At 46.8% G+C, this 288,358-nt stretch overlaps 4 protein-coding genes, 1 non-coding gene and 1 pseudogene across 36 annotated transcripts; 1 reads left to right on the plus strand and 5 right to left on the minus strand.

Moving 5' to 3' along the window:
* Positions 1 to 21,644: 21,644 nt before the first annotated feature.
* Obscn (obscurin, cytoskeletal calmodulin and titin-interacting RhoGEF) lies at positions 21,645 to 211,132 on the minus strand. Of its 24 annotated transcripts, none has more exons than XM_074056085.1 (114): positions 210,979 to 211,132; positions 206,637 to 207,633; positions 205,630 to 205,899; positions 204,877 to 205,137; positions 204,195 to 204,503; positions 203,501 to 203,767; positions 202,664 to 202,945; positions 201,988 to 202,263; positions 200,518 to 200,793; positions 199,188 to 199,463; positions 193,231 to 193,506; positions 191,901 to 192,176; positions 179,101 to 179,376; positions 175,021 to 175,296; positions 167,301 to 167,576; positions 164,431 to 164,706; positions 149,229 to 149,504; positions 147,589 to 147,870; positions 140,119 to 140,394; positions 136,383 to 136,658; positions 132,243 to 132,518; positions 130,736 to 131,020; positions 130,339 to 130,605; positions 129,944 to 130,213; positions 128,835 to 129,101; positions 128,109 to 128,375; positions 127,791 to 127,903; positions 127,545 to 127,698; positions 127,203 to 127,364; positions 127,014 to 127,118; positions 125,784 to 126,050; positions 125,274 to 125,543; positions 124,353 to 124,619; positions 124,002 to 124,268; positions 123,653 to 123,919; positions 122,353 to 122,625; positions 121,291 to 121,557; positions 120,860 to 121,126; positions 115,294 to 115,566; positions 114,571 to 114,837; positions 113,224 to 113,490; positions 112,866 to 113,129; positions 112,276 to 112,539; positions 107,887 to 108,150; positions 107,294 to 107,557; positions 106,676 to 106,939; positions 106,077 to 106,340; positions 105,360 to 105,623; positions 104,761 to 105,024; positions 104,066 to 104,329; positions 102,824 to 103,090; positions 101,916 to 102,182; positions 101,746 to 101,796; positions 100,704 to 100,976; positions 100,033 to 100,229; positions 99,768 to 99,843; positions 96,465 to 96,737; positions 95,223 to 95,489; positions 94,167 to 94,439; positions 93,126 to 93,401; positions 92,311 to 92,598; positions 91,884 to 92,165; positions 90,456 to 90,829; positions 88,561 to 89,437; positions 87,899 to 88,177; positions 67,255 to 67,333; positions 66,870 to 66,988; positions 66,449 to 66,646; positions 65,671 to 65,703; positions 65,318 to 65,416; positions 64,893 to 65,111; positions 64,411 to 64,471; positions 64,028 to 64,098; positions 63,018 to 63,137; positions 62,733 to 62,872; positions 61,851 to 62,051; positions 61,598 to 61,680; positions 60,927 to 61,100; positions 59,861 to 60,017; positions 59,349 to 59,465; positions 59,089 to 59,253; positions 58,780 to 58,938; positions 58,404 to 58,581; positions 57,692 to 57,805; positions 49,395 to 49,562; positions 48,912 to 49,014; positions 48,415 to 48,544; positions 47,344 to 47,455; positions 37,892 to 38,089; positions 35,075 to 35,171; positions 34,561 to 34,685; positions 33,971 to 34,083; positions 33,548 to 33,716; positions 33,267 to 33,351; positions 32,963 to 33,163; positions 32,405 to 32,465; positions 31,862 to 31,939; positions 31,352 to 31,524; positions 31,137 to 31,163; positions 30,245 to 30,397; positions 30,100 to 30,145; positions 29,678 to 29,755; positions 27,415 to 29,383; positions 26,695 to 26,775; positions 26,348 to 26,458; positions 26,079 to 26,246; positions 24,989 to 25,111; positions 24,635 to 24,805; positions 24,027 to 24,111; positions 23,563 to 23,802; positions 23,065 to 23,288; positions 22,735 to 22,810; positions 22,352 to 22,501; positions 21,645 to 21,963 (listed from the first exon to the last, which is right to left on the minus strand). In XM_074056085.1, exons 2-114 carry the CDS (start codon positions 207,610 to 207,612, stop codon positions 21,786 to 21,788), a joined length of 25,953 nt encoding a protein of 8,650 aa, XP_073912186.1. In that variant the 5' UTR covers positions 207,613 to 207,633; positions 210,979 to 211,132; the 3' UTR covers positions 21,645 to 21,785. The 24 variants fall into 24 exon arrangements, with proteins under 24 accessions (XP_073912186.1, XP_073912183.1, XP_073912184.1 ...); XM_074056082.1 differs by having other exon boundaries at positions 91,884 to 92,162; positions 101,524 to 101,796; XM_074056083.1 differs by having other exon boundaries at positions 37,901 to 38,089; positions 101,524 to 101,796.
* On the plus strand, positions 196,095 to 196,698 carry LOC141417586 (peptidyl-prolyl cis-trans isomerase FKBP3 pseudogene; annotated as a pseudogene).
* A 31,894-nt stretch (positions 211,133 to 243,026) lies between the features above and the next one.
* Positions 243,027 to 254,467, minus strand: Iba57 (iron-sulfur cluster assembly factor IBA57). Of its 5 annotated transcripts, XM_074056104.1 has the most exons (4): positions 254,127 to 254,467; positions 250,361 to 250,426; positions 245,828 to 246,168; positions 243,027 to 245,667 (listed from the first exon to the last, which is right to left on the minus strand). In XM_074056104.1, exons 1-4 carry the CDS (start codon positions 254,465 to 254,467, stop codon positions 245,276 to 245,278), a joined length of 1,140 nt encoding a protein of 379 aa, XP_073912205.1. In that variant the 3' UTR covers positions 243,027 to 245,275. The 5 variants fall into 5 exon arrangements, with proteins under 5 accessions (XP_073912205.1, XP_020037714.1, XP_020037716.2 ...); XM_020182125.2 differs by lacking the exon at positions 250,361 to 250,426; XM_020182127.2 differs by lacking the exon at positions 254,127 to 254,467 and having other exon boundaries at positions 250,357 to 250,379.
* Positions 254,468 to 257,975: 3,508 nt separating this feature from the next.
* On the minus strand, positions 257,976 to 258,082 carry LOC141417648 (U6 spliceosomal RNA). Its single transcript, XR_012442299.1, has one exon. It is a non-coding gene; the product is annotated as a U6 spliceosomal RNA (small nuclear RNA).
* A 3,890-nt stretch (positions 258,083 to 261,972) lies between these two features.
* Gjc2 (gap junction protein gamma 2) lies at positions 261,973 to 271,375 on the minus strand. 2 transcript variants are annotated; one of them, XM_074056108.1, is made up of 4 exons: positions 270,358 to 271,375; positions 265,907 to 265,986; positions 265,163 to 265,235; positions 261,973 to 264,106 (listed from the first exon to the last, which is right to left on the minus strand). In XM_074056108.1, the coding sequence occupies exon 4, from the start codon at positions 264,085 to 264,087 to the stop codon at positions 262,786 to 262,788; it is 1,302 nt and encodes a 433-aa protein (XP_073912209.1). In that variant the 5' UTR covers positions 264,088 to 264,106; positions 265,163 to 265,235; positions 265,907 to 265,986; positions 270,358 to 271,375; the 3' UTR covers positions 261,973 to 262,785. The 2 variants fall into 2 exon arrangements, with proteins under 2 accessions (XP_073912209.1, XP_073912208.1); XM_074056107.1 differs by lacking the exons at positions 265,163 to 265,235; positions 265,907 to 265,986.
* Positions 271,376 to 271,523: 148 nt separating this feature from the next.
* Guk1 (guanylate kinase 1) lies at positions 271,524 to 281,544 on the minus strand. 4 transcript variants are annotated; one of them, XM_020182752.2, is made up of 8 exons: positions 281,375 to 281,544; positions 274,633 to 274,746; positions 274,259 to 274,300; positions 273,659 to 273,755; positions 272,901 to 273,039; positions 272,743 to 272,827; positions 272,092 to 272,177; positions 271,524 to 271,887 (listed from the first exon to the last, which is right to left on the minus strand). In XM_020182752.2, exons 2-8 carry the CDS (start codon positions 274,742 to 274,744, stop codon positions 271,852 to 271,854), a joined length of 597 nt encoding a protein of 198 aa, XP_020038341.1. In that variant the 5' UTR covers positions 274,745 to 274,746; positions 281,375 to 281,544; the 3' UTR covers positions 271,524 to 271,851. The 4 variants fall into 4 exon arrangements, with proteins under 4 accessions (XP_020038341.1, XP_020038339.1, XP_073912210.1 ...); XM_020182750.2 differs by lacking the exon at positions 281,375 to 281,544 and adding an exon at positions 281,150 to 281,307; XM_074056109.1 differs by lacking the exon at positions 281,375 to 281,544 and adding an exon at positions 280,931 to 281,076.
* Between the last annotated feature and the right edge of the window lie 6,814 nt (positions 281,545 to 288,358).

Genomic DNA, 288,358 nt, shown 5'->3' on the forward strand with positions numbered 1-288,358 from the left:
TAGAATACTACACAGCAACAAGGAGGGAGGAACTCTTTATACACACATACCACCTGAATGGATCTCAAGGGAATTGTGCTGAATGAAAAAGGTCAGTCCCCAAAGATCATATATTGTTTGATTTCATTAATAAAACAAGTTTAACCAACCAACAAAATTATAGGGATGGGAAATAGTTTTGTGGCTGATAATGAGAATGTTCTGGGAATGGATACATGTCACCCTCTTTTCTGGAAGGCTGATATGGGCTCTCTTCTTTTTCTTCTCTGATGTCCATTTCATCCTGGGCTTCTGGGCCATTGGTTCTGTGTCTGCATGTTCCACATCATATGTTCCCTATGGGATGTTTGTCACACATCTGCTTTGTCATTTATCAATGTTCTCTTGTTCTAAGAATTTGCCACTGCTTCCTGTTCAGTGGTCAAAATACTCCCTGAGGAATGTCACAGCAAAATATCTCTCCTTCTGACTAATGTGAATTTGAATTCACATACTTTGAATTTTGGAGAAAGGTCCTTGTTTACCCATCTCCCATGTCCACACTGAACAGGTAGGGTGGTCTTAGATTAAATCCTGAGGGTCTGGAAGTAGAGACCCGAGATCAGGGAACCAGACAGACAGACAGGCAGCTAGCTGCCCACACCTGTACCTCCTGCTCTCTGGTGATAGTGAACTGGGGACCTGAGGTAGGTATTGAAATTAAGAAGAAATCACCCTGGGGAGCCTTGAACCCCCACTCAGTTTCATCACTATCACAGCTTGCAGAATCTATAGTTTAATAATAGTGGTGGGCCACTGAGAGGAGTTTCCCTGTGACAGGAAGGCAGGGAGGGGGAAGGGAGATTAATGAGTGCTACTGTAAAAACAAAGAAAAACCAGAGTTGGGGAATGATACCTGGAGACCAGAGAAGGATCACTTCACCCCAGAGGTTAAAGCAGCTAATGAAATAACATGTGACTATGTATGGAATAAGCTGTATCCCCCCCACACACGCATATGTAACCTGCTTTAAATGGTGTATAAGGAAAGCCCCCTTTGTTCTTGGAGCTCAGCCTTTGGACTGCTGAGTGACTCAAGTCTGCAAAGTCGAACTGGCTTGCTTAATAAACTTGCTTCCTGAAAGCTTTAGTGCCCTCTCTTTCTCTGTCTGAGCCCTCCTGCAACATTTCTGGGGCCCACCCAGGATTTGGAGGGTGGTATTTTCACCTCCTTGTCACTAGCTCATTATTGGCACCCCTACCAGGTGCCACTGCACCTGCTGATCTAAGGGGAGGGAGCCTCTCTCCCGGTGAGCCAAGGAGGTGAGTTCTGGTTGCATAAAGGAACCTGGAAAGGTGTGGGAGCCAACTTGGGAGCCTCAGTCATCAGACTGGTAAGAACCAGGGTTCAAATTCAGGCCTGCCCCAGGAGGCAGAAGGGGAATCTGATCAACTCCCAAAGACACCCTAGCCTTTTGGGGTGAAACCGTTTCTTTCAGGCTCAGGGAGTGAGGTGGAAGTAACGTACTGTGTGAAAGTGTGAGCCTGAGATGTAGCCTGGATACAAAGCAAGTGTGGAGTCCCAATCCAAGGGTCCATGGCAAACTCATATGGTCTTGGGTGAGCCCTATCAGGACTTCTGGTCCAGGGCTTATACAGACTCACTATGGCCAAGAGACACCTAAATCCCTGCAAGGGGAGCAGCCAGAGACAGACAAAGTGAGTGGTGTTAATTTTTTTCCCCTGTATTTTGGAGAGGAGAACCCCTTGCCTCCTTTCCACAGTCCTCATCCCTTCCATCTTTGTGTCTATCTTGACATCTGACAAACGGGAAGAATGGAAGGAAGTCAGAGTAAAAACACCCCCTTAGAGTGCATGCTTAAGAACTTTTAAGAGGGGATTTAATAGACTATGGGTTCAGGCTGACTCTTGACAAGCTTAGGACCTTTTGTAAAATAGACTGGCCTGCCTTTGGTGTAGGATGGTCCTTGGAGGGGTCATTTGATAAGATCATAGTCAATAGAGTTTTGAAAGTGGTTGTAGGGGAGACTGAAACACCCAGATGTTTCCTTATATTGATTGCTGGCAGGACACAGTCCTCAGTCAGAGCATGTGCTAAAGCCCTACCTAGAGGAAGCATGTAGGGTCATGGCAGCCAGAGTGACAACAGCTTCCAAGTGCAGGGAAAAATGTAAAAACCCATTTTAGTGGGGGACCCCAAGGAGTCCCCACCCCCTATGTGCCACTGTACAAATAAGAGAATTTCTAGGAGCTGCAGGTTTCTGCCGGATCTGGATCCCCAATTACTCTCCCTTGGCAAAACCCCTTTATAAAACCACAAAGGTATGAGAACAGGAACCCATGGTACGGGGAGAAGAGCAAGAAAAGGCCTTTAAAGAAATTAAGAGGGCACTCACAAATGTCCCTGCTATGGGCTTGCCAAATGTGATGAAGCCCTTCTTCTTATATATACATAAAAGACTGAGAACAGCTGTAGGAGTTTTGACCCAGCTGCTAGGTTCCTGGCACCACCCAGTGGCCTGTCTATCAAAGCAACTTGATGCAGTTTCCTGAGGCTGGCCACCCTGCCTGTGTGCCTTGGTGGCAACTACTGCCTTGGTGGCTAAAGCAGACAAACTTACTTTGGGACAAAAACTCACAGTACGAGTTCCCCACTCTGTTTTAACTGTCATGGAATATAAAGAAAATTATTAGTTAACAAACTTCCAAATGATCAAATATCAAAGCATGTTATGCGAAAACCCAAATATCCGGCTAGATGTTAAGACTCTAAACCCAGCCACACTACTACCAGTTGATTCAGGCCCACTGGAGTGTGACTGTTTAGAGATTATGGATGAGGTGTTCTCCAGCTGGCCAGACTTGACTGACCAGCCCATTAGTCATCTGGATATTCAGTATTTCATGGAGGGCAGCAGCTTTGTCCAGGATGGCCCATGTTTTTCCAGATACACAGTAGTGACTCTAGACACTGTCATTGAGGCATGACCACTGCCAGTTGAGACCAATAACTTGGAAAAAAAAGTGCTTAATATGGGCACAAAATTCTAAAATTATTAAAAGCGGTATGGACCCCTAGGGGAGTAGCGGTCATGCACTGCCAAGGACACCAGACAGGGAGACAACAGCTGTTCAGGGAAACTGAAAGACTGATAGAAAAGCCAAGTGAGCAGCCCTCACAGGAAGACAAACTTCAGCCTTGCTAACAGCTGCCTTGTTCCCATGCCCCTTATCTGAATGCAACCCATGGTATACCTCACAAGAACAGGCTTGGTTTGAGACTGAAGGAGGAAAATTTCTACTGGATGGATGGTGAAAGTTTACTGATGGCCTCATTGCTATACCTAAGTCACTGGATCCCACATTTGTCAAGCAGTTCCATGAAGGAACTCACTCAGGGCAAACATCTCTTGAGACCACTTTGGCCCAGCATTTTTATGTCCCCAAGCTCTCCAACAGAAGTAATACAGTATGTAAAAGGGACAGTCTGTGTGCCAAAAATAATCCCCTACAAGGGCCAAGATGTAAATATTTGCTGATATTTATATATGCCTACTCATGATGGATGAAAGTTTTCCCCACTCAGACTGAGAAAACCCAAAAAGTGACTGGGTGCCTGTTAAAGAAAATCATCTCTCGATTCAGGATACCTGTGTCTTTTGGATCAAACAATGTGCTGGCTTTGTGGCTGAGGTGGTATAGTTGATGGCTAAGGGATTAAAAATAACTTAAAAGCTACACACAGTCTACTGCCCCCAGAGTTCAGGGAAAATAAAATGTATAAACTCTAAAACTACAATTGGGAAAACCATGCCAGGAGATCTGCCTATAATGGGAACAGTTACTGCCCATAGCCTTGCTCAGGATTAGGTCTAGCCCCACCAAATGGACGGGTTTCTACCCTTTTGAAATTCTTTTTGGATGCCCAACCTCTTTAGTCAAGAGCTCATAAGTGGACCTTAAGAAAATAGTTGACCTCACCCTGAGACAGCAGACCCAGGGCCTGGGTTGACTCTCTCAAAAATCAATGACTGGGTAAGAGAGAGACTACCCCATTAGCCTGACAGCTCCCACACACCCTTATAAACTAGGGGATGCTGTTTGGGTAAAGGAATGAAATGTTCAACTGCTAAAGCCCCACTGGAGGGCCCTTTTGTTGTTGTTTTATCCACCCCCACCACAGTTAAAGTAGCAGAGATCATTCCCTGGATCTCTGCCAAGTAAAGCCAGCTTCCCTCCAATGGGAGTACATCCCTGACCCAGCCTCACTATAGAAGATCACCCTCCAGAACACCTGCGCCCTTCCCCAACAAGACCCTGCTTCCCAGGAGACAACAGGAGACCGTGGATAAGGAGATGTCAGCCCTGCTCTAGCCACTCTGGAAGCTGACTAGTCTACAAACTGCAAAAGCTTGAGGAGTCACCCATCTTACCTTTGAGGATGAGTCTGTTCCATGTATTCTCCTTGCTAATCCTGGTCAGCTCTCTACTTGGGGACCTCCCGCAGCCATGAACTGTGACTCGTGTATGTGGACTACCTGAGCGGGGAGTGACCAAAACTCTGGTTTTTCATACTTGTTATTCCTGTGCAGGCACCATTGTTGTGTCATGCACCTGCAACCATACCACCTACTCAGTGTGATTTCATGATGGTCAGTGTATCTGTTTTAACCCCATCTATCACCCTCTGGAACAATGGCTAGAGGTCCAAAGCTTCATCGGCACTGGTAAGATCAGTAACCACACCTAGGTTTAATGGCCACAACACACTTGTGTACAAAATGAGTTACCCATCTCAATTAAAACCAAAAACCTGTTCCTCTCACTAGCTGAGTCCATAACACAAACTCTAAATGTAACTTCATGTTGTTTGTGGGGAAACAAATATAAAAGACCATTGGCCTTGGGAGGCAAAATTGCTAAACCCACAAGAGCCTTTTAATAAAACTACTCTCCCTAGCCATAGGGAGAGCGTTTGGCTCCTAAAAACCTCTATTATCGGCAATTACTGTATCTCCTGTTCAAAAGGCCAATTCTCCACCCCAGTAGGGAACTTTATCTGCTTTACACAAAAGTTTTACAGTGATGCTACTCAGGAGACTCAGGGGTGAAGGGCTCCCAATCACATGGAGCCCCAACCTCACCCACTAGCTAACTTCTAAGCTTACAACAGCCTGGAATAATCTAACCGCAGGCATAGAGTGGTTGGCGCCTAAAGGACTATATTGGATATGTGGGGAACGAGCTTACACAATCCTTCCCAATGATTAGTTTGGATCCTGTGTGCTGGGCACCATCCGGCCTTCTTTTTTCTTGCTCCCCCTCAAACAAGCCCTACTATTTACTAGCCTAGTTCAATCTGAGTAACTGCTGTTTACAGATTGATGATTTTTAAAAAAGGATAATTAAAGAGATTACTGTCGAAATAAAAAAGTTTGCCCATGTCCCTGTAAAGACCTGAGGGGATGGAGTCCCAATGACCTGTTCAGGGGCTGATTCTCAACCCTTGTTTTAGGAACCCTGCCTAATCTCCCTGGTACTGCAGTCTTTCAGGATCATTATAAAAGCCACTATAAAAAGAAAGACAACCACTCACGTAATGGCACTATAAAAATATAAATCTCTAGATCAAGATGATGCTCTTTGACCCAAAAGTGGGTCTGAGCATCAAAGGGGGGGATGTGGCAAGAAGGCAGGGAGGGGGAAGGGAGATTAATGAGTGCTACAGTAAAACAAAGAAAAACTGGAGTTGGGGAATGTTAGCTGGAGACCAGAAGAGGGTCACCTCACCCCCGAGGTAAAAGCAGCCAATGAAATAACATGTGATTATGTACAGGACAAGCTGTACCCTCCCTTTCTGTAACCTGCTCTAAATGGTATATTAGGAAAGCCCCCTTTGTTCTCAGGGCTCAGCCTTTGGACTCGAGTCCGCTGAGTTGCTGCCGGCTTGCTTAATAAACTTGCTTCCTGAAAGCTTTGGTCCCTCTCTCTTTCTGAGCCCTCCTGCAAAATCCCTGCTATCCTGTGTTACCAAACTCATTCTCTCCTTCAAGAAGACAACTCAAAGTAAAATAGAACAAATCCCAAGTGCTTTGTTTCGAGCAGCAAACCTGATGACAAGCATCCAAGGTCAAACACCAACAATCTCTTGGGCCAGCAAGAAGGCTTGGAAATCAGAGTTGATCTCTGAATCAGGCTAGGAAATTTTGTTGAATTTCCTGACACTGACAAGCTGAATTCCCCTGTGGCTGGGATAGTGCAGCTCACCTGTGGAAGGGTTTGGCATGAAGCTGTTCCTGGTCTGTTTCCAGGAGTGATTTGAGGTAATTGTTCCCTTTGGTGGAGTTCTTCTCCACCTCGCCAAGGCTTGTCCTACTTCTGCAGCTGACATGACACCTGGGCCAGGAGGGAAGACAAGCTGACAATGCTTTGCCTTAGAAAGTAGGCTTGTGTGTCTTTGTGTCACATACCCAACCTTCCAAGGTCTGGTTGGTGAGTGTTGATTTTTTGCTGTGGGACTTTGTCATGGATGGGCAGTGGCAGAGGCAGGCTTTCCTTCTATCATTTCTACTCTTACTATTTAATGAATTTCATCTAAAACTCACATGTATTTTCACATGAAAGGCTTATTTCACAATGACTTAAGGAAACATAGCTTTAGATACTTTAAAGGACTTTTTTCATTACTATTTTATTGAATTGGAGTTATTTCTGATTTTTCTTACTTGAATTTAAAAATTGAATTTAATGTCCTAAGTATTCTAAGTAAATAGCTATGATAGCTCAATTGATTTTTTGCAATATATAATAATATTTTTGTATTCATTTATATAAATGTCCTTTAGTGGTTAGAAAAACCATAGTTTGCAATTCTTTGGAGCAAAAGTGCTCCTTTATTATCCAAAAGTATTGTGAACACTGTTTAACTGGTCTTTCCTCAAAATCTCAAAATTTACTTAAAGAACTCTGGATTATGTATTTCTAATTTTTACTCTTGAAAATAAGCTTTAAGATTGGCATGGTACTGCCTGTCTATAGTCCCAGATGCATGGGAAACTGAGGCAAGAGAATTACTTGAGCCTATAAGTTGGAAACCAGCAAGCCCTGCCTCAAACAACAGCTCAATAAAAAGAACCTAAGTGGATTAAGGTAACATAATTCTATAAGTTTTGTTAAGGCAATTTTTTTTAGTTTAACGGGTAATGTCTTTTCAAATAAAATCAGTTAATAAGTTGTTCAGACTTTCATTATTACTGTGTCATGGATGAATTTAAATATACTTGTAATATTCCAACTGGCTTCATTTTTATGGTGCTTTTGAATAATTGTGGCTAATGTGCCATTCAAAATGAGTTTTTGTTAATATTTTCCTAATGGCTTTGCATTGCAGATTCTTTACATTTATTTGTATATTCTGGCTTTTTTCCAGAATAAGTGACATTTCTTACATGGATTTTATACTTTTTATACTTTGATGTATATTTTCTTTAAAAAAGATTTCTGTACATGTTTTGGTAAATTACAGTCTTAATTTACCAAACAACTTGTAGATTAACAAATACTAACTTTTTCATTTAATTAGAGATATATGCAAATATTCCATCATAACCATAAATTATATCTAATTTACAAGTTTGCCAACTTTTTCCTAACATGTAAAGAGTCACTATTTTCACATGCATCCAACTAAAGGTGCTCCCCGCTCCATTTAAAAGATGTCAAAATTAAACTTGTTTGTTCTAATGTGAACTCACAGGAAGTCACAAGGAAAACTTCACTCTATTGGTTAGATCATTACAAAAGTCATCAGGGGATTTGTGTTCAGCAGGAAACACACATCCCATTGTGGGTGGGAGACAGTGAGGCCCAGGACAGGAAGGGCAGATGCCACCATGCAGCTCCATTCTTGACCCCCAAAACACTGTCATCTCAAGGTGCTTGGGTAATCAGCACCTTCTAATGGCCTCAAAAAGGAGAAAAGCCACATTTTCCTTAAAAACTTTTTGCACTTTGCCCCTCCTGCCTCCAGTGCTGTTAAGAAGGAAAAAGCAGGAGAGGCCATTTGGAGACTCAGGACAGTTGTAGGTTATGCCTCAACTCGTTGCCTCTAAACTGAATTCTTACCACAACTAGTAAGCAAACTAGAACACATATTCTTTCTTGTTGTCTCAATGCAAGGAAACACAATAGGAAAAGGATTTGAAAGTTCTTTCGATAGAACTCATGTTCTTGGTTAGTGGTTGGAGAGAAACTGCCAGATTGGACATTAAGGGTTTCTCAGTGATCATTGTACATGGGATGTCATCAAGACCCATTTTGTCTGATTCCCGTCAGGAGACCTAAAACCTGAATATCTTGAGATTATCAATCACCTGGTAAGCAAGCACGTTTGCTTCCAACTGTACCTTTTACTCAATCTTTGCATTTGTTCCAAAGACCTCTCAGAATTTTCGCATTTAATGTAGTGGGTTGTGTAGTGCTCACAAGGGCTCATTTCCAGGAACTGAAATCCAGGGGTCTCCCCCTGCACACTTCAGATACCAAAATCTGCCAATGCTCAAGCCCTTTATATAAAAGACATAGTACTTATATATAACCCATATACATCCTTTCATACACCTTTAATCATCTCTAGATTCCTTATAATAAATACAATGGAAATGCTTTGTAAATCATTGCTATATGGTATTGTTTTAGGAATAATAAGAAGAAAAAAGTGTACATATTCAGTACAGATGCAATTTTTTCAAATATTTTTGATCTGCAGTTGATCGCATCCACAGATGTGGAACCCATGGGTATGAAGGGTCAACTTGTACTTTGTATGTGTGGCCACATATTTTATATGACTACTCAGAGAATTGAAGGCATCAATGGTGTCATCCAATATGAAAATTGCAATTCACAGAATGTTATTTATGAGTGTATAATATTTGATTTTACCAATAAATATTGCAAAGTTTTACAGAAATTATTCACTATGTAAAACAAGTCATTACCATATTTATTTTGTGCATGAAGTAGATGTTATCAAGCTTCTTTTCCTCCATCAATCATAACACAAATATTCAAACTTTCATGACTTGTTAGGTTCTAGTAGAAGGTTCTTCATTTACTTTTCTTGTTTTTCTTTTTTAAATTTTTTCCTTTTCCTTATCCTGTCTTCTCTTCTGATATGTTGTGTAAGCCAACGGAATGTATTATTCATTCTTTCTGGTCGGATTAATGGTATCATTTTGATATGATTCTAAGACTATATATGTGCTTGGGACTTAGAAATATTAGGAGGGGGCAAAGGTGAAAAGAAAGTGCTTTTTGACAGCTTATAGGGTGATGTTAACTGCATTGTCTCTATTCTAAGTATATTGGGGTATGTTCATTCTTATAGGTCTCTTATGTGTCCAATAATCCCCCACTTCTGATTTAAACTCTTACCTCCATGTGAAGTCCATGTTGTTGCTGTTTTTGTGGCTAATTAGAAGCAATCTGATCATTGTCAACTCTTCTCTTCCTTTTTTTTAGAAATTTTTGATTGGTTTAAGGTCAATTATTTCCCTAGGCATTTCATGCCACATTTGTAAACCTCACACCTCTGTATTTCCTGAGAAATAAGGATTTTTATCAAGTGAATTAAACCAGCCTGCCTGTCCACACAGAGTCAGTGTGGGAAAGGTCACTTATGACAGTGCAGTTTATACAAAGAGTTCCATAAATCTAATGAAGTACTGCAGATATTTGGGGTTTTAATTTTTTTAATTTTGTCACTTTTAAATCAAAACATAACTGTATATGTTTATAGGGTACAGTGTGATAATTTGATGTCTGTATACAAATGATATGTAATGAACAAATCAGAATAGTAGTAGCATTTCCCTCTCCTTAAACATTTATTAGTTGTGCTGGGAAATTTTGAAGTCATTTCTTCAAGTTCTTTATAAACTATAGAATAAGTTGTTGTAGACTATAGTCTGCAACATACACAACTGTGTTGTAGACGTTAGAGCTTATCCCTCCTCTCTAACTGTATTTGGCTTCCCTCTATCCTCTCTCTTCCAGTCCCCCTAGTGACCACAGTTCTACTTTTTTTCTGAGATTGTTTTTAACATGAGAGAGAACAAGCCATATCTACCTTCCTGTGATTAGCTTATTTCACTTAAAATAATATTCCCCAGTTCCATGCATGTTGGAACAAATGATAGGATTTCATTTTTTATCCATTCATCCATTAATGGTCACTCTGGTTGATTCTCTTTGTTAGCTATTGTAAATAATTGTAAATAGTGCTTGCTATGCACTTAAGAGTGCGGTACCTCTTTGATGAACTGATTTCATTTCTTTTGAATACGTATTCAGGCGTGGGATAACTGGATCATATCATAGTTCTATTTTTAGTTTATTGAGGAATTTTCATGCTATTTTCCAAAATGACCATACCAATTTATATTACCACCAATACTTAGGATCGTTTCCATTTCTCCATATCCTGGCAACTATTTGTTATGTTTTGTCCTTTTGACTGTAGTCATTCTAACTATGGTTTTGACTTGTGCATTTCCCTGATAGTGATGTTGAGCATTTTTTCACATACTTGTTGGTCATTTATATATTTTCTTCTGAGAAATATGTATTTAGATAATTTGCTCATTTTAAATAAGATAATTTGGTTTATTATTGTTTAAGTTTTTTGGTTCCTTGTATATTCTGGATATTAATCCCTTGTGAGATAAATAGTTTTAGATGTATTTTTCTCATTCTTCACGTTGTCTCTTCACGCTGTTAAATATTTCCTTTGCTGTATAGAAGCTTTAGTTCACTATAAACCCATTTGTGTACTTTTTGCTTTTGTTGCCTGAGCTTTTGGAGTCTTATCCAAAAAGTCTTTGCCTGGACTAATGTCTTGAACTGTTTTCTTCCAGTAGTTTCTGAGTTTTAGGTCTTTGATCCATTTGGAATTGATTTTTTTTATATGGTGAGAGATTGGGTCTAGCTTTATTCTTGTACATATGGTTACCCACTTTTCCCAGCACCATTTATTGAAGACACTGTCCTCTTTCCAATGTATGTTTTCAGTACCTTTATCAAGGATCAGGTGGCTGCAGATGCATGGGTTTGTTTCTGGGTTGTCTACTCACTTAGATTTGTCTGGGAATTGGTTATTCTGCCAATACCATGCTCTTTTGATTAGTATAGCTTGGTGTATATTTTGAAGTCAGACAGTGTAATGCTTCTAGCTTTGTTCTTTTTGCTGAATTGCTTTGAATATTTAGTATATTTTGTGTTTATATATGAATTTTGAGGGTTTCTTTATTTTTGTGAAGAATTCCATTGATATTTTGATGGAGATTTCATTAAATATAAATTTTATAAATTTATGGGCATTTAAACAATATTAACTCTTCCAATCACATGACCTTGTGTGTCTCCTATTCAATGTCTTTCACTAGTGCTTTGTCGTCTTCATCATAAAGATCATTCACTTCCTTCGCTTAATTTATTACTCTATTTGTTTATGGCATTGTGAATGTGATTGCTTTCTTGACTTCTTAGGAAGTTCATAATTTATTTATAAAAATGCTACTGATTTTTTCTTGGTGATTTTGTATCTTACAAATTACTGAATTCATTTATCAGTTCCAATAGTTTTTTTGTGGTCTTCAGATTTTTCTACATAAGCATATTATATATTTTCCTATATAAACATCATGCCATCTGCATCAGGGCTAATTTGATATCATCTCATCCTATTTGGATACCCTGTTTCTTTCTCTTGTCTAATTGCTTTTGTTAAGAATTCCAGTACTCTGTGAAATAAGAGCAGTGAAATTGGACTACCTTGTCTTTTCCCTGGACTTACAGGAAAAACTTTCAGTTCTTTTTTTTTTTTTTTACTGTGATTTTGTCTATGGTTTTATCACATTATTACCTTTTTTGTGTTGGGGTACATTTCTTTTATACTTAATTTTTTAAGTTTTTTTTTTTATCATGACAAGGTGTTGAATGTTTTGCTTTCCCTGAAACTGAGGTACTCATATGATTTTCGTTCTTCCTTCTGTGGATGTATTACATTTGTTGATTTAGCTCTGAGATGAATCTCACTTGATCATGGTCAGTGAACTTTTTCTTGTGCTTTGGATTCAGCTTCCTAGTATTTTGCTGAGAATCTTTGCATCTATGTTCATGAGGGACATTGGTCTGTGGTTTCCTTTTTAGTTGTTACCTTGTCTGGTTTTGGTATCAGGATAATGTAGCCTCAAAGTATGAGTTTAGAAGAGCTCCTCTCTTTTGATTTTTTAAAATAGTTTGAGAAGAATTGGCATTAGTTCTTTTAGAGTCTGGTAAAATTCAGCAATGAGGTCCTCTACTCCTAAGCTTTTCTTTATGGGAGACTCTTTCCAAATCAACCTGTTACTTGTACAAGTTTTCTATATCTTCCTCATTCAATTTTGATAGGTTATATAAGTCCAGAAATTTATCCATTTCTAGGTTTTCCAATTTTTTAGGCATATAGTTGTTCATAGTAGTTTCTAGTGCCCTTAGTATTTCTATGGTATCAATTATAATGTTTCCTTTTTCATCTCTGATTTTATTTGTATGGATTTTCTTTATTTTTTCTTGTTTAGTCTAACTTAGGCTTTCATTTATTTGTTTGTTTGTTTTTCATTTGATGGTACTTGGGTTTGAACTCAAGGCCTCACACTTGCTAGGCAGGTACTCTATCACTTGAGCTACCCTGTCAGCCCTGCTACAGGTTTTTTATTTTTAATTATCTTTTTTAAAAAAAACAATTTATCTGGGCATGGTGGCACACAGCTGCAATCCCAGCACTTGGGAGGTTGAGGAAGGACGATCACAAGTTTGAGACCAGCCTGGGCTACATAGTGAGACCTTGTCTGAAAAAGAAAAAAAATAAATCTCACTGTCTGTTTGATCTTTCATATTTTTTAATTTTCCAATCCACTTATTTGTGCTCTAATATTTCTTTCTACTAATTTGGGATTTGGTTTGTTCTTGTTTTTCTAGTCCCTTGAGTTGCATACAAGTTATTTATTTGAATTTTTTTGTAGTACTGGGGTTTGAATTCAGGGCCTCATGCCTGCTAGACAGGTACCCTACTACTTGAGCCATTCCTGCAGTTATTTGAAATTTTGATGTAAGCACTTGCTGGTATAAATTATCCTCTTAGTAGTCATTTTGCTGTTTTCCATAGGTTTTGGCATGTTGTGCTTCCATTTGTTAATTTCCCCTTTGACTCCTTCATTGACCTACTGATTGTTCGAGAGAATGTTATTTAATTTCTGTGTATTTATACCTTTTCTACAGTTCCTCTTGTTGATTTCTAGTTTTATTCCATTGTTGCCGGGAAAGGTAATGATATGCTTTTTGATTTTGCTGAATTTGTTGAGGCCTGTCTGTGTCCTAAAATACAGGCTAGCCTGCAGATATCTCACATGCTGATGAGAAGACTATGCAGCTGTTGGATGAAATGTCCTAGAAATGTCTGTTAGGTCCATCTGGTATATGGGATTATTTAACTAAATTATTAGAGATATCTTGAAGGCAACTTAAAGAAAAACACCCTTACAATCAGACAGCGAAGAATCCTCCAGGACATGGCAGGATACTGCTCTGCCTCATGTATCTTTGGAAGAGTCTTGCCATGAACCAAGTCACACTGTGATTATGATACTCCATGATGTCAACAAGAGAAAGGTAGGGTGTTACGGCCATTCAGAACGAGACTCTGGCAGCTCTCAGTAGTCATGACAAACCTTAAGTGGGGTTCTCCATGGTGGGGATAAAAGCTGGTATTAATTAGAGCCACCATATGGGCATCCCAACAAAACAAGCTTCAATATTGCCAAGTTCCATGAGTGCTGTAGTCTGGATGCTTGTAACCTCCAAAACTCATGCTGAAGTTTAATTGGTTACTGTAACTATAGTAAGAAATGGGACCTTTGAGAGATTCAGGAATAATGCCATTGTAAGAGGATGAACTTGGCCCTCTTTTACATTTTTGCCCCTCTACCTTCTGCCATGTAATAGATAAATGCAGCAAAGACCCTTGCCAAATGCTGGTGCCTTGATCTTGGATATCTCAGCCAGGAGAACTGCATGAAAATACATTTCTCTTCATTCTAAATTACTCAGTCTTAGATATCTTGTTATGGTAACACAAAATAGACTATAACAATAAGAAAAAGATACAAATGTTACAATAATGTAGGGAGTTATTTCTTCCTTCTGCCAGACAACATCCAATCCCTACCCCACCCCACCACACACATACAGAACTCCAGAATAGAGCTACATTCTCATTCTGAGGGACTGCTTGGGAATAAATAAACCAGGAAGAAGGAGGCTGGGGGAGATTGAATTAAATATTAGCATTATTCTGTTAGGAATGTTTACTTGGGAGAGCCAGGTTTTCTTGGCCTACTACTTTTTTTTAAGAAAATGCTATTAAAGCAGAATTCTTATGTTAGGTAAGAGAAAATTACAGTTCCTTACAAACATTTTGGTGAACTATCATGATGGAGACTGATAGTAGTGCTGACTATGACAATGAGGGACATAACATCGGTGGTCTGAGAACTCTTTTCTCTTCTCTCCTCCCTTCTTTTCTCTCTCTTTTCCAGGTATGCACCATGTTTCACCTTCCCCATGAAGATGAACACACCTTCCAATTATGATACCATTAAAAAACGCCTTGTTTCTCAAATCAGCATTGAACTGTCAACTAATACCTTCCTCTTTCTTTCCTGGGTCCTCATACTCCCTCCAAATCACAGAACTCAGCCCACAGACCTGGCCACTTGTCACTTGGCCCTTGTCCACATAGTGATACTTCCTCACCATGGCACTCTTAATGTTGACAGATGGGATACAGATATTCCAAAATGACTTCACATGTAAGACCTTGGTCTACCTGAACCAGGTGATGAAGGGCCTCTCCATCTGTACCACCTGCTCCAAGCCATCACCATCAGCCCCAGGACCTCCTAAATGGCAAAGCTCAAATTCACAAATTACATCTTCCTTACTTGTTTTCTTTATGGTTCTTAAATATCCCTTTCTGTAGCAACCTGGCTGTTCACATAGTGTCTTCCTCCAGCACATCTTGGCTGAGTCACATGTTTATTAGTGATATTGTTCATTTTCTCCCCTGAACTACATCATCAGGAACCTCTTTTCTACTGTCATTGTCCCAGGATGTCTTCTTTGTATGACTTATGCTGCTCTCCAGTGCATATATGGTGACTTTCCTATCTAGGCATCAGAGGCAATTGCAGTACCTCCACAACACTAGCCTCTCCCCAAGAGACTCTCCAGAGCAAAAGGCCACCCAGACCATCCTGCTTCTGGTGAGTCTCTTTGTGCTTATGTATTGGGTGGACCTCATCATCTCATCCTCTTCAACCCTTTTATGGGCCAAAAACTCAGTCATCCTGGATATCCAGAGGCTTGTGGTGAACAGCTATGCCACTGTCAGTCTTTTGGTGTTAATCTGAGCTGATACAAGGATAAGGAAGGTTTTGCAAAGTGCGTTGAGAAAAAGTCATCAATTTCCAACAAATTAGTATTTGTCTCAAGTGGAGTCTCCAGGTATCATAGAAATTATTCTCACAGCACCACAGATTCATCTGCCTTAACCCAGTGCAATCTTTCATCACTTAACAATGACAATATTCTGAGGAATGCCTCACTAGGTGATTTCATTATTGCCTGATGGGAACATCATAGCACACACTTACACAAACTAAGATGCTACAATGTCACTAGGCAATAGAATTTTATGGGATCAATTACGTGCATGTGTGCCCACTTAGTCAGTGAATTCTGACTGGCAGGGACAGGGAATGAAGAAGACTTCAGTGTTTTTTTCTGGCTGACCCCTCTGGCTCCAGGAAATAGACACTAGGCCAGAGGGGCAGGGAGTGACCCAACAAATGGGAGTTAGTGTTTGTAGTTTATGCCTCAGACCTCTGCTCTGCCATTCTCCTTCCCACAGGGACCCTGATGATGGTCACTAGCAATTAGGGCTGCTCTCTTGGCACAGTGGAGGTGATATAATGAAGCCCTTTGGGAACAACAGGCTTAAGTGGTATCTGGGGTGAAAATATCTATTGAAAGAGAAGGGTCAAGATATATAAACAATATTCATAATGCATGAACTGAAGAGACTAAGGTAAAAACTGACTTAAATAATCAATGGTACTATTTTCCAGAATCTTATGGCACCAGAAGTTACATGAATGGGATTCAGTTTGAGGGATATTTAGAAAATAATGAAGAAAAATTCAGACATCTGGGAGTGACTATAAATCACTTGAGGTTCTGGCTGCAGATCTAGTGAGTGTTCAGACAATACACAGATGAGCCAACCAGGCTTCATGCAGAAAGAGATCAGTATTGAAGAGCCACTAAGCTGCCTGTGAGGAGAAGCTTTGCAAATCTGCCCGGGTGGAAATACTGCTGTAGTGTTTATTCTCGTGGACATCTAGTCATTTGTAAACAATGTGGTGAAGCGGTTGACAAATGTCTCTTGTACTGCAGTCATCACTTACAAACAAAATTTTATGTCCTCCTTTCCTCCACAGTAGGCATATTGTGTTCTTGTTACCCTGACTCAAGGTGTGATGTGATGAACTTTGTAAGTAGTCAGCATTGAGTTCTATTAGCATTTGCTACCAAGTAGAAACACATGTCAATTGCAGTCATAGTTAGCAGTCAATACTTTGAATTTCTGGACTTTCCTGAATGATGCATATAGTTATGCATCATTTATTCAATATTTACTGTTATTCAATTGAAACTCTAGACTAAGAAGCACCCACTTATAACTGATCATAATGTGTATTTGTAGTACACAGGTTTGGTTTCTAAATGTACATATATTAAAATTTCTCAGTATGGCTGAAAGTGTGTCAATTTCACTTGCAAGCTATGACATATTAAGACAATACATCTTAAACATCCTTAATCTGAAATCCAAAATCTGAAATGTTCCAAAATCTAAAACTGAGTGCCAACATAGGCACACTAAAAATATTGTATAAAATTACTGTTGGGCTCTCTACATAAGGTGCATATGAAACATAAATGAACTTCATGTTTACATGTGGCTCCCATCCCGAAGATATTTCACTGTGTACATACAAACATTTCAAAAGCTGACAAGATGTGAAATCTGAAATGCTTTTTGTTCCAAGCATTTTGGGTAAGGAATACTCAATCTATGTGAGAAATTTGCTTATCACATTACCTAAAGCATATTGAGTGTGGTGAATGGTACAAATTATTGGTTTTATGTCAATGGCTATTGGCCATCATCACTTGGGTCCATTGGTGAGAGGCTGTGCTGCACTTGTTCTTACTAGACAGTGTCTTGGATCCATGCATGCAGACCTAGGCCGGCTTCTGGGACTCAGACCTCCTCTATTTCATGCAGTAACTCTGCGGGACGATCCATCAAGTCCCACTGCAACTCATTCTCATGGCTATACTGCCTACTCTACTTTAGCCATGTTATTTCCTTCCGTATAATCACTGATTTTCTGACTCAGAATATAATTTCTGGATATAATAACAATACTGAACTTTTAAGATAGTAAATTTTGCTGGTAATAGTGACACATTACCATTATAACCTCAGCATTCAGGAGGCAGAGACAGGAGGGTCATGAATGAGTTCCAGGTCAGCCTGAGCTACATAGTGACACCACCTCGAAAAAAAAAAAAAAGGACAAGCTACAAAGTAGATGAAATTATTTGTAAGCTATATACCTGGCAAATGACTAGTCACCAGGATTTTATAGAATGCTCCACACTCAACAGTAAATAAACGATCCACCCAATTAGAAAATGGGCAAGAGATATGAATAGGTGTCTTACCTCAGAGGGTGTACAGATGGCAAATGAAACTGCAACATAATGCTGCCATTACACTCTTGGACATGTATCCCAGAGTACTGAAGACTCATGGTCCCACAGAAACCTTGATATGAATGTTTATGTCAGCTTCATACCTGACAGCCAAAAACTGGGAACAACATGAGTGTCCTTCAGTGAGTTAAAGGTTAAACCAACTGCTGCATGTGTACCATGGAATACTCAGCAGCTAAAAGGACCCAACCCTGGACGCAGGATGGCTTTGTGAAGTTCCAGAGATGTATGCTGGGTGAAGAGAAGCCAATCTCCAAAGTTAACATATGGGATTATACCAGTTGTAGAACATTCCTAAAATTAAAAAATATATATTGATCCCAGCTACTCAGGAGGCAGCAATTAGGAGAATCCAGGCAAAAAGTTAGACACCCCATCTCAAAAGGGTATGCTGGCATGGGTCTATAATCTCAGGTTACAAGGGAGGTATAGGTAGGAGGATCAAAATCTGAGGCCAACCCCAGGCAAAAACCTGATGTCCTATCTCAAAATTAACTAAATCAAAAAGGACTGGGACTGTAGTTCAAGTGGCAGAGCACTTGTCTAGTGAGTGCAAGGCCTTGAGTTCAACCCCTAGTACTACTCCAGTGAGTGCAAGGCCTTGAGTTCAACCCCTAGTACTATCAAAAAGAAAAAATTACATGAATGCAGAACTGATTGCTGTGTGTCAGAGTTAAGGAGCGTTCAGGGTGGGAAGTAGGTGAGGTTATAAAAGGGCAACCCAAGGGATCCTGTGGTGAAAGAAATGTTCTCTTACTTGACTGTATCAATGTTTATGCCCTATTCTTTAGATTGTTCCGTGGTTTTGTGAAAAGTGAGTGATGGGCCCCGGAGCATAATACCCAGAACAGGATACCTTGGTGTACTGAGTATTTTACACTGAAGGAAACTGAGGAGGTCACTCTTTGTCCTTTCACATCTTTCTCTCTGAAGAAAGCTATAAAAGAATTCTCTGACCTGAATTCTTCCCCCTGAAATAAAATCATAAAACCTTCATTCCAGAGGGCTCCTGTCCTGTATCCCAACAGAAGAAGAAATTGGCAGGAAAATGGGCTATAAGAAGCTCTTGCTGCTTTTGGCTTGGTTGGGGCTAACACTTCAGAAAGTTTATAGCTAAAAGGACAGGGGGCCTGGCAGTCCATAGAGATGGGATTTAAGTCACAGTTTCTACCTAACAGTCTTTTTTGTTGATTTCACCTGCATCTGTTAACTCCTTAACTTCCTATATCTCTTTCTCTCTACCCTCTGGCCTTTATAACTAAACTGAGGACATCTCAGAATTTGTTTTTTACTAATCCCATCCACTGTGATGTGACACAGCCAGGAGACCCTCACCAGAGCCTGGATCCATGTGGGAATCCAAATTGGACTTTCAGCCTCCTAAACTGTGAGCTAAATAAACCTCTTTTCGTTATGCATTAAGGAGCCTCAGATATTTTGATATAGCAAAAGAAAATAAAGAGAGTGTCTGTGCATTGACGCTAGTGAAATGGCAAAACAGGAGGTAAGTAGGACAATGAGTGGATGGGAGGGTATATTGGGGGAGACCAGTCAGTCAGTTTTGGAGATGCTCAGTCTTTAGCTCAAAGTATCCTGGGTTCATCAAAACTCAAGGGAGGTGTCCAGTATTCAAGCATGTCAGTCTGGAGATGGAGAAAGAAAAGTAGGCTGGATTCATCCAGATGTGACAATCCTTGGGTCCCTGAGATTGGCTGAGAACCAAGTGAATATCTATACCCTCCAGTCTAAGCCCCCAGGAACAAGGCCATGGTAGAAGAGTCAGGCTTATGCTTCACTGCAGCAAAAGAGAATGCAGTCTTCCCCTGGGAGTCATGGGGAAGCCTGGTAAGCAGCTGTCAGAAGAACCAGTCATGGGTCTTGGGCTTATTTGGGTCATTTGAAAGAAAAGTAAGGAAACAAGAATTCATTCTGGATTGGATGCTGTCAGAAAGCAAGGAGAATTCTATGACCGGGTGTCTCAATACTTCTTATTCACAGGGAGGGCAGTGAGAGCCAGCCACATCTGGTAACTAGTCAGTAGCAACCTGTTTTAGTCAAGAGGGGAGTGTTTCCGTCTGTGCTGAGACAATAGTAGGAGGTGGTGCAACTCTGCTCAGAGGACCATCACCTGAGGTTGGGTTCTGTGAGAGGGAGTATGTATTCATTTATTACTTTTTTGGTGGCATTGGGGTTTGATCTCAGGGCTTCACTCTTGCTAGGCAGGTGCTCTTATATAGAGGGTTTATATCCAAGAAAAGGACCTCCCTGCCTGTCTCGGATGTCCTTGCCTAAACCTCTGTGTAGGCTGGATGTTAAATGTTCCCCAGAGCCCCAAGTGTTGAAGCTTATTCCATAGGGTGGAGCCATTGGGAAGGAGTGGTCTGTCTGAGATGCTGGGTCTTGCTGGAGATCCTTTGTCTCCTTCCTTTTGCTTCCTGGCTTATGACATAGGTGGTTTTGCTCTGCTTGTACTCTCTTCATGATGTACCACCTCACCACAGGCCCAAAAGCAAACGGGGCCACTTGATCATGGACTGGAACCCCCAAAACTGTGAATTAAAATAAACCCTTTCTCTATATAAGTTAATTGTCTTGGGTTTTTTGTTATGGTAAGGGGAAGCTGACTAACACAGCATGTGTTTCAAATTTCCTTTCTTGTGTGGAAGGAAATGGAGGAGGCAAGGTGACTTGGTGAGAAAGGACATGAGGTAGCACTTGTCAAAGGCAGTATTGGACAATGGCTGTACCCACAGCCCAGGAATCCCTTATGTTTGGGGAGAAGTAGGGGAGCCAGGGCATATAATGTTGAAGGTTGGTCCTCTTTTTACTATGGCCATGAGCCAGAAATGCCAAAGGCCTTGATAAAGACTGCCTGGGTTCAGAGTCCGCGGTTGCTCCCTGAAGCTCATTTCATAGGAACTGTTATTGAAGCACTGTGTATAATCAAGATGTTTCAGGAACAAGCTTCATGCCCATGGCAGGAAAAAAGCAAACTAAAGTCTGTCGGTACCTGTGATGTTAGCGCCTACACACTAACATCACAATAAATGCATCAGTGTGTAGAAAAATCAAGCTTCCCCTCAGCAGCCTGAAAGAGCCAAAGGTCCTAGGAATCTACTTCTATAGGGAGTGTGGGCAGACACAGGGAAGGCCCCAATGGGAGAATCAACTTAAGTTGGGTCTTTTCTGTCAAAGGATTTAATCAGTAATCACTGCTGTTACAAATGTTACTCTCACTAGCTCTTCCCTTATGCTCACGTCATAGATTCTGCTTAATATGATAAAAGTTTCTATTAAGAACAAAGGGTTGTTATCCTCAAGGGCAAGAATTCCACTAGATGCCCTGGTTCCGGAGCTGATAACCAAAACCAGCTGTTTCTTTAAAACGTCTTTGTTCCCAAAGTCCCCTCCTAACCTGGCCGCTTTCTAATTAGCCAACCTCATAGACTGTGAGCCCAAAACCTGCTCAATCCAGGGGCAGGGGAGGGGCAGCATGGCTTCAGATAAAACCCCCTGCAGTCCTCCTGCCAGGTGTGCTTGCTTCCCAGACTTTCTGGTATTCACCCTTCTCCAGAAGTAAATTTTGCCTTTCCTATTGACTTCTGAGTAGTGTCGTCTCACTTGTGACACCCCAATATCTTAAAGAATTTCTAACACCAGTAAGGTGACAGGTGCCTCAACAAAACAGAAGACACTCTGGCCAGTTTTGCATGCTTTTTTTTGTTGTTGTTGTTTTTGTTTTTGACAGGTCTGTGCATTTGTAGCAGGTCCTGGCGGAGGCATCCGAGGCTGTGGGCCAGCGGACGACCCCACACTCACACCAGCTTCCTTAGGAACGACCCTCAGCGCACCTGCGCCAGATTGTGCCTCTTGTACAGCAGGGCCTGCCGCTTCTCGCGCTCACGCATGAAGGCGCGCAGCCGAGCCGTGGGGAAGGTCACTGGCGCGGGTTTGGAGCCGGCGGGGCCCTCCTCCGTCAGCCAAGGGCACTGCAGACAGCTGGTGGCGCAAGGCCGACCCCTAGGGCAGAAGAAAGGTCAGGAACCAGGTGGAGGGTGGAGCAAGGAGGGTGGAGTGGATAGGGCAGAGAGCGGGGCTACAGGCAAAGCCAGTGGAGTGGGCAGGAGAGCGGAGTGGATGTGCCGCAGTGGAAGGGTCAGCGGGACGCGTGTGGGGTGCGTGGGTCGAGCAGAGTGGGACAGGCGGTGAAGACGGAACGAGAGAAGGATATAGGTGAGGCGAAGAGTGTGATGAGGCGAATGTGGGAGGCAGGCGCGTTAGGTGAACGTGTTGGGTTAGGTGAACGTGGTTGGAGTGGCTGGGAGCCAGAGTGAGCAGGGAGCAAGGGCATTTAAGGAGCAACGGCTGGCAGGGAGCAAGGGCGGACAGGTTGGGTCAGGCGCCTTACCAGGGTCGTGCGCACAACGCACTGCTCAGGAAGGCCACAGCACCCCCAGATAGCCCCGCATAGCAGCGGCTCAGCTGGATGAGACCCTTGCGCAAGCCTTTCTGCAGGTCGCGAGTTCCCTCGCTGCTCACGGGGTACTCAGCACTCAGCCTGCGTGGGTGGGGAGTGGGTGACCATAGGGGCTTTCAGTTACAATAGATGGATGGATGAGGGGATACAGGGACTCAGAGGTTACCATATTTGATGGTGGTGCGTGGGAACTGAGGTCACCCTTCGTCATATGAATCGGTGAGGGTACATGGGAATCTGAGGTCACCCTCAGAGGGATGGGGGCCTATTCCACCCACCTGGCACAGCCTCCCTAGATACCTTGAAGGACTCACATTATGAAGGCTGTAACACCGATGGCCCAGATGTCTGTCTGTGGAACAGCCCCCTGGCCTTCCAGAAGCTCTGGAGCTGCAGAGGAGCATAGGTGGATAAGCACAGATGGAAGGGCACAGATGAGAGACACAGATGTGTGGGTACACATAAGAGGTACAGGTGGATGGGCACAATTGGGTGGGTTGGGTGAGTGGGTTCAGGTGGGGGATACCAGTGGAGGAGGCCCAAGTGAGAGGCTAGTGAATATCAATGCAGCTGGGAGGGGAGGGCAGGAATGGCAGGAAGGGGCCCTCCTCCCTGCCACCACAGATGAGGTGCCCCACACGCACCCATGGTTTCCAAGTAGTCCTTGAAGTTCACAGGGGGCAGCACTTTCTCCTGGCTGAGTGTCTGGGCATTGCCCAGGTCCACAACCTTGAGCAGGTTATACTCTGTGACTATCATGTTCTCAGATCTTAGGTCCAGGTGCAGGATATGCTGGGCATGCAGGTACTGGGTGGCACTCAGCATCTGCCACAGGTAGTCCTTCACTTCAGATTCTGAGTAGGAGGCCCTGAGGGCACATGTGGCTCAGTACAGGCCCCTAAATGGGTAAGTCCTACCCTACCATTGCTGGGCGCACATGGGGAAGAGTGAATGGGGGGGTCATGGGGATGGGTGAGGACTAAGACCACTGCCCAGTTGGTTCAGGAAGGGAGTACCCAGATTCTTCTGAGCCCCAGCTTTGAGGGGTTAGGCAGGTGGAGGTGGCAACAGTGTCCACAGTCCCTCTTCCATAGCATCTGTCTGTTCATCTGTGGGTCATGGCCAGCCTGTGCCACACTCACCTCTCGGCCAGGCAGGGAAGCAGCTCAGGCCCAGAACATAACTCCAGAATGAGCACCAGGTGCCGGGGGCTGAGGTAGGCAGCATGTAGCTGGGCCAGGTGTGGGTGCCGCAGTCTCTTGAGGACCTCATATTCCCGTAGCACAGCTGTCTTGTCCCCAGGCTGGTAGGGGACAATCTTAGCAGCCAGTGCCCGTCCACTGGCTTTCTCCTGGCACTGCCGCACCACACTGAAGCGGCCTCTGGGTACGGGAGACACAGGAAACTTGTGAGAGGTCCCCACACACTCAAACTAACAGGACCAAGCTGAGCAAGGAGGTGAGGACAGGAGGCAACAAGATGCACTAGGAACATGCTTTGGCTCACTGCAGGGGGACGGAGGGGTTGGAAAACAGGGGCATGAAGCGTTAGCAGGGGAGGTTGAGGCACCATTCCCATCCGCCCACCATTCCATATGCCCCTGCACCTCCTGATATGCATCTGGAAGGCGAAGGTCTTTGTGCTGGGGAGGGGCTGGACTGGCTGCCCCCAGCCACTCTCCTCCTCAGAGGCTGTGAGAGGAGGGACAGGTGATGGGGTCAGGGAAGGGCATACAGACAGCCCCAGCTCTCCTCACCTTTCCCATCACCCCTTCCCAGGCCCCACACAAGTGACCCACACACTCTAATCTCTCATTCATTAAGCCGTTTTTCAGGGATACATGGATAGGGTTGCACAGCATGTGGAACCCCATATCATAAGTGACTGTGTGCATGACAATGGTGGGGAACAGTACAGCATCAGGGATAACAATCAAACCATTTTGCACCTTCCTCAGCCCACAGCGGACATTACTAATCAACTACAGACTTCTACCACCAAATCCAGACACAGCACCTAAGGAAGTCCCACCAACTCTCAAGGTGATATGGGGAGGGTTTGTCTGCTTTCCAGCAGGTATGAGGGTTGTGGGGGGGGGTCCCTGGAAAGTGCAGACACAGCTTTCTGTCTTCTGAAGACAATGGTCAGCCCCAGGGACCATGGGCAAAAGGGTGCCTGTGCACTGGCTACCCTGTGCACCCAAGAGTGGCTCACCCAGGTGGCTGGGCCCTCCGAGGAGGACCTGCTCTGAGGGGCTGCTGTAGGGGCCCATTCCCGCCTTGCTGACACACGCTGTCCGGAAGGCATATACACCACCCCGGGACAGCTTGCTGGTGAGGTAGCAGCAGTCAGAGATGTCAGAAGCCAGGGTGGTCCAGCTGTCACCTGGCCATAGAGAAGTGAGTGAGAAGCAGTTGGGGAAGGGAGGAGAACTCTTCCCTAAGGCCGCCCATGGCCACAAAACAGGCCAGGTCTCTCCGAGGCCCCTCCTTGCTGACCTGGGTGGAGGCCCAAGACTCAGGGAGACCCCCTGTGGCGGGGAGCATGGGCAAAGATACCACCCTGTACCTTCTTTGCAGCACTGTACAATGTAGGTCACAGGGCCAAAGGACTCCATGGGCTTCCAGACCAGCAGCACTCTGTCCACGTACACCTTCCCAATGTCCGGGCGTGGGGAGGATGAGGGGCACTCTGTAAGGGGCCGCCCCATGGTCACTGTGCGCATTTGGCTCCCCAAGACTGAGCTCTGTACAGGCTCTGCCTCACCCTCAAAAGATGCCAGGCTCCCAGGCCCACCCTCTCTTCTCCCATTCATTTGGAGGGGGTGGTTCCAGCTAGAATGGGTAGAAGAGACCTGGCGTCTCTCCTAATGGGGGAGTCAAGAGATACCTGCCTTGCCATCTCTACCAGGACCCCCTCCTGAGCTGGTCACCTCACCAGGGCATGTTCAGGACTCTGTGGAGTGGCCCAAGCCCTGGTCAGAGGGTCCTTGCCCCAGGGGCTCAGCTCTGCCTAGTGCCAAAGCACAGAGCATGTGGGGTCAGCCAATGCAGGCTGGCCTCTCTGGAAACCACGCTAGAGGTTCCAGAGCTATGCCAATAGCCCCCATCTTGGCTGCCCTAAAAGTCCCCAGGCACTGTGTAGGCAGGGGAGCAATGTAGGAAGATGGAGTAGTGTGAGCAGGCTGAGAAGCCGAATTCTATGGCAAACAGGCATGTACACAGGCTTTCTCTCCGGCAAGAGTGTACAAACAGGCTCTGTAATGTCAGCAACCATATCTGGCTCTTTCTCTTTTCCTGGTCATACTGCTTCTTCCAGACTAGTTCAGGGGCTCCTGACAGCTCAGCCCCACCCAGTAGCTCCATCTTTTTGTAAACCTTCTGCAGCCTCCTGTGGCTCCTTCCAGACCTTGGCTGTCCGGGAGGTACCTATAGCAGCCAGATACCATGCCCAGCCTCATCAGGAGCAGGGCTGCTCAGGGAGAATGTAGACACCTTGTGGTCATTGTATGAGCCTTGAGACGTCAGAGATGGCCCCTTCACCCTTTGCCCAGGCTCCCACAATGGAAGGAGCCAGCATTGTTCACCTCACGAAAGGAGATAAGGTTTTCTGGCCAGCCTCACTGGCCTGGTGGAGACCTCCAACAAGATCCACCCACCTGCCTTCCGGAGGATGCCTGTAGTGGCTGCAGTCCCCAGCGGGTTGCTCACACTGCAGGTATACACGCCCAGATCCTCTGTGGTCACCACCAGGATGGTCAGCAGCTGAAAGTTCTTCAGAGTAGAGGAAATGAGGAGGTGGCCACTGCTCTCCAGGAGGGCCCCATCTGTGGCAGAACAGAACAGAGCAGGCCTCAGTTTCTCTCCTGGACAGCAACAACCTCCTGCTGACCCCCGTTCTCACCCCCACTCCAGGACAGCTCCTTACCTTTGCTCCAGGTGGCTTGAGCAGCTGGCTGGGCCAACACCTGGCAGGCCAGGGTTACTGACTGGCCTAGGACCACGGTCTCATCGCAGAGCTCCCTTAGAAAGGACGGTGCTGAAAACGGGCATGAAATGAGCCTTGAGGAGACCTTCAGGCCAGAAAGCTCAGGTTGGACCCCATCCAGTCCTTGCCCGATCTTCAACAAGAAGCCCTCCAAGACTGCTCAGCCCACCATGATGGAGCCCTCCAGCTGGGCTCCAGCCCCCTGTGGTGTGTGGGAGCTGGCCCTACTGGTCCAGGCACTGTGGCAGTTGGAGTCAGGTCTCTGCAAGCAGTGAGAGCCTGCTAACCTTGGTCCCTGCCCTTGAGGCCTGACAGCCGGAAGGAAGCTAGGCCTGCCTTCTTCCTGGGAGGCTCCTCCTTCTCAGGACCTGCAGGAGAGAAGGGGCCTGTCAGGAGGCCTGGTCTTCAGCAGCAACAGCTTCCTTACCCTACACTCTAGATTTCCATGACACAGGAGAAAGGCCAGGACCCCATGGAGTTTGTGAAAAAATGGAGCTAAACATGCTGAGGCCACCGTTCCCATCCTCCCTCAGCAACTGGGCTGTCAGGGGCATTAAGAGGCCTTACAGCATGGGACACAGGCCTTGCCTGAGGGACAACTGGTGACTTGGATTCAGAACCTGGGGCCAAGAGGGTCTGAGATTGTGGAGGGTCTGGTGATGGGAGGGCGTAGGGTCAGGGAAGGCTGAGGTTAGGGAGGCTTCTAGGTGAGACAGAGGGCCTGAGGTCCTGGTGAACTTTGCCTCACTCTACAGGGGTCCATTCCTGAAGCTGTCTCCAGACATCTGCAGTTGTTATGTCTCAGATGTCCAATAAGGAGGGCTGTGTAAGGGCTGCAGGGGTGACCCCCAGGACTCTGGTTGAGGCCCACAGGGTAAGCCAGGAGGTGTGGGCATCTAGCACCAGGGAGGAGACCCTGAGCTGTCTATCCCTGGGCATGGGAGGGCAAGGTGACTCCATGGGTGCAGGAGAGACACACAGATGCACTGAATCATGGGGGCTGTCACCTTCTAGCCTGCCCTTCAGGATCCGGGAGATGTGAGCCATGGAAGCCTTCACTCTCTGGCGCAGTCCAAGCTCTACAGGCTCCTCCTCTGCTGGCAGGTTCCTCCGGGGGAACTGAAAGAGGCTGCGGGTAGGGGACCACGTGCGCTTCCTGCCTGCGGTGGCCTCTCCCAGCAGTGCTTCCAGGTCCTCTGACTCCTCTGTGATCTCCAGACCCAGCTCACGGGGCCAGGGCCAGGAAGCCTCTGAGAACTCTGCCAGCCCCTCCCCAGCCTCTGCCTCAGGGGATAGTGGTTCCTGCTGCTCCAAAGGCTTAGGGACCCTCCTGAAGATCATGAATTCAAATGGTAGGTATTTAATGTCGTACAGATCAGAGAGGTTGAGGTAGGCAGGATCCACCTCAGAAATGTCCAGGGATATGGTGTCAGCTGCCTCCGCATCACCCGACAGGTCCCGGATCTGCACCAAGGAGACCTGCCCAGCTTCATCCCAGGAGATCTGCTTTGGGGAGGCCCTCAGAGGAGCCCTGCTGGCATCGGGTACCTGCCCTAAATTGGCCTGGGGTTGAGGGCTGTCAGCTCCAGCCTCATCCTGCTCCTCTGAGGACTGGGAGGATGCCCAGGCCATCCTGGCCCACAGGGGACCCTGTCCCAGCAGGCCTCCAGCATCCCCACCAAAGGCAAAGGTGCCATATCCTGCCACCCCCGCATAGCCCCCACGGGATTCCAGGGAGAACTTTCGAGTGGTTGCCTGCTCCTGACGTCGTGGTAGGGGGGGTGTAGAGGCAGGTAAACCCCCAGCCTCCTGGGACAAGTCCTTGGTAGCTGGGGAGGGGCTGGACTCTGTGCCTGCCTGGGAAACTGGCCCTAGGGAACTGGAAAGGCTTGGGCAGGACCTCGTAGGTGGAGAGATGTCAGGCTCCTTCTTAGAGCTTGACAAGGGGCTTGCTTGGGCTGGAGAGGGGGTTGCCTGGGGCTCTTCTGAGAGGAAGGGGCTGCAGGGTGTCAAAAGGGCCTCCTTGATTGGCCCTGGACAGAAAGAGCCAAGTGGTTGTGAGGAGGGGCCACAGTCTTCCTGGGGGGCAGAACCCAGTTCAGAATGACAGAAAGGGTCTAGCTTCCCTCGATGGCTGTCCTTGGATGATCCCTCTTGCTGAGCAGGTCCCAAGCCACCACTAGCAGATGGGAGTGAGGGCTTTTCACCCTTGGGATGCCCCATGTCCCTAGCAGAAACCTCACAAGTCAACCCTGAGGGTACTGGGGTTAGACACTGTCCTTCGCAGTGGGTCTCCGAGGAGGGGCTGGTTGTGCTTGGTGGGTCATAGTCCAGGGAGTGGCTGCAGCCAGGGGTCTCTTGGGCAGTGGAACTGGGTAGCTGCGGGGCAGTCTCAAAGGAGTGTGTCTTGGTCATCAATGTGGCTTGCTCCTCTCTGGCAGCCTCCTCCTCCAACACTCGATGTTCCATCAGTGGCTCACGCAAGCCAGGCAGAGACCTTGCGATGTACCCGCCCTTTAGCAGGTGCCACCGTCTAGCTGGATGCCGTCTGCCCCCTGAGGCTGGGCCCCCACGCTCAGAGCCCTCACTAGCTTGCTGGTAGAACAGGCTGCTGATGACACTGTGCCTGGGCACAAAGCCAGGGGCTACTGGTGGCCCAGTGCCCTGTAAGGACACTGGCGAGGCCCCAGCCTCAGTGGGTGTGCAGGCCTCAGCCTCCTCTGGCAGGCTGGCTGAGGGTCGCAGGAAGCCCCGGGGGTGTAGCAGCGGAGAGTGGGACACTGGGGAGGGTGGAAGCGACTTAGCCCGGGGAAATGGGGCGAGCTCATTGTCTGAGGAGGAGCTGGAGCTGGAGGAGCCACTGGCATCCTTGAGCAGATGCCGGGCCACTCCCAGTGATGGGCTGTCAGGTGGGCCCTGGAGCAGCTCAGGGATGGAGCGCATCACCAGGATGGACTTGTAGCTCATCAGGGACCGCTGGGGGTAGAGGAACAGAGGAATGTCAGGTGAGCATGGTTTGTCAAGGCACAGGACCAGGTGCCTGCTCCCAGTGGGCTCAGAGGGAGCCCCAGGACAACTGGAGTTGTCTGCACCCACCACACAATGACTGTTCCCTCCTCTCTGCACACTCAAAGGGCCCCAGATCCTGGATGAGGCAGACCAGCCTCGTTCCCCAGCACTCTGGCCTGGGTGGTGTACACAGCTAGTCTTCTCAGGGCTTCAGTTTCCCTTCCCTGGCCTCCAGCCCCTCCTGGGGTAGGTGCAGCTCACCTGCCAGCGGCTTCGGGCCAGAAGAAACTTGAGCTGCTTGGTATTGATGAAGTGGGCCTCCTCAGCAGGCAAGGACTTCTGGAGTGGGAGGGGAGTGGATACATTAATGGGAGACCCTGGTGCCCTGATGTGGGCCCCTCCTAGGATGGAGGCCCAGCTGGAAAAGGGTGGACTGGCCCCTGCCCTGGGACCTCAGGAGTCTCATCTTCTTAGACTCTGGATCTAGAATTCCAAGCCCTCACCTAGATGCCTAGGTCAAAGTCTCCAGATCAGAGGGGACAGTTACCCATTGTTCCTGACTTTCTGGCAATTTCTGTGAGGGTCACAGGACCCTCTTGCCAATGCAAAGGCATGAACATCTCTAAATTGGCTGGTTTCACTTCCTTACAGTATGGGGCTGAGCCCAGGCCAAGCCTACTCACCAGAAACCAAGGGTGGGCAAGGCACTGGGAGGTGCTGGGTCGGGCCCTGGAGGGAGAGGAGAGTCCAGGTAGACCAGGTGGTCAGCTGCTCCTGGGGTCATACCTGACTAGATCCAAGGAAGGGGAAGGGCAGGTCAGCACTCACTCTGGAACCCTTTGCAGTGTGGCCTTGATGAAGTCCTTGGCATCTTCACTCAGGTGAGCAGTCACTGGGCTGCTCCAAGACACTCGTCCCTCCAGAATGTTCAGGAGGGTGGCTCGGTCACTCTCACCAGCAAATGGGGATGAGCAGGTTAGGCTGAAAGCAGAGAAGGGATCTGGCCCTCAAATAAAACCCTGATGGGATGAGCTTTGTACCACTCCCATCCTACCCTGAGAATCAGCAAGTATCTCAGGCTTGTTCAGAAAGATCCAGGACCAGGCTCAGCTTGGAACAAGGATCCAGGCAAAACCTGGAATGATATCTGGGCTCAGCCTAGGGGGAGGATCCAGGCTCAAACTAGGACAGGGATTAAGGAATAGTTAATCTTCAGGGGTACCCAGACTTATCCTGAGGTGGGGATCCAGGTTTAAGGTGAGATAGGGATCCACAGTCAGCTTGGGGTGGCACCTAGCCTTAACCTGAGATGGAGATTCAGGTCCAGAATGGGACAAGGATTCAAGGTTAGTTCAGGCTAAGCACCAGCCTTGTCTTAGGGCTGGAATCAGGGTTCAACCTGTAGAGGAGATCCAGGCTCAGTTTATACTACCAGCATCCCTAGGGCAGCAGTAGTCATTGAGTGTCCTTTGGAAAACCCCAGCCCCCACCCCGAACCCTGCAGGGAAGCCACTCAGCACTGCCTCATGACAAGGTGTTTTTGAGAAACACTGGGTGGGAAACTCTTATCAGGGTTGGCTGACTGCCTGGTCCCAAGATAGCTGACCCATGGGTCTCAGGTCTAATCTGGAGAGTGGCCAGCAGAGCATCAGGCCTCCGTGGGTCTGCAGGGACAGGGTCAGCTTTGAGGAAGCTGCTGACAGAGGCAGGGTCTGCTCACCTGAGGTAGGAAATTACTCCCATGGCCCTGCAGGAATAAAACCACACACTGTGAGTCACCTCAAGCCCTGCCCATAGGCAAGAGGTGAGCACACAGGGAGGCATAAGGGAGTTCAGGGCTGGAGGGCCACTCAGCTGCCAGACGACTCCCCAGGAATGGAGGAGAAGATGGTCCCAGGATAACCACAGCCCTGCAGACTGGCCCACCCAACTCACCAGATATCAGAACCCTGGGTCACAGGATGCTGCTCGATGATCTCTGGGGACACAAACTCAGGAGAGCCATATTTGCTGTACTGTGGCTCTGAAGAGATGATTTTTTGGGCAAAGCCAAAATCACAGATCTTAATGTCTTCCCGAGCAGGGTGCACCATCAGGATGTTGGGGGGCTGTCAGGCAGAGTTGGGGAGTAAGTAAGGGCCACACCTCAAAAGGAGGTGACTCCTTGGGCTTTCTGGCCTAGAGGGGAACTAAGTGGTCTGCGACACCAGCATGGAGTAGTAGGAAACCCCCAAGTCAGACTGGGTATCATGTGGGGACAGTCTCCACCATCAGAGCCAGGTAGGCACCTGATGGGGTTACTTGGAAGTAGTAAGCTCCCTGTCCTTAGTAGAAAGCAAGTCTTAACAGGTGTCTGGACATAGGAGTCCTGTGCCTTTCCAACCTACGGACTCCAGGCTCACACCTGCCCCCACTCTGGTTTTGGAGGTGCCAAGGGGCAAGTACCTTTATGTCCAGATGGAGGATGCCATGGCTGTGTAAATAGTGCAATCCCTCCACCAGCTGCTGGATGTAGACTTTGACCTATGGCAAAGGCTGGTATTCAGGTAAGGTGGCCCAGCCTCAACTTCCACTCCACTTCATGCCCAGCTTGCTCCCAAAGACAAACCTTCCTCCCTCAATTCAGCACCTGGGACCAGCCCCACAGTATAGGTGGCATGCAAAGCTTTCCTGAATCCTGTGTGTCCCTGGGCCCAGGGATTCCCAAAAGGCAAAGAGAGTTTAAATGGATGAGAAGCAACAGCCTGAGCAAAGCAGGGAGGGACAGGCAGTGCTAGCCCACATGGGCAGGTGCAACTGGGGGGGGACTAAATAGGGATGCAAAAGGGCTGAGATCCTGAATGAGGGGCTGGACACGCCTGCATGCCCTGGGGAACCATAGGAGGTCTTTGATCCAGAGAGAGCTGTGCCTGCAGACTGAGGTCTGAGTGAGGGCTGGTCTGAGGCAGGCAGCTCAAACAAATGGTGGGTAGGCAGGGGCATGGTCACCTCAGCTTCAGTCACAACACCCTTCTTGAATAGGCGGTCTAGCAGCTCCTCAGATGAGCACCTGGGCTTGGTCAAGGAAAAGCTTCTGGGATTTGTAACACATCCAGCTGTTGGGTGCCCATGCTCACAGAGAGAAAGGCAAGGCCTGGGGCTCATGGAATCCAGGGTGGGGATTGCTGGAGCTCAGGGTATAGAAGGGGAGGGCAGGGCAGAGATCCTTAGAACCCCAGATGGCACCCACCCCTAAGGAGAGGAACTCCAGGCAGACCCTGGGGACTGAGCCCTTGGCAGCAGCATGGTGGGACTGGGAGCATCGTTCTTTCTACATAGAGCCCACTCTGGGCACCCCCTGCCTAGGAAGAGGACATGAACTCAGAAGAGATAAGGGACAGCCAGCTAATGGGTGAGGGAGCTTCCAGCTTCCTTAAGGGGACTGATGGACCCAGAGAGCTGTCACCATGACCAGCCAGGCCCATGGACCCCATGTACACAGCTCTTCCAACCCTAGTCTGGGGCCTGCTGCTTCTCTTTGAACCCAGGGAATCAAGAGCAGGATACAGTTCCAGGACGAGAATAAGGGTCTTCCGGGTCTCAAACTGGTCCAACAGTCCAGTGACCAGTGGGTGGTTGAGTGTGGCCAGGATGTCTCGTTCCTGGTATACCTGGACCCGAGTTTTGCTCTGCAGGGGGATGAACTTGGCAGCACAGAACATCTTGTTTCCTTTGTGCTGTACCCTTTTCACAAAGCCAAATACACCCCTAGGGAGAAGGGAAGGAGAGAAGGAAGCCTACAATGAACACTCTGTGCTGAGGGGTCCTGGGGACTCCCAGGGGATCCTGGGGAAAGGGACTGGAGAGATACCTCCCAATCTCTTCTTTGACCTCATAGAAGGAATGCAGCTTCCTCCGACAACTTTGTTTTTCTGAGTCTGGCTTCTTGTCCCCTGCTGTCAAAGCATAGGAAGTAGACAATATGAACAGAGGTGACCTCCCTGGTCCCACTGTGCCCTGATGTTTCATTGCTAGTCCTGGGCTTATGGGAGCCTCTGGGAACCCATGAGTCCAGGTGCCACAGTGGAGACAGAGGATGCCACGTGGAGACCTGTAGCCTGCCCAGGGCCTGGGAAGGGTCAACCAACTCACCCCCATGGACCATCAGCTCCGCCTTACAGAGCACCTGTCCACCATCATTATGGGCAAGACAGGTGTAGACACCTGCATCGTCCTGAGCCACATCCATCAACACCAGGGAATATGTGGTTCCATCCTGCTGGTGGCTGAACCGGGTGCTGTCCATTAGCTGGACATCATCCTGGAGACACAGGATAGGCCAGCTGCCATCAGCCCATCCTGGGAGACTCTGGCACCTGTGGTCCACCCCATCCTTTACTGAGTGGTGCTTCCAACACCTGCTGCATGTCCAGCCCAGAGCCAATGTGGGGAAATGCAGGATCGTGTGGCACTACAGGGTTTGCATGATCCCACCCCCAACCCCCATCACACACACACACACACTCCAGCTCCTGAAGGCTACCCCCACCCTGCCTCGCCTGGGCCTGTTCCTACCTTGTACCAAGTCACTATGGGCTGTGGGTTGCCTTCGATGACAGCCTCAAACTGTGCTGTGCCACCTGCCTGTACCTGCACATCCTCGATGGTGACCTGCATGGATGGGGGCCCTGGAAGAGATGGGAAGGAAACCTGTGGCTACAATGCCCTGGCTGCCTGCTGTGCACGGGTGGTCGGTGACCCTGGGCTGAACCTCAGGGCAATGGGGCCCACCTCCCTCCCACATAATTGTCTCCCCCCACCACCCCCGAATGTCCAGGCCTCTGGCAGTTGGGAAGTGTTTCTTTCCATCTACCTACTGTCTCTCCAGCTATCACCTCAGCTGGCCAAGCAGCCATGAGGATATACAAGCCAAAGTAGGAAGAATGTGCTAATTTGGACTGTCACCCTTGAGGACAGGGACCCCCAAATCTGTCTTTGGCCTGCCTTTCTCCCAAGGAGGGTTCTGCCCTCCAAGGGGACATGGAGAGAAGGGGTGAGGGGAACATGGGGTGAAGCATGCTGGGTGACTTTAGCAGACCCCTCATGCAAATGTTTGCCATATTGGGCACAGGTGCACACACAACCCAGCTGGCACACTCCCATACTTGCAGCGCTAGCATCAGTGGCCTGGTACAAGTAAGTCCTTTGTGTGGTCTCCGTGACCACTTCTCTGTGCACATCCCAGAGTAGCAGCTCCATGTCTGCACCTGGCCAGGCTGTTCCTTCCACCCTAGAATCACAGTACAGTGAGCCATTACTCAGCTGAAGTGGCTGGAGGCCTGGCCCTCGCTTTCTGGGCAACTGAGCCTCATAAAAAGATGGGGACCCTACCTGCCTCTGCTTGAGGGGGTTGCAGCAAAAACTGTGGGACAAGCTGTGCAGACAGAGAGCCTCAGGCCTTTGACAGAGCCCCCTCCACACACCTCTTACCAGAGGGTGGCCCCTCTTCCCTGCCCTGCCCACGAGTTTGGGCTAGGGGTTGGCAAGAAGTGGACTGGAAGGCTATGAGACCACCATGGCCACATGGCCAGAGCAGGTTAGCTCTGCCCTGCCCACCCGCAGAATGTCCTGTGGAGGACAGTCCTCTACCACATAATTCAGCTGGCCGGGGGAGGTTACCGAATGGGCACAGTCCATCCCTGGGTCCCAGCAGTAGTCACTGTCTCCTGCTCCAGGCCTTCGTGGGGTAGGGGCTGTGGGACCTTTGGGGGCTCAGCTGGTGGGAGACAAGAAGCCTAATGAGATGGAGCCAGGCTGGGGCTTAAGCAACACTCCTTGTGTTCATGTGCTGCCTACCAATGTGGGCCTCCATATTACCAGACTAGGGTGGGTAGAGGTACTACTAGCAGCAGCTCCAGGTCCCCCCAACTGTGATTCTAGAGTGAATTCATGAGTGAGAACTAGGCAGCATCCACATCCCCAAACCCCAGGCTCAGTCCACAGTCCACTAATGTATGTATGTATGTTGGCCACATTGCAGAGGCCAGTTGCCAGGACTGTCCTGTTCCCTGCTAGGGCCACCAGCCCTGAGGTCTCTGCCCACCAGCTAGGCTGATACTTGGATATGCAGCCTGTGCCTTCCAGGACACACCCTGACGAGCATGGGGAAACTTTGAACATGCTGACGATCCCAGTACCATTTGGGCTGAGTGGTTCCAGCAGTTTTCCAAGGGCAGGAGTGATGTGTGGGCAGGACTCGGATGAGCATTATCCAGCACAGCTGCCAAGAAGCATGGTGTGGGACCCCACAGAGGACAGTAAGGTCCTTAATCCCAATCCACCCAGCAGTCAAGGAGAAACTTAGGATAACCTAAGCCGACAGATGGTGTGTCTGGGAAACTGAGGCCCCAGGTAGGAGAGAGCCCCCCAGTGCCCTGCTGCCTGCTGCAGGTGAACTGCAGGAACGGTAGCAAGGTGTCTACACGTTGCCTGCAGGCTGGCATGTGGCATTCAAGAGGCAGGTGCATCCCCATTCCCCACCTGGTGGTCAGGGCTGGGGAAGGAAGATGGGACAAAGCACTGCACCCTCTAAGGACAAGGCTAGAAGTCGTTCTGTGGTCAAGCAGGGCATAGGTAAGACACAGGCAGGGTTAAGGTGGGCATTGGGTGGCTGTGGCAGATTCTGAAGTAAAAAATGCACTAACTCCAGGCAGGATGAGCAGAAGGAATGGAGCCAAGGTTGGGGTGGGGGTCATATGCTCACTCTGAAAGGCACTGGGCAAGATAAGTAAATATGTTTGTGATGGTGACCACAATCTGCCAGGCACAGGCTGAATGGCACATAGAGGTTTGTCTGCTTGGCCACTGTGCCTGGGCATGAGGAATTCATCTGCTGTGATCCAGCAGGGCACATCCCACACACAATGACAAGGGTAAAAACAAGGGCCAGGCTGGTCCTCATAGCCTCTGCTTGTGTCCTTCCACCCCACCCACAGACACTGGCACTGCCAGATGAGACAAGAACAAACTGTCATATTTTGGGGACTGAGATGGGGACACTGGGCAATCATGGGCATTTAGAGTCTAGAGGACACTCCTGAGCCCATATGTTCCCAGAGCACCCGAGCCAGCTGGAGATGAACCTGTGTTTTTCCAGGGCTACCAAGCATCTGAGCATGGAGAGCAGAGCCAAGGGACGCTTTGCCTAGCAGGGGGAAGCTGGATCCCCCACCCTTGCCCTCAAGCACCCTATCCCTGAGGAAAGGCTTGGGCAGCCACATGGACAGTGTTGGGTTCACATGCCCAACTGTACATGGGCCAGACTGAAGTGTTAGTCCAAGCTTGGGACTATCAGTGGCAGATACACTCCAAGATCACTGGGGAGGACACTGAAGCCCCAGATCTGCCCTCTCCTAATGGCCCTTCCCTGTGTGAAGCCTCATCTTAAAAGCAATGGAACCACGGAAGTCCCTGCAAGATGGGGTGGCAGACCAGAGAAGACAGGCACAGTATTGTGGGCCTGGATGGGTCTTTAGGTAAAGGTGATCAAGGTAGAGGTGAGACAGGGCCTGAGCAAGAACAGCAACAGACCCAAGAGAGTCACATAGGCAGGATGCAGAGAAAACAGTAGACAGTAGACTCTGGATGGTAGATGGGGCTAGGGGAAGACAGAGGGACATGGGTTGGCCATGTCCCACCCTGAGCTCAGCCTCACTCCAGTCCTGTCCTCAAGAGGGCTCAGCACAGTTTCCCCTTTCTGTCCTCCCTGGCCCTGACCACCAGGCAGGGAGTGGGGATGCGCCTGCCTCTCAGATGCTTCATTCCAGCATACAGGCAGAGTGTGGGCACCTAGCTATAGTCCCTTTGATTCACCTGAAGCAGGCAGCAGGGATCACAGGGACTCTCTCATTCCTGGGGCCTCAGTTTCCCCAGATGTACCATCTGTCCTTGGGGGAAAATTCCCTAAAGTGTTCCATAATAGGAGGACATGGCTTACCCAAGGGAAGGGTATTGGTGACCCACAGAGCAGCCCCTCCCTCATCTCTCTCTCCCTTCTCCACTCCCTCTGCATCCTCCTCCCTATCCTCCTTGTCTTTTTCCTCTTCCCCCTAGTCTTCCACTCCCTCCTTTTACCTCCTCTCCTTTCTCCTCCTTTTTCCCCTCCTCTTCTCTACCATCCCTGAGAAGCAGAAGATATCCCAGCTGGCACAGTACCAACAAGGGAGGCCCCTGGCTTCTGAGACAAACTTGTGTCCAAGTTCCAGAACTCGCCCTGTCCCAAGTTTCAAAGATGGGAAAACTAAGGCCAAGTGAGGGGCAGGCCTTGCCCAGAGTCCCCAGCATATGGCATCAGTCATCAAGGTTCAAAATCAGGGTCCTCAGGGCTCTGTCAGTTCACACACTAGGGATGGACATTCAAGTCAGAGTCAGACAGCGAAGGTTGGGATCAGCACAGGATAAGGAGGTCTTTTCAGTCAGTTCCCCACCGGGCCTCACCAGGTGCACCTGAGACTGCAGTGCCTGGTGACAGGGGACTAGCCTCTTGAAATGCAGGTGGCCCCCTTGGGCTGGTGCCAGCAAAGTCCCCTGCAGAGGAGCCCAGAGCCTCAGTGCCCAGTAGTCTCTGAAGGACAGATGTGACTTCCTGGTCTGCTACATCCAGGGCAGGGTGGATAGAGTCCTCCAGGGTTGTGTCTGTGAAGAGGTGGGTTAGTACAAAGAGGGTAAGGCCCAGGGGTCTGGCATGGCTGGTACCTAGACAGAAGCCAACTCAGTCCTCAGAGACTGCCCAGGTAGGCCAACCCCTGCTTGCTTTTTCTACCTGCTTCACTCAGGAGGTGAAGCTCAGGAGACTCCTTGCTCAGGAGACTGCCTGGAGGTAGAGGCCTTGAACCCAGAAAAAGAAGCCCTGAGACCCACGCTGGGGGCAGCTGCTTCCTCCACCCAGAACTGCAGGTGCTCAGGACCTCCCCTAGAGACTTTAGACACTCTCTCTAAAGTGCCCTTTCACAGAGGATACTGCCCTCGGTGTGCCACCTAATCCCTACAGATCCTCCATCCCAGGGCTGGCACACCTCAAGGCTGACTCTGGACTCTAGGGTGCTGGGCTTCACAGCCCCAAACCTGGGGAGCAGCCTGATGCCGTGTCAAGGGCCAGGGAACTTCTAGGGGTGGGTGTCCAGTTCCAGTTGGCCATGGCCTTTTCCAAGGGATAGGTCTACTTCTTAGGGCATCCCCAGTCTCCATCCTGACCCACTTGATGAGTAGCTTTCTCTCCTCCACATGGAGCCTAGCCCAGGCCCAGCACCCTTCACATGGTTCCCTTCCTCAGTTTCTCACTTAGTCTCCCGCCACGCATGGCTCCTGCTCTTGTTCCAGGCAGACCTTTCTAGACCTGCTTGCTAAACCCTGAGCAGCCTCACACATATGCCCTAGGAAGGCAACTAGTCCATTGCCAGCAGGTCCCCTGCCAAAGCCTTCCCCCCGACCCCGACCCTTCTCAGGCACCTCGGTGGCACCCCTGGCGCAGGCTAGACAGGCAACATCCCGCCTCCCCCAACTCCAAGACGTAAGTTGCACCCCTGGGGCCTCAGGGCTGGAAGTCAGTTGAGCCCTGTCCCTGAGAGATGGGTTCTAGAATTGTCCTGGGTAATTGTCAAGGACAATGGAGTCAACCCCTACATGCTGACAGCAGGCTGCAAGAGCATCACTATATTACCCTAGCCCCCGTCTGTCCTACAACAGTCTCAGCTGTCCAGGAAGGCCTACTTGGCCCTTGGCAGAGCCAAAGTGACTATTATGGGCTGTTCTGGTCACACCATGTTCCTGGAAGCAGCCCCACAGCCCCTGTGTGTGGACAAGCTAGATCTGTGTGCTGCCAAAGTCCACCTGGGGGCCTGGAGGCAAACTGGGACCTGAAGGCACTTTATCTCAGCCCATAGGCCAGCAGCCAGGCCCAGGGGTTTGTATGGCTCCAATGTGACCTTGGAGTCAAGGAAAGAGGGTTGGCCTAGCAGTTGGCTGGTATGGGCCCACAAGTGGTAGGATCCTGAGCTATTGGGTGCAAAAGCAAGAAGAGCAGAGAGGAGTGGGAGGGAGCTGGTTTATTATTTTTATCAGGGCCAACAGATGGGGCATCTTCCCCCACACAGAGCTTGTGTCCACCATGCAGAGAAATCCCTGGAAGATCTGCAGAGCTAGTGAGGGAACAACACAAGCCTTGGAAAGCCCCCCAACTGAGGGGTCTCAGGCCATAGCCCTCTGCCTAGAGATGGGCCTGACTGCTGGGACCCACGTGGGTACAGGACAAATGTCCAGCTCCACATCTTGTGTCTAGAGCTCCAAGACTTCTTCAGGCCAGAAGGAAAGAGCCCAGAGTTGGAGTCTTTGAGCTGCTCCCAGTCAGTGCTCTTCTTGAAGTGATTTCATCACATTCCAACATTGTAGACACTTCCCAGTCTTCCTGGATGAAGACCAAATCCAGTGAGGTAGGAAGGGCCCAGGAAGGAAGGCAGGGCAGTTCCAAGCCCCAAGTTGCAGAAGAGCAAGGGCTGTAGGTCCGAGCACACATATCCAAGGTAAGTTGGCGGGGGGTGGGGGGCGGGGGAGGGTGGGGTCCAGGGCTAGATGTGGATGCCCACAGGGTGCAAGGCCCTAAGGGGCTCCCCTCTCCCTCCTGTCCCTGTGTAGCCTCAGCCCTGAGAGGGGCCAGAGGCCTCGTCCCCATCTGGGCAGATGCGCAGAGTGACTGTCTCTCCCACAGTCCCAAAGCTGACTGTCTGGGTAGAAACCTCTGTTTTGAAGCTACTCTGGCCACTGTCCGCAGAACGCTGGACCTGGGTGCAAAAGGAGGCTGCCCAAGGAGTGCTGCTCGCAGGTCTGGCTCGGGCCTCCCGCACAAAGAAGGAGATGCCTTCAGAGCTTTGGACCTGTGGCCCCATCCTGAAGAAGCCAGGTGGGCCTCCAGGACCTGGTGGGCGCCCCACATTAAGCAGGAAAGGTTGCCCTACGGTAGGCTCACTAATCTCTCTCTGGAGCACTGAGACCTCACAGGGTGGGTCATTGGGAATGCAGGACTCAGGGCTACTACAGCCGAAGTTCTCCCCTTCCTGGGGCACATAATCTTCCAGGTCAGCCAGGGTCAGCACACGGCCATTATGTGTGAGGATTTTGGGGTCACGGCCCCGAAGGCCATCAGTGTCCTGAGGCTCCTCCATCACAAAGGTGTCTTCTTCTCCATCACCTCCCTCTGCCACCTCCATGGCACTCTCCTCCTCCAGGGAGGCCCTGGTCTCCTCTAGGTCAGGGCTTGCAATGCCTCCAGCGTGCACACAGAAGACCAGGGGCTCACCAACACACTGGGCTCTGGCCTCCTGGTCCACACACTTGTTGTTAGAGTTGTTGGTGTTGGGGTCCTTGTCAGGAGTCCCACTGGGTAGGGTGAAAAGCAGTCCCCCTAAGCTGCCAGGTACCTCTCTGACAGGAGATGCACCCTGTGACCCTGTCTTCTTCACCCGGACTTCAATGGTCTCCTCAACCTCCAGCCACTTGGGCTGGGGCTCAGCACCCTGGGGAAGGGCTGAAGAGGGAGCCTCAGCCTCTGTCACATACAGTGTGGGCACGGTAGGCTTCCGGCCTGGCTCCACCTCGATCCTGTGGGGCTGGCTGGTCCCTGGTGTGTATAGCAGCTCAGTGGCCAATGGACCTGGCCTTGGTGGGCTGGCAGAACAGCAGGAAGGCGAGCGGGAAGGTGACTTGCCAGGGGACCGTTGTCGGCTACGGGGACTCTTCACCACGGTGGTGATGGTCTCCTCTCTGGTAGGGGGAGAGGGTCCAAGAAGAGGTGGGCACAGAGACCTGCAGCCTTACCCAGCACCATGCCATCAGCGTATGCCAGAAACCAAGTTAATGCATGTACGAGTGAGTAAGGGATGAGACTGCACAAACTCCTATACATGCACTTGAGCCTATCCTGCACAACTCAGTTTTAAAAAGCAAAAGAAACAAAGCACAAAGTTCTGTGTGGTTAACCTTAGGCTCTAGCATGTGATGTCGAAACAAGAGTCAAGGTGCTCGGAAGACTCATGCCACATCACACACCTCCAAAAAACAGGAAAGGTCCAGAATGAGTTTTCCCCCTATGCCAGTCTCCCCTCCTTGTCCATCCCACAAGCAGGCTTGTGCTTTGTACCATGGGGGAGGGTGCCTTGCCAGCTCTCACAGAGTGCCACCTACATGCCTCAAAAATCCTCAGCTACAATCAGCTGGACAGCTGATACAGCCAGCTGCATGCACACGGCCAAGCTCCTGCCTGACCTGCAACCTGTGCTCCTGGTCTCTGGGTCTGGGAATAAGAGGCCAGTGAGGCTCCAGTCAGGCCGAGGGGAAACCTAAGCTGGACACGTAGCTCCAGACCTGGCTCAGCCATCACAGGACATGTAATTTAGGCTCCTTCCCCAATCCTGCTTCCATCTGCCAAAATGGGGTGTGGGTGGCGGGGAGGAGGCAGATGCAAGGGCAGGAGCATGGGATGCACACTAGGCACTGGCCAGGGACTCTGCAAGTTCTTGTCTGACCCTGCAACAGCTCTTCATAGGTGTTGACAGAGAGGGTAAAAAGGCTCAGAACCTCCACAGAGCCAAGTGTCAGAAGCATACTTGTCAGTAAAGTCCTCTAGCACCAACAGCCCTGACTTTGATGGTTGCTGAGATCAAAGGGAGTGACAGACAGGAACAGGAACAAGCTAAGCTCCTGCTGTCCTGGCCTTGGGGTCTGTACTTCTCTCAGGCATAGTCAAAAGGGCTTAGTGTCATGTGGTGATAGCTTGGTGCCGTCACCAGACATGGGCTGTGACTAAGGTGTCCCTCTCCCTTGTTTGGCTATTCTTTTGTCTAACTCAGGACTCCATCTAGAAGCAGTTGCTCCCCAGAATGCACCCAGAGACATGTGACCAACCCTTGTGGGGCACAGCACACGTTCTACAACCTCTAGCCCTCACGTAATAAGGAGGAAATGTTCTAGTCTACCTAACAGGCAAGCTCAAGGTCACAAGCCATCTTCTTGCCTCCTCTAGGCTCTGGACATGGGCCTGTAGCTGAGTTGGAGCCCACCCCAATGTCAGGTGATCTGGGCCAGGTGCCACCTGCTGTCTCATGCTTCCCACTCTGCTGACAGGGCAGGAGCCGAGTGGAGCCAGGAAGGTGCATCACTCCCCAGTGTCTTTGGAAACAGGTGGAAGGGGTCTCTCCCCAAGCCCTGTTGCCTTCTGGCATCCCTGTCCCCCAGTGGCCTTCCAAATGTGGTCTGTCCATGGGAAGGGCTGAGCCTAACCAGTTGTCTCCTGCCTTCCTTAGACTGAGGGGCACATAAGTACATGCCTCTGGAATACCCAGTCCACCCTACCCTGAAGCTCCCAAGATGGGGCTTCCCAGCTTCCTCTACTCCCCATTTTCTCTTCCATTGAGAAGAGAATAACAATAATACTCCCCTCATGGATAAGATGGAGAAATATCTGTGCAATGCTCCAATGTGGCAGCCTTTCTCCAGGGATGGGGTACTCACCACTCTCAGCCATGCCCACTTAAAGAATGGCCTCAGAAATCTCCTTTGGGGGCGGAGGGAGGTCAAGCAAGGGCTAACTTAGGACCTCATCAAATGTCTGATGACAGGATTCTCCAGCAACAAGGCCAACTCTGAGCCCCCTTTAGTAGGTTGTAGGACTAAGGGGCACTAAGTGGTTTCCCATCCTGGGGCTTCCTAACTTTGTGAACTAAGGAAAACAACAGTCTTTTCTGCCTCTTGGTGTTTGCAAGCTCTCTCACACCTGCACACACCTCCTAATGGAAATCCTCCCACATTACCCAATTCAAAGTAATCCTACATTCTGTGGGTTCACCAAGCTCGGATCCCCTTATACTGTTTTAAAAACATATGCATTCTTTTCCAACCTTAAAGGCACAGAAAAGTGAAGAAAGGACAAGTGGGTGTAGCACGAAGGAAATGGCTCTTGGCTGACTAACAACTGTGAGCCACCCTGAGCTGGCCTCCTCACTTCCCTGAACCTCAGTTTCCTCACCTTCCAAATGTGAGGGATGGGCTTGGAGACTTCGAACCACTCTAGGGCTGTGATGCCTACAAATATTGCAGTATTTAATTTAGATCCAAATGAATATAAATTAATATTTAAAATTAAGCTCTTGGGTTGCACTAGACACATTTCAAATGCTCAAAAGACACATATGGCTAGTGGCTGCTGTCCTGGGCATTGTAGATATATGATATTACTGACTACACTGTGAAGTTCTGTTGGACAACACTGCCCTGGATCCTCAGGCAGTGAGGGACACAGTTCTGCCTCTGGCCCACTAAGGAAGCAGCTCTCAGGCCCAGCTCCACCTAACTTGTGGAAATTAGGGCCCAGACCCTGGGTGAGCAGAATAAAGTGGCCCTGCTAAGAAGTGGGGCCACAGAAAAAGTGCGGAGACCCTCAAAGATAGCTGTGCAGTGTGGAGACAGCTGAGGTCCTGGGGAGAGTGGCTATGAAAGGTGTCTGTAAGTATGCGCAAAGTGCTGGCAATTCACAGGGTGAGCAAAGGCTATGTGTGCAAGCAACCAGGCAAGCAGATGACCAGGACATGCAGGCAAGGTCCAGGCAGGCCCAAGTTAGTGGTGTACAGGCGGCACTGCAGTCAGAAGGAATGTTAGAAACACGCCTGCACTTACATGATGACGGTTTTCTTGGGGACTTTAGTCTCTTGCTCAGTGACTACAAAGAAAACAGTCGGAACAGCAAGGGTTACAGACCAGCCAGCGTCTGAGCCACCTGAGTGGCATGGCAGTATAGTAACTTGCTCAGCTTAGGAGCATGGCCAAGCCTTGCCTGGCCATGTGTCCCTGGGCAGACCTTCTCAGCCTGGAGCTCTAGCTCATCCTTGAAACAGGTGACAATGCCTACCCTGGATGGCTAGAGTCTGAAGGGGTGTGACAACAATGCATCCCGCATGAGGCCAGGACCCACTGCCTCTCTAGAGAGGGCTGTGGGGGAAGAGCTTGCCTCTGTTGACTGCATAGGACTGCCTGGGAATTTGTTAAGCATCTGATCTTCCTCCTCAGACACAGACACCGAGCCCTAGAGAGGGAATGGGCTGTGGCTACACAGTAAACTAGCAGCCACACTGGGACCCGACAGCTGATGCCCTTCACCAAAATCCCTAAAGATGTCCTAAAGGTGTCTCTCCAGGAGAGCTGGACGCTGGAGCCCCGAAAGTAGAACATCTGAGCTCCGTGGCCTGAGGCATGCTCTTGGTAAGAGCAGCCCTCACAGGGCATCTGAGCAGAGCTCTGAGTTCCATGTGAGAAGGGTGACCTCAGTCTGCCCACTGGAGCACTCTCAGTCCATGAACACAATGGCTTCTCTTTCTCTCTCTCTCTCTCTCTCTCTCTTTTTTTGTCTCAGTTGTCTCCTTCTCAGAGCCAGCAGAATTGGGTTATGGCTCCCACCTTGCAAACAGGGGACCTAAGTTCCAGAAATAGGATGGGACTCATCTGGGATCAGGCACTACCTGCTCCAAGCTATCTTGAGGTGTCTTCCTCTCAGTTTCTGCAGAGTGGGGCTTGGCCCAAAGATGTCCCCACCTAGCCTTGGCCAGCTGGACAGCAGGCAGCCTACAGGTTACCAGCAACCTCACATCTCAATAGTTCCCCATCCACCTGTGGGGAAAACTGGGCAAGAGGCCCAGAAATATCCAAGGGCCATGGCATAGAATACACAGCCCCAGAGTACCTGGTCCATGGGATCTCCTTTGCTACACTGCCACATAGAGAAAGGTTTCCCTTGGTAACTTATAGCATTGTAAACCTGTTTCAGATGAGCTGCAATATGAATTAAAGTACTAGCTGTGTCTGTGCATTTGGAAGATACATTTACTGTGTGTTTGTGTGCACACACATGCTTATGATGTGTTGCATGAATTCACACACAAGTGTGCTTGTGTATGCCTACTCATGCTTGCACACATATGCATGGATGTGCACACAGGTGTGTGCACTCATCTGTGCATGTGCTCACATGTATATGTGCATGAATGCATACCTGTGCATATGCATTTGTGTATGTATTTGCACAGGCTGCCCCCTACAGGAAGGGGAGCTCAAGGGAGGAGAGACTGGGATCCAGACATAAAGCTCTGGGTATGTAGACTAAGTTGGGCCCTGATATGGCCAGCATATTCACCACCTGCAGGAGCAGGATGATGAGAAAACTCCAGGGGTTCTTTCTTCATCCTCCCCAACTGGCTCCCATCTTGCTGGTCTTGAGTGTGGTGGACAGGACACCTCTGAGCTGCTAACCTCCTAGCACCTTTATTCACAGCCCTCAACTGCCACATGACCAGCTTTGGGACTGAGTGAGTACAGGAGGGGTGCAGGCATGCGAAGCAGGGCTCCCAGCCTGGTGCAGTATACAAGCAAGAGGGCAGTGCCTTCCCACAGAGGCCTGCCAGGACCCGCTCTAGCTGCAGAACCACAGGGTTAAAGATGAAGCAGCAGGACAGGAGTTAAGAAGCACAGCGGCATCAGGCTCCAACTCCAGAGTCTTCAAAGACCAGCCTTCTCGCCTCACCAAAGTGTCAACGATGCACCTGACACCAGTGGGCCCCGAAGGCCTGCTCTCCCACACTGCCACCCCTCCGCTGTATCCAGAAAGAGACTCGTTGTAACAAGTGAATGACTGTAGAGGATGCTCTTGTCCCCAGAAAGAAGAGGTGGCAGAAGCAAGTATGCATGGTGATGTGGTCACCAGGTGGTAGGCCCAGTAGACATCACAGGGCCCCCAGGGACATAGGTTGGACACAAGAGACCCACAATAGAAAAAGGTTGGCCAGTGTCTGTGGCCCTGTTAGGGATAAGAAACAAGGACTTCTGGCCTCCGAGGAAGGGGTCTCTGTGATAGCTGAGGATAGCATCAAAAGTTCCAAGGCTGAGCCACAGGGCTTGAGGTAGCTGAATATTTAGGAGGGTTGTCCAGATGAACAGAAACTTCCTGATGTTGAGCCCCAAGAAGGATCAGTTCCAGTGGCCAAGGTACCACAGAAGCCAGCTGTTGGGCCTCAGAAAATGTGAATTCTAACCCATCCAACTTGTGGGAGATGCGACCCCACCTGGAATGGGTCCAGCCTCTGCTCACAGGCCCCCAGGGAAGAAAGGCTTGCCCCTACCCGGTGGCCTCTTCCAGGCACTGCTTCAACCAGGAAGCCCAGGACAGAAGCCAGTTGCTACCCCTCCCCATCCTGGCTGCTTGAGCACTAGCTGAACTAGTTGAACTAGATGACCCTACTGAAGGGATGTGCCATAACTCCCTTCACCTTCTGTTCCTAGTGAGGCTTATTATGCAACCTGGTCCCTTACCAGAACCCCAGGAGTTCCCTACTCCAGGCAGTATTCTAACCTCTCAAAGGCCAGACCCACCCGGTGGGGGAAGGGTCAGGCCTGACACCTGCCACTGCTCTACTCCGAGCAGCCAGGTCTTCTGCGCTCAGTGTGGGCCCCTCTTGAATTACTGTTGCCACTTGCACAGGGCCTCCCTCACCACTGCCATTCAGGTTGTCCCAGGCCAAGGTATGACCTTCATGTATGTGTGCTATACTGCAGAGATAAGGGATAACGCTCCAGGATCCCCCATCCACTCTGCAGCCTTCACTCCAGGCTCATGGCCCACCCCTGCCAGCTCACACAGGTATGACAATCACCCCACAGCCACCTCTGTTGGCTCCTCCACAGCCAAGGCCCTCCCTGCCCTCAGATGCCAATCCTGCCCCCTCCTCCAGGAAGCACACTCTGGTGGGAAGGAGAGATGGTTTTGGCTGTGGCTCTGCCCAGGCCCATGGAGGGTCCAGCCCAGGGTTCAAGACTTCAGGATTCACTGAGATAACATAGCAGTGCCGTGAACCTACCTTCCACAGCAGCCATGAGCTGCTGTCTGTGGTGCTGGTCCTGGGCCCGCAGTGCAGGACTCTGCATATACAGTTCTCCACCACCACGTGTCGAACCCAACCGGTTCACCAACTACAAAATGGATAGCAGAGGCCCATTGAGAACCAAAGCTGCCAAGAGATCTGGAACATCTCACTTGGCAGTCTATAGCAAGGGGTCCCCACTCTGGTTGTGTCCCCCATGAAGGAAAAGGCTAGCCCAGCCCTGGCATCCCCACATGGCCTCCTGCAGTGATAGAAGCACATCCAGAGTGTGATTGCTGGCAATGGGGTCTGTGAGCACTTGACTGAGTAGTAGGAATCTTAAACTGGAGTCAGTTTTAACTGATTTCAACTTAACTTTAAAGCATCATTTGTAGCCACTCACATCTGTATCAAAGTAGAGGACCAGAGCTAACTTGGATTCCCTGGCTTTCTGAGAGCTTCCTTGGGGGCAGGCTCCCTGAGTTCATGGGGAAGCCATTCAGAGGAAGCTGGCCTCCAGACAAGTGCCCAGGAAAAGAGGGACAAAGGCCAGAGCCAGGGGCTCCTAGGGCATCCACAGTGGGCAGATATCTACTTAGGGTCACTGTGGGAAGACCCTTGGAGGACCAGAGGAGTCTAACTGGCCCCCAGCCCTGAATCTGAACACAAAGCATAGGAGCAGAGGGCAGTTTTGCCATATGCAGGGCTAAAAATCCCACATGTGCAACACCAGGCAATGTTAGGCAATGACACTACATCTTTACATAAGTGGGGTCAGCACCAGGCCCCGCAAAAAGCCAAAGACCAAGTGGCATCCTGAAATGGTGGGGGCAATGGCAAGGGAAAAGTTAATAGGGTCCAGCCTGTTTTGGAAAGAAAGGCCACAGGATAGAGATTGGGCAAGGCCAGAGTGTGGGGTACAGAGTAATTGAGGATGATTGGCAACAGTGATCTGGTGTCCTCTGACCTCTGCCTAGAGGGCCCAGACCTTGATGGCAGGGCCTAGACTCATCAGACTCCAGAGGATGGCTGGTGATGAGGAGTGTGCCCCTTGCCCGCACACTTTACCTCGCACTCATAGTGCCCCAGATCTTCCTTGCTGCCTGCCCGGATGACCAGCACCAACACACCACTGCGGGGCTCACTCAGCATCCGGTACTTGCTGCCAGAGGTCAGCAGGGTCCCATCCTTGTACCACCTAGAACCACGCAGAGGGACCATGAGACAGGTATTAAGCTACCTTCTGCCCTGGTAGTGCCATCTTCATGGTACTTTGTGCTCAGGGCCACTGCCATGCTCAGCTACCTGTGCTGGAAACTCCAACTATCCTACCCCCAGATTCTATGTCCTTAAGAAAGCCTATCCTCTAGAAGTCAGAGTAGAGCCTGGTCATGCCTTCCTTGCCACAGGGGAGCCTCATGTCCAGCATGCATCTGGGGCCCACAATGCCTGCTTTCCAGTGATGAATGGCTATGTCCAGCCTACACCTGACCTGGAGAACATGCTGCCCAACCCTACATCACATATAGGAGCCATGGCCCCATCCCCACAGGCCCAGGCCCCACCTGATCTGTGGGTACGGGGCGCCTTCAATGGTGCAGGTGATCTGTGCATCTTCTCCCTCCACAAAGGGTGTGGCCCGGACCTTGTTCACAAACCGTGGGGGGACTGCAGAGTGGAGGAGAGACAGAGAGACAAAGACACACAGACAAAAGAACCCAGAAACAGAAATGCAAAGAAACACACAGAGAGGCAGAGACAAAGACAGACACAGAATAGAGACACAGAGACAGGAGACAGAGATGCTGGAATGGAGCTAAAGGACTGCCAGAGCAGGGGGTTGCTGCATCCCCACCCTCAACAGTGCCTTCCTTGAGCCTGCAGGCAAGCCAAGGGTCAGAGTCAGCTGCCCATACCATTCTTCTATCTGCTCTGCCCTCTGGCCCAGCCTGTGCCCACCAGCCCCCCCACAGTCTCTCCCCTTCACAGGGGCTGCCATGGTAGGCCAGGCCAGGGTGATCCCAAGCTCAAGAAGGCCTGCTGCTCACCTTGCACCAGGATCTTCCCCAGAGTGCTGGCGTTTCCAGCAGCACTGGCTGCGAAACACATGTACTGGCCAGAGTCTATGCCAGTCAGGTTGTCCAAAATGAGGGCACATGAGCCATCAGGGTCTTCAATGAGGATGTGGTGAGGGTCCACCTCCACTGGCTTCCCATCTGGAAAGGAGGAATAAGGGTGTCACAGAGATAGAACCCCAAAGGCTGACTCCTTCGGGGACAAGAGACTGGCCTCTTCTTGCCTTTTCTGGGGCCCTTTGTCTATATCTCTTGATATCTGTATCTCCATCCCTTCCTCTGTCTCCAACCCTCCTTCAGTCTCTTTCTCTATCCCCATATCTCCACAGGGACCCAGACTTCTGTCTGTTGCTCTATTGCTGTCTCTGTCTCAATCTCTCACTGTTTGTTTCTGTCCCTATGTCTCTCTCTTCACCTGTCTTTCTCTCTACCTGCCTCTGTCTCTTAATCTCTGTGTCTCTACAAAGGGCATAGCCTAGACATCTGTCTCATTTCTCTCCAATTATGTCTCTGTCTCTTTCTTTGTCCAGCTTAGACATTGGTTAGAATTAGAGCCTGAGTAAAGGGACCCTAGCAAGGACATCCTATATGCACAGATAATACCTTAGTCACCCCCACCTTTCCAGTGACTCAGCAACTACCTACTTTGGGGTTCTCTCATATGCTGACTGTGCACCCACTCATTGGCCTTGGATTCCTTCCCTCACTCAATGTGCCTAGAATCTGCATGAATCACTGTATATCACTCCCTTCCCTCCTCCACATCTGGCCCTATCCTGCTTCCGACCAGTCATGAAGCTAGACATGGTACTCAGACTTTTCCCAAAGCAAGTAAAACTCACTCCCAGCAAGCAGCCAAAATTCTAGTGCCAACCAACCTTGAGGTCCCCCACTCCCAAGTCACACTCTTGTGCTTTCTCTTTTTAGGCTGAAGTCCTGGCTTCCTTGTCCATGAAGCAGCCAGTGCCTTACCCTCCCACCCAAGGAGACCTTCTGAGGCACAGAGCTTCCCTGGCTCATCACGGAGATAGGTACTCTTAAATCACCTTTTCCCCCGCAGTGTATAAATACCAGACACCACCCACCTTTTAAATTGTCATTGAGTGTAAAACAATTTTAAGACTGAAAAGAAATTCTAAAACACAGTAAATGAAGGCAATGCATGGCCTTGTAATAAAAACATTCGAAGAAGACTGAAAATTTTGTTATGTCACCCATCCAAACATCACTGACCATGACATGCTTCCTTCTTGGAAGAGGGATGAGGAGGGACAGAGATTTAGCTTTCCCCCATAGTGTTCAAATGTATAAAACGGCATAGACTTATACATTCCAATAGTTCTTGCTGTGATATCCCTGAACCCAGAGGGACTGAAGGCCCTTTGCACCCATGCAATATGCAGAGACCTTAAGAAAGAACTCAAACTTTCATGGCTCTGCTGGATCAGACTGCCCAAGTCACCATCTTTCCCAATCATCTACATCTAGAATGTGTTTGTTATTCTCAGCTGTGCTGGAGGAGGGAAAGAGGGATGTACCCAGTTGGGACATGTTCCATGTAGAAAGGTGGCAGCAACAAAGGAACTATAGCCCAGCCCATTCGTTGTCCCTTCCTGGACTGGCTGACAGAGTCAGCACAGAACTCAGGAGAAGAAAGGAAGTCCCAGGCCTCAGAGGCAGAAGAGGTAATAAGAGAGATCGAGCACTATGCTCCTTTGTGTAGCTGCCCACCACCTCTCCCCTTTTAATGGCATTCTAATAAATCTTTGCTTTCTCCTAAAAAAAAAGAGAGAGGTTGACACAATTCAGTGGTGTTGTGTGGCCAGTAAAAACAGCCAAATTGAGCTGTCTGCAGGCAGTGCATCATTACAGCTCAGCCAGTTGCTGCCAATGTACCTCTAGCTGGTATGGACATACTAGCTAAACAGCATCCACTGGTCAAGACTAACAGCTCCTAATGGGCCCTTCCTGAGCATTCTTCTTTATATATTAGCTGGTAATGGCCAAGATCACTTTTCATTCACAAGGCAACGTCTCCAGCAAGCGTCTGAGGTGTTCTTGTAGGAATCTCTAAGTCAGGACTTAGCATTCTTTTTTTTTTTTTCATTTTTCTTTTATTATTCATATGTGCATACAAGGCTTGGTTCATTTCTCACCCCTACCCCCACCCCCTCCCTTACTACCCACTCCGCCCCCTCCCTCTCCCCCCCCTCAATACCCAGCAGAAACTATTTTGCCCTTATTTCTAATTTTGTTGTAGAGAGAGTATAAGCAATAATAGGAAGGAACAAGGGTTTTTGCTGGTTGAGATAAGGATAGCTATACAGGGCATTGACTCACATTGATTTCCTGTGCGTGGGTGTTACCTTCTAGGTTAATTCTTTTTTTTTTTTTTTTTTTTGATCTAACCTTTTCTCAGGACTTAGCATTCTGACCCTCAATGTCCTCTGACATTGTTTCTGTGGAACTGATGTTCCACTGGTTGGCAAATGAGAAGCATCCCTCTCAAATGACCTGATATGAATGCTAGTTACACTTCTCCACTGGTAGCAGTGGCTGAGAAGCCTAAGATTCAGGGACCTGCTCCCCAAGTTGAATGCCTCAGAACTACATGGGAAAAGTCACATTAAACAATCTTTGTCTCTCAGGTGCTCTCTGATGTACAGAAGGCCCAACACCTTACAGGATTATTTGGATATTGGGGATGATATGTCCCCACCTGGATCTTCTGTATGGTGCTACCCATTGGCTAGTTTTAAGTAGGGCCTGAGCCAACAGTCAGACCTGGGGGCTACCCAGCAAGCTGCAGTATGCATGCTGCCTCTAGGCTCCATAATAACCACTCCTTTGAGCTTGACTATGGTTTGGACATGGTTTGAGTGCACCCCCTAAAGGTTCATGTGCTGGTAGCTTGGTCTCCAGTGTTGTGATATTGAGGTGGTGGAATCTTTAAGAGGTGGGTCTTATTGGAAGTGAGTTAGGTCATTAGAAGCACTGCCCTTGGAAGGGATTAATGCTAGTCTCCCAGGAGTAAGTCAGCTCACAAAATCAAGTTGTAATAGGAAGCCTGGCCCCTGCATCCCTCTTGCTTCTATCTTGCCACAATTGTTCTCTCCCTCTGGCATACACTCCCACCATGATGCCCTCCACCAAACTGCTTTGAAGCCAAGCCAACCTCACCAAGTGGACTCCTTGCCTTTGGGACTTTCAGCCACCAAACCCTGTAGCCAAAAGAAACCTCTTTACTTTAGAAAGAACCCAGGCTCAAAGCATTTTGTGAGAGCAACAGAAAATGGAAGCTCTAATGTTAGCAGGCTTTCACATGGTTTTTAGTAAACTCCAAGTTTCTGAGACTACTCATTCTTCCAGCTGGAGTGTTTGGCAATGGGAGGCATCCCAAAGAGTTTGAGACCTGTCTTCTCCCTGACACAGCCACCAAACACACTACTTTTGAAAATAAGCTCTTTGCATGCAGCAGGGCTTTGGGGGAAGTCAGACACACAATCCAGTGAGGCCTTATGATTCTCCATTCTGAGATTGGCCAATTCAGACTCCATGACAAGCAAGGTGAGAAAGGACCTGGCCAGCCTCATTCATCAAATGGGAACAGAGATGGCTTCTCATCTTTACACAAACAAGTGGCCATTCCCCCTGTATCAGGGAGAAGAACCAGAAGAGAAAGAGACAGGCTGTGTTCTGATAATGAGGCAGGGGGAAGGGAAAGCATAGCAGAGAGATAAAACATTAAAAAATTGAAGCATAAAAAGGGTCACATAGCACTGAGGAAATGAAATAGCCAATGAAGTCACATGCAACCATATGTGGGTTGAGCTTTGCTTTTTTGCTTCTGTAACCTGCTTGCAAGGGTATATAAGGTGAGACCCCTTTGTTCTCAGGCTCAGCCTTTGGACATGAGTCTACTGGGTCTGTGCTATCATAATAAAATGTTACTTCCTGCTAAACTAACTCAGTGTCCCATATCCTAGCTTGAGATTCCCGCAACACCCTGGTGAGGACTGTTCTGCTCTCTGTTACATTTCTGACACAGAGCTGCTCGTTCCATGAAGGTGTAGCTCCATGGAGCTCCATCAAGGGGCCTGTGCCTGGGTCACTCATCATCTATCTAAGCTGAAACCCAGCAGTGCACACTAACAACTTCAGCTGCCCAGCCTTGGTACCAACCAAGAGAGGTGGGGTCCTCAGCTCAGTAGTCACAGCTCAAGGCCACTCTCATAGCTCTGCCCCATGCCATCTCCTCAGTGAATGCTATTACATTCTTGCTGACCCTTTATTGCTGCAAATGGCCCAGACATTTGGTTTGCCACTTAAACAACTATATAATGACCCTCTCTTTGGGACCATGATCTATGGAAGCAAACTGAAGGGTTGATGTGAACATCATGCCTGGATGCCAGGACTCCTGTGCAGAGCCACCAGAGCACCCTGTCACTGTGCCCAACCACCTGCTGGGCACAGACACAAGGCACTGGACTTGGGACTGCTGAGAGATGCTGTCAAGGTGGAGAGGGAAGCACATCAAATGGAGAACCCCCAAACCACATCATGGCAAAGGGTCCCAAGAAAGCAGCCATCCCTCTTGGCCCACTGTGAAGCTGCTTCTGGTCTACCCACACAATATTGACCTGGCTATACCACGTGGTCTCGTGGCCAACATGAGTCACATGTGTGCCATAAGGACCTCGTGACATTTGATGACCTGTCCCAATCATTCCAAAATCGTTCACTGCACTACCTAATGATCTGATTGCCTCTCACTTCCTCTGCATCCATGCAACTTAGGAAAGCCAGACCCTAAATTCAGCTTCCCCCAAAAGGAACCATTTCCTCCCCTCCAGGCTGCTTACTGGGTTAATGATCACAATGAATAGACAGGGTAAGCCCCAATTTGGCTAGAAAGTAAGGATTAACCCCCCTGATGATGGCCTGGACAAAGGGGAGGGGCATCAGGGGTCCTGACAGACCTCTGGCTAATTTCAATGAAAAGGCATTTGTTCCCTGAAACTTGACCTCCCAGAGGAAAGATCTGAACATAAGGAAGGGGTGGTTGGGTAAAAGGACAGGAAAGATCTGAACATGAGGAGAGGGTGGTTGGGTAACGGGGCAGTTTCTGTGCAGGTCGGTCAAGGGAGAGCAACAACTCAGGTGGCTAGGAGGGGAACCCTTAGGCTCAGGGGAAGTGGTCATCAATGACCCACCCTGGAGACTTGCTCCAAAAGGAAGATACCCCCCACCCCCAATTAGCACTCCCAAACCACCGCCAGGACCAGCCATGCATCCATCTGCTCTAACCAGCCAAAGGCTCTGACCAGGAAGGTTATGTCCCAGCAAAATACCTCTGGGTGTATTCTCTAGTCCCATTCTTAGTTATTCATAGTCAGACAAATGCTCCCAGCTGGTTGTGAACAAGCAGGACCAGAAGACTCTCTTCCAAAACCAGGACTGGACTCAGCTATGAGGACTGAACTGGGAGCTTGGAGGCTTATCAGGCAGCCCAGGTGAGACTTATCAGGCAGCCCAGGTAAGGCTTACCTTAATAGCCCAGGTGAGAGTTACCTAACCAGGTGACATTTATGCACTAACACAAGGGAAGATTATCTTCCCTTAAGTAACCCTATGGAAGGCCCATGGGGGCCACGTGGGAGGCACTGTCAACTGGCGTTTTCCCTTATCTGTCCTCCTGAGCCCCCCAAACTGAAATGGTAATCATGTTCTCAGGTTTTCCTGTGTGGAGCCAGGGATGGAGCTGCCTCTGACTACTCCCCCCAGGGACTTGCACCTTGGGGTGGTTACGAAGAACCTTCCCGCATTGAAGGGAACCCTACTTGTCAATCATGTAGCTCTAAGACAAATGCAGAGCTCTCTCAAAATGAGGCTGCATCCATGACTTGGGTTTTTTACATGATATGATCAGCTTTACTCAGAGGAGCTATTCAATTAGAAGACAAGACACAAGATTTCCCCTGCCTTTAGCTAATGTGGTCACTGACCACATTATATATGCATGTATGGGTGTACTGGCATGTGGTGGTATATATGTATGTGTTAGTATGTGTCTATGCTTGTTTGTGCAGTGTATATCTACATTTGCATATATATACATATCTATATGGATGTGTTGCTCATGTATGTATATGTGTGCTGTTCAGGTTATATGTATATATCTATCATGTGCAGTGTACACATGTACACATATGTGTGATGTGCACCTACATGTGTATATGTATGCATGTGTGTGTGTGTGGTGTGTGTAAACTGGAAAGCCAACCTGAAAGTGGTTAAGTGAGAATAACAACAGATTTTCTTGGTTTTGGCACTGGCCAGCAGCTCTAGGTGCTCTTGGTCACTGTCACCCTGGCCTTCCTTCCTCATTGGCTGCTTGGGGCCTGCTCATCTCTCTAGCTTCTCATTTTTCTTCATCTATCTAGACTCTGGAAATTGAAGGGTCTCATGCTAAGAAGCTTGAACCTCATCTCTCTTCATGACTCACTCCATATCTGGACTGACCAGCAGTTTCAGGTACCTTCTATATGCCAATGACCCTCAGCCATTTCGCATCTCAGGCCAGACCTTTCCCCTAACTCTGGATATACTTTTCTAGCCATTCCTTCAATAACTTCACCTAGAATCCCTGTGAGTACCTCAATTCCTCACAGTCCTTCTAAGACCAGATGTTTCTCTCTTCCTCTGCCAAGTTGCCTGTACCACATCCTGCCTCTCTATAGTCTTCCCCACCTCTGTAAATGGAATCCCCTGAGTTGTACAGAATCCAATTATGTGGTCATCCTGGACCTGATCTCTCTCTTACAATGCCCATCAAACCCACCAACAAATCTGGCTGGTTCTGCCTTCAACATGCATCCAAGATCCAGGAATGGCCAGCACCAGGGCCCCAAGATCCAGCCATGACCAGCACTTACACCCCAGGGTCCAGCCAGAACTCAGGCTGAACTCCAGTATGATGCAGGTTTCCCAGGACAGCTCTCTGTGTCTTCTCTCAGCCTTCCCCTGAAAGTTCCTGACATTATGGTCAAGGAGACAGATGATAAAAGCCAGAACCTGTCCTTTCACTGCTCAAGCACTACATGGCTTTAGTGTAGTGAAGATTCAATGTTGCCCAAAAGAAATCAGACCTTGGCCCACAGTTAATGAACTTGGAGACCTTGAATGTCCTGACTGGTAAGAATATCTGATTTTCCAGGGTCCTTTGATCACATCAGATCACCTATGATAATAACAAGTTGTGACAGGGGCTCTAGGCCATGCAGAATCAACTCAACTTCAGAAAGTTGAGTTGATACTGCATAACTACACAACCAAGCCCACTTAAAAACTGTGAAACCAAGGCTTGGATGAGTTTCCTGGTTGGTATCACTCCATGTGTGTTGTCACACGTTATTACTGAGGTGCTGGCCACATGACTCCACTGGGAGGAGACCTCTGGAAGCTCACACTTGGTGATGCCTGGACCCTGCCCACTGCCTTCTCTTTTCCTTCAGTAACTTTAGTCTGGGTTCTTCTAACACAATAAACCATAAATGTAAATATAACAGCTTTTCTGAGTTCTATGAATTCTTGTAATGAATTATTGAAACTAAAGGTGGTCTTGGTAACCCCTAAAAGCTGTAGTTGATATCAGAAAGTGATGGCACTCTTGGGGACCCCTGAACTTGGCATCAGAAGTGAAGGTACTCTTGGGACACCTGAGCCTACAATTGGTGTCAGAAGTGAGCATGGTCCTGGAGACCCTGCCTTTACAGCTCCCACCACACACAGTGAAATAGGACATGTGCACCATGAACCTCAAATTCTAGCAGCATTTCCACCTTCATCCCCAGCTCAACCTGTTCACCTGCCCATGTGTGTTGCTCCAACACAAGAGCTGCTCAGTTCTCCACCTTTGTCCCCACATCTTCTCATGGCTGCCTCATTGTTCCTCTGGAGTTCTTCAGACCTACCACTTCAGAGGCCTATCTTGACTCTGTCACTCTCAGCCCCTGGCCCTGTTTACTCCCTTGGGTAAACCTGACTTTACATCATAGGTTTATCTGTTCATTACCTGTCCCCTTACTCTATATTGTCAGCCTCTTGACCAGGCCTTACATGTCTCCTGCCCCTCATGTCCCAGACACTGCTGACCAGATCTCATGCTGGGTCCTCAACCTATGCATAGCCTATTTCTCTCTAGTGGCTCTTTTCCACTGCAGAGGCAGCAACCCTTGACTGAGAATCCCATGGACCTGGGATTGTACCTTTGTACCAGCTGACAACAGGCTTAGGTGTACCAATCACACGGCAGGCCAGCTTGACTGTCTCGCCCAGCTCAGCAGTGCAATCAGCCAGTTCCTCTTCAAAATCTGGAGGACCTGAGAATATACACGTATGGGGGGTTTTAAGTGCTCTGTGAATGAGATAGCAGGTCCCTTTGAATACAACTGGCAGGTCTCCTCACCCAATGCCAGTTTCCCATATTCCAGGGTGTGGCTGCTACCATCCAGGATCCCAACCCAGAATCAAGGATGAGTGAGGCAAGCTGGGTTATACTGGGGAAGAGTGGGGATTATGGAGAAGATTCTGTTCTAGTTGAGGAGAGAGACCTCAGAGGGAAGAACCCTCACACCTAGCAGGATCTGGATGGTTGTCCTAAGTGTAGGACACTACTATGCTGTGTCTTCCCACCCTGTTCCCCAAATGTCCCCTATCTGGGTCAGAGCCAACCCAACACCCTGCTCAGGGCTCCCTGTGAGGCTCCAGCCATTGTATCCCACCCAAAACTGACCAGAGAGAGAACAGTCATCTGCACAAGAAACCCGCCCATTCTCTCAACTCTACTGGACACAGGGCCAACAGTTGTCCCACCTGAACACCCCAAGACTCAGGTGCAGCCCAGCTGGATGGCTGGAGGGAAAGGTTCAGGTTCCCCATCCTGCCTCAGCCACCAGGGCCCCCAGAGGGGACACTCACGCCACACAGGCAGGGCCAGGCGCTGCTGGATACCACAGATCTCCTTCACCCAGGAGTTTTTGATGATGACTGTCCGTGCCTGCAGCAAGTACTTGCGTACTGAGTCTTCCCGCTCGTGCCACACCTCAAAGGCACGGTCATCCCCCTCTACCTGGTCATTCAGGTCAATGCTGCTCAGCTGTGGATGGAAGGGAGCATCAGTGGGAGAGGAAAAGGGCTGACCACCTTGAGATGACAGACCCAAAAAGGCCTTTAGCAGGCCTCCTAGGATTGGCTGGCAACATCCACTCCAGAGCCTGAGGAATAAACAGACCTTCACCCACCCATCCTTTCCACCTGCCCTGCAGAGCCCTTGGCAGCCCTGGCACCCACAGACCTTCATCATATTCCGGAACATATAGCTGAAGGTATCAGTGCGAGAGTCTCGCCGGGGTTTGCAGATCACCAGGTGGTTGCGGAAGAGGAAGACATGGCGGTTGTGGCCCTTCCAGGGCATCCGGGCTCCTGGTGCCCCCTCCCATACAATGAAGTGACCCTGGGGGTATGAATGGGCTATGGTTGGCAGGGTTCTCCCCTTGGTGCAGGTCTCACATCTACTCATGTACCCTGCACCCTACCAAATCATGCACATGTATCTCCACCCCTAAACAGCCAGACACAAGCCCCCACCACTACACAGCCTGACCTGGCGGATGGGCTCTCCCAGGGCCTCCAGGGTGCCTGGGTAGTTCTCCATGAGGGACACATGCAGTTTGTTCTCAGCACGCTGAGGCAGGGCCGATACCACTGCATAGGCCTGTTCCAGCAATGCACAGTTCTGCCTATTCCGGGCTTTGTTTCGGATCAACTCCTAAGGTGAGGTACAAGGTCAGAGTTCCAGACTGCTCCAAGCTCAGATCTACCCCAAGGTCCAGACTGGATAGATGAGACTGGGGTCATGCATACCTTCAGCAGGGCCTGGTATTTCTGTATCCGCTCCACTGGTTGCTCTAGGTAGTGTTGAAGTGGTGGTGGAGGTGGCTGTGAAGGGTCCGTGGCTGACAGTGTCTCCTCTGCATATTTCTGTGAGAATCACAAGGGCGGGTTTCAGGCAGGAATGCATGGCCCCCAATGGCTGGAGTCATCCTGAGCTGGAGGACAGGCCCCAAGGGTGTCATACATAATGGCTCTGCATCATAGTAACAAAGGGCTTGGGCAACTTAGGTGTTCAGCTGAGGAGCACAGAGTTACAGGGGCTCTGGCTACCTTTCTCACTAAATAAGGGCCCAAGGGGGTGGGCTGTGGACAGGCTGTAGAAAGGGTCAGGAAATATGAACTCAGGCTGCTAGTGTGGGCTAGCAGCCTATGCATCAGAAGACTTGAGCCAATGGGCCTTCAGACAGGAGCCAAGAACAGGCTTCAAGGCCTGGGAGTAGGCAGTGTGGGACCAACAGACCACTGAGCCAGGCAGAGGTCACCTTATAGAACTCCTGGACGGGTGTGCTAACCACCACCGACTCAGCTTGCACACGGCCCACGAGGAACTCCAGGTACTTCTCAAAGGCCTCTTGGCTCTTGATGAAGCACATGGCCACATCATCATCTGTGTCACAGTGCTGTAGTTCCTGCAAGAAGCTGCCACGGAGGGGTGCAGGGTCAGGACCCCACTGCTGTACTAACCCTGGGACTTCTCTTGGGCAGACAGGCACCTGCCCAGGTGCTAGGCCCTGTGAGGATCAGTGTGCTGAGATGTGTGAGGGCATGTATGTGGATATGCAATGAGTGCATATGTGCACACATTTCAACATAAGGGTGTAGATATATATTGTGAGTGTATGAATATGTGGGTATACATGTGTGTGTGGAGTGTGTGGATATACATACAGGTAGGTGTTTACTGTAAGCAAACTAGGTACAGATGTCAACATGCACATATGTACAAACATAACATGTATATATGTATATGAAGGTAGGTGTGTATAAGGAACATACATTTGGGAGTACATTGTGCAGGTGTGTACACAGGCATGCACATGAACACTTGCATGTCTTGTGTGAGTGGGCAAGACAGTGCAGGTTACAGGGGCCTGCATGCATGTGCACATGCACGTAGATACGTACAGTATGTGCATGCACACGTACACAGGGTATGCATATAGATATTCATGTGTGTACATGAGTATGCACATGTGCATGTTAAGCACATGGGTGTGCACTGTGTGGATGTTGCACATGTACACATATTTGCATATATACATGTGTATGCCTGCATATAAGGGATTACATGCATATGGGCTATGCACATGCTAATCAGTGGTAGACATACTTCAGGCCTTCCCATGCATAAACCAGGTGCATATGTCTATGTTCCCAGAGTGAGGAAGGCCCCATCCCCATCAGTGCAGAGATACCATACACTGATGAATAAATCAAGTTGGCACAGATTCTTTCCCTATGTTCCTCCTGCCCACCCTCTGTAAGGCCAGCCTGCAGGTGGTGCCTGCATGTTCATGATCATGTGTGCATGTATGCAGCCCCACAAACCTGCTGTGGAAGTGGCTGATGTCCTGCACATTTCGGAAGATGACTGTCTTCTGGCTGGCCACAGCTGCAGGCACACGGGGACAGTGGTCTAGGTGCTGCATGTGGTGGCTCTGCAGAAACTGCAGCTCACCCACAAAGGTCTGCTCTGAGCGCAGCAGCTCCTGGATGACAGAACTGGCAGGAGGGGAGCCATGAGGCAGGGGTCCAGTGACTTCAGCAGCTGGCCCCTTCTCCTGCCACCTGTATGGGTTCTGGGGAACGGAGTTTCTGAGACAAATTTGGCTCCCTTGTGGCCCACATTCCCTCAACTGCTAAATCATCACATCTCTTGCTATCTGCAGCCTGCTGATGACTTCCAAAAAGGCGGTTCGATGGCAGAGAGATGGTGCCTGCTCCTCCACAAGTGTGCCCCCTCTACCAGGAAGTCATCCATAATGTTCCTGATAGCACAAGGCCTGGGAGGGAGCAGCTTCAGGAACTAGGGTCAGAATTAGGGTCTGCTATGTTCTACTCTGCCTCATCCATCCTTGATTGTGGCTCATATAGAATCAGAATTCACAGGCCCCCACAAAGGAAGTAGGTCAGAATCTCACTAGATCCAGAAGGACAAGTGGCAGGTTTCTATAAGTGATGGGCTGGCCACCCAGTGGGAAGTCCCATCAGATATTCACCTCAGCCTCGTCTTGTACTCGTCTTCAGACATGGCCTCCCCAGGGGACTCAGGGGCCTCAGTGGGCCCCCACTCAGGTGACAACTAGTGAGAAACAAGAATCCATCATAGGTGGTCTAAGCTCTGTTCCCACCCCTGTGGAAATCAGGCTTCCATCCCTCAATGGGGACGACAATCCCAGAGTCCTCTGAGCCAGTGCCAATGTCTCTAGGACCCCTGAGGCTCACCTCCTCACAGCCTAGCCACCAGAGTACCTTGAGCCTCTTGTCCAGGTAGGCAGGCGATACCCAGCCCTGCCGGGAGGGGCTGGATTTGGTGGGCTTGGTGCGTACAAGCCAGCGCAGTGGGTGGGCTGAGTCAAGGACCTCCACATACTGGCCTTCTCGCAGGGTGATGGCATCTTGCTCAGTACCCAGTGGCAGGTAGTCAGCTGTGACCACATAGATGTCAAAAATCTGATAGGGAGGGGGAATAGAGAATTGCCAGCCTGCCCTGCCAAGGTTCCTAGAAGTCCCCAGAGATCTGAGAGGGGAAGGGACCTCCCAAATCCCTCAACAGTTTCCCAAGATCCCAGAGAGAAGGGGAGGCCAAGATGGGAGACCCAGAGAGGTGCCAGCCAGGTTTACTAACTCGACTGCAGAACAAGAGTCCAGGCAGTCATTTTATACATGCACTGACTCCCACCCTCATGCAGAATGGCAAGAATGTAGATGACCTCCCTTGCCCCACCTTCTTACCCCAAAAGATCACTGTATCCCCAGGGACCTCAATAGGGCTACCTGTACTTACTTGTTCACATCTCCTCACTACCCACTACCCTGAGACCTAACAGGATGCATGGTACACTGGAGGGAGGGAAGGAGGCAAGAAGGGAGGAAGGACTAATTCAGTCAGAAAGCAAGTCTCTGTGGATATGGAGAGGACTGGATTCTCATCAGTTCCTGTCTCTAGTGTGCTTTCCATGGGAGGTCTCCCCTCCCTCAGTCAAGTATGGACCTTGCTTCCCTCAAGCCTGAGGCACCATCTCCTGAGAGCCCCACAGAGGACTCTACTCCTGCCCCTCTCATCCCCACACCTCTTTAGGATGGTTAGAGCCCCCTTCCCACCCTGTTCCCCTAGGGTCCTGGCCCACCCACCTCACCACGGGAGTCTCCATCCTCTGACTCTGAGGAAGACTCTTGAACGCTGGAGGAAGGCCGTGACCGGCCATGCCGGGGGGAAGCAGATGGTGTTTTGGACTCCTCATCACTATCACCTCCAGGCACCTGAAGCTTGGCTGGTGGGTGCAAGGGACATGATGCCCCCATAAGGGCTATCCCCAACTTGCTCCTACCCAGCCAGTTTCCAGGGCTCAAGGGCCAGGAAAGACCCAGGCCCAGACCCCAGCCATTCCCTTAGACACACATGCACTGGCCTCTCACCCTGGGTGATCTTGGCTGACACCATCTCGGTGATCTGGGAGGTGAGTTTCTGTAGGAACTCCTCTGTGCCAACCTCAGCAAGGGACAGGTGGCCACGGGCCTCCTCAGCTTCCAGGAGTTCTGGGGGAGCAAAGCAACACTCAGGTGACCGTGTATCCTTCAGATGTTTGCTGAGCAATCCTTACACTGCCTTTCCTCAGCTCTGGGGGCCTCAAGGTGAGCACAGAAGACCAGGCCTCCCCCATGTGATGTTGTCCAACATGGAGACCAGAGGACTCAGCAGCCAGTGAGGCAAGGGAACAACAAGGATTGCCAGGACAAAAAGTCACACTGGCTTATTGGGGTCTGAGCCAAAGTATGACAAATGGGAATTAGAACAAGAGAAACAGGGTCTTCACAGAGGGGACAGTGGGTGGTCAGAGCATGGGAGACACAGTTGAGGGACAGTGGGGTGGCCAATGGACAATTGGGCACCTAAAGGATGGTGGGCAGTCAAGGGACAGTGGGTGACTTAGGAATAGTAGGCACATCAAGGGATGGCAAGTGATCCAAGGGGCAGAAAATAGACAAGGGACAGCAAGTGACCAGGGACGGTGGACACAGACAAAGTACAGCAGGTGACCAGCATGGCTATAGGACAGAGGGCAGGGGAGCTGAGGACCAAGTTGGGTATGGGTTAGAACTGACTAAAGGTCAGACCCAGCTATTAGGCTGTGGGAGGAATCTGGAGCACAGGGACCAAGATGAGTTTGTGCCGCTTCTGTTCTCAATGCCCAGCACCCCAGCCTCCACAGCTTACTGGAGACAAAATCTATGCTCAGGCCTGAACTGCCCCTCAGGGCCCCACAGACTCCCAGATCCAGAGATCAGACATGGATCCAACTTTAATCAACATTTAGAATTGGTCCATAAAAGGACAAGGAGCCCCTGGCCAACACTGCCACTGGGCAGCCTTCCCCACACCCTGCTCTGGCATGGGTGGTTACTCAGAGTACCCACTCTGCCCATACCTTTCCTTTGTCCACCAAGCTCAGCAAAACCCACAGACTCTGACATCTGAGCCGAGATGGCTTGGCTTGTCCTGAAGGAGGAAGAGGTTTCTGAGAGCCTGGGCAGGAGCTCTTGATAGAAAGGGGATCTGGGGGCAATGTGACAGGATACCCACAATCACAGGCTCTACACCAAAAAGGTTCTAGGGGAAACCTTCATGTTACAATGGGGAAACTGAGTTACGCAGCGGGAAGTGGAGACCCAAGTCACACAGCCTGTGAGGGGCATAGCTGGGTTGCAGTGTAGGACAGGGTACTCCCCCAGCAGCAGGGTTGTCCTGTCTTCCACTCCCAGGCCCCATCTATGGCCCTAGCTTGGATAGCCTCCATGGGCTCCCACTCACCCCTGTAGGAAAGTGGAAATGAGAGCTTCCTTCACTTTCTCCTGCTCTTCCTCCTTGGGTACTGTTAGGAAAGCAGGTAAGTTATCAGGATGAGGTCCTGGACCCCTCTGCTCACCTGATTATGAGTACAGACCCCATGCTAGAGCCACCCCCATCCTGCTCTCAGCTCAATGATGACAGAAAACAACAGTCTACCCTCAAAATGAGGGTTGTGGGGAGAGACCTCAGCCAGCTGTACAGAGGGGGTGAGGGCTGCACCCAGATGCACCAGTAGGCCCTGATCTATTCTTGGGGTCTCCCCAGCTCTGTGGAAGGATGAGAGGAAGTGGGAGAGGGGTCCACACAGGGTCCCAGCCCAGATGCTAGTGAAGGGCAACATGCCCTGAAAAGTCCCTGATGCTTCCCAGTGTCCACCTCCTATGTCCCAAGGCTAATATACTCACCACCACTACAACCACTCCCTGCCCGCCCACCCCACTCACAGCCTGAGACATGCAGGCTAGCGGAGCAGAGTGCCTGGCCAGCAGCATTGGTGGCGATGCATGTGTAGGTTCCTTGGTGCTGTTGGCCCACATCCAGCAGGACCAGGCTGTGCTGCTGGGCAGAGCTGGCCATGGTGTAGCCTGGTGTGTTGGGGCTAATCCATAGCACGCCCTTCTCAGCCTCTTCCTTGAGCCAGTGCACAGTGGGGGATGGACATCCTGTGGGTAGAAGGAGCCAGTGGGCATACCCCACTCAGGGACCCCTCCCAGGGTCCCCTCCCAAGGACAGGGCCAACCCCATCAGGAGGAGGGCCTATCCCTGCCAGGAATGGGACCCTTCCACACATGAATGGAGTCTTCAGGAGTGGGATGCTGCCCTGACTCTCCCTGGGGTGATATCTGTCTCTCCCAGAGAATCACCTTACCTTCTACCTTCACTGAAAACGTGATGCTAGAGCCCCTCTTCACTTTCTTGGAGGTGAACCGCTCCAGGATCCGGGGTGGCACCAGCTGCTCATGCATATCTGGAAGGAAATGGTTAGCCCGTGGGGGCTGTCTGGCACAGCCCCCACACCTCCTATGTCCCACCTCCCTCATCACATCTGGAAGACCTTTAAGAGGCCTCTGCAGCCTGTTCCTGCTGGCCCCATGTTATTCCTCTGCTAGACAGCCTCCTGCCCACACCTCCACTGCTGCCACCACCAGGCCCAGGGCCATCCACTCTAGCCTTGGCATCCACAGTCCACCATCCTCTCTTGCCCATCTGGGACCATCTCACCTGACACTGGCTTCTCTTCTGATTCACTGGGTCCTGAAAGAAGCAGAAGGAATCAGACATTCAGCACACACAACTTCCCCTTCTCTTTGTTCCATATATGATGATGTATGGAAGTCCTAACCTGATGATCCTAACTGCTGGATTGGGGAGACCAAAGCAACCCCACCTAAAGGCAAAGATCCCAAACCCTTGCCTGAATCACCAGTGAAGGAGGCATGGAATTCATACACTCGGGGGTGAGAGAGGCAACTGACCACATGGACTAGACATGATGTGACACCCCAACCCACATCCTCATCCCCATGGGGACTCTGGGGCCTTGCTCTAGCACCAACCCATGGACATTTGTGCACAAAACACTGAGGAACCACATTAAGTAATACAGTAGACGGTCACAGGCAGTTCTGGGTTCCTTGTTGCAGGGCAGGTTTGGCCAAACTTGGAATTGGTTTTCAGTGCTCAGGACTTTTTGGAAAATATGGAAATGTAAACTCCCCTCCCAAAGTTACTACTGGCTTCTTGTTCTGTGTGGTTCCATAGTGGCCATAATACTTGGTTCCCTGGATCGACTTTTCCAACAAGCTTGCCCATCACTCAGGACAGAAGGACCCCAAGCCCCCACCCCTGTAGGGTGGACTTGTGGCCACCTATGAGAGTACACTAGAGCCATGACCTGGTGGGCTCTAGTCTAGGTCTGAAAGGGCAGAGAATGCCAGTCAGCCCTGGTCAGGACACTATCTGAGGTTTGTGGCTCTGCTTGGTCCCTCTGAGCACTTACCTCGGACTAGCAGCTGGGCAGATGAGTAGGCAGCACCCACAGCATTGCTGATGTAGGCTGCATACTGGCCAGCATCCTCCCGGTTAACTGAGACAATCTCCAAGGTGTGCAGGGTCTTCTTGTCGGTCATGCGAATGTGGGCAGATGCCGTCAGGGGCTGGCCATCTTTGAACCAGTATAGTCTAGGGGCTGGGTAGCCTGGGGCCACAAAGGGGAATGGTCAGCCCAGAGCCACCTCTCAGTGGGAGACAGATGAAGGCCCAGAGAAAAGAGACCCCAGGGTGCTGGCCTCCTAACCCAGGCACCAGGTACATGATACCACCTTTCCTCTGCTGGTTGGAGTCCCTTCCCAACTGTGGCTGACGGGAGGCAGCACCCACTGTGATAGTGGCCCCACCTCCCAGGAAGATGGGGCTCTTACCTTTCACTTTCAGCTGGAACTTGACCAGGCGTGTGCCAGGGGACACCTGGAGGTCTTTCAGCTCCTCCACCACCTGGGGCAGCTGCCCCTCATCTGACTCAGTTCCCTCTTGCTCCCGGCTGGCAGAAAGGACAAATAAGGGGCATCCATAAAGTAGACCAGTAAGGGGGTCCAGGGCAGGAGGGGCCTGCAGGGGTAAATGTCAGGCAACAATGGATTTTGGGGTTCTCACTCTGCTGAACTGACAGAAACTTTCAGGACCTGGTAGACAGCTCCAGGATTTGGATCATCAGTCCAAGGCTCACCCCAGAAACCCAGCATAGTTGCTTCCCCAGAAGCCCTGGATCATAGTCACTGGGCTCTGCCATGTCTGTGGGGCCCCTACCTGGACAGGTATCCCTGGGCACTGAAGTATGATGAGGTCTCTGTGGCATCAGCTGCAGTTTCATAGTCTGTGCTTGTCACTGGGGAAGGAAGAGTAGTGCTAGAACAAGGCTGGCTGCCCATATTCCCAGGCACAGGCCCCGCACCCAGATCACCTCAGCAGCCTTGCTGGGATTCACCTACGCTCAGAAGTTGGGAGGTGGAAAAGCAGCTGCCCTGTGCCCTCTCATTTCCTGGACTGTTTCTGGCCCCAAATTTCCAGGCTTGAAACTAATTTATAAGTCTTTTTGACTCAAAAAATTATAAATATCACATGATTTGGATCTTCATAAATGGCAGTGACAATGGCAGAACCTTCTGGTTCCATCCTACAAGAGCATTGGCCTATAAAGAGGTTGGCCTCAAAACTGAGATTAAGTAAGAGGGACTGGAATAACCCACTGTTTTAGATTAAGTGCTTGTATCCCTCATAAAATTTGTATGTCATCCCTGCATGTGTAAGGCCTTGGGTTCAATCCTTGGTACTGAAAAAAATGTAATTCACAAAATTCTTATGTCAAATATTAAACCCTAGGTGATGGTATTACATTTGAGCTTTTGGGAGGTGATTAGATTATGAGGTGAGGCCTCATGAATAGGATTTGTGTCCTGATAAGAGACCATCCACTGCCTTCTTTGTACCATGTTCCCACATGATGCTATATGTTTTCTTCTAGACTAATCTACTATTAATCCCAACCATTGTATTTTCCTCTGCAGTACCACTTTAGCCTTTTTAAAAATACATTTTGTGTTCACTTACCTTTTTGATTTATGGAATAGTTCTAATATCTAATATTTTAATGACCCCCCTCTGCCAGTTCTAACAACTGCATTGTTTTTGATTGATTGATTAAATCTCCACATTCCAGGTTGTTTTCTTGGCTTTTCACATGTCTGTCAATCTTTGAGTAAATGCCTGACATGGTGATTTCTATCCTATGGGGAGCTGAATATTTTCCTTTTCTACAGATACAGAGTACCAATAAAACATACAACAAGAAAAAGGCTATCATCAAGCCCTAACCATGCTGATCTCTGAACACAGATCAACAGTCACCAGAACTGTAAGAAATTTCTATTGTTTATAAGAAACCCAACCCATGATTTTTTGTTTTGAGACACATTCCTATCACAAACAACCAAAAAAAACCAAAACAACAAAAGCAGATAAAACATAAGAAACAATGGTTTTCAAGCTGCTGGAAATTAAACAAATGGAAGACAGTGATCTCTTAGTGAAAGAGAATCATGGGGGAGGCCTATGATTTCTCCAGCTTCCAGTTTCCAGGCCCAGGCAGGAGAAACTGAGGCAAGGCCAGGCAGATTCCTTGAGTTGAGAGTGCTGGGAGACCTAGGTAGCCAGAGTTCATAGCTGCACAGAGACAGGAACACCCTCCAGCATTCAGCATGTACTGATTAGCATGTGTATGAGGAAAGACCCATTTGAAAGGACTGAAGGAAACCATGTCAGGACTAATGCCTACTTCCACCAGTCTACTAGAAAAATTAACAACTTACAGGGATCTTGGTGTTCAGGAGAGTTCTTGCCTGAGGAGCTGAGGAGTGCAAAATAATTAGCCCTAGACAATGCCCTTCTCCAGACTCACCTAACAAATCATAAAGGTGCCAAATTATTTCCTAATAACTGTGTCCCAGTGTGGCAGGAAGGCAGGGAGGGGGAAGAGAGATTAATGAGTGCTACAGTGAAACAAAGGAAAACTGGAGTTGGGAAATGTTACCTGGAGACCAGAAGAGGTTCACCTCACCCCAGAGGTTAAAACAGCCAACGAAATAACATGTGATTACGTATAGGACAAGCTTTACCCCCCTCAATTTCTGTAACCTGCTCTAAATGATATATAAGGAAAACTCCCTTTGTTCTCGGGGCTCAGCCTTTGGACACGAACTGCTGAGTCACTGCTAGCTTGCTTAATAAACTTACTTCCTGAAAGCTTTGGTACCCTCTCAGTCTCTATCTGAGCCCTCCTGCAACATTTCTGGGGCTCATCCGGGATTTGGAGGGTGGTATTTTCACTTCCTTGTCACTGGCTCAACATCCCTGGCCCTCCGGGAGGGCCTCCCCTGTCAGGTGCCATCGGACCATGGTGATCCAGGGAAGGGAGCCTCTCTCCTAGTGAGCTGAGGAGGTGAGTTCTGGTTGCACAAAGGAACCTGGAAAGGCTCAGGAATCAACCTGGGAGCCTGATTCATCAGACTGGTAAGAACCTGGATTCAAATTCAGGTCTGCTTTATGAGGCAGAAGGGGAATCTGGTCAACTCTCAAAAGGTACCCTAGTAACTGCCTTTTTTGGGGTGAAATTGTGCCTTTCAGGTTCAGGAAGTGGGGTGGAGGTACTGTGCTGTGTGAGCATGTGAAAGTGTGAGACTGAGATGTAGACTAATTACAAAACGAGTGTGAAGTCCTGATCCACAGGTCCCTGGCAAACTCATATGGTCTAGGGTGAGCCCTAACAGGGCCTACAGACTCACTATGGCCAAGAGACACCTAAATCCCCACAAGGGGAGCAGCCAGAGATGGACAAAGTGAATGGTTATTTGTTTTTCCATGTGTGCCAGAGAGGAAGACCCCTTACGCCCTCTCCACAGCCCTCATCCCTTCCATATTTGTCTCTGTCTAGACATCTGGCAAATGGGATGAATGGGAGGAGGTCAGAGTAAGAACACACCCCACCCCCCAAGAACTTTAAGAGGGGATTTAATGGAGTTTATGGGTTCAGGATGACTCCTGACAAGCTTAGGACCTTCTGTGAAATAGACTGGCCTGTTTTGGGTGTCAGATGGCCCTTGGAGGGGTCATTTGATAAGGACATAGTCAATAGAGTTTTTAAAGTGATTGTAGGGGAGCCTGAAACACCCAGATAGTTCCTTATATTGACTACTGGCAGGATGCAGTCCTCAGTCAGCCCACATGGCTAAAGCCGTACCTAGAGGAAGCATGTAGGGTCATGGTAGCCAGGGTGGCAGCAGCTTCCAAGTACAGGGAAAAATGTAAAAAAAGAAAAATCCATATTAGTGGGGGACCACAAGGAGTCCCTGCCTCCCTTATGTGCTACCGTACAGATTAGAGAATTTCTAGGAGCTGCAGGTTTTTGCCAGATCTGGATCCCCAATTACTCTCTCTCGACAAAACCCCTTTAAGCCACAAAGGGGCAAAAACGGGAACCCATGGTGTAGAAAGAGGAGCAAAAAAAGAGGCCTTTAAAAAAAAATAAGAGGGCACTCACAAATGACCCTGCTCTCGGCCTGCCAGATGTGATAAAGCCCTTCTTCCTATGTGTACATGAGAAACTGGGAACCGTATGAGTCTTAACCCAGCTGCTGGTTCCTGGCACCGCCCAGTTTTCTGTTTATCAAAGCAACTTGATGCAGTTTTGCCAGGCTGGCCACCCTGCCTGTGCACCCTGGCAGCTACTGCCATCTTGGTGGCTGAAGCAGACAAACTTACTTTGGGACCAGAACTCACAGTCCAAGTTCTCTGCTCTGTTTTAACTCTCATGGAATATAAAGAAATTATTGGTTAACAAACTCCCAAAGGGTCAAATATCAAAGCATGTTACGTAAAAACCCGCATGTCCAGCTAGAGGTTGTTAAGACTCTAAACCCAACCACCCTATTATAGGTTGATTTAGGCCCACCGGAGCATAACTGTCTAGAGATTACGGATAAGGTGTTCTCCAGCCAGCCAGGCTTGACCAACCAGCCCATTAGTCATCCAGATGTTGAGTATTTCACAGATGGCAAGAGCTTTGTCTGAAAAGACACATGTTTTGCCAGATATGCAGTAATGACTCCAGACACTGTCATTAAAAACATGCCATTCAGGACCTCTCACTCAGGAGAAAAAGTGTTAAATATGGACAAAAAAATTCTAAAATTACTAAAAGCTGTATGGGCCCCTAAGTGAGTAGCAGTCATACACTGCTGAGGGAACCAAAACAGGGAGACAGCAGCTGTTTGGGAAATCAAAAGGCTGATAGGTGAGCCAAGCAAGCAGCCCTCTCAGGAGGACAAACCTCAGTCTCACTAGCAGCTACCTTGTTCCTGTGTCCCTTATCTAAATGGGACCCACGGTATACTTCACAAGAACAGGCTTGGTTTGAGACTGAGGAGGAAATTTTCTACCAGATGGAGGGTGGAAGTTTACTGATGGCAGCATTGCCATACCTGAGTCACTGGCTCGCACATTTGTCAAGTAGTTCCATAAAGGAACTCACTCAGGGCAAACAGCTCTCAAGACCACTGTGGCCCAACATTTTTATGTCCCCAAGCTCTCCAGCATAAGTAAAACAATATATAAAAAGTACAATCTGTGTGCCAGAAAATTTGTAGATATTTGTCTACACCTTCTCAGGATGGATAAAAGCCTCCCGTACTTGGATTGAGAAAGCCGAAAAAGTGATCAGGTGCCTGTTTAGAAAAAAATCATCCCTCAATTTAAAATACCTGCATCTATTGGGTCAGACAATGGGCCAGCCTTTGTGACTGAGGTTAATGGCCAAGAGATTAAAAATAACTTAAAAGTTACATATGGCCTACTGCCCCCAGAGTTCAGGGAAAGTAAGACATATAAACGGAACTCTAAAATTACAACTAAAAAAACTATGCAAGGAGACCCACCTACAATGGGATCAGTTACTGCTCATAGCCTTGCTCAAGATTAGGTCTAGCCCAACCCAATGGATGGGTCTCTCCCCTTTTGAAATGCTTTTTGGATGTCCACCCCCATTAGCCAAAGGCCTGTGAGAGGACCTTAAAAAAACAGATGACCTCATCCTGAGACAGTAGATCCAGGGCCTTGGGTTGACTCTCTCAAAAATCAACTGGGCAAGAGAGAGACTTCCCATTAGCCTGACAGCTCCCACACACCCTTATAAACTAGGGGATGCTATTTGGGTAAAGGAATGGAATGTTCAACTGCTAAAGCCCCACTGGAGGGGCCTTTTGTTGTTGTTTTGTCCACCCCCACCACCATTAAGGAAGAAGAGATCTCGTTTTCTGGACCCATCACAGCTGAGCAAAGCCAGCTTCCCTCAAATGTAAGTGCATCCCTGACCCAGCCTCACCATACAAGAACACCTTCAAAACACTAGCACCAGGAAGGATCCAAGATGGTGACTAGGGTGCAGAAGCAGACAGCATGAGCTACGTAAGTCAAAAATATTCCTGAGATGCTGAAGCAGATACTTGGCAGAAACAAAGCATCAAGAATAACCAAAACTTCGACACCCTGAACCCCTAGCCTATGGAAAGCTTCTCCATGCCATATTACACAGAGAAAACAGGAGGGCTCCCGCCGGCTTTAAACCTCTTAGGAGACATTCAGCAGACCACAGGTGAGCACCAAGCTCATGTGGTATTCCCCAGCCACCTCTGGGATAAACCATCATAGGCCCCTCGGCAGACTGACCCCCATGCCCTGCAAAAAACAAAACAAACAAACAAAAAAAAACACTGAAAATAAACAAGGAACTGAAAACTAACACACAGCAGAGGGGGCGGGGTGCTGTAAGTGCACTGGAGAAGGGGAGAGAGGCAAGGAGCTGATCTCCAGGCAAACTTTCAGTAAACAAAGGCTGGAAAGGGAGAAGGGCCAACAGCAGGCCAGTGATAAGCCGCTGCCTGAAATAGGGCAGGTAGCAGTCCACAAAGCTCATCTCCTGAGCCAGTAGGCAACATCCAAAGTCAAATGACACTGCAAAATTGAAAAATAATCAGCAAACCATCACAACACGCTGACAGCAGGGAGCCAGCTGACGGACCACTGACCTTGCCCCAGAGAAAGGGAGCAAGGCAAAGAAACAAGGCCCCAGTAAACCAACACAGTGAAAACTCAACTCCAAAGCAGGACAGCTGGTGGGCTACAGAGCTAATCTCTGGAACCTGAGGACAACATACAAACTTAACCGCTACATCTCACTGAGGGAGAGACTGACTAAGCAGCTGTTGCTGGAAGACAGAAGAAAAACTGGTGAGATTCCCCAACCACCTGGTGAGACTAAGACAGAGCATTAGTCTTAATGCTTAAATACCAACACCAGGGCTGGATGCTGAAGGAGTAACACCAGAACTACTAAGACTGAAATTCTATTGTTCCTGAACCTGGAGTTCTTTTGTGTGTGTTTGTTTGTTTGTTTGTTTTGTTTCTTATTTGTTTGTTTGTGTTTGTTTGTTCATCTCTCCCCATTGATTTCTTTGGGGTTTTGTTATTGTTATTTTGTTTTGTTAGTTTTACAATTGTGAGTTAGTCAATACTAAATTATACCCAGACCAGGGACAGAAATAGCATATATACACTAACTTAAAAATCCAATACACCCACAAAACAAAATTAAACCAAGGGAAAGAAAACAGGCATCTGAAATCCCAATAGCCTAACAAGGACATACTTACACAATATCAAGTGGAGCGACAGGAAGACAAAAAAGGGATGGAAACCATTTTCCCCCAAAAAATAATTTAATACGGGATTCAGAGGGAAATGAAGAAAACGGATACCCAGTTACAGACTCCAACAAAACAAAGATAAATGACGCCAAGGACCCTAACAATACTGACAAAATCATCCTTAAAGAAGAAATCTTGCAAGTAGTCACTGAGAATTCATGGAAATGTTACTAGACATGTTCAACCAAAACATACAAGAAGCACTCAAGAAATTCCAAGACACCAAAAATAAAGAATAGGAGAAGACACAGAAACAAATAAATGAACTCATAGGAGCCCTAAATAAACATCAAAGTGAAACAGAGAACACTATAAATAGATAAATGAATTAAACATGAAAATAGACAATATTAAAGAGGAAGTGACCCATCATATGGAAAACCTCAGAAAAAAGAATGAACAAATACAAAACACAATGGAAGGCAACTCCAGCAGACTAGAGCAAGTGGAAGACAGAATCTCAGAACTGGAAGATAAAATGGAAATTAAAGGAAAAACTGAAGAACTATTAGTCAAACAACTCAATACCTGTGAAAGGAATATGCAAGAACTCACTGACTCCATCAAAAGACCAAACCTGAGACTCATGAGCATTCAAGAAGGAAAAGAGGTGCAAGCAAAGGAATACATAATCTATTCAACAAAATAATTACAGAAAATTCCCCAAATCTAGAGAAATCTATGCCCATGCAGATGCAAGAGGCCTCCAGAACACCAAACAGACCAGACCAACATAGAACTACCCCATTGCATATTATCATTAAAACAACAAGTACAGAGACTCAAGAAAGAATATTGAAGGCTGTAAGACAGAAAAAACAAATAACATACAAAAGTAAACCCATCAAAATCACAGCAGACTTCTCAACAGAAACATTGAAAGCAAGAAGAGCTTGGGGTGAGATCTTCCAGGCACTGAATGAAAATAACTTCAACCCCAGGATACTCTACCCAGCAAAACTATCATTTAAAATAGATGGAGCAATAAAAGTCTTCCATGATAAGCAGAAACTAAAACAATATGTGACCACAAAGCCACCACTACAAAAGATTCTTCAAGGGATTCTGCACACAGAAAGTGAAACCCAACATAACCATGAAAGGGCAGGCAGCACCAAACTACAGGAAAAGAAAAAATGAGAAAGTAGAAAGTAACCTTGATTTAGGTACACACAATCAAACCTTCAAACAACTAAGACAACCAAATGACAGGAATCACCACATACCTATCAGTACTAACACTTAATTCCCCCATCAAAAGGCACCGTTTGACGAAATGGATTAAAAAGGAAGATCCAACAATTTGTTGCTTACAGGAGACCCATCTCACTGACAGAAATAAGCATAGGCTTAGGGTGAAAGGCTGGAAGAAGATTTACCAAGCCAATGGCCCCCGAAAACAGGCAGGAGTTGCAATACTTATCTCTGACAAAGTAGACTTCAAACCTACATTGATCAAATGAGATAAAGAAGGACATCCATACTAATAAAAGGGGAAATAGACCAAAAGGAAGTAACAATTATCAACCTATATGCACCCAGTGTCAACGCACCCAATTTCATCAAACATACCCTGAAGAACTTAAAAGCATATATTAACTCCAACACAGTGGTCGTGGGAGACTTTAACACCCCATTATCATCAATAGATAGGTCATCCAAACAAAAAATCAATAAAGAAATCCTAGATCTAAAATATACCATACATCAAATGGACCTAGTATATGTCTACAGAACATTTCATCCAACTTCTACACAATATGCATTCTTCTCAGCAGCCCACAGAACCTTCTCCAAAATAGATCATATCCTAGGGCACAAAGCAAGCCTCAACAAATATAAGAAAATAGAAATTATACCATGCATTCTATCTGATCACAATGCAGTAAAAGTAGAACTCAACAACAAAATAAAGACAAAAAACATGCAAACAGCTGGAAACTGAATAACTCATTGCTTAATGAACAATGGGTCATTGATGAAATAAAAGAAGAAATTAAAAAGTTCCTGGAAGTCAATAAGAATGAAAACACAACCTACCGGAACCTATGGGACACAGCAAAGGCAGTCCTGAGAGGAAAGTGTATAGCCATGAGTGCATACATTACAGACTGAAAGATCTCAAATCAATGACCTAATGATGCATCTCAAACTCCTAGAAAAACAAGAACATGCAAATCCCAAAACAAATAAAAGGAGAGAAATAATAAAAATAAGAGCTAAAATCAATGAAATAGAAACCAACAAAACCATACAAAGAATTAATGAAACAAAAAGATGGTTCTTTGAAAAAATAAACAACATCAGCAGACCCCTGGCAAACCTGACTAAAATAAGGAGAGAAAAAACCCAAATTAGTAGAATCAGGAATGCATAAGGGGAGATAACAACAAATACCATGGAAGTCCAGGAAATCATCAGAGACTACTTTGAGAACCTATATGCAAATACATTCGAAAATCTTAAAGAAATGGACAGATTTCTAGATACATATGATCATCCAAAACTGAACCAAGAGGATATTAATCACCTGAATAGATCTGTAACACAAAATGAAATTGAAGCAGCAATCAAGAGTCTCCCTAAAAAGAAAAGTCCAGGACCTGATGGATTCCCTGCTGAATTCTATCAGACTTTTAAAGAAGAACTGATACCAACCCTCCTTAAACTGTTCCACTAAATAGAAATGGAAGGAAAACTGCCTAACACATTTTATGAAGCCAGTATTACACCTCATCCCAAAACCAGGCAAAGACACCTCCAAAAAGGAGAACTATAGGCCAATCTCCTTAATGAACATCGATGCAAAAATCCTCAATAAAATAATGACAAACCGAATTCAACAACAAATCAAAAAGATCATTCATCATAACCAAGTAGGCTTCATCCCAGGAATGCAGGGGTGGGGTGGTTCAACATATGAAAAATCAATAAACATAATAAACCACATTAACAGAAGCAAAGACAAAAACTACTTGATCATCTCAATAGATGCAAAAAAAGCCTTTGATAAGATCCAACACCATTTCATGATAAAAGCTCTAAGAAAAATAGGAATAGAAGGAAAGTACCTCAACATTATAAAAGCTATATATGACAAACCTACAACCAGCATTATACTTAACGGTGAGAAACTGAAACCATTCCCTCTAAAATCAGGAACTAGATAAGGATGCCCACTATCTCCACTCCTATTCAACATAGTACTGGAATTCCTAGCCAGAGCAATAAAGGCAAGAAGAAGGAATAAAAGGAATACAAATAGGTAAAGAAACTGTCAAAATATCCTTGTTTGCAGATTATATGATCCTATACCTTAAAGACCAAAACATCTCTACTCAAAAGCTCCTAGACACCATCAATAGCTATAGCAAGGTAGCAGGATATAAAATCAACATAGAAAAATCATTAGCATTTCTATACACTAATAATGAACAAACTGAGAAAGAATATATGAAAACAATTCCATTTACAATAGCCTCAAAAAAAATCAAATTCCTAGTTGTAAACCTAACAAAGGATGTGAACGACCCCTACAAGGAAAACTATAAACTTCTGAAGAAAGAGATTGAGGAAGACTATAGAAAGTGGAGAGATCTCCCATGCTCATGGATTGGTAGAATAACATAGTAAAAATGTCGATACTCCCAAAAGTAATCTACATGTTTAATGCAATTCCCATCAAAATTCCAATGACATTCATTAAAGAGATTGAAAAATCTACCGTTACATTTATATGGAAACACAAGAGGCCACGAATAGCCATGGCATTACTGAATAAAAAGAACAACGCTGGAGGTATCACAATACCCAACTTCAAACTATATTACAAAGCAATAACAATAAAAACAGCATGGTACTAGCACAAAAACAGACATGAAGACCAGTGGAACAGAATAGAGGACCCAGATATGAAGCCACACAACTATAACCAACTTGTCTTTTACAAAGGAGCTAAAAATATATGATGGAGAAAAGACAGCCTCTTCAACAAAAACTGCTGGGAAAACTGGTTAGCAGTCTGCAAAAAACTGAAACTAGATCCATGTTTATCACCCTATACCAATATTAACTCAAAATAGATCAGATCTTAATATCAGACCCCAAACTCTAAAATTGGTACAGGAAAGAGTAGGAAATACTCTGGAATTAATAGGTATAGGCAAGAACTTTCTCAATGGAACCCCAGCAGCACAGCAACTAAGAGCATAGATAAATGGGACTTCATAAAACTAAAAAGCTTCTGCTCAACAAAAGAAATGGTCTCTAGACTGAAGAGAACACAGAGTGGGAGAAAATATTTGCCAGCTACACATCAGACAGAGGACTGATAACCAGAATATATAGGGAACTCAAAAAACTAAATTCTCCCAAAATTAATGAACCAATAAAGAAATGGACAAGTGAACTAAACAGAACTTTCTCAAAAGAAGAAATTCAAATGGCCAAAAAACATATGAAAAAATGCTCACCATCTCTAGCAATAAAGGAAATGCAAATTAAAACCACACTAAGATTCCACCTCACCCCTGTTAGAATAGCCATCATTAGCAACACACCAACAACAGGTGTTGGCGAGGATGCGGGGAAAAAGGAACCCTCTTACACTGTTGGTGGGAATGTAGACTAGTACAACCACTCTGGAAGAAAATTTGGAGGCTACTCAAAAAGCTAAACATTGATCTACCATTTGATCCAGCAATACCACTCTTGGGGATATACCCAAAAGACTGTGACACAGGTTACTCCAGAGGCACCTGCACACCCATGTTTATTGCGGCACTATTCACAATAGCCAAGTTATGGAAACAGCCAAGATGCCCCACCACTGATGAATGGATTAAGAAAATGTGGTATCTATACACAATGGAATTTTATGCAGCCATGAAGAAGAATGAAATGTTATCATTTGCAAGTAAATGGAAGGAATTGGAGAACATCATTCTGAATGAGGTTAACCTGGCCCAAAAGACCAAAAATCATATGTTCTCCCTCATATGTGGACATTAGATCAAGGGCAAACACAACAATGTGATTGGACTTTGATCACATGATAAAGCGAGAGCACACAAGGAAGGTATGAGGATAGGTAAGACACCCAAAAAACTAGATAGCATTTTTCCCCCAACTCAGAGCAACTAAAGCAGATACTTCAAAGCAACTGAGGCCAATAGGAGAAGGGGACCAGGAACTAGAGAAAAGGTTAGTTCGAGAAGAATTAACTTAGAAGGTAACATCCATGTATAGGAAACCAATGCATGTCAACTTCCTGTATAGCTATCCTTATCTCAAGTAGCAAAAATCCTTGGTCCTTCCTATTATTGCTTATACTCTCTCTTCAACAAGATTAGAGATAAGGGAAGAATAGTTTCTGCCTGGTAGCGAGGGGTAAGGGGGGGTAAGGGAGGGAGCAGAAGGGTAGGGGAGGGAATGGGGGGAAAGGGGGAGAAATGACCCAAACATTGTATGCACATATGAATGAGATAAAAATTAAAAAGAAAAGACCAAACCTGAGAATCATGGGCATTGAAGAAGGAGAAGAGGTGCAAGCAAAAGGGATTCATAATATATTCAACAAAATAATAACAGAAAATTTCCCAAATCAGGAGAAAACTATGCCCATTCAGGTGCTGGAAACCTCCAGGACACCAAACAGACTTGACCAAAATAGAACTACCCCATGACGTATTATCATTAAACCAACAAGCACAGAGAACAGAGAAAGAATATTGAAGTCTGTAAGAGAGAAAAAACAAATAACATACAAAGATAAACACATCAAAATCTCACAGATTTCTCAACAGAAACCTAAAAGCAAGAAGGGCATAGAGTGGGGTATTCTAGGCACTGAATGAAAATAACTTCAACCCTAGAATATTCTACTCAGCACAACTGTCATTCAAAATAGATGGTACAATAAAAGTCTTCCACAAAAAGCAGAAACTAAAAAATATATGAGCACCAAGTCAAAAAAAGATTCTCCAAGGAATTCTGCACACAGAAAATAAAATCAAACAAAACCATGAGAGGACAGGCAGCACCAAACCACAGGAGAAGAAAAGACAAGGAATCAGAGAGTAACACTGATTCAGCTGCATACAATCAAACCCTTAAACAACAAAACAACTAAAATAACAGGAATCACCACATACCTATCAATACTAACACTGAATGTTAACAGACTTAACTCCCCCATCAAAAGACACCATTTGGCAAACTGGATTAAAAGGGAAGATCCAACAAGTTGTTGTTTACAGGAGACCCACCTCATTGACAGAAACAAGCACTGGTTTAAGGTGAAAGGCTGGAATAAGATTTACCAAGCCAATGACTCCCAAAAACAGGCAGGAGTAGCAATACTCAGCTCAGACAAAGTAGCCTTCAAACTTACATTGATCAATCGAGATAAAGGACACTGCATACTAATAAAGAAGAAATACACCAAAAAGAAATAACAATTATCAACCTATATGCACCCAACATCATTGCACCCAATTTCATCAAACATATTCTGAAGGACCTAAAGGCATATATAGACTCCAACACAGTGGTAGTGGGAGACCTTAGTAACCCCCATCACCAATAGATAGGTCATCTAAACAAAAAATCAATAAAGAAATTCTAGAACTAAATCACACCATAGATCAAATGGACCTAGCTGATGTCTACAGAATATTTCATCCAAATTCCACACAATATACACTCTTCTCAGCAGCCCATGGAACCTTCTCCAAAAATGATCATATCTTAGGGCACAAAGCAAGCCTCAGCAAATATAAGAAACCAGAAATAATCCCATGCATTCTATCTGATCATAGTGCATTAAAACTAGAACTCTACAACAAAAACAACAATAGAAAACATGCAAACAGTTGGAAGCTGAACAACACATTGCTCAATGATCAATGGGTCATTGATGAAATAATAGAGGAAATTAAAAGGTTCCTGGAAGTTAATGAAAAAGAAAACAATACCTACCAGAACCAAAGGGACACAGCAATGGCAGTCCTAAGAAGAAAGTTAATAGCCATGAGTGCATATATTAAAAGGACAGAAAGATCTCAAAACAATGACCTAATGCTACATCTCAAACTCCTAGAAAAAGAAGAACAAGCAAATCCCAAAACAAGCAGAAGGAGAGAAATAGTAAAAATAAGGGCCAAAATTAATGAAATAGAAACAAACAAAAAACCATACAAAGAATCAACGAAACAAAAAGCTGGTTCTTTGAAAAAATAAGTAAGATTGACAGACCCCTGGAAAACCTGACTAAAATGAGGAGAGAAAAAACCCAAATCAGTAAAATCAGAAATGCAAAAGGGGAGATAACAACAAACACTACAGAATCATCAGAGACTACTTTGAGAACCTATATTCCAATAAATTTTAAAATCTTGAAGAAATGCATGAAATTCTAGATACTTATGGCCACCATAAGTGATATTAATCACCTGAATAGATCTATAACACAAAATGAAATTGAAGCAGCAATAAAGAGTCTCCCAAAAAGGAAAAGTCCAGGAACTGATGGATTCTCTGCTAAATTCTATCAGACCATTAAAGAAGAACAAATACCAACTCTCCTTAAACTTATCTATGAAATAGAAAGGGAAGGAAAACTGCCTAACTCATTTTATGAAGCCAGTATTACACTCATCCCAAAACCAGACAAAGACACCTCCAAAAAGGAGAACTATAGGCCAATCTCCTTAATGAACATCAGTGCAAAAATCCTCAATAAAATAATGGCAAACTGAATCCAACATGTCAGAAATATCATTCACCCCAACCAAGTAGGCTTCATCTCAGGGATGCAGGAGTGGTCCAACATATGCAAATCTATAAAGAGATTGAGGAAGACCACAGAGGGTGGAAAGATCTCCCGTGCTCATGGATTGGTAGAATCAACATAGTAAAAATGGGGAAAAGACAGCCTTTTCAACAAATGTTGCTTGGAAAAGTGGTTATCCGCCTGCAAAAAACTGAAACTAAATCCATGTTTATCACCCTGTACATGTGTCAACTCTAAATGGATCAAGGACCTTAATATCAGACCTGAAACTCTAAGTTAGTATAGGAAAGAGCGGGAATATTCTGGAGGCAATAGGTATAGTAAAAGACTTCCTCAATAGAACTCCAGCAGCTCAGCAACCAAGAGAAAGGATTGACAAACGGGACTACATAAAATTGAAAAGCTTCTGCACAACGGAAGAAATGGTCTCTAAACTGGAGAGACCTCCCATAAAGTAGGAGAAAACACTTGCCAGTTACACATCAGACAAAGGACTGATGACTAGAATATATAGGGAACTCAAAAAACTAAACAGTCCCATAATCAATGAAGCAATAAGGAAATGGGCAACTGAAATAAACAGAACTTTTACAAAAGAAGAAATTCAAATGGACAAAAAGCACATGAAAAAATGCTCACCATCTCTGGCCATAAAGGAAATGCAAATCAAAACCACACTAAGATTCCACCTCACCCCTGTTAAAATAGCTAGCATCAAAAACACCACCAACGACAGGTGTTGGCGAGGATGTGGGGAAAAAGGAACCCTCGTACACTGCTGGTGGGAATGCAAGCTAGTGCAACCACTCTGGAAAACAGTATGGAGGCTTCTTAAAAACCTAAACATAGATCTGCTGTACGATCCAGCAATCCCACTCCTGGGGATATACCCAAAGGAATGCAACTCAGGTTACTCCTGAGGTACCTGCACACCCATGTTTATTGCAGCACTCTTCACAATAGCCAAGTTATGGAAACAGCCAAGATGCCCCACTATTGACGAATGGGTTAAGGAAATGTGGTCATTACACACAGTGGAATTTTATTAAGCCATGAGGAAGAATGAAATCTTATCATTTGCAAGTAAATGGATATAACCGGAGAACATCATTCTGAGCGAAGTTAGCCAGGCTCAAAGACTAAAAATCATATGTTCTCCCCCATATGTGGACTTTAGATCTAGGGCAAATGCAGCAATGTTGTTGGACTTAGGTCACATGCTAAGGGGAGATTACATGTGGGAGGAATGGGGATAAGTAGGGAACTCAAAACTTGAAAGTGTTTGATGTCCCCACGGCAGAGGAGTTAATAAAGTAACCTTAAAATGATGGCAGTCAATACAGGAAGGTAACCGGGAAGTAGTGCAGAGGTCAGGTAGAGATGAATCAATTCGGGTTGAAATACACTGGTGCATGGAAGCAATGCTAGGAATCTCTCTGTATAGGTATCCATATCTCAACTAGCAAAAACGCTATGTCTTTCTTATTACTGCTTATGTCTTCGCTTCAACAAAATTAGAGAAAAGGGCAGAACAGGTTCTGCCTGGAAGCAAAGGGGGAAAGGGGGAAGGAAGGGGGCAGGGGGCAGGAGGGAGAAATGGTGCAAACAATGTATGTACATATGAATAAATGAATTAAAATAAATAAAAAATAAAATAAAAGATTGAAAGTTAAAAAAAAAAAATTAGCATCTTCCCCCAGCAGGACACTGCTTCCCAGGAGACCCCAGACGACAAGATATAAGCCCTGCTCTAGTCTTTCCGGAAGCTGATTAGTCTACGTTTGGCAGAAGCCTGAGGAGTCATTCATCTCACCTTTGAGGACGAGTCTGTTCCATGTATTCCTCTTAGTAATCCTGGTCAGCTCTCTACCTGGGGACCCGCAGGCCTTAAACTGTGACTCATGTATACAGACTACCCGAGTGGGGAGCGCTGTTACCAAAACTCTGGTTTTCCATATTATTATTTCTGTGCAGGCACAATTGCTGGGTCATGCACCCACAACCATACCACCTACTCAGTGTGCTTTCATCATGGCCAGTATATTTGTTTTAACCCCATCTATCACTCTCAGGAGCAATGACTAGAGGTCCAACCCCAACAAACCTGTGTTCACAATAGCTAAAAACACCAGGCCTTAGGGCAACTGCGGGGGACTAGCCTGGGAAAGGACCTACAGGTTAAATGACAAGTATATATGCCCAGAATATGACTGGGACATCTGGTTGTGCATACTATGAACAACTCTACTACCCTTATTGGGGTTGTGAAAGGTGGGCAACTTGGCTAAAAGGGGAGGAGGTCCATACCTCACATGGAATTGCTGCTCTTTTACAAAAAAGGGAAGCAGCCCCAGACTGCACTCTTGATGCCTGTAACCCTATAAATTTCACTATTTTCAACCTCAGTGAAACAGGCTGGGAAGTTGAGAAAAAGTTTGACGTTTTAATCTGTAAAAAGAAAACAGACTCCAGTACTTTGCTGCATTTTCAACTCATCATGATCACTCATCAGACTTCCTCATACCAGCTCTTTCACTCCTTTTACGAGGAGATACAAAGTGAGTTTTCCATCTCAGTTACAACCAAAAACCTGTTCCTCTCACTAGCTGAGTCTATAGCTCAAACTGTAAATGTAATTTTGTATTATGTTTGTGGAGAAACATATGAGAAACCATCATGGGAGGCAAAAGAGCTACACCCACAAGAGCCCTTTAATGAAACCACTCTCTCAGCCACAGGGAGAGCATTTGGCTCCTGAAAACCTCTGTTATTGCGAATTACTGTATCTCCCATCCAAAAGGCCAATTCTCCACCCTGGCAGGGGACTTGATTTGCTTGGGACAAAAGTTTTACAATGACACTACTCAGGAGGCTCAATGATGAGGGGGGTCTGAATCACATGGAGTCCCAACCTCACCCGCTGGCTACAATAGCCAGGAATAATCTCAATCTGAATAGATGCTGTTTAATGACAAGATGAAAAAGTTTGCCCATGTCCCCATGCAGACCTGAAAGGGATGGAGCCCCAGTGATCTATTCAGGGACTGGTTCTCAACCCTAGGTGGGTTCAAGACCTTAATAGGGACAATGTTCCTTATCTTAAGAGCATGCCTGACATTGCCCTGCCTAATCCCCTGGTACTGCAGTCTTTATCAAGATGATGCTCTTGGACCCAGAAGTGAGTCTGAGCATAAAAGAGGGGAATATGGCAGGAAGGAAGGGAGCAGGAAGAGAGATTAATGAGTGCTACAGTAAAACAAAGGAAAGCTGGAGTTGGGGAATGTTACCTGGAGACCAAAGGTTAAAACAGCCAATGAAATAACATGTGATTATGCATAGGACAAGTTATACTCCCTCATTTCTGTAAATGATATATAAGGAAAGCCCGCTTTGTTCTGGGCTCAGCCTTTGGACACGAATCCACTGAATCACTGCCGGCTTGGTTAATAAACTTGCTTCCTGAAAATTTTGTGCCCTCTCAGTCTCTGTCTGAGCCCTCCTGCAACACCAGAACACAATTCAAGAAGTTCTGTAGAAACACAAACTATCCAGTTTCCAACTTAGTAAAATCCACGTCAGGCATCCAATCAAAGATCACCAGACACAAAAAGAGGCAGGAAAATATGACCCATAAGGTAGAGAATAATCAATCAATCAAAACCAACCCAGAACTGACCCATTTTTAATACTGGCAGAGGAGGACACTGAAACAGTTATTAGAACTGCATTCCATGTGTTCAAAAAGTTACAAAGACTCAAGTAGAACTTCTAGATAAGAAAAATGCAAGGAATGGGGTTATTAGCAAAGTACATATTACAAAATAGTGTATGTAAAAACATACTAATAGAAACTAGCCAAGATAAAATATAGAAAAAAGAACTGTACAAAGTAAAGAAGACTGAGGATGTAGCTCAGTGGTAAAGCACTTGCCTAGCATGTACAGGCCTTGGGTTTGAACCCCAACACCACAAAGAGAGAAAGGGACAGAGACTTTAATTCATGACATATAGTCATGTGGCCTAATAAATGTATAAGTGAAGTTCCCAAATTATGGCGGGCAGAGAAAATACCGAAAGAAATAATGGTCACAAAAAATCCAAATTTAGCTGGGCACTGCTGGCTCACACCTGAAATTCCAGCTACTCAGGAGGCAGAGATTAGGAGGATCATGGTTCAAGGCTATCCAGGGCAAATAGTCTGTGAGATCCTATCTTGAAAATACCCCAATACCTCCCCCAGTCAAAAAAAAAGGGGGCTGGTGGAGTAGCTCAAGTAGTAGAGAGCCTGCCTAGCAAGCGTGAGGTCCTGAGTTCAAACCCTAGTACCACCAAAAGATAAAAAAATCCAAGCTTAAGAAAAACTTATAAATCCAAACTTCTGAGAAGCTCAACAAACTCTAAATACAAGGAACATGAAGAAAAGCATGCCAGTGAACATTGTAATCAAATTATTCAAAGTCAGTAATAAAAAGAAAACCTTAAAAAGTATCTAGAGACCTTTTTTGCAGAAATTGGCAAGCTTACCCTAAAAGTCATGAAATTGTAAGGAATTCAGAATAGTCAAAACAATCTAGAACAAGAAAAAAGCTGCAGGATTCACTCTCAATTTCAAAACCCACCACAAAGCTACAGTAATCAAATTATGCACTGTCATAATGATAGACACTTAGGTCAATGGAATAAAATTAGAGTCCATAAATAAAACTATACATTTAGAGGAAATCGACTTTTTAGGAGATTTCTAAGATAAGAAAGGAAAATTAGCCTTTTTTCAGCAAATGGTGCTAGAACAAGATACCTACACGAAAACAGTGAAATTGGTCCTGGTATGGTGGTATATACCTATAATCTCAGCATTTGGGAAGATAAAACAGGAGAATCAAGAGTTTTGAGGCCAGGCTGGACTACATAGTGAGACCCTTTGGGCCCTTACCTCATACCATATATGAAAATTAATTCCAAGTATATCAAACACATCCAAAGTAGATAAACTGGACTTACTCAAAATTAAAAAAAAGCTTCTGTGCCTTCAAACACACTATCAAGAAAGTAAAAAGACAACCCAGAAAATAAGAAAATATTTGAAAATTGTATATTTGATAAGTCTAGTATCAAGAATATGTTAAAAAAAACTTTACAACTCAAAAATGATAAGTAATCCAATTTAAAATGGTCAAAGGGTTTAAAGAGACATTTGTGTAGGAAAAAATGGGGTTTCCACTCTGTTTTCATATGATGAAAATCAATATAGAAGACTTCTGTCACCCCATAAGGTATGGGGATTTCTCCCCACCAGCAAGCAGTCATTTCTGCCACAGTGGACAACAGCTAGGTATCCTCTAATTCAATTCAGTCTGACACTCTGCCTAGAGGCAGCATCAGACCTCACAAGCAGAGGGCTCAGTTCCCAAGCCAGCCCACTTCACAGACCAGTCACAAGGTAGGGCTGTCTGCCTGTACTTCTGACAGAACAGGTATAAATCAGGGATCCCACCACCTCCTTGTCAAGTTTGGTAATCTTCTAGAGTAGGTTACAGAACTCAGAGAAGAGCTTCACTTATGATGATTGATTTATTACAAAGGACAGACCGCAGGAAGAGCAAAAGGAGAGATGCATAGGGCAAAGTATGAGACAGAGGCACAATGTTTCCTGGGCACCATTCTCCTTGCACCTCCATGTATCCTACCACCCAAAAGCTCTCTGAGCCCACAGTTTATTGTTTTTAATGGCAGCTCCCTCATGTATCCATCTCTGGAGGATGGGAGATAGGAGCTGAAAGTTTCAGGCCTCTCATCAAGATCTGGTCTCTCTGGTCACCACCAGTCCCCACCCTGAAGCTATCTCCCAGAATTACCTCATGATAATAAAAGATGTTCCTAGCCCTCGGAAATCCCAAGGGATTTAGGACCTCTGTATTAAGAATCAGGGACAAAGATTAAATACATATTTCTTATGATGCCACAGTACTAGTTACTAGGTACAGTGATCCCTGAGCTTCTCCCAAGGGGCTTTCTAGTTGAGCCATCTAAGGTCTCCCAAGAGGAACTCTGAGGGAATAGTTGGGGGAGTCCAGGATCACCCTTCCTCATCATTCATGGCCTCCACATCCAAACTTTCCCAGGCTTCTTTCCAGCTGGGACACCTCTAACAGACATGAGTTCCTCTACCCCTCCACCCTAACAGGCTCCTGAGGGGAACTCTGGTCTTAGTTATAACTCCCAGAAAAGTCTCCTTTCCCCTAGGCATAAGACATTGAAGCTTCCAATCCTGCCTAGCCCAAGACCAGTGCCTTCCAGACCACCCTCCAGCCCAGCTCAAGAAACCCCACACCAGAGTAGCACTCACACTCTACGCGGAGCTCAGCCTTGGTGGAGGAGACACCCATGCTGTTCTCAGCCAGGCAGCGGTAGACACCCATGTCCGCTGGCACCACGGCCGTGATGATGAGCTGGTGGCCACCCTGCTGGTCTTCATTGATCATGTAGTGGTCATCCTCTTCCAGCAGTTTCCCATCCTTGAACCAACGCACACTGGGCACTGGCTGGCCTGTCACTACACAGTCAAAGCTCACGGGGTAGCCATCCTGCACTTCTTGGTTCTGGAGCTCTGTCAGGAATACTGGGGCTGGAAAAGGCAGGCCAGGCATGCAATGAGTTAATCCTGGGTGTGCTGGTCACACACAGCTTCCTATACCTCAAGTTGCCAACAGATGGGAAGTTTGACACACATCTGCATGGCAGCTATTCACCCAGGAGTGCTCAGGCCCTGACATACTCTGAAGTTTGCCTACTAAGCTTCTCCCTTTTCCTCATTCTCTAAGAATTCCTTTTGGTTCCCAAGCTACCATGAAACAAGAGGGATGGAAAACTGAAAAGGGTAGAAAAAGAAGAGGTAAGGCTGTGTGGGCTAGGAGTCCACAAAGAACAGATGAGGTCTGCCAGCCTTACTCCTTCTACTCCTCCACCCTACCTCTGGACCCTAGTTCCGGACCCCAACCAAAGACTCACCAGCATCAGAAGTCAGCAGGCTGGGTACAGGCTCCAGAGGCATCACAGGGGTGGGGGCAGGGGCCACCTTGCTGATGCGCATCTCCACCCCCCGGGGCCCCTGCTCCACAAGGCCAATTTCCACTCCAATGCCCAAGGTGGCAAACATCTCCTGGAAGCAAGTGACTGCCCGATGGGCTTCAGTGAGCACCTCGAAACGGATGCAGATGAAATGCTCATCTTCTCGGTATGTCTGCCAGTCCGCAGGCTCCTCTGGCTCTGCAGTGCCCTCATCTGCACTGAGGAAGAGTTCCTCATCCGAAACCTCAGATGGGCCCTTGGTGTGAAAGAGCCGGTGCAGACGCCGGGCAGCCCGGCGGAAGGTATCGTCCAGCTCACCCCCTGAGGAGCTCTCAGCCTCGCTCTCTGTCCCGCTGACAACCACACAGGCACTGTGGCTCACTTGGCCAAACTTGTTACTCACTTGACAGGTGTAGCGGCCAGTATCAGCATGACCCAGACCAGTGACTAGCAGAGAGCAGGTGCCATCCCCAAGCTGGTCGATGTGGTGGTGCCGTCCATCAGTTAGCTCCACACCATCCTTCAGCCAGCAGGCCCGAATGTCTGCCTTGCTGGCCACTACACACTCCAGCCGCAGAGCATCCCCCACCTGTACTTCAGTATCTCCAAATGTGTGGGAGAACACAGGCCCTTCCTGCTGCTTTATCTCCTTCCGGACCTTGTAGCCCTTAAAGGCAGCCTGGATCTTCACTGCTGCCTTGTCCATGGAGGAATCTCCCAAGTCCACAGCATTCAAGTCACCTGGAGGTGGGTACGCTGTGGCTGGTTGCTCCTGCTGCTTCTGTAGCTTCACAGAGACAGATGCTGGGGCCCCAACCTGTGGGCATGGAATGTGACATCATGGTATGGAAGGGAAACTGAGGCCAGGAACAGAGTCAGGGCCCCAATGCCAGGTCTTACTCCTGGACTCCATTCAACGGAGCCCAGGTGACTGCTAGCTCCTATTGCTACCCAAAAGCAAGTCAACTTCCCTTTATACAGTCAACCAGGTGGGGGTTAACAGCATTGTAAGAAACACAAGAGGGGCCATTTTCAGATCTTCAGGAAAAAGTTTTAGCTAGGTAAGTGGATGGATGGATGGATAAAAAATGCACAGATAGATGAATGGTTGGATGAGTGAATGGGTGGTGGATGGATGGATGAATGAGTGGATGGACAGATGGGCAGGTGGGTAGATGGACAGACAGATGGGTAGATGGGTGGGTAAACAGGTTGACAGATAAATGGATGAACAGGTGAACAAATATAGGAGTGATGGATGAATAAATGGTGGATAAATGAAGGAGTGGATGTGTGGGTGGTAGGTGGATGAATGGTGGATGGGGGATGGATAGATGGGGTATCAAAGGATGGTTCTATGAGTTGGAAGACTGGTAAACAAACTGGAAGATAAATGGGTAAACTGGTAAACAGTTACAAGAGTGGTAGGTAGTAGAGTGATGGATAGGTGGATGGGTGATAGCTGAGTGAATAGATTGATAGATAAAGTATTAAACAGGTGAGCAGGTGCAGGAATGATAAATGGTGGATGGATGAGTGGACAGATGGGCAGATGGATGGATGGATAGATAAGTGGATATACTGATGAAAGGATGGAGGGCAGATAATGGATAGATGAACAGATGAATGGATGCAAGGAAGGATGAATGCAAGAATAGATGGATGGATGCATGGTGGGTAGATCAATAGATAGTAGGAAGGAAAGATGATGCATAGATGGGTGGGTAGACAGATGAATGGGTGGATGGATAGATGGTTGGAAGATAGGTCCATGAGTGGGTGGAGAAGGTCTAAGACACCCATGTCTTAACTTTTAAGCCAAGCAGGAGGCTCACCTTGCTGGCGAGAGGTGATGCCCCAGGCCTCCCAGCTTTCTTGAGGTAGGTAACTAGGGCAGGGGTCCCTGCCCAGGACTCATCATCAGAGCTGGTGTGTGAGAGATCAGCCTCTCCAGTACGTGCCAGCTCATCAGCTGTGGAGTAGCCCTCAGAGAGATCAGGAGCCACCTCCTCTGCCTCCTGTCGCAGGTGCTGCACGCGGCCATCCTCCTCAGGCATCTCACTGATAGAGTCCAGGGTGGGCTCACGGCTCATGCGGCGCTTCCGAGCTAGGGCTTCCCAGAGCAGGTGCAGGTCACCCTCTTGGGCTGCCTCTGGGGGCAGGCTGGGCTGCGTAACAGCCTCATCCTCAGAGCCTGGGGTCAGCACCACTGAGGAAGGCAGGACACTGGTCAGTGGACTAGGATAGAGCTGTTGACTCCATTCACACTGTCACTGCTAACTGGTATGTGGCCTCAGTGGGGCCTTGCTGGACCTCTGCTCCCCACCTGGCACCAAGTACCTTTACCAGGTCTTAGGTTCTGAGCCTCAGCCTCCAGCTCCCAACACCAGTTTCCACTCAGTCTACCTCCTGCACAGGGCTCTGCAAAGTCAAACTGGCCCTTTCTGGACCTGCTGCTTGACTAGGAGCCCAGACTCACAGGAGCATTAGTCCACTATAGCAAGGCGGATATATGTGCACTTGAGTGCATGCACTTGAATGCAATAGGGCCAGGCTCAGAGATCCGGGGAAAGAAGGGGGAACAAACAGTACAGGGTGGTGCTTGGAGAGCGGGGGGTTACTCAGAAAGTGGGGAAGAACACAGAAGGGGCTCAGAGGAGGGAGGTACTCAGAGTACTAGTGGTGTTCAGAGTGCAGGGTGAGGTCAGAGTACAGGAGGGAGCTCAGAGCATGAAGAATGAAACTCAGAGCATAGAATGGGCTCAACACAGAGGAGTTGAGTTGCCAGGGGCCTCAGCACAAGGTTTGGACAGCTCAGAGGACACAGAAGGTCTGAGAGCACAGGGAACCTACAGGACTGTCAGTGTGGGGGAGGCCTCAGGGCACAGGGCAACAGAAGAGGGCTCAGAGTATGGAAGGGTCAAAGTGCAAGGGTGCTAAGAGTGCAGGAGTGCAATAAGAGTACAGACAGGACTTAGCATACAGGAGTGCCTCAAAGTACAGAGAAGACTAAGAGAGCAGGGGGATAATGAGCAGAGGAGGTTCAAAGTACAAGGGAGAGAGACCTCAGAACTTTTGGGGGACTCAGCATATAAAGGGCCCAAAGATTTAGGAAAGCCAGCACTAGGAAAACAACCCCTCCACGTTATGTGGGGTCATGGAGAAGACCCTCAACATTTCCTCCAGACTGCTGGTGAGGAGAATGGCCAGGCCAGCCCCCTCCCCATACCCCCGGACTTCCCACCTCAGAGCCCAGGACACACCCTGAAAGGTGGCAGCCTGGGTGGAGTCTGGGCCCTGGGCAGGGCCACAGCGGTACTCTCCCTGGTCTTCTGTTCTGAAGCCCTTGATCACGAGCATCTGCTGCCGACCCTGAGAGACCACCTCGAAGTGCCCACTGGGCTGGATGCGCTCTGTCCCCTTGTGCCAGACTACCTCACCAGCCTCAGCCGCCATCTCCAACTCCAGACAGACATTCTCTCCAACTACCACCTGCCGTCTCTCAGGGGCTGGAGGTAGGGGAAGTGCAGGCTCCTTTGGCTCTGCTAGAGAACAGTATCCACAAACAATGGATAGGTCACATTAGCCAGAACGGGCACCACGGTCCAGGCCCCACCCTACAGGCCTTTCTCCCTCCAGCTTTAGCAGGCTGGGCCCTCTCCTGAACCTGGACCAAGGGCAGTAACTCACCGAGCCTGACCATTTGGGGCAGGTGCACAGGATCCCCAGCACCTGCTGGGCCCACAGCTGCTACTCGGAAGCGGTAGGTCTCCCCTGGGGTCAGGCCATCCACCACACACTCTGGCCCAGGCACCAGTTCATGGCACAAATGCCACTGGCCTGTGGACCCCTCCTTCATTTCTACCCGATAGCCACATAGACCACCACCACCATCGTTTGTGGGAGCCACCCAGGACAGGGTCACAGAGCAGCCACTGCGACCCACCACCTCAGCATCCTCTGGTGGGTCAGGGAGGCCTGCAAGGAAGGGAGCAGATCAGAACATCCACTGGGACCTGCAGTACCTCTAGTAGCTACTGGGTCTTGTACTGGACACGGCATAGGCACTGGGACAGGCCACCTCCCTTGAGACCTGTGTGCCACTCCACCCAGTAGCCCAAGCTTGTCTCAGAGAGTGAATGATGCTGCAGAAATCCTCAGGGGGGTGTGTTTGTGCATCACAGCGAAATGATGTGCCCAGAGCCCACCTGTGGTGCACACTGAGAGTTCCCAGCAGCATATGAACTGAAGACCCTCATTCCTCCTGCCTCCCCCACTCCACCAGAGCTGCACTCATATCTGCTCTGGTCAGCTGGCCTCTCAGACCTGCAGGAGTGTGGGGGCGGAGAAGCAGGAGAGGACACATGGAATGACCACCCTTCATCAATTAGGGTCTGTTAGATTCACATTGGACCCAGCCCTGGATGGTCTTTCCACCCAAAGAGCTGCAAGGGAGCTTGTCCCAGACCCAACCTGCTGGGGAGGGACCCCTGCCAACCACTCACTCAGCACAGAGAGCCTTGCTGAAGCCACAGCATCATGGGCAGCAAAGGTGACCTCTCCAGCATGGTGGGACTGGGCACTGTGTAGCAGCAGGGCATGCTGGCAGCCATCCACGGTGACTGACCAGGCGGAATCATCTGGCTGAACCGCGGCTCCATTGATGTACCAGGTCGCCTCACCCACAGGCACTGCCTCACTGAGCATGCATGTGAATTGGGCCTGCTCTCCAGTACACACTGCCAAGTCTTGAGGGGCTTCCAGAACCTCTAAGCGCCAGCCTGTAGAAGCAGAGCAGAAAAGTAAATGAGAGGGGGAGGGGATTCCAGTGTAGGAACTCAAGACCCCTGGCCCCTACCAGGCCTCCCCTCAACCCAGTCTCAAGTTAGAGAAATCTCAGATCACCTGTCATCCAATTCCCTCAGCCAGCAAAGCCTCACACTAGAGCTGTTTAGGAGAGATTCACAACCTTCACTTGCAGCCCCACTCCTCTGGAGAGCAGCTGACCCACAGTGGGAGAAGCCTCACAAACCAAGGACCCCTATCCCTCCTGCTCTGCACAGCTTCCAGTGGGAGGGGTCTTGGAGACCCTCTCGTGCTTCCCTATGCCCTTTTCCACTCCATAGCCCAGTGCCCCTACAGACCAAGGGGTCCAACTACCTATAGAAGGAGTTGCAAAGTCTGAAGCCCCAACCCCCAACTCTCCTGGGCTGAAAGACCCTCTAGTGGGAGGAGTCTCAAAGACACCTCCCCACTCCCTGGCACCCCACTCCAGCCCCAGCACTCCTGCCCCACCTATAGGGTGGCAGCCCCCAGTTAATGTCCCTACCGTCACAGGCTCTAGTCCTTCTCTCCCAGTGAGTTGCCAACTCGGTCTCCAGTTTGGAACTGGGACAAGAAGTGTCAGAGACCCTCTAGTGGTAGAAGTCTCAGAGGCCATCCTCTCCTCATGCTGTCCTCTCCTCAACGGCCCCTGCCTAAGGCTCAGTCTCCTGTGGGAGGGCCTCACCCTGTCCCTCCATCCTGCACCCACAAAGCAAGATCACCTCTGACAGTGAGGAAAGCAGACGTGACCACATCCCCAGCCAAGAAGGTCACACGGCAGCTGTCCTGTGGCCGCAGGTTTTTGAGCAGCAACAGGTGCCGCAGGCCATTCTCAAAGTAGACCACTTCAGCATTTTCGGAGGTGTTCACGGGCTCATCATCCAGCAGCCAGGTGTGGGCAGCCACCTCAGGCCGGGACAGCTGGCACTCAAACAGAGCCTCGCCACCCTCAGGGACATCCACATTCTCCAGGGCCCGAACCACAGTGTTCTTGGCTGCAGAGAGAGGGGGGTTCAGGGTGTCTAGGCCTCCAAGGATTCCCCACCACTACCTCTTGGAAGAGCCCCCCAAAACTACAAAGGGCCAAACAGAATGTCACCTTAGTGGCTGTGGTGGAGGGTAGTACTCATGGTTCACATAAAGGTAGCATGGTCACCCAGCCCCCTCCCACTCCATGCCCTTTTGGGGCAATTCACCCAAAAGCAGCATCCCCCACCTCACAGATGAGAAACCTTGCAGGTGTTCACAAAACTAGAAACTTATGATCTGTCCGGGTGGGCTCAACTCCAGCTGGAGGCTCAGTGGTGTGCACATTCCCACCATGGCATCTGCAGCATCTGGGTTTGGACCCAGCACCGCTTCTTCACATCCTCCAAACAGGACTACTAGACCTGTCATAGTTCCTCAGACACACTACACACACACACACACACACACACACACACAGGACTACTAGACCTGTCATGGTTCCTCAGACACACTACACACACACACACATACACACACACACACACACCGATGCCCTTCTCTTCTCCCCTCCTTGCTAATTTTAACATCCAGTGTTTCTCACAGAAGCCACAAGCTCATGAAAAGTATGCCCTAACTTAGCTACAGCTCAGTGCCTAGCAGGGCAGTCTTGCCACCTGTGGGTTACTCCCCTTGTATAGGTCATCTGTATCACAAGGATGGTTGCTGCCTGCCTGTCATTCTGCTGATTGCATAGCCAAAGCCACACCACAGGTGTGCTGGGCCTGGGGCTGCCTGCCAGGTAGCCTCACCTTGTACTTGGAGTAATGCCACCACACGGGTGCCTGCAGCCTCACAAGAATAGATACCGCTGTCACGGGGCAGGGCTGGCCTGAAGGTCAGCCTGGCCACGGTCCAGTCCTGCTCTATGATGACACGGTGCCCATCTGTGCACACCTCCCGCTCGTCCATCTTCCATGTGGCCTGCACAGGCCGTGAGTATTGGCAGAGGAGCTCAGCTGAGCCACCCTCCTCCACCACCAGGTCCTGCATGGCACTGACCACCTCCACCGTGGGATCTGTCGGCCAACACGCCGGACACGCATCAGCCCCTGGGACAGCACCACCATGGCCCACCCATATTCTGCTGTGTTAGTGGCTTCAGCAGCTATAAGCATAGAGCTTTGGTGGGCAATGGCTTAGCAATGGCTGCCTGGCATTTGGCCAGGAAGGGGAACCCATCACAGTAGCCCAGAACCCTCCACACTAGACAAGCTTCACCCCTGCCCATGGCAGACAGTACTATCAGGCTGAGTTCTATCCAGGCTGGGCCCCTCTGGTCTAAGGAAAACACACACATCCCCCCTAAACACTCCTCCTGGGGCCCCCAGGCCCTGTATCAGATTCTAGAGCCACAGCCCAGCTTGCCCCTCTCCAAGTGCCTTGCTGTCCCCCTTTGGGGCCCCTTTTCATCTCCATCTGTTGAAATCCTACTCAACAAATGGCTGCTCACCCCAAGACCTGGATGAATAATCCATTTTTTCTATGAGCTCTCACAGGAGGCCAGTTGGCAAAGGCACCATGTGAAGCTACTGGGAAGCAGATAAGTGGGGTCTCTAGCAGACCTATCTAGTTAGCTCTTCTTCAGAAGAGCACAAGATCCCAACTGAGCCCACAGTGAGGGATGCCAGTATTCCCCAGACAAGGCCAGGGCCTGGGGCAAGGATTTCTCTTTCAGGAGCCCAGGAAGGCCCCCTTAAGAGACTGGACTTTGTGGGTAGAGATGTGCAGCCAGCAAGATGGTGGCCAAGTGAGCAGCATGCACAAGCCCCATCCAGCGGGTGGGCATAGGACTAGCTTCCAGATGAATGGTTCCCTGAGCCTAGAATTCCCACTCAGGAAGTAACAGGCAAGGGCAGGCACAGAACAATGCCCAGTATGTGGCCCTGGGGGCCAGTCCCTGGCACCCCCTTGCTTCCCAGGAACCTGCAAGAAGCATGCAGGCACAGCAGAGGCAGAAGCACCAGAGTAGAGATGTCCCCATTAGCCAATACCTTTGACCAACAACTTGGCTGTGGAGACCAGAGACCCCTTGCGGAAGGTGATGGTGCCTGAGTCAGCCACCCCCAGGCCTGAGAGTGTAAGAGAGTGAAGGGTCCCCTCACACACAGCGATGGTGCTCTGGGGGCTGTCTTGCAGCAGGGTGCCATCCAGCCACCAGCGAGCCTCTGGCCCACCCGCACGAGACACCTCACAGGAGAACGAGGCCACCTCCCCAGCGAAGACATCCGCACTCTGCAAGTCATGTACCAGGCATAGTGCCGCCTCTGTGTGGGAGGGCGAGAAGGAGGGCTGGGCTGGGGTGTCCTGCAGTCGGTCAGGTGGGGGTCACTGGTGCAGGAGTGTAGTAAAATAACAAATTTGGTTTTGTCCCCAGTTCCTGGCACAGAGCTCCTGAAATCCTCAGAATTTCCTGAATATTGGAGTGTTGTTATTCATAAGCTCCTTTGCTCACACCTGAGGTTATGTTAATGAGGTGACTTAGGTGGGGCCCCTAGGGAAGCTTCAGGAAGGGGCAGGTCACCAGGAAGACCAAGTGGTTAGAAGGTGGTAACATCCAGGCCTACCCATCAGCCTCCAGAAAGCAGGAAGGCTAGAGATTTACCTCTATATAATGAACTCTTAAGTAAGATTTGATGAGCTTCATGGTTAGTGATCATGGAGGTGCTGGGAGGGTGGTACACCCAGGGTGGGCCCAGGAGGGAACTCTATGCTCGCTTCCCCATTTCTCGCCCTCTGCTAGTCTTTCATTGGGCTGTTTCTGAGTGGTATCTTACGCAATAAACTAGTAATAGCAACTGTTTCCCTAACTTCTATGAGCTGTCCTAGCAACCGATCAAACCTGAGGTAGGTAATGGGAGCCCCCACTTATAGCCACTTAGAACTATAGGTAGCAACCTGACATCTGCAATTGGCATATGGGGAGGAGTCAGTCTGAACCTCCTGTCTGTGCCAACTCTGGGTAGTGTCAGAGTTGAATTACATATATTGCTTGGTGTGTGGGAAAACCCCACACATTGAATTGTTCTAGTCAAGTGTTCTGTACTGTAAGCGTATAGGAGGAAAAAACAGTACGGGTGCTAATCTCTAGAATTGGTGTCCCAAATAGGATTTGCTAGATTCACTGGCTTGGGAGCCACCTGAGGTCTACTGCATGAAACACCACTCAGACCAGGAGGATGACCTGTACCTGAGATCTAGAAACTCACCCTGATGTGCTTGCTGGCCCTAAACACAGAAGGAGACACTGAGGCCACCCTCAGTGACCTGTGAAAAGTGGCTCAGCCCTAAAAATAACCCCCACTCACCACCAGGCATCCCTACACATCCTTCAGAACAGAATGGACAAGCCCTGTTCACCACCAGGCATCCCCACATATCCCTTCCGAGAAGAATGGACAAGCCCCAGGTCCCATTGGTGGGGCTCTTTCTGGCATTGGGTGCCTTCTCTGCCCCAGCGTGGGTAGGAAGGAGATGTCCCAGAGCCTGCTGCTCCAAGAGGGTCAGGGATCAGCCTCAGTAAGTGAGCCCTCCATCAGTGGGGGTATAGAGGCAGATACTTCTTGCACTCTAAAAGGATACTTTGTCCAGATGTCCTCCAAGGTCCCTTCAACTTTAGGACTGACTATAGGACCTTAATTGTGGGTCCAACTACTCCCTGTCTCATCACATAGTGGGGTCCAAGTTCAGGAGGCTTTCCACATGCACATGAATGCTGTCTGCCCCGTGCTGTCCACACAGTCCTCCTGCATCTTGTCCACCTTTTGGATGGGCACCCAGAGTAGCCACAGCAGATGGAGGAGCTAATGACACTCTTAGGCCATCATGACTGCATGGATGAACCCTCCCCTTCCATGCCCCACAATCCAGAGAGTGAGACAAGACCAAAGACTTCAACCACCTGCTGCCTGGGGCCACCCCCCACCCTGTGCTTCTCTCTATGAACTTTCTGTATTCCACCCTGGGGTCCTCCTCATGAAGACAGAGAAACTGTCCATATTTGCCAGAGTCCATATGCCTTGAACCCAATGGGGCAGGTAGGGACCTTTTGTAGAGATAACGAAAATGCTGACAGGGCAGCATTTATGCCCACCCCAGCAAGTCCTCCTTCAGGAGCCTCTCCATGCTCTTCCCCACTGACATTGCAGCACCAGTCTCCAATATGCCCCTTAACCACCTTCTCCAGAAGCACATCTGACCACCTCCACTTCCTGCTCTGTCAACACTTCATTCTCTTTTCAAGCACCAGTTCCCAAGCCTGGCCTCCACACACCTATCTGGATGCCCATCCACACACCTGTGCTCAGGGCCTTCCCCAAGGCTACAGCAATGTTTCCATACATGAACCAACTCAACCAGACTGGAGACATCTAGCCTAGAGCAGGACTAAGCACAGCCTGCAGTTCTATGCCATCCCACAATGAACATAGACCATTTCTGCCCTTCCCCACTCAAGACACCCATAAATCTCCCTCTTTATCACTTAGCTTAAGGGCATTGACACTTGGTAGTCTTTCCCAGCCCACTGGCCACAGAACTGACCATGTCTGACCACCCCTGAAGTTTTAGGGGGAAGGTGGATGGACAATGGGTAGATAAATGGATAATGGATGGTCATAATGAATGGATGGATGGGTGTATGGTGGATGGATGGTAGGTAGGTAGTGAATAGATGGTTGATGGGTAGGTAGATGGATGATGGGTGGACTGATGAGAACAGTTTAAGAACTAGGAGTAGGACAGCAAAGGAAGGACACTAAAAGCCAAGTACTAAGGACTCATTGGTTCTGAGGGCAAGATACAGTCCTAGTTGAAGTTTTCTAAAATTCTGTTTGCACTATGCCCAAATCCATACAAGTGGATGCTGTATGCTGTTTCATCCACACCTTGAGCCTGTTGAGTATGCAGGTATGTATTAACGTGGATGTGAATGCTGCATGGTCTGACTATATCATAGGGGTAGGCCTTATAAGATAGAAGTCAGGAAGACACTGTCTAACCTCAGGGCCCAACCCCTTAGCAGCCAGGCTCTCCATCTCCCTCCTGCAGACAATACCAATTCTGACCTGAGATGCACCACACCTTAGGATTTCTTATGGAGATCTTCACCAGCCCAACCCAGTGTCTTCTCCAATTCATGGTCCTAAATGACCAGAAGTTAGAAAATTACAGCCCCAAGACAAAATTACTGCTTGAAGTCTAAGATTTCTGCCCCCTTTGCTGATGGGTAAGATGCTGCAGTGTTGGGAAATAGGCATCCACAGGTAGAGGGCTGAGTGTGGGAGGGGACTGCTTACCCGTGACCTTCAGCTGGGCTTCTGAGCTACATGAACCCACTTGGAAAGTGATAGTTCCAGCATCCTCAAGGGTCACCTGAGGAGACAGGGAGAAAGATGCTTGGCCCTGGTAACTCCATCCTAACCAGGAATGGAAGATTCTTCTTGCTAGCCCCCAATGACAGGGGCTTATCACCTGCCCAACCCAATCCTCTGGTGGAGAGGATCTTTCCCAAAGTACTTGGAACCTTTCATGTCCAGGTGGAGACAGGTCCCAGACACTCACCTTGTGCAGAGTGAGCAAGTGGAGTGTGCCCTGTTCCACACTGATGTCATTCATCTCGTTGGCCTGCAAGGGCACACCTCCTAAAGCCCAACGAGCCTCCTGGCCTGAGGCCCTGGACAGTTGGCATTGGAAGTGGGCATCCTGGCCCTCACTGAGCTGAACATCCTGCAGGGGCTCCAGAACGGTCACCTCAGGGACTGGACATAGAGAAGGCATGGGCATCAGTCTCTGGGATGCCCCTTCATTCAGTAGAGCTTCCATGCCCTGGGTGTTCTCCCCTGGCACACCCATCCCAATTCCCGAAGACAAACACATGGGGGTATATTATGAGCTCCCTCCTCCAGTTCTAGACAGAGATCATAGCTTGGACTCTGACCAGTGGAGAACTTGGAGATAACAAAGGCTGTACAATCTCAGTCTTCACCACCTTGTGAGGGTCAGAAGGCAGACACCTGAGCTCCAATACTGTGCAAGCCTCTGGGAAGTCCACCACCACTTGCCTGCCAACCTGACTCAGCCACTCAGCCCAGGACCATTCCATCCTTGATATCGTAGGAAATTGCCAGCACATGGGGCCAACTCCCTTCCACCCTCCCAGACCCCATCTCTATCCTCTGACAGGTTGGGGCCTGTCAGGTGTGGCAATAGGGAGTCCTACCACAACTGGCTACCTCGAACGGTGAGCTGAGCAGAGGAAGAGTGGCTCCCCACATGGAAGGAGATGGTGCCAGCATCCTCAGGGGTCACACCTTTCAGGTGGAGGATGTGAGTGCAGCCATTCAAAACAGCCACCTCTGTTACTTCATTGCTCTGCAGTGGCAGGCCCTGGAGGCGCCACTGCACATCCGTGGCCCCCGGCTGTGACACCTCACAGCTGAACTCCACATCCTCATCAACCTGCACCTCAGCATCCACCAGTCCTCGCACAATGGTCACCTCGGGCTCTGGGGAGCAGGGTGAGAAAGGCCCCTTTACTAGCCTGTACCAAGCACTCATGCCCTCTCCTTTAGGAAGCCCACCTGGCCACTCTAACATTCTTCTGCTACCCCATATGGCATGTCACCTCTTGGGCTCACAAACATAGAAACTGGACCCGGGGCTCATTGCTCCCCATAGACCAAGGGGACAGCTCTGTTTGCAGGACAGTGGATGCTCTGTTTGCCACAACATTGCTGCCAGCCCTGTTCCAACTAGGTCACCATGGATGCAAGACCTTCTGGAGGAACAGGCAGGAGTTTGGAGAGGGCTTCCCAGGTCAGGCCGGGCCACCCCCCCACCGGCAGCTGGGATACAGGAGGCAGAGTGGCCTTTCTCTTGAAGGATTAGCATAGAAGTGGTATAGGAATGAGTAGGAAGAGATCTGTAACTGAGGGGGACTTGGCCGCCCTGTGAGCTTCAACTGGTACAACCAGGTGTGCCCCAGGGGAGCTCTAAGGGAGTGGATGTGGAAGGGAGGGCTCACCCTCCTCTCTGGAAATCCTGCTGACTCACCTTTGACTCTGAGGGAGGCCAAAGTTTTCTGGCCACCCACAACACAGGCATACTCTCCAGCGTCCTTGGCTTCCAGCCCATGGATTAGCAGTTCACACATAGCCCCTTGACATCGTATCTCATACTTGGGGCCAACATGCAGCTCCACGCCCTCCTTGAGCCACTGCACTGGAGCCCCTGGATCAGCCTCACTCAACAGGCAAAACAGCCGGGCCACACTACCTGCCTCCTGCTCTGTGCTCTTCAGTCCAGTTTTGAACTTGGGTTTGGGGGCTGAAAGGCCAGAAAGGGATGCTTAGAGCCACAGCATCCCTTCCCTGCTGGGAAGAGGCCCCTGCCCCTTGCCATAGGGTAGGAGGGGGCTGGGCAGCTTAGGGCCACAAGTAGCTCACCTCGAACTGTAAGCCTGGCCGTGCTCTGCATGTGACCCACATCACAGGTATAGTCACCTGCATCCTCCTGCTCAACTTCATGCACCAGCAGCTCCACACCTGCCTCCTCCTGCACCATCTGGTACTTGGTGCAGGGGAAGAGTTGCAGAGAGCCTTTGCGCCATTCCACGCTTCCAGCCACCTGGCTCAGCTTGCAGCGCAGGTGTGCTGTGGTTCCTTCATCTACCTCCTGGGCCTGTAGCTCCTGGAGAAACCTCACGGGTGCAGCTGCAGAGTTGGAAAGACAACATAAGAGGAGGTCCCTAAGCAGCTAATGCAGAGATGCATTACAGGGAATGTAATGTTCCCTGAGCAGGCAGTGAACCACACCCAGACAGACAGACCCACAGCCAAAACCAGAGAGCACAGCCATGGAGAGTTGATGAACTGCAAGGGACAGTGGGGTTACCCCTGCTACTAGGGAGAGTAGAGAGCCCAAAGGGAGATCTTGGGTGCTACGGCAGAGAAAAGTGCACAGGAGTAGCAAGGAGGTACAGGGGAAAAACCTCCAGGGTGCAGCTACCAACATGGAAAGAAACTACATGAGGCAACTACAGGGGGTAGGCAGCACTCTTAATGGGGGGAAATTAAGTAACATTAGAGTGCCAGGGGAAACCTACCACGGAGGGGAGAGTGTGTGAGGGTAGGTCACTGAGAAGGTATAGAATGAAGGAACACAAGGACTGCCCAGGGAGGAACTGCAGGGGCCCAGCTACTGGTCGGGGAGTCTCAGCGCAGTTCCAATCCAACCCACTGAGCAGAGTTTCTTTAGCTGGGACCCTGAGGATAGGGCTGAAGCCATGAGGGTCAGCATGGATACTGTGCCCCCCCCACCCCTTACATTGAGGCTGGTCAACCTCGGAGCCAACCTGTGACTGTGAACACAGCACTCGTGACCTGGGAGCCACAGGTGCAGCTGTATTCACCCATATCCTCACGGCGCACATCCCGCAGCACCAGCTCTGCAATGCAGCCCTGCTGTCGTGGCTCCCGGCGCACATCAGGCTGCAGCTCTAGACCACCCTTGCTCCAGACCACAGCAGCATTGGGTACAGACAGCTTGCATTGCAGGCTGGCCATGGAACCCTCTTCTGCTTGCAGGCTCTGCAGTGGCTCCTGGAACACCACCTGTGGGGCTGCAGGAAGGTAAGGGGTGCATGGTCAGCTCAAGACCTGAATCTGGGTTACCCCAAGGCACAGCTGGCCAAAGTGAGAGTGAGCCTTCCCTTCGGTCCCTTGGCTACCTCCATAGGACCAGTTGCCTCATGATTGGCCAGAGGTTGAGTGGGGAATAGATCTGGATGGATTTAAAGGATATGAAAGATATTGGAGGTGGTGGGATGGGGATCAAGATATGACCCTGGCTTTTCTTATGTTGGCCTCCCACTAAGAAACTCCAGCCACACAGCAGGGCTGTGTCCCTGAGACCCTGGGATAGGGGGGTGGAGCACTCCTCTCAGATCACCTGGAAGAGAATCAAAGCCAGACATATGGCTAGGGCAGGGCCATGTCATTCTCTGACCCTTGAACATGGCCTTGTACCTTAGGCCCCAGAACAGGGCCTCCTCATCTTTCAGATCCCAGGCCAGGGCTCTGTCCCTCAGACCTTAGGAAAGAGCCAGGTCCCCCAAACATGAAGACAGAACTGTGTCCCTCAGACCTAGGCAGGACTCTGTTCCCCATGCCCTTGAGACAGTGAGGTATGGCAGGCACTGATTATTCCACATGGCCACACTGGGAATCAGGGACAGAGTGCAAGGCCTAGTCTGGGGGACCACCTCCCCTCCCTAGGCATTAAGAGATTCCTCCCTTCCCCCAAGAGAGAATACTGGGCTGAGCATAGTGTGCACAGACTCAAATTAAGGATGACAAAAAAATGGGCGGGAGAGAGCAAAGGTGGAAATTCTGTCCCTACCATGACAACTGGCTGAATGGGGTCACGGGGCAGGGGGAATTGGTAGAGACAATGTGAAGATGATCAGACAGAATAGAGAAATAAAGCATAAGGCAAAGGGAAGAGAGCAGCCCTGGAGAACAGAAACAGCAACAGCCAGGACTGGACACGAGGCAAGGGCAAAACCCAAATAAGTCACATGACCACAGGTCTTTACCCCTGACAGTCAGCTTGGCTGAGGTCCTCTCTTGTCCACAAATGCACACGTATTCCTCAGCATCTGCCATAGTCAGGCCACGGATCTGCAGCTCACACACAGCCCCAACCTGCCTCAGGCTGTATCTGTCCCCATCTCTGAGGATTTCTTTTCCCTTTCTCCACTCCACAGGGGCCATCTTACTTAGCTCACACCGCAATGTGGCCGTAGCCCCTTCCGTGGACTCTTGGCTTTGCACATCTTCTATGAATCTGGCAGGAAGGACTGAGAAGGAGCAAGCAGAGAACACAGGACTGTTTGGATAGTTCTGCTTAACACATGAAATCCACAAAGCCACATACACTGCCAAAGGACCACATGAATAGGTAACGGATAATAGTCACTAAGAACATGGGAACACTGTGCACGGGACACAGAAAACACACACACAAACACTGCTAAAAGACCACGTGAACAGGTGAATGAAGGTGCAGATGGTGAGGGAGGAAAATGTCCCAAGGAATACAGAAGGCCAAGGGGTGGATGTTAATATGAGAACACTTCCTGGACAAGAAGAAAGGAAGGTGGGAGTTTCCCAGAGGACCCTGGTTACAGGACAGATGGCCACAGGTCACCACATATGGAGCACAGAGCAGTGCTGAGAGACAACATGTAGACACCAAGCCACAGGTTCTGTGGCCACACACGATCTTTACCCTTAATGGTCAGTGTAGCTGAAGTCCTCTCCTGCCCACACACACAGGAGTACTCCCCATCATCTTCCACAGCCAGGCCACAGATCTGCAGCTCACACACAGTCCCATCCTGCCTGAGCTTGTGTCTGTCCCCATCTCTGAGGGTCTTTGTTCCCTTCCTCCACTCCACAGGGGCCACCTTGCTCAGTTCACACCGCAGTGTGGCTGTGGCCCCTTCTGTGGCCTCTTTGCTTCTCATGTCTTCTATGAACCTGGCAGGCATAGCTGGGAAAGACCAAGTAATCACTGAGAACACGTGAACGCTGTGCACAGGACACAGAACACACACACACACACACACACACACACCTGAAGGACCACATGAACAGGTATATGAAGGTATAGATGTTGAGGGAGAAAAATGACTCAAGTAACACTGAAGGCCAAGGGGTGGACGTGAACATAAGAACATCTCCTGGACAAGAAAAGGAGGTGGGAAATGCCCAGGACAGATGACCACAAGGTCACTACAACTATGCCACACGTGGAGGAAGTAGTAGCTGTGTAGACACCAAGCCACAGGTTCATGTGACCACACACAATCCACACACAATCTTTACCCTTAATGGCCAGTGTAGCTGAAGTCCTCTCCTGCCCACACACGCAGGAGTACTGTCCTGCATCTTCCACGGCCAGGCCACGGATCTGCAGCTCACATACAGTCCCATCCTGTCTGAGGCTGTATCTGTCCCCATCTCTGAGGATTTCTTTTCCCTTTCTCCACTCCACAGGGGCCATCTTACTTAGCTCACACCGCAATGTGGCCGTAGCCCCTTCAGTGGACTCTTGGCTTTTCAATTCTTCTATGAATCTGGCAGGAAGGACTGAGAAGGAGCAAGCAGAGAACACAGGACTGTTTGGATAGTTTTGCTTAACACATGAAATCCACAAAGCCACATACACTGCCAAAGGACCACATGAATAGGTAACTGATGATAGTTACTAAGAACATGGGAACACTGTGCACGGGACACAGAAAACACACACACACACACACACACACACACACACACACACTGCTAAAAGACCACGTGAACAGGTGAATGAAGGTGCAGATGGTGAGGGAGGAAAATGTCCCAAGGAATACAGAAGGCCAAGGGGTGGATGTTAATATGAGAACACTTCCTGGACAAGAAGAAAAGAAGGTGGGAGTTTCCCAGAGGACCCTGGTTACAGGACAGATGGCCACGGGTCACCACATATGGAGCACAGAGCAGTGCTGAGAGACAACATGTAGACACCAAGCCACAGGTTCTGTGGCCACACACGATCTTTACCCTTAATGGTCAGTGTAGCTGAAGTCCTCTCCTGCCCACACACACAGGAGTACTCCCCATCATCTTCCACAGCCAGGCCACAGATCTGCAGCTCACACACAGTCCCATCCTGCCTGAGCTTGTGTCTGTCCCCATCTCTGAGGGTCTTTGTTCCCTTCCTCCACTCCACAGGGGCCACCTTGCTCAGTTCACACCGCAGTGTGGCTGTGGCCCCTTCTGTGGCCTCTTTGCTTCTCATGTCTTCTATGAACCTGGCAGGCATAGCTGGGAAAGACCAAGTAATCACTGAGAACACGTGAACGCTGTGCACAGGACACAGAACACACACACACACACACACACACACACCTGAAGGACCACATGAACAGGTATATGAAGGTATAGATGTTGAGGGAGAAAAATGACTCAAGTAACACTGAAGGCCAAGGGGTGGACGTGAACATAAGAACATCTCCTGGACAAGAAAAGGAGGTGGGAAATGCCCAGGACAGATGACCACAAGGTCACTACAACTATGCCACACGTGGAGGAAGTAGTAGCTGTGTAGACACCAAGCCACAGGTTCATGTGACCACACACAATCCACACACAATCTTTACCCTTAATGGTCAGTGTAGCTGAAGTCCTCTCCTGCCCACACACGCAGGAGTACTGTCCTGCATCTTCCACGGCCAGGCCACGGATCTGCAGCTCACATACAGTCCCATCCTGTCTGAGGCTGTATCTGTCCCCATCTCTGAGGATTTCTTTTCCCTTTCTCCACTCCACAGGGGCCATCTTACTTAGCTCACACCACATTGTGGCCGTAGCCCCTTCCGTGGACTCTTGGCTTTTCAATTCTTCTATGAACTTGGCAGACAGGGCTGGAAAGGGCCAAACAGCCACTGAGAACATGGGGCTCTTAAACGGACTCTGCACAGGCACGGAACACACAAGGAGACACACACTGCCAAAGGACTATGATGTGAACAGGTGAATGAAGGCACAGACAGTGGGGGAAACAAGCACCCAGGGAAGTATAGAAAGGGCAGCTAATGGAAATAAACATGAAAACATCTCCTGAATGAGAAGGGGAGGTAGGAGATGCCCAGAGGATCCTGGTTACAGGACAGATGACCACAAGATCACCATAGCTGTGCCACATGTGGAGGCAGAAAACAGTAGACATGTAGATACATGTGTAAGTCACAGATTTATAGGTCACACATGGTCTTTACCCCTGATGGTCAGCATGGTCCAGGTCTTCTCCTGTCCACACATGCAAGAGTACTCCCCAGCATCTGCCATAGTCAGACCAAGGATCTGCAGCTCACACACAGCCCCATCCTGCCTCAGGCTGTATCTGCCTCCATCTCTCAGAACCTCTTTTCCCTTTCTCCACTCCACAGGGGCCACCTTGCTCAGTTCACACCACAGTGTGGCTGTCGCCCCTTCTGTGGCCTCTTCGCTTCTCATGTCTTCTATGAACCTGGCAGGCATAGCTGGGAAAGACCAAATAGTCACTGAGAACACGTGAACGCTGTGCACAGGACACAGAAAACACACACACACACTACTGAAGGACTGCAACCTGAACAAATGAATGAAGGTGCAGATGATAAGGGAGGCAAATGTGCCCTGAGGAACAGAGAAGGCCAAGGGATGGACATGAATATGTCCTCCTTCTGGACAAAGAGAAAGGGCAATGCCCAGAGGGTCTTGTCCTAGAACAGATGGTCTCAGGGTCACCACAACTGTGTCACATGAGGCGGAAAGTAGCAGACATGTAGACACCAAGCCACAGGTTCATGTGACCACACACAATCTTTACCCTTAATGGTCAGTGTAGCTGAAGTCCTCTCCTGCCCACACACACAGGAGTACTCTCCTGCATCTTCCATGGCCAGGCCACAGATCTGTAGCTCACATACAGCCCCATCCTGTCTGAGGCTGTATCTGTCCCCATCTCTGAGGATCTTTGTTCCCTTCTTCCACTCCACAGGGGCCTCTTTGCTCAACTGACAGTGAAGCAAGACTGTGGCACCTTCTGTGGCTTCTTCATTCCTCAGACTTTCTGTGAACTTGGTGGGAAGGGCTGCAGAGGTCACAAAGATAAGCACACTCACACTCTGAGCAAATGAAGGGGACAGGATATGAATGGCACAAACAAGACACAAAACCCAAGAGCGTGGCCATGTGCTAGGTATGCTGACAACTGGCTGTGGTTTTTGTGTCTCTTGGTGCATATTTTTAATATTATGGCCATAGCCCCTTCTGTAATTTCCTTAGTCTTATATGAATCTGACATGCAGGGCCAGAAACTCATGGAGAAACTCAGATTCTCTGCAGAACTCTGACAGGCAGGATGTGACACAAATAAGGACAAGACACAGAATCCACCTTAGAAGCTGGCTACAAATGTGGCCTTTCCTGGTTCATTTAACAGTACAGAAAGAGGGTGACACAAAGGGAAAAAACACAGAGTGAGCACAGATGTGCAACATGGCAATACTTAAGCACCAGAATATGGATCTAGTTGGCCATACATGGTCTTTACCCATGACGGTCAGTGTGGCTGAGGTTCTCTCCTGTCCCCACACTCAGTTGTGCCCCCCAGTGTCTTCCGCAGCCAGGCTATGGATCTGCAGCCTGCACACAACCCTATCCTGCCTCAGCCTGTGTCTTTCCCCATCTCTGAGTGTCTCAGACCCCTTCCTTCACTCCACAGGAGCTGCCTTGCTCAGTTCACACCAGGGTAGCTGTGGCACCTTCTGTGGCATCTTGGCTTCTTGAGTCTTCTATGAATCTGTCAAGCAGGGCTGGAAAGGTCCCAACAGTCATTGAGAACATGGTACTGTCTGACGGTCTCTGCACAGAAATGTAACCCACAAAGAGCCATACAAACTCTGAAGGACCACAACGTGAACAAGTGAACTAACATACAGATGGTGAGGGAGGCAAGTAGCTGGAGAGGAACAGAGAGGGTGATGGGATGCACATGAGCCTGAGTAGGTGAGAGATGCTCTGAGGATACCAGTTAGACAACAGATGGCTATAGGAGCTATGCTGCATGTGGAGGCAGAAGGTGGTGATGGGGGACAATGTGAAGATACCAAGCCACAGGTCCATGAGGACACAATCTTTACCCCTGATGGTCAGCATGGCTGAGTTCCTCTCTGTCCATACACACAGGAGTACTCCCCAGCATTTTCCATGGCCAGGCCATGGATCTGCAGCTCACACACAACCCTGTTCTGCCTGAGGCTGTACCTGTCCCCATCTCTGAGGATTTTTGTTCCCTTCCTCCACTACACAGGGGCCTCTTTGCTGAGTTCACATTGCAGCATGACTGTGGCCCCTTTATTCTTCAGACTTTCTGTAAACGTAGTAGGCAGGGCTGGGAGATCAGAAAGACATTAACACAATCACACTTTCTGAGCATATGGAAGAGACAAGACATGAATAGTACATGGAAGACACAAAGTCCAACTGCACACAGGCCATGTGCTGAGTGTGCTGAGCACAGGCTGGGGATGGTGGTTTCCCTTGGTCTAGCCTGTGTACAACATGGCCATGATCCATTCCAAAAACACAAAGAACATCAGGATCTTTGGAGAATTCTGGGGACAGGACATAACACTTAATGAAATACACTCTGGAAGTAATAAATAAATAAATGTGTGACATACAGGTAGGAAATAGTGCACTGGGAACAGAGAAAGACTGACCAAACCTATTCAGTTGAAGGCCAGCAAAGACATGGAAGAGGATCTCAGAATGAGGACAAATCCACAGAAATAGCCAAAAGCCCATGAGATCGATGGTAGAAGTACTGAACAGAGGGACATCCTCTGTCCTAGCATCTTTTGTGCCTGTCTTGGTTTACACTGTAACTCCAGACTCAAAGGCCGAAAATAGCCTGGCCTGACATGTTAGTAAATCCCTTCCATACTTCCCTTTGCCACAGGAGTCCCATAATCTTGATGAATGACTAGGTTGAAGAAACACCACATAGGCTGCCTAAAACTCTCCCAGAAAGCCATACCAGACCCCACTTCCTAGCACAGACCAGGAACAAGGAATACCCTGACAGGGTGGGAAGCAGCCACAACTCTTGTCTTGGGGCTGTCATCCCAGCGCAGGTGGTCACAGTGCTCCATTTCCTTGTCTTCATGGTGCAGTCAAGCTCCCTGATGCATAAGAAGAGTGGATGAAAGGATCCATACGAACAAATGAAGGAACGATCCACCCATCCACGAACATGTAGGAGACAGCCAGAGAAGCTGAAGAGGACAGTCTGGCTTCTGTGCACTGAGGTTGGGGACCTCCTCTGGCCACCAACCTGATATTGGGGCTTCAGGAACGTCCAGCTCCATCTACCTGGAGCTCTTTAAGCAATCAGTGGTTCAGGGCATCCTTGGGATTTGTGGTCCAGAAGTAACTTCCAAAAATGCAGCACTCTCCAGAAAGGTCCAGGCAAGGGCATCCACTATGCCTCATCCTTGTTCAGTCATGCATACTCTGGAAACAGCTCCCTCAGGTGGCCAGCAGTTTGCCCCCTGGGATCCTCTACACCTTAGCCACTGACAGCACCTCCCAGAGTCAAAGGAGATAGCAGGTTCCCGTGACTGCTCTTTCCAATGCTCTAAAGGCACAGGATGGGCCCTAGAGCCACATGCCTCTATTGTTTCCTATTGAGTCTGAGGGCATGAAGACACCGTGCTTCCATCCTATGACCCTGTGCTTTGTCCATGTAGCTCGACATGGCATGGCAATGTCTCTACAACTGCCTCCAACACTTGAGCACATGCCAAGAGCTGCATGCCACAAGTCTGCGCAAACAGATGGCCATGTGCAACCCCAAAACCTTTTTCTTTGCTGCCCAGAGGAGCCCATCCCTGATGTGAAAGTGGAGCCCACCAGACGAGGGCCCCTTGCACCTATGGGAGTCTCATTCCCTCCCTACTCTCTAATATATCCCAGGTCTTCCATTGATGTCTGTCTTTATTTACCTGTTTGCCCTTCAGGAAGCCACCCAACCCATCCCAGGACCATGAGCACCTGAACCCCTGACAGGGAGATTACCCATCATGGGGCCTCCAGCCACAGCAGGACAGAAGTTCTAGCTACCTGGACACAACTGTGACCAGGAAACCACGGGTTCAAGAGCAGAGTAGAGTGGGCTGGCTCTGGCCCAAGTCTGCTACTATTTCCAAGTGCCCCCAGGAGCCACTGCAGCCAAGCCACATGGCTCCATATATCCTGTCCAATCTGTATATATCCCTGTCCTGTCTCTGAAGTCTCAGGCCTCTTCCTTCACTCCAGGGGAGGGAACTTACTCAATTCACACTGCATTATGGCCATGGCCCCTTCTACATCCCACCCATCTGTGAACTGGGTGGTCACAGACATGAAGACCATTGAACTCTGCTGTTTGTGGGCAGGAAGTGAGGTACAGAGACTGTGTGGGCTGCCAGAGGGACCACCACAGAGAGCCTTTGTGAACTGGCCAGGAGAGCAGCCCATGTAAGAGGACTCACCATCTCCCCTTCACTCACATTGGACAGATCCTCACCATTGGTGACAGCCATGGTATGGGACCTTACCTCCCAATCAGACCCATAGAATGGGCTCTCACCTCTACCTGACACCAACAGGATGGCTCCTCAACCCCACAGAACTGGCCCCCACCCACAGGATGAGCCCTCACCTGCACCTTACCCCCATAGGTGAGCCTTCACCTCTCCTTCAGTCCCACAGGATAGGACCTCACCTCCACTTCATACCCACAGAATGGACCCTCAACGCCACCTCACTCCTATTGCACAGAAACTCACCTTTGTGGTTAGAAACACATGTCAAGACTGCTCCCCCATCTTGCATCCCCACTTTGTGGGCCATCTCCTGCTTACCCCCCTTTTCTGATGTGCCATCTCCCCAAACATATAATTGCATCTTTGTAATTGCTTGGCTTTCCCCATGTCTTCTGTCTCAAACCATGACCCCCAGGGTTGGGAAGGACCCCCCTCCATTCTCTGCTGTTTTCTGGCTTCCAAGATGGGCCCCACATGGCAGGTATGAGAAATTACCTGCTAATGGAATAAAGGAGAGATGAAAAAAAAAACAGGAAAAACTATAACAGATGGGGGTAGACAGAGAAGCCATGACAAAATGCTCAGACACAGAATCGCTGGTACACAAGGGTACACATTGTCTTTACCCTTGATGGTCAGTGTGGCTGAGGTCCTCTCCTGCCCGCACATGCATGAGTATTCCCCAGCATCTTCCACGGCCAGGCCACAGATCTGCAGTTCACACATGGCCCCGTCCTGCCTCAGCCTATATTTGTCCCCATCTCTGAGGGTCTTTGCTCCCTTCCTCCACTCCACAGGGGCCTCCTTGCTCAGCTCACAGTGCAATGTAGCCATGTCACCTTCTGTGGCCTCCTTGCTTCTCAGTCTTCCTATGAAGTGGGCAGGCAGAGCTGGGGAAGGTCAGACAGACACCAGGATCATCAGATTTGCTGCAATCTGTTGGGGCACAGCACACAACAAGACAAGGGAAAAGATACAGAAAACTCAGTATGACAACAGGAGAGAACTGGCAATGGCCCAAGGGTGGACAGCTGACTGCAGACACTGGTGTCTCCTGTTCACACAACAACTCAGGAAGCAAGAAGGGGCCCTGTGGTATGATGGGAAGAGGGTGGCACAGACATGAGGAGAGAACATTGAAGGAGTTAGACAAACAACATGAAGTCAATGCTTAGGCATCAGAACATGGATCTACTTGGCCACACATGGTCTTTACCCCTGACGGTCAGTGTGGCTGAGGTCCTCTCCTGACCACACACGCAGGAGTACTCTCCAGTATCTTCCCCAGTCAGGCCATGGATTTGCAGCTCATACATGGCCCCGTCCTGCTTCAGGATGTATCTGCCCCCATCTCTGAGGGTCTCTGCTCCCTTCCTCCACTCCACAGGGGCCTCTTTGCTCAGCTCACACCACAATGTGGCTATGGTCCCTTCCATGGCCTCCTTGTTTCTCAGTTTTCCTGTGAACTGGGCAGGCAGAGCTACAACAGGGTCAGATAGAGACAAAGGCATAATTTTCATTCTCCTGCACTAGATAAAGGGGCCCAAATAGGCAGGGCAGACAAGGACACTTACCCTTCACAGTGAGCATGGCTGTGGTCACCTGGTCCCCAAAAAAGCATGAGTACTGCCCACTGTCCTCATGCTGCAGGTCTCGGACAACCAACTCCAGCAAGGCGCCATCCTGGCGCAGGCTGTACTTGCTGCCAGACCTCAGGACATCATCTCCATGACGCCATTCCACAGGCGCAGCCACAGATGACAGCATACAGCGCAGTGTGGCAGCCCCACCCTCTGGCACCTCCATGTCCTTCAGGGCCTCACGAAACCGCACTGGCTGAGCTGCAGATAGGCATGGGCTCAGCTTGACCTCCCCAAGCAAGATCCCACTTAGGGTCCTGTTGGGAAGCAGCTGCAGGGTGTAGGCAGTTCATATGTTAGGGATGAATGGCAGGGACCCCAAGACCTCTGGGAAAAGATGGGTCTGAAGGTCTGTGAGTGGAAAGGAAAGCCAAGGAGCAGGTGAACAGAGAAGGGTGCAGTGTTACAGACTGAACTGTGTCCCCCAAGATTCAGGTGTTGAAACCCTAACCCATGATCTCAGAAGGTGACTGCATTTGGTAATGAACACTTCATTTGTTTGTTTATTTTTTTGGTGGTACTGGGATTTGAACTCAGGGCCTAGTGCTTGCTAGTTCTACTACTTGTGCTACAGCTCCAGCCCGTTTTGCTTTAGTTGTTTTTCAAATAGGACCTCATATTTTTTGTCCAGGGTAGCCTGGACCATGTGCCTCTTGTGTCCCCTTCCCATGTAGCTGGGATGACAAGCGTGTATCACCATGCTTGGTGTAATGTGTATTTTGAAGAGATAATTAAGCTGAATAAGATCCTTAGAGTAAACCTTAGTTCCATAGCACTGGTGTACTTATAAGAAATCAGGACAAATGTGAGGACACAGAGGAAGACGGCATCTACAAGTCAAGGAGAGAGGCCTCCAAAGTTGTCAATCAAGATAAATACCATTGATCTTGGACTTCTGTACTCCTCAAATGTCGGACAATAAACTCTTGTTGTTTGAATCTGTGGCACTTGGTTAGAGCAATGCAAGCAATCTAATAGAGATGTGAGCCAAAGATGGGAAAGGAGCTCCAGAGACATCAGAAAACAAGTCAGGAATGGAGTAAGAAAGACACTGTCAGCAACAAATGGGTCAGGAGGCCAAGAGAGGCCAGGGAGACTCTTGGGGACAGCAGAGCCCCAGAGACAGCAGAGAGCCAAACAGGACATATGAGTGCCTCACACAGAGGGTAGAAACAGATGGAGAAGTCACTAGAAGCATCTTGAGGTCCTCCCTCCCTCATGTTCCTGTGTGCATGCGCTCACCTCAACCCATGCCTGCACCCCAGGCACCCTGAGGCTCACCATGGACCCTCACGATGGAGCTGCTCCAGGCCCCACTGGCCTCACACTTGTATCGCCCACCATCCTGCAGGGTGGCACCATTGATGACCAGCTGGGCCCAGCAGCCCTCATAGCTCAGCTTGCACCGTGCAGATGACCGCAGTGTCTTCCCATCCTTGGTCCAGTGCACAGGGCTATCCAGACTGGTGGTCTCACAGATGAGGGTCAGGTCCTCACCTTCTGTGACTGTGACATCCGTGAGTGGCTGGGAGAAGATACTTGGCTTCTCTGTGAGACAGAGAGAGAAGTCAAAGGTGCTTGGGAACTATGGTGCTGCTGTGGTAGAGAGTGGCACTGAAAGCCAGGCAATGTCCTTGTCAGTGTCCACCTGCTGCCCTTTGGCTGCCACTACAGAAAAGAATGCTGAAGGGACAGGACAGGATTTGCATGACTGCCACCCTGGAGAAATGTAGCCTAAACGAGCCATGCTGATCACAAATTCTCAATATCATCTAAGAGGAATTCATCTTGGAACAGCTCAATTCAGCCTCCCAAGATGCCTTCCTGAGATGGGAGCCCACATGCAATTTGCAGGGAATCTTGCCTTCCCTATGAGCCTTAGGATCATGCTTGGCACAGGACCAAGCTGCTGTCTGAGCTGCTGTGTGCCCTTCTTTATGGCTCACCAAGACTATGTGGTATCCTCTATCATGGATAGCCCTTGCTTTGGGGCACAAAACCCACCAGTGACCCTCAGGGCTGCTGAAGTTCGCTGGTCACCCGCCTCGAAGTAGATGGTACCAGAGTCCTTGAGTGACAGCTGCCGCAAGGTGAGCACGTGGTAACCCCCAGGCTGGGCCTCAATCTCATTGAGCTCATTGGCATGCAGTGGGGTCTTGTCCAGGAACCAGTGCACAGGCTCATAGTCAGCAGGAGAGACACGGCAGCAGAAGGTGGCAGAGGAGCCCTCCTGCACATCTGTGTCCTCTAGGTCCTCAGTGATGAGTACTCTCTGGCCTGCAAAAGCACAGGCAGGAAAGTCAGGGGCTCCCACTGTCTAGGGCCAGACTGCACCAGCTGCCAAGGGAAATTTGCCTCTCCCTAAAACCTGAGGTGGTAGGCTCACAGTCATAAGCAATTGACTTCACTTAGCAAGCCCTTGTTTTTTATTTTTTTTCATTTTTCTTTTATTATTCATATGTGCATACAAGGCTTGGTTCATTTCTCCCCTCTGCCCCCACCCCCTCCCTTACCACCCACTCCGCCCCCTCCCTCTCCCCCCCCCAATACCCAGCAGAAACTATTTTGCCCTTATCTCTAATTTTGTTGTAGAGAGAGTATAAGCAATAATAGGAAGGAACAAGGGTTTTTGCTGGTTGAGATAAGGATAGCTATACAGGGCATTGACTCACATTGATTTCCTGTGCGTGGGTGTTACCTTCTAGGTTAATTCTTTTTGATCTAACCTTTTCTCTAGTACCTGTTCCCCTTTTCCTATTGGCCTCAGTTGCTTTAAGGTATCTGCTTTAGTTTCTCTGCGTTAAGGGCAATAAATGCTAGCTAGTTTTTTAGGTGTCTTACCTATCCTCACCCCTCCCTTGTGTGCTCTCGCTTTTATCATGTGCTCATAGTCCAATCCCCTTGTTGTGTTTGCCCTTGATCTAACGTCCACATATGAGGGAGAACATACGATTTTTGGTTTTTTGAGCCAGGCTAACCTCACTCAGAATGATGTTCTCCAATTCCATCCATTTACCAGCGAATGATAACATTTCGTTCTTCTTCATGGCTTAGCAAGCCCTTGTTGACAAAAGTCAGAAACAGAAAGTGGATCACAGCCACACAGTCCAAAAATATTTGTTTAGGTCAACCTCTGAGCCCCAAACCCACCATCTTCCCCCTCTTCAGTCCTACAAAGCTGGCCTGGTAGAGCCATGGCCTGCAGGAAGCCCAGGCCCCTTCTACTGAGCTGTGCTTACCAACAGACAGGGGACTGTCTGCTCCCAAACCTGCTTTTTACAACAGTTATATTTGCATTATGATCATGCAATGCAGTTGAACCTTCTATTAACAGATGAAATATTAATGGGAAAAAGACCATGGTTACCTGATGTGCCACAGAGTATTAGAACCAATTCCTCCAGTCTAACTGTGCTTCAGTAGTGGCCTTTGGTAACCACTATTTTACCCTCTAATTTTATGAAATTGAGTTTTTCAGCTTCCTCAAATGAGTGAGAACTTGCAGTACTTGTGCCTGGCTTATATCATTTACATTTCAAAATTATCTGAAGAGCCTGAAGACTCCCAACACAGAGACCATGGTGAGTGCTTAAGGAGATGGAAATGCTGGTGTCCAATCTGACCATAACACACTGCAGACACGCGTCAAACTACCACACCATACCTCACAGGTAGGCACAGACATAACACATTGATATAAATTTAATTTTTAATTAATTAAGTAAGCACACAGAATGATGGTTACCCTAAAATTTAAATCAAAAGCTGGGGGGATAGTAAGTGTGAACCCCAGAAACGAACTTTTTTTTTGCCATTGATAGACAATTCATGAAATCAAAATGGATCCTGCAAATGAATACTTCTGCCTTCACTAACACACTGAAGACAGGACTCTACTCTAAAGACACCCAACGCTGCCAAAGAGATGAGGAACTCTGATTGATGGACAATCTCACAAATAAATGGTTCCCAGACAGGTGGGATCTATACATTCTATTTTTTTTTTCCATGCTGGGATTGATCTCAGGGCCTCAAGCTTCCTAGGCAGGCATTCTACCACTTGAGCCACTCCACCAGCCCTTTTTTGTGTTGGGTATTTTTGAGATAGGGTCTTGATTTTGTTGCCTGGGCTGGCCTTGAACTATGGTCCTCCTGATCTCTGCCTCCCAAGTATCTAGGATTACAGGCAAGAGCCACCAGTGCTAAGCTTATATTCTACATTTTTAACAGAACCTTTCATTAGTTTATGACTCTCACCTTAACTGATTTTTTTAATTGACTATGAGGACCAACTCAATCAGACTGGCTTTTACTGTGCTAACAGAATGCTTTTGGTGGATTTACTGGAAAGGAGAGAAAGAATCACAGTGAGGCTGCCTTGCCTACCATCGCTCCTCAGTCTCCATGAGGGACTGCGTCCAGGACTCCACCGACACAGTATCAGAGGATGCTCAGGTCCCTTATATAAGGGGTAGTATCTTTTTACATACTTTACACATATCAAGTTCTCTTTAAATCATGTTTAGATGATTTTTAAGAGATAATACAATGTAAGCACTAAGTGTATAGGTATTGCAATCTATTGTTTAGTGAACAGTGACAAGAAAAAAGTAGATACGTGTTCAGTACAGGTGCAGGTTTTTTTTCAAAATGTTTTCCATCAGCAATTCATTGGATCTATGATATAGAACCCACAGATACAGAGGGTCAATTGCACTACTTCTAATTATCATCGTTGATTGGTACTGGCACAAAAACAGATATGAAGACCAGTGGAACAGAATAGAGGACCCAGATATGAAGCCACACAACTATAAACAACTTGTCCTTGACAAAGGAGCTAAAAATATATGATGGAGAAAAGACAGCCTCTTCAACAAAAACTGCTGGGAAAACTGGTTAGCAGTCTGCAAAAAACTGAAACTAGATCCATGTTTATCACCCTACACCAAGATTAACTCAAAATGGATCAAGGATCTTAATATCAGACCACAAACTCTAAAGCTGGTATGGGAAAGACTAGGAAATACTCTGGAATTAGTAGGTATAGGTAAGAACTTTCTCAATGGAACCCCAGCAGCACAACAACTAAGAGATAGCATAGATAAATGGGACTTCATAAAACTAAAAAGCTTCTGCTCAACAAAAGAAATGGTCTCTAGACTGAAGAGAACACCCACAGAGTGGGAGAAAATATTTGCCAGCTACACATCAGACAAAGGACTGATAACCAGAATATATAGGGAACTCAAAAAACTAAATTCTCCCAAAATTAATGAACCAATAAAGAAATGGGCAAGTGAACTAAACAGAACTTTCTCAAAAGAAGAAATTCAAATAGCCAAAAAACACATGAAAAAATGCTCACCATCCCTAGCAATAAAGGAAATGCAAATTAAAACCACACTAAGATTCCACCTCACCCCTGTTAGAATAGCCATCATTAGCAACACCACTAACAACAGGTGTTAGCGAGGGGTGGGGGGAAAGGAACCCTCTTACACTGCTCGTGGGAATGTAAACTAGTACAACCACTCTGGAAAAAAATTTGGAGGCTACTTAAAAAGGTAAACATTGATCTACCATATGATCCAGCAATACCACTCTTGGGGATATACCCAAAAGATTGTGACACAGGTTACTCCAGAGGCACCTGCACACCCATGTTTATTGCAGCACTATTCACAATAGCCAAGTTATGGAAACAGCCAAGATGTCCCACTACATACGAATGGATTAAGAAAATGTTGTATTTATACACAATGGAATTTTATGCAGCCATGAAGAAGAACGAAATGTTACCATTCACTGGTAAATGGATGGAATTGGAGACCATCATTCTAAGTGAGGTTAGCCTGGCCCAAAAGACCAAAAATTGCATGTTCTCCCTCATATGTGGACATTAGATCAAGGGCAAACACAACAAGGGGATTGGACTTTGAGCACTTGATAAAGCAAGAGCACACAAGGGAGGTATGAGGATAGGTAAGACACCTAAAAAGCTAGATAGCATTTGTTGCCCTCAATGCAGAGAAATTAAAGCAAATACTTTAAAGCAACTGAGGCCAATAGGAGAAGGGGACCAGGAACTAGAGAAAAGGTTAGATCAAGAAGAATTAACCTAGAAGGTAACAGACATGCAAAGGAAATCAATGTGAGTCAACACCCTGTATAGCTATCCATATCTCAACTAGCAAAAATCCTTGTTCCTTCCTATTATTGCTTATACTGTCTCTTCAACAAAATTAGAGATAAGGGCAAAATAGTTTCTTCTGGTTATTGAGGTGGTGAGGGGGAGTAAGGGGGGAGGAATGACCCAAACATTGTTTGCACATATGAATAAAAAGTAATAATACTAAAAATAAAAATAAATAAATAAATGAAAAAAAATTATCATCACTGAGACCTCTCAAATACTGAATAATGTTATTTCCTGAAGACAGACCAAGGAGGGACTTCTAGTAAACTCAGTCCTGGATACTAACCCAGAACTCCAGAGCCTAGCAAAAGCTGTGGTCAGGAGGATTGGAGTCACCACTGCTCTGATGCCAATGGCACATACACACCACTCCAGGATGGCCACTAACCCCTTTAAAGATCCAGTTTCCTTCCCTACAAAGCAAGAATGACAGCTGTCACCTTGCACACTGAATGAAAATGACCATTCACACAGAGACAAATAGTGACAGCAAAAGCCTCCATAACTATTGAAACACTCCTGAGCTGATAATGAAACTTCTTGTCCGACTGTTATGAAGGGGTAGGATCCTGCCTATCTGAGATAGGCACTTTCTCAAGGACTTTCTGAAGGCTCCACAGAAATTCCTTCTTATTCTACATACACCCCCATGCTTTGCATAGATTTTCATAACAAAGCTTATCTTTTACAGTCTCTATGACTACAGCAATTCGGACAAAATGCTCCAACATTACACCTGCCCAGAAAGGGCACCACCATCAAACGAGCAGGTGCCAAATCCTTCCCCATGTCTCCAACACCCATACTCTGTACCAAAGTAGCTTGGGTAAATGTCTCTATTTTTGCCTTTACAATTTTCTCTTTGACTCCACCTCCTTGGATGCATCCTTAATTTACTGTGGTACACGTGTTCCCATTATGATACTCCACTGTTCCTAACATCATTATTCTTTGGAGAAAAAACAATGGTCATACTGACTATCAGCCTGGTAACACCTGAGGCTCCTCGGCTGCCAGCAAACCTAAGTCAGGCTGCTCCTCTGGGGTGAGAGTCATACATCATGTGCCTTTGGACTCAGCACATGCCTGGACATCAGAGAAACAAGCAAATAAATGCGTAAGTCAAGAAAAGCCATGGGCTCATTCACAGACGGTTGCACTGGAAAAGCCTCAGAGACCACCCAGGGGATTAACTTTACCCTGAGAGACGAAGAAATGGAGGTGGGCTTGTCCAGGGCCAAGTAGAGGCCTGATCTCTGACCCACTCCAGGTCTTCAGTGTCTACTTCAAATAGCTTGCATCTGAACCCAGTAAGGGGTTAAAATGCCAGCATGTCATGAGCAATGCAATGGGTGCCCCAGCCAGCCTCACCGTGCACCAGGAGCCGGGCCTGGCACTGGGCCTGGCCAATGTCACAGCTGTAGGTGTCACTGTCTGCCCTCTCCAGGGTGCTGATGGTGAGCCTCAAGGTCAAGCCCTCCTGGCTGGGTGTGTGCTTCCTCGAAGCTGGCAGCTCCATGAGGCCCTTGCGCCAGGTCACAGTGGTTGCTTGGTGTTCAGTTTTGCACATGAACACAGCTGTGCCCTTCTCCTCTGCCTGTAGGTCAGCCAGCTCCTCTGTGAACCAGTTTGCCTTTTCTGGGAGAGTGACAGAACAGGTTGGGGGTACAGCTTGCACACATCCACAATAGCCATATTCTCCCAGCCTGGCCACAACAACAGAGGCAGAGGTGATCCCAGGCCACGCTGCAGGAGAGAGGGACCACTGGAAGGCAACATGTGGGGTCTTCCAGGGCACTTACCTTCCACATGGAGGCTGGCAGTGCTCTTGGAAGCTTCTGTCTCACATGTGTATTTGCCAGAATCCTTGAGCAAGGCCCCTCGGACAACCAGCATGGCCCGTGTGCCTTCACTGAGCAGGTCATATTTCTGACTCTTTCGGATGGCCTTTCCATCTTTCAGCCAGCGCACAGGGGTGCCTGCCTTCGACAACTCACAGCTAAGCACCACGTCCTCCCCCAGCATGGCCTGCTGGTCTTCCAGGGGCTTTGTGATGTCCACTGGCCGCTCTGAAGAGAACAAAAATGGCCACCCATGAAGCACAACCATGGCCACAGCACCAGCCACTCCCTTGACCACATCTAAAACTATGGCCATAGCCATACAAACACTGCAGCCATGCCAGCAGCCATGACCACACCTGAAGCCACAGCTTCAGATTTTGCCTCAGGCTCAGCCATGGTCAGCATGAGGGCAGGGACAGACATTTAGGAATATTCAATCTCTGGAAACCAAGACCACAGAACCTAAAACCCTCAAATCCTGGGACCCCAGGGGCCTTGGGACCCTGAAGTGCTGGAAGCCCTATCACAGGGTGAGACCTGGAAAACAGAAGGTTATGGGGCTATAGCATCTTATATTCTTGGCATCGTTTAGGGCTCACAGTTCAGAGTGTGGCAACAAGCTGGCTCCTGTTCATGGAGCTCCACTAATGTGCATCAGGTGTGTAAGTGAGAAGCACAAGATCCAAAATAACAGTGGTAATTTCCCAGTCAACATATGGCCACAGCTCAAGTGTCAAACTGGCTGGATGAACAATATGCACTGGGACCTACCAACCATATGGGGCAGTCAGACCACAGACTGGTGACCAGAAACTTAGGCTTGCTCCAGGGGTTCACAGATGCTCAGCCAAGAGAGTGAGTCCCTTAGATAACCAACACAGTCTCCTGCCCCCAGCACCCTGACAGGTACCTCTAGGTCACCACATTCTTTAAAGTGGAGCTCACCAGGGGCTAAGGAGGCCAGGAATACAGTTCCTTATATCATCCAGGTTCAGTAGCCCCCCCGACCATGGTGCCCACCTCTGACAATGAGGGAGGCCTTTGAGGTAAGGTTCTGTATGGAGAAGACAACCTCCCCGGCGTCGCTGAGTGCAGCATCTTGGACCATCAGGATGTATTTGCGGCCTTGGCACGTGGCCTGGAAATGGCCAGAACTGCCCACTGTCTTCCCACCAACTGTCCATACAGCTGAGTCACCCACGCTCTCATGGGACAGGACACACTCGAAGTTGCAACTCTCACCCTCCAGCACCTCCACCGTCTTCAACCTCTTAGTAATGCCCAAGTGCAGATCTGCAAACCAGACAATGGAGGCAGGCCCAAGACATGGAGGCAGGCCCAAGAGCACAGCACTGCCCCATGCCAGACCCTGAGAAGAGCTAGACTATGCTGCAGGACTCAGGTTCTCATCCATCCTCAACCCCATTCCCAACACTATAACATGCTATCACCAATTGGCAGATTCCCTCTGGCCTCAAGCTGGCCATGCTCTGGTATTTGGATGACCAATGGCTGTGAGCTACAATCAGTGTGGCCAAGAGAACAAGGACCACCTATACTTCTCACCATCCAGGAGGGAGAAACATGAATGGCAGGAGAAGAGAGCCCGTCCAAAGAGCATGAGTCCAGCCCTACGACAAACTCACTTTGCCTCTACTCATTTCCTATTGGATCACAAACCATCAAGACAGTCATGGACTTGTCACTGGATCACAATCAGGCAGGCTGCTTGTCCTCAAAACCAGAATGCTTTGGGGACTGAGGTTCAACCAGAAGTTGAACCAGGACACTGAATGCCACCCCTGCGGTTCAGAACCTGCCCCAGCTGAGAGAGATGGGCTCAAAGAGACCCACAAGCTCAAGGTGGCAGGGTTGGACCTGGGTGATAACTATGAACTTAGGGGCTTTCTGAGGTTCTATAAAGAATGGGAACATGGCCAGTCTGCAGCACCCCTCACCTGCATTACCAGTTGTACCCTTGGTCTGGGGGTCCTTTCCAGGCAGCCTCCTGCCCATACCCCTTAGCACCCTGACACCAGCACAGCACAGCCAGTGTCTGCTCAGACATGTCCCCTGGTACAGCAAGAATGTCTCTGGGGGCCATAAGCGGATACAGAGCAGCCTCCTACCCTTGGCTCCATGGCCTATTGTCCCCTGGCCCAACTGCCTGAACCTGAGCCCTAGAGGACATCAAGAACATCCTGCAAGAAGTTCTGCTGGCACCTTGGAGCAACCCCCTCGATCTTGGAGAGTGATGCAGGCCACCCAGGACACCAGCACCACCCACCCTTGAGCTCTGGCCAAGCCCTTGATGACGTACCATGCACACTGACCCGGGCACGGGTCTCCTCAGTGCCCACATGGCAAGTGTATAGGCCAGTGTCCTCACGGCTCAGGTCATGTATCACAAGCCCCCGTGTGCCCGCTGTGTTCAGGAAGTTATACTTGTCACTGGGATCCAGCTGCACACCGTCTTTGTGCCAAACCACATGGGCTTTGGGGTCTGAGACTTCGCATTGCAGGGCCAGTATGCCACGTTCCTCCACAGACACATCGTCCAGCGCTTTCAGGAACACCACCGGCTTTGCTGGGGGTAGGGTATGGGCCAGTGAGGGGAGCCTGTAAGCATCCAGGAGGGGGGCCCCACAGACCTCACAAGCATGGCTCACCTCTGACCACCAGGCGGGCAGAGGCTGACACCTTGGGGGAGGTGGCGCACACCATCCCCGCATCAGCCTGCCGGACACTCTTCAGTACCAGCATATGACAACGCCCTTCATGGCTGATCTCATGGAAGCTGTCATTGTACAGGAGCGTCCCATTCAGTGACCACTCGATTTCCTCATCTTCATGGGACAGCTCACAAGAGAAGCAGACCCGGCCCTCCTCCATGGCTTCAGCATCCTGCAGTGGCCGTGTCACAGTCACTTCCCGAGCTAAAAGGAACACATTGGGGCCTCAGCACTGCACTGCCAGCCACACTCTGCCCCAAGACCCGCTTGGTGGTCTACTGTCCCTACCTTCCACAGTAACCTCGGCACTGCTCTGGGCATTGCCCGCCTGGCACCGGTAGATGGCAGCATCAGCTGGAGTGAGCCGGAGGATGCGCAGTTCTGCCATCTGGCCCTCCAGCATCATCTTGAACTTGTCCGATGGAGCCAGTGGTGTGTCCCCCTTATACCACTGCACAGCCTTGGGGGCTGGCTTAAAGTCACAGGACAGGACCACCGATTGCTGCTCACGTGCTGCCTTGGGCTCCAGAGGCCTGGTCAGCACCACTGGGATGTCTACGGAGTGAAGAAAAGGCAGGAATTTGGGGCCACAAGAAACCAGATCAACCTGCCCAGCCCTGACCCAGGCTCTAAGCCATGTCCACCCATAGCCCTGAGTCTGCAAAGCCCTAAACACCTCTGACCAGCCCCTCCCCTCCTGCCAGGCTCTGCTCCACATAACCCATAACCTCACCTTGCCCCCACATGCCTACATCCCACACTACACACACTGGCCCATGCGTGCCCTGGCCCCACACACTTCTGCCCCACCCTTGATAAGCATCTATGAGCACCTATATTCTGTTCAGCCAGCCTCTGATCACCAGCTCCACCATGCTACGAAATCTGCTGAGCCCACCAATTCCCCTCAAGCCACTAAGCTATATCCACCCACAGACCTAAGCCCAGGCCTTTGACCAGACCTTATCTGCTCCTGCTGCCCAAGCTCCACCCACTCCTCTCCATACCAGCACTCTAGCATGGGCCACCTATGCCCAGCCCCTGTACCCACATCCTGTTGCACCCTGGCCCTGCACACCTCCACCCTGCAAACCCCTAATTCATGGTCATCTGTGGCCCTAACCATGTCCATTCATGGCACTGCCCTATGCCCACTCATAACCCTGAGCTGCATCTTCTCTCAGCTCTGCCCTGTGCCCACACACTCACCTGAAACAACCAGGCGGGCAGAGGAGCGGGACTTGCCAATGGTGAAGTGTACGGGCCCAGTCATAGTGGAGCAGGTCTTCCTCAGAGTCAGCCGATGCACGGTGCCCTCTTGCTCCAGTCCCACATTTGCCCCTGCCTGCAGCACAGTCTTACCCAGGAGCCACTTGGGTGGGCGCACAGAGGGGATGGAAATCTCACACTCAAACCAGGCAGGGGCAGGCTCCATCACTGTAACATCCTGCAGGCCCCGCACAATGGTAATGGATTGCTCTGTGGGTGGGGAGCTGGTCATCAGTGAGATCTTTCAGGACCTGTCACCCCCTCCTGCAAGCTCTGTTTTCCTTCTTAGAAACAAACCCTCTCACCATATTGTCCTCCCCCAGCTGCTCGGATGTCCCTAATCAGGCTCCTTTCAGAGGTGACTACCTCTAGGATCGATAGGCCAAGCCACAGAAACCACAGACCCTCCCCCAATAAACTGAGAGAGCTGTCCATATGGCCCCTGCTCACCTTCCACAAAGAACTGGGCACTCGTCTTAACGTCACCAGCGTCACATGTATAGGTGTCCTCATCCTCAGGCTGCACATCATTGATGACCAACTTTCGGTAAAGGCCATCGCTGACCATGTCATACTTGGGCCCAGGTTGCAACTCCATGCCACCCTTGAACCACCACACCTGGGCACTGGCCCGGGACACCTGGCACTCAAGTACACCACGGTGCTTCTCCATAGCAATTTTGTCCCTCAGTGGGCGCAAAAGGGTCACAGGCAGCTCTGTGGGCACAGCCAGGTAAGATCAGGATAGTTGGACTGGACACATTGCCTGCACAGACTCCAACAAGTACAGATGCACAGTCTGTTCCTGGCCTCAGTCAGCCAATGGACTGGCTCCTGCTCTACCCCAAAGCCTGTACCACTAGTATCACCTGTACCACCAGGTGGCCAAGTCAAGTGTCCCCCTCAGGGTTCATCTGGAATCTGCTGGATATAACTAGCCAGTAGCAAGGTGGGGTGTTCAACCTCCACCATCCAAAACATACCCCAACAGCATGCATGAGCCCCACTTTCCCCACCACCATGTGCCCATGCCCTGTACTGCATGCCCTGCTCAGCACTCTTCTCAGTGCCTATTTCCTGCTCCACATGTCTCAGACCTCTCCCCACTCTCCTGCTCAGGATGCCCCAGCACACCCTAAACCTGACCCCTGCCCCCGTGCACCCAGGTCTGACTCCACAACCTCCCTTCCCCCCGCAAGCCCTCACCCAACCTTGAGGCCATGTCTACCCTCTCTCCAGTCCCCATACCTAGGTCTTATGCTCCCCGCACCAGGTATGACCCTGCCCATTACTCTCCCAAAGGGTCCGTGTCCTGCCCCAATACCCCAACCCTACTCTCACTTGCCTGCCTGAAGACCTTCCCTCACTCATGAACCTTGGCTGTCAAGGCCATCAAGATGACTGATGCCAGAGTCCCATACCCCTTTTCTCCAGTGTGGGCTGCAGACCCAGAAGGGAGTTCACTGTGAATTTTTCAAGCAGTACAACCCCAAGTCCTCATATCCCCTATGACTGCTCCCTTCCCTGCCCCTATCTTCCTGCTGAGGAGGCAATACTCTCTACACTCCTCCTGAGACACTGCTGTCCCTGCCCAAGGAGGAGTCAGGGGTGCCAGGACCAGCTGCCTATAAGGCCTTGTGCTCACAACCAATCCCTGTCCTTTCCTCAGCCCCCCCTCACCTTTCACTCGTAGATGGGCTTGCGATTCTGCATTTTCAGCTACAAATCTGATCTCCCCTGCATCTTCTGCCAGTACCCTCCGGTAGATGAGAGTGTATGTCCTTCCTGGGGACAAAGGCCTTTCAGCACAGGGTAGAAGTAGAGTGGGGGTGGAGCCCGTACCCAGCTATAGCCTGCCTGCCCTCGCACCTTCCTGGCGGATGCGCACATTGTCACTGGGCCGCAGCTTACTGGCCTCTCGGAACCACTGGCCAGGTACCTCATCATGGGAGACCTCACAGGAGAAGGTGGCACCCTCCTTCTCCATCACCTCCACATCTTGCAGGGGCTTCACGATCTGGACATTACGGCCTGAAGAGGCAAGCAAGGCCCTGCCATGCCTAGAAGCACAACAGTGCTCCCAGCGTGCCTCCCCAAGCTTGCTGAGGGATGGCGAAGGGGCCATACACCCAGAGGGGGGACACAGGTGCAGGATGAGGTCCTCACACCTGCTGGCTCTGCCCAGTAAGCCTGGCTCTGTCCAGGCCTCACCTTGCACCTTCAGGGACGCGGAAGTCTGAGCATCATGGGCGTCACACACATAGATACCCTGGTCCCCGATCTCACACCGGTAAATAATGAGACTCCTGCAGGTGCCCTGGGCTACTATCCCCAATGCCTTGCCTGCCCGCAGCTCCACACCATCCTGCAAAGCAAAGAGGTCAGATTCTGGGGTGGCCCAGTCAATGGGTCCCACTCCTGCCTGCCCACAGAGATTCAAAGAGGGAAGAAAGGCACCTTCAGCCAGCGCACATCAACATTGGGACGTGACAGCTCACATTCCAGGGTCACCTTCTCTTTCTGGGTGGTCACTACATCTTGCAGTGGACGACTGAAATGCACAGGCAGCTCTGGGAGACAGGAGGGGGAAGGTGAGGGAAGACATGGTGCTAGGAGTTGCCTTCCAGGCCAGGGCAGTGAGGGGAAGGCTAATTGGAGTCATTCAAGAGGATTTCACATCCTGGCCCCCTTTGTCTCCTTGTGCCTCCTTGGACCAACTTGGGGAAGGGAGCAAGAATGTTCTGGAATTGGTCCTGTTGGCCTTCACCTACTTACCAGTGACCACAAGCTGGGCTGACGTGTGTACACCCTCACTCCTAAAGGCCACCAGCCCACTGTCCTGAAGTCGTAGCTCTGAGAGCTTGAGGATGTGAATGGGGCCATGTGCCGCCAGGTGACATGTGGGACCGGGCTGGAGCCGCAGACCATCACGTGTCCAGCTGCCTTCCACATCAGCATGTGACAACTCCACCTCCATGGTGGCAGTGCTCTGTTCCTTCACCTCCACTGCCTGTAAGCCCCGAACCAGCCGGACTTGACGCACTGTGGGGACACACAAGGGGGCTTCAGTGAGCTGCTGCATGGAGACCCTCCCGCTCCCACCATCCAGCATTCAAACTCAATATGGGCACAAGTGGCTTCCCCAGGGGCCACGGGGCACGGGGAGGTCTTGGCAGTTCTCCCAACTCCTGACCCCCGCCCTGTTCACTCCCAAGGTCTGCCAGTTCAGATCTACTCCTTACTCAGCCTTTTCCTCAAAGTCTAACTCCAAAAGTTGGTTCATCCATTCCTTTCCAACCCAAGACCTCCCCCACAGAGCTTCCCTGGTGGCCACCCTACCCTATTCTCCCCACCCCAGAAAGTCTGTCCCTCCCTTCAGGCTGTGCCTCTTCAAGGGGTTTTATGCCTCCTTACTCCTCTGGGCCAGCCCCTAGGCCTAGCACCCCACTCCTCCTACCTTAACCCACCCTCCATCCCACCCTCTGCTGTCCCCAGGCTCACTCTCCACATTGAGCTTGGCCTGTGTCTTGTCATCCGGTGTCTCACAACCAAAAAACCCACGGTCAACGAAGCCCACATTGTGCAGCACCAGGCGGTGCCAAACACCCTCAGCATGGATCTCCACATTCTTGCCAGGCACCAGGGCTACAGCATTGCGTGTCCACTTCACCTCAGGCCACGGACGCGTCAGCTCCACCTCCAGTGTCACAGAGCTCCGCTCCTCTACCGTCTGTGGCTGTAGCTTCTTTTTAAAGAGCACTGGTGCCTCTGGTACACAGGAGAGCAGAGGTCATCTGGGACCACCCACCTCAGGTCTAAGCCTGGGTCCAGATGGTCCAGTTACCCCACCATGATCCAGTGATCCCATTCCAAGCTGAGCAAGGCCCCAGCTACACACCTACACAGGTCCACTTTATGAGGGAAACTGAGGCTTCTTATGCAGGCTCCTCTCACATCCTGCTCCCCGGCTCTGAACAACTGGGCCATGCCCTAGTACATGGAATTCCTAACCATGGCCAGACACCAGCAGCATCAGATCTCCAGCAACTGGGTGGGAAAGTCTACACCCCACAAAAACAGCTGCACCATCATTTCCCTTTAACAAGGCTCAAAAACACTGGCTCATATCAAGAAATGGAAAGAAAGAAAAAAAAATAGGCCTCCCAACCTCAGGGTGTCCCCTACTCTTATCAGAAGGTGCGTGTGTCCACATCACTCCCTTACTCAAGTGTTATGGCTCTCACTTTCTTTCAACTGAAGGTCTGACTCTCTAAGTTCAGCCATACCACTTGCTTCTGGGTACACTGGCTGCCAGCCTCACTCCCTCCTACTTAGCCATCAAATTTAGTCATCTATTCCAGGAAGTCCTCTGGAGTGCCTCAACTTCAGCCCAGAGTTTCACCTGCAGAATTTCATCTTCTGTCCTACAGAAAAGCCATCCAGAACCTCAAGCCCAACTGAGTCACCTTCTCTCTGACAAACTGCATGTCCCCCAGGATCAGCCAGGACACAAGTGGACAACACAATGCTGCCTCACCGGGGGAGGCTCCCACTGCAAAGAGTCACTGGATTATTTTGCAGATTCTGCTCACTCTCACGCCCAGGCTCACCTCGGACCCGAAGGGCAGCAGAAGAGGAGACACCTTCAGCCTCCACTGTGATCTGGCCAGCATCCTCCAGTACCAGACCTGAGATGGTCAGGCTGTGGCTGGCGCCGCTCTGGGATATAAGAAACTTCTCGCTGGGCTGAAGTTGGGTACCATCCCGGTACCATGTAACCACCACATCGCTGGGGGATACCACGCACTGGAATGTTGCCTCACGGCCCTCCTCTGCAACTGTGGCTCTCAGTCCTGATGTGAACTTGACTACTCTGGGCACTGAAGAGAGAACCTCTGTTTGAGAGGTCACAGGAGGCTTCTCTACAGAGACCTCACCCCACCTTCCAGTCACTCTTAAGACACCTCTCCTCAGGAAGCCACTCTGCCTCCCCAGCTGCACATACCATTGACAGTGAGCCTTGCGCTGGTGTGGTCATCCCGGGTCTCGCACACGTATTCTCCCGTGTCCTCTTCACGCAGGCCCGACACAGTAAGCCAGCGCATGGGCCCTTCAGCTACCATCTGGAAGCGCTTGCCTGCCCTCAGCTGTGTGCTCCCACAGCGCCACACCACCTCCGCCTGCTCTGGGCTCAGCTCACAGACCAGCCTCACGGTACCACCCAACTCCCCGGTGACAGGCTCCAGGGGCCTGGAGAACTTGGCAGCCACCTCTGAGGGCACAAAGGGAATGTCAACCTCACCAGTGGGCCTCACCGTGACTCAACTATAGAACATCACCTGTTAGTCTTTGTGGCAGACACAGGGAACCCAGGAGGAGACCCCTTGGCTACCACTAATTACCTTCCACCTGCACTGGGAAGTCTTGTGTCTCTGTGCCCACACGGCAGCTGTAGATCGCACTGTCTAGCACCTGGGCTCCACGCACAGTCAGGGTGTGGGTGTCCCCCAGGCTGGTGGTCTCATGCCGCTTGCTGCGACGAATCTCCACACCATCTTTGAGCCAGGCCACCGTGGCCACAGAGGGTGTGGTGAGCATGGCGGTCAGGACGATGTCCTCATGTTCCCTGACCACCAGAGGCTCCCTGCGGCTGGGTCTTTCTGGGACTTGGGGCCCAGCCTCCGGCTCTGGGATGAAGGTGCATTAGCATGAGGGTGGGAACCTGGGCACCTGACTCTCCATCAGGAACACATGCCACATAAGGGACACCATTTAGGTTCTCAGGGGCCATGAAAGATGGCTACCTGGGATCACAGGCCTGGGGACCACCAGCTCTGTCCCAATCAAGAGCTGAGAGCCCAAGGGTCCCGCCTTCCAAGAAAGGATCAGCCCAAATACAGATGCAGCACTAAGAGTGCGCAGCAGCAGTCCAGAGCAGGACTGCCCAGCCTGGAGTGAGGCACAGGCCACAGAGGCAGCCCAAGGAGACAGCGTAGATGTGAGAAGCCTACTATTAAAGGCTGAGAGGTGGACACTGGGAGGCAAAGTATGAGGCTGATAGGGGAGAGGGCAATGGGAGGAGGCCAGGATGGTCAGTGCCAGCCTCACCCAGTGGAGCACTTAGAACAAACACATTGGCTGCAAAGTGGGAGATGGGGGGGGCTGGGGGACTGGTGATCAGGGACCACAGCTAAGGATTAGAACAGCCAGGAAAGTATAGTGACAATCAGTTCACGATCAACACCCCAGCAAGACACTGGAAAATGTCATAAATAATACAGAATACTGTCAGCACTGCAGGAATGCTGGGAGACTCCTGTTACAGAGGGCAGAAGAGGGGCTAGGAAGAAGACTGGAGAAGGAGAAACAGGGCAGACAGGCCAGCCTGGCACAGGAGCAAACCTGGATGGCTCCTGAGCAGGGGTCATCGCACAGAACCAACCTACAATTGCACAAACAGAACTCCAAGGACAAGACAGGGGAGGAGAAAAAGCATCCAATGGCAGAGGTCCATCAGGCTAAGGCTCCTGAGACTAGGGCTGGCCCAAAGGACTTTAAAACAGCAGAGGAGGCTGTTCACAAATCCTAGCAAGGCTCTTTCCACAGCCCCCAGACCTTAACAGCATCCTACACCTGAAGAAGACACAGCACCCAAATTCATGATGGAGAAGGTGGTTGTGCTGGGCAATCACAAGAACATGGTTCAGGGAGAAGCCTGGAATATCTTGGAAAGAGTCACTAACTGCGCTCCAAGGACCTTGGACAACATTGGACAGAGTCCAGCAGTGCAGGACCTCCAGAAAGGAGCCAAGCACCCGCCCAAACACAGACCCAGCAAAGACTTAAAGGGAAACCCTCATCCCCTGAATATCAGGTCCGCAACCTGCCCTAAACATCCCTAACACTGACCTGTGACATCAAGGTGGAAGGAGATCTTCTGGCCTCCAGTCTCGCAGCTGTACTCCCCTGCATCTGCCTTTTCCGCCTGATGCACTAACAGCCTCCGTGTGCAGCCTGAGGCCTCCACATGTACCTTCGAGCTCGAGCTCAGTTTCTGGCCGTCCTTGAACCATATGACCTCTGTCTGGGCCTGGGCCACTTCACAGCTCAGTGTGGCAATAGACCCCACTTCAGCCTTCACCTCACTCTTTTCAGGCTGCTCCTTGACAAACACCACCTTGGATTCTGGGGATGGACAGGGAGGGACATATGATCAATACTATCTAAATCAGGACAGTCATATGAGGGAAAAAAGGCCGGAAGTGGTGGCCATTAGGTGACAGAAATATCTCAAGGCTCTGCACTAGCTGAGCGCCCCAATAAGCCCCAGAACCTCTCTCCAAAAATCACCACAGGGCTGAGAATCCCAGAGGCTCCACAAGTTCACCTGCTTTTAGAATCAACAGCTCCTGCATCATGGGACAGCCTAGACCACCTGCGGCTCTACTGCCTCCTCCTGATCATGGAGGCCTTACAATCTTCACATTAGCATGTGTTCTCTGTGGTGAGCAGACAGAAAGACAGTTGCACTGTCTTTCTCTCATTCACTTCTATGGGCTCGTTGCATTGTGAAATGTTATGGATCTGACCATCATGTTTTTGATGTAAATATATTTCCCATCTTTCACAATGTCACATATTTTTCTTATGAAGATTCCTCCGAAACAATGATTTCAGTTTCAATGTGGTCACCTATGTTAATCTCGCTCAGTTTTGTCAGTGCATTTGGTGTCCACATAGGAAATCGGTCCTTATCCTGAAATAATTTTTAAAATTTTTATGGTTTTATTTTTTTACCCTCATTCTTTAACCCATCTGGAATTGAGTTGTGTGGTATAAGTTACTGGTCTCATTTCATAGTATTTTTTCATACAGTTAAATGTTCAGTGCACCATTTGTGAAACTACTATCATTTCTTCACATCTTACTCAGATGTGAAAAAAAAATGCACAAGGTGGGATATGGAACTGGGGATGCATTTGTGCACAGTCTATTCCTGAGCTTACTATGTATTTACGTATTCCCTTGATCCGCTAAATATTTCTACACTGAGCCCCTGTTGCTTAATGCATTATTGAATTAAGTTTGGCCTACAGTTCTCCGTAAAGTGGGCTGTAACCTACTTTGAAGTAGACACGGGCAGTAAGGTACACAATTTCAAGTAGCCAACTGTACAAAGCATGCACAAAGAAGACAGACGTCAGCCATAATCAATCAGACTGCCAGTACCCCACTTCCCTTTTCTGTATGTTACTTCTTTTCTCTGGCTATAAATATAACTGGCCCATGTGGTAGGGCTGAGTTCGCAAACATTTTTGGTCTGGCCTCCTGTCTGATTCCAGAATTGTTATTAACACAAATTAAGGTCTTCAAAACCAGATTTCTTATATTTTTCCTTATAACAAATGACTGTAGCTCTATGACAGTCCTGATGCCTGGTACAGGAAATGCTCCCATTTGCTTTCTTCTAAGTGTATTGGCTATACTTGGCACAAGAAATTCACTTCTCATTTTCAGTCCCCTCACCGCACTCTAAATGTGGATTGACTGGACAGCTTTGGTTCTTCTGTATATTTCCATCCATTTATGTAAACTTTTGCTGTCTATCCTACATTTGGTAATATACACACACAAAGCCCCTAAACATCTTGTGTTAGGCTTAAAGTTATAAGCATGACATTTTTGAGGCTATTTTAAATCTTTCAAACTTTCAATTTCAAAATAGTCTTTGCTAGCAGATAGTAAAGGGTTCCTTTATACTGATTTTTATATGGTGGTTTTCTTTCTCAACTCTTAAAAAGCTTATTAATTTATCTTTCACATAAAACATGTCTTCTGGGAATCTGTTGTTTTTCTCTAACTCGTATCTTTTTTTGTATTTAGGTCCTAACTGTGCTATACAATGTGGGCTGGAAGTAGTGGTGGCAGCTTCCTTGTGTTGTTCCTGACCTCAAAGTCAACCTTCAAAGGTTCACTTGTGATTTTTTGTGCAATACTATTTATGAAATCAAGAAAAAACTTTTTAATTATACTTTATGGCATTACTGATGATACACTACTTTTGAATTTACAATGCTAAGTTTTATCAAATACTTTATCTGCACTTACTGCATCATTTTGTCAATCAGATAAGGTCAAGCTTTATACCGATTTTCTAATGCTTTTAATGGTAAACCAGAGCTACATTCCTGGACTATGAATTTCATCACAGTGTATGATCCTCTTGAGCTGAATTCAGTGTGCTAATGTCTGCTCCATATTGGCTTTGATATACATAACAGATTGGCCTAGAAGATAAATTCTTGTTTTCTTGTCAGATTTTAGTATCAGTGATATGCTAATATATATAAACAGAATTAGAGAGTGCATCTCTTTTTTCTATTCTCTAAGAGAATCTCCATGAACACAGAATAATTAATTTTCAAATTGTTTGCAAGAATTTACCACTGGAGTCACTTGGCTGAGAATAAGAAGATTTTTACTATTGGTTCAACTTTTTGGTTATAAGACTATATGAGTTGTCTATTTCTTTTTGGGTCAGTATTATAAAAACTGAATAATTAAGACATTTCAATTTTATTCACATAAAATAAGGTCATAATTTATTAAAATAATAATTTATCAAAAAGCAGATGCTGTGGATCTTGGTATCTATATAATCCAAACAATTAAATACAGGATGAATATTCCTTATCTGAAATGCTTGGGACCAGAAGTATTTCAGATTACAGATTATTTTGGATTTGGATTTAGGAATATGTACATATAAATACTGAGTTCTCCTGGGGATAAGACCCGAGTTTAAATAAAAATACAATTGTGTTTCATTAACACCTTAAACACAGAGCCTGAAGGTAATCTTATATAGTAGTTTAAACAATTGAATATATTCAGGAAAGCTTCATGATACCGAATTTTATTTTCAAATTGTGGTGTCATGTCTCTAAAAGTTTCTGATTTTGCAGAATTTTAGGTTTTTCAGATGAGGGACATGCAACAGTACTGACACAACACCAACTGTTGTGTGGTGACATGCAGGCATCAATACTAGATCACAGTCAATATCAACTGGAAGCTCAACTTTCCTAAGACATGGAAAATAAAGTTGGCTCTCACACTGCTCTACGAATCAGACAAGAAGGCACAGACAGAAGTCATTAGGGAAACAAGGTAAAATAAATACTGCTTGACTAGACAGTAAGTCAATGTTACTAAAATGTGCAAAGCTCTTTAATCCTTTTGATTTCTAAATCTTTAACAGAAATTACAAGAGGAATTCTCAAAAACAATATTTGAGCTGGGGCTAAGGTGTGGCATATTGGTGGAGTACTTGTTTAACATGCATGAAGTTCTGAGTTCTACCCCCAGTACTGGAAAACGAAACAAAACTCTGGAAGAACATTTTCATGGAAAACAAGATTCAGTCTGAAAACAGTATGCAGGCACACACACGTGTGAGCCCAGGCACAACACATGTCTGCCACTCCACTGCTCATTCTGTCATGTGCACAAACATAACAACCAAATGTGGATCTAAATTACACCATAAAATGGGGCAGTGTCTATGTCCATGGGGAAAGGGGAAGAATATTCCACAGCACCTAACTAAATGACCACTGAGGACACCACATTCAGTGTTGATATCATTCTAAATATGGAGTGGCCAAAACTCAATCTGAAATCTCTGAATAGGATGGACCTCATGTGAGCATAGGGGAGCTGCAGGAGAGGGACTGGGAAGAGATGTGTACCTCAGGCCTACATATCAGTCAGGACCAGAAGCAAGGGCACAAAGGACACTGGTGAGTTCCAAGGAGATGCACAGAATGTGAGACTGAACTTTACAGAATGAAGAGATTGCCTGAGGAACTTAAGAAGGGCTCTGACCATGGTGAACACACCCATCCACCAAGCCCACTTGGCCCAGCCATGGGGATAAAGATGGGCAGTGGGAGGCAGAGGACATGCAGAGATTGAAACTAAGGAAAAAAGCACCAGGGTCTGTCCTAGTCATCAGCCAGGACCAAACAAAGGGAAAATGGTACTGACCTGTGACATCCAGGTGGAAGAACACCTTGTGGCCCCTGGTCTCGCAGCTGTACTCCCCAGCATCTGCCTTGTCTGCCTGCTGCACCACCAGCAGCCGTGTGCAACCTGAGGTCTCCAGGCGCACCTTTGAGCTTGAGATCAGCTTCTTCCCATCCTTATACCATGTCACCTCTGTCTTTTCCTGGGCCACCTCACACCTCAGTGTGGCTTTGGCCCCCACCTCAGCCTTAACCTCATTCCTTGCAGACTGTTCCTTAGCAAATGCCAATGTGGGCTCTGGAAAAAGATAGGTGGGATATATGGTCAAAGACAGTAAGTCAGAAAGTTCACCCACAAGATGGAAGCCTGAATGTGTTGGCCATTAGGGAACAGAACCTTCTCCAGACTCTGCATTATGTTCCCACAACAAGCCCAAGTGCCTCGCAGCAACAACCACTACAGTTTGCACATGCATCCAGCCACTGCTCCAAGGGGGCTGTTCTATGGACACGAGGACAGAGTCTCACCACTGGGGTGTCCTGGCAATGGACAGTCTCCCACAAGACCATGCAGAAGACGTCCTACCACAGGACTGAGACTCTCCTGGTCTTTTCTGATCTTAACATCATCAGCTACTGTGTCTAGGGGGAGCCTAGACCACATGTAGCTTTACTGCCTCATCTCAATGCCTCACAGTATGAAGCACCTTTTCTGTTTAAGGCCTCTAGTGCTTAGTCTTCCATGGTGTGACTTTTACTCAGTAATCCAGTGTTATCTGACCTCTGCATGCTCATTTTTAGACACTCATTATATATTTATGTAGTAAATCTCTGTTTCGTGTGTAAATATCTCCCAATCTTTGTCATTGTCTTTTCTCCCTTTCATGCTGTCTTCTGATGACATAAAGGTCTCAGTTTTGGTAAAGGAAAATGTCCATTTGTCCTTTCTGTGTTGAGTATATTTGTCTCCTGTTTAAGAACTATTATTCTGAGATCATGAAATAATCCAAGCATATGCAAAAAAACTGGATTTGCTTTCACCTTGGAATCTCTGATAGAGCTGAACTTCGATGTATGAGGGAGATGTCCATTTTAACTAACAGATATCCTTTTTCCATGTCTCACATCAGCATCTTTGTAAAAAGGGAGGAGAGGTCTCATTATGCCCAGATAGTGTTTAGGCTCCCAGTTCCATTCCTTTTACCTATTTATCTATGCCTGCATTGAACCTGCTCTCCTCAACCCTGTAGCTTCATGACAAGTTTCAGTATCAGGAACATCAAAAGTTCTCTTTCTTCAAGAGTACTTTCCTTCACTCAGCACTTGGAATCAACTCGTCAATTTTCACATGCCCTTTAGGGGCAAGCTTTTCTTTGATGGCTATCAGGAATGGACATCTTTGGGTCTCTATGCTTAACTCACCATTGATTTGTGTCTTCTCTATTGTCTCCCTATAACAAGTTCCCCTCAGAATCCCAAACATTTTCATGTTCATACATGGAATCGGAAGCATGAAACTAGTAGCTGTAGCAATTCTTTGAAGATATCATTTCCCAACATTGTTGCTAGTGTATCTATAGAAGTGGAGGTCATTGTCTATGACATGTACTTGTACTTTGCCCAAACTGTGTTGCTTTGTTTCACATTCCTCCTTGTTGGCTGCATGATGCTGCAATGAGTTGTCACAGGAGGCCTTTTGAAATTTCTCAATTAAAGGGAAAGCTTCAACATACGTGTTCAAGTGTGACACTTGCTATTATTCTCTGTAGCATCCTTTGTCAAATGCTTGTTTGTTTGTTTTGGTGAGACTTGTTTGTTTGAACTCAGGGCTTCATGCCCTGAGTGTATGACTTGAGCCACACCTCCAGTCCATTTTGCTCTGGTTCTTTTGAAGATGGGGGTCTCACAAACTATTTGTCCAGCCTAGCCTTGAACCTTGATCCTTCCAATCTCAGCCTCCGAAGAAGCTAGGATTACAGACGTGAACCCCTGGTGCCTGGCTTAAGTTTCCTTTTGTTACTAATTCAAGATTTTTGTTGTTGTTGTTGTCAGGACCTCACACATATTAGGCAAGGGCTCTGCCACTGTGGCAACAAGCCCAGCAAAAGAACTCTTTAACATGAGTGGAGGCTACTTTTCATTAATTAAATCATCAATATGATTTAAAAACTTATCAAGTACTTTTATTCTGCATTCATTCAGGTAATACTCTTTATTTTAGCTCTATTAAAAATATCTCTTCACCTCATATATTATGATTTTCCTACTTTCTAACACTAAACCAATCTTGCATTCCTGGTTTGCAGCCTTCATCCTGGTGCACTATGTTCTTGACATATTGCTCTATTCATTCTACAGACTTTGACTTTGGTATCCAAAAGGGAGTGGTTTGATTTTAACACTGTCCACGTCAGACTTTGATATCAATACTATACCATATTTGTGTAAGGAGTTAGAGAGTATCTGTCCCCTTTCTGTTTTCTAGAAGAAAAGCCACACTTTCCAAAATATTTTTGTACAATTTACCTATAGACCACTTAACTTAACTCTTCCTGTATGAGATTTTTGAGAGTAGAACTTCACTTCTTTAAAAGGTTATAGATTGAGTTCCCTATTTTTTCTTGTGTTAAGTTTTGATGTAGTTTTCCAAGAATTAGCCAATTTTGGAAAATTTTTCAAATTTACTAGCATAAAACAATGTGATACTCTATTTAAATAATTTCTGTATGGTGGAGCTTTTGTTTGGTTCACATCAACAAACCATTACCTACACATGCAATATCAAACTATCATGTGGAGCCCCAGGCATTATGTGGAACTAAAGCCCACCCTATTTGAGGTTAAACTCGCCTTACAAAAGAGACTAGTGTTAGTTCACAGACCTCTCCATGGCCTTGGCTGGGAACACAGACACACAGGTATCATTGGGAAATACTACAGAATGAATCTGCTCTGCCAATCGGGGTGCCACTGCAGTAGCACATCTTTAACACAATTTGTAGATGTGGCATGAGTTTCATGTTCCTTTCCATTTCTAAATTTATAAATCAAACTCTCAGAGGTTTACTGATGCAAAATGTTCTAATCAAAGACAAAAGAAAAACAAGATAAGTCCTAAGAAGACAATTCCGAACCTCAGAGGTGTGTGGCACACTATCACATCTACTAACACTCTACTGCTGGTTTCCATGCACAGTCACTGCCACAAAACGTGGATCTAGACTTTGCCACAGGTAGCTACACAGAGGGCCTTATGTGAAAGGTGAGAAGAACTTTCTAGACAGATAAACTGTAATGACCTTAAACTCAAACTTAAGGTAATTCTGAGTATGCTTGGGATACCAGCATTTCCCCTACTCAGATTCAGAGAAATTGAAAGACCTTAACTAGGGAAAGCCCTCATGGAGTGCTGGATGACGGCCCCCTGGAGCTGCCAGATACAGATCCCAGGTGAAAAAGCATGGCCAGATCCAGAAAATGTCCTGGCCCTGGACACTAAGGAATATCAGGGAGGATCTAGGAACTGACAAAGACTGAGCTCTACTGTCTGGGAACACCTCTCCAGGAGGATGAGAAGGGCACTAACCCTGCCATACATGCCCTTCCCATTCAACATCCCAGGCTCACCATGGAATAAACATGGGAAGTAGAAGACAGGGAACTGAACAAATGAAGTCTAATGGAGAGACCATGAGCTCATCCATGGGTATATGCCATTCATCATCTCCAAATGAAGTGATCAGTGTCCCAAAACTGACCTGCAACATGCAGGCGGAAGGAGACCCTCTGGTCCCCAGCCTCGCAGCAATACTCCCCTGCGTCCGCCTTACACGCCTGTTGTACCACCAGTTGACGCATGCAGCCTGAGGCTTCCAGGCGCACTTTCGAGCTTGAACTCAACTTCTTCCCGTCCTTGTACCATGTCACCTCTGTCTGGGCCTGGGCCACCTTGCAGCTCAGTGTGGCACTGGCTCCTGCCTCAGCCTTCACCTCACTCCTTGCAGACTGCTCCTTGGCAAACACCACCTTGGGTTCTGAGGACAAAAAGGGACACACAGTCAAAGATACTATCTAGAAGAGAAAGGCCATAGGAAGCAAGGAGGCCTGGACATGACAGCAGAAGGACAGAACCTTCTCAAGGCTCTGCCCTAGTTGAGTGCACACAACAAGCTCCAGAAACCACCAAAAACCTCACAGTTTATTCACACATACTGCTACTGTGCCATGGGGTCATGCTGGAGTATACTGTGACACAGTCTCTGTGCACAGGCACCTCCAGCGAATCACCTGGCTGGTGATGCATGTTCATCTGCCCCTCTGTGACAATGGAGAGTCTCCCACAAGACTATGCACGTATGTCCTCACCACTGGGCTGAGAGTTCCTGATGTCCCGTGTTTGCCTGCTTTTAGCATCAACAGCCCCTGCATCAGGGGACAGCCTAGACCCTCTGTGGCTCTACTGCCTCTTCCTAATCATGGAGACCTTACAATCTCTTCACATTATCACGTGTTCTCTGTGGTGTCATGATTCAAGGCTCTTGCTCACTCCTCAGTGGCACTGTCTTTCTCTCATTCACTTACATGACTCATTGTATTGTGAGATGTTATGGATCTGACCATCATGTCTGATGTAGATATATTTTTTTATCTTTCACAATGTCATACATTTTTCTCATGAAGTTTCTTCTGCAATGTTTTCAGTTTAAATGTAATGAAGGGTTTATTTATATTGATTTTTATATGTTGTTTTCTTTCTCAACTCTTGCAAAGTCTATTCATTTATCTTTCACCTAAAACATGTCATACTAGAATCTGTTGTTTTTCTCTAACTCTTATATCTTTTTTTGTATTTAGTTCCTAACTGTGCTGTACAATGTTGGCTGGAAGTAGTGGTGGCAGATTCCTTGTGTTGTTCCTGACCTCAAAGTCAACCTTCAAGGGTTCACTTGTGATTTCTTGTGCAGTACTACTTAGAAGTCAAGAAAAAACCTTTTAACTATACTTTATGGCACGACTGATGATACACTACTTTTGAATTTACAATGCTAAGTCTTACCAAATATTTTATGCATAATTTGTCAATCAGATAACATTAAGCTTTATACTGATTTTCTAATGTTCCTAATGGTAAACCAGAGCTACGATCCTGGACTATGAATTTCATCACAGTGTATGATCCTCATGATCTGAGTTCAGCTAACTAATATTTATATCATATTGGCCTTGATATACATAATAGATTGTTCTAAAATATAAATTCTTATTTACTGGTCAGGTTTTAGTACCAATGCTATGCTAATGTACACAAACAGAATTAGAGAGTGCTCCTTTTTCTATTCTCTAAGAGAATCTCCATGAACATAGAATAATTAATTTTCAGATTGTTTGGAGAATTTACCACTGGAGCAACTTGACTAAGATTCTGTTCAATGAGAAATTTTTCTTTTAATACATCTTTATAATAGGTTGAAGGACTATGTGAATTGTCTATTTCTTAATAGGTATTAGTTTAGTTTTACAGAATCTAGAAAATTCATTAAACTTTTTAAATTTATTCACATAAAATAAAGCTCATAGTCTATTAAAATAATATGTCAAAAAGGACACTGTAGATTTTGGTATCTGTACAAGCCAAAAAAAAAACCATTATATATAAGTTGAGTATTCTTTACCTATAATATTTCAGGTTACAGATTATTTTGGATTTGCCAATATTTGCACATAAATATTGAGTTTTCTTGGGGATAAGACCAAGTTTAAATACAAAATACAATTGTGTTTCATTAACACCTTAAACACAGAGTCATTTTAACTAACAGATATCCTTTTTCCATGTCTCACATCAGTATCTTTGTAAAAAGGGAGGAGAGGTCTCATTATGCCCAGATAGTGATTAGGCTCCCAGTTCCATTCCTTTTACCTATTTATCTATGCCTGCATTGAACCTGCTCTCCTCAACCCTGTAGCTTCATGACAAGTCTCAATATCAGGAACATCAAAAGTTCTCTTTCTTCAAGAGTCTTTCCTTCACTCGGCACTTGGAATCAACTCGTCAATTTTCACATGCCCATTAGGGGCAAGCTTTTCTTTGATGGCTATCAGGAATGGACATCTTTGGGTCTCTATGCTTAACTCACCATTGATTTGTGTCTTCTCTATTGTCTCCCTATAACAAGTTCCCCTCAGAATCCCAAACATTTTCATGTTCATACATGGAATCGGAAGCATGAAACTAGTAGCTGTGGCAATTCTTTGAAGATATCATTTCCCAACATTGTTGCTGGTGTATCTATAGAAGTGGAGGTCATTGTCTATGACATGTGCTTGTACTTTGCCCAAACTGTGTTGCTTTGTTTCACATTCCTCCTTGTTGGCTGCATGATGCTGCAGTGAATTGTCACAGGAGGGCCTTTGAAATCTCCCAATTAATGGGAAAGCTTCAACATGCATGCATGTTCGAGTGTGACACTTGCTATTTGGTCTCTGTAGCACCCTTCGTCAAATGTAGGAAATCTTATTTTGTTACTACTTCAAGAACTTTTTTGGTGTCAGAGCCTCATACATAACATGAGTGGATGCTAAATTTTTTTGAAGGTACTGTGGTTTTGAACTCAGAACCTTGTGCTTTCTAGGTAGTTATCTTATCACTTGAGCCATACCTCGTATCTTTTTGCTTTAGTATTTTTTTCAGTTAGTTTCATATTTTTGCCTAGAGCCAGCCTGGACCAAGATTCTCCTACTCAAGCCTCCCGTGTACCTGCAATGACAGACATGCATCACACACCCAGCTTATTTATTGAGATTGCGTCTAAGTTTTTTAATACAGGCTGGCCTCAAGCAGAAATTCTCTCAACTCTGCCTCCTGAGTAACTGGGATAACAGGTGTAAGCCATTACACCAGGTTCTAAATTCAATTAGTCTCTTCTAGAGTCTATATTCATTAAACACTTTTTTTGTTAATCTCCTAATGTGAAAGATGATACTGATTTCTCCACCATTCTGATGTTAAATCAGATTTTGCATTTCTGGATTATGGACTGCATTTCAGCACTATGTTCTTGACATATGGCCCTACCCAGTTTGCCAACATTTTGAGTGGACTTTGATATTGTCATCCATAAAAGATTGACCTGCGGTTCCAATTTTTAACACTATCTCCACTACATTTTGGTGTTGCTATTAAACTGTCCACATAAAATGAGTTGGAGAGTATATATCGTTTTTCTTTTTTGGAGGTTTTTTAGGGAAGGGTTTTTACTTTTTTTTTTTGGCAGTACTGGGGTCTTAACTCAGGGCCTCACGTTTGCCAGGCATACCACTTGAACCACTCTGCTAGCCCTTACATCCTTAATTTTCGTTATCATTTATGACATCATCATTTGTTTACACAACTGCTATGCTAAAAAGTATTCATAAACTAGGTGCTGGAGGCTTACACCTGTAATCCGAGCTACTCAGGAAGCAGAGATCAGGATGATGGAAGTCTGAAGCCGGTCGGGGCAAATAGTTTACAAGACCCTATCTCAAAAAAACCCTTCACAAAAAAAGGCTGGCAGCATGGCTCAAGGTGAAGGCCCTGAGTTCAAGCCCCAATACAGCAAAAAAAAAAAAAAAAGCATTCATAAAAGCATAAAAGAAGGGGAATTCCTTTAGTCATGAGTCTGATCATGAGCTTCCTGCTCTGTTCCTTTGCTCCTGCATTTTGGCCTGATTTGTATTGATGTGGGTGTATGTAATCCTTGGAACCTGCTAGACAATTATTGCACTTGGCTCTTCTTCAAGGAGTGTTGGCTGTCTGTGGACTTTCAAATCTTCATAACTTTCAATCCACCAAAGAAAAACATTTTCTTATATTTTTATTAGACATGAACATATCTGGGTATTACATGTGTTTCTATGCATTTATTAGAGCCTTCTTACTATCTCTCAAAAACACGAGGCAACTTTCCTTCATCTGACTCTTCAACATCCTCGTTAAACTTGGAATTTGAAATGATGTCATTGTAAATCTTAAATTATCATTTTCCAAGTAAGTTTCTAGTATAATATGTAGACAGAAGTATTTCTGAAATTTATTTTTCATTAATATGAGTTTTAATGGACAAATAATAACTGTATAATTTATGGAGTACAATGTGATGTTTTGATATATGTACACAATGTACAACAATTAAATCAAGCTAATTAAAATGTTCATCCCCTCACAAACTTATTTTTGTAATGAAACATTTGAAATTTACTCTTGCAGTTATTTTGAAATATAGCAGCAGATGTCAAAACTCATTTCTCATGTGCTATGGTTGGAATGTGGTATGTCTCCAAAAAGTTCATGATGGAAGCTTACTCCTCAGTATGGTGGTGTTGAGGTGCTAGGACTTCTAAGAGGTGGAAGGTAACTGGGCCTCTGGGGACATCATCCTCTGAAGGGATTCATGCTGATCTCAGAGTGAGTTAGTTCCCATGAGAATGGACTGTTATAAAAATGCAAGCCTAGCCCCTCCCCAGTCCCTGGCTTCTGTCTAATCATATGGTCATTCCCACAATTCCACAACTCTCCCAGTTCCACAATTCAACCATTAAGATACTGTTGCCATGGGATCCTCACCAGAGCCCAGTAAGTGCAATGCCATGCTCCTGAACCTTTTCAAGTATTTTGTTATAGAAACAGAAAATGGACTAGTACATACTGTCTCTCCAAGAGTTTGCACCCTTTGGTCAACAGTTCTTAATTCCCTCTTTCCCCCTACCCTACCACAACCAGCCTCTGGTAATCACCATTCTATTCTGCACTTCTATGAATTCAATTTTTTCAGATTCCACAATAGTTGAGATCATCTGGTTTTTATTCTATTCATCCTCAAAAAGTGAGGAAATTTTTTCATTTGCAACAATGCGGATGAAGCTGAAGGACATACTGCTAAATGAATTAAGCCAGGCCCACAGAGACAAGTACTACATTTTAGTTTTTTATTTAGTACTATGTCTAGCAATTAATATTTTGAATTCTTGATAGACCTTCATAGGATGTGAGTCCCTGTACATTTTTCTAACCTTCAGACTTTTTATTTCCCTCCTTATTCTGCTGCTAGTTTTGGAGGGAAGATGACAGTAGGCTTCCTCATGTTGTTCCCTATCTCGAAGACAAATCTTTCAAAGATCTCTTTAAATGTAGCATTACCTGATATTTTCCCTAGTATTTATCAAATTAAGGACACTCATATATAGTATGTTAAGAATGTTATGGCATAAATTGATGCTAAATTTTATCAAACATGACTTCTTGATTCGTAATGTTAAATTTCATTAAACACTTTTATTCTGCATTAGTTGAGACAATCACATTGTTTTTTTCATTCACTCTGACCACATCATGCCACTCTTGAATCTATGACACAATGTCTTCTGCAAGCATCACTGAGTTAAGTTCACTGATCTTGTCCCTTGATATCCATAAAAGACTGGACTGTTACTTTAATTCTAGTCACTTTCTTGTCATATGTCAGTATCTATATTGTGTTTTGACAGAAGACTATTCGGAGAGTCTATGTCTTTTCTTCTACTGTTCAGAAGAATTTCTATGAATACAGAATAATTTCTTTTTCATTTTAATCAACAAAGAATCACATATATTTATACAATACAATGAGATGTTCTGATACATGTTTGCATTGTGGAATGATCAAATCAGAGCAATTAACATATAACCTCAAATATTTGTCACTTCTTTGTACTGAGGACATTTTACATCCTCTTAGTAGCTATTTGGAAATGTATTACACATTACTACCAGCTATAGTCATCTTATGATGCAAGGAAACACTAGAATTAATAATTTCCTTCTAGAATGTTTGGTAAAATTTACCAGTGAGCCCCTGGACTTACATTTTTCTCTATGATAAGATGGATTTTATGGGTTCTTTTTAAAAAGGCTATAAAACTATTCAAGTGTACTATTTCTTCTTGTGTCACTTTTGATATAGTCTTCTAGAAAACAGTCAAATAGCCATAACTTTTCAAACTCATTACCAGAAAATAATTTGTCATATTCTTTTAAAATAAACTTTTAGCAAAGATCCAGAGTTTTTTGGTTTCTATGCACACTGACAAATCATTGCATACTAAGGCAACACTAAAATGTTTTCTAGTAGCACCCACAGGTCAATGCAGGACTTCTGCCATTGCAATTTGACAATAAGACTCCCTTCATGGGCTGGCAGAGTGGCTCAAGTGGTAGAGCACTTGCCTAGCAAGTATGAAGCCCTGAGTTCAAACCCCAATACTCAAAAAAAAAAAAAAAGACTTCCTTAGTAAAAGGAAATAAATGTATTTCTTAAACAGCTATATAGCCAGCTGGGGAGACAGATAAACTTTTAAGGAATTCTGAGATCTAAATGCTGCATGTAGACGGTGGTTAAATTCTGAGATCTAAATGCTGCATGTAGATGGTGGTTATCGCTAGAGGAACTCATCTCAACTTACAATGGTGGAGATTCCATAAACTACTTGCTCTTTTTTTTTCTAAATCAAACTCCAAGAAGAATACTAACATAGAATGTTTGAACTTGCCTTTGGAAAACAAGATTTCCTGTGAAAAGAGTGTTCTAATATCACAGAAGCATATATCCATCAGCACTCTTATTCCTTTTTACTACACACAGACAATACAATGTGATAAGGATGTAAACTGCAATAGAAATGGACACACAGAGACTCTGGATATGAAAAATGAAGGAAGAGTGTCCAGACACCTAAAAGTACACTTACCAATCAGATGGCTTACAAAGATAATTAGGTAGTCAAAATTCCCCCTTATTTTATTTCAATGAAATAGAAACAGCTCTCTTTAGCAAGAGCCTTCATGTGTTGCCAGGTCAGGGAATGCAGGAGCTGCCACACTCAGCGGGATATTCATATAGCTCAGGGAAACACATCTGGTCTACCCAATCTTCAATCACGAGGCAGAGCCAGGTGCAGCTCTGAACAAGGCCCTGAAAGTTGCTGGGAATGTGTGATAAAGCATTACCACATAGAAATAACACTCCAGGTACACAAAGATAGCCCCTCTCCCTGCTATTCACATCCTTCCCATTCCTGCCACATAGCCAAGCCTGAGAGACAAGGAGACTGGTGAGGTGGTGTAATGCAACAACACCAGGGTCCTTCAGGATTATTAGTCAGTCTCAGAATCTCTATCAAAGAAGGAAATTTACTGTCCACAAAGAACTGACCTGAGATGTTCAGGTGGAAGGATATCTTCTGGCCTCCAGCTTCGCAGCTATATTCTCCAGCATCTTCCTTGCCTGCCTGCTGCACCACCAGTCGCCGAGTGGAGCCTGAGGCCTCCACACGCACTTTTGAGCTTGAGCTCAGCTTCTTCCCATCCTTGTACCACGTCACCTGTGTCTGAGCCTGGGCCAACTTACAAGTCAGTGTAGCACTGTCCCCTGCTTCAACCTTGACTTCACTCATTGCCGGCTGTTCCTTAGCAAACACCACCTTGGGCTCTGGGGCTAGACAGGAACACACAAGATTAGAGATACTATCTAGGCCAGAAGGGCCACATGAAGGAAATAAGACCTAGATGGGACAGCAATAGGGGACAGACCTTCTCTAGGCTCTGGACTAGTTGTGTGCCTAGGGCAGGCCCCAACACCTTTCAGCACAAACCACCACTGCTCTTTAGGTTATTTTTCAGATAGATCTCACTTTTGCCCTGGGCCAGCCTTGAACCACAATCCCCAAACCTATGGCCTCCCACATACCTGGAGTGTCACACATGCACCACTTATCAGCTGAGATAGGGTCTTACTAACTGTTTGCCTGGACTGGTCTTGAACCATGATCCTCCTGATCTCTGCCTCCCAAATAGCTAGGATTACAGACATCAGCCACAGTACACAGCACTGTTTTAACTCTTCATATTTACCCTGTCAGATTTTTGGCAATAGTGAGTTGGAGCACTATTTCCTCTTTCAATACCCAAGAAGAATTTCTAGGACCTTAGAAAAACTTACTTTTAGGATATTTGGTAAAATTATCAGTACAACTACAGAGCTTAGATAATATGAAAGAAAGTCCTTGATTAGCACAATCCCATTTCTTTAAAAGGTTAGAGGATGTTCAACTATTTCTTTTTGCCGTTTTCTAGGAAATGGTCAATTTGACAGAACTTTTCAAATTCACTTGCATAAAACAGTGGTATATTCTATTAATAACGATTCAAATACACACAATGTGGAATTTTGTTATCTGATATTAGACTCTCTCATCAAAGGAAAATAAAGCTGATTCTCAGACTCCCCTCTCAACCAGCCAAGGAGGAGCACACATAGACAGATACAACAGTGCTATGTAGTGGCTTCACCTATTTGTGGCAGTGTCTATAGTACAGTGATGTGGCTTAATCTCTTTTCATTTCTAAATTTATAAATCAAACAGCAAAGGTAATATGTATATGCATAGAGAGAGCGTCTATCCATGAAGATAGAGGGAAGAATGTCCCAGAAACCTAAAACTGATAATCCTAACTTCTCCAGGTAAGAGACATCTAGTCTACCTCAGCTCCACACAGCAGTTAAAGCCAGAGACTGGGATGCCAGGGACTACCTGTGAGTTTTTAGCAGGTTCAAGCAAATGTGACTAAGCATTATCACATGGAAATACAACTCATGGTATACAATAATGGCCCCTCTGCCTTCTGTATGCATCTCTCCATCCCCAGACCCTGGGAACATGACAATTATAAAAATGACAGGTGAGCACAGGAGGCCTCAGGAGATGAAGTCATATGAAAAGATCACCAGTCTCTCCCAGCCATCACTCAGGTCCACATCAAACAATGGCAAGTTGGTACCTCTAAAGGACTCACCTGCAATGTCCAAGCAGAAGGAGACTCTCTGTCCCCCAGCCTCACAGCTATATTCCCCAGCATCTGCCTTGCTTGCCTGCTGCACCACCAGCTGTCGTGTGCAGCCTAAGGCTTCCATGCACATCTTCGAGCTCGAGCTCAGCTTCTTCCCATCCTTGTACCATGTCACCTCTGTCTGGGCCTGGGCCACCTCACAGCTCAGTGTGGCACTGGCCCCCACTTCGGCCTTCACCTCACTGCGTGCTGGCTGCTCCTTGGCAAACACCACCTTGGGCTCTGAGGACAGACAGGGATGCAGAAGGTCAGATATACTGTCTAGGACAAGAAGGCTACTTGAAGGAAAGAAGGCACAGATGGGATGGCAGAAGGTCAGAAACTTCTTAAGGCTCTAAACTAGCAATATGCCTACAGCAAGCCCCAGAACCTCATCAAAAACCACCAGTTTCTCCACATAGCCTGCCACTGCTCCATGAGATTGTTCTAGGGACACTGTGACATAATCTCTGTGCACAGGCTCCTCGAAGTAGCCACTTGGGTCATGATGCATGTGCACCTGCCCTTCTGTGACAATGGAGAATCTCCCACAGAACTGTCCTCACCACAGGGCTGAAAATCCTCAAGGTCCCACACACTTGCCTCCTCTTAGCATTATCAGCTGCTACATCTAGGTAGAGCATGGACCACCTATCTGCTTTGTCCTGATCATGGTGACCTTCCTATGTCTTTGACCATTAGTGTTTGTTCCTCTGTGGTGTTGCTGTTTGAGTTGACCTCCACTTTCAGTAGCACTGCCATTTTTTGTTTGTTTGTTTTGTATTTATTTTAAGAGCTCTACTTACATGCTAGAGAATTTCTTTTCCCCCATTGTGTGGCTTGTGGATTCATTCCCAAATGGTGTTACTAAGGTTTAGATGTGGTGGGTCCTCCAGAGGAGGAAGCTGAGCCCCCATGTGGTAGTGCTGAGGTGGGGAAACTTTAAGAGGTGGAACCTAGTAGAAGCTCACTAGGTTGTGGAGTCCATCCTCATAAATAAATTAATGCTGTTCTAAAAGAGTGGGCTAGGTCTTCCAAAAGTGGATTAGTTCTTACAAGAGCAGATTGTTATAAATTTACATGTATTTGACCTCTTCTGCATCTAGCAGGTTCCCTTTCTTCCTTTCTACCACATTGTGGCACTGACACCCTCACCAGGACACTGTCACCATGCTGTCTGAACCTTCCTGCCATCATAATAATTAACCAACTCTACCTCTTTTATAAGCTCAGTTAATTTTGAGGTGGCAACACCAAGCAGACTACAACAAATGTCTTCTAATGTATCTGTTGATTTTTATGCAGCAAAATATGTCATTCTTGCTCCATTATGATTAGTGTACTTATTTCCTGTCAGAACCCTTTCCTTGCCTAAATAATCCATGTCATCATCTAAGAGTATTATGGCTTACCTGAGGACCCTGAGGACTCTAATTCACCTGTAATTGACCTCTGTACACTGTGTGAGCTACCATACAACTTTTTGTTTCCATATTGTATAGGACCCAAAAGCCTTCATGAAAAGGCAGCTCTTTCCTGACATCTGTACAAACATGTGGAGGGAAAGTAAGGGAATGTATTTATGCACAAGTCTGTTTTAAGAACTCAGTATTCTATTCCTCTGATCTATTTATCTCCATAGCTATTTTGTTACTGAAGATTTATAATAATGTTTGACAACTCTAGGGAAAATGCCCACACTTTCTCCTCCTTTAAGAGTATATAGGTAGCATTTGGCTTTGGAATCTGCTTATTAACTGTGGTGCCCCCCAAATTCACACAGAATATTTATTTGTATTTTGAAAGCTAATGATCATCTTGGATTCTTCCCTGTATTTATATCCATTTATTTAGATCATCTTTAATGTCTCTTTAAAATGTTTCATCTTCCTCTACAGAAAGCTCTTAAACATCTTGTTTTACACTTGGAATCAAAAACTTTGGCACCTTTTTATATACATACTGGTTGAGCATCCCTAACCCAAAAAAAATCCCAAATTCAAAATATTCCAAAACCTGAAACCATTTAAGAGCCTACATGGTAGCACAAGAGGAAAATTGCACTCCATGAACTTTGCTCCAAGCACAGAATTTTTAAATGTACAAAAATATCTCTAGGCTCTGTTCATGAAGTGTACATGAAATATAAACAAATTTTAGGGAGGTAGAGCATGATGGCCGATTAGAAGCATCCACTCTTTTGACTCCATGAATGAAAAGAGTCAAATAGCACAGGAGAAACTATACTCTGAAGAGAGAAAGAGAAGAAGAGCATCAGGAATCACAAAAGAGGTAGCAGGATGGCAGAAAATATGGAGAACCCCAGACAACAGAGAGAAGCAGCCAACAGTTCCAAGCCCAACTCCATCCCCACAGGAGGGGGAGTGGAAGCTGAAGATGCACTCACAAAAAAAGACACACAACCCTGGCAACAGACTGGATATTCTAGCCGCAAGGGGAGCCCACATCTCACGCAAGCCTTAAACACAATACAGGGATTTTGTGAGACAGTAACTGCTCCAGTGTGGATGGCTAGCCTCAGTGAAGAGAGACATTCTGTTGCTCCCATTATCTCATAAAGACATCATCTTGCAAGAGGGTCCATTGTTTGAAATCAAGTTACTCTGGAAGCTTGGAAACATCATGGCTTAGGGAGGCTTTCCACCCTGCCATGGTGTCTGGGTGGAAAACAACTACAAGAGATTGTCATGGAGAGGGAGCGGGTCAGACATGGTCTCCCATAGAAGTTCTAGCAGCAGGGAGCTACAGTAGCAAAGGTTACAGTGACTGAAAGCCTTGCCCAGGGGACAAAAGCATCAAGCCTTTGGCTGCCCTAGTATTTGGCCTCCAAGATGTGCTTCCTGGCAGCATGTATTGACTGCTAGGTAGGTCAGAGCTCTGAGTTCACACCCTCCAAATCACATAATATCTACTGCTTCCTCCCCACAATAGGGAGGTGAACTGCTGGGCAGAGTCTGAAAGCAATGAGGCCCACCACCGCACACTGAATCCCTCCATCTGTTTCCTATTGGGCAGGTCTGAGGGCCCCAAGTTCACGCTTTCTGAATCACGATTTCCAAACCCTCCTCTCCCACACAGGGAGTAATACTGTTAGGTGGGGTCTGAAAGCATTAAGACCTGCTTCTGGGAAATGCATCCCAGAGGATATGCATTTCTTGTGCAATAGCTGCCAGGCCCATCTGAGAGACCAGAGCCCAGACACCCAAAATCACAGACTCCTCCCATACACAGGAAGGGGAACTGCTGGATGGGGTCTGAAAGCACTGAGACCCACCACCAGGAACTATACTCCAGCATGTATTTGCTACTAGGTGGGACTGAGAGCCTGAGACCACACCTTCTGAATCATGAGACTCCCATAGCCTCCTCCTCTTCACAGGAAGGTACACTATTGGACAGGGTCTGTAAACTTTGAAACCAGCTGGCAGAGATCCCAGGTCCCTCATTTCTCCTTCAGCAGGTGTAGAACTCAGTGCTCTGTTTTCTCCCAGACTCTGCCACACTTTCATGGGTTACCCTGAGGCTTGCTGCCCCTGTATACACAAAACTGGGGGCACATGTGAAACAAGTGGAAACCTGCCCAGCCCACAGGCAGCAGTGGCTCCAGCAGCCAGCAGTGGCTCCCAGAACATAAAGAAAGAAAACTTTTATAATGAAAGCAGCTGAGAAGCAGACAACTGGCCCTTCTACAAGAGACTCTGACAAATTTACCTGAATTTGAGTGAGCAGTACTGGGGATCAGGCCCAGTGTCATGAGCATGTAGGCAAATGCTGGGTTAATGAGCCATACCACCAGTGTAGAAACAGCACCTCAACACTGTCCTGCATGAACCTTGAGAATCTTTCAACTGAAAGACTGCAGGTGATTAAAACATCCAACCAACTACCTGGCCTCAGATGTGTAAATCCCAATGCAGAAACACAAGAGATATGAAAAAGTAAGGCAACATGATACCTCCATACTCACAGTAACAATGACAGTGAACTGGAAGAAATCTCAAAGAAAAAATTCAAAACAGTGATTATAAAAATGATCAACAGACATGAATAAACACCTGAATGAATGCCAAGAAAACTCAAATAAAGAGCTAAATGAAATAAAGAAGACAATGCGGGACATGAAAGAAGAATGCAATAAAGGTAAAGAAATTCTAGAAAAAAAATCAAATTGAAATTCTGGAAATGAAAAGTTCAGTAAGTTAAATAACAAACTCAGTAGAGGGCTGGATACAGTGGCTCATGCCTGTAATCCTAGCTACTCAGGAGAATCAAGGTTCAAGGCCATCCCCAGCAAAAAGTTCACAATATCCCCATCTCAACCAATGGCTGGGTGTGGTGGCATGTACCTGTTATCCCAGCCATTTAGGGAAGCACAAATAGAAGGATCACCCTCCAGGCCAGCATAAACATAAGGAGAGACCCTATATTTTAAAAAAGCTAACTCAGTCGAACACCTGTGGCTCCTGCCTGTAATTCTTGTTACTTGGTAGGCAGAGATCAGAAGGATCACATTTTAAGGCCAGCCCAGGGAAAAAGTGAGACCCTATCTTGAAAATCCAATATAAAAAGGGCTGATGAAGTGGCTCAAGTGGTAGGGCACCTCCCTAGCAAGCATGAGTTCAAACCCCAGAACCACAAAAAAAAACCCCACTGAGTTGAAAATCTCTCCAGTTAACTGGATTAAATCAAAGACATAATATCAGGGTATGAAGGCAAAGTATATGTGTTAGAAAATGAAGATAAACATAAAAGAAAAAAACTAAAGAAGTATGAACAAAACATGCAAGACTTCTGGAATACCATTAAAAGACCAAACCTATGAATCATGGGATTAGAAGAAGAAAAAGTGTAAGTCAAAGGCATAGAAAACATATTCAACAAAATAATACTAGAAATTCTCCAAATCCTGAGAAAGAGATGGTTATTCAGGGACAGGAGGCTTTTAGGATTTCAAACAAACAAGCAAAAAAGAATCTCTCCAAAGCATATTATAGTTAAAATAGTAGGCATACAGAAGAAAGAATACTGAAACCTACAAGAGAAAAGCACCAAGTCACCTATAAAGGCAAATTCTTCAGAATACCACAGAAACTTTAAAAGTAAGGAGGGCATGAAATGAGGTATTTCAAGCCCTGAAATAAAATAATTCTCAACCTAGATTATTGTACCTAGCAAAGCTATCCTTCACAATTGAAGGAAAAATAATAACTTTAAATAATAAGCAAAACTAAAGCAATTCATGACCACTAAACCAGTGCTGCAAAATACACTTTAATTCTACACACAGAAGAGGAAGGCAAATGTAATCACAAAAATATGGGAAAGAATAAATCTCACTAGACAAGTAGGTAAATAAATGAGGAACAAGGAAGAATCAAACAATATAAAACAAAGAAAATGGCAGGAATTAGTATATACTTTTCAATAATAACTCTGAATGTTAATGGTCTCAGTTCTCTAATCAAAGGACACGAACTGGTGGACTGTATTTAAAAACAGACCTGACCATTTGTTGCCAACAAGAAATGCACCTCACTGGTAATGAAACATAGGCTTAGAGTGAAAGGACAGAAAGCCATTTTCCACAAGCAGATTCAAATCTGACAAACTAAAATTAGAAGAGACAAAGAAGGTCACTTCATATTGATAGAAAGAGAGCAATCCATCAGGAGGATTTAACCTATTGTAAACATACATGCACCAAATGTCAGTGTACCCGATTTCTTAAAGTAAATATTACTAGACATAAAAACACAGATAGACCCCAATACAATAATAGTGGGTGAGTTTAATGCCCCGCTGCAATCAATATACAGATCATCCAAAAGAAAAAGTCAACATAAAACCTTCAGAATTAAAACATCATAGACAAAATGGACTTCACAGACATCTACAGGGTTGTCGGAGCCAGCAGTGGGACCTTGCCTGTATGAGTTAGTATTTGGCCTTGTGAGAAAGCTCCAAGGAATAAGACAAAAGTCTCAGGACCAGACCGTGCCTGTGTGATTTGGCATCTGGCCTTGTGAGAAAACTCCAAGGAACTGAGACAAAAGTCTCAGGACCAGACATCCAGAAAAACAACAGTGCTCAAGGTTCCCCAGATGGCTTCATGTCCTTCAGATGTAAATAAGGTTATGCTGACTGTGTGCTTCTGCTGCCTCTCTGTTCCCATTTTAAAAGAGACATAACAGAGAGTTAATTTTAACTGTGCTTCCTTGTACTAACATAATACTTGGCATGCTTTTTCTGACCAAATGCTCTCTGTGAAAGAGGAGTTTATAAAAAGCAGAAATGATCTTCATTAAAGTGGCTATTGAGCAGGACTCAGTAGTCCCCTCATCTTTTATGGCTCTGGTCACCCAAGTCCAGTCAATAAATGGCAACAAAGGGTATTCTATACAACAGCCACAAAATACACAGCAGCCCACTGAACTTTCTTCAAAATGGATCATATATTAGGACTTAAGCAATTATTAACAAATACAAGAAAATTGAAATAATTTCCTGTATTTTATCTGATCACAATGAAATAAAACTAGAAATCAACAACAAAAGAAACTATAGGATACACCCAAACACATGAATATTGAACAATTCACTCTCAACTGATCATCAAATTTATCATGAATGGTCATTGAACAATCATTGAATAAGGGGAAAAAAATCAAAAAAACTCATAGAATCAAAAAAACAAAAACATGAATTACCAGAACTTTTGTGACAAAGCAAAGGCAATGCTAAGAGGGACGTTTATAACTATGAGTGCTCTCCCTAAAATGACAGAGATCTCAAATGCATAACCTAACAACATGCCTCCAAATCTTAGAAAAACAAGAAAAAGTCAAACCCAAAAGCAGTAGACTGAAAGAAATAATAAATATCAGAGTAGAAATTAATGAAATGGAGACTAAAGAACAATATAAATAACCAATGAAGCATACATGAAAAAAAAATAGAAAAGTGAAACCTGTTGAAATTGTTCTAAGAAGTGGGGGAGAAGGAAAGAGAGAATGATGGTGGTGGTGAATCTAACTAAGATATATTGTAAGTATATATGTAGATATCACAACACTGTACAACTATTATATGCTAATAAAATTTAAAATAATTTTTTAAAAGAGTCAATGAAACAAAAAATTGGTTCTGTGAAAACACAAACATAATTGACAAACCCTTAGATGAACTAACCAGAAGAAAGAAAACCCAAATTAATAAAAATTTAGGAATGAGAAGGGATGTCACAACAAACAACAAGAAAATTCAGAGGATCATTAGAAAATATTTTTGAAAACTTAAAATAAACTGGAAAATCTAAATTCATAACCAAAAGGATATAAACCACCTAAACAAATTTATAATTAGCAATAAAACTGAAGCAGTAAGAGAGTCTCCCAACAAAGAAAACCCAGGACCAGATGGATTCACTGCTGAACTATACCATATCTTTAGAGAACTGACATCATCAATGTCAGTTCTATCCCATAGAATAAAAATGGAAGGAACACCTCATTCTATAAAGTCAGTATTAAACTGATACCAAAACCAGATAAGGATACAACAAAAAAAGACAATAATAGACCAATTTCTCTGATAAACATAGATGCAAAAGTTCTTAAGAAAATACTAGCAAACCAAATTCAACAACACATTAAAAGGATCATAGACAGAATGGCGTTAGTGGCTCGTGTCACTATTTTGGAAGCTGAGATTGGGAAGATGATGGTTTCAGGCCAGCCAGGGCAAAAAAGTTTTCAAGACGCCACCTCAATGGGAAAAAAGCTGGGCATGGTAGCACATGCCTGTCATCCCAGTGAAGGCGGGAAGCATAAAATAGGAGGATTGCCATCCAGGCAGGCCTGGACAAAAACTGAGACCATATCTCTTAAATAAGCAGGGCAACATTATACTAAATGGGGAAAAACTAAAACCAATTCCTCTAAAGTCTGGAATGAGAGACGGGTGCCCGCTTTCTCCACTCTTATTCAAAACAGTCTTGGAATTCCTAGCTAGAGTAGTAAGACAGGAAGAAGACATAAAAGGAATTCAAATAGGAAAAGAAGTCAAATTATCCCTATTTGCAGACAACATGATCTTATATGTAAAAGGCCCAAAAAAAAAAAAACTCCACCAAAAATCTTCTAAACATCATAAACAACTTCAGCAAAGTAGGAGGATACAAAATCAATTTACAAAAATCAGTAGCCTTTCTATACACCAACAATGAACAGACTGAGAAAGAATACAGGAAAATAATTCCATTTAGGATGTGAAATACCTCTATAATTAAAACTATAAACCACTGAAGAAAGAAATTGAAGAAGGCTACAGAAAATGGAAAGATTTCCCATGCACACAGATTTGTAGAATCAATATCATGAAAATGGCTACATTACCAAAAACAATCTACATTTTCAATGCAATTTCCATCAAAATTCCAATGACATTCATCACAGAGATTGAAAAATCAACCCTAAAGTTCATTTGGAAGCACAAAAAACCACGAATAGCCAAGGCAATACTGAACAAAAAGAGCAATGCTGGAGGTATCACAATATCTGACTTCAAACTATATTACAGAGCCATAGCAATAAAAACAAATGGTACTGGCACAAAAACAGACATAAAGACCAGTAGAACAGAATAGAAGACCCAGATATGAATCTATGCAGCTATACCCAACTGACTTTTTCACAAAGGCACCAAAAACACACAATGAAGAAAAGACAGCCTCTTCAACAAATGTTGCTGGGAAAACTGGACATCTGCATGCAGAAAACTGAAACCTGATCCATGTTTGTCACCCTATACAAGTATCAACTCAAAGTACCTTAAGGACCTTAATATAAGACCTGAAACTTTGAAGCTGGTACAGGAAAGAGCAGGGAATACACTGGAGTTAATAGGCATAAGCAATGACTTCCTAAACAGAACTCAAATGGCACAGCAACTAAGAGAAAGGATTGACAAATGGGACTACATGAAATTAAAAAAGCTTCTGCACAACAAAAGAAATGGTCATTAAATTGAAGAGGCAAGAACATCATTCTAAGTGAGGTTAGCCTGGCCCAAAAGACCAAAAATCGCATGTTCTCCCTCATATGCAGACATTACATCAAGGGCAAACACAACAAGGGGATTGGACTTTGAGCACATGATAAAAGCGAGAGCACACAAGGGAGATATGAGGATAGGTAAGACACCTAAAAAACCAGATAACATTTGTTGCCCTCAATACAGAGAAACTAAAGCAGATACTTTAAAGCAACTGAGGCCAATAGAAGAAGGGGACCAGGAACTAGAGAAAAGGTTAGATCAAGAAGAATTAACCTAGAAGGTACACATGCACAGGAAATCAATGTGAGTCAACTCCCTATATAGCTATCCTTATCTCAACTAGCAAAAACCCTTGGTCCTTCCTATTATTGCTTATACTCTCTCTACAACAAAATTAGAGATAAGGACAAAATAGTTTCTGCCGGGTAGCAAGGGGGTGGGGGGGAGAGGGAAGGAGTGGGGAGGATAAGGGAGGGAGTAGGCGAGGGGGGAGAAATGACCCAAATATTGTATGCACACATGAATAATTAATTAATTAATTAATTAAAATTAAAAAAATAAATAAATTGAAGAGGCTACCCACAAAGTGGGAGAAAATCTTTACCAGCTATACATCTGACAAGGGATTGATAATGAGAATAATACAGGGAGCTCAAAATCTAAACTCCCCAAAAAATCAATGACCTAATGAAGAAATGGGCAAATGAACTGAACAGAGCTTTTTCAAAGGAAGAAGTCCAAATGCAAAAAAAAAAAATGAAGAAATGCTCAACATTCCTGGCCATAAATGAAATGCAAATCAAAACCACATTAAAATTCCTGTTAGAATGGCTATCAAGAACACAAACAACACAAATGTTGGCAAGAATGTACAGGAAAAAGGAACCCTCATACACTGCTGGTGGGAATGTAAATTACTACTACCACTGGAAAACAGTGTGGAGGCTCCTAAAGAAACTAAAAACAGAACTGCCATATGATCCAGCAATACTACTTCTAAGGATATATCTGAAAGAATGTAAGTCGGGTTACAATAAAGGCACCTGCACTCCCATGTTTGTTGCAGTACTATTCACAATAGCCAAGATATGGAAACAGTCAAGATGTTCCCTTAAACAAGATAGGAATAGAAGGAAGGCACCTCAACATAATAAAGGCTATTTATGATAAGTCTATAGCCAACATCATACTAAATGGGGGAAACACAAATCATTTCTTCTAAAGTCAAGAATGAAACAAGGGTGTCCCCTTTCTCCATTGTTATTTGATAACAGTTTTGAATTCTTAGCCAGAGCAATAAGGCAAGAGAATGAAATAAGATGAATACAAACAGGAAAGGAAGAAGTCAAATTATCCCTATTTGCAATGATATGAACCTACACTTAAAAGACCCTAGACTCCACCAATAACTCTTAGATCTGATAAATATTTTTGTCAATGTAGCAGAATATAAAGTTAGCATACAAAACTCAGTAGCTTTTCTATATACCAATAAGGAACAGACTGAGAAAGAATTCAGGGCAATATTCCCATTCACAATAGTCTCTAATAAAATTAAATACCTAGCAGTAAACATACAAAAAAAGGTAAAATGCCTCTACAATGAAAACTATAAAACCTTGAAGAAACTGAAGAAGACACAAGAAGATGGAAAGATTTCCCAGGTTCATGGATCAGCAAAAATGATATTATGAAAATAGCTGTACTACCCAAAACAATCTACAGATGCAATACAATGCCATAAAAATGTCAAAGTCATTTTTCACAGAAATAGAAAAAAAATCCTAAAATTCGTGTTGAAGCACAAAAGACCCCAAATAGCCAAAGCAATCCTGAGCAAAAGGACAGATGCTAGGGGTATCACAATACCTGATTTCAAATTATACTACAGAGTCATCATAACAAAAACAGTGTGGTACTTGTACAAAAAGAGACATGCAGACTAATGGAATATAATAGAAAACCCAGAAATAAGCCCACACAGCTATAGCCATCTGGTTTTCAACAGAGGTTCCAAAAACTGCATGGGAGAAGACAACCTCTTCATCAAACAGTGCTGAAAAAAGCAGATACCCACATGGGGAACACTGATGCTAGACCCCATTTCTCACCCTGTCCAAAAGTTAACTCAAAATGGATCACAGATCTAAATGCCAGACCTGAAGCTTCAAGACCTGTGTTTACAGGAAAACACAGAGAAGGCCCTTGAACATACAAGCACAAGTAACACCAATCTGAATAAGACTTTGATTGCTTAGGAAATAGAGCAAAAGTTACAACTGGTATTTATATCAAATTAAAAAGCTTCTAAACAGCAAAGGAAACAAATTCCAGAATAAAGAGACCGCCTACAGAATGTGGGAAAATCTTTCTCACCTATCCTGTGAATAAAGGATTCATATCCAAAGTGAATAAAGAGCTCAAAAAATTAAACACCAAAAGAACAAACAACCCAATTAATAAATGGGCAAGTAAATTGGACAGTTCTCAAAAGAATTTGTACAATAAACACATAAATTTGCCAATAAACACATGAAGAAATGTCCAACATCCTTAGCAGTGAAAGAAATGTAAATCAAAGTCACATCATCTCACCCCAGTGAGAATGACAATCATCAAGAAAACAAACAACAACAAATGTTGTTGAGGGCTGGTTGAGTAGCTCAAATAAGAGAATACCTGTCAGCAAGCCCTGAGTTCAAACCCCAGAATCACCCACAAAAAAAATGTTGATGTGGGAGAAAGGGAACATTTATACACTATTGATAGAAATGTAAATTAGCCCAGCCCTTACAGAAATCAGTATGTAAGTTTCTCAAAAAGCTAAAAATAGAGCTATCAGATGATCCTGCTATACCCTGGGCATATATCCAAAGGAAAGCAAGACAACATACAATAGAGACACCTGCACATCCATATAGCAGCACTATTCACAATAGCCAAACTATGGAATCAGCCTAGATGTCATCAACTGATGACATGGAAACAAAGGAACTCAAAGAGGACCTCAACAAACACCAAAGTGAAACAAAGAACATTATAAAAAGAGAGATAAATGAATTAAAGAGGACTTCATGAAAATAAAAAGCCTCTGCACAGAAAAGAAATGGTCTCTAGATTGAAGAGACCACCCACAGAGTGGGAGAAAATATTTGCTAGCTATACATCAAAGGACTGATAACCAGAATAAACAGAGAGCTCAAAAAACTAAACTCCCCAAAAATCAATTAACCAATAAAGAAATGGGCAACTGAACTAAACAGAACTTTTTCTAAGGAAGAAGTTCAAATGACCAAATAATACATGAAAAAAATGCTCACCATCCCTGGCCATAAAGGAAATGCAAATCAAGACTACACTAAGATTCCACCTCACTCCTGTTAGAATGGCTATCATCAAGAACACCAACAACAAATGCTGGTGAGGATGTGGGGAAAAAGGAACCCTCCGTACACTGCTGGTGGGAATGTAAACCAGTCCAACCACTATGGAAAACAATATGGAGGCTTCTTAAAAATCTAAACATAGATCTACCATATGATCTAGCCATACCACTTCTAGGGATCTACCCGGAGGAATGAGACTCAAGTTATTACAAAGGCACCTGCACACCGTGTTTGTTGCAGCACTATTTATAATAGTCAAGTTATGGAAACAGCCAAGGTGCCCCACAACCAATGAATGGATCAAGAAAATGTGGTATTTATACACAATGGAATTTTACTCAGTCACAAAGAAGAATGAAATTTTGTCATTCTCAAGTAAATGGACGGAACTAGAGAACATCATCTTAAGCGAAGTGAGTCAGGCTCAGAAGGCCAAAAACTGCATGTTCTCCCTCATATTCAGATTATAGCCCTAAAATAAATGCAGTAATATTATTGGACATGAGTCACATACTAAGGGGGAACATGCACAGGAGAAATAGGTACAGGAAAGAAAGCCTAAAACTTAAATGTGGTTGATGTGCTCCCTGTTGAGGAGTGAATATAGTAATCTTAAACTGGCACAGGCCACTATGGGAAGGGAACCAGGAAGTAGTGAAGAGGTCTGGTAGAAATGAACCAATATGGGTTTCAATACACAAGTGCATGGAAGCAACACTAGGAATCTCTCTGTGTAGCTTATCTTTACCCCAAACTAGCAAAAACGCTATGTCTTTCTTATTATCTCTTATGTTTTCTCTTCAACAAAAGCAGAAAAGGTGGAACAGGTTCTGCCTGGAAGCAGGGGGCTGGGGGAGGAGGTAGCACAAACAACGTATATACATGTAAGTAAATGTAAAAATGATAAAATAAAAGAAAAAGAAAAAATAAATAAAAAGAATTTCATGGCATGAATTGGTGCTGAATTTTATTAAATGGTTGCTCTGGATCTATGGCATAAGGTTTATCAAGCTTTTATTTTGCATTTATTGGGATATTGACCTTGTTTTGTTCTTGTACTCTGTTAATGTCAGATAATACATTTTCATCTGTTTTGAATATTAAACCAACATTGCATTCCTAGATGACTCCCTTCATCATGGTGGATTTTCTTCTTGGCATACGACTCAGATCACTTGGAAAATATCATGTCAAAGGTACCAGCCTTGGACTGGGGAAACTTGGTAGTAGGCTGCTTGTCTAGCATGTGTTAGGCCCTGAGTTCAATCTCCAGCACCAACAACAGCAACAAAAAAGATTCAGGCATTGACATCCACAAGGCATTGGACTGTAATTTCAATTCTTCATACTTTTCTTATAGATTTTGGTATCCATTTTGTGTACTATCTCCATAAAATGCTTGTTAGTACATTTCTAGCTCTATTCTCTAGAAAAATCTCTATGACCATGGAGCAATTTATTTCTAGAAATTAGCTATAATTTATCAGTAGAGCCACTGAACTTAAGAGATTTCTCCTTGAAAAGTTTTTTTTTAATTATTACCAGTTGTGTTTCTTTAAAAGTTATAGGACTATTTGCCTATTTCTTATTAGTTTCCTAAGAAACTGCAAAATTTGTCAAAACTTTTCAAACTTATTACCATAAAAATTTGTCATAATCTCTTAAAATAGCATTTTAGAAAGATGCATAGTGGGTTTGGGATTCTACACAAACAAAAAACATTTATATGGATGCAACACCAAGCTATGTCTTGGCACCTAGGATTTTCTGTGGCAACACAGCCATGCCCCACCCCATGTTAAGACCCTCCTTATGAAAGAAAGGTAGATCTAGTTCTTAGAGATCTCTGTAAATCAGCCTGAAAGCCACAGATAGACCTCTATGAATAGGAATGTCTATGAAATAGGTTCTGCTTGACCAGTCAATGGCTACTATTATAGAAACTCATCTTTCACTAAGTGTGATATAGCTTAAACTATTCCTTTCCTATTCTAAATTTATAAATCAAACTCTAAGGAGAAATTCTGACAGAATGTCCTAAATAAAGATAAAAGAAAAACAAGATTTTCCTTAAATTTTCAATCTCCAGGTATACCAGAGATACACATCTACCAACCCTTGGTTTACATTGTACAAACATGGAAAGAAATCATGGCTATAGAATTTGCTCCACATAGGTGAATAAGAGAACTTCTATCTCCATGAGAAAGGAGGGAAGAGCGTATCAGAATCTAAATTATGACAACCCAAAGTTGAGATAATTCTAAGAATGATTATGTAGCCAAAATTTCCTTTCCCCCAAGCTGAAACAAACTCAAAGATTTCTCATGAGTGAGGATCTCCATGTGGTGCTAAAAGGCAGCATTTGAGAACAAGATCATGAAGACAACTATCCCCTGGAGAGACACATGGTCTACCACAGGTCTCAGGACCAAATACAGCCAGCACCTTGGACACCAAACAACATCAGGAAGGTTCTAAGCAAGTACTTAGAATGAACAGTTAAGCACTATTATGTGGAAACACCACTCACACTGTATGAGAAGGGCCCTGTTCCTTCCCAGCCAGCCTTTTGGGCTCAGTCACAGGTATGAAAATAAGAGGTAAGAGAAGGGATACATTAAGAGATGAAGTCTACCAGAAAGAACAACAGGGTCTGTCTAGGCCATCACCTCTAAACAAAGCTAACTTAGTGTCTCAGCACTGACCTGAAACATCCAGGTGGAAGGAGACCTTCTGGCCCCCAGCCTCACAGCTGTACTCCCCTGCATCTGCCTTGCCTGCATGCTGCACCACTAGTCGTCTTGAGTAGGCTGAGGCCTCCACATGCACCTCTGAGCTCGAACTCAGCTTCTTCCCATCCTTGAACCATGTCACCTCTGTCTGGGCCTGGGCCAACTTGCAGCTCAGTGTGGCACTGGCTCCCACCTCAGCCTTCACCTCACTCCTTGCTGGCTGCTCCTTGGCAAACACCATCTTGGGCTCTGGGGACAAACAAGGAGGAATGCACAGACTTATATGTAATGTCTAGGTCAAGAAGACTACAGGAGGAAAGACCTGGACAGGGCAACTAAAGGACAGGACACCCAGTCTCTACACTAGCTTTGCGTCCAGGACAAACCCTAATGCCTCTCAGCACAAACCACCACAGTTTATCCATGCATCCTGCCATGCTCCATGGGGCTGTTCCAGATGGAATGCTGTGATAAATCTCATGCACAGGCTCCTGCAGTGGTTCTTTAGTGCACTGTCCTGATGATGCACAAGGTGGAGACCATCTCATGTTTACAGCAACAGCATTTGCTCTTTGCATGTAACTGTTCAAGTTGACCTGTATTTACACTAGCAGTGCCTGCCTTTTTCAGACACAGTCTTAGGAGATCCTTATTTATTTAAATACTAAGGTCTTTTTTTTTTCTTCATTCATTTATTCATATGTGCATACATTGTTGGGGCTATTTCTCCCCTCTGCCCTCTGCCCCCTCCCTCTAGTAGCTAGTAAGCATGAGCCATGGGTGCCCGGCTGAGATGTGTGATGCTAAATTTTATCAAACATATTTATTCTGCTTTTATTGATATAGCCATGTACTTCTCTTTCAATCCATCAATAGGCATTACCTTGATCTTCTGGGTTTCTAATGTAAAGTCAACTACATCTTCATGGACTATGGCATGAAGACTATATGGTCTTCACGTATTGCAGAACAGTTCACTAATATCTTGTTCAACATTCAGTTCTTGACAAGGATGAGAAGGGACTATAATTTTAGTTCTGCCTATTTTTCTTGTAAGATTTTTATATCTATGTCATATTGTCTACATAAAATGAGTTGGAGACCATATCTCCTTTTTATATTCCTCAGAAGAATCTTCAGAGCAGGGAGCAATGTTTCCAAAACTTTTGGAATGATTTACCAGCAGAACTATGGGCTTAACTTTTTTCTATGAAAAATATTTTTTAATTGCTGTTTCTACTTATTTAAAGGCTATGGGACTGCTCAAGTTTTCTATCTCTTCTTATGTCAGTTTTGATATAATTTTCTAGAAATTAGCTGAATTGTCACAACTTATCAAATTTTTTTCCATAAAATAATTCATCATAGTCTCTTCAAATGTCCCACCAAAAAAAATGGTTTTTTTTAAACCAAATGTATAGATTCATAACTGATTCTACAGTTGGCCCTCTGTAACCATGGATTCAACTAGCAACAGATGGAAAACATTTGAAAAAAAATTGCATCATACTGAACATATACACTTTTTTCTTGTCGTTATTCCCTAAACAATGCAGTATAGCAACTGTTTGCATAGTATTTACACTGGGTTAGATATTACAATTAACCTAGAGATGACTTACAATATACATGAGCATGCAACAGATTGTATGCAAATACTGCATGATTTTATATCAGGAACTTGGGCACCTGAGAATTTTGGTACCTTGAGAGGTCCTGAAATCAATCTCCCAAGGATAGCAAAGGAGACACAAGACCCTACTGATTTGTAGTGGTACCTAGGAGTAAAATGTTGAAGTGCAATCTACAACTACTTAACATTAAGGGTTTTTTTTCTTTTTTAAGTAGGGATTTGAACTCAGGGCCTTGTGTTTATTAGGCAAGCACTCTACCACTTTGGCCACATCCCAAGCCATATCTCTTTTAACAAAAGGAAAATTCATGTGTTTCTCAGCCTTCTCTATGAGCCATGCAGAGGAACACCTAATTACTATGCAAATGCTGAGTCATGCTGCCACGCCAGTCAATGGCTGCTCCCACAGCAACTCAGCTTCATGCAGCATTCTGACTCAGCACATACTCCTCATGTCTCTCCACTCTATTTTTATTATCAGACTCCAAGGTCACTTCTGACAGAGAATGTTTTAGTGAAAGACAAAAGGGATATATGGTGTGCTTTTCAATGATTGTTTCACCCTCACAAGTCTATATTGCACCTATATTACACATCAATCAGTATCTGTGTACTTTGCACTGACACTGCAATAAAACATAGGTCAGGATTTTCTTATATCTGGGTGAGCAAATGACTTCTATCTCCATGGGAAAGGTGGGAAGGGGATCCCAGATTTGATTACACAAAGGAGTCTTAATAAATTAACAGGCTTGAATGAACAGCTAGAACTTCTCCTTATCCTTGCTCAATGAGATTCAAACATCTCTGGCTATGAGAACCACGTGTGGCTCTGGGAAAGAACTGAGAGGAGCTCACATCTTCCAGGTGAGAGTCACATAGGATAAGCATCACATCTCCCAGGTGAGAGTCACAGGGCCACCTGAGAACCATGAGCAATACAACACATAGCACCAACCAACAAAGAACACCTACAGGTGCTGGGGACATAGAACTAAGCATCACTACACAGGAACCCCACTCAAGGTATACAAGGAGGGCCCTGTCCCTGCACAACCATCCTCCCTGAGCCCAACCACAGGTGTGAAATGACAGGTGGGAGGACAGAAGATATAAAGAGATGAAGTCTAATGAAAGGCCACAAGTCAGCCATGAGTATAAGCCAGTCATCACCTCCAAACAAGGTCAGCTTAGTATCCCAAACACTGACCTGCAATGTCAAGGCAGAAGGAGACCTTCTGACTCCCGGCTTCGCAGCTATACTCCCCAGCATCCGCCTTGCCCACCTGCTGCACCACCAGTCGCCGTATGCAGCCTGAGGCCTCCACGCGTGTCTTTGAGCTTGAGCTCAGCTTCTTCCCATCCTTATACCATATCACCTCCATCTTTTCCTGGGCCATCTCACAGCTCAGTGTGGCACTGGTCCCCATGTCAGCCTTCACCTCATTTCGTACTGGCTGCTTCTTGGAAAACACCACTGTGGGCTCTGAGGACAGACAGGGATGCACAAGGTCAGAGATACTGTCAAAGACAGGAAGACCACAGGAAAGAAAAAAGGCCTAGACATGAGAGCGGAAGAACAGAACCTTCTCCAGGCTCTGCACTAGCTATGTCCCCAAAACAAACCCCAATACCTCTCTTAGTGCAAGTAGAGTTATCCTCCCTATCCACCCAGAATTATGTTCCAAGAACCACAACGGATGCTTGAAACAGATAACACCAAACATATATGTATATATATATATATATATATATATATATATACACTATTTTCCCCATAAATACATACTCATGATAAAGTTTAACTTATAAATTAGGCACAGTAAGAAATTAATAATGGCACAACTACAATAATACACTATAGTGAAAGTTTGTACTTTGGGTCATTATTAAGTAGCATAAGAGTTACTTGATCCAAGACCATCTGTGTGATGACTAATGGGAAGGTAGCATATACAGTGTGGATACACTGACAAAGAGATGATCCCATGCAGGATGGAACATGATGGCATGAGAGTATATCACACTACTCAGAATGGTGTCCAATTTAGAACCAATGAATTGTTTATTTCTGGAATTTTCCATATAATATCTTGGACAATGGTTGGCAGTGGGTTAACTGAAACCATTTTTTTAGATTCTGGAGTTTGGGAGGATTATTAATTCATATCTTCCTGTGTAATAAAATATATGAACAAAAGTGTTTAATAATTTTCCCCCACAAATTACATGAAATTAAAAAGCTTCTGCACAACAAAAGAAACAGCCTCTAAACTGAAGAGACCACCCACAGAATAGAAGAAAATATTTGCTAGCTATACATCAAACAAAGGACTGATACCCAGAATATACAGGGAGCTCAAAAGACTAAACTCTCCAAAAATTAAAGAACCAATAGAGAGATGGGCAACTGAACTAAACAAACTTTTTCAAAGGAAGAAGTCCAAATGGCCAAAAAAAAACATGAAAATATGCTCACCATCCCTGGCCATAAAGGAAATGCAAATCAAAACCACACTAAGATTCCACCTCACCCCTGTTAGAATAGCTACCATCAAAAACACCACCAACAACAAATGTTGGCAAGCATACAGGGGAAAAAAGAACCCTCATACACTGTATACACATGTGAGTAAATGTAAAAATGACAAAATAAAAGAAAGAAAGAAATGATAATAATTTTACCTCCCCAAATCCTGTGAGCATCTCTCATTAGACTTGGAGTTCAAACATACTTTTGATGTGACTGTGAATCCTTTTTCTTTTTGCACTGGGGTTTGAACTCAGGGCCTCACACTTGCTAAGCAGGCGCTCTACCACTTGAGCCACTCCACCAGCCACCGTGAACCTTTTAAAACTTCATTTTGCAGCTGTTTGTTGCTGCAATATAAGTACAGAAGTAGCTTCTCTATATTGATGTTTTACAAGGTCATCGATCTCAATTCTCTTACTAAGTCTACTAATTTTTCAATATTTTATTTTGCTTTCCTTCTAACTGTGCTGAACAGTGTTGGGTAAGAATGGTGATGGTAACTTCCTTATGTTGACCCCAGTCTCACAAGCAAAACTTCAAAGTCTTCACTTTCTTCTTTTCTTAAGGTAGTCTTTGAAGCTTCTGTTTGTGGTCTTCATTTTTTAACCATTTTATTAGAATATGATAATTATACTAAGAAATTATATTTCTACTTATATATATATTGTACCTCAGTTTGATTTATCTCCTCCATTATTCTCTCTCTCTTCACTCTGTCCCCTCTTTAAAATGACTTCAACAGGTTTCAATGTTCCTTATTCATACATGTACAGAAAGTACATCAACCATATTCACCCTCTTTTAACCCCTCTGTTTACCCTCCCTCTCCCAGTAGTGCCTTTCCCTAACATGACCTGTTTTACATTCCTGCCCCTCATTGTTTAAATGTCTGTTCATTATTCAGTGGGTTTTGTTTTGGGATTTTGCCTGTGAATACATTGTACTTTAATCAGTCTAACCCCCTCTATTACTCTTCCTCACTGTTTTCCCTTGTATTGTTTAACAGTTTTCAGTACATTTCATTGTGTCTTGATCCTATATAGATGTGATGTATTTCAGTATTATTCACTGTCTATCATTCTTTTCTTCTTTTCCTCCTTCCTTAGTCTCCTCTAACAGCCCCACTTTTGGAAATATGTTGTGTGTGTACATTTTTATATGTGTGTGTATCTATATGTGATAATGCTTTTATTTGTATTTGCACTATCTTCCACATAGGAGAGAAAATACCTGACTTTTGTCTTTCTTTCAGAACCTGGCTTACTTCTCTTGACATGATGTTCTCCAGTTCCATCCACTTCCCTGAAAATGACAAAATTTCATTCTTCTTTATGGTTAAGTAATATTCCTCTGTGTGTGTGTGTGTGTGTGTGTGTGTGTGTGTGTGTGTGTGTGTGATATTTTCTTAGTCCATTCATCAGTAGTGGGGCATCTTGGTTGTTTCCATAGTTTGGCTATTGTGAATAATGCTGCAATAAACATGGGTGTGCAAGTGTCTTTATTGTATCCTGACTTACATTCTTTTGAATATATGCCTAGGAATAGTATTGCTAGATCATGTTATAGTTCTATTTTCAATTTTTTGAGGAGTCTCTAAACTGCTTTCCATAGTGGTTGTACTAATTTACATTCCCACCAACAGTGTACAAGAGTTCCTTTTTCCTCACATCCTTGCCAACATTTGTTGTTGCTTGTGTTCCTGATGATAGCCATTCTAGCAAGAGGTAGAATAGTAACATGGTTTTGATTTGCATATTCTTTTTTGGCCAGGGATATTGAATATTTCTTCATGATTTGCGGGGGGTGGCATTTGGACTTCTTCCTTTGAAAAATTTCTGTTCACTTCATTTGCCCATTTCTTCATTGGGTCATTGATTTTTTGGGTGGAGTAAATTGTTTTCAGCTCCCTGTAATGTCTGGTTATTAATTCCTTGTCAAATATATACCTGGAAAAGATTTTCTCCCATTCTGTAGGCTGCCCCTTCAGTCTGATGACCATTTCCTTAGCTGTGCAGGCTTTTGTTTCATGTAGTCCCATGTATCAATCCTTTCTCTTAATTGTGAGCCCATTGGAGCTCTACTTAAGATGTTATTGCCTATGCCTATATGTTCCAGTGTATTCCTTACTCTTTCTTGCAGTAGTTTCAAAGTTTTAGGGCTTATGTTAAGGTCTTTTGATCCACTTTGAATTGATACTTGTACACAGCAAAAGGCATCTATATAGTTCCAGTCTTCTGCATGCAGATAACCATTCCCGACATTTGTGGAAGAGGCTGTCTTTTCTCTATCATTTATTTTGGGTGCCTTTGTCAAAAATTAGGTGGGTGTAGCTGTGTGGATTCACATGGGGGTCTTCTGTTCCACTGGTCTTCATATCTGTTTTTGTGCCATGTTGTTTTTATTGCTATGGCTCTGTAATATAGTTTGAAGTCAGATATTATGATACCTCCAGCATTGCTCTTTTTACTTGGCCTTGGCTATTTGCAGTATTTTGTGCTTTCATATAAACTTTAGAGTTGATTTCTTAGTCTCTGTGAGGAATGTCATTGGAATTTTATAGGAATTGCACCAACATATAGATTGCTTATGGTAGTATAGCCATTTTCATGATATTAATTCTGCCACTCTTTAGACATAGGTGATCTTTCTATGTTCTGATGTTGATGTCAATTTCTTTCTTTAGAGGTTTATAATTTTCATTGTAGAGATCTTTCATACCTTTGTTAAGTTTATTCCTAGGTATTTGATTGTTTGAGGCTATTGTAAATTAAATAGTTTTTCCTAAATTCTTCCCGTTTCTTCTGTTCATTGTTGGTATATAGAAAAGCTACTGATTTCTGTATATTCATTTTGTGTTCTGCTACTTTGCTGAAGGCATTTATGATGTCTGGAAGATTTATGTAGGAGTTTTCCTGGGGGGGTCTTTTAGGTATAAGATCATGTCATCTGCAAATAGGGATAATTTGACTTCTTCCTTTCCTATTTGAATTCCTTTTGTTTCTTCTTCCTGTCTTACTGCTCTGGCTAGGAATTCCAAAACTATGTTGAGTAAGAGTGGACAGAATGACTTTAGGGTAAATTATTCCAGTTTTCCCCATTCCATATGATGTCGGTTATGGGTTTGTCATATATAGCCTTTATTATGTTGAAGTACATTCCTTCTATTCCTAGTTTCTTTTTCTGCATCTATTGAGATGACCATGTGATTGCTGTCCTTGATTCTGTTTGTGTACTATGTTACATTTACTGATTTGCACATGTTGAACTATCTCTTAATCCCTGAGATAAAGCTGACTTGATCATGGTGTATGATCTTTTTGTTATGCAGTTGGATTAGGTTTACCAGTGTTTTATTGAATTTTTGCATCTATTTCCACTAAAAAGATTGCCTATAATTCTCTTTTTCTTTTGTTATTGTTGCGGTGTCCTTATCCAGTTTTAGGATGAGTGTAATATTGGCTTCACAGAATGAGTGTGGTAGTGTCCTTCTCTTTCTATTTTATGGAATAGTTCGAGGAGTGTTGGTATTCATTCTTCTTTAAAGGTCTGGAGGAATTCAGCAGTGATTCCATGAGGTCCTGGACTTTTCTTCTTTGGGAGACTCTTTATTACTGTTTCAATTTCATTGTTTATTATAGATCTACTTAGATGATTTATATACTCCTTTTTCAATTTTGGGTGGTCATATGCATCTAGAAATTTATCCATTTCTTCTAGATTTTCCAACTTGAGTATAGGTTTTCAAAGTATCATCTAGATTTTATTGACATTTATTGTGATATCCTCTTTTTCATCTCTAATTTTATTTACTTGGGTCTTTTTCCTCCTCCTTTAGTCAGATTCACTAAGGGCTTATCGATCTTATTTATCTTTTTGAAGAATCAACTTTTTGTTTTGCCGATTCTCTGTATGGGTTTTGTTTTGTTTTGTTTTGCCTCTATTTCATTGGTTTCAGTCCTTATTTTTATGATTTCTCTCCTTCTGCAGGTTTTGGGTTTAGCTTGGTTTCATTTTTCTAAGAGTTTGGCAGCGTTAGGCTATTTATTTGAGCTCTCTCTGTGTTTTTAATGTAGGCACTGATACAAGCCTTCACTTTCAATATGATTAGCTGGCTTGTCTACAGCATCTTTTATCAAATTAAGGAAGAACACTTTTATCTATAATTTTCTGAATTTTATGTTGTAAATTGATCCTAACTTTGTCAAACATTTTTTCAGAATTTATTATATAAAATTTTATCAAATGTTTTACTCTGTATTTATTGAGGCAATGTCCATATTATCTGTTACCTCAATAAATGTAGACTAAATATACCAAAATATATTCCCAGTGTTTGAGCACCTCTGCCTCCTAGGCTATGACTTTTGTCATATGTATTATGGTTTTCATATACTACTGAGTTTACTTTAAATATTTTGTTTAAGATTTTGCGCCAATGTCGATACATTGATTGGTCTGAAACCTTAATTCTCCCTGTTTTCTTTGTCAGAAGTAAGTCTTGATGTTAGGCTTTATCTACATGAAACAAATCAGTGTGTGTATCTTTTTTTTTTTTTTTTGAGGGACTGGGATTTGAACTCAGGGATTTGCACTCATAAAGCAGGCACTCTACGTGAACTACACTTCCAGTCCTTATGAACTGTTTGCCTAGGCTGGCCTTGAACTGCAATCCTCCCAATCTCAGCCTCCCACGTAGCTAGGATTATAGGCTTGAGCCACTATCACTCAGCATTTTTCTGTTCGCAGAAGAATCTTCTTGAACATGGAATAATTTCTCTGCAGAATAGTTTATATCACATAGCAGTAGACCTAATGGGCTTCAAAAACACATAATGGGACTTTGGCATCTGTAAACACCTTCAGAGCATACTGATAGTGCCACAGCATTTCATGTAAGCACCTGGGAGTCAACATGGGATTGCAGTCCATCCCTCTCTGGTGTTTATAAAGACTTTTACTGTGGATCTAGTTTGTCCCCAAGGAGGAAGATCAGTCCTCAGAGTGACAATGTTTTTAGGTGGTAGGTGGGAACTTTATGAGGTGGGGACTGTGTTGGATGGAAGGAGTAACTTCTAATGTTCTACAGCACAGCACACAATAACAACATGTCAGCCTCCAACTATGAACTAAATAAGCCTCTTTTCTTTGTAATGTACTCAGCTCCCAGTATTTTATTGTAACAATGAAAACAAACTAATGTGACTCTCTAATTAAAAGGAAATACATTTATTTTTCAGACTTCTCTATGAATCAGCTAGGAAAGCACAGGCACAAATAATTATTGGGAAATGTCATGAAGAAATACTGCTTCATCAATCACCGTTACACAAGGTAGGTCATTTTATCAAAGGATGGCAATGCAGCATAAGTTACTTATTCCTTTCTGGAAATAAGTTTATAAATAAACACCCAGGAGAATTCTGACACAGAATGTTCTAACTTAAGACAAAAGGAAAATAAGACTTTCTTGAACATGTAACTTCAAACCTCACAGGTACACACCTACTCATCTCTGCTATTTCCTGGGCACAGCCATCAATACAACAATGGGTCTAGATTTTCCTATATATGGGTGCACAGAAAATGTCTGTATCCATGGTGTTCCAGAACACCTAAAACTAATAATCCATAGATAAGTCAAGATAATTCCATGTATCAGGTAGGCAAAATTCAAATTAAATTCAAACATCTCTTGCTAGTGAGAACTAGCACGTGCTACTGGTGAAGTACTATACTGTGAACGCCACCAGAACATTCCACAGAAAGAAATTCACATGTGCTGGGTAGCAAGCATCTGGGCTACCTCAGACCACAAAAGCCTGATAAAGCTAGAGTCATGGACACCAAGAATGATCCAGAAGTTCTGGGAAAATGCTGCAAATGTGTGACTGAACATAGCATGAAAACCTCAAGTTTACAGAAAAAGCCACCTGAGGTTAACATGCCCTTCTCTGCACATGCCTTTCTCAACCAGCCTCCTCAAGTTCAGCCAGTTATGAAAATGGGAGTTGATAACTGGGAAACTAGAGACGAAGTCTAACCGAAAGAACAACAGGTCTGTCCATGTGATCAGCTTAGCCTAATTATCACCTGCAAACGATACCATGAGGAACTGACCTATGGCATCGAGCTGGAAGGAGACCCTCTGGCCCCTGGCCTTGTATCCATACTCCCCATCATCACCAAGTCAGCATCATCAGGGTGCACACCAAAATGAGTTCAGCCATCAGCCTGTCCTGGCCTCATGATAATGCCACAGGCCTGAGAGCCTCTGGGCAGAGTTGCAGACATGGATGCTGAGGTCCAAGGACAGGGAGGAGAGCTGCCTAGTATATGTCCTTGAGTTTCATACCCAACACTTAGGGTACCTCCCCATGAATCCAACCCTGCCACCTACCTGTGACATCCAGGTGGAAGGAGATCTTCTGGCCCCCGGCCTCACAGCTATATTCCCCAGAGTCCACCTTGCCTGCCTGCTGCACCACCAGCCGCCTTGTGCAACCAGAAGCCTCCACATGCACCTTCGAGCTTGAACTCAGCTTCTTCCCGTCCTTGTACCATGTCACCTCCGTCTGGGCCTGAGCCACCTCACAGCTCAGTGTGGCACTGGCCCCTGCCTCAGTCATTGCTTCATTATGTACCAGCTGCTCCTTAGCAAACACCACCTTGGGCTCTGGGACAGGGAGGAACAGATGGTCAGAGAAACAATGCTGTTACCAACCTATTTCACATGGTTCCATAAATTATATGCTTGAAATCAGTGATATCACGTGCCCAGTGGGTTATTAGACATGTGATCACAAACACAGTGTCTCCTTCCTCAGAGGATCAAGTGTACATACAGGGGATGCTGTCACTCAGGAGGAATTTGAAGGCTGGCAGGTGGAGAGTGGGGACATTTCACCACCTGTACCTATGAGTTCACAGTCTGCTTGACATGGCAGGTCCTGCTTCTTCAATACTATACTCCACAGCTGGCACATAGTATGTGCTCTACAAACTATATCTTGCATTTTACCCTTCTATGACTTACACATAAAGTGTGCAAATATATGGCTCAATGAACCTATCCCATTTATCCAAAATGTATCAATGAAAAGAACATTCCCAAGTCCTATCCATACAGAACAGCTCCCAAAGTAGCTGCCACTCTGACCTCTATCATCATCATGTCACTTTTGGTTGGTCTTTTGACTTCGCAAGAGTGAGACTAATCATTTGCCACATAATGACATTCCAGTGAATGACAGACCTTCATATTTTGAGCAACACTGAAACTGTCTCCATTGTGTAACTAAACTCTACAATGTTCACACAATGGCGAAACCATCCAATGACACATTTCTCAGAACATGTCCGTCATTAAGCAGTGCATGAAAGATTTAATTATTCTCTGGGTTTTGTTTTCTCTCATCTAACATGTCTGTAAAAGCCATCCATGCTGCATGTTCTCTTGTACTGATATATAGGATTCATTGTATAAACACCACAACTGATTTTTCCTTTTTTCTCTTGAGTGCATTTGGGTTGTTTCCTTTGGGGATAAGATGAGCAAAGTTGCTATAAACATTCTTCTGTATGATTTTAGGGGCATATGGAACTATTGGCACAAAGGGCCATGTAGGTCTTTAAAGGACATTTCTAAATAGCTTCCCAGGACAGTCATTCCACCCTCACCAACTGTGTAAGAGTTGCAGCTTTCCATGTCCTTCCCCAAACCTGACATCATCCATGTTCTTGAACCATGCATGTTCCACTCACTTCAAATGAATACCCAGTAAGTACCAGTGTCTGCATCTCTGCTCATTTTTGCATTTGTAGGATGCTTTCATTTTAAGGTGAAAATAATGTATATTTACTTATTAAGTTGGAAAGGTAATTTAATTACATTAGGAGTAAGGTATAATATTATAATTATAATTATTACTAATTATTATTAAAATAGTGCCTTAATTACATTAGAATAATAATAATAGCTATAAGTACATTAGATTTAAATTAAACATTGTAGTTTAATTTACAGTACAATTTACATAGGCATCACTGAAATTCTTGTCAGCATAAAACATTCGAACAACTGCATTAAAACATGGAAAATGTAAATGAAGGCATACAGGACCCCAGAGATCCCGCACTGTTAAAGCAGTCATTCATTCAATCATTTTCACACACATCATCAATGAAGGGCCTCCAAGGTACAGGAAGCCATGGCAGTAGCTGCAAGCACTGTAATGAGCAACAGAGACTTAGGACCTCACCTTCTGAGGTGGGGGTGGGGAGCCCAGAATGGCATGAAGAAGGGGACTGGTGACTTAGGCAGTGGTCAGGGAAGACCTTGGTGAGCAGCGATGTTTAAGGGACGTCAATGTGGTGAACACAGAGAGAAAACTCTGAGAGGGCCCTCCTGCAGGACCAGGCCTGCAGTGAGCAAGAAGGAGGACACATTCACTGCAGCATAGAAAGCCTGGAGAAAACTGAGATGGCCTGACTGCAAGGAGGCAAAGTCCCAGGGAAGGGGTGCCACTCACAGGTGTGGAGACACTCTGGGCACCTGCTCTCCTCTACTGATAGGGCATGACAGTGAAACCCAGACACAGGGCCGTTACAGGAAGCAGAGAAAACAATGATGTGGCTGACACACCACTGTTGACACTATCCCGTGGAAACACGAAATCTGAGATTGGGGAGCCAAATCCCCAGTGCATCAGGATAGTGTAGAACTGAGCCTCACACTCAAGCACTTCCCCCAACAGACGTTTAATGGGTTGTGAAGCTGAATGGGGCAATATAGGATACAAAGCTAAGTCCATTTTGTGTTGCTGAAATAAAATGCCTGAGACTGGGTACTTTGTAAAGAAAGAGGTGTGTTTAGCTCACAGTTCTAGAGGTTCAAGGGATCAGCACTGGCACTGGCATAACAATGGTGAGGACACCATAGAAGGTGGCATAACAACAGCAAGAGAACCTATGGAAGAGGAGCTCCAGAGGTCCCACGCTCACTCATGACAACCCATTCTCATGAGAACTAATCTAGTCCCATAAGACCTACCTCACTCAATTAGTCTACTCATGAAGGTGCAGTCCCCATTACCTAACCACCTCCCACAAGGGCCCACCTTGTAAATGTCCTACCACCTCAAAACTACCACACTAGGGCCAAGCCTAGCATGGTAGGAGATACACCACATGCAAATCACAGCAGAGGTCAAGCAGGTAACTAGAGTTTTCAGCACCTCAACCAACTGAAGAGACAACAGTTACAGCTAAAGGTTGGGTAGGGAAGAGGTTACACTACACCCCAAGGCTCTGTGAGAATCCTTGAGAGGCTATGCCCAGGACCGAACTTCAGTAAGTCTCAAGTCAGGACATTCGCAGAATGAGTCCAGGTTCTTAATGTGTGTGTGTGTGTGGTAATTTTCAGTACAGAGTCTGGAATCTATAGACTCCTTAAAAATTAATCAAATGAAAAGCATAAACCACGAAAATGCAGCAACTGAAAAGTAAACTCATTTTTAATATTTACTTAGCTCAATTTCAGCAGATATTAGATATAGTAATATAGTAGAACACAAGATTAATGCATTGGAAGACAGGTCAGAAGAAAATATGCAGACTAAAGTGAAGAGAGAAAAAAGGATTACAAGGCAGAGAGAGGGATGTTTAAATGTTGCAAATCCAAAAATGTAAAAAGGTCTAACAGAGTATAACGGGAGACTTGAAAGACAACAGAGAGAGATGAAAAGAGGCCAAGGCCATGAAATGAAGAGCATAAACCCACAAACTCAAGACACTCTACACCTCAACCAGGATGGGTATGAATCAAACCACACAAGGTCATCCCAGTAACACTGTCAGAAGTCAGCTTTGAAAAAAATGAAGTTAAAAGCAACATGATGAAGAAAAGACATGTGACCTGTAAAGGAACCATAATAAATAAATAAAGAAATCTACAGTTTGTATTTCAAAATAAAACATAAAAAACAGGAGACAATGGAATGACCTTCTTAAAATACTATTAGGAAAAAAGTAGCTGCTAAACTATAATCTTATGCCCACAGAAAATAGCCCACAACATTTAACATAAGACAAATATGTTTTCATACAAGAAGAAATCAATAGAATATGTACCATCTCAGACTCACTAAAATAATTACTGAAGCCAGAGGTCTTCAAGTAAGAGAAAAAAAAAAAAGCTCAGAATACTGGGCCCAAATCCTGGTTGGCTCTGCAACTTTCTGGCTGAGCAGATCTTGGCAAGTTACAAAGTTTTTCTGTGTCTTATCTTAAAATTGAAATAGAATTCTTCCTCGCAGACTTGGTGAGAAGTTTAAGTAAAAAGATAAGACAGAATTCACAAAATCCAGGCACTCAGAGCGTAATTAACAATTGGTAGTTGTGGTTATAGGGCAAGCTTTATGAGAAAATAGGTCACTAATACTTATCCTAAGGAACTTAAGAAAAATCTCAAGAAACTGACCTGTGACGTCCAGATGGAAGGAGACCCTGTGGCCCCCAGCCTCGCAGCTGTACTCCCCCGCATCTGCCTTGCCTGCCTGCTGCACCACTAGCTGCCTCCTATAGCCGGAGGCCTCCACGTGCACCCTAGAGCTCGAGCTCAGCTTCTTCCCATCCTTGTACCATGTCACCTCTGCCTGGGCTTGGGCCAACTCGCAGCTCAGTGTGGCACTGTCTCCCACCTCGGCCTTCACCTTGCTGTGTGCTGGCTGCTCCTTGGCAAACACCACCTTGGGCTCTGGAGACAAGGTAGAAACAGAGTCAGAAATAGTCCAGTTGCTAGAAATGAATGAGCACCCACCTTCTTGACCTCAAAACTTTGGTGCCTCTAGGACCCATTCTGTTACTGTAGATTAAATTTTCTTCTTTATGTAGTATATTCATTGGAAATTCTTTCATCAAGCTTTCGTGAATATCTTTCTGAAAATATCTTCATTTCTCCTTCATTGTGAATGACATTTAGCTGGGTATGGAATCTGAAGTCAGTAATTGTTTTCCTTCAGAACTTTGGAAACTATACCATCATTTTCTCTCCTCCTTTCTGCTATTGATAAATCTACAAGAAGGTTCACTGCTGTTCTGCTAACCTCCTTCCCTCTCATAATTTTTTAAGATAGCCTCTCAGTGTTTTGCCTTCTTCAATTCACTATGATATTGTTCCCCATCTGGGAACTTATTTTCTTTACACTTATTATAATTCCACATGAGCCTTAAATTTGAGGATGAATGTTGTCATTTCAACTGCACATGGCAGTCGACAAAGTCTTCAGGGGCCATAACAGCCTTCATCCCATAGACCTTCCCCATGATGTTCTCTAATCCAGACATGGAGGACCGTCAGACACCAGCTTTGTTCCCTTCCTCCTCCCAGTATACCCACCAGACACTGGATCATCATTCCTGCTCAGCTTACTGGGCCCCATTGGGGCTTCATCTTCAGCCATCTCCCAGCCACCCCTATTTCACTGTGGCACAACCATCTCACCTTAGTCTTCATGCAACAGTCCTCTCCTGACCTCATGTTGCTCTCCTCTCCTTCCATTCCTTTGCCCTTTACCTTTTTAGCGAGACTTCTCAGTGGTTAGGCCTACCCATACCCCTCTCCTAACACCAAGCTGCCCACAGATCCCAAGTCCTCACCAGCCCAACCTGGACACCCCAACTGACCCTCTCAGGGCCCTAGTCCCTCTGCTTTTATTCTCTGTTCTAACCAGGAAACACAGAGGGCCTTGCCCACTCTGACCCAGCTAGTGACAGGTTCCTCCCAGAAGCCTAGAGCCCAAACTGGGGCCTTGATAAAGGTGTTAAGGTTGTTGATCAAAACGATGAAAGACACAAGCCAAATTCCTCCAACCCTTACCTAAACTCCACTCATGGAGCCCCTAGCTGTGGACATACCTGGTAGATAGCCCTCTCACTTACTGTCCATCGTATGGAAGCTGCAGCCATCTGTAAGTCAGGTCTCCTAATAAACACTTGGACCAATCGCCCTGGCATTTAGTGCTCTTTTCTTTGGGATCCCAAACAGTGCCATCTCAGAATAGTTTGGGCCACGCCCTTGTGGGAAACTCCTGCCACCATTCTCAAGACAACTCTAGCTGCAGGTTTGGCCAGACAGAATAGCTCCTCACCTGCTCTGCCTGTCAAATCTGCTCCCTGTCCAATACCCCTTCTTAGACACTGTCCCTCCATCTACATGTCTGCCCTAGCCTGCACCACACCATAGTTCCTTTCTTCCTCAGCTCTCCACATCTCTTACTGACATTCCACTCCATTCTACCTCTTCAATGGCTCTTGAGTCTGTCACCTCCTCTCCACCCTCATGACCACTGTCTTTCCTGGTCACCTCCTACCTAGAGCTTGGCAAAGTCTCCTACCTGGTTTCCTTGTATTGGGTCTCCCCTTATCCAAATCCACAGTGTACCCAGAGTCCAAATGTGTCACTTCCACATTCCTATCCCCAGGAATCAAAAGAACAAAGGGCCATCCCCTTAGTGAACACCTCTGAACCTTTCCAACTGTACCCCAGGAATGCTCGACAGCCCAAGAGAATGGGCACATGCTTTTCAAATGCATTTCCAATTCCCATAACAAAATGCCTGAGGCTGGGTTACTGCATAAAGAAAAGAGTTTTATTCTAGTTCACAGATTTAGAGGCTGAAAGTCCAAAACTGGCAACTCATCTAACTCAGCAGTGTGTGCAAGAGAAAGAAATCAATGTGCAAGAGAGAAATCACATGGCAAGAGAGGAAGACAAAGAGATTCAAAGGTCAGGCTCACTCTTTTATAACAACCCATTCATGGGCTGGAGGCTTGGCTGAAGTGGTAAGAGGCTTGCCTGGAATGCACAAGGCCCTGCGTTCAAACTCCATGAGACCACCATTAATCCCTTCCAAAGGCAGCTTCCAAATAACATAATCGCCTCCTACTTAGCCCCACCTCTTAAAGGTTCCAGCATCTGTTAACATTGCGACACTGGAAACCAAGCTCCCAACATATGAGCCTTGCATATGATGGGTCATGGATTCAATACAAGGAAGGAAAGAAGGAAGGAAGGGAGGGAGGGAGAAAAGGAGGGGCAGAAGGAGGGAGGGATGGAGAGAAGGAAGGAAAGTACAACACTGAAATGACAAAATCACTAGTGTGGTTCAAACAGCAGAAGAAACAACCAGAGAACTTGAAGATAAACAAACTGACATGACCCAGTGTGAGAAGCAGAAAAGGGATAGAATGAAGAAAATGAACAAAGCATCAGACACCTGAAGGATGACATCACACTCACACCAACACACACATAATGGGAGTTCCAGAGGGAGGAGAGAGACAACAGGGCAGAGAGCATGTAAATAAATAATGACTGAAAACTCCCCAAATGAGATGATGATATGCATCTACACCTTCAAGAAGCTCAGCAAAAGATAAGCAGGGGAAACAAGAAAAGACCAATGACATGTTACACAGTATCCCCCTTGAGCTGTGGGAACATGTCCCAAGAGCCCCAGGGATGCCTGAAACTGCAGACAGTACCAAACCCTACAAGACATTATGTCTTTTTTTTTCCTTTATGTGCATACCTACTATCAAGTTTAATTTATAAATCAGACACAGAAACTGATGAGTAACAATAACTAATAATAAAAAGAACAATTTCTATACTTTGATAAAAGTTACATGAATGTGGTTTTTCTGTCTCTCAAAATATCTTATTGTGCTGAAATCACCCATCTTCCATCTTAAGTATCACATGAAATGATACTTAAAGAAATCTCTTTATGGCTTCCTTTGGCATATCTGAATTGCCAGCTTCACTACTCCTGTGTTTTGGACTCCTCATTAAATAAGGATCACTTGAACACAAGGACTGTGATATCATGATAGAGGGTCTGATAGTCAAGGTGGCTACTAAGTGACTACTAAGGCTACTAAAGTAGCCTTCCCAACGTGGAGGCACTGGACAAAGGAATGACTCAGGTAAGACAGAGCAGGATGGGAAAAGTATACATCATGCTACTCAGTGTGCAATTTAAAAGTTGTGAGTTCTTTCTGTAATTTTCCATGCAATATTTTCAATACTAACTATGGTTGGATGCAGGTAATTGAAACCTCAGAGACAGAACCATGAATGAGGATGCAGTCAAATAGTTGAAGCCAAATACAAAGAGGGAATCTTGTTTTTATTGTTGTTGTTGTTTTTTGAGGGGGCTGTTTGTCTTTTGAGACAGGATCTCACCATGTAACCCACACTGACCTAGAACTCAATATGCAGCCCAGGCTGGCCTCAACTCAAGATCTCCTGCATCGGTCTCCCAAACACTGGGATTATAGAAGTGTATCACCAGGCCTGTCTTGAAGAATAATCTTGACAAAAGCAAGAAAGAAGCAACACATCCAAAATAAGATAGCCTCCCAAATTAGCTGATTTCTGTTCAAAAACATTGAAGACCTGAAGCTAGCGGGATGAAATATTTAAGTTCCTTAAAGAAAAAAAATCTATCAACCAAGAATTTTATACCTGACAAACCATCCTTCAAGATTAAGAAGAAATTTGTTCATTCCTACATAATCCAAAACTGAGTTCATTATGAGTAAATGAGTCCTACAGAAATGCCAAAGAAGCCATGGTAGAAATGCCAAAGGCTGAAATGGAATGACATAAAACAGTAAGCCACACAAAATGTAAAAGCCAAATGTAGCTAAATGTAAAAGCCAGTATTGAAGCATTATTGGTTTGTAACTCCTCTTTTCTATATTACTTGGTTTAAAATACAAATGCAGAAAAACAGTACTTACAAATTTATGTTGAAGGGTGCTGTATTAGTCCATTTTCTATTGTAACAAAATACCTTAGGCTGAGTACTTTATAAGAAAAAAAAGTCTTGGGCTGCAGGCATAGCTCAAGCAGTAGAGCACCTGTTTAGCAAGCATGAAGCCCTGAGTTCAAACCCCACCAAAAAAAGAAAAAAAGAAAAATGTCTTTTTCAGCTCAGAGTTGTGCAAGCTGAAAATCCAAGGTCAGGTGGCACCATCTGTCTACCTCTGCTGAGGGCCACCTTGGCCTCAGGTTATGCTGGATGTCATCATCTTAAGAACACATGCAACAAGGAGAGCTCACATGCCAGGCAGGAAGCAGGGGAGCAGGGAGGTGACAGTTTTGCTCTTCTTATAACAACTCATCCTCTCAAGAAGTCACTCCAAGAGATAAGCATTAATCCCTCCCAAGGACAGCGCCCACTGCCTCAACACTGCCCAAAAAGACCAAAGCTAACTGCACTTGGACACATCACATCCAAACCACAGCAGGCACGCGATGAATAAAGATATAATTTGTGAAAATAACAACATAAAACAGGCAGGAGGCAAAGCTGGAAAAGGAGCAGAGTTTTTGTATACCATTGAAACTAAGTTGGTATAATTCAAATGCGTCATTATAAAGTTAAAATGTTAGTTATAACTCTCAGGGCAACTGCTAAGAAGACAGCTAAGACGTACATGAAAAATGAGAAGATAATGAAACCGGTATACTAGAAAACAGCCAACTAATCTTTAGAAGGCAATAATGGAAGAATCAAAAAACACAAAAGATATAACACAGAGAAAACAAATAGCAAAACGGAAATCTTTTCTCATCAGTATTCCTTTAACTCCAATCAGATACAACTCTCCAATTTAAAGGCAGATGTTGAAAAAATGGGTTTAAAAAGACAAAACATGACCCAGCTATCTACAGAAGATTCACTTTAGATCCCAAGGCATGAACAGATTGAGAGTGAAAAAATTCTCCATAAAAATAGCAACCAAAAGATAGAGAGTGCTGGGCGTGGTGGACAACTCCCATAATCCCAGGACTCTGAAGGCTGAGTCAGGAGGATTACAAACTCAAGGCCAGTCTGGGTTACAACATGAAACTCTGTCTAAAACAAACACTGGAATGGCTATACAAATGTAATAGACTTTAAGACAAAAACTGTTAGAAGAAGCAAAAGACATCATACACTGATAAAATGGCCAGTCTCTCAAGAACACAATAATTATAAATATATACGCATCTAGCAACATAAACCCAAACTGCATGAAGTGAAAAGTAACTGAATAAAAGAAAGAGTTCTACAATAAAATAGCTAGAGACTTCAATAGCCTGCTTTCAACAATGGATAGAATGACTGGCAAAAAAGTCCTTTTTAAAAGAGAACTTAAACAATAGTATAAACCAACTAGATCTAAATGACTTACACAGAATATCCCACCTGACATGACAGACCACATTTTCCTCAAGTGTGCACTGAATACTATCCAGAACAGCCCACACAGTACCAATAAATTGGAAAAGACTGAAATCAGGCAAAGTACTTAAAAGAATAAAGCCAGGAAACAATAACAAATAAAACAGGAATATTTACAAATATGTACAAAGTAACCCATATTCTCTTAAAGAAGAAACTAAAGGGAAAATTAGAAAAATACTTCAAGATAAATGAAAATGGAAACACAACAATCCAAAATATATGGGGTACAGAAAAAGCAGTGCTCAAGCTGGGCATTGTGGCACATGTCTGTAGTTCCAGCTGCTCAGGAGACAGAGACAAGGAGGATCATGAGTTCAAGGCCAACCAAGGCAAAGGTCACAGCAAGACCCTGTTTCACAAAGCAAAATAAAACAAAAGGACTGGGCACCAATTTAGAGAAAGGATTGACAAATGGGACTGTATCAAACTAAAAAGTTTCTGCACAACACAGGAAATAGCCCACAAAATAGGAGAAAATCTTTGCCAGCTATACATCTGACAAGGGATTAATAACTAGAATTTATAGGGAGCTCAAAAACCTAACCCCACAAGAATCAACAACCCAATGAATAAACGAGCAAATGAACTGAACATTTTTCTTTTTTTTTTTCTTTTTCTTTTTAATTTTTTTTATTGTTTTATTATTCATATGTGCATACAAGGCTTGGTTCATTTCTCCCCCCTGCCCCCACCCCCTCCCTTACCACCCACTCCGCCCCCTCCCTCTCCCCCCCTCAATACCCAGCATAAACTATTTTGCCCTTATCTCTAATTTTGTTGTAGAGAGAGTATAAGCAATAATAGGAAGGAACAAGTGTTCCTGGTTGAGATAAGGATAGCTATACAGGGAGTTGACTCACATTAATTTCCTGTGCGTGTGTGTTACCTTCTAGGTTAATTCTTTTTGATCTAACCTTTTCTCTAGTTCCTGGTCTCCTTTTCCTATTGGCCTCAGTTGCTTTAAAGTATCTGCTTTAGTTTCTCTGCGTTAAGGGCAACAAATGCTAGCTAGTTTTTTAGGTGTCTTACCTATCCTCACCCCTCCCTTGTGTGCTCTCGCTTTTATCATGTACTCAAAGTCCAATCCCCTTGTTGTGTTTGCCCTTGATCTAATGTCCACATATGAGGGAGAACATACGATTTTTGGTCTTTTGGGCCAGGCTAACCTCACTCAGAATGATGTTCTCCAATTCCATCCATTTACCAGCGAATGATAACATTTTGTTCTTCTTCATGGCTGCATAAAATTCTATTGTGTATAGATACCACATTTTCTTAATCCATTAGTCAGTGGTGGGGCATCTTGGCTGTTTCCATAACTTGGCTATTGTGAATAGTGCCGCAGTAAACATGGATGTGCAGGTGCCTCTGGAGTAACCCGTGTCACAGTCTTTTGAGTATATCCCCAAGAGTGGTATTGCTGGATCAAATGGTAGATCAATGTTTAGCGTTTTAAGTAGCCTCCAAATTTTTTTCCAGAGTGGTTGTACTAGTTTACGTTCCCACCAACAGTGTAAGAAGTGAACAGACATTTTTCAAAGGAAGAAGTCCAAATGGCCAATAAACATGTGAAGAAATACTCAACATCTCTGGCCATAAATGAAATGCAAATCAAAACCACACTGAGCCAGGTGCCAGTGGCACATGCCTGTGATCCTAGCTACTCAGGAGGCAGAGATCAGGAGGATTGTGGTTCAAAGCCACCACAGGCAAATAGTTTGTGAGACCTTATCTCGAAAAAAAAAAATCACAAAAAAAAGGGCTGGTGGAGTGGCTCATGGCCCTGAGTTCAAACCCCAGAAATGAAAAAACAATTACACTGAGATTCTACCTCACTCCAGTCAGAGTGGCTATTATCAATAACAAAAACAACAACAAATGCTGGCCAGTACATGGAATGGAGGAGGGGTGAGGAATCCTTATCCACTCATATGAGGGAATTAAGTTAGTGCAACCACCATGGAAAGTAGTATGGAAGTCCCTCAAAAAAACTAAAAGTAGAACTACCAAACACTCTAGCAACACCACTCCTGGGCACATATCCAAAGAAATCGGTGCAAGAGAGTGACAGTCATTTGTATACCCATGCTTACTGCAACATTATTAACAATAGTAAAGCTTGGAAACAACACAGATGTCCCACAACTGATGAGAGGATTAAGAAAATGTAGTATTAAAAAAAGGAAAAACTAAAGAAAAAAGAAAATGTGGTATATATCCTGAAATAGTTTTTTTTGGAGGGACTGGAGTTTGAACTCAAACCTTCATACTTGCAAAGCAGTCACTCTACTTCTTGAACCACACCTCCAGCCCATTTTCCTCTGGTTATTTTGGAGATGGGATCTCATGAACTATTTGCCCTAGTTGGACTCAAACTGCAATCCTCTTGATCTCAGCCTCCCAACTAATTAGGATTACAGGTGTGAGCCACCAGTGCCCAGCCACAGTGGAGCATTATTCAGCCATAAAAAAGAATGAAATAGGGCTGGCGGAGTGGCTCAAGTGGTAGAGCCTCTGTCTAGCAAGTGTGAGGCCCTGAGTTCAAGCCCCAGTACCACAAAAAAAAAAGAAGAGGAGGAATGAAATGATGTTGTTTGCAGGTAAACAGAGGGAAATGGAGATCATCATGTTAAGCAAAGTAAGTCAGGTCCAAAAGGACAAAGGCTGCATGTTTTTCCTCATATGTGGAAGCTAGACCTAAAAGATAAATGTACATATAAGTACGTAAATGATCTTAGACACATACATGTGTGTCTTGTGTGTGTATATAAAGAGAGAAAGGGAGAGAGAAAGAGGACATGATTGTGATAGTAGGTCTGTCTGAAGGAACCAGGGGGAGGTGGAGAAGAAAAAAGAATGATAAAGAGAGACTGAAATACATTGCACCTGTGTAGGAAGATGGCATGACAAAACACATTGAGAGCTGCTGAAAAGTAAGGGAGCAGAGTAACAGAGGAAGAATGACAAATAAAAGGGTTAATCTGAAGTACAATATATACATGTGTGAAATACCAAAGCCAAATCCTCTTGAACAATCAATATACACTTGAAAAATTAAGGACAAAAAGATAAAACCGGTCCCATCTGGGTACCAGTGGGAACAGTAAGGGAGGGAATGAAACCTGTTGGAATTGTTTTAAAATGGGGAGGGGGAGGTAACCAGGCACCAGTGGCTCATGCTTTTAATCCTAGATACTCAGGAGGCAGAGATCAGGAGGATCAGGGTTCAAAGCCAGTCCTAGGCAAATAGTTCACAAGACCTTATCTCAAAAAAACCCATCACAAAAAAAAATGGCTGGTGGAGTGGCTCAAGGTGTAGGCCCTGAGTTCAAGCCCCAGTACTTGGGTGGGAGGAGGGGATGAGATAAAATAATGGAGGGAGTGAATCCAATTGAGGTACATTGTAAGCACATATGTAAATGTCACAATGAACACCCTCCCCAACAACTAATATATGCTAATAAAATGGAAAAAAAAAAGTACTGGGGGCATAGCTCAAGTGGTAAAGCACTTGCCTAGCATGTATGAGGCACTAGGTTCAATCCTCAGTACCACAAAAAAAAAAAAGCAGGTATCTTACAGCTATAACACCCTACATAATAAAAGAAGAAAGATCCCAAATGAAAAATGTAAATTTACATTTTAAGGAATTAGAAAAAGACAAGCAAGCTAAACCCCCAAAGTTAGCAGAAGAAAGTAAATACAATAGTCAGCACAGTAGGGCAGGGAATCCCAGCTTCTTGGGAGGCAGAACAGGAGGATCATAGCTCAAGGCCAGGCTGTACAAAAAGTCAGCTAGACCCCATCTCAACAAACAAACCAGGAACTGTGGTACACATCTGTCCTTCCAGCTGCACTACAGGCCCTAGGTAGGATGATTGCAGCCTAAATTTGGCCCTGAGCAAAAACAGGAGACTCTATCCAAAAAATAGCAAAAGCAAAAAGGGCTGGGGACATGATTCAAGTGGTAGAGTGCCTGCCTAACAAGCACAAGGCCTTGAGTTCAAAACCCAGTACTGCCAAAAGAAAAAGAAAGTAAATACAATAAAGACTAAAGCAAAGATAAAAGAAGTCAAAAATAGGAAAATAACAGAAAGATTCAAGGAAAGAAAATGTTGGTTCTTTGAAAAGATCAATAAAATTAACAAACCATTAGTTAGACTAACCAAGAAAAAAGAGAGATGACTTAAAGTATTAAAATCAGAAATAAAAGTAGGAACATAAAGACTTTACAAAAATGAAAAGGTTTGTGAGAGACTACTCTGAACAACTGCATGTCTACAAACAAGACAACCTAGAAAATGGACACATTCTTTGGGGGAAAACTACCAAAACTGATTGTTTTGATGAAACAGGAAATCTGAAGAAACCTATAGTAAGCAGAGATCAAAAACAAAATAAAAGGATTTCAGATCAAATATGATCCAAAACTGTCCTATTGCAGAAGATATGGCTTCATGTGTGAAAAATCCTAAGGAATGCACATGAGAACTATCAGACTAATAAGTTCAGCAAGGCTGCAGAATGCAAGATCAATACACAAAAAACAACTCTACATTTGACATTAGCAATGAACACTCAAAAGTACAATGAAGGAAAAAATTCCATGCACAGTAGCATCAAAAAATAAATTCTTAGCACTAAATTTACAAAACAAGTACAGTCTTATATAGTGAAAACAGCATTGAAAAAGTTTTAAAGAACTGGATAAACAGAAAGGCATTCCATAGTCCTGGACTTAAAGACTTCAAGTTAAAATGTCAAATACTCCTCAAACTGATCTATACATTCAATGCAAACCCTATCAAAATCTCACCTGCTTATTTTGTAAAATATGAGAAGGATCCTAAAGTTAAGCTGGAAATGCAGGGAACCTTAATGACCAATCATTTTTAAAAATAACAAAGTTAGAGGACTTCCAGTTCCCAATTTCAAAACTTACTACAAAGGTATAGTAATTAATGAAACTAGACCCTTATCTCTCTCCCTATCTCTCCCTGTTCAAAAATCAACTAAAAATAAAACAAAGACCTAGACATAAGACCTGAAATTTGATTATGTGACTTCTAAAAGAAAGCATTCCAAAATACTTTCAAATATTCCAAAATATCACATTATGATTTGTCAATTAAAGACAATGGGGGCAGTACTAGGGTTTGAACTCAGGGCCTTATGCTTGCTAGGTGAGCACTCTACCATTGGAGCCATGTACCCAACCCTTTTTGCTTTAGCTATTTTTCAGATACTGTCTTGCATTTTTGCTCTGGTAGCTAGGATTATAGACATGTACCATCATGCCCCGCAAAGAGTCCTAAAAAATAATTTTTAAAAGTTACAGTAATCAGCAAGGTGAGGTGGCTCACACTTGTAATACTAGCTACTTGGAAGGTAGAGATCAGGAGGATCCAAGTTCAAGGCCAAGCCCAGGCAAAAAGTTGGCAAAACCCCATCTCAATCACTAAACTGGGCGTTGTGGTGTACACCTGTCATCCTAGCCACATAAGAGGCCATAGGTAGAAAGACTGAGGTCCAACAATAGCCTGGAGCAAAAATTTGAAATCCTAACTGAAAAATAACTAAAGCAAAAATGGGCTGGGAGCTGGGTACTGGTGGTTCATGCCTGTAATTCTAGCTACTTGGGAGGTTGAGATAAGGAGAATCACAGTCCTGACTGGCCTGGGCAAAAACAAGACCCCATCTCTGACTGACTCACAGAACTCATGGAGATGCTTATGTTTACTATTTTACCTAAAGGATATCACAAAAGATGCACATGAAGAGATCCACAGGGCCAGGCATGGGGAAGAGACTAGAGCTTCCCTGCCCCAGGTGACAGTGTGGAAGCAGAAAAAGCTGGAAACAAGAGGCAGCTCTGTTACTGGCCATTGGCCACATGGTAAAAAAAGGCCACAGTCCCTCAAACCAGACAGCAGCTCCTAAACGACAGCTAGCAAGGAAACAGGGCCTCCAACCATGACCCACAGACACAAGGAACTAAGTTCTGTCAACTATCTAGATGTGCTTGGGAGAAGAATCCAGACAATAAGCCAGCCGGCACCTGATGTCAGTCTTTGAGACCCAGGCACCACGGCCAGACTGCTGACAGAACACTACACATACTTAATACTAGATGAGTATTAAGCCACCAACCGTGTGATAATTTGTTACAGTAAAATACATCTCACATACATATACACAATACCCACTCCTTCCACACGCTTCTTGTTTTGAATGTTGAATGTGAAGGTTGAATGTGGAAGCTATCTGGTGACCATGAGACAATAAGTTTCAAAAGAAAGAAAGGTAATGTGCCCAGGATGACAGAGAATTAGAGCCTGTGTCCTGGTGAACAACACAAAAGGTCCCCGAAGAGTCCAGCTTCCCTGTGTCCACAGTCATACCATAGGATGTTCCACTCCTTATCAACAATACAGTCTACTTTTCTATGCCCATGGGTCTAGTCACCCCCTTTTGCAATAAAAGGTGCAGAAGTATAACACTCTGGCCTCCCTGGAGAGCTTAACAAGCCTGGTAGTCTCTCTTGTGTCCCAGACAGGCCAAACAACCTACAGGGAGGGCACCACCCTGAGATGAGCTGTCCCAAGGCAAGAGTAACCACAGAGGAAAGAATAGGTCTGCAAATGCAGGAGTAAGGCCAGCTATGGCTATGAGAACAGACAGGCCCAGATGGCACCTTCCACCAGAGCAATTTCAGCTGAGACAGTGGAGACATAACTGAAGCCAGGTTGATCCTCAGCAATATTTCATGGGACAGTGATGATCTGTCCCATACTACCCAGTTATTGCTCCGAGGAATGGTAAAAAAGAAAGCCATTGTTCATCAGGGTTTTAAGTTTGGGTGCCTTGTTACTCAGCACCAGATAGGTCTATACAGCCCAGGTGAGGTCCAACCAAAACCCTTAGTCCACGCTTCATTCAGCCTATTCCCTTGACATGATCAAATGTCTGGTCAACTGACCTGTGACGTCCAGGTTGAAGGAGACCCTCTGGCCCCCAGCCTCACAGCTGTACTCTCCTGAATCCGCCTTTCCTGCCTGCTGCACAACCAGCCGCCGTGTGCAGCCTGAGGCTTCCACATGCACCTTCGAACTTGAGCTCAGCTTCTTCCCATTCTTGAACCACATCACCTCTGTCTGGGCCTGGGCCACCTCACAGCTCAGTGTGGCATTGGCTCCTGCTTCAGCCTTCACCTCACTCCTTGCAGGCTGTTCCTTGGCAAACAACACCTTAGGCTCTAGGGACAGACAGGAAGGGACAAAGAAGATGAGAGACTGCAGACCAGGCTCGGCCCCTCCTCAGACCTTGGGGCTCACCCAAACCTAGTGATGCCCAAGGAAGGACTGTCCATGATTAGCTGGACATCATGTGACAATGCACAAGGCTCCATGCTATACATGACCCAAAGTGCTTGCTCTAAAGCTGCCCATGTAGAGGGTTGGGGTGCAGCCAGTCCACCAAACAGCCCAGAGCACCTCCAGGCCCACTCCGACATTCCCTGGCAGACAAGCTGTTGCAGCCCACGAGACCACCACAGACAGGTCTGCCTTCTGATAAAACCACCATCCTGACCTTTGTGGACCAGACCCCGGTCCTTCCCTGCCTCAAGTGCCCCAAGGCCCCCAGGCCATCAATAGCTTCCCAGCTCTCTCCCACCTCTCTAAGACCACAGATAGCAGGAGAAGGCTGAGCTAGAACAGTCACCCACCCTGAGCACAAAACAGCAAACCACACCTTTCTTGGCCAAGGATACAGAGGGGATGCAAGAGAGGAGAATGCCAGGCTGGGCAGGAAGAGAAGGGTAGATGAGCTTCATGAGACCTCCTTCAACAGCTCAGGGACAGAGAGAACAGGGTAGACATACACCCATAGGGTGGACATGTGGGGATGACCACAGGCCCAAGCAGAGCTCACAGAACTCTCAGACCCAGCAAGTATGGATGGGAGGACAGAGGGAGCCCCTGCCACCCGCAAGACTTGCTCTCCAGTCACTGGAGGCCACACAGTCAACACCCCCACAGAGAGCTCATCAGATTAAATCCACCTGTGGCCACCACACAATCCCATCACTGCCAGGTCAGCATCGCCAGGGTGCATGCCAAGGTGGGCTCAGCCATCAGCCTGCCCTGGTCTCATGACAATGCCACAGGCCCAGGAGCCTCTGGACAGAGCTGGGGACAAGGACAGGGAGGACACTGGGGCCTCACAATGGCCTAAGCTGCCTAATATGTCCTTGAGTTTTATACCCAACACTCAGGGCATCACCTTATCCACCCAACACTGGCACCTACCTGCCACATCCATGTGGAAAGAGACCTTCTGACCCCCAGCCTCGCAGCTGTACTCCCCTGAGTCTGCTTTGCTCGCTTGCTGCACCACCAGCTGCCGTGTACAGCCCAAAGCGTCCACACACACCTTCGAGCTTGAGCTGAGCTTCTTCCCATCCTTGTACCATGTCACCTCTGTCTGGGCCTGAGCCACCTCACATCTCAGTGTGGCGCTAGACCCGGCCTCAGCCTTCACCTCACTCCTTGCAGGCTGCTCCTTGGCAAACACCACCTTGGGCTCTGGGGAGAGACAGAGAGAGACGATAGTCTGAGAGACTACAGACAGAAGTTCAAATTTCAGACTCAGGAGTGCTCAAACTGGGGCCAGCAGACAATAGGCCTATGACAATAGGCTGTGGACACCACAGCCTCAGTTGCACAGATGTGAACTTAAGCAAGAAAAGGAAACACATGCTGCAGCCATAGGGAAGTGTTTCTGAAAACCCATCTGCAACATGCAGTGGATATTCAAGAAGCCAAAAGTTCTATAACTTTAACAATAAAGTGCTGCCCAGGGCAGTGCACCCTTCAGAAAGGAAAAGCTACTGGTACGGCATGAAGTACCTTACGCCTGGACATGGCTATAACTCTGCATGGGACCCAGAGCACCTGGAGAGGCCTTCCATTCAGCCCACTTGCAGACTCACTGTGAGAACTAATCGCAGGACTTCTGGGCACCTCACCCCCACAAACCAAGAGAAACTACTCTCTGAACAGACCAGCCCTGGCCCCTTCCCTCTGGTGCATACTAAAGCAAGCACTGCCCTATACTACCCGGGATCTTCCTTGCAGGGAGAGGAAGTCTTGTAGGAGGCAAGTTTTTGCCTACCATTTTTCTTAACGAGGATGAAACATACAGGCAGTGCTGGTGCACAACTCATAGAGATTTGACAGCTGTGCACACCTGTGTAGCCCACACTCCACCACCCAGAGTGTGTCAAAAGCAGACACAATTCACCATTCCTGACCCTAACTAAAACTCTACTTGAACTCGAACTCCAGATAGTTAGAATCATATAGGACAGGTACTGTTTTCCTCTTAGCCACCACTACACAGAAACCAGTTTAAGATATACGTGCATGCAAACTAGTGCTGAAAACTAGAGTAATACAAAAGAGCTTCAATTAAAATGCACCAAAAAGCATCACCTTCCCTACCCCTCCACATACCCTACACCCTGCCTGGCTCTTTTAAACCTCTAATTTAAAGTCTTTTAAACTGTTTTTTCTTCTGGAACCTGCCTTCCTATTTCCAAATAACACATACATTCTGTTGCTCAGTCAGAAACAAAGAATATGTAAGAGCTGGGGATGTAGTTCAGAGGTAGAGCACTTACCTAGCATGCATAAGGCATGTACAAGAGTATGTACAAAATAAAGAAAAAGCAAATGCAGCAGCTACCCACATTCTTCCCACCCAGTAAAGAAAGAAAACATTTCCGGGCACTGGTGGTTCACAGCTGTAATCCTTGCTACTCGGGAGGCTAAGACAGGGAGATTTTGGTTCAAGGCCAGTCCAGGCAAACAGTTCACAAGATCCAATCTCCAAAATGATCACAGCAAAATGGACTAGAGGTGTGGCTCAAGTGGTAGAGTGCAAATTTTGCAAATGTGAAGCCCGGAGTTCAAAACTCCAAATGACTGGGGACTCACACAGTTGAGGCTCACAACAAGCTCAGAAGAGTGTCCCCAGGAAAATGTAGCCACAAAACAAGTGGTGCCTGCTAAGTTTGTCTGTCATGATGTTATTAAACAGGTGCAGAAGCTATACTGGAGCCTGCGCCTGGCTTTGCTAACTCAGTGTCATGCCCATGAAGTCATTCTTTTCATCTACTGCCCGTGGCTCCATCCCCATTCTCATCACAGTATGGTATTCCAAAGACCAACATCAGACCAAGTCGTTCTGCTGTTGATGGACTGTATTCATTTCACTATTATGAACATTTCTGGTTTTGTTGTTCTTTGTTAGCATTTTAACCACAGGAGAATTAATCAAAATCAGTGCCCACCACTGCCAGTAAAAGACCTTTCTTAGGCTATCCTCCATTCAACCTATTCTCTCTTCAGCCTGTCCATTTAGCTACAAAACCATTCACTGCATTATTAAATTTCAGATTCTATGCTTTTCAATTTTTAGACCAATTTTATTCTTTTGAGCCTTTCCTTATGCTTTGATTCTTAACTAATGTGTTAAGACACTTTAACCACAGCTAGGTCTGGTCTGGATCTGTCCATTTCTATTACCACTAGTCCACAGTCAGCTGTCTCCTGTCATGTGTCCTGTAGTTGTTACTTATGAACTCCATAACCCACTGCGGAGGTGGCATGGGAAGACCCTGCTGGTCTCCGGCAGAGGGTGCATGCACAACCTTCCAGGGTGACCCTGAATGCACTTCTAATAAGCATCAGAGGTGTGCTGCCTACTCAGGCCACATCCTGTGCTAATTTCTTGATGTGACATACTGGCCATGGTATAAAGCAGTACAAATGCAAATACCTGGACACAGGAAGACACTCAGGCCTGTGTTCCCAATCTTCACAGCAGACATACCAAGGCCCTTTGCTTCCCCTCTAGCCTGAAGGAAGACCTTGTTGTGCCATGCAGTCTCAGTCATAGACCCCACTTCCTGCAGTCTCAGTCCCTCAAACCCATCCTAGGTGACTTTACCCCATTCCCACAATCCCCACAGCTGTTGCCTCTAGCACTAACACATCTGTTTTCTCTTACTTTCAGCCCCTGTGGGAGCTATCTTACTTTAAAGTTTCCTACACATGAAAAGGCTGTGGCAGCAGGGAAAAATGGTGGCCACAGTTCCACAGCATGGACCATGGAGCCCAAGAAAGACATTGCCAAATTTTGCACGATCATGGCTCAGATTAACTTCTTACAGAGTATACATCATTAGGAAACATTAAAAATGTAGTCAAGACAGCAAATTAGGACCGTTTGGTTACAACCTATAACATCTTTTTGAAAATAAGCCTTTCAAGTATACCAAAAGTACAAGTAAAGTATCTGAGCAAATGAAAAATGTGAAGCTTAATGAAGATAACCCCAAAGAAACCAAGTCTGAAGAGACCCTGCATGAGGGTCCAACAAAATATACAAAATCTGTTCTAAAAATGGGAGATTAAACCAACCAGCCATGAGATGTTGCTCATTGCTGGTAAAAAAGAACACTGTAGGACGGGACTGTTTTTGATACTAATACTCAAATGAGTTTGAAGAATAAAAATAACAAGCCTTTAAATGTTAAGGTTTGAGTAGGCAAAGTGATCAGAGGATGGGATGGAGCACTCTTAACTATGAGTAAAGGAGAAAAGGCTGACTGGAGACTGAACCAAAATGGAATTATGGAAAGACAGCCTAAAGCCAAAATGCCACACAATGCAAAACTCATGTTTGAAGTGGAATTAGAGCATATTGATTGAAGTAGTGCTTCAGACTTAAAAACAGCAATGATTAAACTCAGCCTTGAAACTTAGGTAACTAATGAGTTTGCTGCTATTGGTATCAGAAAAGTCAACTGGAAAATTCAAGTCAACATATTTACTTGATACCAATTTTTGAGAAATATAACTCCCTATAAGTCCCTGAAGTCTAAAATATTTTACTATAGCTGTGTAAAATATTGGTTATGGAGAACTTTTTTTTTTTTTACTTCATGTTGTAAGCTAAAAGGTCCAATAGCCAGGAGCCAGTGGCTCACACCTGTAAACCTATCTACATAGGAGGCAGAGATCAGGAGGATCGCAGTTCAAAGCCAACCTGGGCAAATGGTTCTTGAGACCCTATCTCAAAAAAAAAAAAAATCACAAAAAAGGACTGGTGGAGTGGCTCAAGGTGTAGGCCCTGAGTTCAAACCCAAGTATTGCCAAAAAAAAAAAAAAGGAACGAGCCCAATAAAAATTTATCAACTAAAAATAAAAGTTCCCTACACATTTATGATTTCATCATTTCCAGGTGTTTCATAGAGAGTGGGATTGCAAATTTAAAGGACCTTCTAGAAAAAAACAAAACTAATACATAAGAATGGAATCAGAATAGCAATTATCTGGGACAAGAGGAAGGAATGACTGTGAAAGGGTGTAGAGCTTTCTACGGTAATGGAAGCACTGTGTGACAGCATTTTACAAAATCCCTCAAACTGTACACTCAAGATCTGTGTGTAAATTACACCACGAATATCATTATTTTAAAAATGATGCCCAGGCGTGGTGGTGCAGTTGTAATCCTAGCTACTCAGCAGCCAGAGGAAGGAGGATCTCAAGTGGGAGGTCGGACCAGGGCAAATTTAGTGAGACCCTATCTCAAAAACAAAACAGCTGGGGGCATGGCTCAAGTGGTAGAGCGCTCAAGCACAAGGCTGGTCCTGAGTTCAATACCCAATGCTACATAATAAATAAATTAATTAGTATGAAAAATTAAAAATGTTTAGCTGGGGTAGGGGTGCGTGTCTGTAACCCTAGCACTCAGGAGGCTGAGATTCAAGGATCCTGAGTTCAAGACCAGCCTGGGCTACATATTGAGACCTTGTCTCAAAACAAGAAATGTTGGAACCAGAGCTCCCTTTGTTTTATGTTACAGATGACTTTCTGTATACAACCACATACCACATTGGAAACTTAAATTGAGGTACCAAGACAAATTAGATAAAATACTCCAAAAGAAGAGTATTCTTCTTCAAACAAGTTAGCCAACAGCAAAAACCAAGAAAGAAATAGCTACCTCTAAAAAAAAAAAGCCAGTTTCACAAATTTGAACCTCTCTGTGGGGTAGCAGTAGATACAGCCCATAAAGCACTGAAGAGGAGTCTAGGAAGAAGGCATTTTAGGGAGGGCTGCCTGAGAGGTTCACCCTCCCTCTAGCAGAGTTCAGAGGAGGGGGCTTCTACCCTCCACCAACCAGCACAATAGAGCCACAGAGGTCAGGGCCCCTACAATGGCTCATGAGAGACCATGGTGTAATCTATCCACACAGACACACGGGAGCTTGAGACTGGCAGAAGTGACCATATTAACAACCATGGCAAGCGGGTCGAGCAGGAGACGACTCCTGGAGCAGATCACCAGTAACCATAGCCTTCCGCTTCCCCCTGGAAAACCTCAAAACTAATGAGAAACAGGCCAGCCACTGTGAAGCAGTTACACCCCCAAATCATTTGGGCAACAAGTGAGGGGGGGATCTAACAACCAGAGAGGGATTGGGGTAGACACAGAATACTGGAGGAAGGTACACTAGGACAGTGTCTTTGGCAGAGAGGACAGACAACTTTCAGTTCTAGTAATCAGGCAGAGAGAAGCCTACACACTAAGCTGGGCCCTTTTTGTGGACAAGCTAAGGCGCACGGGGCACAGCCAGATGGACTCTCAAAGGCAGGTGGGTGGGTCACAGATACCCTCACCACAGAAAGGAGCTTCTGAATCCCAAATGGGCCACATAGGTCATTTGACAGCAACAGCAGCCAAGTGAGAGCTTCCTGGCCCCTCCTCACACTTCTGCCCAGGAGAAGGCGCAGAGTGTAGCCAGCAGTCCAGGCCAGGAAGGATAAGAGTTGAGACCATCCCTACCCACCAACACTAGGGACAAAGGACCACAGTGGGCTGGGATAAACAAGAGAGATGAAGGACCCACATGATCTATAACAGTTCTGGTGTGTTACATTAAGCACAGAACTTTACTACCTAAGAATGAAAGCCAAAGACACAGGTCTACTCAAACACTCCACCAGAAGCAGGATGCACATGCAGGGAGCTGAGATGCACAGGATGGTGTTTTTGACTATGCAGCAGAATACTGATTGTCATTCAAATTCAGTAAGACAGAAAATCACCCTTCCGGGCCAGGTATGCCCAGGATGCAAGATGACAGCACATACTGTCAACTGGGCAGGTGCTACCCACTCCACTAGAGAACCTACCTGCAACATCCAGGCGGAAGGAGACACTCTGGCCCCCGGCCTCGCAGCTATACTCCCCGGCATCTGCCTTGCCTGCCTGCTGCACCACCAGTCGCCTTGTGCAGCCTGAAGCCTCCACACGCACCTTCAAGCTTGAGCTCAACTTCTTCCCATTCTTAAACCACATCACCTCTGTCTGGGCCTGGGCCACCTCACAGCTCAGTGTGGCACTGGCCCCCACCTCAGCCTTCACCTCACTCCTTGTTGGCTGATCCTTGGCAAACAACACCTTGGGCTCTGAGGACAGAAAGGGAGGGATAAATAAAGTCAGAGGCTACACACTAAGCTGGGCCGCTTCTCAGAACTTAGAGCTCATCCAAGCCTAGTGATGCCCAAGGAAGGACTGTCCATGATTAGCTGGACATCATGTGACAATGCACAAGGCTCCATGCTATACATGACCCAAAGTGCTTGCTCTAAAGCTGCCCATGTAGAGGGTTGGGGTGCAGCCAGTCCACCAAACAGCCCAGAGCACCTCCAGGCCCACTCCGACATTCCCTGGCAGACAAGCTGTTGCAGCCCACGAGACCACCACAGACAGGTCTGCCTTCTGATAAAACCACCATCCTGACCTTTGTGGACCAGACCCCGGTCCTTCCCTGCCTCAAGTGCCCCAAGGCCCCCAGGCCATCAATAGCTTCCCAGCTCTCTCCCACCTCTCTAAGACCACAGATAGCAGGAGAAGGCTGAGCTAGAACAGTCGCCCACCCTGAGCACAAAACAGCAAACCACACCTTTCTTGGCCAAAGATACAGAGGGGATGCAAGAGAGGAGAATGCCAGGCTGGGCAGGAAGAGAAGGGTAGATGAGCTTCATGAGACCTCCTTCAACAGCTCAGGGACAGAGAGAACAGGGTAGACATACACCCATAGGGTGGACATGTGGGGATGACCACAGGCCCAAGCAGAGCTCACAGAACTCTCAGACCCAGCAAGTATGGATGGGAGGACAGAGGGAGCCCCTGCCACCCGCAAGACTTGCTCTCCAGTCACTGGAGGCCACACAGTCAACACCCCCACAGAGAGCTCATCAGATTAAATCCACCTGTGGCCACCACACAATCCCATCACTGCCAGGTCAGCATCGCCAGGGTGCATGCCAAGGTGGGCTCAGCCATCAGCCTGCCCTGGTCTCATGACAATGCCACAGGCCCAGGAGCCTCTGGACAGAGCTGGGGACAAGGACAGGGAGGACACTGGGGCCTCACAATGGCCTAAGCTGCCTAATATGTCCTTGAGTTTTATATCCAACACTCAGAGCATCACCTTATCCACCCAACACTGGCACCTACCTGCCACATCCATGTGGAAAGAGACCTTCTGACCCCCAGCCTCGCAGCTGTATTCCCCAGCATCCGCCTTGCATGCCTGCTGCACCACCAGCCGCCTTGTGCAACCCGAAGCCTCCACATGCACCTTCGAGCTTGAACTCAGCTTCTTCCCATCTTTATACCATGTCACCTCTGTCTGGGCCTGGGCTACCTCACAGCTCAGTGTGGTGCTGGCTCCTGCCTTGGTCTTCACTTCACGGCATGCTGGCTGCTCCTTGGCAAAAACCACCTTGGGCTCTGGTGACAGACAGGGTAAGGCACGTGATCAGAGGCCCCACCCAAGCAAAGCTCCCAAATCCTGGTTTCTGGTTAACAGGCTCTGGATCCCAGGCAACCCCAGATCCCACCAAAGGGATCTTCTATTCTGTAGTGCTAGGGCAGGGTTCTCCCTATTCATAAGCAGCTGCAATCCCTGACTCCTCATCGGCCTGGACTCTGTTGTACAGAAGAAGAACAGCTGGACAGATAGTTCCAGAAATCACCAAGACATTCTGACTGCCCCTGGGAGCTTTCTCGCTCATTGCCTCATCTCCTGCCCATCTATCAGGCATGCTTTCTACAAAGTGGAGGAAGTTCAGGTTCATGAACATATTTCCCATTTGCTCCAGCAAGTGAAACCATACACACTAGGTATTCTGCCTCACAACCATGAAAGTTACTAGGGATTCTGTTGGTGTAAGTTTTTACATGTAACATGTCCACACACTTGCCTCTGGAGGGCTGCAATAAAGTTTTCAGGTGTGTGCCTGATGTCACAGGCATTCCTGTCCTCCAGTAGCCTAGCACTGGGGGCCCTGAGGCCCTGCAGGTGAAGGTGAGGTGAGCCCCCAAGGTGGGAGCTGCACCCAGTGGTCCACCTCACAAATGTCCCACAAGCCTCACTCCTGGAGAACCCCCTTGTGGTTGTCCCCACGCAACATGCCTGAGCCCTAGAAACTTAGAAGGCCCAAGGCTTTGGTACCACCTAGATTCAAATCTGAACCCTCCAAAGATACTTCAAACACCTTTTGGTTCTTCTCAACTTCAGTTCCCTCAACGTTGAAGGGAAAAGAGGGGTCTCAAAAACATATTTTAAATTTAGTTCCTGGCCCTGGTTCCAGCAGAAACACACAGTAATCAGGAGGATTCTCAGGACTGTAAAACAACCCAATTGCAGGGACAAGATACAAACAGGCACTAGAAAGTCAGGAATTGACAGAAAATACTCTCTCAAAGCTGGGATAAAACTGAGTTTACATCTAGCATTCCTAAATTTCCTCATCTAATTTTCTTTTCCACATTTAGCTCATTTATTTATCTAAATGTCAGTTTTGCACATTGCTTCTTTGCCCAGAGAATGAACTGCCCGCTCAACCATTCACTAAAAACAAGGGTCCAGAAAGTCAATCATGTGCTGGACTCAGGCTCACATGCACACACAAATGCACTCACCAGACACCCGGAGCTGGAAGTCCACAGAGTCCTCACCCACACGACAGGAGTAGGTACCCTCATCCTGCCTGGTGACCGAGGCCACCACTAGCCAATGCTGTGTCCCCACGTCCTCCTGTGAGAAGCGCTGGTAGGAGGGACCCAGCTCCTTGCCATCCTTGTACCATCGTACACAGACATGTGCCTCTGAGGTCTTGCACTCAAACTTCGCTGGGTTGCCAGCCACGACGTCCACACAGCCACCTGTTGTTTCTTTGTGCAGAAACGGTTTGAGACCTACAGGGTGTAGCAGTGATCAATCAGAGATCATGGAGGCTCTGACATGTACTTGGACCCAGTGACTAGGAGGCTGGAGGTGCCCAGGCCTAGGAACCACATGGAACACTGGCCCTCACCCAGACCAGAGAAGCCCTACCTTCAGAAACTGGCTCAGCTTGCTGAGTCCCAATCACGGATTCACTGCACTTCCCAGGCCATTCACAGCTGGGAAGTCATTCCTTCTATGCAGCTAAGCCTACTCCCACCAGCCTCCCCAAAGGGTCAAAAAACAGCTGCCCTCATTACCCAGAACCCTGTAGACTTGCCCAGATCCCAGAGGCCAGAGGATATACTTCCAGCATCACAGTGGGGCCCAGGGAGTACATGGACCCCAGCCCCACTGCCTACCAGCCCTCACCTTGCACCAACAACTGGTAGGCAAAACGGCTGTCACGGCTAACGCACTCATAGAGGCCAGCATCGTCCTGCACCACGTTGCGCACCAGTAGCACCCGCCGCCCAGCTGATGACTGTGCCTCATATTTGGGGCCTGGGGGCAGCACACGGCCATCCTTCAGCCACGTCACAGCTGCAGCCTGATCTGACAGCTCGGCTAGCAGTTGAGCCTCCTCGTGCAGCCGGGCCAGCACCTCCCGGGCAGCCGCAGCTGGTGGCCTGTTGGCGGTCAGTTCTGGGGATGCTGTGGGTCGGTGGTGGTTAAACACAAGGGGGTATGAGGGCCAAGAACAAAAGAGGAGACAAGGACAAAGACAGAGATGCAGGGTGGAGAGAAAGATAAAAGGGAAAGGAGAGGCCCCAGAAGGAAAGGATCAATCACCAGGGAGAGGCAGATAGGGAAAAGTGCAGAGGTAAGAGACAGAAGGAGGGATATAGAGTAGAGAGGAAAGGGGAACACAATGGAAGCAAAGGAGACAAGAAGGCAGGAGGAAAAGCCAGGTGTGGAGGAAAGAAGTCCAAGGCAAGAATGAAACACACACAGGGGGGCATAACACAGTGGGGAAAGATGAGAGAGGAGGGACAGGCAAAAGGGAGAAAGGAGACACAGAGATGAAGGTCCAGCCAAGAGGCCCCTTGTACACACATACCCTGCCTGAGCACAGCAGCCAGCCTGGGTGAGCTGCCTCAAATACCCCACTGCCCTGCCCCCTTCATCCAGCTGCCTGTAGGCAGACTGTCCCAGGATTGCCATCTGCCCCCATCCCTGAGAAAAGGGAGCTCGGGGTCTCAGACCTACCTCGGACCTTCATTCGGATGCTGCTTTCGATGCCATTGGCAACAAACTTAAGCTGCGCCCCATGCAGGCTGGTGGGCACTTCTCGGATGGTGAGTGTGTGCCGGGTGTGGTCACAGCGGATCACATATATGCTGCTGGGCTTCAGAGCCTCCCCATTCAGGAACCACTCACCAGCAGAGGCCACCGTGAGATCCACAGAGAAGGTGACCTCACCACCCTCCACAGCTTCCAATGCCTTCAGAGGCGTCCTCACGGCCAGCTGGGGGACTGTGGGGCAGGCAGCATTAGGAAGAGCTGGGGCCAGGTGAGGAGACAGCTTCTGCCTTCTCTTTCCTCTTCCTACAGAGACTGGACCCAAATGCCCCCTCCACCAAGAAGCCCCATCATTATTTATGCAATGAATGAGGCTCAGTACAGATAAAAGATGAGTTACAGCCCTTTGCAATCCTTTCAGCAACTCAAACACCCTGCCTTAAGGGGTCAGCTGAAATCTGACCTGAGGCTGCTAGAGACAGGCAGGTTCAAGGGACCCATGTTCTATCTTGGGGTCCCCTATCCTCTGACTGACAAAGCTCCAATGCCTCCCACCCCCATAAAGAGTTGCCATAAATCCACTCTGGCCTCACTGGAGACTAGACCATACTTCTGGGCCTGATGGCACCATCGTGTGCCATTACCACGTGGCCTCACTCACCCAAGTGGATGGTGCCTGGGAACTCAAGATAGGGACTCTGGCCATAGCTGTTGATGGCTGACACCCGGAACTGGAAGTTGCCCTCTTCAGCCACACTAGAAACAGTAAGCTCCGACATGGCTACCCACTCAGCTTCGTGGCACCGGCTCCAGACATAAGTGCCAAGCCTCCTTTTCTCTACCAGGTAACCATCGATGGTGACAGGGCGGTCCCCATGGGGTGGTGGGGACCAGCTAAGAGTCACAGAACTCTCCGTCTTGGCCTTCACCACAGGGTCAGCAGGAGGGTTCAGGGGTGGCCTCCTGGGGGCTGGATGAGGAAGAGCAAGGTCACCAGCTGAGAGTCTCCCCCAGCCTTGGGTCTGTAGTCATGCAGAAAGGGAATCACAGAGTCTCTCCCTTCCTGGGGATACTGCTCTGGGTGGCATCAGGGAGGCTGTGGGATCAGGATTCCCCAACCCAGATCTCCCTCCACTTGGTTGCTGTGGAAAGCCCACACCCCAGCCTCAGAGGAGGATCTGGGAGAGCAGGGTGGTGGTCTCTAACTCCCACTGCCCTCACTGCAGCAGTCTGGAGCTCAAAGGCTGATGGAGGACCAAGACAATGGCTGACCTTGCCCAGTGGAGTAACGCAGTAGGGACACAGGGAAAGGATGCCATTTGAAGACCAGTCCTAAGACATACCCGACACGCAGAATTGGGTGGATGTCCGGCAGTCACCAGCTAGGAAAACTACCTCTCCCGCATCCTCCAAGCCACACTGAAAGATGGTCAGTGTGTGGCATGTGTCTTCTGCAGTGATGGCCACACGTCCCCCAGCCACCACCTCCTCCTGGTTTCGCAGCCAGCAGACAGAGCACTCTGGGACAGCCAGCTCCACCCAAAAGATGGCTGTGTCCCCAACACGCACAGCAGTTTTCCGAGGCAGCTTTCTGGTCAAGTTTCCTGGAGTAGGAGACCATCAGGTTGGGGTCAGATTTTCACTCCCCCACCCACCCCTTTTTTTGTGGCCTCAGTCTTATCCTCCTGCCCATTCCGCCCTATCCTTCAGCCCTTCTACCCCTACCCATCTTCTTCACATCCCCTGCCTGCCCTGCCTGCCTCCCCTCAACCCGGCTAACTCTCCCTCTCCACAACCCCTATTTGTCCCCAGCCTGCCCATCCAGGTCCTTGCCCCCTACTTCGCCCCCTTCCTCACCCTGTTCACCTGAGTCCAGTCTCACTACTTATACCTCTTTCCCATTCCCACCCACCTTCATATTGCTCGCACTTGCTCACCCCCTCCCGACTCCACATGACCTCTGCCTGCCCTGGCGCACTCCTACCCACACCCCGCCTGCCCCCACCCTCTGCCGGGCCCATCCATGTCCCTTTGGTACTCTGCCTGCCTTACCCTCTCCTAGGCCCACCTACCCTCCCCGCCCCTGCCCCGCCTGCCTTTAACGGCGAGCTCCGCCACCGTGCGGCTGCCCTCCGCGGTCTCGCAGATGTACACCGCGTCGTCGTCTGCCGAGACGTCGCGCACGGTCAGCCGGCGCTCAGTGCCCTCCTCCTCGATGCCATACTTAGCACTGGCCCACAGCCGCGTCTCCTCCTTGAACCACGCGGCTTCGGTGGCCGGCAATGCTACCTCGCACTGGAACGTGGCCGACTCCTTCTCTCTCACCTCCAGGTCCTGCAACCGCTTCTTGAAGGGCACCGCAGGCTCTGCAGAGACAGGTTGGTGAAACTGGTGGAGGTACAGGCGGGGAGGGGCAGGGTCATGGGTAGGACATGGTGAGGCAGGGGGCTGAGCTTTCGGGATAGTCCGATGCCCTGGGGAATGAGAGTGGAGTTGGGGCTGAGAGCTAGAGGAGGGGGAAGTGGGAGAAGACAAGGGAGAGGCCTGGGACCCCACCTGAGTGGCTTGGGGGAGGGGGGAGAGAGGGAGTAGCTCACAGTAGGGAGGCGGGACTGGAGAATAAGACCGCCTGGGGCTCGAAGGGGGATGGGAAAGAGATAAGGGAACCGGAAGTGGGGAGGGGACAGAGTCAGATAGGGGATTAAGAGGAATGGAGTACTGGCGTGGGGGAAGAGATAGTAGGGGACTGAGTGGGGAGGAGGGGACGGGGAGTGGTAGAGTAGCGAGTAGGCAGCGCAGGGTAGGGGATAAGTGGGGTGTCGAGGTACAGAGATTAAGTGGGCAGGGCGGTGTGGGGAAAACTGGTTCCTAAAATAGGACAGGCGCAAAGTTATCAGTGCTTTTTTGCCTACGAGAAATAAAAACTCATGAACATAGGCGAGAGCTGCCCAGACTTCCAACTCCGGATTCCACGACCGGACACTCGCAGGTGGGAGACTGTAGCCGCTGCTCAGGCGAGAGGATGTGGGTGCAGGGGTCAGGGAGGAGCCTTTGCCCGCGCAGCTCTGCTCATGGATCACACGCCCCTCACCCTCAGGCTCACCTCGCACGACAACCAGCACTGAGCTGTAGGTCTGGCCCACCAGGTTGGACGCTGTGCAGGTGTACAGGCCACGGTCAGACTGCTTGCAGAACAGGATCTTAAGCACGAAGTTCTCTTGCTCGTCCTCGTACACCACGTGTCGCCGGCCCTCGGTCACCAGCTGCCCGTCCTTCTTCCACACCGTCTCGGGCTTGGGCTCACCAGTCACATAGCAGCTGAGTCGCGCGTGCTTGCCCTCAGTCACCGTGCAGGTGCGCGTGCTACCACCAGGTGGTGAAGCCGGGACGCCCTCAGCGCGCATGGCCTCCCGCCGCTGCTGCAGATGGGCCAGGAGTGAGGCCGTGGAGGCCCCAGGTGGGGCCTCAGCGTCTGAGTCCACCACTAGCGCCGCGGCGGCGCTGGCCTCACCCAGCGGGTTCTCCGCTCGCACTTCGTAGGTACCACCGTCGCGCGGCCGAGCCGCCCGGATGCGCAACGCGCTCGCCTCGCCTTGCTCTTCCACGCGCATGCGGGGGGCATCGGGTGCACCAAGGCGTCGCCCGTCTTTGGACCAGGTCACAGCCGGTTGCGGTGAGCCGCGCACGCGACAGCGGAAGGTGGCGTCGGCACCCTCACGCACACGGATGGAGGTGGGCCGCAGCAGAAAATGGGGTGCCTGCTCAGCACACGCGGCCTCAGCGTCCACCTGAAGGCCCACGGCCGCGAAGGCCTCTCCGATGGCATTCCGAGCGCGACACACGTACTGCCCGCTGTCGCCAAGCGACAGGTCCAGGATAGAGAGACGGTACATGTCCCCGTCCTGGGCCAAGCGGAAGCGTGCGCCCGCCTCCACAGGCTGTCTGTCTTTCTCCCAGCTTACGTGTGGCGTTGGGTTGCCCACTATCTGGCAGCTGAGCGTGGCGTCCTTGCCTACAGACACCACGAAAGCCTTAGGCCGAGTCAAGAAGCGGGGTGCACCGCTGAAGGAGTGCTCCATGGTGACGGCAGAGAAGGGGATCTGCGAGGGGGAAGGATGAAGGTCATAGTGTTGTTGGGAAAACGCCTCACCTGCTGCCTCCCTATCCAGTGCTGAGAGAAGAACCCAGGTTAACACAGAGAGGACACCTCCGCACTTACTTCCTCCTCAGCATGTCTCATCTTCTCCTCCTCCACACCCATTACAGCATCAGTAGGTGACATGGCAAAGCAGTGCAGACTTCCCCCTTTCCCGGTCTTTGGGGCTCAGTAACCTCTAATAACTGATGAAAGCATCTTCAACCTTTCTTCACACAGCTCCAATCCCACCAAACAAGGGGAGGTCCCTTGAGCCCCAAACTCAGTACCCTCCAGTAACCTGTTTGCCTTCTCTTCCCCCACCCTACTCCTCACACCTCCCCATACAGACCTACCCAGTACACCATAGACCATTCTGCCTTTGGGTGCCTGTCTCCTGGTACACAACACTGCTGCCAGGGACTCTGGAAATTCCATTTTGGCTAAGTGTTCTGCACACAAAGAAGTGGAGGCTTACTGAGCCTAAATAAGACTGAGCACTGAAGCCAAAATGTATACACACACCTTTTGCCAACCTTTTGCCTATGGGTCAGGACTTCTCTACCCCAGCCTGCCCTGTGCCTCCTCCAAGATGTACCCACATCATTTATCTTCCTCTTCTCTCCCTCTCTCCCTCCCCTACCAAGAAACCTGTCCTACCTGCAGCCTCCCTGGATCAGGGCAAACCTCATTTTTCTGTGAGGTTCCACACCTCCCCTTGAGTCCCAAGGAGAGTATGTTCTTCATTAACTAGCCAGGAAGGAAAAGAAATCGCCAGCCACAGGGACCCCAGTCCACTCAGCTGCCAATACTCCCACACCCTCACTCTGAACACCTGCGTGCCCCCTACCTTCCTCATACTGCCCTGCCTACCCTCTTGCCACAAGTGATCCAAGTGGGAGCAGGAGGTAGGGATAGTGCACACTCCATGATATGTGTGGGAAGGATAGCTAGACGACCCCCATAGACTGGAACTTAGCAAGGCCCAAACCCTGGGAAGAGCTTGGGTCTCCAGGCGAGACCAGCTGGGCCTAGCTAGCCTGGGATTGTGTGGCCTGATCACTCCACAGTCCTCAGCAGAATCTGCCAGCTGTGCCCCTTGCAGGGATGGAGTCCCATGCTCTGAATTCCTGGGCACCATCAGTGCCAAAGGCACTAAGTGACACTGGTCCCTATGACTGAGCCCCAGTCAGCCAGTCCCCAATAGAGTGGGGTGAGGTAAGACAGCCTGCCTGCATTGTATCTTACATAAGGACAGTGGACACCATGGGCTGATCCAACATGCTTTAACTCCCTCCACCCCTGTGCAGACATGAGTATTCCAATAGAGAGGCCTTTGCCACAGCACCTGCATCTGTCCTTACTCCAGCTACAGCCTACAGTCTATGGGCCTGGGCTAACCGCTATGGGATGAGCCAGGTCCAGGGGGCCCTCCAGCTCGCAGTCCTGTGATTCAGGTACCTAATCCCCTAATCCCCTTCCAGGAGACTGAGCCTGGACCAGGCTGGGCTATAGTCACTGGTTTGCTGACTCACTGTGCAGTCAGCACCCCTGCCTTCCAGATACCCCCACATATACCCACAGCTAGGTTCCATGTTTCTGGACCTCAGGAGAACTTAGAGACCACCGCCACAGCATAAAACAGGGCCCAAGTCTGAGCTGCTGGGTTCTTAGCATCCATTCCACGGAAGGGCAGCTTTGACATCAGCTATACAGGGGCCCTGAGTTCCAAGGTCTTCCCAGCATTCCCCAAAATTACACTATCAGTATATGAGGTTCCCAAAAGCAGAACCGGGCATCCTTCTGCCTCCTACCCCTTTCCCCTGCCACATGAAGAACCTGAGCTTGCCCTACTTGAAACATAAGAACTAGTGTCTGTAGGCAGTGTGGCCCCCATATCCTTAAGGGGAGCAGTCCTCAACCCTTGACAGGTGCACAGGCTGACAGTAATAAGAGTGGACAGAGACCCTACAGTTTTCATAGACCATTAAGGAACAGTACCACCTAAGCCTCACAGTTGGTTCGAGGTCTCCATTCCCACCATGTGTGTTTCCAGCTATTAGCATACCCAGGTACTGTCTACTGTTCAAGGGGTCCCAGGGGGTCATTCACAATGACCGCCTTGGAGCCCCTCAGTCACCCTGCCGAGCAGGAATCACTGGTCAGCAGGCCTAATGCCAGACAGGAGCTCACAGAACATGTCCAGTACTGGGGTGGTACTCCCCTTCCTGAGCACTCCATATTACAGAGGAGAAAACTGAAGCCACCTTGGAGGCTCCCAGAAAATCCATCTGAGGACAGGGACATCTGCAGAGGCCTCCTACTTCCCCTTCCTCATTTGGACTGGAGGCTGCTGGATGTGCATCCTGTGGGCCCAACAGGAAACCCCTCAGCAGGGGGAACAGAGGCTGCAGCCCCCAACCTCCCCAGAAAGCCCCTTCCTCCCTTGGATGTCTGCCTGGGAAGATGGATCCTTGTCAGTCCTTTGGAGGCCTTCTCTAGCTCAGGGGAGTCTTGGGACCCTCTCCTACACAGGTTATACCCAGGAGCCCCTGCAGCTGGCCCATGTCCCACCCACACCTCTCACTCCTCACACACACACTCCTATAACTCCTCCACCCCAACTTTAACAGAACCACTCTGCAGCTCACAGGGCCGGACTGTTTTTAGGATAAGCCCAGAGTGGGAGGTGACTCACAGATACAACTGCAGACCTCAGTCCCTTTCCCAAGAGCCCCACCTCACAGGCCCTCCCCTTCCCACCACCCTGAGATGGAATCTGGAACCCACTCAGGCCTATGGCCCCCATGTCCTTCCAGAAAGGATTTCCAAGGGCAGCCTATACTTCACCTTAGACCCCTGGGCCTGCAGGCTTCCCCCACTCCAGAGAAAATTCTTTCCTGGAGTCAAGTGTCAGTGCCCCTCTGGCTGTCCCCTCTGCTGAGCCAACAGGCCCAAAATAGCCCCAGCTGTCAGCGGTCATCTATCTCAGAGCTGGGGGCAGGGCTGGTCAGACCCCCAGGCAGCTCTCAGAGTAGGGGGCAACCTGATGAGGTGGTGGGTGCATGATGCCAGCCCCAGTCTTCCCAAGCCAGCAGGACAGGGTATCCTTTCCCAAACTGAAGGCTGAACTCTGCGCCACTGGAAAGACAGTGCCCAGAATCTGACCCCCTCCTTTCCCAGGGAAGAGCACAGCCCAGCTGGACCCATAAGGCTCACAGTTCTTCAGAACCCCCATGACCTTCAGCCCAGCCACCTTCCAGGAGCCCAGAACAGCCCCCAACCCCATACTGAAGCTCAGCTTCCTCACCTGTTGACCAGGGGCTCAGTATAGTGCCCAGGCGAGAGGCACAGGTGATAGGTCAGGGGCTGCCGGGTTTTGCCTCCTTCCTAGGGCCCAGGACAATGTAGTTCCCACCCGGCAGCCCACACACCGGCTGTTCCTCAGACTGGTCAGGGACGAAAGGACAGGCAAACACTGTCAGCTGGAGAAGCCTGGGCCCGCCCCACCCCACCCCCACCACTGGCCTGGCCAGCCCAGCCCAGCTCCAAAATAGCCCAAGTGTCATTGTCCAGGATTCAATTTCACCCTCAGCCCCAGGAGGCAAAGGGCAGATGGTCAGGAACAGGAAGATGCCTATGTCCTCCAGCAATGATGAAGGTTGGGGACAGGGGCTGTGCACAGCTGACCCGCTCCTCCCCAGACCAGCATCCTGGAGTCCAGTGAGGGAAGGAGCCTGGAGACTGGATTACTCCAAAGGGAGTCAGCATTCCTGAGAGGGAGACCCAGTATGGACCAGGAAGAGATCCAAGGCCACCCCCAAGGGACCCAGGACCACACCCAAGGAGACATAAACCACACACAAGAGAGCCTAAGACCAGCCCCAAAGACCCAGGACCACCCCCAAGGTATTGAGGGTCACCTCCCAGGAAGACCCAAGACCACCCCAGGGAAACCCAAGATTACCCTCAGGAGCCAGGACCAACCCAAAGATTTGGATCCACCTGAAGAGAGACCAAGGACCACCCCAATGAGATTCCAGATCACTCCAAGGGACCCAGTTCCACCCCAAGGAAACTAGGATCACCCCAGGTGCCCAGGCCCACCTGGGTTGCTCACCATCTGAACCTCCTGGGATCTGGCAGAGGAATGGGGCAGCCAGAAGCCACACACAGGTCCCTAGGTCATATCTACTGTGCCTTGACCACAACTGTGATCAAGACCACCCTGGTCCCTCCCACTATGCTCAGCCTGGCTAGGTTCATGGCATCTTTAAATGGGCTGCCATGAGAACTCAGTCTACCAGGGCCAAGGGACCTGACCCCAAGGTAGAGGGTGAATGCTGTCAACACATGGCTGCTTCATGCCCCAGCAGGCTGCCCACTCATCCAAATCCAGGGACAAATGTAGAGTGAGCATTGTGTGTGCAAACCCTGCCTAAGGAGAAGATGAGCTGGCAGCAGGGAACCCACCAGGAGCCAGAAGGGGCTATCTGGTGGGAGTCCTGGGGCCTTCCCCAGCCCTCAGCCACACAGGCCTGAAGGGGGCACATTGCTCTCCCTGCAGGCCTTATTTGGGAGCATGGAGAGCCAGGACAGAATGCTGAGGTGGGTGCTCTGTGGCTCATACTCTAGTGTGCCGCTAAGCTGTCCCCCCAGCTGTCAGTACCATGGGAACCAGAGAAGGGGTCAGCCAGAGCTGGGCGTGGGAAGATGGCTCTGTCTGCTGGAGGAAAACTGAGCAGAGAGCTCCTGAGGCTGGAGTGGGGTAGAGAGAAGGGTGACCACTAGCAGGTGGGCTGAAGGCTGCTCTGGACCTCCAGTCTTCACCCTATCCCTGAGCCAGTGCTAGGACTCCATGACCTCACCAGCATCCCCAGTCTGTGGTGAGGACCATCTTTCAGGCTGCAATTTCCAATATCTTCTGTATTCATGTGGCAGAAAGAAGGCAATAGAGCTTTCTGGGTCCTTTTTATAAGGACACTAACCCCATTCATGAAGTTCCACTCTTGTGACCTCATCACCTTCACAAAGCCTGCCTCCTAACAACATGGCCTGAATGGAGATGATTTCAGCATATGAAGTTTGGAAGAGGCAAACATCCATTGCATAAGAATTGGGACTGGGAGCACCTGCTGAGCAAGTGCAAGGTCCTGAGTTCAAACCCCAGTACCAGTATCACCGAAAAAAGAACTGGAAGACACCGCCCCCAGGAGCATGACCCTGGAGAGCCCCAGTTGGTCCATAAGTGTGTGTGTGTGTGTGTGTGTGTGTGTGTGCATTTGTGTGCATGTGACATTGCACATGTTTGCATATGTATGTGAGTTGTGCATAGGCATGTGTATGCATGTCTGTGTACCTATGTGTGTGTGAGTGCATGCATAGATGCATTGTGCATGTACATGTGTGTTAATGCATGTGTGTTCATGTATATGTATGTGTGTGCAAGGGTGGCTTCAAGCATGTGTGAATATGTATGGGCACACCTGTGTATGGGAGGAGGCAAGCATTAGCTCATGCCCCACACCACGGGAGAGCAGAGGGGACATTCATGTTGCCCAGCTGCCTAGAGGTCTTCCTGGAAGAAGTGGGATCCTTTTAACTCTAGGAGTTGCTCTGTGGCTCCTGGCCATCCTTACACCTGCCTCACTCACACCTACACAGAGAACAGCCCTTCTGGCTGGTTTTGTGCCTTCCCTGTCTCCCTGAACCTATAGACCCTCCCTTTTGTTTCATATTTACCAGCAACAGATTTCTTTCTTAAATTTAAATTATTAGTTTTACTGACACACAAAGATGTAGTAATTGTATATACCAATGGGCAATATATATGATATTTGTAATGGGTTGTTTTGGTTTCTTTAATACTGGGGATTGAACCCAGAGCCTCAAGCTTGTTAGGCAAGCCCTCTACCACTTAAGCTATTCTCTAGTCTTTTCATTTGTTTGTTTTTAATTTTTTTTGAGATAGGGTCTCCCTAACTTTGCCCATGCTGGCCTCAAACTACAATCCTTTTGCCTCTGCCTTCCTAGTAGCTGGGCTTGGGCTGAAGGTGTGGCTTAAGTGGAAGAGTGCCTGCCTAGCAAGAGCAAGGCCCTGAGTTCAAACTCCAGTACAACAAAAAAAGGGGAGGGGTTGGCAGAGTGGCTCAAGCAGTAGAGCACCTACCAAGTAGCTGGGATTATAAGCATGTACCATCACACCTGTCCCGCAACATATTTCTTAAAGAAAAAATATTTGCCCTACGGAGCTGCAGAGCACCCAGAGGCTGCCACTTGCCTGTGGAGACCTAGGTGTCACTCACACCAGTAAGAAGCTATGGGACTCAGGATGCTTCTACATTCCTTGCTGGAGCCCTTTGACAAGACACCATCCCGTGAATCACCATCTGGTGTGCAGAGGTTGGAGTGAGTTGAGGGAAACAATTTTCTTTGAAAGAGCAAATGTGGAATCCGATCTATTACACACTAGTTCTCACAGGGAAGCTCTGCCTGGGGCTTTTGCAGCTTGGTGTGCTAACATCTTGGGTTGCCTTTAAGGGGAGAGGGAGTTCCACCACAAGCTCTTTGACAAAGTTAAAGAGGGCATCTGGACCAGAGAAGTTCAACACATGCTCTTATGGCCTAAGACAGCAGGGATGTGGTAGGATCAACAGCCATGAGGAAAACAGGCCATGGGGTGAAGGAAATGTCCACATATGATGATTGTTTTCTCATGGAGACCACAAAATTAATCATTCCACACATTTCAACCATGGTGGTCTCCTCCTTCTCTGTACTCCTCTCCATGTGACTCCCCCACCATAGCTCAGCCTCTTCCACCCAATTGGAGGTACTGGAGTTTGAACTCAGGGCTTTGTGCTTGCTAGACAGGCACTCTTCCACTTGAGCCATGCCTCCGGCCCATGCTGCATCTTTAAGAAGTAGAAGATAAACTTTGTTGCAGAAATCTGTACATAAGTGTGAGGTATGCAAAACATGTGCAGACACAGAAAGAGTTTCTTTTGAGACTTCAGAAAGTCCTTGAGAAAATGTCTGTCTGAGACAGGCAACAGCCTCCCCCTTCACAACTTCCTGCCTCTGATTTTGTCTGGGTCTAAAAAAGATCATCATACTCAGATCATCAGCTTTTATAGGGATGAGGATGGAGCCCAGGACACAGGTGTAACATACAGACATGGATGGAATTGCTGCAGTAAGCAATTCAGAGGGTGAGGTGGGCACAGCATCCCTGGCTCAAGAGGAAGTAGCCAGCTATCAAATGCAACTAGGGCAGAGAGACAGGCAGTCAGGAAGGGTGATGACAGCTAGCAAGAGCCCCCTACAGCAGTAAGAAGGCCTAGAAAGTGCTGGGAGAGATTGGGGCAGGACAGCAGGAATCCAGGGCACCACTAGTAAACTCACTCTCCTCGCTAGGTAGGAGCTTTTCCAGGTACAAGCTCCATCTACACAAGTCCAGGGACTGAACTCCAGAAAGTGAGCCAGGCACTTCCAGCTGGTTCCAGGCTCCGAGCTATGGAGCAACTGATGTGGCCTCCAGGACTCCAGTCAGAGCATGACAATGTGGCCTCCTCTAGTTCTTGGACCCCGATCACTGCACCCTGATACCCTCATCCAAAAAGGGAAAAGAATCTTCATGCCTGGCCACATTGCAGGGTGGTGGCAAAGCCCAGGAGATGTAGCAATTCGACAGAAAGCAAGTGCTTGATCCTGAAATGCCCCTACTGGGTGTACAGTCAGCAATCAGTATCCACAGTGGACAGATGGGCTCCAGATCCCCCTCAGATTCAAAAATTCTTGAATGTTCAAGCATTGTATAAAATGGCATTAACTGTAATCCTAGCTAATCAGAATGTGCAGACTGGGAGGATCATGGTTCAGGGTCCCTTGTTGCCCAGGCAAAAAAGTTAGTGAGACTGCTATCTCAATTAATAAACTAGATATGGTGGCACACACCTGTAATCCCAGCTACATGGAGTGTGGTAGGCAGTAGGATTGCTGTCTGAGGTCGCTCTGGGCAAAAAATGTGAGACTCTAGACTGAGGGCATGGGTCAAGTAGTAGAGCCATTGCGATTGCCTAGCAAGTACAGAGCTCTGAGTTCAAACCCCAGTATAGCAACACAAAAAAAAAAGTGAGACCCTATGTGGAAAATAACTAAAGCTGGAGGTGTGGCTCCAGTGGTAGAGTTCCTGTCCAGCAAGCATGAGGCTCTGAGTTCAAACCCCAGCACCACCAAAAAATAAAATGGCACAGTACTTGCATATAATGTACACATATCCTCCCATAATCTCTAGATGACTTATAATACCTAATGTAATTTAAATTGTATGTAAATATCTGCTATATTGTATTGTTCAGGGAATAATTATATGAAAAAGTCATAAAAAAAGCATGTTGTTTATTTTAACATGGATGGAACTGAAGATCAGTATGTTAAACAAAATAAGCAAGGTACAAAAAACTAGTACCATATGATATCACTCATATGTGGGATCTAAAAAGCTGGCAACATAAACTGGAGAGGATCCCAGTGTTGGACTTACCAGTCAAAGACTTTAGAACTGCTATTAAAGCGACAGTCAAAGAATTTAGGGAACCATGCTTGGAATAGTAAAAGAATATGTAAGGATGACGTGTCATCAAAGACAGAACGCAGTAAAGCGATAGAAATTATATGTTTTTTTAGAAAAAAGATCCAGGGCTGTAAGAGTGGCTCAAGTGGTACAGCACCTGCCTAACTCAAGGCCCTGAGTTCAATCCCTGGTACCAACACACACACACACACATAGAGAGAAAACCTGAAATGAGAACCAGGCATGGAGGCACACAGCTATAATCCCAGGACTTGGGAGAGGCTGAGATAGGAGGATCACAAATTCAGGACAATCATGGGCTACATAGCAAACCCTATCTCAAAACAACAAAGACAAAACAACCAAATGGAAATTCCAAAGGTGAAAATTATAATAACTGAGATGACACATTCATTAGAGGGTCTCCATGGTAGACTTTAAGTGGCAAAAGAAAAAAACAAGCGAATTTGGCCAGGCACCTGTGGCACACACATGTAATCCTAATTACTCAGGAGGCAGAGATCAGAAGGATCACAATTTGAAGCCAGCCCAAACAAATAGTTCGCAAGACCCTATCTCGAAAATAGCCAACACAAAACAGGGCTGGTGGAGTGGCTCAAGTGATAGAGTGCCTGCCTAGCAAGTGTGAGGCCCTAAGTAGTTCAAACCCTCTATCACCAAAAAAAATAAAAATAAAAATAAATCAGTGAGCCTGAAGATAAATGAAGAGTATGAAATCCAAAGTAAAAATATATAAAGAATAAAGAGGCTACCTAGCAAGTAAGAAGACCTGAGTTCAAACCCCAATACCTCAAAAAAAAAAAAAAAAAAGAATGAAGAAGTCACACACCACGGCTCAGACTCTCAACCAATGGCTGGGCATGGTGGTGAGTGCCTGTCATCCAGCTACATGAAGAAGCACAGATAGGAGAATTTCAATCAAAGCTGACTGAACATAAAATGAGACCAAATCTCAAAAATAACCAATGTGAAAAGGGTTGGCCGAGTGACTGAAGTGGTAGAGAGCCTGCCTAGTAAGCATGAGGTCCTAAGTTCAAACCCCGCCCCCAGTACGGTCAAAAAAAAATGTTAGCACATCGCTCTACTCCCCATAAATTTGTACAATTTAAATTATAATTTTAGAATAAAAAAGAATAGCAATAAAATTTTCTTGCCTAAGACAAAATTAAATGAGTTTTGATCATCTAAATTTCTTTGCCTCTGTGCACATAACTGCCCATCCTGCCCTCACTCAAACCTTGAGCACAATATGGACATATGTAGCTAGCTACACATTCCTTGAGCAAGTCATTCTTTCTCCCCAAAACAACAACCAAAACAGAATCTTTTAAAAATGCCAAGTAAAGCTTGGTATGGTGGTGCACTTCTGTCATCCCGGCTACACAGGAGGCAGAGGCAGGAAGATCATGAATTGGAAGCCAATCTGGACAAAAAGTTAGCAAGACACTATCTTAAAAACAGAACAAAAACAAAAGGGGATGGAGGCATGACCTGAGTGGCAGAGTGCTTGCCTAGCATATGTAAGCCCCCGGGTTCAATCTCCAGTACCAAAAAAAGGGAGGAGGAAGTGGAGGAGGAGGAGAAGAAAAAGGCTAGGTCACAACATTAAACTAAATGCAACATGTTTAAAATTATGTCAATATCAATCATATTAGTTAATAACCATTAAAACTGATTTCAAATCCTGAGTGATGCTTTAAACGGTCTGCTGCTGGGGATTCTGATGTTCTTTGTTAAACTCTAAAAATTCTTTCACTGGTCTTTCCTGTTTTCTCACGGTGTTCAAGAGCAATTCAGTTGTGGTGACTAATTCAGGTGAAAATCTAAAAACTATCATATAATTTAATGGAGTGTTTCATGAGGTATGGCTTGTATAAGAATTTAAGCAAAGCAAATGCGAGAATTTTAATAATCTGTCCTATGTCTACTAAAATGTCAAGAAAAACATTCTTTGTCCCAAAATATTTTCCAAGGTTTGTGGAAAATCTCTGTGACATGTCCAAGGAAGATAAACCATGGGAGGCCTTGTATCACATCAGCAGCACGATTGCAAGCCCTCCCTCTCACAGTCATAATTTAAAATTAGAGCCAATGGGTCTAGGAAGTCACCATAGAACAGAATGCCACCTCCCACCCCCAACAGCTGCTGCCTGACCTTGGAAACTCTAAGGTTAGGGCTGCACAAATTCCTAGAGTAGAAATTGAGGGCCACAATTAACTGGGTGACTTAATTTGGCAATCTTGCAATTCCATCCTGGTTAGAGAGTGGCTCTTCTCATTGCCATGACTCTGTCACAAGGTGACTCAGAACAGTCCCACATTTGTGGTCTTTCTGAGGAGCTTCAAGAGCCAACCAGACATCACATTCTGATACCAACTTATTCGACATGTTGTCCTTCTACTTGTCCTATGACTGTCCTGAAAGGTGCCTCAGACAAAGCATTTGTAGGCACAGCACAAAGCTACCAGCACTTCAGTGTAGCTACCACTTGCTGACTCTTCACTGGACAAGGTAAGGATCAGCACATCGGGACAGTTGAAAGCACAGGGCCAAGTGAGTACAGTGTGTGGGAAAAGCTGTCTACATATGCAACAGACTCTGCTTTCTAACCAATGTCAATCCAAACAACCATCAGAGAGAGAGCCTCTAAAGATTGTTTAAGTTGGTTTGGGCATGGCAGGGCATTGCCATGGGAACATGCATGCCATAGTGAACTTTGGGCAACATAAGGAGGCTGAGGCAAGGGAACATTTATAAAGGGAATGGGAGGATTACATCAGATATTCTGAACCAATAGTCCTTGGCCACAAGAATCAACAAGAAGAGTGGCATCAGTCTGAGGTGGAACACAATTGTTGGGAGACACAGAAATGTTTTCTGTGTCAGGCTGCAGTGGCCTCTGTGCAAAGCTTTGGTCCTGGCAGTCTTTTGAGATAGTGCATGAGATCCCTCTTCCATAACCTCCCAGCTTTATGTATTTGTTTTTCAGTTAGGGTTGACACAAATGACTCCATTTTGATTCTCACAACTTTCACAACATCCACTCTCGAATTCAGGGTAGATAAACAGACCAGTGAAATTATAGAGACTGGAGCTGTCCATACATTCACACACATTGGTATCCCTGAGGAGGAGTGGGAAGGATGTTCTAGAAAACTGGCTATCTTCTGAAAAAAGAAAAGTAGGTTGCTACTTCAAATCTATTATGGCTTGAGGGATGTCCCCTCAAAACAGATATGCTGAACTTTTCACGCCCAGAACTTTGAGAGGAAGCTGATTTAGAGGTGGGGGTCTTTTTGGCAGCACTCAAGTTAAGATGAGGTCATTAGGGTAGGCCCTAGTCCAATAACTAGTATCCTCATAAGAACAGGAAATTAAGACACAGAGACAGACGTTCATGCAGGATAGACAATGTAGAATCTCCCAGGGAGAAGATGCCATGTGAGAAAAAGGCAGAGACTAAAACAATGTGCTCACAGCTGAGGAATACCTGGTGACTGAAAGAGGCAGGAAAGGTCTTCCCCTGGGTCCTCTAAAGAGAGCACAGCCCCTTTCATCCCTTGCTTTGGGGCCTCTATGAGGGAATACATTTCTATTGTTTTAAGCTGCCAAATTTGTGGTAATTTGTTACAATACTCTTAGGAAACTAGTACAATGTCACACACAAAACTCAAGCTGATTAAATATAGTTACCATACGATTGATCAATTCTACTACATGATATATACCCAAGAGATTCAAAATAACAATATCCTCAGAAAAATTTGTGTTACATTTATAGCAGTATTACTCACAATAGTAAAAAAAGATGGAAACAATCCCAACATCTATCAGTAGATGAATGGATAACAAGATATGGTCTATCCATGCAATGGAATATTATTCAGTCCTAAAAATGGAAAGAAAGCCAAGCATAGTGCCTCATACCTATAATCCTATCTACTTGCAAGGCCGAAATCAGGAAGATCACCGTATCAAGCCAGCCTGAGCAAAAAAAGTTTGCAAGACCCCATTTCAGTGGGAAAAAAAGCTAGACATGGTGGCACATACCTGTCATCCTAGCTACATGGGAGCGTACAATAAGAAGATCATAGTCTAGGCCAGTCTAAGCAAAAAAAGCAAGAACTTATCTCCAAAATAACCACAGTAAAAGAAGAATGGAGGCGCAGCTTATGGTAGAACCCTGCCTAGCAAGTTCAAAGCCCTGAGTTTAAACTCCAGTGCTGAAAAAAAAAAATGAAGCAAACTCTGATGTGTACAAGACTCTTGAAGACATAATGCCAAGTGAAAGAAGCCAGAAACAAAAGGGTACCTGCTGTTTAATTCCATTTTTGTGAAATATCCAGGATAGGTAAATTCATAGAGGCAGAAAGTGGACCATGGTTTGGCAGGGGTGGGATGGAATGGGGAATGACTGCTTCATGAGTACCAAGTCTCTTTCTGAGGTAATGAACATGTGTCAAAACTGCGTAGAGGTGGTGGTTGCATATCAGTGTGGGTGTACTAAATACCACTGGATTGTACACTCCAAAATGGTTGGTTTATGGTATATAAATCTAACCTAGTAGCTTTTTATTTAAAAAAAAGAAAAAGCTACAATGAATTTTAAAAACCCAACTAAAAAAACAAAGCAAAAAATTTTAGAAGAAGAAAAGGCAGGAAAACATTTTTGTACAAGGATGTTTTAAATAAGACACCAAAAAGCACACCCTACAGGAGAAAAATAAATTCAACTACATTAAAATGTAAAATGGCTGTTCAAAAAAGTCACCAAAACCAAACTTTGTAAAAGAAATCTGCCACACAGCTGAGTTTCCACAATTTTTACATAAGGGCTATGATATAGACACAGAAATATTCAAGGTAGACAACGGTGGCAAAAAATTGACACAAAGTTAATCACCAAAAGGAAAATCAAATATATCATAGGACATACCTGCTAGGTGTAGGGTACAGCCGTAGAAGACAAAGAGCAGACCTCCTGCACTGCTGTGGGCAAACACCTGCATTAGTGGGAATTCTCCAGAGAAACAGGAGAGGTTCTGTATAGACACTGGTTCTGTATAGACAGATGAGATGGGAGGAAGGAGGGAAGGAAGGAAGGAAAGAGGGAAGGAAGGAAGGAAGGAAGGAAGGAAGGAAGGAAGGAAGGAAGGAAGGAAGGAAGGAAGGAAGGAAGGAAGGAAGAAGGAAGGAAGGAAGGAAGGAAGGAGGGAAAAGAAAATCATAAATGATAGATACACAGGTAGATACATGATAGAGATGATTGCTAGACATGTATTATAGATAGATATGATTGATACACAGATACATACATAAGAAGGAACTGGCTCACACAATTATGGAGACTGAGAAGTCCTAAGATCTGCAGCTGACAAGCTCAAGTCCCAGGACTGCTGGGATATAGTTACAGCCCGAAAGCTGGCAGGCTCAAGACCTAGGAATCACTGATATTCAGTTCAAATCCTAAGGCAGTCAAAGGGCATGCTCATAGCTGTAGTCCCAGCAGTGGGTAGGTTGAGGCAACAGGATCACAAATTCCAGGCCAGCTCGGGATACATAACAAGACCCTGCCTTTAAAAAAAAATAAATAAAAGGCAGAAAAGATTTATGCCCTAGCTCCAAGCAGTCAGTGGAAGAGTACCCTCTTATGCAGGATTCTCATTCTACTTAAGCCTTCAACTAACTAGACAAGGTCCACCTACATTAAGGAGGGTCATCTGCTTTATAGTCTAATGAGAATTTCTTCAAGAAACCCTCCCAGACACACCTACAAATCATGTTGGACCAAATGTCTGGGCATCCTGTGTCCCAGCCAAGTTGTCACATAATGTTTATCTCATGACATCTGTAACCAGTGTGGAAAGGCAAGTTACAGAACACAGAGCAAGTGACCCCATGTAAGGTTGGAAAAGAACAACCTGAAACATGATGGGTATGGATGTAAGTGAATGATATGTATACACACACAGAAAAATATGTTTGTTTGTTTTAGAATATGTATATGTATATATGAATGCACAGACTGGTCTGAAAATGAGCATAGACTATTAGTTATGGTAACATTCATTGAGGATGGCAAAAGGTCACAAACTTGTTAATCTGTGCACATTTTTTTTTTTTGGCAGCACTGAGGTTTGAACTCAGGGTGGCACTCTTACTGCTAGAGCCACTCCTCCAGCCCTTTTTTGGGGTGGGTATTTTTGAGATAGGGTCTCCCTGGCTTTGAACTGCTATCCTCCTGATCTCTGCCTCCTGAGTAACGAGGATTACAGGCATGAGCCACTGGCACCCAGCTCTCTGTGTACTTTTTTATTGTTAAATTTTTTGAAACAGGCATACTTCTCATTTGCAGCTAAAAAATAATGGGCCCTAGCTGACCCGAGGGCAGGAGTAGACACAACACTCACTGAGTGCCAGCCTGAACCCTTTCTTTAAATGAAATCTTGAACAGGGCCACAATATAGAGAAAGGTAACTAGAGTAAAAACACTTTGGAGCCATGTTTCTCAAAGTGTGGCCCTGGTCCTGGGGCCCTCTCACAAGACCCAGAGGCACTAATTATTATAGTGGTGACAGAGGTGTGTGTGTCTGCCACTCTTGCTTCTCACAAGAGTGGGGTTGCCCACCTGAGGTCACAGGACTCCAGCTGTCTTTCATAAAGCTGGGAGATAAGGAGATCTGCACGTAGAAACAACCATCATTCTCCCTAAATTTGTCTAATTTGGAAATTTTTTATTAGAAATATGTTGCTTATATAACAAAAATGAGCTTATTATTAAGTGCATTAATAAACATTGAAAACTTTCTCAGTTTTGATATCAACAGTTTAAATCCCACAGAAAACAAAGTTGTTTGGGGTCCACAAGTTTTTGAGAGTTAAAGTAATTCTAAGATCAAATGTTGGAGGAACATTGCACCTGTGACTTCCCAAGGAACCCTTAGCTGGAATAGGAATTAAGTCTAAAATCATGGCATCATATAAGGACAGCAATGGTTTTAAACAACTGACTTCAAGACCTACAGTTCATAAACTAGCTGTTATTCATACATGTGATAGAGATGAACCTAAATTTGTGTGTGCATGTGTGTGCATGCATGTGCACACACACACATTCTGATTTAAATAAAAGTATTTGAGGGATGGGTAAGAAAAGTAAAAGTCTAAATGATGCCTTTTATTAGAAGTACATCTAAAACATAAAAGTTAAAAGAAAAGGAAAAAAGGCAACTATAACCAAAAGGAAAAAAAATCTGTTGTGGCTACATTTTCAGAAAACAAGTCATCTAGAAAGGTGCAATTTACCAGGTAGTCATAGGGTTGGAAACTTGTGTTCACCTAATAACACTGGTTTCAAAATATAGAAAGAGAACAAAAGAACACAAACCCTCTATCTGAGAGATGTCTGAGGAGCTCTTAGTGATTGCTGGTTTACCTCCATAACATCATAGGAAATTGAAGGAGACAGGGCACAAGTCAGATCTTAGAGACACATAAGGAGCATTCCGCCCAGGGAGGGGCAAGCACATGTCCTCAGCACACCGCAAAGCTGACCAGGATTTACTGCCTATGGGACTATAATCCAAATCTCAGCACATGTCAAAGAGATGGCAGCGTACAAAGTCCTCTGACCAGAATCACCAGTGTTTCTTTAAAAAGCAAAACAAAGAAAAGCTCTGTTCATTTAGATATCACCTCTGAATAACTGAAAAGCCAAAAAATCACAATGGAACCTTTTAAAAATTCAGAAGTAAAATATAATAAAAGACACAATCTGTCAAACCAATTGGATACTGCTAAGAAAGACCCCATGGGGGAAGGGCACATTAAAAGCCTAGAACAGGAGAAGAAGGGCTAAAATATAAATGCTGATCCTCCAACTCAAGAAGTTAGGAAAAGAAAAATCAAACAAACACAAAGAATATATAAGGACTGAAATAGTAAGAGTAGAAACAGAAATTAATGAAATAGAAGGCAAATATAAGCCAAACAAGAGAAATAAATCTACAGGTTGCTTCCTTGACAAACTTGGCAACATTAATCAAGAAAAAAAGAGAAATATGCAAATAATCAATATTAGGAATAAAAGATGTCAGAATTATAAGTGCCATATAGAATAAAAAGATAAGAAAACAGCCGAGTGCTGGTGGCTTGCTCCTGTCAGGCTAGCTATTCTGGAGACAGGGATCAGGAGTATGTAGGTTTGAGGCCAGCCTGGACCAGATCCTACTATGAAAACACCCAACACACACCCAAAAAAAACCAAAATAAGCAAACAAACAAAAAACGCTGGCAGAGTGGCTCAAGTTGCAGAGCGCTTGCGTAGCAAGTGTGAGGCCCCGAGTTCAAACCCCAGTAACATCAAAAAAAAAAAAAAAAAAGACAAGAAAACATTTGCTAAAATTCACCAAATTGAATACTTTCAGTAGATGCAGATCACTGTGCATTGGCTATACTTCAATGAAGATGAATTTTAAAGGTAATAAGATATTATGAACAGTGTGATGACAATAAACTTGAAAACTTCATGACACAAACACAATCATGGAAAACCTAACAATCATTTCAACTCACACCAAAAAGTTGATGAACAATCATTTATGAATTTTTTTTTAAATCAGCAAAGTAGAACTTTCAGTTACGAGACGTTTCCTCAGCCAGGAAAAGGGATGCACCAAGAAATCTCAGACCATACACAGAGCATGTTTCCAAAAGCAAGATGGCGAGAGGAAGCTAAGGGAGGAGGAAGAGAAGAAAAGAATGGCAGTGAATAATAATGAAATACATCACATCTGTGTAGGAACAAGTCACAACAAACACACTTAAAATGGATGGATATTATAGTGGGGGGAGGGGATGAGGAAGAAAAGAGGAGTGTGTTAGATTGATTTAAGCACAATATATTTACAAGTAAAAAACCAAAGCAAAATCCCCACTGAACAATGAACAGACACCTAAACAATGAAGGACAGGAATGTAAAACAGGTCATGTTAAGGGGAGGACATTAGTGGAAGGGGGAAGGTAAAACAGAGTGCATATGGTTTATACACTTTCTGTGCAAGTATGAGCATGGAACATTGAAACCTACTGAAGTCACCATAAGAAGAAGAGAATAGGGCAGGAGGGAGAGTAATGTAGGGAATGGACCAATTTGGGGTATAATACATACATATATATATATATTTACATACATTTATATATATATTTATAAGAATTGTGTTCAAGGTATTTACATACATTTATATATACATTTATAAGAATTGTGTTCAAGGTACAGCAGTAAGACAATGTGAACCAACATACCATGTGGAACGGGGTAAAACCCACTGACTCACATAAGTGGGCCCTGTGGGGTAAGAGCAAATAGGCATTGTCACAATGAAACCCTCTGTAAAACTATCGTATACTAATAAAAATGTTTAAAAAAGAACAAGAAATCTCAGCTACCACCAGAACAAATGATAAAATAATGAGGAACCTTCTTTTGACATCAAGAGCAGGGTGAGATACCAGCATTCCTGCATAACACAACCCATCAGAAAAGGCACCCAAGAAAAGTCTAAGACTGCCAGAAACAAACAAAACTTTCATCAGTCTCAGATTATATGATTGTCTACAGTAAAAACCCCAAACAGCTATGGAAAATAATTACGAAAGAGTCATTAAAAATTTATTGACATTATTTATAAATATTGGTAACCAAAAATTAGGTAAGTGCACATTTACAAAGATTTTGCAAAATGCTAACAAGGATAGCCATTTGCCATAGTATCAAAATAATTTTAAATGAATAAATTTAACAAAAGTCATATAAGAATTTTAGAAAATGATATGAATTTTGTAAAATTAAAGTGGGCCTAAATAAAAAGAGGGATATACAAAGCTCATAGAATTGAAAACTCAATAACACAAAGAAGTCAATTCTCCCCAAGTTCATCCACAAATTTAATGCAATGCTGATCAAAACATAATTGTATTTGTGCATGAATGTGTGTGTAAACAGATTATAAAAACTCTGACTCTAAAGTTCACATAAATAAACAAAAGGCCAAGAATAGGCAAAATACTGTCTGAAGAAGATCTTGGTGATGGGAATGCCACATCTACTGCTAAGAATTGTGTTCAAGGTACAGCAGTAAGACAATGTGAACCAACATACCATGTGGAATGTGGTAAAACCCACTGACTCACATAAGTGGGCCCTGTGGGGTAAGAGCAAATAGGCATTGTGAGTCAATAGGAAAAGATTAGTTGGTGAAAGGTATTAGGACAACTGGTTATATAAGCAAGAAAACATTAAAATTAATCCCCACTTCATACCGTACACCCACATCATTCCCAGGTAAATTAAAAATCCAAATGTGAAAGGTACAACTATAGAAGTTTTAGAAGTTAGAATAGGGTCAAGGGAGGAAAAAGGTGGCTGAAGGGAATATAACAGACAGGGTGAACTTGTTCAAAGTACAGTGTACCTATCTATGGAGTTATCACAATGAAATCTCCCTGTACTATTAATGTATGCTAACAAAAATAATTTTTAAAAAAGAAATTAGTATAGGGTCATAGCTTTGTGAAAGTTGTCAGAATCAAAATGGAGTCACTTGTGTTAACCCTAATGAAATAAGTACATAAACAAACAGGGCCGTGAGGTTGTGCAGGGGGCATCCCCACAGATGTGCCTGATAAAAAGAACCATCTCCATAGTCTATGCCAGGACCACAGCCTTGCACAGAGGTCACTGCAACTATACAAAAAAAAAAAACTTCTGCAAGGACTTCTACCCAGCAATTGTTCAATCACAGACTGGAGCCACTGCACCCTTGTTGTTGATCCTTGTGGCCAAGGATTGTTTCAAAATATCTTAAAAATCCTCCTATTTCACCTTTAAAAACTTCCCCTTGCCTCAACCTTGAGTCTATTCAAATCCACTCACAGCTTATACTATGGCACATGTATTTCCTTTGTGATACAGTGTTACTCCCAAACATCATTATTGTTTTGGGGAGGGGTCTTTCTTCTCTCAGATTATTATTGAGGATGATATTTTCATGTCTCCTGTTGATGGACACTTACGTGTCTTCTACCTCTTGTTATAAAGTGTACTTTGAACAAGTTTATCTCCCCCGTTACATCTTCTTAACCCCTTTCTTCTCCCCTGACCTTATACTGTGAAAAAACAAAATGACATGCCCCCTGATTTAAAAATGGCAAAGAACTTGAGTAGACATTTCTCCAAATATAAAATACAAATGGCCAACAACTACAGGAAAAGATAGGTGCTCATCACTAATCATTAGAGAAATGCAAATCAAAACCACAATGAGATATCACCACATACCAATCAGGATGGCTACTATCAAAAAGCAGAATATAAGTGTTGGCAAGGATGTGAAGAAATTGGACCCCTGTATACTGGTAGTGGGAAGGTAAAATGATGTAGCTGCTGTGGAGGCTCTGCAAAAATTATACATAGAATTCCTGTAGGATCGCAGACTCCATGTCTAGGTGTATACCCAAAAGAAATGAAGACAGGATCTCAAAGATACATTTGTATACCCATGCTCATAGTAGCATCAGTGGATGACCACATATGACATACACACAGTAAAACATACAGTGGAATACTCCTCGGCCTAAAGAAGGAAGGAGACTCTGATAAGTGCTACAACATGAATGAACCCGGAGAAAATTATGCTACATGAAACAAGCCAAACACAAAAGGATAAGCACTGAATGACTGCACTTACATGAGGTTCCTATAGTCACCAACTACAATGACGGAAAGCAAGATGGTGGGGGACATGGGCTGGGTACAAAGATAGGGAGTTGGTGTTAAAGAGGACAGAGTTTCAGCTTGGTAAGTTGAAAAAGTTCTGGAGATGGTTGATGATGATGGTTGCACAACAATGTGAATGCACTAATGGCACCAACCTGTGCACTTAAAAATGGTCACAATGGTAAAATTTATGTTATGTATATTTTCCCACAATTAAAAAAATAGCTTTTAAAAAACTGCTTTACTGTATCTCATCAGTTTCTGTGTTCCAGCCTAGCCCATGGAACCCTCCTCCATTCAACTCCAAGGCTACTGGCCCTGCATGGTCCTGAAGAAATACTGGGCTCTGTTCTAGAGGGTGCTGGAGAGTCGGCCACCCTAACAGCTCTTGAAGAAAACGCCTGAGTGAATTGAGGCTGTTAATCTGGGTTTAAGCTCAGACTGAGCAGGAGCATGTGGTATAGACCCAGAAATAACAAGGGCAGCAGATGGGACAGCTAGCAGCCTCAGCATGAAGTGAGGGGAACAAAGTACTCACAATGCCCAAGTGGTACCACCTGGATCTGAGCGTAGACTGTCCCAGAACAGGAGTAAGCCACAAGGGACTGATCCTAGGGGCTATGGCCAGGACAGGGTTGAAGGGACATCTTGGGAACTGTCAAGGCTAAGAGACTGCCCAGCTCGCCACATTCACACTGTCCCACCCACCTGCTGTCACCTTCTTACTTAAAGACAGCAAAACTGTCCAACAGGGTTTTGTTGGCAAAGAACCTGTGATGAGGCTCCCTATCCTGTAGTATTTAAAGAGCAAGAGCCCAAAAAGACTACTAGGCATACATCTCAGGACTCCATGGAGACCAGGAAGGCCATCTGGGGCCACAAGGAGCCCCCTTCTCAGAGTGAGCCAACTCTCCCCAAATTGATTTCTATAGGTTTAGTGCAATTCCCATCAAGACCCTAGCAAGAATTTTTTAGTCATAGATGAGTTAATTCTAAAACTTATATGGGCAAGACACAGTGGTTCACATCTGTAAGCCTAGCTATTTGGGAGGCTGAGATCAGGAGGATCACAATTCAAGGGCAGCCCAGGCAAATAGTTCGAGAGACCTCATTTCCTAAATAACAAGAGCAAAATGGACTGGAGATGTGGCTCAAGCAGTAGAGCACCTGCTTTGCAAGCATGATGCCCTGAGTTCAAATCACAGTCCCACCAAAAAATAAAATAAAACTTATATGAAAACCACAAAATCCACAAGCTTTTCAAAACTTATTTTAGCAATAGAGTACCGTCTTTGTAAGCCAGAAGCCCTGAGTTCAAACCTCAGTCTCACAAAAAAGAGTATTTATTTACTTTCTTACTTTTTTATTTTGCAGTACAGGGGATAGAACCCAAGGTCTTGTGACATGCTAAGTAAATGCTGTATGGCTGAGCTATACCCCCAGTCTTTTGGGGGTTTCTTTTGGATGGGATGGTCTCATACTCCTGAGCTGAAGCAATCTTCCTGCCTACAGATGTGCATCACCACACTGGGCTTCAAAAAAAATCTTAAGAAAGAAAACTGAAGTGGGAAGAATCACTTTACTTAACAGTAAGGCTTATTTATTATATGGCTATAGAAATCCAGACTGTGTGATACAGAAAAACAGATGCTGCATGTTTACTCACTCATATGTGGAAGTTTAAAGTTGATCTCATAGAACTTAAGACTAAAATAGTGGCTACTAGAGGTCACAAAGGGTAAACGGAAAGACAGAGCAGACAGTTGATGATGGGTACAGGATGCAGTTGGACAAGAGAAACAACTTCTAATGTTCTATGGCACAGTAGGGTAACCATGATTGACAACAAAGAATTGAATGTTTAAAAATATCTGGAAGAGAGAATTTGAATGGTACCAACACAAAGAAATGATAGACACTGGGTTAGAGCATTTGCCTAGCATGTTTGAGGCCCTGGATTTAATCCTCAGTACTGACAAAGGAAAAAAAAAGATAAATGTTTGAGGTGATAGAAATTCTAACTACCCTGACATGATTATTACATGTTGTGCACATGTACTGAAATGTCATGTCATACCCTGCAAATATGCACAATTACTACATGTCATTTTTAAATGTTTAAAAAAATTAAAAACAGTGAAGTATCAGGGGTGGAACATACACATCTATCAATGGGACAGATAGAGAACCCAGAGTTTTGCCTGAAGTATCGTTCTCACAAACAGTGATGGAGAAACTGGACATCCAGATATGGAAAAAAGTGAACCTCAGCCTAAATTTCACAACTGCAGAAATTAACTCAACACAGATAATGCTTACATATTGCAAAAGCCATCAGAATCAAAATGGAGTCACTCTGTAAAGACCTAGAAAAATAATAATAATTAATAGAGCATGAGGTCATGAGAGAAGAGATCTCATGGCAGTGACTTCATAGTAACAATAACAGTAACCTTACACAGAAATTCTGTAGGGACACCTGCCAGCAACTGTCTGTTCAACCTTGGGCTGACACCACTCTTATTATTGGTTCCTGTGGCCAAGGATTACTGTTTCAAAATATCTATGTGATCGTCCTCATTTCACCTTAAAAAAAATTCTTTTTTGCCTTACCTTCCTTGAATTTGCCAGTTTACTAAGCATCCCATTGTGATGCTCTGCTATTCCCAAACAAATATCACTATTTTTGGGGAATGTCTCTCTGATTGTTAATATTAAGTACAAAAACTATAATACACTTAGGGAAAAAATAGGAAATCTTCAAATTCTAGGATTAGGCAAAAAGTTGTTGACTAGATACCTAAGATACATGTGTATGATCCATAAAAGAAAACAGTGATAATTGGACCTCATCAAAAATCTTTAATAGTTGTTGTACAGAAGTCTGTGTAGAAAGGATGAGAAGCCAAGCAACAGATGGGGAGAAAATATTTGCAAGCCACAGCACTTGCTCCTCACAATTAGGGCATTCAGGCCGGGCACTGGTGGTGCACGCCTGTAATCCTAGCTACTTGGGAGGCAGAGATCGGGAGGATGGTGGTTCAAAGCCAGTCAGAGCAAGTAGTTCTGTGAGACCCTATCTTGAAAACCCTTCATAAAAATAGGGCTGGTGGAGTAGCTCAAGGTGAAGGCCCTGAGTTCAAGCCCCAGTACCTCAAAAAACAAACAAACAATTAGGGCATTCAGTTATTGTGAATTTGCCTCCTGGCTAAAATTCATTTGCAACCTTGGCATCAGTACTCTGCGTGAGACAGGATAGATCAGGAAAATTGAGGCATGGGAAACAGCAACCAACCTCTTTCTTGGTCTCTACCCTCATGTGTCCTAAAATTCTTTTTTACAGCAACATTACAAACTCAGTACCCAAAGGCCAGGCAGAGGCCTCCTCCCTTTTGGAGACCTCCTTCCTGGAACATTGCTGGTTTTGGTAAAAGGGACACTTTCACAGTCATTATCTGTGACAAATCAGAGCCACTTCTGCACAAATCAAACAAGGCATCACTGCTTTCTTATTTCATCTCAGACTGTAAATAAGTGTTATTTCAGTCTATCAGGTGCCACATTTTTCACATTTTCACTGATGCTTTCTCTGTTTAAAGTTGCTTCCCAGAGTGAGACAATGTGCAGTCTGGTGCTTCTTAGCTCAGAGAGGCTACAATGAACCAGGTAGAGAACATATGCTCTTTAAGGAACTTCCTTCGGGTATGAGTTACCATGCCCTAGAGGGTGAACTCAATATTAGTCATCAACAATATGTATTAAATTAGGTCTTCTTACACATAAACAAAACATATGACCTGGTGAAAATGTGGTAATAGGGACTGGTGGGAATCTGACCTTGCATTTCCCTCCCCCAGGGACAGTGGTTTAGGACTTGCTAATTTAGTGTTGGGGGCAATTTCATTGAACATAACTACCCCAAATAATGAGAATGGACTATGTCAGATAAAGAGCTAGTTATCAAAACATATACTTGACAGAAAAATTAAACAATCCAATTAGAAAATGTGAAAAAAATTTCACCAAAGAGGACACACTGATGGCACATGAAAAGGTGTTACAGTTGGCAATGACATCCTTAGCCATCAGGGAGACCTAAATTAAAATGGCCATTAGTGATCACTACACATCTACTAGACTGTCTAAAAACTGAAAAGCATTGACTGCCCACCCCCAAGTTATTGAGGATGTGGAGAGAGGATCACCCTCACATTGCTGGAGGGGATAAAATAGTATGGCCACCTTGGAAACAGTTGGGCAGTTTTTTATAAAACAAATTATGCAAGCATCATATGGACCAATGATCACACTCCTGGGCATATATCCCAAAGAAGTGAAGACCAATTTGTACGTGAATGTTTATGGCAGTTTCAGTGGAATGGCAACAAGTTGCCAACAACCCAAATGTTTTTTGCCCATGTCTCAGTGCACTTGGGCTGCCATAGTACACACACACATACACACACACTGTATGCTTCAGACAACAGAACTTTATTTTCTCACAGTCTTGGAGGCTGCAAGTCCAGGATCAGGCTGTGGGAATGGCTGGTTCCTCCTGAGGCCTCTCTGCTTGGCTTGCAGACACAGTATTTTCCCTATTTTTACATTGCTGATCTCTGTGTCTGTCCTGATTTCTTCTTATGACATCACAGGTCATCGTGTTGGATTAGAGCCACCCCAATAACCTCATTTTACCTTAATCACCTCTTTCAAGCACCCCCTCCCATCTCCAAATGCAATCACATTCTGAGTTCATGGAGTTTAGGAATTTAGCAGATGAATAGTAAGGGGATACAAGTCAATCCACAGCAAATGAGCAAATGGCTAAACAGACCATGAGGCACAGACAACAGGGGATATGACTTTATCCCCTGGAATGAGCCCTCCACCAAGCAACTTGATGGATTTCCAGGGAATCATACTGATGGGCTAGGAATAGAAGTGAGGACTCAAACTCAGGACTTCCAGTTTATGAGATAAGTGCTTCAGCCAACTAAGTCACAAAGATAGGTGGCTTATGTTGAATTTTTAAAAGCCAACATTCTGGAGGTCACATGCCATAACTCATTTTATATAGCATTTTTGAAATGACAACATTTGAGAAGTTGAGAGCAGATTAGTAGATGTCAGAGGTTAGGTTCAAGAAGGGGTCAAAAGAGGTAGGTGTGGCTGTTAAAGAGAAATCCTTGGAATGGAAAGGGTCTATATTTGATTGCTGGGAAGCCTCCACTTATGATAAAATGCATAGAAATACTATCACTTGATTACGGTGATAGCACTCAAAATCCCTCCAGCTCTTTTGAAATACACAAAACATTATTATTAACTATAGTCACTTTATTGAGCAACTACAGCAGAGCTTATTTCTCCTGACTGTTATATTGTTACCCACTGACCCTGCTCAGATCAGAACATCATATACACTTATCTAAATGTCACGTTGCTCTCCATAAATATATACAATGATTATGGGTGGATTAAAAATAAAATTTCAGACTAGGCATGGTAGCTGCACACCTGTTATCCCATCTACTGGGGAGGCAGACACAAAAGGATCACAAGTTTGAGGCCACATGGGGCAAGGCTCTGAGTTCAAACCCTAGAACCACCAAAAAACAAATAATTTTTTTTTTAATTTTTTAAAAAGCATAGACATAAATTCTGGTGTACCTTCATTCATTTACTATTTGTTGAGTAGCTACACCAATAAATATAAAATACACAGTATATTCTATTGCAGAAAGCTCTGTGGTGGGAAATGAAGCAGCAAATGGGGATGAGATGTATATGGGGACCAGGTCATGTGTGTACCAGGGATGAGGAGTGTGCACTGGGACCACTGAGGCTATGGACTTCAGTTTATGTCCTGCCACAGCATAACACATTTGGCCTGTTCTGGACACATGACAAACACACACACACAGAGTATCCAGCTCCAGGCCTGAATACAGATGTTGGGAGCAGATTATGCAGTACCAGGTCTTAAATGAGGTGATGATGGACAGAGGCCTCCTCACACCTGTCCAATGTGAATGTCTACCTGGACAGACACATCACCATAGTGCAGAGCAATGGCAGGCAGTACAACATATCTGGCCACAGCTGGTGCCTCCATTGTCCACCCCAACATGCCAGTCTCATGGTCATGCCCATTGTCCCTACTCACTGTCATTCCAGCCCATCATGGTCCCTGATAGGGACCAAGCTGAAGATTATGCTGTCATTGGAAGCAGGAATACTACATGGGTGTCCTTTTACAGATGGAAGAGGCAGGAGATCCGCCATGGAGACAGCATCAGCATTACCACCCTCTGCTACACACTGCCCTCCATCTGTATCCAAGACCCCATTAGAGACTGTCTAAAGAGCCTCACCTAGTATCTGCACTGAAACGTGCAGAATAAGCAAGCCCAGAGGATGGGGAGGAGGGTGGCTAGGCTGTGTTCCTCAGACAGACAAATCTGTGTCTGTGAACTGTACATCTGTCCTGTCCCTACCTATGTAGTGTAGAAGAGCCTGGGTCTGCCTTTTACCAACCAGATCAGCTTTTTAGTGTTTTTAAATCTGATTCTCTCTTTTTTTAAAATTTTTATTTATGAACTCAGGACCTTGAGCCATTCCACCAGTCATTTTTTTGTGTTTTGTTTGTTTGTCTGGTTTTTTTTTTTTTTAGATAGGGTCTCATGAACTGTTTGCCTGGTCTGGCTTAAAACTGCAATCCTCCTGATCTCTGCCTCCTGAGTAGCTAGGATTACAGGTGAGAGCCACTGGTGCCTGGCTCTTTTTTATTTTTATTTATTTATTTTTTTCATTTCTAAAGAAGCAAAGTGAGAAATGGGCTGGGTGACCTCTCTCCCTTCAGTAGCACCTTGTGATACCAGGTCAGGAATTTTCCACAAATCAAACTGTTGAAATTTTGAGGAGCCAGAATGAATTGATCTACCCTTTGATATTGAAATAAATGTCTTAGCACCCCCCCTCAACAAAAAACCATGCATAGGAGGCTGAGGGTGTATCTACATTGGTAGTACACTTGCCTAGCATGGGTTTGATCCCCAGCCACACATAGGGCTGAGGGTGAAATTCAATCACAGAGCATATGCATAGCATGCACAGGCCCTGGGTTAATCCCCAGCACCAAAACATAAAATAATAATATTAAAATTAAATGCATAGAACTAAATATACAGGAATGCAAGTTACTCTGGGGAAACCTGAATAAAGGTGGTGGATTGCATCAAATTCCACATCCTGCTTATGATACTCCTTCTTCAGGGTTACCCTGAGGTAAACTGGATAAAAAGAGCCCAGGGGACCTCTCTCTCTGTGTGGTTACAAATGCAACCACAGCAAAACATTCAATTTAAAAACCAGCACCAGCAGCCCTATAAAAAGTGGTAGAAGAAGGGCTGAAGGTGTGGCTCAAGTGGTAGAGTGCCTGCTTTGCAAGTACAAAGCCTTGAGTTCAAACCCTGGTCCCACTAAAAAAATGACAGACAGGTAAAAGTGGTAGAAGAGCCTAAGGCATGGACAGGGAAGACCCTGGAGCAGATTTTCCTTCTCTGAGCCTTGCTTCCTAAATGCTGCTCCCATGCATCTTAGTGGCCCTGGATGGGCCAAATGTCCTACACTGTGACTGGATATAAACTGCAGAGTAACCACTCAACAAATGGTAAATGAATGAACCAATGAATCAATGAAAAGTGTACCAGAACTAATCTCTATGTTTTATGTTTTTTTAAATTTTTAATTATTTTTTGGTGGTACTGGGATTTGAACTCAGAGCCTCGTGCTTGCTGGGCAGGTGCTCTACTGCTTGAGCCACTCCAGCAACTCCATGTTTTATTTTTATGCTTATTTTATTGAAATTTCTAGCCATTTAAAAATTATAAGTAATACATAACTATACATTATGGTATACAGAGTGGTGTTTTGATACATGTATACAGTATATAATGATCAAATCAGAACAATTAGCATATCTATCACCTCAGACATTTGCAGTTTGTGTTGGGACATTCATTAAAAATTCTGGCCTTAAAATTACATAAATAGGGGCACCCTCTGTCAGGAACCCCCAACCCCAATTCTGGGGTCTCTACTCTCCTACTTTATTCTTTTCTATCTCAATAAACTCTCCCGCTTTACCAAGAATAAAAAGTACATAAATAACAAACTCCTGTCTAGCTATTTTGAAACATATAATCAATTCCCATTAACTGTAGTGCCCTGTTATGCACAAAACACCAGGACATATATCCTACCTGAAACATGGTACCCCCTGACAAACTTCTCACACCCCTCCACCATTCTCCATGTTTGTCATTAACAGGGATCCTGACAGTCAATGACAAAACAAAATAGACAAAACCACTCATTCTTCTCACTAACACTAATGTGTCCAATCTGAGTTAACATCATTCCCAAAGAAATATAAAGACAGGAACACTAAAAAGTGTCCTGGATGTTCCCAGGACCCAAAACAATAGACAGTCCAATCAGAGCTCCCTGCCCCAGGTATGTTGCCTGCCAATCAGACTCTTCTCCTATTAGTGTTTGCCAAGCCTAGGCATTCATTCATGTGAGTCAAAAAAAGAAGAAAAAAAAGAACAAGCAGCTAGGGGTGTAGCACAGTGGTACAGCATTTGCCTACCATATGAGCATTTGCCTACCATACCCAGCATTTTCCACCCCTACCCACAAAACAGATTTTAGAGGGCCATTCATGCAGTGCATGACAACATTTTGGTCAATAATAGGCTGCACATACAAAAGTGGTCCATTAAGATTATAACAGCTGAAAAAGTCCTACTGCTAGTGATGTGGCAGTGTCTTAAGACTGCCATAGGGCAAGACATTGCTCATGTGTTTGTGGTGACCCTGGTGCAAACAAACCCAAGAACACACAGCTATATCGATCTGGATGTACTTGTCCACGAGGATCAAGGATGTGTGTGTGACTGGTTTGTACAGTCATTACATTGTATTCAGACTCTTTTGGGTGTTGTTTACAAATCCAAACATGAGGTTTGATAGTCATCAACTTTAGTACAAGTTAAGAGTTTTCCAACATCCCTCAAGAGTCACACACACAAGGGGGAGAATGTCAGTCAACAGAGGTGCTTGGATGATGGAGGGTCATCTATCCATCCAACTGGCAGGTGAAGCTGCAAAGGAAGAAGACAAGGTGCAGAACCCTGACTGCAGATGAGTTCTCCCCAGTGCCATGAGCAAAGCAAGGGCTTTGTGTCGTGTCCTGTCTTTACACTTGTTGCAAACAAGGACAAGAACAAAAAACAAACATAAAAACAAAACAAGAACAGAATACAATAAGCTTTGTTAGACATAAATATGCAAACCACCTTGGCTCCACTTGCTCCTCTCCTGTCATGTAGGGCCACACACAGTGGTTGACAGTGAGGATCTGGGTCTGGTGGACAACCTGTGTCTCCACGAAAACCAAACCACTGTGCTGGGCCAGAGATGTTGCATATCTCAGGTGCTCCTAGGCATTGCTGAGGCAGTCAAGCTACAAACCCAACTTCACCATCAGCTCCTTTCTCTAGCTCAGCCCTGAGCAATTATGCAAAGACCTTGGGGTACCTGTGAAAGGTAGGTGACCCATTCCGTAGAAGCCTGTCTCTCTTGTTATCACAACTGCTGGCCCTTAAAGCCTGGCTCTGGGTCCTGGCATTAAAAGAAAATGTCATTATATAGAAAGGGAAAAATGAAATTTCCTTGCCAGGAAATATGCTGGTATAGATTTAGCTGTAGGCCACAGGTACAGAAACTGGGACGTGGTCTTTCTCCTGGGAAATGAGTCTGTGGGCACCAGGGCTCTTGAGTGGACCATTTTCACTTCACCATAGTATTTCCTGCACAGATCCTAATCCCTAGGGACCCCGTTACACTACTCCACTTCACGCTCACCAGGAACAGGCTGAGGGCAATTAAGGACACGGCATTGGCATGCATTTTATTCATTTGGTCTGCTCATTCCTCTGTGAGCCAGGCCAGGCTCATGGATGATTGTGTCAGTGTTGGGCCCAGAACTCAAATCTCATTTCCGCCCACTTCTCTCCTCCTCTCTCCACTCATTTCTCCCTCTCCTTCTCCTCTTCTTTTAAGTATTTATACTGCTTGGGATCCACTAGCCTAAGAACCTAAGAACTGTGGACTTCCATTGTAGCAGGGAGGAGGATCAGAAGTAAAACAAACTAGGCCTGAGTTCTGATAAAGTAGCAGGGAGGTAGGGATGGCATGGCAGAGAGATAAAACCTGAGGAATCTAAATGTGGAGGGTCAGGTAGCACTAGGGTAAAGTAGCCTATAAGATTAAATGTAACCATATATGGATTAGACCTTGCTTTTTGCTTCTGTAACCCGCTTGCAAGGGTATATAAGGTGAGACCCCTTTGTTCTCAGGGCTCAGCCTTTGAACACGAGTCCACTGAGTCTGTGCCGGCACAATAAAATGTTGCTTCCTGCTTAAATTGCTTCAGTGTGCTGTATCTCAGTTTGAGATTCCTGCAACACCATCAATTCTGCAATGTTCTCAGTGGTATTTCTTTGGAGATACAGATGGCCCCTATTCTTTGGAGAATAGATGGCCCCTATTCCATGTTCTGTTTCCTCTCCTTCTGGAATCACCTAGAAGTCACCGAATGAAACATCAAGCTGCCTCTTTCCTTGTCTGTTAACCAGTTCACATTCTCCTCTGTTCTTCTGGCTACCCTCTATAAGCTTCTCTGCTGTCAGACCTGTCATTCTTCAGGCACAGGAGTCCTTAATTCCCAATTCTTCAGAAAACACATTCAGATTTTTTTGTTTTCCTGAAGACAGGGTCCTGCTGTGTAGCCAGGCTGACCTCTAACTCTTACTCTTCCAGCCTCAGTCTCCTGAGTGCTAGAATTAGTCATGCACACCATGCCCAGCCATAGTTTACTTTTAAATTGATAATTATTATACATCTTTATGGGGTCCAATGTAATGTTTTGGAGATATAATACATACATATATATTCATATTTTTATATACACGTGTCAATATGTGTGTGTGTGTGTGTGTATATATATATATATACATGAATATGACATATATTATATATAATCATGTAATAATAATCAACTCAGGATAGTTGGGTTGTTGTCAAGACCAAGATGGGACAAGGAGGTCCCCAGAGGGAAAAGACCTCAATTTGGGGTTACTAGGTTGATGATGTTGTTACAAAGAATATCAGGATGTGTTGATGTAGAAACCAAGGAAGTTTTTTAGTAAAGCAAAGGACAGTACACACCCAGACACAGAAGCAAGCACATAAAAAGAGATGATCTGAGAGTTCTAACATTAGGGGTATTTATACTAGGTAAAACAGGGCAGGGGGAGAGAGGTATGAACAATTAAGCAGTCCCAGGAAAAGTGTGGCCTGGTTGATCATTATCTCAGTTCTGCCATCACTGAGGGGAGCAATGTGGTTCCCATGAGATTCTGAGTACTCCTGTTCCAGGGTGTAGACTTGGAGAGCAGTATGTCCTGTGAGGTTCTGCTGTTCCTTGGAGTAGTTTATAACAGATACTTAGAAACTGCTTTTGCTAAAAAGCACTGTCTCCTAGTAGGTATAGGTAAGAACTTTCTCAATGAAACCCCAGCAGCACAGCAACTAAGAGATAGCATAGATAAATGGGACCTCATAAAGCTAAAAAGCTTCTGTTCATCAAAAGAAATGGTCTCTAAACTGAAGAGAACACCCACAGAGTGGGAGAAAATATTTGCCAACTATACATCAGACAAAGGACTGATAACCAGAATATACAGGGAACTTAAAAAACTAAATTCTCCCAAAACTAATGAACCAATAAAGAAATAGGCATGTGAACTAAACAGAACTTTCTCAAAAGAAGAAATTCAAATGGCCAGAAAACACATGAAAAAATGCTCACCATCTCTAGCAATAAAGGAAATGCAAATTAAAACCACGCTAAGATTCCACCTCACCCCTGTTAGAATAGCCATCATCAGCAACACCACCAACAACAGGTGTTGGCGAGGATGCGGGGAAAAAGGAACCCTCTTACTGTTGGTGGGAATGTAGACTAGTACAACCACTCTGGAAAAAAATTTGGAGGCTACTTAAAAAGCTAGACATCGATCTACCATTTGATCCAGTAATACCACTCTTGGGGATATACCCAAAAGACTGTTACTCCAGAGGCACCTGCACACCCATGTTTATTGCGGCACTATTCACAATAGCCAAGTTATGGAAACAGCCAAGATGTCCCAGCACTGACGAATGGATTAAGAAAATGTGGTATCTATACACAATGGAATTTTATGCAGCCATGAAGAAGAACGAAATGTTATCATTCGCTGGTAAATGGATGGAATTGGAGAACATCATTCTGAGTGAAGTTAGCCTGGCCCAAAAGACCAAAAATCGTATGTTCTCCCTTATATGTGGACATTAGATCAAGGGCAAACACAACAAGGGGATTGGACTATGAGCACATGATAAAAGCGAGAGCACACAAGGGAGGGGTGAGGATAGGTAAGACACCTAAAAAATTAGCTAGCATTTGTTGCCCTTAACACAGAGAAACTAAAGCAGATACCTTAAATGCAACTGAGGCCAATAGGAGAAGAGGACCAGGAACTAGAGAAAAGGTTAGATCAAAAAGAATTAACCTAGAAGGTAACACCCACGCACAGGAAATCAATGTGAGTCAATGCCCTGTATAGCTATCCTTATCTCAACCAGCAAAAACCCTTGTTCCTTCCTATTATTGCTTATACTCTCTCTACAACAAAATTAGAAATAAGGGCAAAATAGTTTCTGCTGGGTATTGAGGGGGTGGGGGAGAGAGGGAGGGGGCGGAGTGGGTGGTAAGGGAGGGGGTGGGGGCAGGGGGAGAAATGAACCAAGCCTTGTATGCACATATGAATAATAAAAGAAAAAGGGAAAAAAAAGATAATAAATAATCTCTCTGGTTTGAGAGGTTATTTTGTAATTTAAAAAAAAAAAGCACTGACTCCTTACCTGGGCTCACAAGTTAACTGAAAGCAGAATAAAAGCTTGGCATCCTTCCTCCATTTTACATCTGTCTCCATTATTCTGAGTGTCTCTTACAATCACCCTGGGTTTCAGGAAGGACAGGACTGATATATAACATTCTTGCAGACTTTATTTGGCATATTAGGGTTGAATCTGACATGTGAGAACCCTAAAATTGGGCCTCTGGTCTAGAACTCTGGTTAGTTTTGGTACTTTGTCATAAAATGCTATTGATCACTTCTATCTTTCCTGGTATCCAGGGTGACAGAAGGAGAGTGAGACTCAGAGCAAGGGAGACAGATGCAAAATGGAAGCAGTGGTATCAGGTTTTCATACTGTTTTTAGTTAACTTGTAGGCCCAAGAAGGTGAGGAGTCCAGGCTTTTTAGCAAAAGCAGTCTCTAAGAACATTATAGGGTTACCATCATCTCTCATATTTATCATTTCCCTGTGATGAGAACATTCATAATCTTCTCTTCTAGCTGTTTGGAATTATATGACACAGTAACTTTGACTAGTCACCATTCTGTGTAAAGTGGCAGAACTTCTTCCTCTCAGCTGTGACTTTGTACCTCTTTTCATCCCCCAGCCCCTCCTCTCTCCAGCCTTTTATAACCACTATTCTATATTCTATACACTATTTAAATCCCTTATTTTATTTCCTTAAATATATTCAATATATTTATTTTAGATCATATGCCTGGTTACTCAAGTATCTTAAACTTGTAGATTTGACTCTACTGTATTTTTCTGCTGGCCACTGCTCATAGTATTATATAAGTGTATGTATTTTTTTTCCTGTATATTATGTTTTGGCATCTCAGGAAACAAAACAAAACAAAAAAAACCTCTCTAGCTGGGGAGAGCCTGCCTTCCCCTTACTAGTCAGTTTCTAGAGATAATGGCCCAGCATGGTGTCTGCCTTCCATATGCAAACCAGTAAGCTCAGAGCCTGCTCCTCTACCAGTATATACTCCAAAAGGCAGTTCACCTGGGGGCCACATGTTAGGCAGTAAGGGAACACCCCTGCAACTTGGAGCCCATGGAAATCACTCAAACCAGCCTCGTACCCTTTCTGCCCTGCCCAACCTTGGTGGAGTTCAAGGGTCCCTCTACCCCTTCTCCTTATGCCTCCTGACCTCAAGGTATGCAGGAAACCCCTCTAGGCTGGTGTGTATAACCGGCCTGGTTTCCCTAGCTCTCCCATTTCCTGTGGCTGCACATGATTGACCATTTCACCAAAGACCAGAATAGGGAGCTTCTTTTCTTTTATGGGACTATGTATGACTCCTCAGAACACTTTCCCTTAGCCCTGACTTAGAGGTGGGTTTCTCCAAAATGTTTACACTGAAAATACTACCAGCTGTGCATTTTGTTCTTGTTTTGTTTAACTATTACAGGCCATTTTTCACAGCCTCATACTTTTCACAAAAACTAAAAAGCACAGTTCAAGTTAGTGAAGAGTTTTAGGAATGTCTATCTGCACCAGTTTTTATACTTTGTATTGGCCACACTGATCCATATAAAAACTGAGCCACACACAGGGTGGCCATAAAGCCCTGTAAGTCAGAACAGCCCTTCTCATGACACTGATTTGGTTTCTTAACAAAAAAAAAAGCATCTTATTTATCTATTTATTTTTTGGTAATACTGGGGATTGAACCCTGGGCCACTCACTTGCTAGGCAAGTACTCTACTACTTGAGCTAAGCCCTTTTTTTAAATTTTGAGATAAGGTCTCACTGACTTTTCCAGGCTGCCCTCAAACTCATGATCCTCCTTGTCTCTGCCTCCTGAGTAGCTGAGATTACAGGTATGCCCCACCACACCCATCTGTTTTTGTTTTGGGTTTTTTGTTGTTGTTTGATACAGGGTCTTGCTATGTAGCTAGAACTTGCAATACTCCTGCCACAGACATACATCACCACACCTGGCATAAAAAAAAGCACTTTTATTGCATGGCATTTTGCTTTTTAAACCACTGAGATAGACTGCAGCAAATATGTACCTGTTCAATGTGAACAAAACATGTTGAGATCCCAATACCTGGAGAGCCCGAAGGCTTCAGGGACACAACACAGGAAGGCAGCAGTGCCTCAGCCCCCAAAATAGCATCACACCCCTTGGACTTCCTTTTCTCTCCTAACTCTAGGGCCCTGCCTTCAGAACCACCTCTGCCAGGCTCCTGCCAAAAGCTGGGAGGTTTGATAGACACTCGCCCCACCAATGAGGGACACAAAGGGTGTCTAAGTTCAGGTTAAGTCTCATTCCAAGGGCATATCCAACTTAGGTCAGACTTCAGTTACATGACTCGCTGCAACTCAGGAGGAAACTGGCCTCAAATCCCAATCAGATGTCTCAACTAAAAAGCTGATGGGAGCAGCAAGGCAATGATAGGTGTCATAACATGTCCTCTGTAGGGCTCAGGCACTTGCCACAGAAGGCTTCCAGAGTACAAGCCACTCCTACCAGAAGGTCCCCTCCTTCACCCCAATGTCCAGTAACACCGATGTGTATATTTCTTCAGAGTGGAAACAGTGAGCCAGAGGCAAAGCTGTAACAGACAGGAGCTGTTGTGGTTCTAGCCACCCCACCCTGGGGCAGGGTAGACAGGGAATGCTGGGGCCTGCACAGCCTTTAATTGTGTGCCCCAAAAGGAGTCCTGCTGCTCCCCTTCAGAGGCATCTAGCCTGCCCACACCTCCAGTTCCCTGCACTGACCACCCACTCAGTACTGTCTGGAGGGGCAGGGATGGACAGGGTGGATCAAGGCACCCAGGTCCTGCCTAAAGTGGAGTCCCTCTGGGCTTGTTGGGCCAGTTGGGTCCTTACCCCCAACTTACCAGTCCACTCCAGCTGATGACCAGCCTCCTGTCTCTTCTTCCTCTGTCTGGTCTCCCCAGGCCACTGAAAACTGCACTTCAGAATACATTGGGATTCCAACCCAGGTGCCCTTCAAGGCTACAGGATGGCTACACAGGATCCCTCCTTGCCCCAGTCTTGGTGGTCCCAGCTTGTTGGCCCCTGTGCCTGCTCCTGCAGACGACAGCTCAGAGCCACCTACCCCCCAGCCCTGAGGTCTGGGGGTCCACTTGCTGTGCCTAGACCCTGGGACCTCACTCCTTCTTGTTGGTCTAGCAATGCCTGCAAAACTCCACTGAGACTGATTTTATCTGGTATGTTTGCTGTTTTCCAGATGGCTGTTCCATGTGTCTGGTCTATCAAACCCCAAACCAAGTCCCAGCTTCCATCTACCTGAAATGAAACCAGAGTTCTGAAGAGGATGCTTGTAAGTCACACTTTAATACCCCCTCTGGGCCTTGGGATGAGACCCCTGGTGCAATAAGTTCCCATTATAACAAAAGAAAGGAAGTTGGTGGCTCAAAGGGGAGGGGGGTGATACCACCATTGGCCAGCAAGTCACTCCCTTAATGAAAACAAGTGGTAAACATCCCAAACCAGCAAAAACACAACTCAAACAGAAGCCCCTGCAACTGGGACCCAAGCCTGGGCTCTACCTCTCCTGAGGACCTCCAGAGGAAGAAAGAGTTGGAGAACTGTATGCTGTGGGCACCTTTGCAGACACTGCAGTGTGAAATGACTAGTGGCTCATCATAAGCCACAGAGGTGCTCTAGCAAAGGGTTCAGTCAGGTGTTCAGTCAGTGTTCCTTACCATGCAGATGTCTCTGTCCCAAGGTATCCAACATCTCCAACCTACAAACTTCCACCCTGAGATGTATTTCAAAGAGAGCATGGTACTATGATTCACAAAGCCCATCTCCTCCGACCCACCAACTCAGCAGGCACACAGGCCACCTCCCAAGTGGAGGGCAAAGTCTGGGGAGCTACCAGGGCTGACACAAATGTCATCCTGTCCTTGACCCACAGACCCATTTGGAGTCTGGTCCAAGTGGGGGGCTCAGTGCCCACACAGGTGGGCTCAGGTCCTTCCCAAAAGGACCTCAAAAGAGTTCCTGCTGTCCCCAGTCACAGAACAGCCCACAGTCTTCCAAAAGAAGTATCAGTGGTGGCAAGCACACCTGCAGCCTAAGACACAGAGACTTTCCCATGTGGGTGTGTTCATGGGGCCACCATGGGAAGGGGGCTCATACCAAGCAAGGCACAGCAGATAAATCAAGGCACCCCAATAACTCTAAGGCCAGCAGAAGTCCAGGGCATCCAGGGCTACTTGGTGGCTATGGGCCACCAGTCTGGTACTGAGGCTGTTACAGCCACCTGATGGTTCTCAGAGATCCTGATGTGGAGAGGACCCTTGATTGTGTCTGACCGCAGCAGGGCCAGTCCCACATCCCCCTGGCCAGCCCTAAACTTGCCAGCCACCTGTCCTGTTGTGGTCAGCACCAAGGTGCCAAGACCAATGCCACTGGTAGGGAGGCAACCCTTGAGTCGTACAGGGAAGAGGCGCTTGCGAATGACACCCATGTGGTGAGTGCGGGCCGTCAGCTCCTGGCCAATGTAGCAACCCTTGGTGAAGCTCACACCATTCATAAAAGCCAAGTTGGACTCCAACGGAAGGGCCAATCCTGGGGGCAGGTCATGGACCCCCTCAGGGATGCCTGTGGAGATCAGACAAGAGAGAAAGATGAGTGCATTCAGTCCCAAGTGTGTTCAAAACCACCCAGCCCTTCTACCTGCCCTGCCCTACCTGGGGTTCATCCAGCCCCTCCTCTCCACACCTTCCCTTCACTCAGCCAAGCATGCCCTTTCCATCCATACCTTGCTGGTATCGATGCGTATGATAATCCTGGAGGTCCCCAAGTTGGCCTCCAGGCACCAGGGCAGGGCCATGGTCCTGGGTAAGAAGCCGCCACCCCATGTGTGAAGTTCGGGGGTCACGGGTGAGGATGGCAGTGGCTCCCACCCTCTCCTGCAGCGGCACAGCCTCAGGGGCCTGGGGGGTGCTGGGCAGCACAGCCCACACGTGGAGCTCTGGATGTGGCTCCACCATGACCTTCCGACGGATCTTGTACAGTGCAAGGTGCTTTTGCAGGGCATCCAGCGTGGAGCTGTCACATTCCAGGAGGAAGCCTGGGGCCTCCTCTGGGCACTCAGGGAGTCTACCGGAAGAGAGACAAGGGGTTGGGGAATAGGCAGGAGTCTCTGCCCACAGCCAGCTCACCAAGTGCATGGGAAGGACCAAGGTGTACAGAAAAGTGCCCTGGGCCACACCCAGCTGCACCTCCAGAGCATGTAGCATCACAAGCAGACAAGTGTGCCCCTTGAATTCTGCCCATGGCTTACTCACAGCAGACAAGGCAATAACAGCTGTGCTCACAGCCACATGGGACTGCACCTCTACAGTGTTCCTCTCACAAAGGCAGACAAGCAACCTGCAACAACCAACATGCAGAGAGCCATAACCCTGACTGTGTAGGGTTGCACTGCCAATAGCCTACAATGTTGGGGGAAGACAAGCACACTGCCAGACCAAAGAGAGCCTTGATCTTGTCAGTAAGCACAGATAGGTATACAGGAAACAAAAGAGTCCTGCCCTTGGCCACATAGAGCTACATCTCCAGAGTGAACGTCCTCTCGGGCAGACAAACGCACTCACTTCAAAGTTCAAACAAGATCAGTCACAAGGTTCTTCCCTAGAGTGGAACATCGTGCTACATTCTAAACCTTGTAACTAGGCTGCTCTTAGAACAGCAGTCACATGCTTCTTTCCCACAGAGTATAATAGTGCATCATGAAAAAAAATAAATATGACTTTAATTTGAAAACAGTGATAGGAGAAAGAAAATCCTATGAAACAGACTTATTTTCTAGATGGAACATTGTGTAACTTTCTAACTAAGCTGGTTATGGAATGGCAGTTACATGCTTCTTTCCCATAGAGCATATAGTTGTAATAAGAGCAATGAATGTTGCTCCTAAAAGCAGAACACATCAAGATACAAATATGTCTATCAGTCATAAAGTTCTTCCCTAGAATTGAACATTCACAACCTTGCTACTAAACTGCTTTTAGAATAGCAGTTACATGTTTGTTTCCCATAGAGCATATAGGTACACCACAATGAGAATGAATGTACAGACAACAGTGACTTGTGGTGACACAGCGCTGCACTTCCCAAGTGCACCAAGGAGACTGATTATACACAGCCACACCCATGGCACAAGGCACTGCAACAGTGCAGACCCCAGTGACCCACAGGCTCAGGCAGAAGGTGACAGCCACATAAAGGCATCATGCTAATAGCTGAACCCAGAGGCCCTACAATGGCTGATGCAGGCCCAGCCTCCACCCACATGGGTTTTGTGGTAGAGACCCTCACCACACGAGACCCTTAGGCAGGGGCAGTACTCAGAGCTTCAGGGAGTTGGGAGTGCAGGTCAAGCAGGTAGATAGGGACCAGGTCCCAGACATCCTGCCAAGGAATTGGCCGGATGCACCAGTAGGTGCCAGGGCTGCTCAAGAACCAAGAGGTGGATTCAGTCAGACCAAGGATTGGCAATCATTCATGAGGAAAAACAGCTCCTGGGAAGGTGGCTAGGCTGCACTGGGGATTTGCCGCAGCTTTCTTTCCCAACACATCTTTCCTGTTACTCAGCCACCCAAACACTACATCAGCACACAACCCCAATGCTCCAGAGCGGGTGGAAAGCTGAGACAGGCCCAAGTCCCCACACATCATGGGTCCCCACCAAGGGTGAGGAGGTACTGTCTGACTCCCCATTGGCTCTTCCTGAGAGGCCACACTGCCCTGAGAGACTGTGACTCTGCAGGTGCCCCACAGAAGCCAGCTTGCAGCCAGCCACCAGTGTACTATCTTGCCCACCATAGGACCTCATAGCTTTTCTTTGCCTCAAATATGAAGACAGATGAAAATCAACTAAGAGTCGGGAGCCAGTGGTTCACACCTGTAATCCTAGCTACTCAGGAGGCAGAGATCAGGAAGATCTATGAGCCCTATCTCAAAAAAAAAAAAAAAAAATCACAGAAATGGACTGGTGGAGTGGCTGAAGGTATATAGGTCCTGAGTTCAAGCCCCACTACCAAAAAAAAAAAAATCAACTAAGAGAAAGGCACCAAAGGAAGCATGCACACTATTAGAACACAGAAGGCAGAAGGAACCTCAGAACACCGGAGCCTCGTCTGGGAGAAAAACAGGCCTCAGTCCAGGAGAAAAATGGAGCAAAAGACACACACAATATGGTACTGTTATCCAAAATAGAGCATCAGTGAAAACTCACCAACAAGAAATCAACCCAGGACTGGACATGAGCTCAGTGGTAGAGTGCCTGCCTAGCATACACAAGGCCCTGGGTTCAATTCTGAAACAAAAGAAGGAAAACAATCCATAGTAGTGCACACCTGTAACCCCAGCAGCTTGGGAGGCAAAGATGGGGAAGATGATGTTTTGAGGCTAGGTCAGGAAAAAGTTAGGAAGACCCCCATCTCAACAAACAAGCTGGGCATAGTGGTGTGTTTCTGTAATCCCAGCTATGCAGGAGGCCAGCCACAGGCAAAAACTTGAGACTCTACCTAAAAAATAACTAAGGCAAAAAAGGGCTGGAATGTGATTCAGTGCTTGCCCTAGCAAGTACAAGGCCCTGAATTCAAACCCCAGTCTACCAAAAAAAAAAAAAAAAAAACAACCCATGGTGGTACATGCCTATTAACTGCAATAGTCAAGAGAAAGGCAGGTCCAAAACCAACCTGTGGTACAGAGCAAGACCATCTCAAAAAACTAAAAACAAAAAATAAACAAAAAAACTCACAGATAAAAAAATGGACCAGAGTTGAACAGATGCCTCCAAAGAAAATACAAAGATGTCAGTTGGGTAAGCTTGAAGACATCCCACATCATGCCATCAGAGAAATGGGTACCACTACACCCAACATTCGGAATATCAGTCGAAATCCAGAACATGGGCCAAATGCTGGTGAGGTCGGGGAGCAATGATTCTCATTCACTGCTAGAATACAAGATGGTGCAGCCACTGTGGAAGATAAGTTGGCAATTGATTAAAAACTAAGGCTACTAAAAAAAAAAAAAAAAAAAGAAAAGAAAGAAAAACTAAACATACTGATTTTAATTATTTTCTTTTGTTTTTTACAAACTGGAATTATAATGTACAGTAAGCCCACCTTATTCACAAATTACGCATGGTTTTGACCAAATGCAGTAAAAAAAAAATCAAAAGAAATTTCAAAGAAAAATCTTAAATTCTTGCTGGGCACCAGTGACTCAGGCCTGTAATCCTTGCTACTCAGGAGGCAAAGATCAGGAGGATCACAGTTTGAAGCCAGCCCCAGGCAAATAGTTTATAAGACCCTATCTTGAAAATACCCAACACAAAAAGAAGGGCTGGCAGAGTGCCTCAAGTGGCAGAGCGCCTACCTACCAAGCATGAGGCCCAGAGTTCAAACCATAGTACCACCAAAAAAAAAATCTTAAATTTCTGTGCATGAATTTTATAGCCAGTAGATACTGAGAACCTCTCAGTCAGTCCCAAAGTTATCATCAGTTGTGTTTCAATCATGGGACCTGCTGAGTGTTCCCCTGCCCTTCATTTTGTAAAAATAAGAAACTTTCTGAAAACACCAAATGGTACCTAAAAAGCAAGGTAAAAGTTAATAAACTTAAGAGAGAATTTTGGATTTGTTTAGAGGCAGCATGTCTTTAGCAGCAGTTAGAGGTGTGTTATGGGAAAAATGAATCAAGCACCAATAGTACAACACTAAACTCTATGCATCTAGAATATCCATAGGTTTTCCTCAATGGCGGTCTCCTTGGAACCACACACTTGCAGATACCAAGGGTCTACAGTATGCTTTTCGGTTTGTTTTTGCTATGTAGCCCAGGCCGTTCTCAAACTCAAGATCCTCCTGCTTTAGCTTCCAGAGTGCTAGAATTACAGGTGTGCACCACCATGCCCAGCCTAAACCTACTCACTCTTCCTATACAATCCAGAAACTGCCCTCGTTAGTCTTTACCCAAAGGAAAAATTTATGTCCACACAAAAGACAACACATGGACTGGAGGTATGGCTCAAGCAGTAGAGCGCCTGCTTTGCAAGCATGAAGCCCTGAGTTCAATCCCCAGTCCCACCAAAAAAAAAAAAAAAGACTACAAGACTGCACATGGATGTTTATAGCAGCTTTATTCATAACCACCAAAATTTGGAAGCAGCCCAGGTACCCTTCAGTGGGTGAAGGCACATCACACAGTGGAAGAGCGTTCATAAACAAAAAGAAATGAGCTCTGGAGCCATGAGAAGATGTGGAGGAAACTTACACACATGCTACTAAGTGAAAGAAGCCCATCTGAAAAGGCCACATCTTGTACAATCTTAACACAGGTCATTCTGAAAAAGGAAAAACAGTATAAAGATCAGTGGTCACAGAGGAGGGAGGATGAGTGGGTGAGCACAGAGGACTCTGAGGGCAGGGAAGCTACTCTGAAAGATACTGCAATGCCAGATTCATGTCATGAGCATTTATCTACATCCACAAAGCATCCAACTCCAAGAATGAACCCTGATGCAAACTCTGACCCTGGGTATGTACAGACACTGATTCTGACAGATGATCCCTTTGGTGCAGGTGCTGATGGCCAGGGATGCTGGGGAGGGAAACAAAGAGTATACAGGAACTCGCATTCTCTGGTCAATTTTGCTGTGAACCTAAAATAGCTCTTAAAAGTTCTTCTAAAAATCAATAGCCAAAATAATTTAAAAAAAAAAATCAAGTCTATGGTTTCATCTGAGAGAAGATGCTGCATCCAGGAAACAGAACAGAGTACTGTGAGGAAATAATCCATGAATGATAAGTTGAAAGCATAAACATTGAAATGCAAAATTCCAAGGGCTGGAGGTGTGGCTTGAGTCATAGAATGTCTGCCTAGCAAGCACAATGTCCTGAGTTCAAACTTCTGTACCAAAAAAAACAAAATATTCAGGGGGCCAGGCATTGTGGTGTACATCTAAACTCTCAGCACTTGTGAGGCTGAGGCAGGAGGATGATAAGTTCAAGGCTAGCCTACAAAGTAAGACCCTGCCTCAAAAAAGAAAAAGGCCGGGTACCTATGGCTCACACTTATCATCCTAGTTACTCAGAAGGTAGAGATGAGGAGGAGCCCAGCCTAGGCAAACAGTTGATGAGACCCTATCTTGAAAACACCCCACACAAAATAGGGCTAGTGGAGTGGCTCAAGTGGTAGAGTACCTGTCTAGCAAGCATGAGGCCCTGAATTAACCCCAGTACTGCCAGGAAAAAAAAAAAAATCCAGGTACCAGTCACACCTGTAATCCTAGCTACTTGGAGGCTGAGATACTGAAGATCACAGTTCAAGGCCAACTAGGGCAAATAGTTCAAGAGACTCCATCTCAAAATAACCAGAACAAAATGGGCTGGACGTGTGGCTCATGTGGTAGAGTGCCTGCTTTGCAAGCAAAAAGCCCTGAGTTCAAACCCCAGTCCCACCAAAAAAAAAAAAAAATTCCAGAGAGAGACATATACAGACACAGAGACAGAGGCAGACAGAAAGAAAACAAGAATGAAGAGAAAGTGTCCAGGAGAGAACAGCAGCAAGCATAATACCATGGAGAACTACCCTGACTCACAACATGTGCTCTCCCCTAGTCAGCAGACATGAAGAGAGAGAAACAGACAAACAGCCAATAGCCAACAAACAAAGAAAAGAGTACAAGCTCACAGGCTCAACCCCAAGAATCACCAGACAGGCAGGGTGGGAAGGACAAGCACGCTCGGTCCTAACCCCAAGCCACAAGCAGAGCTGGAGACAGATAAGATGTAAATAGGGCCTTCCAGCACCTCAAATCCAAGAGACTTATGTGGCCCTTCATCTAACTGCTGAGGAAAAACAGGAACATAAACTGGAATGGAATTGAAGAGGGAGATTTTCACAAAACATGACAATCTGAATTTCCATTCTAATCTAGTCAGTCCCTCCTATATCCACTGCCCAAATATTCCCTGCTCTCAGGGTGTGTGTGTGTGTGTGTGTGTGTGCGCAGGAGGGCACAAACTTGGGAAAGAGCCACCCAATAATAAAAACTGTGGCACATCCCAGGCCAGGAGGGAGAAAAAAGTCCTAAGAAACAAAACAAGGAATTCAACAAAATGAGGACTTTGAGGGAAAAAGATAAAAGGGGATAGCAAGTATGAGAAAGGAAACCCAGGGCCCAAGACAACATTACATAAGTGAGTACCTTAACAGCAGTAATCAGAATAGATGCCAGAGTAGCTCCTCAACTTACGATGGAATTACATCACCTGCTGAAAACACCTTAAGTGAAAATGTACCACATACCTCTGACCTGCTGAACATCCTAGCACACACAAAACACAGCACCCCACACCCGTTATAATGAATATATCCTAATTTAAAAAAACAACACACACACACACACAGCACACCACACAGCATGCTGTTCCCCTTGTGATCTGACTGGAAGCTGTGGCTTGATGTTGCTGCCCAGGACTGTCAGAGGTCCAAACAAACATCAAGAGCCCAGGAAAAGATCCAAATTCAAAATTCCAAGTATGGTTCCTACTGAATGCCTATCACTTTTGAACCACGAAAAAGTAAAAATCCTAAATCAAACTATCACAAGTTGGGGACCACCTGTACTACAGATTACTGATGTAGAAAACTCAAGATGATCAAAGAACAGTTTTTGTTTGCTTTGGCAGTACTGGGGTTTAAACTCAGGGCCTCATGCTTGCTAGGCAGGTACTCTACCACTTGAGCTGTGCACCTAGCCCAAAACATAGCTTCTGAGATAAAGAAATGAAAGCCTCCAGAGGGAAAGTAAGAAATTATTGTATGAGGCAGACAGAGATGATGACAGAAACGCAGTTAGAGATTATTAAAGCCTCTAGAGCTGGGGTCCACATGATTTTTCTGAAAAGGGCAGACAGTGCCTCGTTTAGGACCTAAATTACCACAGCGCCGCCTAGCAGATGCAGCCCCAGGTGGAGGGGAGACAAATGGGCATGGGAAGGTTCTATTTAGAACAGCACTGGGTGGGGCCTGTCATTTGCTGATCCCTCTTCTAGATCCAAGAGCCTGCTAAGCAACATAATATGAAAAAAAGATCCCAAGAAGGCACATCGCCATGGCAGGCATTTCAATACACAGGTGACAAAGAGAAACTCTAAAAATGCACTAGGCTTCGCCACAGACATGCAGGTAGCATTTAGGTATGACACCATGGCTGCCACATTCTCAGTGACCATATTCCACCTAGAATCTCTGCCCCTGGCAGAGATGAGTCCAAACATGCACCTAGGTGCTTCTCCAAACCCAACACAGGACCACACCAGGCAGACTGGTCAGGCAGACAGGTCGGGGAGCCAGACTGAGCCTCAGTGAGAGTCAGCGTGAACAGCCCAGGGGCAGCGAGCAAGCGAAAACCGGTCAGGGAGGGAGCATCTCAGCACTAGCCCCTGACTCCAGTGCTGGGAAGTTAGGCAAGTGAAAATCCAATGCTGTAAACACACAGGTCCCTAACCGGCTCTGCCAGTGAATATTGTTTACAGCCACTGTAATGTTAATACAGATGAAGAGACCAAACGAGGATATATTGGGCACTGGGAAGCCTGCAGAGAGGAAACAGGGAAGCGAGGTGCAAATCTGATGCTTGGAGCACTGGCACAAGCTCGAAACAGGGAACTGTGCGCAGAGAAGGCCAAAGACCCCTTTTTCCATGCAGTGAGGAAGAGTGACCCGCAGGGCTGAGGGGAACCCCCGCCTTGAAGGTGTCTACCTCCAGAGGCTGGGTACAGCCTCTGACTGGTTGAGAGCCCATGCTCTAGGCATGGTGCAAGACACTGGCCGGTTCTTGGAAGCCTTGTACAGGTCGCCCCCTCTCCCGGAAGCCTAGCTCTCCTCCGGATGTCTTTGCTTGGTGTGTCTAACCCGGCCTCCCTGGGCGTCCTCCTCTGGGTGTAATCTATCCCACTCAGACGCTTCCGTGGAGCGTCTGGCCTGACCGCACCTAGGCCTCCTCACCCCGCCCCCAACTCCCTGCCCGTGCTCACCCGTACAGGATGACATCATAGAGAGTGCGGCCTTGCACGTTCAGGAAGTGAGCGTACGCCGCGCGCGCAGGGGACGAAGCCGCGCTGTCCGCGGGATCTAGAAGGGGCAGCTCATTGGTCAGCAGCCCCAGTAGGAAGGGCGCCGCGTCCGGGCCGCGCACGCGCAGCAGGGCGCGTTCGTCTAGCAGGAAACAGGCCCAGGCTGCGCTGTTAGTGGGGTCACTGCTGAGAGGGCTGGAACCGTGAGCCAGGCAGAACCTCGGGGCCGCGTGCAGCCGCCAGCGCCAGGCTGGACGGCCGCGTCCCGGAAGCGCGCCACGGAGCAGTGCCGCAGCCGCCATCTTGCGCACGAGTGAGGTGACGGGTGGGCGGGCGCTACAGCGACCCCTGGCGACGGCCGCCGGTGGGAAGGAGCAGACAGAGCATGCGTGAATAGCGGGAGCGTAACACAAGGGGCTGTGGAGCGGTGGGGGGTGGGGTAGATCCTCGGTCTGTGCTCACGTCCAGCCCCTCCCCTGTAGATTCCAAGAACAGAGTCCACCCAGCGCTCCTGCCCCTCACAAAGCATAGTTTCTGTTTGTTTCATTGTGGTTAAATACATACAAGGTGAAATTTACCCTTTTAATTATTTCTGTGCATTCAGTTTCGTGGCATTGCTTTACACTGCTGTGCAACCATCACCACCATCCATCTCCAGAACTTTCATCTTCCCAAATGGAAGCTCTCCCCATTAAATACTAACTTCCACCAGTGGAACAGAATAGAGGATCCAGATATGAAGCCACACAACTATGAGCAACTTATCTTTGACAAAGGAGCTAAAAATATACGATGGAGAAATAGCAGCCTCTTCAACAAAAACTGTTGGGAAAACTGGTTAGCAGTCTGCAAAAAACTGAAACTAGATCCATGTATATCACCCTATACCAAGATTAACTCAAAATGGATCAAGGATCTTAATATCAGACCCCAAACTCTTAAGTTGATACAAGTAAGAGTAGGAAATACTCTGGAGTTAGTAGGTATAGGTAAAAACTTTCTCAATGAAACCCCAGCAGCACAGCAACTAAGAGATAGCATAGATAAATGGGACCTCATAAAACTAAAAAGCTTCTGTTCATCAAAAGAAATGGTCTCTAAACTGAAGAGAACACCCACAGAGTGGGAGAAAATATTTGCCAATTATACATCAGACAAAGGACTGATAACCAGAATATACAGGGAACTTAAAAAACTAAATTCTCCCAAAACTAATGAACCAATAAAGAAATGGGCATGTGAACTAAACAGAACTTTCTCAAAAGAAGAAATTCAAATGGCCAGAAAACACATGAAAAAATGCTCACCATCTCTAGCAATAAAGGAAATGCAAATTAAAACCACACTAAGATTCCACCTCACCCCTGTTAGAATAGCCATCATCAGCAACACCACCAACAACAGGTGTTGGCGAGGATGCGGGGAAAAAGGAACCCTTTTACACTGTTGGTGGGAATGTAGACTAGTACAACCACTCTGGAAAAAAATTTGGAGGCTACTCAAAAAGATGGACATCGATCTACCATTTGATCCAGCAATACCACTCTTGGGGATATACCCAAAAGACTGTTACTCCAGAGGCACCTGCACATCCATGTTTATTGCGGCACTATTCACAATAGCCAAGTTATGGAAACAGCCAAGATGTCCCAGCACTGACGAATGGATTAAGAAAATGTGGTATCTATACACAATGGAATTTTATGCAGCCATGAAGAAGAACGAAATGTTATCATTCGCTGGTAAATGGATGGAATTGGAGAACATCATTCTGAGTGAGGTTAGCCTGGCTCAAAAGACCAAAAATCGTATGTTCTCCCTCATATGTGGACATTAGATCAAGGGCAAACACAACAAGGGGATTGGACTATGAGCACATGATAAAAGCGAGAGCACACAAGGGAGGGGTGAGGATAGGTAAGACACCTAAAAAACTAGCTAGCATTTGTTGCCCTTAACGCAGAGAAACTAAAGCAGATACCTTAAAGCAACTGAGGCCAATAGGAAAAGGGGACCAGGAACTAGAGAAAAGGTTAGATCAAAAAGAATTAACCTAGAAGGTAACACCCACACACAGGAAATCAATGTGAGTCAATGCCCTGTATAGCTATCCTTATCTCAACCAGCAAAACCCCTTGTTCCTTCCTATTATTGCTTATACTCTCTCTACAACAAAATTAGAGATAAGGGCAAAATAGTTTCTGCTGGGTATTGAGGGGGGGAGCGGGAGGGGGCGGAGTGGGTGGTAAGGGAGGGGGTGGGGGCAGGGGGGAGAAATGAACCAAGCCTGTATGCACATATGAATAATAAAAGAAAAATGAAAAAAAAAAAAAATACTAACTTCCTAGTTTCTTTCCCCAACCACTGCCACCCACCATCCAACTTTCCTGTCTCTGTAGATTTGATGACTCCAGGAACCTCATGTAAATGCAGTTATACAGTATTTGTTCTTATGTGTCTGACTCATGCAGCATGTCTTCCAGGTTCATCCATGTTGTAGCATACATCGCAATTTCCTTTTTGTGTTTAGGTGGGGTTTTTTTTTGTTATGTTTTGGCGGGCTTTTGTTTCAACTCAGGGCTTCACACTTGCAAAGCAGGCTGTGAACTGTTTGAATCACACCTTTAGTCCTCCTTTTTGAAGATGAATTATATTTCATTAAATGAATGGGCCACATTTCATTTACTCATTCATCTATCAATAGACATGTGGGTTAGTTCTGCCTTTTGGCTGCTGTGAGTAATGCTTCTATGAACATGGGTGTACAAATATTTCTTTGAGACCTTGCTTTCAACTCTTTGGGGTATATACCCAGAGATGAGATTTCTGGCTCATATGATGATCCCATATTTTATTTATTTATTTATTCATTTTTTTTGGTGGTACTAGGGTTTGAACTCAGGGCCTCATGCTTGCTAGGCCAGTGCTCTACCATTTGAAGCCACTCCACCTCATTAATTTTTTGAGAAACTGCCATGGTGTTTTCCTGAGAGTTTTGTCTCTTTGGGCTGCTATAACAATACTGGGAAGGAGGGGGGATGAACTTAAAACAGTAGAACTTTCTTAGCTCACAGTTCTGGAAGCCAGAAGTCACCACATCAAGGTATCAGGTAGGGCTAGTTTCTGATGAGGTCTCTGATTTGTACAGGGCATCTTCTCCCTGTGTTTTCACATGACCATCCCTCTGTGTTTTGTGCTAATCTCCTTTTTTTATGAGGACACCAGTTCCATGAGATTAAGGTCCACCCAATGACCTCATTTTCTCTCAGTTACCTCCTTAAGGGCTTCATCGTTGTGGATCAGGGGTTGCTGAGAACTATATGCTGAAATCTTCACCCCTAGGTGATAGTGTTAAGAGGTGGGCTTTGGGAGGTGATTAGGTCATGAGGGTGGAGCCTCATGATGGGATTAGTGTCCCGCAGGTGAGGACACAGTAGAAGGGCCAGCTGTGAATCAAGAAGCAACCCTCACCAGAGAATTGGCCATGTACTGATGTCAGACTAACAGCCTCCAGAACTGTGAGAAACAAATTTCTGTTGTTTATAAGCCAACCAGGCTACTACTTTGTTGTAGTAGATAAACTATAGATAGGGCTTCAGTCTGTGAATCTTGGGGGAGGGAATGTGCATGAGTCAGTCGATAACACTAAACATAGCTTCAGAACTCCTGCTTCCACACCACATGGTCCAAGTTTTTCCTACCCTTTTCAGGAAAACTCTTAAAGCCAGTGGGCTGTCTGTCCTATACCTGTGGTGTTTGGTATTCAGCCAAACAAACAGAACTGTCGCAGAAGACTTCCCATGTTTTGTTTTGTTTTTTTAACACTTAACGAATTTGCGTGTCATCCTTGCACAGGGGCCCTGCTAATCTACTTTGTATGGTTCCAATTTTAGTATATGTGCTGCCGAAGCGAGCACCCTCCCATGTTTCTACTACCTAGTGGCCAGAGGTCTCTCCGGGACCCTTTGACTGCACTTGGCCCTGCTCATTCTCTGTCTCTGTGTCACACTGTGGTCATGTGGCCCCCAGATCTTCCTACATCACCAGGTGAAGGGTATCCTTGATGCCTCTCTTCCTGGCCTCTTTGTTTGGGGGGTCTCTCTCCCCTCCCTCTCATGACTTTCATCCTCCAGGTAACTTTCCATTGATGGGTGGCCTCCCCACTGTAAGGGGCCTCTCTTCCTTACCCCAGGTGACCAAGCTGCAGGGTAGCTCCAGCAGACTTCCATTGGTAATCTTTGCATTGGACTTCCCTGGTTCAAGCCAGCCTCACCTTGAAGGCCTCTCAAGGCCCACTTGCCTCATTATTTTCTCCATGACCATTGACCACTAACATACCAAAGACTACTCCTTTGAAATGTCTTTTGTTTGTGACTCTGAGCTCAAGGAAGATGGAACTTTTGTATGGCTGTTAAAGAAAATAATACTCATGGTACTTTTTAAAGATAATGCTAAGGAAGCCTTTAAGGAGCTATGGTGATAGGTGCAGGCACCACAGCAATGGAGCCTCACAGTGGGAGAGAGATCAGGTTCCACTCCAAACATAGCCTAGGCCATGGGGATCTATACCTAAGGAGCGGTGTGAGGTCAGTGGCTAGAAAATGACCAAGAGGAGATAGCAGGGGTGAGGGGAATCTGGCTGATCCCTCTGCCAACAGAATTCCTGCTAAAAGCAGGCCAGGGCCCAGACATCACCTGGGGTATGGGTGGATGAAGAGCCCAGTCACATACTGACAGTGATTGGACATTGACAGTAGGGTTCTTACTCAACTGATTTAGCAAGGTTCTCCCTAAAACTGGATTTTCAAGGAAGCACAAAGCCGGACCCAGAAGATTCAGGCACCTGACTACACACTTTAGCCAAGTAGAGAATCGTTGTCATAGCTCACTGTCACATCCCTAGAGCCTCGGGCAGTGCCTGGTAGCATTAGGGGTTCAGTTAATAGTGGACAAATCAATGAATTACTGTCTCAGGCTGATCTCTACAAAAAGGACTTGAGCATGTGTCTTTCTGACTGTGGTCAGGCCCCAGGCCCTGGACTTTGCCTTCAGGGCCCTTTCTGTCTGCCTCAAATCCTGTGAGATCCTGGATCCCTACCTAATGGGTCTGGGCAGTGTTGGGGCTGATGGAGATCCAGCCAGGAGCCTCCTCCCCAGTGACCCCCAACCCTCAGACCCCTCAGGCCACAGACTTCCTGATTGACACCAGCTGTAAATGGAATGTGTGCCCCTGGCAGGCCACAACTTCCTCTTCCCTGGGTTTGAGGGTTATCCAGCACCTCCCTACCAGCCCAGGCAATGGTGGAGCGGAAGCCAGGCCAGGCCAACACTGGCTGGGGGCAACACTCATGGTGTAAGGGTCACATTCCTCAGGCCTCACATAAGCCCATTCCTCTGGCTTCATGTTAGCTCATCCCCGGGCAAGCAGAGGAATTGGCTTCTCACCCACATAAACTGGCAGGAAGGGTAAGTGAGCAGTCCACCCTGTGTCCATGGGCCCTGGGCTTGGGCCATTCACTGTGCTCTGGAATGCTCCCACTAATCCTGTGCTGGCTGGCAGCCACCACCCTGTGGGTTATTTAAACACAGTGGACTCAAATAAAATGGAATGTTCCTCTCCTGAGATGTGTGTCTCTAGGCCTCTGCCCATGAAGCCTTCCTGGACCCTCTGTATTAGGCTGGCCAATCCAGATGCCCAGCAGTTACCCCACAAAACCTGGAAGTCTGGGCTGTGCTCTTCCCGTCCTAAGTGAGGAGGGCCTAGCTCCTGAGGGCCCAGGGAACCCAGGGGCCCATTGTGGCCTCAGGAGCCCAGCTGCATTTGGAGCCCATTACCAGCAATGCCCAGAGGCCTGCACCCTGCAGTTATCAGTTGGGGTGGGAGAGCTGGAAAATTGACCATTTGAGGGTCCCAGACCTCACTTCCCAGGGTGGTGATGATTTCCTGTTTTTCTCTCCTTATGGTTTCCTCCCTTCCCAAAGGAAGGAGAAGGGAGCTGCCCCCATTCTGGGATGTCTATGAACATGCCCCTCTCCACCCTAGCCCTCCCAAACTCCCATTTGCAGTGGCCAGTTGGCCAAGGCTGTGGAAACAGAGAGGGAAGAGACAAGAGGTCATTTCTAACTGATCCTGTTCCAGCATAGCTCAGTGGCCATGCCCTGTCTGGACAAGGGTGGGTCCCACCAGCCCTGGACCATTGGTCTGCTCCAGGGCTTGGAAGATGAGGAGAGAAGAGAGTTGTAGTGATGGCTGAGCATTTGTCAGCAGTGTCTGGCTCTGCCTGATCCCCTTGTGGCCATCCCAGGCAGATGGGGAAACTGAGATACACAGGTTTGGGTTTTTTTCTTTTTTTTTTTTTTTTAGTAGTTAAGTGACTATGAAGTGTTAGGTTTGGTAGCCAGGTAGGTGTAGCCTGTGGGAATTGAGAGTTGAGCATCTTAGATATGCATCATGTGCCATGGGAGGTGACATCCTGGTTTAGAGGCTCAGGATTCTGGTAATGTCCACATTGCAAAGGAGCTGGTACTTGCCCAGCACAGGTCAGGACAGCCAGGTACACCCCCACTGTGAGGATGAAACAACAGGACCAATGTCACCACCATCAAATGCTCACTCAATCTCCCCAGCTCTCCATGAAGGGAGGCCCGTTTAGCAGGAGTCCCTTTGGCCCTCCTCCCATGGACATAGAACTTTCAAATGGGAAGAATTCTGTCTGTTCCCCAAAACTTGTATGCTGAATTCTTTAACACCTATGAACTCAGAATGTGATTGCATTCGGAGACAGGGCCTTTAAAGAGGTGATTTAGATAAAATGAGGTCAATGGGGTAGTCCTAATCCAACATGACTGATGTCCTTATAAGAAGACATCAAGAAGAATGTCAGCCATGTGAAGATAGGAAGAAGACTGCAGTCTGCAAGTCAGGAGGAACCAGCCCTGCCCACACCATGAACCTAGATTTGCTGCCTCCAGGACTGAGAGAATAAAGCTTTGTTGCCTGAGGCACCCAGCATGTGATATTATGACAGCCCAAAGAGACAGATCCACCTGCAAAATAGAGTTTCATTTGTGTTCGCTTGCAGCTGGGTCAGTCAGGTAGGCCTCAGAAAGAAGAGGAACTCAGCAGGCAGATGGCATCTGACTGAGTCAGGCTGAAATTAGACTTTATCTTAGCCTAGGCTTGGGACAGGGTCACCATAGAGGTTTGCAGCTCAGGAGAGGCCACTGGGGCTTCCTTGGGCCTCAGGGAGATTGAGAGGCAGCTTGGTAACCTGTGGTCTGCACTGGGGTGGCTCCCTTACGGGAAGCAGCCGGTCTCTCCCAACAGTACCCTTTTTGTCTCTTACCAGAGCCATTCTTGCAAGTTCTGGCCAGCATCCCATCCCAATACCTCCAGGGCCTGAGATGGACTACCCTCTTCCCTGAGCTCAGGCTGACCTTGTGCTCGACTGTTCTTTGTTTCTGACATCTTTGTGCTCTGCCCAGTCCTCACCACTCAACCCTGGTATGCTGCCTGGCACTGAGTGGCACCATCATGTGTGTAGTGACTTCCAGGGTTTGGTCTCTTGGGCTGTCGCTGGGGAGAGATGGTCTTTTCCAGCCAATATGAATCTGAGCTGTATCTCCCCCAGTGAACAAGCATTGGATACTTGTACATAAATGTGCATGCTTAAAAACGTGCCCACAATGCACACATCAGTAGCATACATCACATCAGTTATGCATACATAACTATGTATGCATAGTTACCGGTATGTACATTAACAAAGTTGTGTGCTCAGACATATATCCACATGCATACACTCTGTTGTAAACAAAAGTTAGTTTTATTTTACTTCATTTTGGAGGTTGGCTCTGAATTAGGGATGATGGCAGAGAAGCTATGGACAAGCTCTCCAAAGCCCCCTTCCCCTAGCCTGGCCAAAGCCATGCCAGTCCAAGCAATCCAAAACTTTGTCAGTCCAAGTAGTAAGGCACAGCAATAGCTCTGCATAATTTCCAGTATGTCCCCAAAGAAGGGGTTATGGTAGGCCATCACAGCTAAGAGAGGGGGGAGATCCTGTGCAGTCCAAGCCCTGTCCACAGTTTTACCCCAACTGTCTTAAGCAGGGAGCCAGGAGATGGGTGCAGACCAGAGCTGGGCCTCTGCTTGTCTCAGGCCTGCTTTGGCTTAACCTTCCAAGCAAGGAAGCACTGGGATTGCGCCACCTTTGCAGGAACCAGAACCTGTGTTCACAGGAACTGAGAACACTGCAAAGGAGCACACTTGCTGCTTCAGGGAGTGGGGACAAGCACAATCCCCAAAAACTTTCATGCCAGGCACCTTAGGGAGTCCCACAGGGTGGCTGCAAGGAAGTAGAAGGGAAGGGCTAGCAGCCCCAGCAGTGGGCATCTTTGCTCAGGATGGTCCTGGAGGGGGTGAGTCAGTGTCTTGTCTCAGCTTTATCAACTCTTCAGAGTTGCAGACCAGAATTCAGGACCTTTGTGGTTCCCAGATCCCCTAGACCTCCCCCTCTCACCCTGGAGTGAGAGGTACCCAAGTCAATGCCTCCCAAGTACCTTAGCCCTTCCTGAGACCACAAACTGAGGCACACACATCTGGCCTTCCCCTCCCATACCCTCAAATCCACACAGTGGCCTTGCCGTCCCTACTGCCACTACTGCCCTTCTCCGAGCCAGCTCTAGGCTTGGTGCCCAGCCGACCCTGCTCCCCGACGGTGCCCCCTGACGTGGCACTACCGGTTCCAGAAGCCGGGGCACCAGCCCTAGGTGGCCCCCGGGAGGCCGCTGAGAGCCCGGGACAGGGCGGGCTGTCCCGGTCACGATCACCGGCAGCCACTGCAGCCCCGTCCCGCAGCGCCTGCAGGGTCAGGTTGGCCAAATTCTGGTCGTGCGCACGGGCGCGCTCTGCCGCGCGCACCACCAGGCTGTAATCGGGCGGGCAGGCCAGGCCAGCCACAGCGGCCGGAAAGGCGCAGGGCGGGGGACGCGGCGCGGAGCCTGGAGCTGGCGCTGAGGGACCCCGGCGGCCACGAACGGCGTCCTGTGCACTACCCAGGCCCAGGTGCGCCATCTCGCAGAGGTTGAGCAACAGGCACAGGCAGCTGACCACGTACATGACCAGCAGGAAGACCGTCTTCTCGGTGGGCCGAGACACGAAACAGTCCACCACGTGCGGGCAGGGTTGGCGGCTGCAGGCGAAGAAGGGCCGCACCTCAAAGCCATACAGCAGGTACTGGCCCACCAGAAAGGCCACCTCGAAGGCTGCCCTGACCACCAGCTGGGCCACGTACACGCGCATCAGGCCCTCTCTCTGGATGCGCCGCCGACCGTCGTGCTGCCCCGCCGGGCCCGGTGCCCCAGACACTTTGCTGTCCCCCGTGGCTGCCTTGGCGGCAGCCTCCTCAACACGCTCCTCCTCACCCTCCTCGCCCGGCCCCTCTGGCGCCCCCTGCTCTTCCTCTTCCTCCTCCTCTGCCAGTCCCAGCATGGGCTCTGCCTCGCCCAGGTCTGCGTGCTCTGCCCAGCCAGGCGGAGGCACATGCGGCCGGGCTCCGCGGGTGGGACCCGGACGGCGGCGGAGAGCGCGTCTGCGCTCCTGCTCTGAGGCGCGCGCCAGGCGGTGGACCGCGTAGCCCAGGTACATGACTGAGGGCGTGGAAATGACCACTATCTGGAAGACCCAGAAGCGAACGTGTGACAAGGGCGCAAAGGCATCATAGCAGACGTTGTCGCAGCCTGGCTGCCGTGTGTTGCATGTGAACTTGGACTGCTCATCCGAGTAGATGGACTCGCCACCCACAGCCGTTAACACAATTCGAAAGACCACCAGCACAGTGAGCCACACCTTGCCCACAAAGGTGGAGTGGTTGTGGATCTCCTCCAGCAGCCGCGTCAGGAAGCTCCAGCTCATGTTGGTCATGGGCGCAGGCGGGTAGGACCTGTGGGTGTATGCAGTGGTTAACCAAAGGTCCTGACTGGGAACTGCAAGGCATAGAGTGGAGGCGGCCGGAGGCCTTACCACAGCTGGCTTCTCTCTACTTAACCTTAGTGACCGTGAGCTCATCACTTTGCAGAGAAAAGGCAGTCCCTTGATGGGTCCTGACCCTACCCGTGGAGTCAGACACAGGCTTCTGGGGCAAAGCCTCATCTCACACTGAGCACATGCCCCAGCCCCTCCTGCTCTTCCTCCCCCAATCTCCCTAGGAAAGCCCAGACCTGGGGAAGCTGCACTCCTGCTTCGACTCAGGGATCCCACCTTAGGCCCTCAGAGATGCAAAGCCACAATCTGTTGTGTGGGAGTATTTCGTGGGCAGAGGCGAAACCCAGGTCAGTCCCACTCAGAAGCTGTTAGGATGTACAATCTCAGCTCCCACTGCACCAGGGCCGCCCCACCCTAGCCCCTGAGGCAGGGGGTTATGCCCCAGCATCTGAAGGGCTCTCCCTGGGCTTAGCCCCCAGCCATCCACTCACAGCTCCTCAGCCCTTGAGCGCCCCCACCAGCTCCTCCTGTGGCCCCATCAGCCCCCCATAGTTCCATCAGCCTCCACCCCTGCAGCCCTTTTGGGCCCCAGCTCCACCAATCCCCTAGCTTCCAGCCCTCCACCCACCCTCGCAGCAGTTCTGTCCTTTATCTCTCCACATCCTGTGCAGCAGATCTGGGGGCCCCCTCTGCCTCTGTAAGAAGACCCCCATCCTCCTCAAACCCCTTGCAGATCCTGCTGCTACCTAGCTTGCCAGCTGCCCCTACCAGTGCCCAGACACTATTTGGGACTCTTATCAGCCCCAGCTGCTAGTCCCCCGCTGGACTAGTCCTGTATCCAAACAGGACTGTGTCCAGTGAGGCTGCAGTGATGCACGACCACACTTGGACACCTGTGGCACTCAGAGGTGACCACATCCCAAACCAGCTGGGCCATGGGCAGGCATGTGCCTGAGAGAGGTTCTGCAGGGGCAATGCCCAACCTCCCTCGTCATGTTCACCCCAGGGCCAGTACCTGCTTTTAGGTAGCTCTGGGCAGGAGACCCCCGACAATGACACTTCTGGTCCTGGCTAGGCCTAGAAGGCAGCTGCAGCAGGTGTGGGAGCAGCATCAGGAGCCGTGGGACTCCAGGCCTCTTTATGCAGCCCGGGTTTCTCCCCACAAGGCAGGAAGAGGGGGCAGGCAGAGGGGGAAGCAGGGGTTCCTGAGGAAGTGGCCCTACTTCCTCACATCTGTGCAGCCCCTGCTTGAGGCATATTCACGTGTCCAGTCATAAACACACACCTTCATGAGCAAACACACACATCCATGTACACACACATGAAAACGCGTAAGTGCAGTCACAGCACCCTTGTGTACACATGTGCAGAAACATATGAATACCTACACACATGTGCACTCACAGATGCACATGCACACTGGTATGCATACACATACTCAAAATATACATGTACACATGCACACAGACGTGTGCATTCATACACATGTACAGATACACACCTAGATACATATGCAGACACTAACACTTGTACACTCATGCACAAACAGGTATGCACTAAGGCACATGTCATCACACACATGCATGTACAGAAATATGTACATATTCCTGTGTACATGCATACATGCACAAGGTCCACACATATTCACAAATTAGTGCATCCACATCTTCAGATGTAGGGGCCACCCCCTCCATTCCTCTGCTTCGGACAGGCTTGGACATGCTGGGAGCCTTCCCAATAGTAGCTCCAATTCCCTTACCTCAGCTTTAGCTCCAGCTTTCTCCAAGGACCTGCCCCATCACAGGAGCTGGAGGCCCACAATGCAGTCCCAATAGAAGCCTAAGACAAGAAGCAGGCCCAAGGGAGAAATGGAGCAAGAATCCCTGGGGTGCCTGGGCAGACCTGCCTGGCAGTGTGTGCACAGTATTTAACAATTGGCTGTCTAGGGAAGCCTTGGTTTGCAGTGGTTACCAATTGCCTAGTGTAAATACTCCCGCTGTGACAGATAAGCAGTTGAGGAGGCATGCAGTTAACCATTGAGACTAGCTGGGGTCTGAGCAGTGGTGCTTTGACCTAGGGGGATCTCTGGCACTTGTACACATGGTCACAGCCATTCATTCTGCATGTTTGGTTCTGGGTGCCTCAGTTCTGGAGTTGGCCTGGAAGAGCTAGGGCCCTGGTGTCAGATGATGTATAGCAGGACTCCCAAATCCACACTTGTACCTCTTTCCTGCCTGACATTGGCATTCAGTCACCTCAGACTCCAAGGGTCAGACAAAACACCAATCTCCTCTTCAGAGTGGCCGGCCTCCTTATCCCTGGATACTTCACCTGAATGGCTTTCTCCCCATACTGCCTTGGGTCCATCAGCAAAACCTGTCCACTTGCACAGCCTGGGCCTGTCGGGTCCTGGAAATTTCACTTGTCCTTCTCTGTAAGCCTGGCTTCACACTAACACATGTTGAGGAATTTTAGAATGCCCACCCATAGGGCCTCCTCTGCTGCCTATTGTGACTTCTAACTGGGGTGAATGCCAGGGTTGAGCAGACCTCCCTCCCACCCCCTTTGGCTGCACGGGTCATGGTCTCATTTCAGAAGACAGTATGAAAGGAGAAATCCCACTTTTTCAGTGAACACACCTGACCAGGACCCCCCCGCCAAGCAACTTAGGTCAGCATCATGGCAGTAAGTCATGTCAACTCTACCTGTAGGGCAGGCTGTTCACCCCCAAGATCTTCCTCCTGAAACCCATGATCCTGGACAAAGTTCAAGAAAATGAGCTAATTTCCAACAGAGGGGCATCATACAAAATGCTTGGTGGCGTTTATCCAAGCAGCCAAGTCAAGGAGAATCTGCAGGACTGTCAACCAAGGTCTGAAAGTCAGAAGGGGCTCTGGGAAGGGTGGAATGAGGACATAGGGGAGACCCAGGGACATCTGATTAGAGTATGGTTTTTAGCTAACAAGGATGCAGGCAGGCATCATCAGTTCATTGCAGTGATGACTGCGCCACACTAATGCAGACATGAGTGAGGAAGACCTTGGCGAAAGGATCTATGGGAACTCTCTGCACTATCTTGTAAGCTTTTCTGTAGATCTAAATATGTCTAAAATAGAAAAAGGACCTCCACCACAGAGGCAGGCAGTTGCTCCCAGCATTTGCAGCCAGTCTAAGTGCAGGGGCCTTCATTCAAGGGAACTCTTGCTCCAAAGCTGCATGTACAGTGGAGTCCAGGATGAAGCTCCATGGGGGGCTTTCAGTGAATGTGAGAGAGGAGAGAGAGAGACAGAGAGACCCCACTGTCCAAGGCCTCCATGGCGCAGTAGTAGTTGCCCAGGGTCAGATAGGGAGGAGTGGGAAGCATAGGTTGCTGTGGGCTTTGGAGTTTAAAGGAAAGACATGATTGCAGGGTAGGGAGCTCAGAGCGGGGGATCTCACATCATAGAGACTCAGCAGTCTCAAATCAGAAGTCTCCCCACAATCAGCCAGCCTGCCCTGCCCTGGGCACTCTTTGGGCCACCATGTCAGGGACTCTCAGTGATATGGGAGCTCAGGAGCAGGGAGGGAGGCTACCTGGTTTAGGTGAAGTGGGGTTGTCAGATTGGGGGCAGAGTTGCTTCTGTAAGGGTCTTTTCCAGTGATCAGGCAAAGGTGCCCATCCAGAAACTAGGCATCAAGTTCCCACCCCTCCTAAACAATGGGAATGACCAGTCAGCCCCAAGCCTCTCAGGAGTGGCTATGGGGCTCCACTCTCTTCCCAAACCCTACTTGCCCCAGAACCAGGGTACACCCTCCCCTTCCTGCCCAGGTATTTCCTTCCCATATCCACCCCTCCCAGGAATGAAAGGGCAGGCTGGCTTCCTCCTGCTCAAGGTAGCTGCTGGAAAGGCACAGAAGGCTAAGCTCACCAAACAGCAGTTCATCTTGGTAATCTCAGGCAGCCTCTTCCCTTCCCTGAAGATGATGGGACCAGGCACTGGGTTGTCCCTTATTTACACAATATCCCACTGGCAGCCCAAGCCTGACTCTGATCTCCAGGTCCCTGTCAGTTCCCCTGGGTCCTGGCAGGGTAGGGTCTCCTCTCTCTGGGCCACCTGTGTGGCTGGAAGTCCTCACTCATAAACTGCAGCACTTACCACTGCATGACTCAACCCTGCACACCCAGATGTACTTTGTTCCACCTGGACAGGCTGTTCCCCAGGCCCAGGGACCTTCAGCCTCAACCACACACACCTGTGCTTTGGCCCAGCAGGAGGTGTGCTTTGTCAGTGCCCAAATCTTAGGTGTGACCGTTTCCTATGTCCACTCCCTCCAGCAATGCCCAGGGCTAATTATACTGAGAACACACTCAGGTGAGCTTGGTCAGGATCTAGCCTCCACCCCCCTCCTCTTCCCCCTTTTTCCTCCTCCCCTTCTGCTGGTAGCAGAAGGTGCTGTCCACATACTCCTCTAGTGGGATCCCAGGGAAATCCAGACTCTCAGGGCAAAGGTTAGTCCTGACGGGTCCTGAGGTTTTTTGATCCAGTCATGCCCATCTCACAGCTGGCCTCATCCACTGCTGGAATATCACACCTGGGCACACAATAACACAGTCATCTCACCCTTGTGGATGCACTTAAGAGGTTTACTCAGACACACACAACTGCATGTTCACACATGGACTCAGCCAGTCACTGCCTACCTCACGAAATCTCTCCAGGCCTAGGAGGGCCTGTCCTTTCCTGTCATCACTCTCCTCACTCAACTCCCCTAAACTGACTGCAGCCTCAGGAACCTCAATGCAGGTGGCATGATGGTGGCTTATGCTTACAAATGTCAGTGGACACTAGCTTTGGAGGACATAGCCCAGGTACTCAGGTGGAACGTATGGACCTAAGATGTCCAGATGTCCCTTAAGAGTTGCCTTTTGTGGCCCTGACACTACGGAGACCTGGCACTCAACCTGGTGGCCCTTGCTCCTGGGTACCCTGTGGAGACCATGCCTCCTCCCTCCTGAGATGGGCTGTAGGGTCCCACCTGCTGCCCTTCCCACCTGAACCAGATCACAGGAAGTAAGGGCTGTTCCCTTGGAAACAGAGGATGAAGGGGATAAACCTAAGCAGGCTGGGGAGGGAATGACAGGCTGGGAGCTGCAGTGTCAACAACTACAGGCAGGCCTCTGGGCCCACTAAGGTAGCCTATAGCCAAGTTGCACTGGCAGAAATGGAGCCACTGGCCTAGGTATGGTTGAGGGGTACCATCCACTGGAGCTGCCCAGGGAGGTTCTGTCCCCAGTTCCCCACAAGGGGTACACACTCACCCTATCTGTTCCTAAATCCCAGTCCTACTAGGCCCACCTGCCCCTCCCACAGCTAAGTCAGGATATCCTGTCCACCTTCACACAGAGCGTATCACCCAGCTTGGGCCTCCCCTGTGCAACAGCTCTGGATGCAACAAAGTTGCTGGCAGGCAGCAGATCCTTCTGGATGGGTCCTCTGCCTCTGGCCACCCATCCTTGCTACCTGCAAAGTCCCTGGATGGTGCAGGAAGGCAAGAAGCACTCGTTATGATGACCTCCTGCAGCATGGCGGCCATGGGACCAGCTCCAGGGCCTGAGCCACCACATTAGTAGCAGGTAGACGGGCAGCAAGGGAGAGGTTTGCTTAGAGTCAAGTTGAGAGTAGTCTGGGCCCAGCGCCCAGGAATGCTCCTGTCGCAGCCTCTGGACACATGGCAACTAGCTGGGGTAAACTGGCTCCTCCTACCGAGGGGCCTCAACTGCTAGGGAATATATCAAATGCACCCCTAGCTCACCAGCCAGGCCCTGAGCTATATGCCACCCCTCTCCCAGGTGTAGCTGCCCAGAAGACACAGAGGTCACTTAAGCCTGAGCAGGACACACACACATAGAGCCCCCCAACACACACCAGGTCTAGTTGCCCAGAAGACACAGAGGTCAGCCTCTGCCCATGAGGTCACTTAGGCCTGAGCAGGACACACACAGAGAGCACCTTGATGCATAGGGCCAAGGCCAGATTGGGAGTTCCACAGTGAGCAATCAGTCTCCCCACTAGGGTCCCCTCTTGTGACCCCCCTCCCAACTACAGGGCACGAAAGGCTAGTGGGGATGCACAAGGTGGCAAAGTTGCTTAACCTTAAATGACTGTCAATCACACTAGCCACACATAGCTTGCCCCTGGATGAGTCTGGGGGTTCTAGAAAGTGCCCTACCTTCTCCAGGCTGGGAAACGCAAGCCTCTGGCTGAGCCCTTCCACCTGCCACTGGACACTGATCCTCCCCGAGCGCACACTGTTGAGCCAGGGCCACCTCTCGCCACCAAGCACAATGAGGGGTGGAGGAGGGGCCTTCAAGGGCTCCATTGTTCCCCCCTTCCCAGGGTCTGAATCCCTGATTGTCTCTGGGGATGGGGCAGCAAGGAGCTGGACAGGCCTCACTGGGATGCCTGGACCCCCAGGCAGGTCTTGACCGTCTCCTCCCCTGCTTCTACCTCAAGGTCCTAGCCAGTTTTGGCCTTCCCTGCTTGACTCACATCTGGGCTTTTGGAAGCAGCCCAGGACTCCCTGATCTCCCCGACTACTTTTACCTAGGCTCTTTGCCTTCTTCACGCCCATGTCCTGCCTCGGGAGCAGCCTCACCTGGGTACACACCAGACAGTGCTATGGCTGTTCTCCTGGGCAAAGTGTACGGAGGAAGAAGGGCAGGGAGCCAGACACACAGGACACCTCTCATCTGGGGTAGGAGAGGCACAACTGCCCTTCACTTAAGAGACATCTCTTGGGCTGGTGGAGTGGCTCAAGCAGTAGAGTACCTACCTAGCAAATCTGAGTTCAACCCCTAGTACTGCCTCCTCCAAAAAAAGGTATCCTTCTCAGAAACCCTGAACCCTCCTGGTCTCCAGACTCAGGGCTCTGGGACCTCTACAGATGCCCACAGCATCTGCTCCTACACCAGCCCCAGACAGGACTTGCCAGAACTGCCTGGAGCCTTGAGACTTGGCAGTCTGTGCATAAACATAAAAGCACGTGGCTCCCACAGGCCCCAGGACGAGCCCCTGCAAGCTCAGTTCCCCACACACTGCACCCTGCTGTGGCCATATGCCCTCCTTCCTGATCAATGTCATCTGGCCCTCTGAGAGGCCCCCAGCTTTTGAGGGTTCTCAGGGCTGGGCTCAGGGCAGCCCATGCTGGTCTTCCCAGCAGACTGGAGCAGCCCTGGGCAGCATGCTGATGACTGGCAGACCCTGGGTGGAAGGACAGTTTCAGCAGAAACATACACAGTGCCCTTTGGCAGCCCTTCACCAGGTAGGGGCCAGTGCAGAGAGCTGAAGCCCCAGCCCTGCTTAGGACTGAGCCCCCCAACCTGAGGGCTCTGGCACTCTAACCCAATAGTTACTTTATTCAGATGTCAGTCCTGCTCCAGCAGGAGGAACAGGGATGGGGCAAGGGACAGCCCCAGGGAGGTTAAATGAGTGGCACCTGGGGTCCTCCAACCATGATGAGTGAGGAAGTGGGCAGCATCCTCTACCCTAGGTGCCAAATGAGGGTGCAGAACCACCATGTGGCCAGCCGATGGGCAGCTCTGTCTACTCCTCAATGGAAACCTATTCCAGGTCCTGTGAGCATCCTCAGCACCCTAAGCAGGCTTCTTGTAGAGCCCAGGCAGACCTGGGGCACAGAAGAACATCTGAGGAGTGAACCAGGTGCTCAGGCACGACCAGTCCCCTGAGCTTTCTTGATTTCCTGCCAGAAAGGAAGGAAAAAAGGAGGTCAGGGAAAGCTGGGATCTACAAGGGCTGGGCCTCATACCCTCCCTCTCTTGCCCAATCAGCCCTATACCTGGCAGAACCTCAGCTGACGGCCATGCACCCCACCTCCCCTGGTTTTCCCAAAGTCTGAACAAGGACAGGGTCCAGGCAGGGACAGGGTAGGCTGGGAGGGGCCCACCTCAGAGAGTGCCTGCTTCAAAGTTGCATAGGCCTTGTCCAGGTTGTCGTTGATGATCACCAGGTCAAATAGACCAGGCTCCTTGCCTAGGGATGGGACAGGGTTAAGGGCAGAGTCTGGCCCTGCCCATGCCTACATCACTGGGCCAACCAACAGCCTGGCTGCAGCTGCACTTAATACCACCGCATTAAGGTGTCCAGGCTATGAGCAGTGCCTGTGAGGAACAGTCCTCAGGACCTCTCCCTTCCTCTGTAGAACCCCAGATGGAATTTGTTCCTGTCAAGCTTCTGAAACCCAGAACATGGATTCCACTGCCCCACCAGACTTCCCATTAAGATTGGTACTGTCTATGATGGGTTGACTTATGTCCTCAGGAGGAACAGACAGCAAGAGGTCTGACCAACAGCATCTGAACCAATCAAGCTAACCTAGAAGGAAGAGCACAATTGCAAAAGGATGCCCATGATGCCCTAGGTGGCTAAGAAGGGTCTGGAGCCTCAGGGCACCCTTGGAGAAAGTATGGACTCTCAGAAGACCCGGGTGACAGAGAAGTGGAGCATTCCCCCATCTCTGACCCCGACCTTCCCCGTTTCCTGATGGGTGGACTGGTTGCTCTCCAGAGAAGATGCATGAGTGCCTGAACACACTCACTGCTTTCCATATCAGCCCTTGCTGCAGCCAGCCGCTTCCCCAGACTCTCCTCTGTCTCAGTGTTGCGCTGTCGAAGTCTCTGCTCCTACAAAGCAGGCCTTCCTGGGGTCAGCAGTCTTTGGGCCCACCCAACCTACCCCACCTCCCAGGGCACCCACCAGCACATCCAGTGAGGGGGGCTGCACAGAGATGTAGATGGGGTGCAGGTCAGTCTTCTTAATGTTACGCACACCCTGCAGGTCCACGTCCAGCACACAGATGCGGTTCATGGCCTGTACAGCCCGCACGGCAGCCTTGCTGTGGGAGAAGGGGGAGGACAGCCAGGGGATGCTCAGTAGGGCTTGAGGAAAAATCTTGGCCTCCACATCCTTGTGTGGGTTCCTGCCTGGCTGGAGGTCCTCAGGAGCACTTGGATGAGCTGCTAGCTCCTCAAGCCTCCAAGCGTTTTGGGGAGACCTGGACACTCCCTCCAGGTACCCTTCCTCCACAAAGGCCCACCCTAGGTGGCAGGAGCAGCTCAGCTGACCCCAACAATCGTATTTCCCAGAGCACCACAAGCACACCCTCCCCTGCCAGCATACTCCCTGTCCTGCAGGTATATGGCCAGGGGCTCTTGAACAGGTTTGAGGTGCCTGTCACTTCCCGCCCCTCCTGTCATGTGTGGCCCCTTGTCCCCAAAGGGATCACTTTAGAGAATTCAAGCCTGGGGCATGACTAGGCCTGCCTGCTCCTTGGAGCCTTCAGCCAAGCTCAGAGGCTCCGGGAGGAACCAGCAAGGTTCAGGCCCAAGTGGAAGGGGAGGAGCAATTACAAGGTCAGAGGGGACAAGCTGGAGAGTTCCTCCTGCCATTATGACTCTGGGGGGACTTGGATCCAGGGCTCCAGGGATCCTGGGCATGTCTGGAGGATGGCCCACCTTGTCCCGTATAAGTTCCCTGAGAACTCAGCATGCTCGATGAAATCCCCAGCCGCGATGTCACGCTGCATCACCTCCCTGGTCACAAAGTAGTAATCTGGAGAGGAGGAGGGTTGTCCAGAAGGTGCCCAGAGCCCAGCCCTACCTGACCCAGCCATCCTACCTGGCCCAGGCTCCCTCCTGGGCTTGCTGACATATTCTCTCCACCCCACACCCCAGACAACACTATTGCTGTCATTGTCCTCACTGGGGTACAAGAATCTGCCAGGTTCCAGAGGGAGGTGGGGACTTTCATGCCATGCACCAAGCAGGCAGAAACAGCTCTATCACTTGAATAGAGAAAGCATCTAGGATGTGCTGAAGAGTGCACTCCATGCACTCAGCTACACAAGCCCAGGACACAGGCCGGCATCACCACCCCCAGCCCTCACTATAATGCACAGGGCCTAGTTAAGCCCACCACTCTAAAGGCAGGGACATTCTTCAGGTGGGGAAACTGAGCTGTATGCATCACAGCTGACAAGCACAGAGTGAAGGGCCTTCCCACCATCCCCATGCCAGCTTGTTCCTAGGGCCCAAGGAACACCCAGTCCAGCTCACCTTTGCCGTTCTCCTCACCAGGCCGAGGATCCCTTGTTGTATCTAGGAAAAAGACCCATCACCCACAGAGGAGATGACAGAGCCCTGCAGCCCCAGCCAGGATCTTCCCTGGTAGATTCATTCCGCCCTCCAGTAGTATAGAGGGCTGGTCATGCAGATCTGTGCCACTGAGGCAGGAGGAGCCCATAGCCAGGGACCAGCCTGACCTCAGTGGGTCACCAGGGCCCAGGGTGCTTACTGTATACTCAGGCCCTGGGAAGGGAGAGGGTTGGCAGGGTGAGTAGAATATCCCCCAGGCTGAGCATGTACATTTGGGGGCTCCAGGAGTGGTCCCAAGGTAGTACTCCAGCCTCGCTGCCCTTCATAGCACTCACGGGACACACTGAAGCCGAAGATGCTGCCATGCTCTTGGAATAGCCTCTTCAGCAGGGTGCTCTTCCCAGCCCCCGATGGCCCACTCAACACCACAGGCCTGGGGCCCGACATGCCTGTGGGAGAAGGAGGGCAGGTAAAACATGAGCAGCTCTGCCCTCAACAGTGCACTCAGCACTCTGCTACGAAGGAGGCAGTGGGGTGAGGACCTCCCTAGGGCTGCATTACCATGTAATGCTCAACCATACGAAAAAGAGCTTAAATCCAGCAAAGACCACAAACAAAGACAGAAAGGCCGACAACCTTCCAACAGAACCCACCAGGAATGTCCACAGCCTGCCTGACTTGCTTGCCTCCCCCAAGTGACAAGGGACAACACTCTACTAGACTGCCCTCTAGGACCTCACATGGGAGCCTGAACTTTGGTTCCTATAGTGGCACTGCCCACTGGGTTGGAAAGTCTGAGATGGGAAATGTCTCTGTCCCCACAAATGTGACCTCACCAAGGAGTGCTCAGCCCAAGCCCATTCTGGGAACTTCCAACTAGACTTGGGAGCCCATCTTTGACTCTACTGTCTGGGAAAGACAGGCTGCTAGGAGGTCAGGGCAGCCCTCGCCACAGGCAGGGGCACTGGACAGCCAAAAGGAGCAGTTGTTTGGGTACGTATGGAGGAATCAGCCAAGCCTTACCCCAGAGCTCAGCCAAATCTGGGACCCAAGCTTCCCTTCCCTGTGGCCCTGCTGTCTAGCACCTCCCAAGAATGGGCCGGGAACTCTCATAGAGTTCCCACCTGCTCCCAGCCCTTGCCTTACTTCCCCAATGGCCCTTACACCAGATCCTGATCACCCCTGCACTACCTCCCTCTGGCCTGGCCTCTGAGAAGGTCCTCCTTTCCCTGGTGGGGATTCACCTAGGCATTTCCCCCTTCACCCCCGGGGTGGCACGCACCTACTTGAGTAGTTGCAGCCTCCACAGTAAGCCTGGGGTGAGTCAATGGCTGCTCTGCACTGACAGTTGTGGTGGGGGGGGAGGCCTAATCCCTGCCAAGCCTGCACCCCACCCTTCTGAGTGCTAAATCCCTGAGGCAACCAGCTCCGCCTACCCACTATGTAGGAAAGAAAAAGCAGGTCCTTGTCCTGGCCTTGAGACATGAACCTGTCCACCATGTGAGCTGATGGGCACAAGGCCAAGGGCAACATCTGGGTGAGGGTAGGGGAGTGGGACAAAGAGCCAAGGCAGAGTCTGGGGGACCCCTGAAGATATGTGGGAGCTGGAGGGGTTGTCTGGTAACCCAAGCTCCTTGGACCCTGAGGGTTAAGATCCAAGAAAGCTTCCTGTGGAGTTGTATGGGAGTTGTCAGGGGCTATAGGAAGGGCATCCACTAAAGGAGGCCTTGCATTATTAATCCCTAATATAGGCCACCAGGTAATCTCACAAAAGCAGTGCAGTTCCATCATCCACACGAGCACTGGCTCCATATGTCCTTCACACAGGCATGCACAAGGTATGTGCACATAGGTGCATGCAAACGCACACAAACCACACATGCATACACATAAAACATAGATGTGCATGTGTTCTTGGGAAGAAACACATAGGACCACCTAGCAAAAAGACACAGGAATGGGGGGGAATAAAGAATAATGATGGAAAGGGTGAATTCTACTGTAGTGAACTGTAAAAAAAATCTGTAAATGTCCCAATGTACCCCCAGTATGACAATAATAAAAATATTAAAAAAAAAAAAAAAAAAAAAAAACACAAGAAGAAGGGATCCAGGGAGATTCTCCCAGCATTATGGGAACTGTCAGAAATAAACTGCTCCCTTCTGCCTCTCTGAGATGTCTCAACCTAATCCTATTTCCACTGCATGCTGCCTCTTTCTGGGCTCTGAGCTTCCCACAGCACAGAACTGATCCTCTTCCCCGATCACTTGGTCTGCAGTCTCCTCTAACCCCACCTCCCAGCTCCTATGGGACTGCCCTCCCCTCTGCCCACAGCACCATATACTCAAGCCAAGAGCTACCCAAACAGCTGTGCTGGCCCCTCACAGTCACCTGCTGCAGTGGCCACAGGCTGATGGCCTGCAACTGCCCATGTGGGCTCTACATCTGGCTATCTTAGTACATTCAGTTTTTCCCAAACCTGTGACCCAGGCCTATTTCTGAAAGTCCACTAGGTTCAAGGGAGTGCTTACCTTGGGGCTTTCCAGGCTAAATGTACAGTGCTCTAGCAAGTAGTCGTGTTGCAGGCCTACTTAAGTTGCTGAGAATACAGAAACTGAGACTCAGAACTATTACAGTGGAACAGAGACAAAGCTAGGGGTGGGGGGTTGAAGTGCTTCAGATAGAACTACTGAGATCAGAACTCGAAGTAGGGGAGGTGCTGAGAGGCCCCACCCCCCACCCCCGTCACAAACTAGACAAGCAAAGTCAGAACAAATGACTAGCTGGCCCGTAGACATGGGGGGCAGAGGGAACAGGCAATGGGGTAGTCCAAGCCTTGTCCAACTCCCTGGGGATGGGGAGCCTGGGCAGCCCCAACTCCAAACCTGTACCCGACTCCCAGGAATGAAAAGCTAGTGCCTGCCCACATTCCCAACTCCTGAGGTTTCGGGCATCCACACTGCCCTCAACCTCACACCGTGCAGACTTTGAAAAGGTCAGAGAGAGGATGGATGTCAGCATGCACACAGTGCAGGCATGTCCCAGAGCCCTAAATCACAGCCAGCTCAGTACCCCCTCCCTACCTAAGTCCTTGCTGAGGTGCCCTCACCTCTCACGCCCAGTTTTACAGGTCTCTCTGGGTTGGTGCATCCCTCCTATCCTGAAGGGCTGAGCCACAGAGACACACAGGCAGGGAACTATGGGAGAACACTAGCTTGGCCCTGCTGCCCCAGCATGGTTCTGAAGGGTTCCTGCTAAGCATCACCTGAGCACATGCCATCCATGGATCACTAAATGCTCTCAGCAATACTCCACTTGCTCGAAATCCACAAAGACCACTCCAGATTCAATGTGCAGTGGGCACACAAGCCAATGAGGGTTCTGTGGGGTCAGTGGGGCCTGGGGAAGCCCCCACAGGCAAACTGAGTGAGGGGCTCCAGTCAGTGGCCAGGTGACAGGGAAGTTACTACACTATTTCCCTCCTACAGGGCCAGACCTGACATCAGAACTCAGATTCTGATTTTACCCTGGCACTTACCCAGAAGAACTGAGTGGAAAGTGCACAGGGACTTCCTCTGGGGAGACCACAGAAGTCCCTCTGGAACCTAATCTCTGGGGCTCTTCCAGTCCCAAACCTCAAATCCCTGGCAAGGAGCCTCAAACCCCACAACAGTAAGAAGAGGCCAAGATGCAAACGATTTCCCCAGGAGCACCAGGAAAGAACAATGTCTGCTGGAGCCTTCCCTGGACTGAGCTCCCTTTCCCTCTTCTCCTTAGGGCCTGACCGTAGGACTGGAAACCTGTCACCACCCCGACCTATCCAGGAGACACCAACAGAAGGATGAGAATGGAAAAATGTCAACTCCCTCTAGCCCTCTCCTAAGATACAAGCAGCTTTAGGCATGCAGGTGTGACATACTCTAGCCAGAGACCCTCCCAGCCTTCAGAAGCCTCTTCTAAAGAGGATGGCACCAAGAGCAGCCATATTCCTCTACCAGAGTAGGACAGACTACCACTGCCTCCAGAGAAAGCCAGGGCAGAGGGATAGCAGTCAATCGTGTGCAGGCTACTGAACCTCACTGATGCTACCCAGCTCAGTTTGGGTCTCTTTCCATTAAGGAGAGGAACTGGCTGGGTCTCAAACAAAGTCCTGGATGCCAACTCATAGTCAGAGTAAGCATAAGAGAAACAAAAGTTCTGAGTCCAAGGACAGTAGAGTGGAAGGACACACAGGGGTTGGCCAGCCACTCTTTCAAACAGAGGAAAAATCAAGGCCCAGCACATGAAGTGTTGGGGATGCGCCCAGAACTGACTGCCAAGGCCCCTTCCTTCCTCCAGAGTCACTCTCACTCTCTCCCTCCTTTCCTTCCTCATTGCCTGGGGTCACTCACCTCTGATTCGCCTACCCCCACCCAGTCCACCACTTCCTCAAATCACGGCAACATGTTTCCTGGCTCTTCTGTATGTGCCAAAATAGAGAGGTGAAAGCTGGGGTGTGACTGAAGAGAAATGTGCTACCTTCAAGTTTACAACTCAGGAAACTGCTGATCTTTCTTTTTCTAGACAAAGATCCACTGCTGGGCCAAGGCAGTCCCAGAGCTTCAAGGAAAACCAGGCAAACTCCACCACTGGCTGGTGTGGCACCTACAGGAGTGTGAAAGGTCTTCTCTGTACAGACAGGTGTGAAGTGGGCAGATAGGAGTTCAGGTACAGGAAACTCTGCTTGTCAGTGGCTGAAACAGGAAACTATCCTAGTGGTGGATCCCATCTTAACCACCTTTTCTGGGGGCTGAAGAAAGTTTTCCTGGGTACCTAAGAGAAAGTCATGGTCTGGGAAATCTGAGTCTCAGAAAACTCCAGAAAAGCCTACTCTCTGGCAGGCAGGCTGCCCAGTAGCCCTCTCAGGGGACTCTAGCAAGGGTGAACTAGAGGGGCACCCATAAAAGCAAACTGCCTTCCTCCTCTCCCTTTGGACCCTACCCAAGACTGGCCAACCACCTTGCTTCCACCCTCTCTTCTCACAACCAGTACCATTACAACAGATACTTAGAAACTGCTTTTGCTAAAAGACACTGACTCCTCACCTGAACCCACAAATTAACGAAAGCAAGATAAAAGCTTGTCATCTGCCAGGAGCCAGTGGCTCACACCTGTAATCCTAGCTACTTTGGAGGCTAAGATTTGAAGGATCATGGCTCAAGGCCAGCAGGGCAAATAGTTTGTAAGACTCCCATAACCAAAGCAAAATAGACTGGAGGTGTGGCTCAAATGGTAGAGCACCTGCTTTGTAAGCATGAAGTCCTGAGTTCAAGCCCTAGTCCCACAAAAAAAAAAAAAAAAAAACTTGGCACCCTGCCTCCATTTTACATCTGTCTCCTTTACTAAGTCTCTCTCTCACCTTAGGTTCTAGGAAGGACAGCAATGATTGATAATATTTTTATGACAAAGGCTGAAACTACCCCCAAGAAACAGTGGCACACCAAAGGACAGACCACTGCCAAATGAGGAAAATTATCTATGATGATGAGGCTGTACCATGGAACAGGATTACATAATGGGGAACAGACTGATCCCATCAGTGATGACAGTGATAACAACTATGGATCACCAGAGATCCAGAACTGAGATAACCAAGCTACACTTTAACTAGGACTGTTTAGTTATGCATACCTCTCTCTCCCTGTCTCAATTCTTTCTCTTTCTCTATTTAAAAACTAAAGTTTGCTGAGCGCTGATGGCTCATGCGTGTAATCCTAGCTACTCAGGAGGCAGAGATCAAGACGATGGTGGTTTGAAGCCAGTCTGAGCAAATAGTTCACAAGACCCTATCTCAAAAAACCCTTCCCAAAAAGGGCTGGTGGAGTGACTCACCAAAGTAAGCACGAGTTGAAGTGCTTACTTTGCCTCTTCCTGTGTGTGATAATCTCTCTTCTCTGCCCTTTATTTAGATATTGGGACGAGTGGCTGGACCTGACATGTTGAAAACCCCAGAGTTGGGCTTATGGTCTACAACTCGTTACAACTCTGGTGAGCCAGAGCCAGAACTAAAATGCGTCCTTTGGGCATTAGCCACTCACAGCTAGCTAGCTGAACTTCGACTAGGACAGAAAAGTTTCATGCAGCTGCCAAAATCACTTTATTTTGGGATAGATCTCTCACTTTTCATCTCGGACTAGCATCAGCTGCTTTTTACCATCATTTGGTGAAGCACAGTGGCGCGAGCGGTTAAACCTGACAGTTTGAAACCCCGGGAGTTGGGCCTCTGACCTAGAACTGTTACACCATGTGGCTACTTTCACCTACTTCTCTTCAAGCCACCACCGGCAGCAGTCACTTGCGCTCCCTTCATCTACCGGCTTCCACGTCTGCTAAAATGATGCTTGGGAAAAGCAAGCGGAGGGGCGGCGTCAGGAACCCTTATCCAAGCCCACTGATCTTACAGAACCTCAATCGACACCCGTACGTCGGGAGAACCTGCCCCAACTGCCTGCCCATCCCAAGACCCGTATCTGCAATGGCCGTGGGGAATGCCAGAAGCCCACAGAGCAGCTGGATAAGCCTGTTCCTTGCTCTGGGGTCTCAGGATAGGTAGAGAGGGACAAACCATGCAAAGCACAGAGCTTGAGAAAATACCGCGTGCTCCCGCGAGACAACAAGACCGCTCCGGGTGCCCCCGTGCGGTCCGCCGAGGAAGAGCACCGCAGAGGCTCGGGATACGCGTGTCTGTAGGAGGTTGGAGCTCCGCGTGCCAGTCCCTTTCAACGAGGAAAGGCGCACAAGCGCAAAAAGCGCGCCACCGCCTAGCCCGGAAGCTTGGAGCAACCCGTCGCCAGCAGCCCGCGTCTCACTCACCTTCCGGTGGTGCGCGACCCAGGGCGGCCGCCGCCAGCCCGGCCAGCGGGCGCCGTAGCATCCGGCGCAGCAGCCTCGGTCCCTCCCCACCCGTAGGGCCTACGTCACAACGGCGCGCCGGCCCGCGTAAACCTACGGGAGTACGGCATCCTGCTGCGCCTGCCCGCTTTCGCCTACTTGGGCGAACGCAACGACGCGCTGACCCACCTTCGCCCGCCAACTTACGTCAGCGGTCCGTTGGCCCCGCCTACAGCGGGCTAGTCCTTGTGTGCGCTCCAGAGAATCCCCTAAATGCGGAGCAACTTCGCCTGCATCTCCATCTAGACCCGCTGGGAAACACGTCAAAGCTCTTTGCAGACCCGGCCCACTACGGCTTCTTGCCTTACACCGGGCAGAAAAAACACCTCAAAGCCTACCCGGTTTGCCCTCTCTTACGGCATATTTCTGCGTCAGCCCGTTTCTCCACTGAGAAACGGTCATAAAAATGCGCCGGCCACGCCAGACTTGTCCCACCTGAGGGTCACCCCACCCTGCCCCTTATGTCACTTTTCTAAACTGGTCCACCTCTCCCAAACGCCACTGTCAAAGGACAACACTGCAACACATTTATAGATGGAATGGGCTTTTAACTTGCGGTTTATAAATCGGGGAACCTCCATTCTACAGGATGGAAAGAGCTCCCCTTGGCAAGAGCAAAACAGTGGATTTTGTAAGGTGGGGACAGAGACATAGGAAAAAATAACAGATGAGTTAATATCAGGTAACTTTCTGCTAGGGTTACTAAAAGACAGCGGTCTGAGCCGGGCGTGGTGACTGCATGCCTGTGATCCCAGTACTTGGGAGGCTGAGGCAGGAGGAGGGAGAGATGAAGTCCAGTCTGGGCTATAAGAGACCCTGTTTGAAAATAACCAACCAGACCGTTGTTTGGCAACGTTTCATCAAGTAAGATTATGATTTTTTTTGTGTGTGGTACTGGAATTTGAACTCAGGACCTACACCTTGAGCCACTCCACCAGCCCTTTTTTTGTGTGTGTGAAGGATTTTTTCGAGATAGGGTCTTGCGAACTATTTCCCTGGGCTGGCTTGAAACCGAGATCCTCCTGATCTCTGCCTCTGCTAGGATTATGGTGTGAGCCGCAGGCGCCGGCAAGATTATGAAATTCTTACTACAGCATTATCCTAACATTTGAGCAAGGCAGGCAGGAGCAAGGAAAATTAAAGAGGGCTAAGAGTGCAGTGTTGCTGCCACATCTTGGGAAGAGCTGTTTACTGTAAGGTTATCAATTTATCAGCCGGTGTGTAGTTTGAATGTCTCTGGTTATGGCATTGGCAGTTTGGTGAACTCTGTGTGACCCAAACAGTTTTATCCATGAGATTTATCCATGGAATTTCACAAGGAGGTATCCAGCTACAGCTTATAGGGCTTCAGGAAAAAGCAGTTCTTGTTCTTAGTTGGAGAGTTCTTCAGGAGATCTTAAAGGAAAGTAGAATTCAGGATCCAATCTAGTATATAGGTAGGTAATAAAAACTCAAATATCCCATCTCCTGTACAGAGTTGCAATCTAATAATAATATCTGTACTGTAGTTTTTCTTTTAAAACATTTTTCCTTGGTACAGTCGCCCCCACAGAGTGTCACTATCCCAAAAGTACATTTGTTTGAAAAATTAAGTTTAGTTTCATAAACATGGTCTGTTTACAAGTACAGCAAGAATCACAATTGAAATGGGGTGCTGGTGGCCCATTGGTACCTGTAATCCTAACTACTCAGTAGGCAGAGATCAGGAGGATCGCAGTTCAAAGTCAGCCCCCAGACAAATAGTTCTTGAGACTATCTTGAAAAAACCCACCCCAAAAAAAGGCCTGGTGGAGTGGCTTGAGTGGTAGACCACCTGCCTAGCAATCGTAAGGCCCTTTGATTTGACAAAGTCAAATCAAAACTGCACTGAGAACTGGGTGCTGCTGGCTGATACCTGTAATACTAGCTATTTGGGAGGCTGAGATCTGGAGGATTGTAGTTTGAGGCCAGTCTGGGCAAATAGGTGACAAGACCCCATCTCCAAAGTAACCACAGCAAAATTGACTGGAGCTGTGGCTCAAGCTATACAGCACCTGCTATGCAAGCATGAAGTCCTGTGTTCAAACCCCAGTATCACCAAAAAAGAAAACAAAAAAAGCAAATGCTGGTCAGTATGGGAAGGGGGAAAGGAACCCTCATATATTCTTTTGGGCTATAACCAACTTGTCTTTGACAAAGGAGCTAAAAATATACGATGGAGAAATAGCAGCCTCTTCAACAAAAACTGCTGGGAAAAACTGGTTAGCAGTCTGCAAAAAACTGAAACTAGATCCATGTATATGACCCTATACCAAGATTAACTCAAAATGGATCAAGGATCTTAATATCAGACCACAAACTCTAAAGTTGATACAGGAAAGAGTAGGAAATACTCTGGAATTAGTAGGTATAGATAAGAACTTTCTCAACGAAACCCCAGCAGCACAGCAACTAAGAGATAGCATAGATAAATGGGACCTCATAAAACTAAAAAGCTTCTGTTCATCAAAAGAAATGGTCTCTAAACTGAAGAGAACACCTACAGAGTGGGAGAAAATATTTGCCAACTATACATCAGACAAAGGACTTGATAACCAGAATATGTAGGGAACTTAAAAAACTAAATTCTCCCAAAACTAATGAACCAATAAAGAAATGGGCACGTGTACTAAACAGAACTTTCTCAAAAGAAGAAATTCAAATGGCCAGAAAACACATGAAAAAATGCTCACCATCTCTAGCCATAAAGGAAATGCAAATTAAAACCACACTAAGATTCCACCTCACCCCTGTTAGAATAGCCATCATCAGCAACACCACCAACAACAGGTGTTGGCGAGGATGTGGGGAAAAAGGAACCCTCTTACACTGTTGGTGGGAATGTAAACTAGTACAACCACTCTGGAAAAAAATTTGGAGGCTACTTAAAAAGCTAGACATTGATCTACCATTTGATCCAGCATTACCACTCTTGGGGATATACCCAAAAGACTGTGACACAGGTTACTCCAGAGGCACCTGCACACCCATGTTTATTGCGGCACTATTCACAATAGCCAAGTTATGGAAACAGCCAAGATGCCCCAGCACTGACGAATGGATTAAGAAAATGTGGTATCTATACACAATGGAATTCTATGCAGCCATGAAGAAGAACGAAATGTTATCATTTGCTGGTAAATGGATGGAATTGGAGAACATCATTCTGAGTGAGATTACCTTGGCCCAAAAGACCAAAAATCGTATGTTCTCCCTCATATGTGGACATTAGATCAAGGGCAAACACAACAAGGGGATTGGACTTTGAGCACATGATAAAAGCAAGAGCACACAAGGGAGGGGTGAGGATAGGTAAGACACCTAAAAAATTAGCTAGCATTTGTTGCCCTTAACGCAGAGAAACTAAAGCAGATACTTTAAAGCAACTGAGGCCAATAGGAAAAGGAGACCAGGAACTAGAGAAAAGGCTAGATCAAAAAGAATTAACCTAGAATGTAATACACGCGCATAGGAAATCAATGTGAGTCAATGCCCTGTATAGCTATCCTTATCTCAACCAGCAAAAACCCTTGTTCCTTCCTATTATTGCTTATACTCTCTCTACAACAAAATTAGAAATAAGGGCAAAATAGTTTCTGCTGGGTATTGAGCGGGTGGGGGGAGAGGGAGGGGGCGGAGTGGGTGGTAAGGGAGGGGGTGAGGGCAGGGGGGAGAAATGACCCAAGCCTTGTATGCACATATGAATAATAAAATTAAAATATATATATATATATATATTGTTTTGGGAATGTAAACTAGTGTAACCACTATGGAAATTAATATGGATGCTTTTCAAAAAACTAAAAATAGGGCTGATGGAGTGGCTCAAGTTGTAGCATGCCCTGCCAATGAAGCATGAGGCCCTAAGTTCAAATGCCAGTACTGCAAAATAAACAAACAAAAAAACCCACTAAAAATAGACCTACCTTATTACCCTATTATACTATTCTAGGGCATATATCTGAAGGAGTATAGATCAACATAGAAGAGAGATACTTGCACACCCATGTTTATCACAGCACTATTCACAATAGCCAAGTTATGGAATCAGCGTAGGTGCCCAACAATCAATGAACAGATAAGAAAAATGTGATATATATACACGGTGGATAATTATTCACATAAAAAATTATTCACATAAAAAATGAAACTGTGTTGTTTGCAGGAAAAAAGATGGAACTGGAGATCATCATGTTGAGAGAGATAAGCCAAGCTCAGAAAGAGAAATATTGCATGTTTTCACTCATGTGGAATGTAGACCTAAAATGATGATGATGATCATGGTGATGGAGATGGTGATAATGGAATATGAATATAAATGGGCAACCATATGGGAGGAGTGGGGGGGAGGAAAGGGAGGGTATTGGGGAGTAAAAAGGATGCTGTTTGAAAAAAGGACAGGAGGCAAAGGACTATAATAGAGGACGTGAACTTGTTCAAAGTACACTGTACACATTTATGAAATTATCACAGTAAGATTCCCATTTTACTACTGTATACTAATAACAAAGGAAGCACATAATACTGATACTGATTTTAAAAAATTGTGATATAGTTGGACACCAGTGGCTCACACCTGTAATCCTAGCTACTCAGAAGGCAGAGATCAGGAGGAGGAGGATTGTGGTTTGAAGCCAGCCCAGCCAAATAGTTCCTGAAACCCTATCTTGAAAATACCCAACACAAAAAAGGGCTTGTGGAGTGGCTTAAGCCGTTCCTAGCAAGTGTGAAGCCCTGAGTTCAAAACCATTAAAATTGAGATATAATTAAAACAGTAAAATTCATCACTTTTGTTTTTTTGGTGGTATTCAGTTCTGAACTAAGGACCTCATACTTGCTAGTAGGAGCCACTTCACCAGCCTTCATTGCTTTTAGGTGTAGTTGGATGTATCTTGATATAAATATATAGAATCACATAGCTACCACCATAGTCAAGATGCAAAACATTTCCATCACCTTGAGAGATTCCCTCCAATGCTTTTGAGCATTTACCTCCAGACCCTGACAATCCTGGTTGTATTTCTGTTCTATAGCTTTGTTTCCAGAATGTTACATAAATGAAACTGTATAGATGGTACCCATGTTGTTGCATGTGTCAATAGTTTGTTTCTTCTTTTTTTTTTTTCTTTCCTAGGGACTTTTTTTTTTCATTTTTCTTTTATTATTCATATGTGCATACAAGGCTTGGGTCATTTCTCCCCCCTGCCCCCACCCCCTCCCTTACCACCCACTGCACCCCCTCCCTCTACCCCCCCATCAATACACAGCAGAAACTATTTTGCCCTTATTTCTAATTTTGTTGTAGAGAGAGTATAAGCAATAATAGGAAGGAACAAGGGTTTTTGCTGGTTGAGATAAGGATAGCTATACAGGGCATTGACTCACATTGATTTCCTGTGCATGGGTGTTACCTTCTAGGTTAATTCTTTTTGATCTAGCCTTTTCTCTAGTACCTGTTCCCCTTTTCCTATTGGCCTCAGTTGCTTTTAAGGTATCTGCTTTAGTTTCTCTGCATTAATGGCAACAAATGCTAGCTAATTTTTTAGGTGTCTTACCTATCCTCACCCCTCCCTTGTGTGCTCTCGCTTTTATCATGTGCTCATAGTCCAATCCCCTTGTTGTGTTTGCCCTTGATCTAATGTCCACATATGAGGGAGAACATACGATTTTTGGTCTTTTGGGCCAGGCTAACCTCACTCAGAATGATGTTCTCCAATTCCATCCATTTACCAGCAAATGATAACATTTCGTTCTTCTTCATGGCTGCATAGAATTCCATTGTGTATAGATACTACATTTTCTTAATCCATTCGTCAGTGCTGGGGCATCTTGGCTGTTTCCATAACTTGGCTATTGTGAATAGTGCCGCAATAAACATGGGTGTGCAGGTGCCTCTGGAGTAACCTGTGTCACAGTCTTTTGGGTATATCCCCAAGAGTGGTAATGCTGGATCAAATGGTAGATCAATGTCTAGCTTTTTAAGTAGCCTCCAAATTTTTTTCCAGAGTGGTTGTACTAGTTTACATTCCCACCAACAGTGTAAGAGGGTTCCTTTTTCCCCGCATCCTCGCCAACACCTGTTGTTGGTGGTGTTGCTGATGATGGCTATTCTAACAGGGGTGAGGTGGAATCTTAGTGTGGTTTTAATTTGCATTTCCTTTATGGCTAGAGATGGTGAGCATTTTTTCATGTGTTTTCTGGCCATTTGAATTTCTTCTTTTGAGAAAGTTCTGTTTAGTACACGTGCCCATTTCTTTATTGGTTCATTAGTTTTGGGAGAATTTAGTTTTTTAAGTTCCCTACATATTCTGGTTATCAAGTCCTTTGTCTGATGTATAGTTGGCAAATATTTTCTCCCACTCTGTAGGTGTTCTCTTCAGTTTAGAGACCATTTCTTTTGATGAACAGAAGCTTTTTAGTTTTATGAGGTCCCATTTATCTATGCTATCTCTTAGTTGCTGTGCTGCTGGGGTTTCGTTGAGAAAGTTCTTATCTATACCTACTAATTCCAGAGTATTTCCTACTCTTTCCTGTATCAACTTTAGAGTTTGTGGTCTGATATTAAGATCCTTGATCCATTTTGAGTTAATCTTGGTATAGGGTCATATACATGGATCTAGTTTCAGTTTTTTGCAGACTGCTAACCAGTTTTCCCAGCAGTTTTTGTTGAAGAGGCTGCTATTTCTCCATCATATATTTTTAGCTCCTTTGTCAAAGATAAGTTGCTTATAGATGTGTGGCTTCATATCTGGGTCCTCTATTCTGTTCCACTGGTCTTCATGTCTGTTTTTGTGCCAGTACTATGCTGTTTTTATTGTTATTGCTTTGTAATATAGTTTGAAGTCAGGTATTGTGATACCTCCTGCATTGTTCTTTTGACTGAGTATTGCCTTGGCTATTCGTGGCCTCTTGTGTTTCCATATAAATTTAACAGTAGATTTTTCAATCTCTTTAATGAATGTCATTGGAATTTTGATGGGAATTGCATTAAACATGTAGATTACTTTTGGGAGTATCGACATTTTTACTATGTTGATTCTACCAATCCATGAGCATGGGAGATCTCTCCACTTTCTATAGTCTTCCTCAATCTCTTTCTTCAGAAGTGTATAG

Source organism: Castor canadensis, chromosome 15 (assembly GCF_047511655.1).
Source record: "Castor canadensis chromosome 15, mCasCan1.hap1v2, whole genome shotgun sequence".
Taxonomy (NCBI): Eukaryota; Metazoa; Chordata; class Mammalia; order Rodentia; family Castoridae; genus Castor; species Castor canadensis.

Bases quoted from the DNA above. Each gene is read 5' to 3' on its own strand.
- Obscn (XM_074056080.1), bottom strand. From the start codon at position 207,612: ATGGAGCACTCCTTCAGCGGTGCACCCCGCTTCTTGACTCGGCCTAAG. The intron at 123,920-124,001 runs GTGAGCCATGCT...CCCTACCCCCAG, and splicing joins TGCCCGCCTGGTGGTCAGAG to CAAAGCCGGTGGTGTTCCTG. The intron at 31,940-32,404 runs GTGACCATGCCC...CCTTTGCCATAG, and splicing joins GTGTTGTGACTGAAGCTGAG to GTCAAAGTCTACATCCAGCA.
- Gjc2 (XM_074056107.1), bottom strand. From the start codon at position 264,087: ATGACCAACATGAGCTGGAGCTTCCTGACGCGGCTGCTGGAGGAGATC.
- Iba57 (XM_074056104.1), bottom strand. From the start codon at position 254,467: ATGGCGGCTGCGGCACTGCTCCGTGGCGCGCTTCCGGGACGCGGCCGT. The intron at 250,427-254,126 runs GTGAGCACGGGC...TTCCTTTTTCAG, and splicing joins TATGATGTCATCCTGTACGG to AATGACCTGTGTTAAGATTG. The intron at 245,668-245,827 runs GTATGGATGGAA...TGATCTCCACAG, and splicing joins TACGCATCGATACCAGCAAG to GCATCCCTGAGGGGGTCCAT.
- Guk1 (XM_020182750.2), bottom strand. From the start codon at position 281,210: ATGCTACGGCGCCCGCTGGCCGGGCTGGCGGCGGCCGCCCTGGGTCGC. The intron at 273,040-273,658 runs GTGGGCCATCCT...CTTCTCCCACAG, and splicing joins GGGAACTTATACGGGACAAG to CAAGGCTGCCGTGCGGGCTG. The intron at 272,828-272,900 runs GTGGGTGCCCTG...CCTGCTTTGTAG, and splicing joins CCCCCTCACTGGATGTGCTG to GAGCAGAGACTTCGACAGCG.